The sequence below is a fragment of the Marmota flaviventris genome, chromosome 5 (assembly GCF_047511675.1).
Source record: "Marmota flaviventris isolate mMarFla1 chromosome 5, mMarFla1.hap1, whole genome shotgun sequence".
In the NCBI taxonomy this organism is placed as follows: Eukaryota; Metazoa; Chordata; class Mammalia; order Rodentia; family Sciuridae; genus Marmota; species Marmota flaviventris.
This window is the reverse complement of record NC_092502.1, coordinates 105,617,286-105,905,643: the sequence shown is the minus strand read 5'-3', so window position 1 is coordinate 105,905,643 and position 288,358 is coordinate 105,617,286. Positions and strand designations below refer to the sequence as shown.

The 288,358-nt window shown below is 40.3% G+C and overlaps 3 protein-coding genes across 6 annotated transcripts; 1 reads left to right on the top strand and 2 right to left on the bottom strand.

The window, feature by feature from the left end:
• Positions 1–45,293: 45,293 nt before the first annotated feature.
• Ptcd2 (pentatricopeptide repeat domain 2) lies at positions 45,294–74,302 on the bottom strand. Of its 3 annotated transcripts, XM_027927873.3 has the most exons (10): positions 74,152–74,301; positions 72,845–72,937; positions 69,316–69,445; positions 65,540–65,657; positions 62,850–62,928; positions 62,375–62,466; positions 60,096–60,209; positions 55,339–55,413; positions 51,850–51,963; positions 45,294–46,109 (listed from the first exon to the last, which is right to left on the bottom strand). In XM_027927873.3, exons 1-10 carry the CDS (start codon positions 74,258–74,260, stop codon positions 45,882–45,884), a joined length of 1,152 nt encoding a protein of 383 aa, XP_027783674.1. In that variant the 5' UTR covers positions 74,261–74,301; the 3' UTR covers positions 45,294–45,881. The 3 variants fall into 3 exon arrangements, with proteins under 3 accessions (XP_027783674.1, XP_027783676.1, XP_071468598.1); XM_027927875.3 differs by lacking the exon at positions 51,850–51,963 and having other exon boundaries at positions 74,152–74,302; XM_071612497.1 differs by lacking the exons at positions 69,316–69,445; positions 72,845–72,937; positions 74,152–74,301 and adding an exon at positions 68,484–69,293.
• Positions 74,303–74,411: 109 nt separating this feature from the next.
• Mrps27 (mitochondrial ribosomal protein S27) lies at positions 74,412–164,861 on the top strand. Its single transcript, XM_027927871.2, has 11 exons — positions 74,412–74,493; positions 81,002–81,079; positions 94,716–94,786; positions 98,983–99,041; positions 147,580–147,694; positions 149,873–149,951; positions 151,797–151,912; positions 156,324–156,426; positions 158,885–159,027; positions 161,194–161,364; positions 163,619–164,861. Exons 1-11 carry the CDS (start codon positions 74,421–74,423, stop codon positions 163,856–163,858), a joined length of 1,248 nt encoding a protein of 415 aa, XP_027783672.2. The 5' UTR covers positions 74,412–74,420; the 3' UTR covers positions 163,859–164,861.
• An 11,823-nt stretch (positions 164,862–176,684) lies between these two features.
• Map1b (microtubule associated protein 1B) lies at positions 176,685–282,382 on the bottom strand. 2 transcript variants are annotated; one of them, XM_027927621.2, is made up of 7 exons: positions 282,135–282,382; positions 273,447–273,548; positions 204,991–205,073; positions 202,232–202,372; positions 187,843–194,347; positions 184,642–184,880; positions 176,685–181,159 (listed from the first exon to the last, which is right to left on the bottom strand). In XM_027927621.2, the coding sequence occupies exons 1-7, from the start codon at positions 282,316–282,318 to the stop codon at positions 181,004–181,006; spliced, it is 7,410 nt and encodes a 2,469-aa protein (XP_027783422.2). In that variant the 5' UTR covers positions 282,319–282,382; the 3' UTR covers positions 176,685–181,003. The 2 variants fall into 2 exon arrangements, with proteins under 2 accessions (XP_027783422.2, XP_071468597.1); XM_071612496.1 differs by lacking the exons at positions 273,447–273,548; positions 282,135–282,382 and adding an exon at positions 208,095–208,449.
• Between the last annotated feature and the right edge of the window lie 5,976 nt (positions 282,383–288,358).

Below are 288,358 nucleotides of genomic sequence, written 5' to 3'. Positions count from 1 at the left end.
CACTATGTCCCATGGGGACCAGTTACATAACCTCCCTGTGATCGTCTGCTCATCAGTAAAATAGCATAATCCCTCCCTCAGGGATTGTTGAGAGGATTAAATAAGTGTAAAAAAAAATTAGAGCAGTATCCTGTTATGTGTCAAGGGCTTAATAAGTGTTAGCTATTATAACCATTTCCTGACACCCTCTGGTTATGTTTGTTATACCTTCGGTCTATAAATGTGTCCTTCATTGTATCCTTGTCTTTTTCCACCACTTAGACCAGGGCATCAGGTGGGAACCCCTTCACAAGGATCTCCAGCATCTAAGGAGCCACGGTGATACTGGGGGCAGGTATGTACGCATGGTTACTTAAGAGCTAGGGCAAATCATCAAGACTAGGAAGTAATAAAAAACACCTGTGACCCCGCCTCCCAAGGTTCTTTTGCCTGTTTAAGGCATGAATGTGTTAAATGAAGGACTTGTTCAAAGATCATAAAGAAGGAGTATAGAGGACTAGGGAGGAGTTTTGTGTGATTTGGGGCAAGTCGTTTAAAACAGTTTCTTCATCTGTATCATGGATAAGAAGATGTTCCTCATATCATGGTGAGAAAATTGAATGCAATAACAGGAGTACAGTGCTTGACACATAATAAGCATAAATAATAACTATACAAGAAAAATACCTGTACAAGCAAATTTTCCTTACCCAAAGACAGGAGTAGCTAAAATGACATAAACTGATGGCACCACAACTAATCCCTCTGGGTCTGACTCCACTTTTGCCAAATATCTTCTAGATGGTAACTTGGTTTTCTACATAGACTTACCTCAAGGAGAGATGGGCCTCATCAGTCAACAGAAGTCCATTTGACTCAGGAGTCTTTATTATAATGGGCAGGCATTGATCAATTTTCTCTGGCAGCCTCACTGAGCTGGAACAACTCCTGGGGGGAAAGGGGGTGTTTCTGGATCTATAAAGGTCAAGAGCTGATACTGGCACATGGCAGCCTCTCTTGTACTTTTATATTTTAGCCACCCGGACTTCACCAGAGCAGACTCACCAGAGGTACCTGCTCACGTCTTGCTTCTCTTTAACAGGAAGAAACCGCTATTAGAGGGAATCAGGCATAGTGAAGCTCATAAAGGTAGCACTATCTCACTGAAAAACATGTTATAAGGGAGTATTCTTTTTTCTGGGATCTCTCTTTGGGAAGCCATGATGGTTTGAAAGATATATTTTTCAGTTTAAAGACAGTATAGTATGCTGAAATTCATGTTAAGACATTTAAATATATAGACCATCTCTAGAAAGATTTATAATAAATCGGTAGCCTTGGTGGCATATAGAGAGAGGAGCTGGGTGTTTGAAGGGTAAAGGTGGGAGGGAGACTTCTCATGTGTGCCCTTTGGAACCTTTTAATTTTTGAACTATGCGAATATACTTGCTTGCTCAAAAACTACAATTTTCAAGGCTAAGAGATTAAATGGAAAAATTTATTTCTGACACATTTAATAATTTTGTAGAGTCCTTTATGTGCCTATTATTAATTAAATTTATATTTCTGAGTTGATCAGTTAAAAATTGCATTTTAGTCATTCTATTCTTATGGGTTTTTATTTTTAATGCACTTTTAAACTAACTCTTGCCTTTGGCTATTGATTTCCACAATTCAAATTTTGAAATCAATGAATTGCCCAAATTTCATGTGTTGGAAAGTTAATCCCCCAAATCATGTTTTTTGCATGGTATTTGAGAAGTGGGATCTCCATCAGGTGATTGGCAGAGTCCTTATGAATAGATTATTCCATTTGTGGATTAGTGGGTTCATGGGTTATGGAATGAGCAGCTTTGTTACAAAAGGGAGCTCTCTCTGGCAAAATTGTTCTGTCCTACATGTGATACCTTGTGTTGCCTTAGCCTCTGAAAAGGGTCTCCACCAACAAGAAAGCCCTTACCAGATGTGGACTTTACAGCCCCCAGAACTGTACATAATAAATTTTCTTCTTTATACATTAGTCTCAAGTATTGTTATACCAACAGAAAACAGACTAAAACAGACTGGTTACTACACAAAATGTGAACTTATCCAGGATTACCAGGATTTGTAATTACTTACATATGTTCAACCTTTTACATTTACAAAATAAGTCTATGTACATTATTTTCTGAAGGTCTGAAAATAAACATATTAAATAAAAATCTAAGATAAATTTCATATGAATGAAAGTTCAAAAAAGAGCTAATATCTTAATTACTCCCTAAAACAGCCTGAAAAATGACAGTATTATCTAGGCTTCATAGATGAGAAATTGAAACTCAAAGAAATTAGATGATTTGCCACAATAACAGAGCAAGATCCTCAACCTCTGGTTTGTGAATCCAGTTCTTCAACATGAAGACAAAAATCTTTAATGATGGTATTTTAGGCATCAGAGACAGGAAAGTGGGTCAGATATTTTTGCCTAGAAGACTATTCTTAGCACCACCTGATGCCTGATAAGTAATTTGCATGGGAATTTGGGAGGCATTTGATATATTCTGGGTATGTAGCTCCTGTACTGTTAATTTGACAGAGGATGCACCTGATCCAGGTGTCTTGCAGCCTTTCAACCCTGAATGGCTGACCAAGTGCCAATTGGCTTTCTGGAATGGAACATTTTAGTGATCTTGCTGACAGACCAACTGCCCCTTTTCCCTTCCTTCATTTATAGCTCAACCCTTAATAAAGGAAGAATTTAGTTGTTCCTCAACATGATTCTGGAAAAATCTTAACCCAAGAAAGAAAAAATCTTGGCTTGGACCTTTACAAGTGGGGACGGCCATCAGCCAACACACTATCAGTTGGGTTATTTATACTGCAAAAGGAAATAATTTGCTTGCAAGCTACTTCTTTTCAGCTTCTATCTAATCAAAAATTTTGTTTCAGAAACCAAAAACTAGGGTTGAAATTAATCAAACAAAATATTTAGTAAATATCCACATGACTTCCTATCATAAATGCAGAATACCATGCAGTTATCTATTTCAGAGGCGCACTGCCTAAGTGGCCATGTTTTATCAAGACTGGCTAGATTCTCTCTGGTCTTCCCACCCTAGAATCATATTTGTTTCTTGGAAACTCCTCTTGAGCACATGTGCAAGGAATGCCCCTTCAGTTTTCATAGAGAATTTTTGCAGTTATTTACTTTGAGCAAAGAATGCTTAATAGAGAAACATAATCTTGGACAAGGCAACCGAAACCAGCCAAGGGAGAAATTAATCCCAGAATTGTACAGAGTTCAACAACTGGAGATAGGTTCTTGTACTTAAAGACATTTGGACCTATGAGTTTGTGATAGAAAAATCCTATAAGCTAAAATTTTCCCCATAACTTTTGGGAAGGAAATCTCATTCCTCATCAAAGAAATGGAACTTATCTCTTTCTACCTCCAACTGGAGACAGAACATTGTTTTTCTTGATGTTGGTATCCTAAGAACTCACAATAAGCCCCACTGGAAATATAATACCTGAACTCAGAAGGTACACCTGGTGCTTATGGAATAGGGCTTGAACAGGGTTAACTACACTAGACATAAAGACTAACAAAAGTTTAGAACATACCAGGTTCAAAATCACTATTTTTGCCCTCCCTTTGCAGGTGAGCATGAGATCAAATTGAAGTGGTTTGTAATGGATGTTTCCTGGAGGAACCAGTAACTGTGAAACATACCATTTTTACATTTTAGATGTTGAATTGTGGTGTTTATAGACCATGATTAAGTCAATCAGAAACATTAAAATCGATTGATGACATCTAGCTGCAGACCCAAAGCCAGAGTTGATTGGCCTAGTGAAAGAATGAACATGAATGTGCCTCCTAGGAATGTTCTCAAGATCACAAAACTATGAATCACAAGTCACCATTTTGTTTACATTATGAGCTTCTTCAATCCTAAAACTGAGGAGGTTAATAATGACATCCAGAGCAGAGCTTCCTTCTGGCTGTGGACAAAGCCAATGCTGGGAGCCATCTTTCTGAAGGGGTGCTATTTTTTAGCTAGTGAGGTACATCAGCCATTGGAATTCTGTCAGGAGTCCAGAAATCTAAAACAAGACGTGAGTCAGGGGCCTTCCCTCTTAGTTTCAGTATGATTTTAATTAGTGCTAGATCTGAAGCGATCGCACTTATAGATTTCTGAGCTTAAACTCTATACCCAGCAAATATGAAGCATGACATAATAAGGAAGACAAATATGAGAAAACTAAATTATGACAATACAAACAATTCATGTGTAATCCAGAAGGGTGAGTGATGGATTCACTTAGTCACTCTCTTACACATGCATTCAGTGGATGTTTAATGATCCCCTAGTCAGAAATGCTGCACAAACCTGGGCATGCCATTCACAGATGTTTCTGTGCTCTGTGTAAAGAACAGTCTCTGCCTTCAGGGGCTTGCAGTGCAGTGGGTGAAGTGACAGATACCAGGGATTGTAATACAGAGTGGAAAGGCCCAAGATGGAGTGATCAGCACCCCCAGTCGTAGGAGCTCATTTATTCTTGCCTAGGGGATAAAAGGAAACTATCTGGAAGAGAGTGTCCCCAAGAAGACCTTAGCTGGGCCAAGAAGAGGAGGGAGAACTGTCCAGGGTGAGAATGTAACCTATGCGAGTGCAAAGAGGGAAAGATGACGGAGCATCTAGAAGAAGTCATTTTGGACCAGCTGAGAGACAGAGAAAAGAAGAGAGTTGCCAAGAAAGAAAGAGGAGCAGAGGGAGGGGAAAGATGGGAGAGAAGGCAGGAAGGTGATGGGGAGGAAAGAGAAAGATAGGCAGACAGAGGAGAGAGTGAAGCCACCACCCAAAGCTGCCTTGCTTGGGGATCTCCCTCCCCTTGCTGGGAATCAGATGGCCCTGGGCTACTGTGTGCGCCTTCTCCCTGCATCAGGGAGAATTCTAACCCTGACAGGGGCTCCTGAAATACCAACTAAGCTCTTTTTTTTTAATATTTATTTTTTTAGTTATCGGCAGACACAACATCTTTGTTGGTATGTGGTGCTGAGGATCGAACCTGAGCCACACGCATGCCAGACGAGCGCACTACCACTTGAGCCACATCCCCAGCCCCCAACTAAGCTCTTTAAATTTTTTTTTTAAATGCAGCTAATAGCTAGCCCTGTGGTGGTGTGTGTGTCTAGCACCAGCTACTCAGGAGGCTGAGGCAAGAGGATAGCATGAACCAAGAGTCCGAGGCCAGCCTGGATAATCTAGAAAGACTCTGCTCAAAATAAATTTGAAAAAAATAAAATAAAAAGCAGCTAATTAGCATGCAGTTTGTACTGAGTAGTTTAGTTAAACTTTTTGTGAGTACAAGAAGTCACTGAGAGCTGGAGATAGAAACATCTAGTTTTGCCACAATATTTCCCACGACTTTATTTATTTATTTCTTCCCCCCCCCACACACACTTTTCTTTCTGTCTTTCTTTCTGTGCAGCACTGGTGATTGAACCCAGCAGCACTCTACAACTGAGCACCTTACCACATCCTCAGAACTTCTTATTTTATTTGGGACAAGGTCTCCCCAAGCTTCCCAAGCTGACCTCAAATTTGGGATCCTCCTACCCCAGCCTCCAAGTCACTGGGTTTACAGGCATGTGCCATTGTACCTGGTCACTTCCCAGCACTTTATATTAAGCACCATCTCTGGTGCTTACTGGTTTCCATCTGCCCACTTAGAGAAAGTCTTGCTCTGCATTCCTCCTTTATGGTCTTCGCTGCTCCATGGTCGCGCCTCCATCTATAAGATGACTAAGGGAAATACTGGGGTTGACTTTTCAAAGCCAGATCCAATGATGCAACAACATATTTTAGTGGGAAAAGTGCTACAAAGAAGTTAAGTAAAATAACAACAACAACAACAAAATCATACGTCTTCCCAGGTATCATGTCTTTATGTCTTTAATCTTTATAATCCCTATACTTGAAAAAAAGAAACATGCTTGGAGTAGTGGTGCATGCACACCTATAATCCCAGCAGCTAGGGAGGCTGAGGCAGGAGGATTGTGAGTTCAAAACCAGCCTCAGCAACTTCGTGAGGCCCTAAGCAACTCAGAGAGACCTTGTCTCTAAATAAAATACAAAAAAGGCTTGGGGATGTGGCTCGGTGATTAAGTGTCCCTGAGTTCAATCCCTGGTACTACCAAAAAATAAATAAATAAAAGAACAAAAGAAAGAAAAGGAAACCTAGATTAATGAGTAATAACTGCTTAACAACAATAATAACAAAAGTAGCTTCACCCTATTTTGGAGAATTCATTCTTTCCCTCCACTTTACCACTTCCTATTCAATCTTCGTCTATTAATTCTTTCACACCACACTCAGAAACCAATAACGCAAAGTAACTGAACATAAACATCTCTAGTCTACCTCTTTCTTACAGTTTTGTTCCTCATTTTTCTTCCCACTTCCCCTTTAAAGAGAATTTTTCTTTCTTTTCTAAATGCTCCCCTGCCCATAATTAGTCCTGTGAAAACTTGGGCAGCATCTTACTTTTCTCAAGCAAAATGTCTTAGGGCTCTCATTCCAACACAATCATCTCAAAAATACAATGGCTGGTTTCAAAAGGGAAAAAAAATCCCAAGAAACCTGGTTACAAGTCATTAGAAGGTTTTGCAAACCGTTGTCATCATAAACTAAAACAGAAGAAATTGCACATGCTTGGTAAATGGCTTGGTCTTGCTTAGCCACACCCTCCCACTAGAACCATCTTCAACCATCACAAAATCAACAGTGTGCCATCAAGGTCACTAATGTCCCTCTCTGATGTCGTGTTTTCTACTGCATGCTTAGTATTTTCTTACTACCGACCATTTTCAGCCCATCCCACTATTCACTAAATAGACTGTGCCCAGTTATGGTTTAAACTGGCACCCGGCGGTCAAGGCTGCTCTCCTCATCTGCTGTGCCAGCCACAGGAGGTCCTTGTCCCCCTTCTGTGAAGCCCTCCACATTCCCATACTATGTGAACCACATTTTCTCTCTACTTCTCTCTGGAAGTTTCAATTCTTAAAACTTCGTAATACTGAATCTCTTCTTAGTTTTCCCCCAACAGGTTGAATTCCTCTCTATGGGTATGTTTTTCTCTTAGAATGCTTTTTTTTTTTTTAACCTGTCTTTTATTCTTTTAACCATCCTTTTTTTTTTTTTTTTTTTTTTGGTACCAGGGATTGAACCCGGTGCACTTAACCACTGAGCCACATCCCCAACCCTTTTTTGTATTTCATTTAGAGACAGGGTCTCACTGAGTTGCTTAGGGCCTCACTAAATTGCTGATGCTGGCCTCAAACTTGCAATCCTCCTACCTCAACCTCCTGAGCTGCTGGGATTACAGGCATGCACCATCACACCTGGCCTTGGCCATCCATTTTGCAAGCACCTTTCTAACCTTGAATCCGTGTAGTTTAGGTGCTACTAATTCTCTATTTTTTCATATCTTAAAAACATCTGAAGAAAAATTGTCCTGTTTATTCAGTTTCTTTTATAATACGGTTAGTCCATGGTTACCCCTGAGGAATGGAATTGGAGTGATTTAGGGGCAAGGATCCAGAGGGGACTTTTATGTATAATTTTAAACATTCTTTTACTGCTTGAAGTTTTTGTAACACTAACATATTACTTTTGTAATTCGATTTCTTTTCTTCAAAAATGCCTTTATATTTTTCAGAAGGGAAAAGAATTCCTATTTAGTGCTTTTACAACTCCTCTAAGATTGTGATTATCAAGATTTTTCATTAGCAGTTATTCACTGAAAAGAAGAAGAGAACAGAGGTTATGAGGAAGAAAGCAGCACCCCCCTTGTTTTTAAGCTGTGGACGTTAAGGCCAAGTCTCATGAGCATCACTTTGCCGGCTAAGCAGACAAGGAGTTTGGATTATTGTGAAATAAGATAATTGAAGTTACTCTGGTGCCCTTTTAGAAACTCTAATTCAAAATAAAAATCTGGCTTTTGATTTTTCTTCTATACAATTTGATATACACAGAATTTTTTCAAAGTCGGCACTTGTTGCTATTGTAATTAAACACATACACAAATGAATGAGGACGAGAAGAGAGAAACTCTAGAAAGACATACTCCCAAATGTCAACTCTGGCTAGTAGAACCATAAGTGGTTTTCACCTTATGCAGATACTGTGTAACTTGCAACTGTGTGAGTGTTTTGCAATTCACTCTTAGTACACTTATCAGAATATACAATAAATATCTGAATACTTTATACACAGAGTAATAACTGTTTATACACAGAGGAAGTCCAGCAGGCAGAGAGCCCTGCATCCATAACATAAGGGCCCATTTGAAAGAGGTGATATTGCCTAGAAATAGAGGTTCATTTCTCTGTCTTCTTCCTTCCCTCCCTTAAGTTTGACCTTTGAGCAAGCACAAGAGCACACCCACATACACCCATCCCAAACAAGACTCGCATGCACCTGATGTTGGTACATTTAATTAGGGTTTCAGCCCTAAGGTGTGGTATTTGCCAGGATCCCCACAGAAAACCAGAGAGCAAAGCACCCATTAATCTGATTCATCTAAGGCCAATTCCCAGTGTGGAGACAGAGAAAGAAGAACAGAAAATATCCAGCACAGGTGTGAATGCCTACGTTATTTTAGTGGTTATATTTTTATACAACATCCCATAAAGTATTGAAGCATGTATTTTAAAACTCAGCGACAGCCGTTATATGTGCCACAAATAAGTCTGTCTGGTGGGTCTGAGGTGCTGGTTGCTAACAACCAGATTTGCAGGCTCAGAGAATCAGGGGAAATTACCAGTCTCTGGAAATGTCCTTTTCAGTGACATCTATTTATTCATGACATACGTCGGTCACAATATTCCTCCAAGCTCAGGTGTGAGTGCAGGCCCCTGAAGTGATCTATTTCTCAGTTGCTTTCCTGATTCTCGTAACCTATTTGTAAGTCTCAGCGCCACTCCACATTTAATTACTGTGTCTCACCTGGCAATCAGGCAGTTACCCATCCCCAGCATCACATGAGAAATATTGGCTTTTTCTGGATTCTTACACAAACAAATCTGTCTTCAGAATTAAATTTGTCCTCAGTAATTTTTCATATGTGAGCTTTTAAGTACTATCATGTGTCTAAAGGTAGGAATTCTGCATTCCTGCTTTCTTACATCATTCAAAATACCTCTCGTTTAAAGGGGAATTGGGGCAACTCTCCATCTCATCAGCCACCTTAAAATCTCTTCTACAAACTCTTTTGGCAAGTGGAATCTTACTTTTATGAAATCTCCTTTCTGGCTGTGGAATCATAAGAAACGTTCTCAGAGGTCATCACCACCAACACCTTTATTCTCCCTGTTTTTCTTCTCATGTCAACGCAGCCAAACTCTTTCTCTCCCATTCGTTCTCCATTTATCTTTCAGTTCCAGTCTGAGAGCTCCCACACTTCTAATAACTTAATATTTTAAAAAATGATGGAATATCTTTCTCTCACAGAGTTTTTCCTCAATTCTACTCCCCACACCAGATCATTGATGATGTTTGGCTTTTCCTCTTCACATCTGTCTAGGTTTCCAGTGGAAATGTAGGATTATGCCAAGATGGTTGTTTTCCTCTCCCAACTTCTGGGACCTGATACTGATATACTCTTACCCTACCTAAAGATGCTTTTGCCCAGAACTTTCTGGATGTTTTTGGTAGATATACTGGGTTTCTGTTGCACAGCAGGCACATTGACAAGCATCCCCTTCACCCCCGCCCCAACCTGATCTCCTATGAAGTAAGAACTACTGGTTCCATGCCAAAGAAGAAGAAACAAAGACTGAGGTGATTTAGTTAGTTAGGGGCAGAGCCAGGATATAAGCCTTGGTTTTCTGATTCCAACTTCTCCACATTGTCGTTTGGCTATGGTTTGAGGGCCCCCTGAGGCTGCATGTGTCAAATGTAATCCCCATTGTGAAGTATTAAGAGGATAGAAACTTAATCCGATGATGGTGTTTAGAGATGGGACCAATGGGAAATTTTTAGAATTAGACAAATTAATTAGGGTGGAGCCCCCATGATTGAATCCTGGTGGCTTTATAAGCAGAGGGAAAGAGACATACATGCACACATGTATTCCTTTCTTTTGCCATGTGAAAGCCTGTACTACTTTGGGACTGGTAGCAAGAATGCCATCACCATATGCAGCTCCTCTGCCCTGCAATTGTACACTTCCAGAGCCATGAGCCAAAATAAACTTATTTGCTTTATAAAGGTGTGCAACCTCGGGTAATTCATTATAGTAACAAAAACCTAATACACATGTTACTGTTTTTTTTCTTAAATATAATAGTGAGTACTGTTTTTCCTTGTCTTTTATACTCTATGAATAATTTCCACCCCCATGCCACAGAAAAAAGATGAGAGAGTTAGAAGAAGAAAATATGCCCACCCCTTCTTTGGGCTACTTGGTCGAGGTCTCTCAGGTAGGTAAAAAAGATGTGTTTTTTTTTTTAATCCCCAGAAAGAATCAGTAATGCTAAATGTTAACCACTTCTCTACTTTCACTCCTCCATCCTCTTGTTAATATCAATTTAGTGTTAGGCTTGCTGCAACATTTCTCTCAAAACTTTAAATATGCTGTGTTTTTGCATCCTCCTTTACTCAAAGCAAGCTCATTTTTCTCTTCTTGAACCAATCTGTTAGAGATTGTGTCCATCTGAAACTCTTATCATTATTTTTCTTCAGCAGAAAACTTTTGAGCAGCTTTATAAATAAAGCAAAGGGGACAGAGGAGAATATACGTTCCCATCACCAGTTTATGGTGTAATCATAAAAAAAAAAGTCAGTCACACAAAAAGCACAATCCATAACATAATAAAATTGATAAATTGAACTTTATCAAAATAAAAACTTTTGTCCTTCAAGAGACACTCCTGAGAAAATAAAAACACAAATCATACACTGGGAGAAAATATTTGCAGACCCTATATCTAATAAAGAACACGTGTCCAATATATATAAAGAACCTTCATAACTTAATAATAAAGACAAACAATCCAGTCAAAAATGGGTAGCAGATTTCAGTAGAGATCTCACCAGAGAAGATATAGGAATGTTTATTAAGCATCTGAGAAGATGTTTAATGTCATTACTTGCTAAGGAAATGCAAATTAAATCCAGGATGAGTTACCTTTTCACGCCTACTGGCATGGTTAAAATAAAAAAGACAAAAATGAGAATTGGGAAGCTTCCTACATTAACTGATGGGATGTAAAACGGTAGAGCCACTTTGGAAAATGGCTTGACATTTTCATGAAAAGTTAAACATCAACTTATTTATAAACCAAATCAATTTAACTCTGAAGGATCTACCTAAGAGGAAAAAAAAATCATGTATCTATACAAAGACTTGTATGCAATGTGCATTGCAGTATTATTCATGATAGCCAAATATGATAGGTGAAAAAAGCCAGATGTACAAAACAGTATATTTTATATTGTATTCCATGTGTGTGAAATCTACAGAGACGGTGACTGGATTAGAGGTTGACCTAAGGGCCTAAGGCAGAGTGGCAATTTACCCCCAAAAAGTAGAGAGTCAGAATGACCCACCCTGCAAAAGGAGAGAAGGGCAGGAGGTAACTTCAGAGGGCCACAAAGAATTCTAAGACAGGTTTGATGTGATGATTGCACAGATCTGCCAATTGGTTAAAATAACTGAATCAAACACAATGGACAAATCTTATGGTACATAAATTAAATCTGTTAGAGGGCTTCTTTTTAGCCTTTTTTTTTTTTTTTTTTTTGTACCAGGAATGGAAACTGGGGTGCTTAACCACGGAGCCACATCCCAACCTTTTTTTATGTTTTATTTAGACAGGGTCTCACTGAGTTGCTTAGGGCCTTGCTAAGCGGCTGAGGCTAGCTTTGAACTTGAGATCCTCCTGCCTCAGCCTCCTGAGTCGCTGGTATTACAGACATGTACCACTACACCTGGTGAGAATTTCTTTAATTTTGTTAAGTATTTATCTTTACTTTTATTGATTGACCTCTGAGCCTATAGAGCCTACCTTTGCTATGAATTTATTCATTTCTGGGCAAACTAACATCATATAGAAAACAGGGTTGAAACATAATTACATTGTCCCCTGGTGTCATTTCCTTTTGCTTAGCCAGTGAGCAACTTAAACTACAAATGACTTAATGTATATGCTGATTTCTTTTAGCAGTAAACCAAATTTTAATAATGTCAGTCCATGTCTTTAGAATCTCATACTGAATAAGCAGGTACATTAAAATTCTCAAACCTGAAAAAAAAAAGGTTTCAATTTGTTCATTCAATCAAAAGATTAAAAGAAATATTTTGTCTTTATTAGAGTCAACTTTTGTCATCAAAGTCTGGGTCCTCTTGCTTACCAGACTGAGCTGCTTCTTACTAAGAGGGCATTAACCTACTCTGGTTTCATTTGAGAGAAGCTCAGGAATGCTTGCCATCTGCCCTAACCCCATTCAAACATCCATGGCCTGCTTAGAGCTGGGCTAGTGTAGTGGGGAGAATTATCCACCTGGGAAAAGAGCCAGAGGAACTGAAGAAACCAGACTAGAAGTGGTGAATAGAATCTCCTTACTTCGCTTTAAGTAAACGAAATGAAATCATATTTCCTCGTCAGACTGTTTACATAATTGTTATTTCTGCATAGGTTGTAACTCATGTGTACCTGTTTACCTACCACCTACCAAACACGCTTCACCATTGCAAGCTAAGAAATGGTTCGATTCTGCTTGACAAATATGTCAAGCAAAAACATGGCCATGAGGAGAGGAAATTAGGTCATGATTAGTTTAACAGCTCCAATTCCCATGCCATGATCTGCCTGGAGTTTTTGAGTGCTCCCAAACTCGGGTTCCCCTAGTCTGGATAGGACATTGATACATATGAGAGTGGAAAGAAATCTGATAATGGGGGTCTCCAGAGTGGCAGCGGATCATCTGCTCCCCTGCTCTCCATTGTCTTTGTGGTAGGCTGGAACCCTTAGCTAGGACAGTTATGTCTAAAAGGCCTAGAATCACTCTGTCTCCTTAAAGGCATGTGGGTATTATGGATATGAAACATGATATGTTGATTAAGGAGGCTAATTTGTAATCAATACATTGAATAAGAACAATTCTTGGGGCTGGGGATGTGGCTCAAGCGGTAGCGCGCTCGCCTGGCATGCGTGCGGCCCGGGTTCGATCCTCAGCACCACATACAAACAAAGATGTTGTGTCCGCCGAAAACTAAAAAAATAAGTATTAAAAAAACTCTCTCTCTCTCTCTCTCTCTCTCTCTCTCTCTCTCTCTCTCTCTCTCTTTAAAAAAAAAGAACAATTCTTAAGATGTAATCATCAAACAACTTGATCTTCGGCCCCCCACTGTCTCTTGAAATTTCCTCTTCAGGCCTGTTCTTCAGATTCTGGGGGGAAAAAAAAAATCTCAAATAATGCTACAATATTTCTGGGCGCTCTTTGGGAATTAAAAAAAAAAGTAACAAGTTACAATATCCAGCTTTCTATCATCTTTGAAACTTCACTGAAGATTGAAATTCCTCCCTTCTGCAGCTGGCAGGTTATATGCAGGCAGAGGAAGGAGCTTAGTCATTCTCTCCTAGTCTTCTAGGGCTGCCATTACAAAACGCCACAGAATGGGTAGTATGAACAGCAGAAACTTCTTTCTCACAGCTCTGGAGGCTGGGAATTATAGTTGGCCTGTTCTCCCAGAGTTTGAGACTCATCTTGATCAAGATGCCAGTGGCTGGGCTCCAGAGGAGAGCTCTCTTCCTGGCTTGTGGATGGCAGCTCCTTCGACGAGTCCTCATATGGCAGAGAGACAGCGAGCTCCCGGGTGTCTTTCCTTATATGCACACTAATTCTATTGGATCAGGGATTATGAACTCATTTAATCTTAATTATTTCCACTGGAAGCCCTATCTCCAAATACAGTCTCATTGGAAGTTGAAGTTTCAACATATAAATTTAAAGAAAAGTAAGATTGAGTTCATAGAACTTGTTTTCTCCACCTTGCACCTCCTCCTCCCTCCTCTCTTGTATCTACAGTTTCTGACCCACCCGTGAAGTGTGGGAGAGAGGAGATTAAGGACCACTACACTGTGTGAAGTCAGTGTGAGCCTCAGCGCACTTCCCCGGCCAGGCAGACACCACACCTGCTCCTTTCTCTCAGGGGGAGTCTTCGTAAATGCTGCATTCTTCTCCTGCCACTGTGAAGCCCATTTCCCCAGTCCCTAAGAATCCCACAACTGACCTTCAGCCTCCTCCTGCCAAAGTCCCTCCTCCCTTTGCAGACAACCTACCTGGACAGACAGGACTCGGTTCCACCCAGCTCTCTTTCAAGTGTGGGCCATCATGTCCCTTGGAAAACTTCATGCTTGCTTTCTCTTTCTTCTTCTTGAGACTCAAACTCTGGGAGAATAGGCCAATTACAATGCAGTACCAAAAACATTTTTCTCTGCAGTCAGGGGATCTCTCATTTGTGGACTCCCTAAGGCAGAGATCAGAATGCCTCCCAATATGACCTGTCCCCCAAACAGCAAAGAACACATTTCTAGCTTTGTGAATAGCGTCCCTAACTTGAGGAAAAGGGTGCTCATGCCAGGGCCTCCCCAACAGTCATCCCTTCTTTAACAGAAATGGTGGATTAGTACCCAACATCACACCCAATCTCTTTTCTTGTACATTTTTCTTTATTGCAAAATTGAAGATGATTATTTTCAGATTGTTTTGCAGTAAGGATTCCAGATGCAAAATAGGATCTGCCGATTGAAGGTACTGTTGACAAGATTTGGAATCAGAATGAGCTAGGAGTAGGGAGAGGGAGTCTTCCCACTTCTTGCTGGTCATTGGCTTGGGTTTGTTCCCTGACAAAATGCCACGAACCCAGTGTCTGTGACAGCTGAGGCTCTAATCCAGAAGTGGCTTACCTGAGCTCATCCTAATCTGCTCTCAGAGCATGTTCTGATGAGAAAGAAACCAAGAGTACAGGAAGAACACACAGGACAAATCTGTGGCTTCAGGGACATCTTTCTTCCTTTAATAGCCTAAGCTGCCCCATATAAAATAAGAGGAATAATATTTGCAATGAAAAATTGATTTTCTCTTAATTTTATTTAGACTGCAAATAAAAGCACTTCAGAAAAATTTGCTATTTGCTTTGCTTTTTAGCATACTCCAAGCAAAAATCTGGTCTGCTTGTTCTATAAATGCAACTGTAAGATTAGGCCTCTGGCCCTTTCTTTACCCAAATTGCTATCCCGTGGAGGAAATAATTATTATCCAAGGTGGCAAGAAGTGAGCCAGGGTGACTCAGGTAAGATTTGTCCTCTTTTATATTTTTATATTTTGCTTGTAGGCAACATATGCATCTTTCTAAAGCCTTCATTATTGGCATGCCTAAATCCAGTGTAATTACGTGTAAAAAAATGGTTGTATCATGCTAAAACTTGCACTATGCTTTTTTATTCTGATATAAACCAGGACTTAATCAAGATTCTATACTGTCCGTCTTATGTGAATACATTCTGGTTTCTCCCTTAGATTTTGTTTTGACAACAAATTATTCTAAAAATGGACTCCACAGTCTCATGCATTCCCAGGAGCTTCTCACAGTTCCTTGGTCCCTCTTTGGCCTCCCTCTTCTCTGCTGGGCGTCAGTGAGGTGGCAGGAGCCTCTGGGACTAGGTCATAGACTCCCTCATCCTTCCTTCTCCCCTGGAAGGTTGTGTCACTTTCCTGTCTCCTTTCCTTGCATTATTTTCCTAAGATATTCTTTCCTCTCTGTGTCCAGCCCATCACCAGGGAATAATGGCATTCACTGACTCACAAGGGAAGACACCAGACTGGGAGTCAGTCGGAGAGCTCAGTATCCTGTGAATGTACAGTAAATTTCTTAATGTCTCAGGACCTCTGTTTTCTATAAATTCCAATAGTTCTTAGTTCATATCAATCATTGATTTTCAAGCATTCAGATAAAAGTCATATCACAGCAAACTCCAAATTCTACATGAAGAATTTCTGTATTTGAAAGTAACTTTCAATGTTTACCAACAGGACACTGGTAAAATGAAGTCCTTTCAAGGGACATTGAGGCAGTCGTTAAAAAGCAGGAGGTGGTTTTTGAGTACTGACATGGAATGGTGTCTAAAGAGTAAAGAAGTGGCACACACCTGTGATTACAGTCTCTCAGGAGGCTGAGGCACATCATGAGTTCAAAACCAAACTCATCAGCAACTTAGCAAGGCCCTAAGCAACTCAGCAAGACCCTGTGTCTAAATAAAATATATAAAGGGGCCTGGGGATGTGGCTCAGTAGTTAAGTGCCCCTGGTTCAATCCCTAGTAAGAAAGAAAAAGAAAGAAAGAAAATAATTTGCAGAATAATGTGTAGTAAAATCCATAATTTAAAAAATATAAGCTAAAAAATGTATATATGCTACATGTTGAGCATGGAAAAAAATCTGGGAAAATATAAGCCACATACAACAGTGGTTACTTTGGGTGGAGAAGAGATGTAAGAAGCAAGGAAAAGAATTTAACGTTTCCTTTCTATGCTTCTAAATTGTTTGAAAAAAAAATTTATCACATTTCTTCTGTAATTAAACAGCACCAATTTTGGAGGGTTTCAGAAAGCATCTTCTATATCCTGGATTAGTACTTCATTTATATGTTTAAAGTTCTCTAAAATAAATCATTTTACATATTAAGCATTTTTTTCCTTTTGTGAAAGAAAAATCTATCTCCTTTCAGAAAATGCCTTTTATTCAGATAGATAGATAGACAGACCGACCGACCGACAAACTGGGTATGATGGCACACACCTGTAATCCCAGCTACTCAGGAGAATGAAGCAGGAGGATTACAAATTCAAGGCCAGCCTTGACAATTTAGCAAAACCTGTGTTGAAATAAAAAATAAAAAGGACTAGGGGTGGAGCTCAGTGGTAGACCACCTCTGGGTTCAATCCCAAGTACCACAGAAATAAATAAATAAAAGATTAAAACAACAACAACAACAACAAACCACTTAACTGCTCTGGCCTGAGAAAAAGTACAAGCTGAGCTGATCCCAGCTTTTTGTTCTGCACTCAAGGGGCAGCTCCTTTTCTTCCCACTTCTTTCCATCTCAAACATCTTAATCATCAGAACAAACCCAGCATCTATTCCCAAGCACTAGCAAACCACAAATTCCAGGACTTTGAGAGAGGAAATGAAGTGGAGGTAGGAGGTGAAACAGAGGTCCTGAGTTTTTTTTTTTTCCTTAGTGGGTTCAAACTAAAGTATGCTGTTTATATAATTTATTCATTATCTACTGAGCAGGACCAAGTTTTGTCACATAGACCATAGCTTCTGAAGGCTGATTTTTCCTAGTTATTTCAAACCTGTTTTATTTGTTGCCAAGAAATCTTGATGTCCCATGAAGTTTACTATCATAAGACTTTATACTTATATCACCAAATAAAGCCATTTCCCTCAGTTCCTTTTTTGCTAATAGAATTTCCACGAGCTATTATGTTCGTGGCTAGCTATGGCAATGCCCAGACAATTAAATAAGCAGCAAGACACACTAGTGTGCGCACACACATGCATACATGTGGTCTCCATTCATGGTATGCTTCCAGAATAACCTGAGACATTTTGATAGTAGAACCCACCCCTCTGCACCCAATGCCCCAAGGAGGAAATTAGTAAGAATAACTTGGGAATGTGATTTCCTCCTTCCCTGTGCTGAGCAGTGAATTCAAAGGCAGCTATGTGTAACACATGAACATTCTTGCTGCTTCACATGACTGCTAATCAAAAAGAACAGGAATTTTCTTGGCAGGAGAATGGATCACCATGAGTCGTTAGGTTCATGCCGGGTGTGAGCGATTCTTCTGTCCAGGCATGAAAGATACGTGTAAGTATGCATCTGTGTGGAAATGAGACATTGTTGGTTCTACAGTAAGTGCTTGGGAACCACATGGACCTGAAAGCACTCAGTTCTCATTATTTTTTTTTTAAAAAAGCATTGGTCTAGGGGCTGGGGTTGTGGCTCAGTGGTAGAGTACTTGCCTAGCACACGTGAGGCACTGCGTTCAATCCTCAGCACAACATGAAAATAAATAAATAAAACAAAGGTATTGTGTCCATTTACAACTAAAAATAAGTAAATAAAACATTGATCTAATGATGAGATGTTTTTATTTATTCACCTTTAGATTTATGCCCTTTCTTCCTGAGAGCTCCGCTACCACTAGCTTTATAGGCGCTACCACCATCATTCTTTGACCTACTGCATGATCTCCTAACTGGTCTCCCTGTTTTCCTTTTGGCTCTATTACAATGTTCTCCATATCAATGCAGAATTTTTTATTTAAACATACACATTAGATCCAGTTCCAAGCTTCAGATAAAATAGAACCTCCTTTGTGTGCTCTGGCTCCACCTTGGTGTTAGGCACTTTCCTCCTGGTCCTCTAGTCACCCTGTCTCGGCCATGATTCTGAGATCACATCCAGCTCATCCTGTCTTGGCACCTGGCCTTGTTCTCCTCTGCCTGGGACTTCATTCTTCAAACGCTTCTCTGAACCAGCTCCTTTTCTTTCCTCAAGTTCTCCTCAGAAGTACCTCCCTGACCAACCTCCCAAAGTGGACCCTTCCTTATTTCCTTCAAACCTTCCTGCTCCTTTCCTTTTTAAATATTTATTTTGTTTATAATTACTCGTTTATTGCCTACCTCCCCTGGTCAACTGCGAACCTCAGATAGAGGTGGACCATCAGAGCTTGTTTCCCAAGTGCCTAACTCAAGAACTCACTGCAACCCCTTGAGATCTGGGGAGCCTAGGTCGCCAACTCCGACCACATCATCAGTGTGAGCATCACTACCTAAGTTTTCTGTATTACTCTTGTTCAGATTTATCCACTAAATTTCATTGAACAATTGATCAACAGTCTAAAATCTGTTAACTCTTTTCCAGCTAAAATCTAATAAGTAAAACTTTTAAACCCACCACAAAACAAGGAAGCTCTAACACAGAAAGCAACACTCATGAGACACGCTGCTTATAGAAGCTTTCCACCAGTTTGAGGAGTGCTATAGAATGGGAAAAAATCAGGGTGCATTTCAGTAGGACAGAATGCAAAACCATGATTCCACTCTCCCAAATCAAATGTTTTCATGATGACCTCATCATTTTATTTGAACAATGAAAATTCCAGGATCACTGATACATCTGGACTCAAAAGTAATAAGGAAAATGTTTTTACCTTCTCTTAAAATTCTTTGTGTAAGTCAGGTGTGTTGTCACATATCTGTAATGCCAGCAACTTGGGAGGCTGAGGTGGGAGGATCCTAAGTTCAAGGCCAACCTGAGACTAAGTGGTGGGAAGGTGGCTGAGTGGTAAAGGGCCCCTGGTACTTCAAACAATAGCAACAACAACAACAATAAACCTCTTTCTGTAAAGGCTCCTTCCTTCCATGCATATAATTACTATTATTTTTATCATATACAAATAAAATTATTAAAACAAACAGAGTTTAAGTTTCTTCAGTTTTTAACAATAAAAATAATTTGTACATTTGTGAAGATTTAGTCAGACTCACAGCTAAATTATTGTGTTTTTTTATGGGCACTTAGATTTGAAATACAGATAATTAAGCATGAAGTCATTGCAAGACATAGTTTATATTAGCTCCACAGTTCCACAGTTGGGGAGGTTATAAAAAAAAAAATCAGCCATGATTGTTGTAACTGACCAAACAGAAGGCTAATCAAGACCAAGGCCTGTTGTCTCACTTAACCATTTGATTGAACTGACCCATGTTTATTGGGCTTCTACTATGGCCTAAGGAAGTTTAAGATGTGGTCATAGCCTTCGAGAATCTTCCATTTGAGGGCAAAAGTAGCACAGTGGCTATCATATTTTACATTTATTACCTTTAGAAAGTGCCTTCTGATATCTGTTAAGTGCTTACCAGTCCCAAGTTCTCTGCCAAGATGACACATACATTATTTCACTTCATCTTTCAGCACCTTCCCACACCATGGCTACACAGCAATTTAACATGTAAGACAACTAAGTCTCGGAGAGATTATTGCCTCATCCACTAACACACAGTAAGTGTCACAGACAGGACACCACCCAGACCTACCCGACTCAATGACTCTGAGGACTTTCTACCATCAAAAAATGTGCTATCATTGGGAAGTATGGCTCAGGTTCACCCCTCAGAATGCAAAAATATGAGCAGATAATATTAGGACATGAACTTCATGAGGAATGGACCAGACCTATTTTTTCCCCATTTTATTTCCCAAACACAAGAAAATACCTGGAACTGGTAACTATTTTTTTTTTGAATGAATGGCTTTTGACAACAAAACTTGGAAAGCAACAGAGTCTTACTCAGTGCTAAGTATATAAAATCTAAGGAGATGTGATTGAACATATTCTCTTAGTAAAGATTTGAATCAGTCATCAGAGAGGTTGGTTAGCCTTGGAAGTAGAGAAAAGAAGAATGAGACTGTGGCAAGAAAAGATGCCTGTCCCATCTCGGAATGCTGGTACATAAATTGATTTTACAAGCTGGTTTGATGAGAGGCTGGCCATGATGGATAAAGCTCCTTCTTGAAGCATGGACATAATCAGTGTCCACATAATCAGAGGCAGAAGGCAAAGGCCTTCACTTGGAGTAAGTTTACTGAAAGGAGGCTCCTGAGGGTTGGCATGTAGCATTTACCCAGCAGACCCAAGACCTTGATAACCTTATTTGGAGGAGAATAACACCTGGAAGCCGGAGTAGATTGACTGGTTCTCTGAAGGAGATGGATTTAGTGGCATGTTCAGCTCCTTCCTCATTTTCAAGTCACTCTGAATGGTTGTCTTGAAATAATTTGCAAAAGACATGATGCAGAATTCAGGCAGGTCACCCAGAACCAGCAGAAATGTGGGCCTGGAATTGGTGTCCCAAAATATTGGTGAAAATGTGACTGGGGATAAATATGGGCTTAGCAGAGATGGACTCAAGAGTGACGATAGCAAGAGCCATTTCAGGTGGGCAGGTAAGAGAGGAGACAGCCTGGGATAAGGTGAGGAGGAAAACAGGAGGTGAGGAAATGGTGATGAAGGGGAGACAGAGATAAGTCAAAGGTTGGGCCCAGAGGCATGAGCTGGCAAGAGAACATCATCCTCAAGGCGAGGTTCAAAGTTTTTGACCTAGAAATTGCTTTCCTCTCATTTAGGGATCCTAAAGGGCCTATGAAAGAGCTTGACAGGAGTAGTGGGGATAGTGGGCCTGGAGGTGGGTATGGGAACCCCCTGAAGGTTTACAGAGATCTGATGAGTATGTATTTTTTCTGGAAAGGAGTTACAGAGCCTTCATCAGATCTTTAAGAGATGGCGAGCCAAGGATGTTTATGAGCCATTGAGCTAATCTCGTCCCTTAATTGAAAATATGAGGAAACCAAAGCTCAGGATACCAAAATGCCTCTTGTTACAGACCGGATCTGAATGTGTAACGCTGACATGCAGATTATCTGATCTTTGACATTTTCTCAAAATGCCTCCCATGGCAGGACAGTGTAGTGATCTACAAAGACTCAATCATAAGCAAATTGGGCTTCCCTTGGAAATTACACAGATTCCTAACAGAGGAGACAGAGCTGTTTGCTCAAGGCAGCTCACTGTTGAAACAATCCCGAAGTTTCAGTATTTCAGTATAACTGAAGTTTTATTTATTGCTCTCCTCACAACTGATATAAATTGTGGGTCTATCCTCCCAGAATGATAGGAACACGGATTCTACCAGTGAATCTCCACCATCTTGGAGATTTTTACTTCTCAGCATGCAGATGAAAAAGAAGAGGGCAATGAGGATCAAGAACTATATGGAGCCTCACTTCCAGCTAGACCTTAGTCATATGGTTTCATCCAGTGGCAAGGGAGACTGGGAAATGTAATCTTCCTGTGTAGCCAGTTTGATGACCAACCATGCTGCCTTACCTGGGAATGTCCCAGGTTTAGCCCCGAAAGTCCTGCATCTGAGGAAAACCCTCAGTCCAGACAAACCAGCATCATTAGTCACTCTACAGCTGGAAGAATGGACATGGCTTTGGTGAACACCTACCTGTCACAAGATGTTTGAGCAAACATCACTCACCCCCTACCCCCACTCAACTTCTGAATCAACTGAGAAATAGAATATGGAGAGATGGAAATAATTCATCCACCAACAAAGCTAGATCAGAGAACAAGGTTTTTGTCTATGGGCAGTGGGAGAGAGGTGGACCCCCTGATGATGAACCCCAGAATGAGGGATACTTTCCCAACTGTCAAGGGAGGTGCTGCACCTGCCCATTCAGAAGCCTGATGGTGGAACCCAGAAGTCCCCCATTCTGTGATCAGATCTGCTGCCAAAAAGAAAATTTAAAAAAAGGAGCTGATCTTTGTACATCCAGTTTATTTTCCCCACATTTACCTAGTAGAGAAGTCACTCCATCTTCCTGGAGTGTGAACATGAGTACAACAGAGAGTGAAAGAAAGCCCAGACCATTATAGCAATCGATCTTCCCTCACAGAGAAGGAAATACCAGGCAAGACAGGGAAAAACAAGGTAAGGAATTTTAACTACAGAGGTAAGGAGACATTAGAATCATAGACTAAGGAGTTTTTAGAGACCTTAGAATTGTAGAATTTGGAGTGAAAATGTTCTTTCAGTGAGACACTAACCAACCTCTTCATTTTGTAGGTGAGGCTCTCTTCCCTCAGGCCATCTCAAAGGATATAAGAAAAATCAAATTATTTTTGTGGGTGAGCTGCTGTGCTCTCCCAGCCAGATGGTCGCTGAGCACAAATGCTCAAATGACTTCTGATCCACAGTATTTCTTCTCCTTCTGGGTTGCCTCTTTTTCTAATTTAATTGGAAGAAGAAATTTACCTAAAAGATTCTTGTTTTTTTAATCTCGGAAGTCACTTTAATGCTCATCTCTCACTATATTAGTCAGTTTTCCATTACTATAATGAAATGTCTGAAGGTGGGTGCTTTATAAAGAAAATAGATTTATTTAATTCACAGTTTTGGAGGCTGAAAGGCCAAACATGGCACCAGCTGTGGTGAGTACTTTTCCAGCTGCATCACCTCATGGTGGATGGCATCACATGTGAAGAGGATGAGAACAGGGAGGGAACAGGAAGCTAGAGTGTGAGGAGGGGCCAGTAACAACTCACCTTGTTGAGAACTAACTCAGGGTTCTCATGGACCTTGTCCTCATGTAAATCCTTCCCAAGGGCATGCACCCACTTACCTAAGGACCACTCACTAGACCTTACTTCTTACTGGTCTCACCACTTCTCAACATCACCACCCCCAGGATCAAGCTTTCATACATGAACCTTTGGGGATACACTTAAACCATAGCAATCACAAAAGAGTAACCGAGTCTCAGGAAGAGGAGGTGACTTGCTTAGGACACAGGACTGTGGGTATATGGCCATTGCAGGGCACAGGTGACATATCTTCTCACTGCCAGAGAGGCCTGTCTCTTCCAAGTTACTCTGGCATCCCCCACCAAGCATGGTCAGAGTTCCCAGAGAGTTGGGGACATATCTAAGTGTCAGACCAGGGTGGCTGTTCTCAGAGGGTAAAGTAATAAGAGGTCACCTTCTCCCAGCCTGATGAGGAGACCTTACTCTGTCCTCTAAGGTCGTCTACCCCAGCCCCTTGTGACTTATTGAAAAAGCAGTGATCCTCATATTTTATTTTTTTAGCAGTAAAATATCTCATTGCTTTCCTACTGTTTAGTAAGGTTGTGTGATGTGTAAGAAATGCTGATGTAAGTTAGCTGGAGATGAGGGGGCTTTACTATAGGAACTGAGACAGCCCTGAGGCCTGAGCTGCCCTGAGGAACTAGTCAGTCCTGGGACTCACTGCCCTCTCTGTCTCCTTCTTATGGCTTCTCGTTTTCCTTCTTGTGCTTCTGCTCAGTTCTCCTCCACCTCCTGGCTGATTGTGCTTATTAGAGGTTTCCAAACTTTCTTAACTGTGGCTTATGCACAATTTTTGCTTTCCATGCCCCCACTTTTCCCTTAGGCCATCTCAAAGGATATAAGAAAAATCAAATTCTTTCTCTTACCATACTCTCATAACACAGAATGCTTCTGAGGACAAATTGTAGGGGTGTTTCCCTGCACACCAAACAATCAGTTCTGCAGCGGGCACCAGCTGGGTGTCCTCTAATTCAATTTAATTCTGACACTATCTCGAGATAGCATTGCATCCCAGTTTGGCTCAGTCTCACAAGACTGCCCTTTACTTCAGGTGCAGGTTGCAAGACACAGGTTGTTTTTATCTGTGCTTCAGATTGACTGGTTAAAAATCAATGTTCCCATGACCTTGTTCTTGGGTTTGATTAATTTACTAGAGCAGCTCACAGAACTTGCGGAAACACATCCATTCACTGTTTTATTATAAAAGATATTACAAAGGATACAGGTGAAGAGATGCATAAAGTGAGATACGTGGGAAGGGGTGAGGAGATTCCATGCCCTCTCCAGGTGTGCTGAAAAGGTCCTATGATCTCTGAATTCCTGACCTGGCCCATTCCTTGATGATGTCATTAATGAATAAGGGTCCTGCAATAGCATATTCAGTCCTTTGGGGGTTTTATGGAAGCTTCATTACATAGGCACAATTGATCAAATCATTGGCCATTAGTGATCAACCTAATCTTGAACCTCTCTCCCTTCCCCAAGGGTTGGGAGACAGAATTGAAAAGAACCTGTAATCCTGCCTTAGTCTTTTCTGTGAACAGACCCCATCCTCATGTTGCCTAGAGGCTCCAAGGCACCAGTCATCTCATTAGCACATGAAAGACACATCATGTTGAAAATTCCAAGGATTTTAGGAGTGTATTCCAGGACACAGGGCTGAAGACCCAATTTATATTTCACAATATCACAGTATGCTCACAGTTTTAATCTTGTTGCTCTGGTTTTTTTCCTTTTGTGTTTCCTAGTACTAAGAAAGACAGGACCTGTTTGGCTCAGCCTATCTCTTTCACAAAGACAATCTCTTTCAGATTATGAGACTGGCTACCCTTTGGTTAAGTGCCTACCACTGCATAAATCAGATATAGCCAAAGAGGACTTCCATCATGTGGCCAATTTTCTGGCAAATGACGGGTCTATTGGGGGTAATTTTTTTTAAAAGGGATAAAGATATTGTGAGTTTGTCTAATGTCTCTGATTTTTCTTTCTTTTTTTAAAATTAAGTTTCAAATGTCATGGAACTGAATCTCTTCATTGGCATCTTTTGTAAATTTCTCGTGACTTATAAAAATATGTTATCCAGGAACTCTTTCAACTATCTAACAGTGAGTCATGAGCATGCTATAATTTCCTGTCTGTAAACTGGTCGGCTCTATTCCAATAACTTTTGTTGGGTTCCACTCCCATGAGGCTAAAATTTTAGTGTGCCACTGGCAGAATGAACCCATGTGCTTGGCCTCTGAGCTCTGTCCTGAGAAGGTCCTATGATCTCTGAATTCCTGATCTGGCACATTCCTTGACGATGTCATTAATGAATAAGGGTCCTGCAATGGCGTATCTAAACCTTATTCTCCTGTGTAAACCCTGTTCTATGTCCCATCTGAGAGAAATTAGTTGATTTAGGAGTTTGAGAGGATGCATAGGTGTTAGAGATACATAAGAAAGGAGTAAACTTTTGCTAAGCATCTACCATGAACCTGGTATGAGATTCTCATTTCATAGATGAAGTTGAGGCCCAGAGAAGATTAAAAAAAAATTCTCAAAGGATCACATAGTGAGAAGGTAGTGGAGCTAGAATTAAGCCCAGATCTGCCTAATTTCAAACCCCCTTTGCATCAGACCTTGAAGTTGGTAGTTGAGAAGAGGGGGCACATATGTTCCAAGTGGAAAAACATGAGACCATCACAAGTAAAGCTGTAGAGACGGGCAAATAGTGCAGAGACTATTGGCTGGATTGGCAGATTCCTGTTGAGAATAGCGGAAGATTCAGTATCAGAGGCAGCCAGATTCTTGCACAATAGAAAGGCTAGGCTGGATGTAACTGACATTTTCGGAGGCCTTTGGCAGTCACAGAAGGCAAGGCAAGGCATGACATCCCCATGACAGCTGTTTACATCAGAAGGATTAGTCTGGAAACAGGTGTCAGATAATTGGAATAGGAAAAGACAAAAGGTGACTTAGGCACACACAGCCTTGGAGGCCCCTGTAATCTTAGGGAATGTTTCACAGCTGGCTTCATCTTCTCAACCCAAGACCCTTTTCCAAGTCCTTTTGCATCTTCTCTGTGACAGTCATGAGGCTGGGATTGTCAGTCCTCTCTGTAGGAACTGAGCTTGGCTATTCAGCATCTCCTTTGGTGCAGAGAAAGGCTGGTAATTTCTTGCAATAAATCCCATGTGAAGCTTCCAAGTGCTGCTGCATTTTTGATTTTTAAAAACAGAACTACTCCAAAGGGTAGCGAGTACTGAGAAGCTAAGGCTGTGGTCTAAATTTCCCCTGAAAGTCTTAACCACGGGTGAGATTTTGTATGTATATCAATCAGACCATTTCCATCCTTGTTCTCTGTTCCTGTCACTCCAAGTGTGAGAAGAGAGAGATGATTAAAATAAAGGAGAAGTTCCTGGCACTTTACCTTCTACTTCTCGTTTTTTTCTTTTCCATAGTAAAATTACCATGGAATTATAAGAAATTGCAGGTATTTGGCTATAGTACTATGGATTTGTCCTGGAGAGAGAAAAGAAATCAACCAAATTTATTTCTTTTCATGCATTTTTTTGAGCTATTAAGGATATTTATATAATTTGGGCATGCAAATAATATAAATAGTGTTGCTGCTAAAATATATCTTTCTGCCACCAAAGATTAAGTATGAAGTGTGGATGTAAGTTAGTTGGTCAGTTTTCTTGGTGAAAAGACTGAAGAGGAGAGAGTTTAACCCCTAGACATAGAGGTGGTCAGTAGTCATAGAGGTGGAAATCCAGTAGATTAAAAATGGCAGGTTGAACTGCTTTTTCCTTTTGCCCCAGGTTAAATTTAGAGCCTTTCATCCCTGACATACTTGAAGTAAAAAAAATAAATAAACTTGCAACTTTGACACAACCAGAGGAAGAAGTGCAAAAGTTAAACTGACGATCCCTCTGCCCAGTGAAATATTAAGAAAACCAAATCAAAAGACTTAAGTGACTGCCCTCAATGTGTACGTCACTGTGCTAGGAGCAAGCATGAAGCATTTTTTTCTTGAGTTCAGTGACAGGGAAACCATATTCTGTAATAGCAGTAATCTGCATTGAAACAGAGGTGAGTCGTTAACATTTCAAATTCCATTTCATGACCCCAAGGGCACACTCTACCCAAAGCTTTCCCTACCAAGTGCAAGTGCAAGATCAGCTCTCTGCATTCTCCGGGGCTTAAAGGCCATTAGACTGCACACACAGGGACTCATAAAAAGTCCATGTGTTCAAGGGACTGTGCGGAAGGAAAAATAACCTCTTGCTGCCAAGTTGTGGGACTTTTCTGTCAGGTGTGGATGAAGGCCAGAGGCTGGGTGATCCTCAAACGTTGGTTTGGAGTGGTCTATGTATTTGGATCCACATGTCCCCCTCTTGGTCCCATCACAAGAGAACTGAGAGGACATAGGATTAGCACAGTTTTAGATAGGAATTATGAAAAATAGCATATACTGAATAGAATTGAGTCAGTCAAGGCAAGCCTTGTGCGTGGTCGCCTGTGGCATCTAGTTCAAAGCTGGAGAGGTTACAACGGAATCTCATCTATTTATTTGCACCTCTGGGAATTTGGGGAACCAGGGCAGACAGGCCTCCATAGAACTAATGACTAAATTGAAAAAACAAAATAAAAAAAAAACCAAGAAATTTAGGATTCTTGAGCAAAAAAAGGGGAGACATTTTGAGTCAACCTCTCAGAAGGAGGGAGTGACTTACTGGGCAAGGAATTCACTAGTGGGGGAAGGAGAGACTATTGAAACACTTATTTTTCATAATCAAGGGATTCTTTTGAGTAGCAAAAAGATCTGTCTTTCTACCCAGGGAACTTGTAAATGCCAATGTAATGCAGGGACTTGTCTCAGGAGCCTTAAAAAGTCCAAGATCTCTGAAGGGCCAGATAATTCAAGGTTATCTGAGAGAATTCTAACCATCTGGGATATGGGGCTGGGGTCCAAACCTTCTCAATTTGACAGGAACAGTGCAGATCAGGGACTGCAGGAGAATTGGGGACAGCGGTAAAAACAGCAATTGTGGAGAAACGGAACACCCCAGAAGCAGTAGCAAAGATGCTAGTGAGATATCAGGGATTGGTGGGGGAAGGCCGGGAACCTGGAGATTTAGTTACAGAAACACAACCATGTGGGAACTCAGAGCCAAATGCCTCTCTGGCCCATCACCCAAGCTTTGAATATCAGCAGCAGCTGTGTAACCTGAAAAAACAAGGCTTTCTCTTGATGCCTGGTCAAATATTGGCTACTTTAGAAAATACCACCATTTTTATCCAAATTTTGAGATGTGAAAGGTTAGGGAGGGTGAATGCAAGCAAGAGACTGGTTTGAGCAGTTTGCCAGCTGCTAGGATCAGGGGATGGACAGGGGACTCCAAGACTAGTGGTCAGATCAGAATTGTCCCACTATGTGGAGAGAAGAACTACCTGCCTGATAGTTAAATAACATTAGAAAATCTGTTCCACTGTCCTCTGATAGCCTCTGAAAATTTGTCTGAGTGGCACATAGCACCACACAGATCCTCCCACCTTCAGGTCAGGTGAGGCTCTGAAGATCCTACATTGCTGCATATGTCTGCCTTCCTTATGGCCTCATATGTGGGAAGGAGAAGTCCTAATCTGGTCGAAGCAGCTTTCTGGCCCCATAACCTCTGTGAACTGAACATATGGGAGGTAGCTCTTTACTGACACCCATACAGTCATTTACAACAATAGCATATTCTTTATTAATTCCTCTGTACCAAGTTACCTTCAAGCTTAGCAACATAAAACAACAGCAAATGTTTATCTCATACAGTTTTTACAGGTTAGAAGGTCAGGCTCTGGACCTTGCTTGGCTCTGGGTCTCTCAGAAGGTAGCAGTGAAGAAAGATGTCAGACATGGTTGCAGTCAAGTCTGAAAACTTGACTGAAGTGGGAGGGTCAGTCTCCAAGATAATGAGCTCACATGGATGGTGACTTGATGCTGTGGCAGAAGGCCAGTTCCTCACCACATGGACTTCTCCATAGGGCTGCTTGAGTGTTCCTATGGTGTCCAGCTCCCCCACCCTGCTCCAGATCAAGTGATCCAAGAGAGCAAGGAAGAGGTCTCAATAATTTTTATGATGTTGCCTTGGAAGTCACACCCTGGCATTTCTTTGATATCCTATGGGTCACATAGGTGAACTCTATTCAGTGCAGGAGGGGACCACACAACATTGTGGATACCAAGAGGTAAGAGATGTCAGGGGCCATCTTGGTGCCTGGCTACCATGAACATCCAGCATCTATTAGGCACTCACAATGACACAGGCACCTTGCCAATCATTCTTCATACAAGGCTCTTGATTTTCTTATTATCCTCATTTTTACAGGCAAGAAAACAGGCCTAGAAAGGCTAAATGACTTTCCCAAGGTTTTACTTGTCCAGCTCACCTTTGAATTTCACCTCTAAAGTATATAATTCCATTTCTGTTTTCATCGAGCACATGAGCAGTGAGTGCCTACCATTGTTGTAGGGCCTGAAAACACATGGCAGCAAGACCCAGTCCCTGAGGCATGTGAAGATTTACATAAACAAAAAGATAACCTTGTGTTTAAGGTTAGTGAGGCTCAACTGAGGGAAGCAGTCAGTTCTTGGTGGGTAGGATGGGTCAGAAAGGCCTTCTTGTAGGGGTGATGTTTGAGGTCCATCTTCAGAGGTCATGCGAGTTCTCAAGTGGGAACATATCCTAATTTCGGGCCTGGAGGAGGAGTGAAGAATTCTTACTGGCTTCTACAGAGTACCCGGAAATCAGCCATCTTCATTTCTGAGCCTTTGTTCTGTTTGATGAACCCAGATGACACTTTTGCAATACAGTCAACTGAAGGGAGCCACGGTGTCAGGCGTCTGGTGTCAGGAGACTCAGGTTTATATACACCCAACTTCCTACTAGCCCCCATGTGAAATTCTGGAAAATTCTTACATATGCTGTGGCTCTAGCTTCTTTGAATGGGAATTAAACAATCTTTCCTTCCATCACAGTGGGGAAAGGGAGAGAAGAGTGATTGTGAGGATCAAACAGAATTAAAGATATAAAATGCTATGGAAAAGCTCCAAATTCTCCTTCCTGAATGATCTAAAGCCATGAGCCAATCTCTCTACTACCCCACTCTACCTGCATTGTGCAGAAACAGAGGGGTTGCAATATTTATCTCGTTTTTCACAGTGTACATTCAATCAAGGGGAAAAGAACCAACATCTCCTGGAGATGTTTGATGTTCCAGTCTCCCTCTAAAAAGAATTCAGAGAGGCTTCAACTGTCCATCAGAAATTACATCACTTAAAATGTTGAATGACATGATAAAAGAGAGAGAAGTACACTGTTTGCTTTTATGACATCGCCTGGTCTTTGTGCAGCTCTTAAAGAACAACTGTCAGGGGGCTAGGGCTGTGGCTCAGTGGAAGAACCCTTGCCTAGCACATGTGAAGCCCTGACTTCCCAGCCTTAGCCCTGCATAAAAACAAACAAATAAAATGAAGACATGGTGAACAACACTGCATGACCCACCATCGCTCTGCATTTCATTCTCTGAGAAGTCAAGCACATTCTTTTCTGGTGTGATAATGCTGTGATTTATTATTATTATTATTACATAAGCAAATGAGCAGTGTTTTTCCTCTGAACAGTGCTTTCATGTGCATGTAAACCACAGCCAGCAGTTCCTCAAAGAAAGGCAAAAAAAAAAAAAAAAAAGGCAGGAATGTTGAACACTTTTATCCTCCTTTGGTCACATATATGGCACAATGCCAGGGGGCGGTCACCACTCCCTTCCCATACAGGCTCTGGATGCCCTGCATTCTCAACATAGATAGATAAAAGACTAGATATGAAGGGGAGTGATAGGTCCCCCGGGTTTACCGAGCATTTCATACGAGCACCTGGTGGTGTTACGCATCCGAATAAACACACAGAGCTTGACCTCCTTCATTTCATCATGCTCTCTCTCGCCTGGAGCCTTGGACAGTCTCCCCTACAGACTCCCACAGTCTCTCCCTTCTCCCTTCCAGGAGTCCTTTTCACCTACACAAAAATGTCAGATGCCATGTTGGGACCTTGTGTGCCCCTCAATGCACACTGGCAAATCTGTCCCAACATCCATCAGGTTCAGAAAACGTCCTTTCTCTTCTGGTAATGGGGGCTAAGACAGTTCTGGAGTAACCCTGGATTGAGAACTGAAGATCACCTTGTTCTGTGGAAAGTGAAAGAGGAATTGGGGCAGGGAAGCTAAAAAGCTCCGAGCAGTTCCAGAATGTCGACTCTCTTCTCTCTCCTTGGCACTCCCCATTACCACCAGTGGTCAGGGATTTGCTGCCTGGTGCCTTTTTTCAAATATGGCTATAAATGCTTTATTGTGGTTAGAAGAAGACATGCATTATTAGAAACCCATTATATTCTTCAGAGACGACTTTGTTGTTTGGCTCATTCATATATTATAAAATTAAATTTTTTTTGGCATGCAGTTTTATGAATTTGGACACATGCTTGGATTCAAGTAACCACCATCACAAGTAGGACACCTAACAAATCTGTCACCCCAAGACACACTCATGCTGCCCCCATGTAGTCACACTCTCCCCCTGACCCCTCACTACCATAACCTGTTCTTTTTTTTTTTAATATTTATTTTTTAGTTTTTGGCGGACACAACATCTTTGTTTGTATGTGGTGCTGAGGATCGAGCCCGGGCCGCACGCATGCCAGGCAAGCGCGCTACCGCTTGAGCCACATCCCCAGCCCCCATAACCTGTTCTAATTATGGATTTGCCTTTTCTAGAAGAATACAGAAATGGAGTCCGACGGTATAGAACTTTGGAGACCTCCTTCCTCTCTCAGTATTCTGCCTCTGAGATTCACCCATGCATGTTATTGTGTTCTTTTTGCACTAGTTCTTTGTTTTTACTGTTGAGTAGTATTCTACTGCCCTATTGTATATTTAACTTAGCATGTTTCTGTATAACACGGTTCCCATGAGTCCTGGGAAGAACAGACTTGGGTCACCAAGTGAGGAAGTAACTAAGGTTTATTCTTCAAATTCTTTGCTTACTTGTCATGGTCTTGTTGGGGGATCATGTGGAGATGAAGAGGAACAGGCAGTTCTCATTCAAGAACACAAGGAGTGTAGAGAGAGCAGAGGACCCAGCACCTCAGGCCTCAAAACTCCCTTTAAGCCAACCTTCACGTTGCCAGGGTGGGGGTTGCACTGACCCTCTCCCAGGCAGTGGTTTTTAACAGGGGGTAATATTGCCCCTGCCCCGTGACATATGACAGCCTAGAGGCATTATTTGTTATCATGCAAGGGATTGCTACTAGAGAGCAGGGACACTCCTAAACATCCCACGATGCACAAGACAGCCTCCCCTAACACGAAGAATTACTTGGCCCTAAATGTCAAGAGACTGAGAAAACTTGATCTAATGTACCCCAGGTATCACCTCAAAAGATGCATTTAGAGGGTTTTGTGTTGGGTCTGAAGACCTTGGCAAAACAAAGGGTAGCCTTTCTGTGAAGAATTACTGTTTTCTTTCAAAATTTAAGTGATAACCAGGAAGTAGAATCAGAAAGATGAAGGGAGAGATTCTGTAACGCCCCCTGAAGAAGTTGCACAAGCCCCCTGTGAGCAATCTCATCTTCCAAACCGCCAGCGGCTCCCCCGGGGAACTGTGGCTGCCCCCTCTGGGCCAAAGCTTATTCCACTGGGCCTGCAGCTCCCCTCACACTTCTCCTTACCTGGAGAACTTATCCTCAGGCTCACCCTCTGTGTATGCCTGGGACAGATATCTTTCTTTACAGCCCCAGTAGCACCTGGCACTTACCTGGAATGTGACATTCTTCCCAGAGCCTTTGAATTTGTTGTTCTCTCATCATTGGGCTATTTTCTGCATAGAATCCAATGACTGGACAATTCGGTGCTCAATAAATACTTGCTGAATTTTTTTTAAAAAAGCATTATCTAAATGCATTTGAATAGATTATTCATCCATTTGTTCAATCACTCAATAAATATTTATGGATCACCTACTCCATGCCAAACAATATTCTGTGAGCTGGAGATACAGGAGTGAACAAAAGAGACAAAGTCTCTGCCCGCATAGGGCTTACAGTCTGGAGCACAGGTGGCAAACATTTTCTGTAGAGGACCAGATAAAAAAAAATATTCTCAGCTTTGCAGACTGCCCTGTCTCTATTGCAATGATTCAGCCTGACCATTGTGGTGTGGAAGCAGCCAGAGGCGGTGAACAGACAGCAAGTGTGATTTTGCCCTAAGGCTGCAGCTTGCCAACCCCTTTCCTAGAAGGAAGACGAATAATAGAGAAATAAATATAAAATTTGAGCAGTTAGGGCTATTTTTTTTTAAAGGCAGAATATGGGCTGGAGAGCAGAGCAGGTGGTCAGGAAGGCCTCTCTGAAAGAAGACCAGAGGGAAGAACAAGGGCAAAGGCAGGAAGCACAAGTGTGCTGGGGTCTTGGAGGCACTGTGAGAAGGCCTAGGAGGAAAGAATGAGCAAGGAAAGCATGAGGGTTGAGGCTGGAGAGTCTGCGGGGCCACACAGTAGGTACCAGGCGGCTTCCATGTTGATTTGCCATGTGAGGGAAGCCCTTGGAGGTCTTTTGAGAGGTAACACCATGTGCTCTGTTTTCACGGTGGAGCAAAAGGGGCAGGTCCACAGCCCCCATGAATACCCACAGTGTGTTTGGGTGGTTTAGTAAGAGCTAACTCTAGGAAGGGGCAGCCTCGGATCTCAGCCTCCCCTTCCCACCCCCTGCCAAATGCCTTTGATTGGGATCCAGCTTGCACAGCTAGACATCACTGTCCTTGGTCTTACATGCTGCTGAGGTTAGACTCCAACCAGATGGCATTCTTAAGACCATCTGAGGCTTTGATATATTTGTTTTACAAACTGTTGTCATTTAAGATGGTTTCTGGGGTTCCAGACCAGTGTTTCAGGGAAGATAGGAGGGATCTGCTCCTAGGGGTGCCCCTTCCTGAGACTTTGTACCACTAGAACACATGCTGCCTCTTTTTCATCCGGAGGGAATGCAAAGCAGTATCAACTAGGGAAACAGGACTGTGAGGAGCAGAAAACTCCCCCAGTTCTGGAAACCAGTACAAAGGAATCTTACAGTGATAATGATGGTTTTCATTTTCTATTCTTCGTTGAACTACAAGTTACCAGGAAAGTACTGTCACACATTTGGATGCAGCTTAAATTTCTCAAAATCTGAGCCACTACAGCTAGTAACAGTGGGACACATGAAACAATGACTCCAGCTTCCCCGTCATGCTGTCGTTGTTGTCAGTGGGTAAATTTCTTTAGCAAGTTAATGTGGTTCTGTTGGAACTGACTGGAAAAAGTCCAGCCGTGGCTCACTCTATGTAGGTTGGTCTTCTTTCCTCTTTACTTATTATTTTGGATGGGGAAGTATTAACAGCTAGGGCTGGGGGGAGTGAGAGACAGTTTCAATAGTATTAAATTCCAATCATAGGCAACTAGGAGGCTTCCAGAATAACTAGACCAGCTTGCTGTGGACCAATGTCTTTTACTTCTCCAAGGTGCTTCGGGAGGCTGTGAGGCCAGGGATGAGGCAGTGCTTTCCAAACAGTGTAGACTTTACCTAGAAGTGTTCTCCAACTGGGTCACAAAGAGCATTACTATTAGTTCTTTGGCCATGGTCATCACCATAGGCCACACAACTTTCCCCATCTCACATGCAAACAGTCTTTTGCTTCTTGCCCAGAGGTTCGATAGGGCCCTTTATTCATTTGTCAATTCTAAGAATGAATGAATGGGACCAACATAAAAAATGAAAATTCCTTATGGACAAATGCAATTTGGTTGCCTTGAATTAAAACAAAACAAAACAAAAGGTAAAATTAATGTGCTATTTTTAGTTTTGTGGTAAGAAGCAACTTCTAAGCTGTGAGCAGAGGATGAAGGATATAGCCCCAGAGTTGGGCTTTCTGCCTAGATCTGAGGTTGTTAGGAGGTGTCTGAACATCAGGCCTGGAACTGGCAAAGCCATTTTGTTTTAGTCTGTCCTTTCCATTTGTTTACCAGGGAAAATAGACACTTGCTAATTTTTTTTTTTTTTCTGAACAAACTGGGAAAGTGGAAATGCATCTTGGTTTGCAGTAAAGTTTGCATTGGCTGTTCTTGCCCTTGCCCTACTCTGAGGGATGCGACTCATATCAAAGAGTGCATAGACCTTCAGCGTGCAAAAGTGAAGCAAAGTGGCAGCTCTGAGTGGCCTTACTGCTATTCTACAGGATATAGCTTCAAGTAACCACTGAATAAAATGGTTTTGAGGTGTGTTGCTTGCTTATATCAACAGCTTCCCTGCATAGCTGTGTAAAACGTTACTGTAACATGCTCAGATCTTCTCCCCGAGATAATTTTTTTTTTTTTTTTTTGCTGGGGGAAGGGAGGGTAGGAAACAGGACTGAAAGCAAACCTCTGGTTTCTCCTGAGTTCCAGTAAAGCAACCTCTGCTCTGAGTCAGTGAGTGAAAGAGGAGAACACAGGAAGCCAAACTCCACCGTCACGAAAGAGCCCCAAAAAAAGGGACCTAAGATTTTTTTTCAAAGGGAGAAGCATTAACAAAATGATGGGGAAGACAGAAAATAGAAGAACAGAGAAAGAAAAAGAGGAAGTAAAATTTGAGGAGGAAAAAAAAAAATCACAAGACATTATTTTATTGCTACGTGAACAGAAGGCAAAATTGTATCCAGCCCACTGTAGCCCCGCTGGCTTGCGACATCGAGGGGACTGGTGTCACCTATTGGTCTCAGAACATTTAAGATGAAGGATATTTGCTTACTTGGGGGGTAACAATGTGCTGGTTGTCTTTGGCTCCCCCTCTGTGTGCATCCAGGAGTTTGCACATAAGAGGATTTCAACAGAGTTAAATAGTAACTTCAAAGTCAGGTCTATACATGCCAAGTGAAATGTTTACAAAAGAAAAAGAGACTTTTAAAAGCACATATGGATAGTCCATATGAAGAAAAGGTTTATACATCTGGGCCAGACCCTTGACCCACTGAGTTCAATATTTTTATTCCAAGGGGGAGGCAAAGACTGTGGAACAGCAGGACTATAGGATCTCCGAGCGACCATCCACCCCAGTTGGCTTACAGGTTAACTCTCTCCTTGGCCAAGACAGAACCTGCATCAGTGAGCTTCATGTTACTGATTCTCTACTTGCAAAGGGAGCGCTGCATATAGTGCAGCACGTCTTCCCTGCATAGCAGTGTAGAGTGTTGTCATAACAAGCCAGCCCTCTACCTCCAACCCTGCATGGCAAAGAGCCTCCTTAACACTGCGTGTCAAGAGAGACCAACTGGCCACTCAACTTCAGACTCCTGGAGGAGTATGACCAGATGGCCAGCCATCAACATAGGGGCCCTGGGTTGGTTTGTTTTCATAAGTGAGAAAAACAAACATGAAAGGAATATCATCTATCATAGGATTTCCCTCAAGCCTTTTGCTCAATACCTTTATCTCAGTGGACCCTGTTTAAAGCATTTGAAATTTTGATCCTTGACCAATTCTTTTCCACTTTTGGTTATTCTAGGATGTCCAGTTGTGCTCAGAATCTCCTCCAGTTACTTTGGTAGTTCCCAAGAGTTATTTATTGAATACTCATGAGAAAGTCATCCTGAGGAAGAGCATCTTCCCTTTTCCTCCTCCTTGTCTCTGGTCTCTGTCAGGGATGGCTTTTACTAGAACCCCGATCTTATCATTAGTAATCTATGAAGACTTTATATTAAAAATTTGTAGAATGGAAATTTGATCCTTGACCAATTCTTAGAAATGATTGATGATAAATACACCAGGATACCAAGTGTTCCTACTTAAATGGGGAATGTTCCAAGAGTTTTTACATTGCTAATGATGACAGGAAAAGATAATCTGGCTGACTACTTCACAATGGATTTGGTAGGTAGATAGGAAATCCAAATCATTAACACCTTAATTCCTTTTCACTTCTTTCACATACTGTTGTTATTTTAGCAAACAAAGGTGAACTAATTGTAAGTTTTTTTCATCTTTTTAATTTAGAAAAAATAATAATAACTTTTCCAAGTGAGACAAATCACCACTCTTTTTCTTTCATGATGTTTCCTCAAAAAATATCTAGCATGTTTCACATGCATGCACAGGCGTGAACAACACGCACACACATACATTGGTGTGCTTTCTGCAATTGATCAACTTTAGTTTTTTCTCTCTTCTAAATACCCTTTAAACACCAGGTAATTCTTAACTGGGTGAAGGTAATATTTTATATCTCCCTGAAAACCTATCCAGAGCTACTTGCCTGTGTAGCCTGCAGCGTGGACCTCGGTTCTGTCTGAATTCCAAAAATGGAAGACATTTTTGAACACTAGTACCTTTAAAAAAATAGTGACTCTGGGCGCCCTCTGCTGTGTATTCTAAGTTTTTCAGATACTTGCTAGTGAAAGTAAAGCAGGTCAGCCAGGGAATAGTGCAAACACACACACACACACACACACAAACACAAATACAGATACGCACACATGCACACAGAAGTGCCATTGGGGAGGGCGATACAGACAAGTACTGCACTGACCACATGAGCTCTTACATTCAACTGCCTGTTTCCCAATACTGTTCTCTTCTACTCCCTAGTGCTATCTGCACAGGCAACCTCTCCGAGCTTCAGTTTCTTCATCTGTGAAATGGGGTAAAAGTACCTCATGGAGTTTTCCTGAAGATTCACTGAGATAATGTATACAAAGCACAGAGCCTGGCAAATACTAAGTCTTATTATATGTTATTTTTTCCCCTTCTTTAATAAACCCTAGCATAAATATCCTTGTTCTTATGATTGACCTACCACTTGAGCAAAGAAATGATTCTGCTAATCTGAATTGGAAATGACATTTCCTGCACTCTCTATCATTTTATATAGAGATAAACCCATTGACTCCAAAGCCACATGCTGAGTTGCTTGGTTCTCTCCTGGCTTCCCAACAGCACCATTTGTGTAGAATTGTCTTTGGCCTTGTATGCAGCCACCCTGTATCAGCTACAACCAGAACATACCCCTCATAGCACCTGACATCAGTCCTATAATTTCTAGCTAAGAAACTGAAGGTTATCTTAATTCTCTTGAACCTCATGGCTACATAATGGACGCCCCTGGGCTGTGGTGAGATACACAGCAGATTCTGCTTCTTAATTGCAGGAATCATATGGTCGGGCAGCCACAAATGCAGGGTTACAGCTTCCTTTGTGAAGCCACTTTCAATTCAACAGGACTATCTTGCTGTCTGAGAGTGAGGGAGATTTGGGGGATTATGGGAGAGGGTGACTCTGGGCTCTTCTGGGTGAGCAGCTTGGCCTGATTTAGAGCAGGAAAAAAGGAATCAGGAAAGATGAGGGATTTAGAAAGCATCACTGTAATCCACCTATGCATTTCCAGGCTGTCTGCAGCTCACGGACCAGGACGCACAGTGCCCTGCAGGCCATCTCTGAGGCTCCTAGTTCTTCCCTTGCAGAACCTGATTAAATGAGGCTTCCTCTCCTATCCTAAGCCAGCCGGCTTTGGAGGGTGTTGGCTGCAGGGTAGTGATTAAGAGGCCAGCATGTGGTTTTTTCTCTTTCCCTCTGGGCCTTCTTTTCCCAACCCCATCTTCAGTAGCTGTGATAATGCTGTCTCTGAGGCCCCTGGAGCCCACAGCCTTTGGAAGAAGGTCAGCCGGGCAACTGCTTCATCCTCTTTTATTAGCCACTTCAAAAGTTGTACTGGAACCTTTGTGCCCACCCTCAACTTTCCCCAGCCCTCTCCACATCACTTCTTTCTCTGATTAACTGATTCCTTGGAACTTCTGGGGGAAAACCCATGAATTCAGAAATACAAGACAGAGGGGCTCTGGTGCACTCTGGTCTATGAATGCACTCGCTGGTCCAGGACCCCTGCATGGGCCAAGCTATTTCACTTCTCCGTGTCTTGGCTGTCATTATGTGAAACAGGGAGCAACCCGTTTATGAGAAACTGAAGAGCTTAAAGCATATCATAGCAGACTGCATCTGTTAACTAAAATCTACCCTTAATTAATTTGCTTGTTTAAAAAATATGAAGGCCCTATCAATTATTTAGTCTTATGTATGCTTCATAGGCATGTGGGGATCATATAATAGAAGTGCAGAAAACTGTCCTTTAGAAGAGACCAGATATAATTTGGGAGAAAAAGTTCTTTAATAGCACAAGGCAATGGGATATATGTGTCAAAGTGAGTAACACTGACAACTGGGGTCACAAAAGATCAGAAATACTCATCTTATTCATATATGTGTGCATGTGTGCGTACACTATGTGCATAAACAGCTACTTATTGTGTCACTGGTGCAAGTAGTACTCTGGACTTGGTGTTTATCCCAATTGTAATCATATAGTCATCTGTCCAGTTACCCCTTTTTTTAAAACTATTTTTTTTGTAGTAGTAGATGGACAGAATTTGTTTTTTATTTTTATGTGGTGCTGAGGATCAAACCCAGTGCCTCACACGTGCTAGGCAGGCGCTCTTCCACTGAGCCACAGCCATAGCCACAGTCCTGTAGAATGCAAGCTTTCTATCCCAAGGGCACTTTTTTAATCTCTTTGTTTTGAATTCATGTCAAAGTATGAATATGAATATGAATAAAAGACATTTAAATCAGAATTACACCAATAGCAACCAATTTTTGTTGAGAGGATACTTTTGAGCTAATAATATTCAAGCTTATTTAAGGTCTTCATTCATTTTCTTTAAAATATGGGCAAACCGTTTCCATTTCCTTTTTTAAAGTATCATTTCATTCTCACTTTTCTCAAGTCATTCACATTGGGATCAATTTTACAATGATTTGGGTCATGACACAGTTTTTATGCATATCAAATTTTACTGATCATAACTTCAGCCGTTGTGATCTTTTCATGGCTAGTTTACAACCCAGTTTAATCTCCTCAAGTCAAATTTGTAGATAAAAATATTACACAGTAAATTCGAATCGTTAGATATTTTAGTCAAGCTCTGAGCAGTTATGCCATATGTTCTCTTATATTGCATGGATTCTTTTGTTAATACATATTTGAAAGCAATAAATGCATATAGTTTTTATTGTCCTTAATTCATAATGCCCTGGGACTCCTGAATCAAAGAAGGGCCTGGGGTCAGCTTGAGGCAACAGCAGAGTGAGGGTACTTATGAATGGGGACAGATGGCAGAGGCCGTGACCCCAGAAGTGGGTTGGGGAATGAAATAATGCAAATTATCATATGCACATACGAATATGTCACAATGAACCCTGCTATTGTGTGTAATTATAATGCATCGATAAAAGCATAAGAGAATAATCTTTACAAAGATAATTAAAAGTGATTCTTTTTGAAAAATAAATCAATAGCCTCCTGGGGCCAACATGGGCACCAGGGCAGATCCCTTGGATGCATGGACATAGCCAGACTTCATACCTATTTCCTCCTCACAAGTGAAACCAAAGAGGAGCAAGAATGGGGTGTGAAGCTCAGCCTCCCCCACACCAGAAACACAAGGATTTTCTCACATCACCTGTTCTTAAAGTGCATCGCCCAGAGTAGCCACAGCATCACCTGAGAATTTATTAGCAATGCAAATTCTTGACCCTACCTTGGATGTGCAGAACCAGAGTCTGCGGTTGGGATCCAGCAATTTGTGTTTTAACAAGCTCTCCAGGTGATTCTGACGCATGCTAAAATTGGACCACAGACTGATGCTCAACTATCATCTTGGATGTAAAAAGTATAGGAAGAAGATATCTAAAAATATCAAACACTTACCTCAAAGAAATCAAAGACTAAAATATCCTTCAAGCAAGTCTCCCATGATCCCCATTCTCAGGTTCTCAATAATCAGAGTTCATAAGAAATTTTATTTAGCTTGCAAAGATATAGAGAAATCTACAATTTCATCTATCTGAAATTGTAGCAGGTAAATCTTTACCTCCCCACTATAATTCCCAGTCATATTTACTATGAATTGATTAAAAGTTTGTGTTTTTCCTGTGTTTGTATTTTTCTCAGCAAAGCTGTCAATAGTCTTTGCCCAGGATTGGTCTCTTTTACAACCAAGTCTACTTTGATGTATGGCTTTGATCATTCTAGTATTAGGAGGACCACTTATAGAAGACACAAGCAGGTAAGTAGACCCAAAGTTCCTTAGGGTCAAGATGGCAGCCTAAAAATGTTCTGCTTTGGGAAAGGGAGCTGCCTGTCATTTTCCTGTGAATCCTAAGAGCCTTTGTGGATCCTAAGAGCCTTGTTCTTTGCAGATGCTCATTATAGATTTGATGAAATTAATGACAAATACATGTAGATTTAAACAGCATGGAAATGTCTTGTGGGAAAGATGACACATGAGTTGGACCTTGAAAAATTGGCAGAAAATGATTTTGGAGATTGAAGGCATTTAGCAGGAGGAGAAAAATGTGTATCATGAGATGAGCCAAAGTTTGGAGTGGTCTAAATGTGGAGTGTTTGGTATTAGTGTCTTAGTCTATTCAGACTATTATTACAAAATGCCACAAAAACTGATTGGCTTATAAACAACAGGAATTTATTTCTCACATTCTGGAGGCTGGAAAGTCCAAGAACAAGGCTCTAGCAGACTATGTCTAATGAAGGCCACCTTCTGCTTCTCAGACACCACTCTCTCCACAGGGTGGAAGGAGCAAATAAGCCTCTTCAGGCCCCTTTTGTAATGGCACCAATCCCATCTACAAGGGACCCACCCCCATGACCTAGTTACCTCCAGTCCCCATCACCTTGGGGACTGGGATTTCAACATATGAATTGGGGTGGTGGAGGGACAGGGCACAAACATTCAGACCATAGCACTGAGTCTGGGGAGAAAACTCTGTCCATGGGGGATCGTGATGAGCACCCACATCATTTTTTATATATATATATATAGTTAAATGGGTTAGCAATTTACATAAGTCCTAATCCTTTGATTTATTCACCTACTATGCTAGGCGTGGGGCAAATTGTGGAGGACAGGACAGACATGGCACCTAAGTCCAGGGAAGAACAGAAGATGAGCAGTGACAGACACACGATAAATGCTTTGATAAGTGAAGGACCAGAATACTAGGGTAGTTCACTTGAGAAGGAAGGTGGGCCCATACAGCTTCCCCAGATGAAAAGATGTCTGAGTTGTGAGCTGAAAACAATGAGTAGGAGTGAGCCAGTCACTGAGGTGTGGGGGGAAGGGGTGCGAAGGAGCAAGGGATGGAGCTGGATGGGCAAATGTGGGTCAGTGTATGCAGGGACTTCTAAGTCACATTAGGTCTGAGCCTTATCCAGAAGGACATGAGGAATCTTAGGAGATTTTAAGCAGGGGGAAGAACAAACTTTGGATAACCTCACTCAGGCTGCAGAACAGAGGATAGCTGAAAGACAGATGCCTGATAGTGGCGGTCTTAATTAGCGAAGTAGTAATAAGAAAGGAGAAAAGTATAGAGTTGTTGGAAAAAAGAAAATCGGTAATAGTCCTGACATTCCCACTACTGACAGGTGGGGTGTCCGCTCCTGCCTTGAATTCGGGTGGACATATGACTTTAGTGAAAATAATCCCATGACTTCTGATGCCAGGTCATAAAAGGACAACAGCTTCTGCCTGGTCCTCTGGGGACACTCATTCCTGGAACCTGGCCACCATGATCTCAGAAAGCTATGTGTAGGAGTTCTAGCCCCAGCCCCAGGTGAGGTCCCAACATCAACTGCCACAAGTACAGAGTGAGGAATCTTCAAGCTGACTCCAGTCTCAGTCATAATCTGATGAGACCCTGAGCAAGAAGCACCTGGTTGACCCCAGTTAATTCCTAGGATAATGAGAATAATGAAGTGATTGGTGTTCAAAGCCACAGTTTTGGAGTGCTTCTGACAGTGATTCCCAGAACACTATCCCTAATATCACTCCAATTAAGCTCCTGTGTTAGTGCGGGAATGTTCAGGGGTGAGATGATTGGATTATGGGAGCTGTAATTTAATCGGTCTGTCCTAGTTTTAATGGACTGGAGGTAACTGTAGGCAGGTGAGTTGTGGCTGCAGGAGGTAGGTCACCATGGGCGTGCCCTGGAGGGGGTATATCTTCTTGCAGACCTTTCCTCCTCCATGCTGACATCAGCTGAGCAGCTTTTCTCAGCTGGGCCCTTCCCCCACGATGGGCTGCCTTATCTTGGTCTCAGAGCAATGGAGTTGGCCGTCTATGGACTGAGACATCTGAAATCATAAGCCTCCTCTAAGCTGTTCTTAGGGATGTTTTGGTCACAACTAAAACTAGGAGATATCTTTTGGTTTCTTTCTCATATCTCTACTGGTTACAATCCTGAGGTTTGGATTTTGGGGCAAGACATCAACAGGAAGTAAAACAGTCTACACAGGTATCCGAGTTGAGGAATAAGATGTTCTGTCCAATCAAATATTCTCATGAACAGAAGTGGATGATTGAGGAAAATTAGTGATTGCAAAGAAACATCTTTTTTGTTTTCAAAGAAATGAACAAATTTTAAAGAATGAAGTACCCATCATAACTTATACCAACACTTTTTCTTTGATGGTTTACAACCACCTTTTATCTTGAGGTGAACATTATCACATTACTTAGCTCTGTACTACTGGGAACAGGTGAAATGGTCCAATTTCTGCAGACAGCAAAGCACCAGCCACCCTCTTCAAGGGGAATAGCAGGGATTGGGAAGGTTGCTATTTTTTGCTCACAAAATAGCCTTTTTCTTCTTTTTGCTAATGAATGGTCATTAGCTAACGACCAGTGCCACACTCACCCAGCGCTTATAGCTGTCTAAAGGTTCTTTGTGAATGTTAGACAAGATCCAAGATAAGTTGGGGGAACAGGAAATATGCCTTGTTGTTTCCTCAGACTTCAAGAAATCCAAATGCTTTTTTTTTTTTTTTCCCCTTTTAAACACCACACACACACACAGAAGCCATTAAGCTTCTATGAAGATAATTAATCCCTTATATGGGGCTGCCTAATGTTTCATAGAGCACAAGTAAAAGAGATTCTTTGGATAGTTCTGAGGAGAAAGAACTAAATTTGTTTATGTAATTCTTCAACTAGGGGCAAGCATTGTACATGCTGCCTACGAAGGTGGTATCAACAGTGGCTATTTGTGGAGCACTTACTGTGTCTGGCACTGTCTGCAGGCTTCATATTCAGCATCTAGGTTCATCCTCAAAAAGCTGAGGAGCTTGGTGTTATTCCAGTTTACCAGAGGCAAGCTCCTGGCCACGCAGTAAGTCACAGGAGCCCTTAGCATCCTATCCCTTAAGGGACTCTCCTCTTTGAAGACATACAGTGTGGTATGGTGGGAAGGATTCTAGACTATAAATCTAGCTTTTAATCTCAGCTACACCACAAACTAGTAATGCCAAATTTGACAAGTCATCAACCTAAAAAAATGAAGGAGTTGATTAGGAGACTCAGAAGATTCCTCCTACTCTAAAATGTCTGATTCTATGGACAATTCTTGCCTGAGAATAACACTAAAGCAGTGTTTTGGAAGTAGCAGGAAAGAAAGAGTCTGTAGTACTCTTGGAGTCCACTGCTGGGCCCACCCTCTCTGTGGACCTTCAGAAACAAAAGGCACAACTGATGTGGGGCTGCTGTGTATCCTGCACATCAGTGGCCAGTATGTAAAATTCATCCTAAGTATGTAAAAATGCTGACCTGCTCTCACCACACATTTATTTTTTACAGGGGGCAGGGCAAAGGCTTCCAAGGAAAAAAAGAGATCATTAACAAAAGAGATGAACTGGAGGACCAAATATTTATGACCCACAAAGAAAAATCATTATCATTTACACTGGCATTGATTTTGAAAAGTACGTGGCTCACCCCTGACCAAAACAGTAACCATTTAAATTTGGCTTATCTGTTCTGAAAACTAAATTCTGGTCTTGTTTGTGCTGCTGACAAAATGAAAACAATCACAAGAAGTTTACTCAGGTGTGTTTTTATTTCTCTTATTTTTGAGAAAATATGACTCTACGAATTTAAATGAAAATTTTAAATTATTATACAACCACATGTAAGCACTATTTGGAGATGATAAAATGAGCCTCAAGTACCTTTTCAGGGTCAAAGAGCTAAAATGATGGCAGGACACTATGAAAATCCATGTTTTCCAATATGGTAGGATAGGGGTTTAGATCTCTTAAATTCAGCAAGGGTATAATTTGCAAGTAACTATTCCCTGAAAAAAATTAGTCCGAAAAAATTGACCACATTTAGTGAAGGCCATTTTTCAGGGCGCTTGTCAGGGTGCCACGTTCTTCCCTCAGCAGCTCGCACAGGGGAAGTCTCTTTTCTGAGGTTGCGGAGCTTTCTCTGTCTGATCTGGGTCTTCACAGTGGCACAACATAATAATTTCTCTGATCAGCATGACACCATTCAATGAACTCAGGACTTAGGGAGAAGACTTGGTGTTAGCACAGCGTCAACCAAAGTTAGATGCCTGACATCTCAGAAAAGCCAACCGTTCACTTGAAGCAGGCCCCTTAGACCCAAGGAAGTCTGAAAATGAGGTTACTCAGCCAACAGGGACTGGCTGAGGGGCTGGAAGGTCCGACGGCTGATTGTCCTCTTGTTTAATAGCAATGTATGGGACTTCTTGTCCCTGGGGGTACGACAGAGCAGAGTATCCAGTGTGTAAGTGGTGACCTGGCCATTTATGTGCAATTTCCCATAGATCTCGTCAAATTTGGCCAGAAGGTTGGGTGCATCATCCTTCACTTTTTCCCTCACCTTGACCAACTGGAAGAAAGAGCAGATCATTACATCTCTACCAGATTTCTTCCTTGTTCTTTTTATTCTCTAAGAAACAAGAAACAGACCTGAGCAAAAATGTACAGTGCACAATTAAAGTGATAAAAACCAGGGTTCTGAGGCACAAAGTGGCATGACTGACTGTAAGAGAGTCCACCAGCTACATGCAAAATTCAGAATTCATACTTGAAAACCACAGTTTCCTATAAAAGAGTGTTCAAATGGCATGTATTATACAGTGTTACACATCAGGGAAGGACATCAAATATCAATGGAATTAACTTTGTTCAGTGTAATGATTAGAGCGGGAGAAGGGTCACACCACATCGGGCTTTACATACAGTCCATGGTAACTGTTTGAATTTAGCTTAAAAGCACATCAGAGGGTCTAAATGGGACATGATCTGATTTAGGTTTAAAAAGCTGTTCAGAGAATGAATGGGAGGGTGCAGGAACATGAAGATAATAGTGGAGGCCACTACAGCAGTCCAGAGAAGAAAGGATGGTGGTTTAGAATAGAGAAAAGATGAAGAAGTCGATATGTGTAAAATATATTTTGGAGAGTGAATTTTGGAGGGGAAAATCAAGGTCTGTTTTGGACATGACTGAGACACCTGTGATACACCTATGTGGACTTGGGGAGAGGCAGTTAACATACAGGTCTGGGATGTGGAGGAGAGGTCTAGGCCAGAGGTATAAACAATAAGTGTATAGCATTTAATTTTATAAATAACAGTGAGCTCAAAGTTAGAACGTGAAGCTACTTTCTGAACAAAATCAACATTGTGCCTAGTTTAATTCTTATCAAGATACAGCTTACGTACATTTCTCAGTGAAATTTAAGTGAGTTCAAGATTCCTAACAAATCCTTTGGTCATCTTCTAAATAAAGCATTTTATTTGCCAGCTGCACATTCCCCCAGCCAAACCTTCAGACAAGCAGCCTAAGCTCTTCATAATGGTTCTTGAAAAGAATAGCTTGTTTAGTCCTCAAGTTCAAGGTGAACTGATTTAATGTGCAGCATATGGCTTCTAAAAGGAGCAAACATGCCAAGCTGGAGGGAATGTGTGTTAACTTCATACACTACATCGGTTGTATCACCACAGAAATATTAAATGGCATCGTGAGTCCCATGCTAAAATTTACGCAGAAAAGAGATTTTATTAATTTCATTTTAAAAAAGAAATCAACAAAAAAATAGCTAATGCTTGAGTCTTTTCGTAACAGCACTGTAGAAAATCAACAATTCTTTTTAATACTTCTGGTACAATAATAGCAGCTTAAGTTTAGTCTTATTGCCATACTTTTTTCCCCCCCGGTGGTGCTGGGGACTGAACTCAGGGCCTTGTGCATGCCAGGCAAGTACTCTACCAACTGAGCTATATCTCCAGCCCCTTCACACATTTTTAATGGGTATAAATATTAAATACAGCATTTTAAAAATACAGTTGACAATATTACACTCCATACACAATCCCTCATACATGTGTTTAGAACTAACTCAAAATCTACTGGACTTGTTATAAATCAATTCATTTCTCATCAAGCAGATCCCTGAGCGGTCTCACAGTAACCAGGGGTAATACACGGAACTAGAGATTAGTTTTCAAAGTAAAAAAGTCTTATATCAGAATTTTTCCATGTAGGGTTTGTTTGGATGCTCCAGTCATGTAAATGGGTGACTGTAGGTCTAAGGAAAGACTAACATCAATGCTGTTGAGAAAACTGATTTGTATCAGTGTTATGCAATCATGTATGCATATGTGCTTATGAATGCATGTATGTACACTTACATACATACACACATGATGGTACACAAAATTTGTTCATATTTCCAGTTCCTCTATTTTTAAAATTTATTCCAGAATGGCTCGGGTGGGCCACAATCTACAGAGCCGGGACCTCAGATACAAAGAAGCTTTAAGTTAACCATATCCAGTTAGTTTCCTGACATTTCCTTTGCCGGCAGGAAGAAGTCTTCGGGCAGAAGTGAGGAATAAGTGGAAAAGGGCTGGGAGGGCAACAGTTTGACAAGGGAGAAAGCAGCCACCTGCCACCTTGGTCATCAGCCTGGGCCAGGACTATTCAGGCAGAAGAAGGAGGAAGAAATAGGGAATAGGGCAGACCAACTAACAGACCACGCTGTTAGTCAAAATAACAATGCCAGTATTATTACTGACAATACGACCATTGTCAATAATTTATGATCTCTTTATAGTTCTCCTCTCCCTTATGTTACATGGCATTAGAGATGTACAAATGACTACATTTCAAATGACCAGCAATAATTCCTCTTTGCATACTTAAGCCTACAATATGGCCCAAGGGTTTGTTTCATTTTGCTTTCAATTCCTAGGAATTTCTTTTCCTCTTCATTTTTATTTAACTTTGTTTCTGAATTTTGCAAAGCATTTACTTTGTTCCAAAATCAAACATACAAGGCTCTGGTTGTAGCTCAGTGGTAGAGCTAGAGCGCTTTGTGTGAGGCACTGGGTTTGATCCTCAGCACCACATAAAAATAAATAAATAAAATGAAGGTATGGTGTCCATCTACAACTAGTTTTTAAAAAGTCAAATATACAAACAAGGTACATTCAGAAAAGTCACAGTTCTCTCACTTTTCCACAACTGTTTTGATTAAGCTTTGGTTTTTCCATCTGTTGTTTTTCAAAACTCTCAACCTATTCACATATAAATATATAGTTATGTGTCACTTAATGATGGGAATATGTTCTGAGAAATGTGTTGTCAGGCAACTTACATGAACATAAGTGTACTCAGACAAGCAAAGATTACCATGTATGTTACTAGGCAATAGAGAGCCCTCCATGCTCCCACCCCTGTATTGGTGGTTAACTCCAGGGCCTTGCATGTGCTGGCCAAGTGCTTTACCACTGAGCTACATCCTCAGCCCTTTTTATTTTGAAACATGGTCTAAGTTGCTGAGGTTGGCCCTGAACTTCCAATTGTCCTGCCTCAGCCTTCCAGGTAGCTAGGATTACAGGTATGTACCATTGCACTTGTCTAAGCAATATAATCTTATGAGAGTGCCATCACATAAGCAGTCAGTCACTGATCAAAATGTCATTATGTACTGCCTGCCTATATGAACACACACACACACACACACACACACACACACACACACATTCCCTTCTTAGAGCACACCACACTGATTTGTATCTTGCTTTTTTTACTTAGTAATATATATCCAAGTGGTCCATATATGTAGTGATCCACAGAATTACATGTTGTAGTTATTCCTCATTTCTTTTAGAGTTGCATAGCAGTGCTTCCTATGAATACAACCTAATTTGTTCAATTAGTTCTCTAAGAAAGAAACTGGGTTATTTCCAGTCTCTTGTTATTACAAATCAGCCTGCAACAAACAGCCTTCTACATACAGCTTCTTACATTTTTGTCAGTTTATGTATTCTAAGAAGTGGGAGGCTTGAGTCGAAGGGTAAATTCGTTTATAATTCTACTACATATTGCTGAATGTCTCCCCACAAGGACTATACCAATTGCATTCCCTCCACCCTCATGAGATGATGATTCCTGTTTCCTCAGAGCCTTATTGCTATGGTTTGATGTGGTTTATCCCCCAAAAGTTCATTTGTTAAAAGCTTGGTCCCCTGTGTGGCGTGGTTAAGAAGTAGTGGACCTTTAAGAGGTGAAGCTTAGTGGGAGGTCACTGTGGTCTCTGCCCTTGGAAGAGATTCTATGGGACCCTGAGTTGGTTCTTGTAAGAGGATTGGTATAAAAGAGTAAGCATGCCCCTCTCCTACTCTGGTTTCTCATCATAGCATGTGACTTCTCCTCCAGTAGGAGTTTCCACTATGATGCCATCTACCATGAGGTAACACAGCCAAGGAGGCCCTTGTCAGAGCCTGTGCCACAGTATTTGAACTTTCAACCTCCAAAACTGTAAACTAAGTAAACCCTTTTTCTTTGAAGCAAAGAAATAGCAGCCTGAGGTATTTCATTACAGTAATGGAAAATGGACATTCAAAGAATAAGATGTCAAACTTTCAGATTTCTATCATCCAAGGTATAAGTAAAACCACAGGTAAGTTTTATTTTGCATTTCCTTTAATATGAGCAAGGTTAAGAATCTTTCCAAATACTTAAAGGTCATTCATAATTCTTTTAAGTGAATTCTGTCCCTATCTCTTACCCATTTTTCTTTAGGGTTGTTGGTCCTTTTCTTACAATGTTTAAAAACTGTTCTTTATATATTAAGGTTAGTTAGTTCTCTGTATAATTAAAGTTTGAAAGCTTTTTCTTCCAACTTGTTTACCTTTTGACTTTGTTATGGTGTCTCTGTCATACCAAAAAACAAAAACAAAAACAAATTTATGCAGTCAAATTTATCAATCTTTTCTTTTTTGGTACTAAGGATTGAACCCAGGGCGTAGGGACACTTAACCACTGAGCTATATCCCCAGAGTTTGTTTTGTTTTGTTTTGAGACAAGGTTCTTCCTAAGGTGCTGAAGCTGACCTTGAACTGCTCCTGTCTCAGACTCTGGAGTGCTGGGATTACAGGCATGCGCCACCATACCCAGCTCAATCATTTCTTTTATTGATTTGGATTTTTGACTAAGAAAGAAAATTTTCCACTGTCAGGATATAAAGTAATTCACTAATGGTTATACTTAGTGATTGCATTGTTTCATTTTGAAATTTTCATATCTTATCCATTTGGAATTTATCTTGGCTTGTGGTACAAGAACAAATAAAATTTTTGTATTCCACTGGCTCTCTACTTTTTCTAGTACCACTTCTTAGAAATGTCTATCTATTTTCATTTATCTGAGACACTGGCTTTTGTCTTCATCTAAGTATCCCTGGACTTGCAATGCTATCTCATTAGCTCACCCATTCATGTGCTATTGCCATGGTTTGCATTATAGAAGCTTTAATATGCTTTAGTATCTGCTCAGCCTTGTATTTATTATTGCTCTTTTTCATAGGGTTTTCTTAGCTATTCTTTCTTGGTTGTAATTGCATCTAAACTTAAACTACAGAAAGAAACACAGTGAAATCTTTATTGGGATCATATTATCTCATCACGTTAACTTGGGGAGAACTGACTTTATGAGGCTGAATCTTCCTACCTACATGGTAGGACAAATTTTTAGGATGAAAGATACTATACCCTATTGTTTGCAATTAGGAATGACCATGGGAAAGGAGATGCTCAAAAGAATAAGACAATTTCTAGGCTGATACCCTGGAGAGGGGGCAGAGAGTACACCATGCAAGGCTGGATTAAGAGATGCGTGCAGTCACCATGGGAATATAGAGAAAGGAGCCAGAGGCTGTCTATGGGGCAGTCATTCTTTTCTGATGATTTCTATTTTCTCCATAAAACAGGAAGCAAGGTCATTAACTGAGCATAAGACAAGAGGAGAAAAGTATTGGAAGCTTTAGGGGAAAGGAAAAAGGTGTAAAATTGTCATCCACGTGTAAAAGAAACAAAGCTCATGAAAACTGCACAGAAAAGAGTAACATAAACAAAGATGTTTTCCTAGACTATTAGAAGACATATTCTGTCGGAATAAAACAAATCTTTGTATGCAAACAAAAGCTTTACAACAGGAATGACGGAGCTGCCATGTTTGACATCTCTTTAAGGAGATGGGCTAAAGAATCAAGAAATCAGGTGAATATTTTTAAGAGTGCTTTTTCACTTTTAAATGATTTCTGCAGCACTTGCACACTCACCACTTCCTCTGAGAACACACGTTTTTTCACAAATATTGATAAATTTCCTTCTGCAGCATTCATTAGTATATCTATCAGGGTTTCCAACATATTTGACTGGATATGGATAAAAATCTGAATAAAAAAAGAAACAAGCAGGCAAAAACAAGCATGAGCCAGTATTTCAATGGTTGGAAACGCACCTAGCTACATAAGTTTGCATCAATAGGCACACGCCATGTTTTGATGCTAATTCCTAATACATTCAATCACTTGTGCAGGTTCAAAACAGTGCTTATGTTGTAACATGAGAAATTGAGACTGGACATTTAGAAGAGATTTCTGGGTTATAATTTTTGAACAAAAAAAACTATCTTTAAGTCGGTGACCCAGTTCATAAAGAGGATGATTCATATTCAGCATCAATTCAAGGTTCCTTACATGGTCCTTGCCTAAAGGATAACCCTCCCACTACATGCACTAGCTGATCTTCCAGTTCAGAGAAAAGGAGCCCATCCTCCTACCCTGGCACCGAGCACACGCCCTGCCTACCATGCTCTGCATTTCTCCTCCTACTGGGCATAGACAGCCTCTGGTATCTTTTTTGGACACCACTGTTGTCCACAACTAGTAGGAAGTGGAGAAGTAAAAACAAAACAAACAAACGATATTACTAGAGTTGATTAACAGCTGTGAGAGACAGGTAAGGACAGAGAGCTGAAGAGTATAAATCTGCGAAGTGGGCTACATGCACTGGCAGTGGATTATGTTTTTTGACATCTAATCCTATGTTCTGTTCATTACCACTCAGGAGGAGTGGCCAGCTCCAGTCCTGGATGAGAGAGGCACAACCCTCCTCATCTCTGTAGGTCTGGAGAGGAGAAACCTGGGGCCTCAATGTCAGGTGTCTGAGTTAAAACCCTGACTCATATATCTGCTGTGAGAACTTGGGTAACTGAACTTACCCTTTGACTCTTCATTTCCCTACCTATACTACGGAGAAATACTGTTTTGATAGGCCTCTATAAAATGAGCTAATGAATGTAAAGTGCCTACTGTAACTTAGCTAAAATTAAATTAAAACCTGCCCATCTCACTATCTTTGATTTCTCTCTACTAACCTCATTTCAACTCCAGGAAAAACTACCAATGATCCACCCATAGCACCTCTCCCACACTCTACTGGATTTCTTTCCTTCCTGATGCTCTGAACTATTGGATGGCTTTGGCTTTAGGGGAAGAGTTTCTTGTTAATTCCAGCAATTCTACTCCTGTCCCATCATAAAATTAGCACATCTGCAGGCCACTCCCCTCAGAATCAGTCACACACTTGAACACCAGAGTTGCCCATAACCAGTAGGAAGTGGAGAAGAATACAAATGACATATGGTATCTGCTAGAAGACCAGGGTTCCTAGTCTTCTGGTGGCTCAAATGACAGGACCTTTGGGACTCTGGAGCTTTGCCAAACAGCCTCAGCCTCCCAGACCTGCCTTAGCCTCTGAATTTTCAGCTTGATGCCCCCAAAGCTTCTCTTTGGACAGTGGGGATCTGCTATTCCAGGTGGGGTGTTGAGCCCTGCTGGAACTCTACACAGCTGTTATTGTTCCCTGACTTTTCTGATGCTTCCTCTGCCTCACCATGAACGCCTTATAAACTCATTTGTGAGTCTCTTACATCCCTTTCTTGTGGCATATGTCAGTTCACAGCAGACTCATCACTAGGTGTCTGCAGACTGACTGAGCTGACGGCTTTCACACTCTTCCCCTCCCGGCTTATGCCCTATGCAAAATACTTTGTGGGCATTTTCCTAGAAGTCTCTTCTCTTCTAAGACCATCTCCTTCTCAGATTCTCTGTTGTCATTGGCTCCATCTTTCCCTCATGAGAAATCATTTTGAAAAGTTAAGTGTAGACTCCAGTATCCTTCTAGACTTCTGGCCTAACCTTATTCTCTGAAATTGACCATAAATGTTGACCTAGTCATTCTCCCGAAGTCAATGGGCAGTGGAGTGGGGGTGACTTTTGACAATAACCACTAAAGTACAGAAATGAAAATCATTATTACTGTTAAGTGTTACTATTTTTTTTCTGAGAAGCTTGGGAATTTTGTCTAATTCCCATTCTGAAATTTTTTCCTTTTTATTTAACTGACCTTATGTGAAACAAATACTACTAGTATTGGCAAATATTAATTGATTAAGTGTCTGGCACTATGCAAACTACCTCATTCACTTACTTCTTTCAATGCCCAAAATAAAAGAACAAGTATCATTACGGTTTCAGATCAAAGGAAATCAGGATCTACAGAGATGAAGTAACTTACCTAAAATTCAGATGGTAAGAGGTGCTTAGAATTAAGAGTTTGTATTCTTTTAAACAAAAGCCTCACTAAAAGCAATCTGTTAGCAAAGAACGTACTTCTACCTCCATCCCTTCAATCACACAGACCTGTCTTCCTTCAGAACACTGCTCGACATGACCTCCTCTCCCAGACCTCAGTTAGCCCTGTCTTGTCCTTCATTCCCTCTTCTTGGAATACTCCAATGCATCTGGGATCTGTTACCCTAGTTCATCTCACACCGCTCTTCACATGGTTCAGTTCCATGGAAATATTTTCTTCTTCTCAGTCCCTTGACTGTTTCAGGAGATGGGAAGCCCTTGAAAGCTGGGGACTTTTCTTGTCCAACTCCTCACAACACAAATGCACTCAGCACACAAGCAGGGCCTTGAAAGGAGCTGGCTGCATGGAGACTACAGTGCCTTTAATGATAATATGGTCTTTTTAAATTTTTTATTGGAACAGGAAGGTTTAGGTGACTCACTGTTCAAAAACTGGGAGCGGTGACAGAATATGCTTTTGGGAGGAATGTTTTGTCTTTGTTTTGGTTTTAGGGGTTAAGGTCATACATGTCTTGGTGGAATGAGTACAGCTCTTGCTGACCCAAGCAACAAGACTCCAAACAAGTGACACAGTAGTCCAGATAAGTCAATGAAGCCAATGGACCTTGGCAGACTGGCAATATAATAAGAATGAAAACAGTTGATATCTACTGAATGCTTACCATGCATCAGACATAGTTAATGCACCATAGGTAATGAGCTCATTAATCACAAAGACATATGAGTTAGCTGCCACAGCTGGAATGCAATTAGCATGCAGGTTTCTCTTAAGGTCCAGTAAAGAGACTGGTGATTTTGTCTCCATTCCCTTCCTCTTTCCGCATCTATAGGAGTCCTAGCTATGCCTTCTGCCTTCAGCATTTAGCCCTGTCTTCCATCTGAGTATATCTAACCTTCCCACATATTTATAAACTCCTGGAAGCAACTGCTGTTGACTCCTCTCATGGGGTGATTCTGTAACTTACACACAGAAGAGCTCAATAAAACAAAAAAAGAGCTCTTTTGAACTGAATAAAGACCTTAGGGGATCAAGTTGTTGTACACAGACTGAAAATGCAAACATTTTACTATATTTCAAGTCTTATCTTTAACCATAAAGAAGTCACTTACATTTAAATTTGTGCAAGTTATGTTCTCTGGATTCATGATTTGAGAAAAAATCGATGCAGCTTTTGCTACCTGGTTCTGAAGGAAAACAAACAAACAAACAAAGTAAGTATTACCCCAAATCATGAGTTATTACTCTATCACAAAGATCATTAATGGAAGGCAGAATATGACTATTCACAAAGCCCCAGAGTATTCAGTAATCAAAAATAAATACTGCATAAACTGTGTCATCCAATAGCATATAATTCTATGCTTTAACAACCTGCCTAAGTCAAATTTTTTAAGATAGCAGCATTAGGTTAGAATTTTCTCTTGTCCCACTGGAATTAGCTTTTAAGTAAAACAAGAATGAGAAACACAAACACAAATCCTATCTCTGACATAAAAACTTCAAGCCAGAGAAGAGGTGGAAACACTTCAAGAACCCTGGAGAGGGAGCCTGGGAAGGTTTTTAAAGGATCTCACAAGGCCAACCTGAAGTGCATAACCTAAAATCATGTTTACAGTAAAGTCAACACAGTTCTAAACTAATGAGGGAAACTTTCTGGGTCCTTGTAGTGGCAGGTGAGCCAAGTCAAGGATTTCCACAGATAAGCCATGTTTGCAGGAAGCAGTGTGTGACTATGGCAGCAGCACAAAAGAGACTGTCACTGAACACCACCACAATGCCTATTTTCATTGGCCAGGGAGAAGTAAACCTATACATACTTATAGGCAGAACTTTACATGTTATATAACATACATGTTATTAATTATTTTACCTAAACAAAAAGCCTGCTAGTCTAGAATAGGGTTCAGGTGCCTGTTTCTTTGCTCTCTCTTAAATGAACTTCCTGCAAATGGCTGTTCTAAGAGAAATTTGTATTTTTCAGTGATGAATAATCAAAAAAGATGCAGCACATGAACTCCACAGAGACATTTTTTAAAAACGTTTTTAGTTGTAGATGGACACAATACCTTTATTTTGTTTATGTGTGAGGCAAGCGCTCCACCACTGAGCCACAACCCCAGCCCACACTGTGTTTTCCTTAAAGGAAGAAAGGAACACAGTAAAACAAAGATAAGAAAATAACTGGTAGATGAGGAAATTCCAATACAAAAATATTCCCAAGGATATCAAGGACACAAATGAGAAAATGAACAAGATCCCCTCAATCCTAAATGGAAGAAAATCAGGCAGACCTCAGATTTCTCCATGGCAATATTCCAAACCAGAAGACAAAAGAGCAATGCCTAAAATAATCTCAAGAAAAAGCAAGTGTCATCTCAAAAATTTAAACCTGGCCAAAAACAAAAGGCAAATAAAATAATTTTAAGGAAAGAGCTCAAGAGAATATTGCTCCTCTGAAAATATAGAAGAAAACACTTGAGCCAACAAAAAGAAGACTGGAAGAATAATAGCAAAGCGGGCCAAGACAAACATGGGGAATATGGTTACAGAACAGACAGCAAATATCATACACCAGGACAACAGGGCAATGGCAATACCAACAAAAACAAGAAAAGGGAAAATGAAGATTAAGAAGTAAGGTATGCCATTTTCTTCTTTTTATTACCTGTGGGTCAAAAATATAATTTAAAGCTGATAAATATTTAAGAGAAAAGTAAACACTATGAAAGATAATGTATCAACTAAAATTAGATGGTAGTGAAGGACGAAAATAAGAGGAGAAAAAGAAAATATGCTAATTTCACCATCACTTATAGTGGGGAATTAATAGGTATTATCAAAGGAACTAGAGAATTAAGAAAATTCAATAAAGTTATAGCTTTAAAGTAATCACTAGAGCACAGAAACAACCATATGAGATATTTTAAGTTAAAAAAATTAAAGCATCAAATAAAGTAAGACCTAAGATCATCTATATGTCATATAAATATAAGTGGGTTAGGAAAGACCTGCAAACATTATAAAATTGAAATTTATGCAATGTACAAGAGATTACACCTAAAACAAAACAATTCAGAAAGAGTGGAAATCACAGAATGGGAAAATGTGTAAATATCAGGCATATGTAAACCTAGTCAAAATAAAGAGAAATTCAAACAAGGGTAGAGATATTAATATTGTACAAAGTTGAATTCAGGGTAAAAGCATTAAACACAACCAAGAAAGGCACTATATGAAAGTGAGAGATTCAAAAATATGACATGACATCTGTACTCTAAACAATGTAACTTACACAGACATAAAGGGGAAAAAGACCTAAAAAAGAAATGAAATCATGTGCCTTAAACAATTCCCGTGGACAAAGAGGGAACCAGTGGATGCCTATTGAGTGAAGGACAAGTCTTTGTCCTTCAGTGATTTGTTTCCAGCACCATATGGAAATGGAGCACCCAGATATTCTGATTTCTAATTAGAAGTAAACAAGAGTTCTCTGCCATATTGTACCAGCTGAGTAAATAACCTGGTTTGGGTAGTATTTCTCTGCCATAAAATATCTTTAACTACATAGTAAACATACAAAATATTTTGTATTTTTAAGGCCTTGGAATAGGCAGGGCTCTTTAAGAGTGGCTACTCCACCAGTGTTTCTCATTAGCTAGGATGAAACTTACTTGAAACTTTCAATTTAAAGAAATTCAAAGCTGGGCGGGGGTTATGACTCGGTGGTAGAGTGCTTGCCTAGCATGCATGAGGCAGTGGGTTCATTCCCCAGCACCACATAAAAAATAAATTTATTCTACAAATAAAATAAAGGTATTGTGCACATCTACAACTAAAAAAAATGTATTAAAAAAATTCAAAGCTAAAGATATATATGTACATATACTTTTGTATGTATTACATACATATATATATATGTATATATATATATATATACACACACATACATACATTTATATCTTTGCATGCAGTTTGTCAGGTTATACAGATTTTTTTATTAAGGATTTAAAAATGAACACACCATATAGGATTGAAGTATCTGATTTGATTAAAATTTTGTATATCACCAAATTCTTAAAAAAGTAACAGTCAAATGCTAAATAACATAAAGTTGGTTGCTATTACACCTTAAAAATTGAGTATACACACAATTACCTGTTTATATGTGCTCATTTGTTATTCTCAAAAATAATGCGTGACTATGATATAGTCAATAGATTTTACCAGCCACGGTTTTGCTACTTTATATTCAAAACTAAGTTTGTTCTTAGTGAGAATCATAAAGTATTTTGTAGAAGGGCCAAATCACAGAATAAAAGGATAAAGTGAATTCGCCAACATTCCTAATATACAATGTTTATGCTTTCTTTAAAATTACTAAAAGATCAAAATCTCAGAAGTAGTTTGCTGCTAATATATACATATATTGTATAAAAAGGTGTATTCTGGTTTTCTTAAAACCCTTGGTGACTTTTCTACAGTGAACATTTTTATAAACTTGGTTTAATAAAAATTTTAATTTTGGAAGTGAAGTTTTGTAAAAACCTTTTTTAGTCAAACAGCAATGACTTTATTTATAGACAGTAATAACAATCACACAAAAAGCCATACATCTTAATGCCTTTGTTCTGTTATTCTAAGAGTAATGTTTACTGTATGCTTTAACATTTTTTCTGCAGTTAACATGAATGTAATTTTAAGAACAGCAGGGCGAGTTCTTTCTAAAAAGATACTTTCGACTACATTTTTTTTTTCCAGTTTAAAGCAATAACTGTAGTAGTTTCTTTCAAAGTTTAACATGCCCAGTATGTCATCTTAAATCATTCTGAAATTTGCAGACTTCTTTAAAGGAAAATTGTTGTAGAGGTCATCTTGATGAAATTTTATTCTGAAGTTTTGTGAATGAGTTAAATATTAATAGTCTCATGTGTTTTACAAATAAGCTTTTTCATAAGGAAAATATTGACTTTGGGATTTGCTTTTCTCTGGGAGCTCATGTATAAAAGTAATTGTTTAAAATTGCCCCTTCTTTTATCACTGGGTTGGAAATAGGGATAAAACCTGTACACTTTAATTTATGGAAATTAAGTTCATGGGAAAAGGGTCTTATTTTAAATAATTTGTCAGGATAACTGTATTAATACTGATACCCAAATTTCACAATACCACTTAGGAAAGCCTTTTCTTTAAACAAATTACAGTTTATGTTGTTCAGAGTCTTATTTGAGATGTGTTGCTTTATTTTTCAATTAAAAATGGTTTTCTCCTAAAAAGAGGAGTGGATTTTCCAAGGTTCCAGCTCTTTGTCCTTCATTGACTCTGAGGTATGACTCGGGGAGGTGTCCTCTCTGGGTTTCAGATGCATTCATTTATCTGATGGGGGGTTATGGGGGGTTGAGAATGGATGTTAAGCCTCAACCTAATAATAGTAATTGGGTCTAACTATGAAATCCCATTCTAGCAATGGGCTGTGGCAGGAGTCCTCATTTATCTAAGGTGAATTCAGCTTTGGAGAGCATTAATTTAAACTGCTCTCTGAGAGCATTACATAATAAACTGACCATTTGCAATCTTCATTTTAATTAACTAAGAAAATTCTCTCTAGAGTCTGGCATTCCTCTCTGGTTCCCCACAGGATCTTGGCCAACACATTCTAAATAGAAATGCATGTTAGGTCCTCAACTATAAATAAAAACATACAGGCATAGATGTAGACTGCTATGGCAACAAAGGCATTGTTTTCTTTACAGGAACTTTTTCTTTACTTCACAGTCAGAAGGGTAAAAAATTAATTAAAATAAAAAATAAATGAAAGTAGGGAAGTCCTGCCCACTCCCAATTTACTTATGTGCACCCCAAATCTTACCTGGTTCAGAGCTAACGCCACTGCAAAGCAGGAGGCTCTCCTGGAAAGAACGTCTCCTTTGATTAGGGCTTCTTCTCTTAATGTAGTACAGATTTTAAAAGACTCTGGGCTATTCTGTGAGGAGACAGGATTGCTTAATAAATGTCATGAACTTTTACCTTTAAAACTAATTAATGTGCTTAGCATTTCAGATATTCTTTTGTAAGTACTTCCCAGAGCCTACCTCAAGTCAATTAAAAAGCTAAGCTCCTCATACAGCAAATAATGGTCTTTGCAAACAGAACAGGTTATCTACATGTTCGCCACTCAAATCCAGCTTAACTTTACTTTTCAAGCTGTCAACTTCTGACTTGGGGCATCCAGGTCTCTTTGTATCTGGGTAAGCTAGTTTCCAGACAAAGATGCTGTAGTAGAAAAGTACAGTCAGCCTGCTACTCTACTAAATAGTATAATAATGCTCAGTAACACTAGGAAACTTTTCTGGGAGGATTCCCAATCTGAAAATATCTATATAAGCTTAAATATTTAAAAACATCGACACTAATATGAAGATAAATTATAAAAGAATCTCCTCAAAACAGAAACCTTAAAAAAATTCAAGAATGTGAGTGACACACAAACCAGCAAGACAACAATGGTGAACCAAATCCCTTTCCACCCCGTGTCACACTGCAGGTAGATGAAGCTTTCGAGAATAGCACCAGCTGTGCGTGTGTCCTATGTCATGTCATGACTTACCTTCCAATCCTCAAACAACTCTGCATTTGATGAGAGGGCAGTTCTCAGAACTGACCTGGAATCTGCACTGCCTGACCAGCTCAGTTTTCCAACTTGTCTCTACTAAGTGTAACAAGTTATTCTTGGACACAATGCAGGAGAAAAGTCTTCTTGCTCTTCTTATGCATAAGAATTGAATTCTACCTCAGCATACACACAGGAAAGTGTCTTTAAATTGGCCAGAAAATTGACTAACTGATGCTCCAGTGTTGTGTGTTTTGTTGGCCTTCTGCTCCAGAAGGATCATAGGATGGTGTGGTTGGGAAGAATGTGATCTAACCCAGGTGTCAGCAAATGATAGCCCTTGGGCTATATCCAATCTACAGCAAAGAATGGTCTTTATGTTGTTAAAGGCTTATAAAAATAAAAAACAAAGAATATGTGACAGAAATTATATGTGGCAGAAACTGTATGTTCCTCAAAGCCTCAAATACTTACTATTTGGCCTTTTACAGAAAAAGCTTGCTGACTGCTGAATCCAACCCGCTCTCATTTTATAAGTGAGGTACATGCATGCTCAGTTCAAAGACAAGTCAGTTGATACAAAACTGAGACTAGACTCCAAGTTTCTCAATTTCCCATTTGGTCTCATTTCCACTGTTAACCCACCTGCCTCTCTGTTTTGGAAAGCTGGTACTGCTATATTAGGGAGCTTTTCAAAGGCCCATGTTCTTCAGCCTTGCTTGGTGTTCTTTTGTTTTCAGTATAAAATGATTCTCTTATCCAAATATCCAAAGATTAAATGGCATGCATGAATGACTAAAGTAATGTACTGAGGCTTGGTCATTTCACTATTTCAGTTATCAATCACTGAACAAATACTGAAGGAATAGTTTTTATGTATAAGAAACAATCCCGGTACAGTAATGACAAAAGGACTTGTAAGCCAGGGCTCCTGTCCTTAGAAAGCCTTTTGAATGCCATAAACATTTATTAAAGCCCTGTCAGGTATTAGGTACTATGTCAGATGCTGGGATACAAAGAAGCCTCAGGGATCTCCTGCTGTAGGAGGAGGAAGAAATCTGGGCAAAGTTAAGTACAAGTATGTGATATAAATAGAGCACAATTAGGGGATGTTTGGAGGAGATGTCACTTTAGTACTGGCGATCACAAAAACTTCACAGATGAGAGCAAGGTAGTTCTGGAGTTTGACACAGAAGGATGCTCTGATTTCAGAGAAAATGGCAACAGGAAAAACAGATCTAGTAGAGTCCAGCATATGAGACAACTCTAGAGTAGAGCTTGACCCTAACACAGTCTCTTGTTCTCACTATCTACACAATCTTCAGAGAAGAGTAAAAGATAATTGCTTTTCCTATGATCAAACTGTCAGACAAGACTAACTTGAGTTTTCTAAAAATGAATACATTTAAAATTGAAATATTCCCACCAGATGGAAAACAGACTTCAGGGAAACTGAACTTTATTTGTAGAGAATAAAAATAAACCCCCTTTCAAACACTACCCACAATGCCCTGAAACTTAAAAGGAAATAGTCTTACCAGTTTGTAGCAAATTGCAAACGCAAGGACATAGGTGTCTTTGGTGAACTTCACATCTTGGTTTTTCATCTCTATCAACACTTCCAAGGCATCTGCCAAAAGTGAGGAGTGGCCAGCAGTGTTAAATCCATCTACTGGTGGTGCCCAAAGCTCTAACTTGTTCAGCACCATCTACTGAATTCAGTAGAATAAAAGCTGTTCTAAAGTCATACAGCAATTAGCTAAATGTCAAATTAAATTATCAGGTCAAGTAGGAAGAACTAAAATTTTAAAAGCTGCCACAATTTTAGCATCAGCAAAATCTGAAATGTTTCATTGAAGGAATAACATGCAATGCAATGTTTTCAAATTTAAATAATGAGGTCTCCATAATTTAGCCCCTCATAAGGGTTGTTTTTGCATGGTCCATTTCCCCCCCCAATTGCTACATTACCAAAGACAGCAGAATTTTTCAACAACAGGTGGTAGTACTTACTTTTATATTTGCCTTTGATAAATAACATATCCATCAAAATATTGAATGATGTGGAGTCTGAGAAGAAACCATGTAAATGCTAATGAAGAAAAACAATACAGTTTGGTAAAAAGTTAAAACTATTAAAGAGGCATTTATACTGTATCTTCTCTATCCAAGTCTTATTCTTGCTGCATCTGGCCTCCTGAGGTCTCTAATAATCTGAAATACCAAATATTTATTTTTTGAAAAAAGTTTAAGCTGCTGCCCACTGTGTTGCCTTTGGGAATATGCACATTGAACAAGAGGCAAGAGCTCTCTGGGTTTCATAAATACAGTGAAGAACATCTGTATGAAACGTGGCTCTGAAGAAACAAACCAGTTAACCCCAGTAGGGTGGCCTTGGAACCTAGGTACCAACTATTAATACAATACAACAGCTATGAATATACTTGGGAAGTAAGACAGAAGGGTCTCACACAGCCATGGTCCTCAGTTCACAAATGGATAACTTTTTGAAAACAATTCACTAAACTAGTGGTTCTCGACATTTATTTCTCAACACTTTTTCATCTTGTATCTGTTTATTGTAATTGACTAAAATTGCATATATTTTTGCATATATTCCTGTGGACATGTGGCTTTGAAATATGTATACATTGTGGAACGGCCAAGTCAAGCTAAATAACATGTGCCTTGCTTCACATACTTAAAATTTTCTGTGGTGAGAACACTTAAAATCTATTCTCTTTGCAATTTGTAAGACTATAATATACTGTTATTAACTATTGTAATCATGTTATACAATATAGATCTATTCCTTCTGACTGAAACTGTGCATTATCCTTGAACCAATATGTCCCTGACATTTTCCCCAAATGAATGCCATGATAATGTGACAGGTGATATTCAAATTATGTCATTAAACGCATTGCTCAAGTTTGTTCTTTTTTGAGAACCTACCCTGTTCTAGATGCTGAGAAAAGACAAATGCTAAATAACATGCACACCCTGTTCTAAACTCTACTTGGGTTTATAATTTACTAAAGCTCAATTCTGGTGGAGGAGAAAATTAACAAGTGAATACAAACGAAGAAGAAAACTATAATTTCAGGCATCAATAAAGGTTAAAGAGACAGGAGAGGTGTGAAAAGCAGAGAGGGAAGACTTCTGAGAAGACAGCTCAGTGGAAAATTAGGTCTTATGCACTTATTCTTTTTTATTTAATATTTTATTAGTTGTTGATGGACCTTTATTTATTTTTATGTGGTGCTGAGAATTGATCCCAGTGCCTCACACATGCTAGGCAAGCACTCGACCACTGAGCCACAACCCCAGCCCTCACTAATTCTTAATTCTGTTCATTCTACTCCAAAAAACTTACTTACATAGGAATTTTTCATAAATGATTTTAAAAAAAAACCTTTTTCTTTTTCACCATCATATTCACAACTTTACTATAGTGAAACACTTGTCTTCCAGTGATTACAACAATAAAACATGCTTATTTAAAAAGTCAAACAATACAAAATTATATGAAATGAAGTGAGAATTTTTAATAATTCTAATATCAAAGATATACAGTATAGTTTCCTGAGTTTCAACAGCCACATAGTAAAATATATATTTGTATATATATTTTTTCTTCTTTTAAGGAAAAAAAATAAGATCAAACTATTGGTAATGTTCTGAAACTACCTTTGTCTGCTTTATCATCTGTCCAACATACAGGTGTCCTTAGGGCAGGACAAGCCTAGGGTTAAGAGTTCCACCACATACAGAACACTTTATATGAAAAAGAGAAAGAGGCAAAAGGACAAAGTAATTTGTTATAGAGGTTACTAAATATACTAAAATGTACACAGTGGCCAGTCCCAGCCCCCAAATTCAACAAATATTTCTGACCAAGGATGAATTTATAATGTCTCCAAGCCTCAGTCTCCTCATCATCTTATCAGATTTACTGTGGAAAACAATGAAATGAAATGTGTAAAGTGCAAAAATACAATGTTGAGGATGCAGCAAATATTAAATAAATAATTGCAAAAATAACTATTATTTTTATTTTTAGGAAAAGAAAATCATAATATGTGAAAACATTTTGAAATGGGACAAGAATAGGGCCCAGAGGGGCACACCTGTAATCCCAGCAACTTGGGAGGCTCAGGCAGGAGGATCGCCAAGTTCAAGACCAGCCTCAGCAACTCAGTGAGGCCCAAAGCAACTTAGAGAGACCTTGCCTCAAAACAACATTAAAAAGGGTTGGGGACGTAGTGGTAAAGGGATCTCTGGGTTCAATTCTCAGTACCAAAAAAAAAACCCCAAGTGGACAAGAACTTTACAAATGTAGTCTTCCATCAGAAATAAAAACAAAAAAAGAGCACAGGTAAAAGATAAGAAAGGGCTCATATAATGGCACCTTGTCTTAAGCCATCCTTCCCTGAAAGTTCCTGAAAAAAAGAGGTCAGCATATTCTCAAAATGTGGCACATACCACTGCAAAGGCATAGAGACTTATACTACTTGGTATAAACCAACCCTAAGGAAACTTTTAAAATGCAGAGAATTGAATTATTCATTCAGTGTAGTGGCCTTTGTCTGAAAATCTAACCCAGGAATAATGTGTATTGAAAAGATGTCTTTTCTGATAATGACAAAATATACCCCTTGAGGAAATCGTATTGGCAGGCAAATTAATCAGGAAAAAATAACCTGGTCTTTGATGAGCTCCACTGCAGACTCCTCAAGATCCAACTCATAACACAGCCTCATGAAAACAGGTCCAAACTTATATTCCCCCAAAGTGACATTTCTGTTCTCTGTATGGTACCTGGTAATCAAAATGATTCAATAAGTCAAAAGGTGGGACACAGTAAAAAGGACAGATAACAGCATGGTATGCACTCTGCTAGGTGCTAAGGACACAATAAGGAATGAGATACTCCAATCTGGAAAGAGAAAAGTGGAGATTTGAACAAAATCAGAGAATCCTGGAGTGCAGAAATATGTCAGGCATTTTAAACAGACTCTATTGGAGGCCAACAAACACTGTGCAATAAAAGCAAGAGGAGAAAATGTACATTGCGATCATTCTCTAAATTAAGCATCAATGGAATTGATCTGAGAATAAGGCTAAGTTAGGAAACAGCAGGGTTCTGTCTCCTCAGAACTGGCCCCACCTACAAGAAAAGAAAGGTAAGGAGCAGGGTTGATGGTCTGGGCTCCTCCAAGCTGGCTTCATGCCCATACAGGACAGCAGACAACTGACACATTTCACAATTTATGGCGATCTCTGCTTTTATAAGCTCACAAAAAAAGCAGGCATATGTGAACCATGACCACCTAGTATAAATTAAATGCACTTATATAATTTGTAAGTCTTGGGAAAAGGTGAATTTCAAGGACAGCAATGTATTTTATGTAGCTTGAGAGTTCTATAGGTGGCCAGTCTGAAACTGCAAAACTGTGAATCAATAGTACAAGTTACTTACAATAACCCACCCTTCCTGTAGACACTGTGAGGATAATCTGGTGAACATGTCAATGATTTTCATGACGTGAATGATTTTAAAATATGGAGAAAAGCTCTGACTTTACAAAAGAGAATATTTTTTACCCTTTGCTGAAATAACTGAGGCAAGTAGGAGAGGCATTATGGCTGGTCTATTCTAAACTTATGTACTGCCCAGGGACTATGTACTTTTGAAGATACACTTTATAATCCAACTTCAGAAGTTATAAATTATTCACTGCTTCATTATAACTCTTTTGAATTAAGTTATGAAAAAACAAGAGCAAGTAGTGGTTAAGGAATTTAGACTCCAATTCCAAAATGCTGGTTCAAATTCCAGCTCTTCTACTTACAAATTATGTAACCATGAGCAAATTAACAAAACCCTTCAGTGCCTCAGTTTCCTCATCTATAAAATGGAGAGAAGAGAACTCAACTCAAAATATTCTGTGAAGATTAAATGAGATAAGACTTGCTTATAGGACACAGGAAGTCCTTAGTATGTTAGCTCTTATACAACGCACAGCATGCTGAGAAACACCTCTAAAATCTGTACTTCAGTACAGTCTCATATGAAACTTGTGCCAGATTAAAAACAACAGAAAGCAAAAACAAATGTTTTCCTGAGTTGACATTTACATTCAAAATGAAATTCAAGACAATAAAAGTGCTAGAAAGTCACTGAGATAATGAACTGCCACTTGACAAGAAATATTCAAGTAAGAGGATGTAATATCCCTCCACAAACCAAATTTCAGCATTTGGTCAAGACTATAAGGGGATTAAGTTACTCCCCATTTGTGGCTTTATTAAAAGATAAAAAACATAAAATTTATTTCTGTTTCAGCTCATGACCCCCTTTCCCATCTTCCCACTTGTCCAGCTATCTACAGAGGGAAAGGCCAACTGGGTAGAATTATTTGCATCAATAAAGAATTGAGAGTCATACTTTGAATGTTTATGATAAAAATAAGAGTGGAAAGAGTGTTCAGAATTTTTAACCCATTTTGCTACTCTTACAAACATCTGTTGGCTTTAGGTAGTAAAAGGAGGAGTGAGAGGGGAAATTGCCAGAAGGTCCCCAATCATTAAACACCATGAAATTTGAGTATGCAACTGTAAATCAGCCTAATCCTTTCGTAAAAACATTATGACATTTTATACTGACAAATTTTAACAAGTCCCTACTGTCTGCTGTGGTTTGGATTTGGTTTGTTCCCCAGGGGTCTGTGTGGTGGAAGCTTGCTCTCAGGGCGACAACAATGAGGTATAAGTATTATTTTAGAGGTGGGGGCCTAATGGAAGGTCCTTAAGTCAACTGAGAATGCTGCAAGGAATTAAGGTGGTTTTTGACCTGTTGGTAGTTCTTGAGAGACAGTTGTTACAAAAGGCCAAGAGTGGCTCCACCTATTCTGTGGCTTCCCACATGCAGATGTGATCACATGGTTCTCATATTCTCCCACTGCTGCCATCAACTACATGGCACCATCAAGAGAAATGAGGTAATGCCAGTGCCATGAGCTAAATAAAACACTTTTTTCATAAGTAACCTGTCTCTAGTGTTCTATTATAGTGATGCAAAGCTGCCTAATACACCCTCTGATCTCCCTCACCCCAAAAAAGAAACAAAGAATTAGTTTTATGCAGAATTGCTCCTCAGGGCTTTATGTATACTGGTGAAAAACTAGAAACAATTTATATGTCCAACATATAGAGGGGACATAGTTATTTAAGGTAGTTAATTTATAATGGAGTATTATATTGTCATCAAAAGGTGTAAGGTTTCCTGGGTGCTGGGCAATATGGCACACAACCACAATCCCAGCAATTTGGGAGGGTGAGGCAGGAGGATTCCAAGTTCAAGGCCAGCCTCAGCAACCTAGCAAGAAAGATCCAGTCTTCACAAAAAGGTAGGGGTGGTGGCAGCAGCTGAGAATGTACTCAATGGCAAAGCACCCCTGGGTTCAATCCCTAGTACAACCACCAAAAATAAATAAATAAATAAATAGATAGATAGATAGATAGATAGATAAGATGCTTTCTGAATATATGTTAATAAAGGAAAATTATGCTATAATATTATTTAGAAAACAAAATATCATTACATATATAATAATAATTATAACTATATAAAATAAAACTTACCAAAAGCGTAACTTTTTGTATAGAAAAAAAATCTGTATAAAAATACTCCCAGTAGCTTCTTAGATTAATAGATGGTGGTCATCAGTTTCTTCCCTCCCTGTATGTGCATGCTGCTCCATCCATCCAGAGGGGGGATCCATTTCCCCTCACTTTGACTTTGTGAGCCAGTGCCACTCAAATTACATTAAAGATTGGTGAGGCATTTCAGGAGAGCACATGTGGCCACATGGAGGTAGCAGAAATTCAAGTGAAGCCTTCTTGGACCCTCCAGCACCTTCTAACATGGGAAGCTCTACTAATAAATCAGAAAGGTCAAACAGGTCTAAGGAGGAAGCAGAACAGCTAGGAGTCCACGGAACTGATCGAAGAAAGAAACACTGAAGCCTGCACTGATATCAGTACTAGGGAATGAGCAAGCACTGGGATTTCTTATTCCATCCGGGAAATGAGGGAAATCAGACTAAGGGAAAAATGCTCCAAAATATTTGTCCTGTATTTGTCCTGTCAATTAGATAGAAGACACAGGAAGAGAAATAAGTTTGTGTATGTTAAGAGGGTAGGGAAGTGGAATCAGTGATTAGATTGATGATTTCTTTGTCCATGAATTACTGTAGCCTGTCCTCAGCCCCTGGCATGTAGTGCAAACCCAGTAAGTGTTCATTCAGTGAATAAATGTCAGTGTCTGGGGTTTAAAGCAAGGCATTTGGACAAGATTTGGAAAGAATCAATGTAGAGGTGATAGCTGAAATCTTAGAGGTGGGTGAAGTTGCTCTGGGAAAGGAACAGAATAATAAGAAAGGAAGGCTGGAGGAATTCTAAAGAAATGCCTCACCTGTACATGACATTTTTAGCCAGCTCCACATCATCCCGGGTCTGACACAAATGAAGCAAAGTTCTCAACTCGTCCTTTAAGATGAGTTTGTTCTGGGTCAATTTCTCTTCCAAGTTTCTAAAATAGGTTTCTGGAAGAAAGCACAGGATGTGGCCATCACTCAGGCTAAGACTGTAAGGGGGTTGACCTCAGGGAAAACGGGAAGCTCACTGCAAAGGGGCACTGAAAGGGGTTGCTGAGCATATAGCTCCCCTCACTGACTGATTCCTCTAGAACACTGAGTGTCATGTGTCCCTAAAGCAAACCTGTGACATAGGGTTACTGGCCCACGCCCCACTCAAAACTTTCTACAACAGAACTTCTACGAGTGGGAGTACACAGAAAGGCATTTTTGATTCTCTGGGAGATCCTCAGGTATGCCAACTTTTGAGAACTACTGTCCCAGAGTCTTACCCAAATAACCTAATCTACAGGAAGCTTACAAGAAGAAAACATAATCAGATACCCAAATCATCAATTAGCAGGGCACCAAACAGGAAAATGAAATTGTGATCTGAACATGGGTTTATCCATGATGTTGACTTCATGTTTCTTTTATCTGGCTCATTTTCACTTTTCTTTCATTCCTCTTGGTTTCTCTTTACTCAGTTCTTAGAAAGCATGCCACAGTACTATATAACTTTTTTAAAAAGTCCACTAGTGAGCATTTAGTAACAGAAGCACTTCAAGGTCATCACAGTCTAGCTTTGTCCCTTATCTTTGTGTCTAATCAACTATAGGGACAAACACCAAAAGGAAGCACTGCTTCTTGGCATTAGGAAGGGGCTACATTATCACTAAATGTGGGGTGGGATGCAAGGCAGGAACCAAGCAAGCATCTGCTTTCCAGGGCTGTTCTCACATTGGAAGCTGCCAAGAAATATCTACAATTTGTTCCAAGGCCCAGAGCTTTGAAGGAATGCTGCTGGAAGTGGCACAATATATATTAAAACACAAAAACTAGAAGTTGATTTACAAGAAGACACACTTGGTTTGACAATGCAAAGGATCTTCTAATCTATTTGTAGAGCCATACAGTGGTTAAAGGTTTTAGAGCCCAGAACCTGGGCTCTGCCATTTGCATGCTCTGGAGGAGACCTTTGTACAGAGACTATATTACTTGTGTATAAAGTGAGATCTCATGGGCTACACGGTATGTCTGAAAACACTTAACACCATACAGTAGCTGCTAGTAAGTAGTAACATTACTGACCTCATTTTCACTCTGCCTCCTATTAGATCTAAGAGGATTTAGTCTATTAAATATTTCTAAGCAATTTCCAATATGAAAGATCTCAAAAGGATAGTTTTACATGTTGAACCTCCTAATCCCTCTTAACAAATCTTAAGAATCCACAATGTCAAAAGATGTATGTTGTACATTAAAAAACAAATCAATCAGCATTTAATGGCTTATCATATATTTATATTCAGAGTCATTCTTTGAGAATGGTTCCTGCACTCAAAGAGCTTAAAGCCTATTCAGGAAGGCAAAATATATTTATACAAAGCTATCTGAAAACAATGATGGAAGAGGGACATGTGAAGGACTATAAACACAATAGGACAGAAGAGTCCTGTCATGAGAGCTATAATGACTCAGTGTGGCAGGACAGACCAGATTTCGTGGAATTGGACAGATACCAGTAGGGACTGAGTAGAGCTGGAGAAACAAGGCAGGGGGTCATTCTGGGTACGGGAATCAGCAAGAGTAACAGAACAGAATTGGGGGTAAAAGCATTATGGAAAGAAGAGCAGTGACCAGATGAATAAGAAGCTACACTGGACACCAGAGAGGGTCGAGTCCATTATGGCAGGGATAGAAGCCATCGGGTAAGGAGCCATATGATATGATATGGTATACAACATAGTGCAGTTGTGGATTCTCAAAATGGAAGAACTGCTGACAGGAGTTTAAAAATGCCAATTTGACAATGTAGTATGTTGGCACTAATTAGATTATCTTTCAGGACATGTGAACCACTGTCAGTTTTATAAAAGTCTATAACAATTGGAAACAACAACTAGATAATGATATGGGGCCCTAACTATAAACCTCAAATAGGTCAAAAATACCTGGGGCAAAAAGAAGTCTAGATTATTCAGTATAATGAACTGGAGATAAACACATTATATCGCACTTCTTAAGTCTTATTTTTGTATTACATACAAAATTGGGTGGTGTTACATAGCAGTATCACTAGTGAAGCAGTGGGGGATGACTGATTTCTAAAGGAACAGCTGGGAAGGAATGAAAGCAAGAAGTGTTACTTGGGTGCTCACAATAATTTCCCAGTGAGAAGGAGAGCTGGGATTATAGCTGGAAAAGTCAATAGAGACAAATTAAGAGTTATTACAAAAGAGGAATGTCTTGGAAATATTCATAAAGGAGTTTGAAGTACCAGGATAAACTCTCTGTTGGAGGGAAGAACAAAGTTTCTCAAATGTTGAAAGGAAATAAACCTAAGATAGTGGTATTCTTGTGTTTTTAGCTTTTGTTACCAGCAATTGAACTCAGTGCTTAACCACTGAGTCACATCCCCAGCCCTTTCTTTTTATTTTATTTAGAAACAGGTCTCACTGAGTTGCTTAGTGCCTCACTGTTGCTGAGGCTGGCTTTGAACTCAGAATTGTCCTGCTTCATCCTTCCAAGCTGCGGGGATTACAGGCATGTGCCACCGCGCCCAGCATGTTTTTAGCTTTTTAACAAAAAAATTTTAAGCTCACCCAAAAGTAGAGAAAAATTACCATCAGCCAACCTCAACAATTATCAATTTTTTTTCCCTCTACACTGCCCCCAAACACACTGGACTTTTTAAACTCCAGGTTTTATACAAATTCCTCCTGTTTTTTAAAAAACCCTTGATGCTACTGACTTAAAAAAATATCAAAATGAGCTAGACTCAATGAATGGTGCATACCTGTAAACCCAGTAACCTGGAAGGCTGAGGCAGGAGGATCACAAATTCAAGGCCAGCCTCAGCAAAGTGGCGAGGCCCTAAGCAACTTAGTGAGACCCCATCTCAAAATAAAAAGTAAAAAGGGCTGGGGATGTGGCTCAGTGGTTAAGCATCCCTGAGTTCAATTCCCAAGTATCAAAAACAAAACAACAAGAAAATCAAAATGCATCATCACATATAGCACCGTTTTATTTCATTCACATGTCTATGTGATTAAATATATTTTTCACTGAAAGCTACATAAAAGTTTGAAAGCCGGTCATCTGGAGTTCTTATATATATGTGTGTATATGCATGTGGCGCCTTTCTATTTGCATCTCTTCTTGGACTCTGGGTCAAGAGGTAAGAGGAAAGCCGTAGACTTTGTAGTAGTAGAGTGTGAAATGAAAGGTGAATCTAAGGGTAGTCCAGGAAGCTAAGAAGAAATGTTATCAACTTGAGATTGAAGGTCACCAAAGCAAAGAATGAATAGAGACAAAGAGGAAACTGAAATGACAGATAAAAGAATTAACAAAATAAATTCTATTTACCTTTGGTGTCAGGAAGATTATATGCAATAGCCAACTTCTTATGTTGAAATTCTTTTAATTTCATGATATTATCTGTAAGTAGATATCTTTTAGCTAAAAATTAGGGGAAAAAAGTTACATCATTTTTACTGCTTTACACTTAGCAAATAACATAAGTAGAGTCTGATCTAATGATCTGATCTTATTGTTATCTATTATAATATGACATAAACTTGGTAGGGAAAAATATCTTGAAACAACCAGCAAATGAAAGTACTCAGTAAAATAAATTTTGTTTGTGTGTGAAAAGAGCTAGTTATTAACTGTGTATGAGGAGTGGTTGACAGGAAGCTGAGATTTGAAGGACAAAATAGTTGTTTGCCATGTGGTTTAAGGATAACAGACATTTTTTTTTAAGCTGTCATTTAAATGTAAAACAAGCATATCGTGTTTTGGTTTATCTGGGAGCATATAGTAGAGTGGAAAAAGCTATTATTCAACCACTGAAACTTCTAGTTTTGTCCTTTGTGAAATAAAAGGATCATGGCCTTTCAGATCTGGACTCTATCCTCAAGATAAATCATCACAACAGCTTAATAATCTGAGAAATATCCATACTTCGGAATTCTCGGCTGTGCATGATATCAAATGGATGAAGAATGGCAAAGTACCCAATAAAAGAATTCTGTGTACTGCTAATATTTATAAAAAGGCAGTCCATGGCATGATTGGGAGGTCTCCACTGTTAACCTAGTTCAAATCTTGCCTCTACCAGTTCCCTGTGACCTTGGGCAAATGACTTTAACATTGTAGTATTTCCTTCTCTGTAAACAGAGGTTTTCTCCCACTCTGAGGAGGTAAACCTCTCCCATTGAGTGTTTGGAGGAAAGGAGTTATTACATGTAAAATGCATTAGAAAAATGTCTGACACAAAGTGCTAAATATGTTTATCATCACTCACTAGCATTCTCAGGTTTAATCATTGGTAAAGTGGTAAGGATAATCTTGAGAACGAGGAAACCCTTTCAAGGTCTTTTTATTTGTAGCAGCAGAGCTGAGAGTCCAAACTAAGATCTTCCCTCCTAAACCCTGCCCAAAGGGTGAGGAGTGTCCCGGGAGAGCAAGTCGCCCCGTGCACTCCTCCTTCCGTTACCACGCACTGGGGGCTTTCACGACCCCCAGGGGTCACTGCCATACCCACGTGCGACTGGAGGGCAAGGGCGCGCTCCAGGCCGATGAGCGATTCTCCAACGAGAAGCCTACCAAGGCTTAACACTCCCTTCCTTTCCATCCCCTCCCCCCCTTCCAAGGCCTGATGCCGCGGATACCTCCGAGTGGGCACCGGCAGCAGTTGGAGCCTGCGGCTTCCACCCCGGGATAAAAAGAAGTCCGTGTCGTTTGCTGCAGAGCTCGTTCCAAGGACCGAAATGCAGCCATATTGTCCCGGGCCGCACCACCTGTGAGAGCTGGGGCGGGGGACGGATCGCCGAAAGCTCAGAACAGGACTCATCCAATCTCTGAGCCCACAGGGCGGACTGTGTCCCGCCCCTTCCCTGCCTACGGCCCCCGGCCGGCCCTCCTCATGGTACGCTCCAAGATGGCGGCCCCCATGGTGCGGCGCTGGCTGCTTCTAGCTCGGAAAGTTCCTCTGCCTCACCTCTACCCGGCAGGTTGGTGACTGCTGCCCTGGTGGGGCTTCTTCATTAGGCCCCTGATTACTCCATTCCTTGAATGAAAGAAGCGACAAGCTTTCCAGAAGAGAGCAAATGCTTTGGGGATCTGGTTGCTAGAGAAGCCATTCGAGGTGTGTGTTAGCGCAGAGAGGAGAGGTAGTCAGTCTCTGACCCATCTCCTTCCTTAAAATAGTAGTATCTGCCAGGTCAAAGGTGTGAGAAGCAGAGGAAGGTTATGGCATGAGAGATTTTGCGTATGATTGTCAGATTTGTGTGTTAAGGTGGTCGTCTTTTTGCCCACCATGAAAAGGTGTAATACATCCACCCCCTGATCTGTTTTGAAATTTTGGTCCTTGAAAGTGTTTCAGAATTAAATGGAGAAAACATTTCTTTTTTGTAGTGGGTAGTTATTTTAGAGACTATTATTGCCCAAGCAATATTATCTGAGAGTAAGCAGGTTCAAGACAGTTTTCTCCCACTCTGAGGTTTCCCAGGAGAGGCATCAGGTAAATGTTTTCCTTACCATCTCGCCTTTCCAGACCCCTGGTCTTCACTTTGCATAAGATTTTTGCAGTATTTATCTCACTTTAACCTAATGACCTTGGACACAATTCTTGAACATTTCTTTGCTATAGTTTTCCAGGTGCAGATAACAAATGCTAATAACTACTTGTAAAATACTTTGAATCTGATGAGGAAAACTTTGGGGAAAAGTTTTTAAGTATTTACAGAAGTCAAGTTTACAATGATTTCAACCAAATAATCTTGGTAGATGTGCATGATTACTTGATTAAAATGCAATAATCATACTTAGTGTTTCCAGTGGCTTTTATCTCCTCTTTTCAACCAATTCCCTTAGCCCCTATTAAAAATTAGCGCACTCTGGCTCACACTTAAGGAACAGCCATTAAATATCAACACAAGATAGGTGGCCACAAGAAGTTTTCTGAAAAGTAAGTGGTTGCCTTAGCTAGTAAAAATATTTAATGCCATGCATTTGGCAAAATTGGTATGCATAAGTATTAGCCACTCTAACAAAGAAATGGAAATTAGGGTGAATTGAGAGACTTTCCAGATGGCATTTTGGATTTAGTTTGAACTGTTGAGCTTCTGGCAAGTTATACTTGTGCTATTCCAACATGGTAGTTATTAGCATGGGTCGCTATTTAAATTTGAAATAAATATAAATAGAATGAAAATTTCAGTTGTATCGTGACACTACTTGTATTTTAAGTGCTCAGAGAATGGATGTGGCTCTTGGCTACTATTTTGGATAACTTAGAATTGAACCTTTTCATTATTGAGAAAGTTATATTGAACAAGCACTGGGTTGGACATAGATGAAAGTAGTCTCAAAGTCAAGAACTGAAAGCTATAAGGGAGGTGATATAAGTAAATAGAGTAGTTCAACACAGACCACTTGGAATTTGAAAATTCTGATAAGGAATAAGGAGCTAGATTTATGGCAAAATTGAAGCATTTGCTCCATTACAGGAGAGGAAAAATGTTTTGTACAAATTCATGACATAGATTTGCAACACTGGTGCTTCTATCTGTTCTTCTTAAAATCATATGGAGGAGTACAACTAAAATGATCAAGAGAATGAAAAGAAATTTAACTGACATGAAACCCAAAAAGAAAATGACATTTATCAAGAGCCTAGAGGAAAGAAACCTACTAGACATCATTACATAGTTGACATTAAAACATTAATAATGCACTCAAATTACTGAGAGGCATTGTTTTCCCATCCTGCATAGAAAGAGGGAAAGAGGCTCACAGATAACATGTACTTTGCCCAGTGTTTCAAAGCATTTATTATTAACAAGGCAAGGATTTAGAGTTACCTTGTGACTCTAAGGCTTATCTATTCCCATAATCACACTGCTTCCCTTTGAATAGGGAGAAATGTTTGGAGACATTTGATTATTGATGGAGCCAGTCAGTTTTCATCAAACTTTGAAATTTTGGTCCTTGAAAGTGTTTCAGAATTAAATGGAGAAAACATTTCTTTTTGTAGTGGTGAGACTATTATTGTCCAAGCAATATTATCTGAGGGTAAGCAGGTTTAAGAAAACTTTGTATATACTTTTAGATGGTATATTCAGAGTAGGATTGAACAGGTTTACAAACCTAGAACTATAAGGCTGGTATCTGTTCCTTTGCTAATTCAACTGTGATCTGAGGAATGTCTTTATCATCATTACCTAGGAACTTATTTAGAAATGTGGAATCTGTTCCTGCTCTGAACCTACAGAATCAGAATCTGCATTTTAACAAAAATTGATATGCATACTAAGATTTGAGAATCTGATCTAGATAGTCCACTTGGCTGTTGTCCACTCCATTCAATGTTCTTTCCCTGATTTTGTAGAAATGCTTTGGTTGTAACATTAATATACAGACCTTCAATTCATGCACAGAAATGGAAAGAATTACAAATGCTGTCATTTATAAAGTATTTCAGAAAGATGAAAATCCTGCTTTAAAAATCTTAACAGAAAATGTGTTCTATTGCTTTTATAGCAAATTAACACAAATTTGGTGGCTTAAAATAGCACAGATTTATCTTAGTATTCTTTGGGTCAACTGTCTGACCTGGGGTCTTATCATACTAAAATTAGGGGGTTGGACTGGATATGTTCCCTTTTGGAGTCTTTAGGGGAGAATCCATTCCTTTGCTTTCTCTGTATTCTAGAGACCTTTGCATCATTGAGAAAGTTATATTGAACAAGACCACTCACATTCCTTGGGTTACAATCCCCTTTCTACATTTTCAACGTGAGCAATGGCCAATCATTGTAAGGTCCTCACTTAACTGTCCTTCACATATCACGTTTACCAGCAGACTCTTCTGTCTCCTATTTTTAAGGACCCTTGTGATTACATTGAACCTATCTGTATAATCTAGGACACTCTCCTATCTGATTAGCAACCTTAATTCCCCTCTACCATGTAACATATTTATAGGTTCTAGTAATGGGGCATGGACATCTTTGAGGGCTATTCTGCCAACCATACTTGGTAACTTATTCCCATGTTTGTCATTGGTTTGTATTAAAGCAACTATAGAAATTATCTATTTGCCAAAATTAAGTTCTTTATCCTTGTATCCATTTCTTTTCATTATACCCTCAATATAGATTGAGAATGATTACCTACTACTTTTTTAAGCAGAAAAAGACATATATAACCAGGCACTGAGTACACATGCTTGTAATCCCAGTGACTAGGGAAGCTGAGGCAGGAGGATTGCAAGTTTGAAATCAGCTCCTGCAATTTAGTGAGATCCCGTCTCAAAATTAAAAAAAAAAAAAAAAAAAAGTTGGGGGAGGGTGTGTGTGCAGGGAATGTAGCTTAGTGGTACAGTGTCCCGGGCTTAATCCTTAGTCACACACACACACACACACACACACACACACACACATACAAAAACATATAAACATACACACATACCTTGGGGGGAGCCTGGGTTTATCTTTTGTAAAGTTATTAGTCCTAATTCATTTTCGTTCTAGTTTGTTCATTTCTCTTGAACAGTTGCACACAGAGGGTGTTCTGACAGTTCTCAAGTCTTCTTTCCATTACCTCTCCAGCTTTGTATTTCTCAATACAGAACACTTGAGCAGTGATCTAAATAATTGTCTTTTCTGACTCCAGAAAAGGAGCCTTCCATAGAAGGGTGGTTTCTTATGCTAGAATGAAGATGTAGAGAACAAATAAGAGATAATAATAATAAAAGTAAAGGATAAACCACTGGTATCTTGAGTAAGTAGCTTAACAGCTTCCTCAGTTCATGTTCACATAGAGAAGGGCTGCCATTGTTCCCCACAGAATTGAGAGAGCCCTTACGGGTTTTAGAAATTGGCATTCAGTTTACATAAAAATGCTGTTATAAGTAATAAATGAATATCTGAATTGATGCTTTTGGTTCTGTGTCAGTGACTGTTAGAGCCTACAGTGACCTTAGGTATCACCTAGTCTTGCTTGATTTGCAATGGTAGAATCTGAAATTTTCTAATAGCTGGTAAAACTCAAACTAGAACTCAGATCTCCTTTCTCCTTAATTGGTGTACAACTCTACACCTAACATAATACCAACAGCTTTTAATCATCCTTCTTGTTTTGATTCCTAAATTTAGGAATATAACTAATAATTTATAATATTGTTTATGAGACGTGACTCAAAGTTATAAATATCTAATACTTTCATAAAATCCATTTGAAATGTGATCACTTAAATAGTTGTTTTTTTAGAATGTCTTTGTGCCCCTTTTGAAACAGTCTTAAGAAACTTTTTCTTACTGTATATATCATTGTTTAAGTTTTAGGACTCAAATTTAGATATTCTAATAAAGATCTGATCTGTGCTTTAGATAAGAGAAGTATTAGATTGTGTATAAATACACATGGATGGATCTGGTTATTTTAATTGAAGGATGGATAGAGAATATCTATTATTATGTTTAATTGGCCCATCCCGTCTAGTTAACGTTTGGCTTATTGTCTGCTATGACCTACAGGTGATCATCAGCCAATCGTTCTATTTTGTTTTTCCTTTTAAAAAATAGGTTATTAAGATATAATACATATGATATACAACTCACCCATTTGAACTATAAAATTCAATGGTTTTTTAATATATGCACACAGTTTGCAGCCATTACAATCAATTTTAGGACAATTTTTATCATTTCAGAAAGAAATCCCATGTTCATTATCAGCCATTTTTCATTTTCCCCCATGATTTCCCAGTCTCCACTCCCAGCCTTCTACAACCAATAATCTACTTTCTGTCTCTATAGTTTTGTCCATTTTGGGATTTCATAAAAATTGAATTATCATATGTGGGTTTTTTGAGGCTGACATCTTTTTTACTTAGCATAATGTTTTGGAGGTCCTTCATTTCTAATTGCCAAATATTCCATTGTAAAGATATACCACGTTTTTATGTTTATTTATTAACTGATGGATATTTGGGCTGTTTCCCATTTGTTGTCCATTATTCATGTACTGCTTATATGTACAAATTTTGTGTAGACCCAAGTGTTCATTTTTCTTGGTTATATCTACCTGGAAGTGAAAGTGGTAGGTCATATGGTAACTCCATGTTAACAGTTTGAGGAACTGCCAAACTGTTTTCCAAAGCAGCTGCTCTACTTTATATTCTCACTGGCAATATATGAGGTTCTAGTTTCTCTGCATCCTCATGAGTATCAAAAAGCCATCATTGTCTGCTGTTTGATTATAGTCATCATTCTCGATGTGAAATGGCATCTCCAGGTGGTTTGGGTTGGTATTTCCCTACTGGCAAATGGTGTTAAGCATCTTTCCATGTGTTTATTAGCTACTTATATGTGCATATTTATTTGTGCACACACATTCAGCCCTCCAGACTCACAGGTTCTGCATCTGTGGATTCAACCAACTGCAAATTGAAAATATGTTTTAAAATTTTCATCTGCACTAAACATGTAATTGTTCTTTTTTTCTTGTCATTATTCCTGAAATAATATAGTAAAACAACTATTTACATTGAATTAAGTATAATAAGTAATTTAGAGCTGATTTAACGTATATGGGGCAGGTATATATACCTAGGTTATATGCAAATACTTAGCCATTTTGTCCCAAAGATTTGAGCATTGAAGAATTTTTATATCCACAGGGGATCTTGGAATTAATCCTCCAAAAACATCCAGGGATGACTCTGTATACATTTTATGGGGTTGTTTTGTTTTATTTTTGAGGACGTCTATTAAATCCTTTGCCAATCTTTCAGTTGACTTTGTTTTGTTTTAAGTTGTAAGCGCTATTATATATTCTGGGTATAAGTCCCTTGTCAGATAAATTATTTGTAAATATTTTTTCCCATTCTGTGGGGTTTTCTTTCACTTTCTTGAAAATGTCCATTGAAACACAAAAGTTTTTAATTTTGATGAAACCACCATTCATTCTTTCTCATTCATTCCTTAAGCTCATGTTTATTGAGCAATGCCAGGCATTGTGCCAGGTACTGGAAATACAACTATGCCATCTTGTGTGTTTCCTTAAATTTGGCTTTTTGAGTTTCTCTTATTTATCACGAGGGTGCTGGGTCACTTATGCAAAATTTGGGTAAATTTGCTAATCCAAGTCAGATGGAAATATTTTCAAGACTAATAGTTTAGGAATTAAACACTGTTCAGCAGTGTTTTGAATTCCATAAAGGAGTTCTAGGGCTCACCTGGGCCATAATTTTTAATGATAAGAAGTTTTCCTTGCCCTGTCAACATTTTGATCCATAAGATTATTGTAAATGATTTCAATTTTTCTGCATCTTTACTTGTTAGAAGATGAATGCATTTTGTAAACTGTGCAGTAGTTGTTTTTTTTTTAAAGTTAATATTAAAATATATAACCTAGTGTGAAGATATGGCAAAGATAGTGTTTCATAGTATGGATATATTAGATGAAATCATTGCAAAACCATGCCTGTTGAGATCATTGCCTTTATTTCCTCAGGAAAAAGATGTCTGCTTTCTGCAGCATATGTGGACAGCCACAAATGGGAAGCAAGAGAAAAAGAACATTGTCACCTCGGTAAGTACCTACCTTGTGGCTGTTCTGTGTGTCATCTGCAGTCACTCTACATGTCTACCTTCATTTACTCATTTGATGTGTTTGTGAAATGATGCTTTATGCTGGTCAATTGAAATAACCATATTTTAAGTCCTAAAAGACCTGTACATTTCTAATATTTCATGTTTGCCTGATGATTAGTCTTCTGAAGTGATAAAATGATTATTTTCCTACTTGTTCATTTTTATCATGCAGTTTTTATGCAGCCTGTCTCTATTTTATAGAATTTCACATTTCTTCTCTTTTTATTTTCAGTCTCTTCATTTTTCTTAACTCTTCTTGTGGTCTTCAGAGCTGTTTTTGACTCTTTTTGTTACCAGGTAACAGGTTTGAAAACAAAGTTGGAATCATTTAGGGAAGATCATTGACCAACATCTTCTCAGAAAATAAGTTCCTAATTATACTTCCCTTGTTTCCTGTGAAATATTGTACAGAAAGCAACCTTTCTTGTATAAAATGCCAAAGCCTAAAAGAAATCACTGACTGTGTGCACATTTTAAAAATGTTCACACTTGAGCCTTTTGGTTCTGCTTGTCCTTTGGTACATACAACATCATCAAGACATTGGCAAAATCAATAGATGGATCATAATTTTATAAGACTGATGTAATTTTTTGAATCAGTACCAGTGCTGATCTAATATTTTCTCTCAGACTTCTTCCACTGTTTGGGGGGAGTTATGTCAGATAAGAATAAAGTCTTCTTTTGTTTATGGATTTTTCCCATTAAGTGTGGGGGACACAGGTGTCAGTATTGCTGACCTTATTGGGTGTTCCAAAATAATTTTATTCCTTGATGATGTGATTGCACAAGCAGAGTTAGCTGTGAGCTCTGGAATGGGTGTATGGGGATGGGTTAGCCAAAGCAGAACTAGAAAGATCTGAGGATGAGTAATCCTAACCTCTCCTCAAGGAACTTACAGTCCGGTTCTGACTGTAAGAGACCCAGCATAGCCTTTTTTATAACAAGTACTTTTTCTCCGGGGGAGTACTGGGGATTGAACTCAGGGGCACTTGTCCACTGAGCCACATCCCTAGCCCTATTTTGTATTTTATTTAGAGACAGGATCTCACTGAGTTGCTTAGAACCTGTCTTTTGCTGAGGCTGTCTTTGAACTCACCATCCTCTTGCCTCAGCCTCCCAAGCTGCTGGGTTTACAGGTGTGCACCACCAAGCCCAGCATAACAAGCACTTTTAATACTCCTCTTTTATTATCTTGAAGTTAAGTTAAAGGATAATATAATCTACCTATTAATAATATTCTTAAAATCTATATCATTACTATGATCCAAAGAAGAAACAAAAGGGAAGTAACTTGCAACAAATGATGTGTATTTCAAAATATAAATAAATGCTTAGGCAAAACTACACTAAAAAGACAATGAAGTAGCTACATACCTGCACTTAAATGTAGAGTCACTGTGAACAATGATAGACAGAAACAGATGAGTACAAATGTGGTATGCTGGAGAATTCAAATACCAGGGTGGCATTATCATAATGACATAATTTTATTTATAAAATGAGTAACTTCAAAGGTCTGTCCTCATACAATTTATGTTGAAGTTGCATTTATAGAAAATATAACTTATTTCAATAATGAAAGAAAAGCCTTTTGTGCTTCTATGTAAAATGAAATTGGTTCTGTTAATTATAAACAGATTTTTTTTTTTTTAGTAGTTATGACTATTTGCCTTACCACAGACATCATGGTATGTGGGGCAAAATTTTTTAACCTTTTATTTGGAAAAATTTCGAACTTAAAAATAATTGCAAAGAGCTCCTCTCTACCTTTTACCCACCTTCACCTGTTGTTACCACTTTGATCCATTTGCTTTTGCTTTCTCACTCTATAGACATATAACACACATTTTTGAAATAATTTGAGAGTTTGTTTCATACATTACAGCCCTTTATCCTGAATACTTCAGCATATATCATCTGACATAAGGATGTTGTTATATACCATAGCACTGTTATCAACTTCAGTAATTTTAATATTAATATAATAATTTAACCTTTTTATATCACTATTTTGTTAATTGACCTCAAAATGTTCTTTATCATATTTTTCCATATTATCATAGGATCCATTATAGGTTTACATTGCATTACATTGTCAAATTTTTTTAGTCTTTAAGCTGAAATTGTTTCATATCCTTTCTTTGTTTCTGATGACATTGTCATTTTTGTAAGATTCTCATTTCTTCTTTAAATAACATATTCTCTTTTGGGGTTTCTCTGTGCTTTCCTCATTAGATTCCAGTTATGTTTCTTCATCCAGAATACTCTTAGTGGTGTATCCCTAGTGATGTATCCCTATCAGAGCATCACATCTGGACACACCAGATATCCTAATGCCTTTACTAGGCTATGTTAACTTTAATCACTTAGTGAAGTGTCTGATTTTTTCCACTGTAAAGTTAACTATCAGTGAGGAGCAAACATCCTGCTGCTTATCAAGTTTCCCCTTACATTTAGCATCCGTTTATGCTTCTGGCCTGGATCAGTCTATACTACAATGGTTGCAAAGTGATGATTTTCCAAATCCATCAGTTCCATCATACTTACTTGTTAGCACTCGGTATTCTACTATAAACAATAGTCTTTCCTTCCTTCCTTCTGTCCCATTTCTTTCTCATTAATTAGTGGGATTTTAAAAAAATGATTATTGCCATCCTTAATTATTTTGGTGGTCCAGTTGTCCCAGAATTGGCCAATACAAGTAAGTCCTCTCAAGCTGGCTTCTGTATTCTCTTTTTCTCTCTCAAAATTTCTTTGTTTTCTCATTTAACAAGATGTTCCAGGTTCATCTTGTACCTTTCCTGCCCTAGGCCTGGACTCGACCTTTTGTTTGAGGAGCTCTGGTTCCTTTTGGTGAGGAACTGCATTAGAAACCAGGATTTAATGTAATTTTTACTTCTCATCCAAAGTAGTGGACAGGGATTGGAAAATATGTATGCATACACACATAAACCCGCCTGTGTGCACATCTGTATCTATATACATGCATGTATCTATATACATACATGTATCTGTATCTATATACATACATGTATCTGTGCAGATACACATACATATATATATATATTTTAGAAACAGAGCTTGTGCCAGTACCATTTCATCTCTGTATGATCTTTCCTTGCCTTGCTCTAGTCTAAATTTGTATCTCTTCCACACTGAGTCCTGGTTCCCACCAGAGACAATGTTCTGATGTGTAGCACAGTCACAGCAATGCTGGTCACCTGCTTTCCCTGTCTTCTGTCCAGAAATTGCCAGCAATTCCTTCCAATCATTGTGACAGTAAAAAAAAAAAAATACCCCCACTTATACTGAAGTGCCTTAAAGGGCCTATACTGTTCTAGTGACAACACCAACATAGCTTCACATAATTATATAGCAAAGATTGTTCTGATGTGTCATATGAATTATAAGGAAAGTGCTATGAGTATATATGAGGGAATGACAAATTCCAGGAAAGTTTTTGTTTTGTTTTGTTTTTTTGGTACCAAGAATTGAACCACTTAACCACTGAGCCACATCCCCAGCCTTTTTTTTTTTTTTAACATTTTCCCAGGTTTAAAGGAAAGATTAGGAGACAAGGCTACTATATTTTGACATCTTGTTTGTTCTGTTATTTGGACACAAATCCAGGGGACTTTATTGCAGATACCTTAGTAAATAGAAGCTGTTTACCAAAGAATGAGCATAATCTGCAATGCATAAATATCACATGGAGGTAAACTTTGTCTCCTCTCTGTAGTATTCTTGAAAAAGCAGTACAAGCTACCATATACTGAATACTTCTTGCCACTGTGGTAGTTGTTCGTCTGCCTAGAATACCCCCTTTTGCACCCTAAATTCCTATCCAGTCAGAACCTATTTTTCCTACTCTCTACTCTTAACAGTGCTTTGTCCCTTCCTTACCTAGTGTGCTGTGAAGAGTTTGCACTTACATATGAGGCAGACATCGCTCTGGCTTTGTAGCCCACTTCTGCACCTTTCAGCTCTCACCCTCCACGTCTGAACCTATAAATTAGGGATGATGATAATTCCTGCTTGAGTGCCTGGCACATAGAAGATGCTCCAGAAGTACGTGGAATGAATGAGACCCCCTAGTTCCCTCGCTTTACCCCTAGATAAAATGTGTGAAGCAGTTTTGGAACTCAAGCTGCTCAGAAAAAAAAAAAAAAAAGAGGCCTTTGGAGACAGTATTTTTTTTTTCACCACTGTATAACAGAAGGTAATTGTTATTACCTCTATTAAAACAGACACGCTTTTCACTTATACTTGCCATTAGTACATGCTTCTCCCAACTTTTTATTTCCGTATCTGGATGGGGGCTGTGAGCACTGCTGGTGTTGTGCCTGGGGGTGCATCCCTGCAAATTGGTCAGTAGATGGCAGTGTGGCGCCTACGGGAAACCTGCATTGCTCTTTGAGAGCCCAGCGTTGGACTCCCAGCGCACGCTAGATGAGAAACGTGCGTGAACGCGCAGGGCCGTGCTCGGCATGTGGAGCGCTGTGATTGGTCGCCGTAAGCCGAAGGGCTGTGAGGTGCTCTAGGCGGGCTCGCTGATTGGAGGAGTGAGGAGGGCCGATATGAGGCATTATTTCTTGCGGTTCCTATTGGGAAGCATGTGTCCCTGAGGGCAGAGTGGGTGCCAGGGCGTGGTTCCCTCCACTGGGTGATTTTACCTCTGCTGTCCTTCCAAATAATTTTCTTTTGCGGTGATTGCTGTAATACTTGAGATTCTACAGTAGAGTCTTACTTTTGCATTAATGTGGAATTTGGTTTTTTAAAAATGCTTCTTTATTACAGTGTTCTGTATGCATACTTAAATGTACACAAATCGTAACATATAGATTCTCACAAAGTGAGCAAACCTGTGTAAAAAATGGAAGGTTCTTACCCCTCCAGAGGCCCTTATAGCCTCTTATTTTCAAAGGTAACCATTGTCCTGACTTATGACATCATAGTTTACTTTTTTTTTTTCTTTATGTTTTATAAAGGGAAATAGAAAACATACGAAAGTAGAGAGAATAATGGTCAGGAACCCCCTTTATCCATCACCTGGCTTCAACAATTATCAGCTCATAATCTTTTATTTTTCTCTCTACTTGGGTTTCCCCATCCTGATACTTTGGATTATTTTAAGGCAAATCCCAGGCAAAAAAATAATAATTGTGCCATAAATATAGTGATACCTGTTTCTAAAAGTTAAGGACACTTTTTACTACTATTATCACACCTAAATTAGTGGTTGTTTAAAATATTATCAAATATCCAGTTTTCAACGATTACCTGCTCATGCCCTTTCATTGGTAACTCACCTCCTTATCCAATTACTTTTTAACAAATCTTAATTATCAAATCACTCTATGTGTTTTGATATATACCTCTAAAAGATAAGGATTTTTAAAGATAACCATAATACCATTCACATATCTAAAAACTAGTCATTTAAAAAAAATAATTTAAAAGTCCCTCAGTGTTTACATTTCCCCAAATGTCTTATAAACTTTTTCATTTACATTTATAGATCTTCAGTAGAGTTTTCCACATTATAGATTTGCTGATTTCATCTCTGTGGTGATGTTTAACATGCTCCTCCTAACTTCCATGTGTCCTGTGTAATGGCCCTTGGAGAAAACGGCTTGATTTGATTGAAGATTTTTGTTCGTTTGTTTTTGCTTTTTTCTTTTGGCATGACTGTGTGGTAGGAGGTATTTTCTTTTGTCAGGAAGTACATGGCATAGGGCTGTTCCTTTATATGTTAAAAACTATGCATGCTCATTGGTTGGCTCCATTATTTTCATAAACAGCTATAAATTTGCTGTTATAATTCTTATCTTTGCTTCATTCATCAATTCTTATCATTTTAGTTATCCTGCAACAGTTTGTATAGAAGAGGCAATTTTCAAAATATCCTTCAAAGATGATTAGTGAGGGTATTTCTTTTAATGTCATTATGAACTCAGATTTAAACAGTTAAGGTACAGTTAATATTTTTATTGGTAGGTCCTCAGTTCTTCATTTGTGTTCTATAAAGCCCTAGGAGTTCTTGGGCTTTCCTACTTCAGTCAGATGATTTCAGCTTTTTACTATTTTTGTACTGGGTTTCCCTTAGGCTAAAATAAACACTAAATTAAAGCATCATCTCTCAAATTCCTCTACTAACTTGTAGATCTGATGGGCGAAGTACCAGGTGAAGTTGTCAACCTTAACCAGTCAACAGCTGGTGAATTACAGAATAGGGCCCCCAGTGACTAGGACTCCAGAGAAAACTGTTTGAGAACTAGGTGGGATGCTGGTTGAAGGACAGGTGGGGAAGCTCCCTGGTTTCCTTGAGAGGAAGTTTTCTGGAGGCAGCCTGCCAGGGGGCAAGGGCCCAGGTGACTCGAGCTGAATTGGATTCATGAGCCTTATGGATTAAATATTTGTAAAAAAAAAAAAATATATATATATATATATATATATATATATATATATATATATATATATATATATATATATATATAAAAGATGGACATAGTGTCTTTATTTTATTTATTTATTTATTTTTATGTGGTGCTGAGGATCGGACCCAGTGCCTCATATGTGAGAGGCAAATGCTCTGCGCCACAACCCCAGCCCGTGAATTAAATATTCTATTTCTGATTTTTCAATTTATAAGTAATCGCAGAATAAGGAACACTTTTTGGTTTTGGTTACTGTTTTTCTGTGTTTCTATTTTTGTTTTTTGAGAACACTCTTTCTTAATCCAAAATGTATTATACCATTAATTTGTGAGGTTTACTTTTGCTGTGTCATTTCATTTATGGAGGCCTTTGACTTGTAATTTTTCAAATCCTGCTTTTGAGCCCGAATGGGGATTTTCTGAAGTCTGCCTTTCTCATTTTTGTCAGTTCCGTATTTGTATCTCTGTGGCATCTATTCATTACTAAGTCTCATATTTACCATCTGCTGACAGTTGTAGAGATGAGCCTGCCTTGTATATGTTATCCTTCCCATTTTCTTATATGTGTACATAGCTTGTTTTCATTCTTGTTCTTTATTGGACTTGTTTTAAAGATTCTAGTGACAGAGAAACAAACAGAAGGAAATCTAAAAATCCGTATCCAAACTGGTTCCTAGGTTGGTTTTCCTTACTTCCTTCTGTTATTTCTATGCATGATATGTTATCTGTCCTTGTTTTTCTTTGAAATGTAGAATTAAAACTCAGTTTCAGCTATAGTTTTCCAAGATCATTTCTTCTAAAAAGAACAGTAACAACCTGAATCTGTTTATTATATAAATTAGAATAAGGTTCACTTATGGCCCGAAGCCCAGAAAGAGCTTAGTATTACTTGAATGGATAACAATAATATACAATTATTTTCAAAAAGTGAAGAATTGAAACTGTTTCCCACTCCAGCTACCAGCCTCCAATCCAGGATCCATCCATCTTTTCTTTGGTGACCTTCTTCACAGCAACTTTAACCTTGAGACCACCCTCTTTTAGAATAGACTTCTTTTCCAGGGTGTGTCTGCTACAGATTTTATGAACAATAAGGAGATTGTCATTTCCTTACTGAGAATTTTATGTGCTAGGAAACTATGGTACTATGGTCCTTGCCTGGTTAAAATTACCTTCTCACAAAATCATTATCTAATAACCCACCTAATCTGTAAAAAAAAAAAAAATACTGCTTTTTGCCTGTAAGACTGTTGTGTCTGGAATTATTATAGATTTCCTAGTTTTCTTTGGGCTGTGTTTATCTAGTCAATTTCTCATACATTTATTGTCAGCTTTTCTGTGTTCATGTGGTTTATGCAGCTAGATTTTGTGTTTTTATTTTAACCAATCTGATAATTACTATTTTTTAACTAGAAGGTTTAGTCTACTTATTGTTATTTCATGATTATTGATACATTTGAATTTATTTTCCTAATTAGTTTCATGTCTCTAATCTCTCTCTGGATTGATTAGCAGTGTTCTTGTTTTTTACATTTTTTCCCTTCTAGTAACATGGAAATTACACCCTTAATTTCTACTCTTCTGAAATTGTTGCCCATACCTTCTAACGTGCATATTGAATTTTAATTCTAATATTCATCAGATTTTATTATTCTTTAGAATACTTTAAGTCAAGATACACATATGTGCACATACATACACATGCACACACACCCAACCATGTGCAGTTTTCCAACATTAAAGTTCTGTCCTTTAAAATACACACACAACCATTTTATTGAAACAGTTTCCCCCCAGATTTAGCCAACTATATTTACTCACCATTCTTTCTTTTCCTAAAACATCTAAATGCTTAGTGTGTGTTCCTTGCTAATAAATTCTCAGTTTTTGTTTGTCAATAAATGTCTTTCTTTTGCCCTTTTTCTTGAGAGAGAGTTTTGCCAAATGTACAAGTCTAGGTTGAGAGCTTATTCTCAGCATTTTGCTTACCTTCCTTTATTTTCTGTCTTCCAGTGTTCCTATTGAGAAACCCTATTGGTGTGTTGGGGTTTTTTGTTTTGTTTTTTGTTCTTCCTTTGTAAGTTATGTTCTTTTTCATCTGGCCACTTTTTTGAGATATCCTCATTTTTTAGTCTTACAATAACATACCATGGTTTGGGTTTAATTTTAGTTATTTGACTTGAAGTGAGTCTAAAAATGTGTATATTTTATCAGTTCTTAAAAAATTCTCAGCCATCATCATATATTACCTCTCCCCATTCCCTTTAATTTACTTCTTTTGGAAATTTAATTAGATGTATTTTAGACCTTCTTATTCTATTTTCTATATCTTATAACTCCTTTGATAGGTCTTATTTTTATCTAATATTCATTTATTTATTTAGGTACCAATGATTGAACCCACGGGTGCTTTACCACTGTACTACATTCCCAGATCTTTTTGTTTGTTTTTTTATTTTGTGACAGGGTCTCACTGAGTAACTGAGGCTGGCCTCAAAGCTGAGATCTTCCTGACTCAGCTGCCCAAGTCACTGGGTCTGTAGGCCTGTGCCACTGCGCTCAGCTCTAATTTATTCCTGATCTACTTTTCAGTTCACTAATTGTCACCTCACCCATGCCTAACCTGCTCTTTAATTTATTCTTCAGTTTGTTTTTAGAACATGTTGATGTATTATTTACATAAAATGAACTGTACATATTTACAGTTTAAAATTTAATATGTTTTGACATCTGTATGGGTATACAGGACCTAGAAATCATCACCACAATCCAGCTAATGGGCATATCTGTCTCCCTTCCAGTTCTCTTCCTACTGCTTTGTAATTCTTTCCTCCTTCCTCTTTGAGCCCTATGCCTATATCCTTAGGTAACTACTGATATTGCTTTTTGTCCATGTTTAGAATAGAATTTTATATAGTAAAATCAGCTCTTTAAACAAAACACTAAGCTTGTTATAATTTGGATTACATAAAAAGCATGAATTATATCCCCGAAGATGCTTGAGAGCTGCCTTGGTAGTTTAGAATCCTTAGGGGACCGTAATCCTTACTGTTTGCTTTGTAGGATACGTTGTTTTCTAGTTTATCTTTTCACACAAGTGTAGCCCTAGTTGGTCATGGCTTTACCTCAGGAGCTTCTCGTTTTACAGAATTCTTGATTTTATTCCCCCTAAGTCATTAAAACCAAAGCTCTGTGTCATTACTATCCACAGATGTTCTCATGAGAACTGCCACCATTATTAATCCCTCAGGCCCTCCAAGTTTTCCCTATTATCTTTGACTTCTGGCAAAATAATTACATGTACCTTATTGAAATTTCAGTCATGTATCTTAAAAAAACATTTTTTAATATTTTATTTAAGTGTTTTATTTTATGGCGGGAGGAAATTTTAAAATAATGTATAGTCCATCTTACTTCAGAAGTTGAATTCCTGTGTGATATCTTCTTTAGCTTAGGAACAACATCCAAGACAAAAAAGACTAGTGCTTGACTGGCTGCATCACAGTTTTAGGGGGCTATTCATTAAAAAATTGGATGGCCCTGTTTTATCTCAAACCTATAGAATTAGAATCTTCCTTTGGGTGTGAGGCCCAGCAACCTGAAGGTTTAAAGCCCCTCATGCAGTTTATATCCTCCACCAGGTTTGTGTGCCATTACACTTCGATATTTGTAATAGTACAGAGTCCTCAATAAAATCTTCTATACCCTCGGATCATCAGTGGTATTGATGTCTTCAACTAGAGAAACAACTGATACTTGCCTACAGTTCAACATTTCTACATTGTATGGACAGTTTTGAGGTTTGTTAAATGAAGAATTTAAATTTCAGATCCATTTTACCATGTAGTCTTTATTGTCCAAAACCATTAGCTGCAGTGTGTATTCTTAAGGAACTGAATAACAAGCAAAAAACCATCCTCTTTGGCACACCCCTACGAACAGAACTGCGCATCTGCTGGCCCCTCGCTGAAACATGAAGTGTGACTTTGACTGTGGAAGCCCACGGTCCAGAAGCCTGTGGCGTTGGCCCTCTGCAAGCTGCAGCTGTCCCCGCTTTCCTGGCCCTCCCGCTCTGTGCAGTTTTCTGCCTCATTCATCACACCAACACTATAATGTGAGGTGATTGTTCACATAGTATATTTAGCATCAGACCTTTCTCTGACTTGCAGTATGCTAATGTTATTCATCAGATACCAGCTCTGCAGCTGTTGCCTTTTTTGAGGGCCTGTCCAATTGCACTTGTCTGAAGCTGCCTGGGTGTGAAGGCCTTAGGTGGAATCTTCAGTTACAGCACTAAGAGGTCATCAATGAAGTTGCCTTGATCCAGTGTTTGTTAGGCTCAGGGCACTGTGTGAAAGAGGCCTGTGGGCCATTTTAATTAAGCCAGTGGCTCCTGATCCTGCTTTTTGAATTCAACAAGTAAACAGAGGTGATTCCTTATGTTGCCTGTCATCGCAGCAGCACAAGAGCTTTGACTAGAAAGTGATCATAAATATCTGGCATCATGAGAGAGCTGTTTGACATCTAGTCCATGAGCAAGTACATTTAACAATATTAATTTGCCTTGGTGTGAAGGGGTTTTAAGGATTTATTTGTTATTTTTATATTTTCTTTAATCACCTGGCTTCAATTCCTTTAAGATAGTCATAAGAACATCTATTTAGTTTTACATCATATTGGGTTTTAGGGATTTTACAAAGTTGTTTTCAGACTGAATGCAGAGGTGCTTGCCTATAATCCAGCAACTCCAGAGAGTGGGACAGAGGATTGCAGTTTTAAAGTCTGAGCAACTTCATGAGACCCAGTCTCAAAATAACATATTAAAAAGGTCTGTGCGTGTAGCTCAGTGGCAGAGCACTTGCCTTGCGTGACCAAAGCCTTGCGTTCAATCCCCAGTACCACACACAAAATAGTTATTTTTCCCTTCATCACTACTTAGTCATTGTGATCACTACCCCAGGAAAAGAAGAGAAAATGACTAAATGAACAGAAAGATTAATAACAAATACCTGTTTATTGATTATCTCTGAATGTCTTCTTTATTACTTGATGGTAATTTTACCTAGCAGGGAGTAAAAATGTGTTAGTAAAATGTGTTAGTAAAAATGTGGTGTGATTTATTTTTCTCTCCTTGTGTTCCTTTTATTTTTTCTTCAAGGGTTTACTAAGTGCCTTTCATGGAACTGTTTTGAGGATTGAGAATATATCAGTGAATTTAATCTTGCCTTTGTGGATTTTATTTTTTATTTTAAGTCGCAAAACAAAATAATAGGCCAACTTATGTAGGTTTTTGTGGTTCCTAGAAAATATTTTGAATTTTATTCTAAGTATAATAGACAGTTATTGGCTGATTGGGAAAAGACAATGACAGAATCTGATTTGTCTTTCAAAAGCCTCGCTCAGGGCTAGGGTTGTGGCACACTGGTAGAGTGCTTTGCCTGGCATGTATAAGGCACTGGGTTCCATTCTTAGCACCACATAGAAATAAATAAATTAAATGAAGGTTCATTGACAACTAAATATATTTTAAATAAATAAATACCCTCACAGCCAACCAGGTAGAGATTAGATTGTAAGGGTGAGGCGATTATTAAGACAAGATCAGTAAGTGACAGATATTAGTGCCTTAGCATGATAGTAATGAGATACAAGTTGGAACCTATAGGAGTTGCTAACAAATGGGTTGTAGGGTGCGAAAAATGGGGTCAAGGATGATCCTCACTCTTTGACCTGAGTAAGCCAGCCTGTGTTTTCCCACCCCATTTACTGAGATGGGAAAAGCAGGTTTAGAGTGGAAGGTTGAAGAATAAAGAGGGCATGTAGTGCTCGGAGACCTATTAGACACCCAGATGGAGATACTCACTTATTCAGTTGGAATTCTAGTCAGAAGTCAGAGTAGGTATGTGTGTGGAGTCTACAGTCTGTAAATGAGGAGGAAAGTCATGGAGAAAATGAGATCACCTAGCAGCTGAGCATAAATGGTGAAGGGGAGTGTGCTGTGCTACTGTGGCTTGAGGCACTCCAACATTTAGATCACAGGAAAAGGAGGAGATTCTGCAAAGGAACCCAAGAGGGAAAGGGAAAAAAATTTGAAGGATAGAATGGTCAACTGTTGATAGGGATAAATAGGTAAAGTAAGATGAGAATGGAGAATTTGCCACTGAATTGAATAAGGTGGAGGTGGTCATTGGTGTTGGTGGAGGGGTAGGACCCCGAATCTGATTAGAGTGAGTTGAAGAGTGGGAACTAAGGAAGTAGTGACAGTTGGATCAAAAATGTCTCTTTGAAGGAGTCTTGCTGTTAAAGGGAGCAGAGATGAGGAGAAGGAGCTGTGGAAGATAATGAGAAGGGTGGGTCTTTTGTTGTTTTTAATGCCATCCATGCTTTGTAACAATAGAAGGCAAAGTATATGGGCACAAATGTGAGTAGCCTGGCAGATTTGACACTAGGAAATGGAAGTTCTCTTATGATTGCTTATTTTCTCGGTGAAGTTAGATAAAATCATGAGCTGAAAGTGAGAGTGGTAGGAGAAGGGGAAATGCTTAGCATTTCAGATATTGTTAGAATGATATAAAAGTGTAATCTCAGAAATACCAAGTATTCCTATGAATGTTCTGCTAAAAAGAACCAAAATAGGAATGGTTCAAGCCAAAATCACTAAGCATAGTCAAGGAGCTTCCTGATTTGTTCAGGAAATGTATAAAAGGCCTTGATAAATCTTAATTTTTAATTTTTTGGAATAACTAATATGTTGTTCAAAGTGCAAAAGGAATATATGGGTAAGCAACAAAGATTTCCTTCCTTGCTTGTCCTCCCATCTAATTTGTTTTCCTGGAGTCTGTTAAAAATAACCCTTGTGTCTATGTCCAAAGATATTTTATTGATCCATTTTTTAAAATGTGTGCTAAGAATTTTTTATATCCTTACTAAAATGAAATAAACATTTTGAATTACTAATATGCATTTATCCTCTTTAATTTGTATAAAAATCATTTCTAAAAAAGAGCAAGAAGAAGCATCTGTTTTAATACTAACTTCACAATGTTGGCAGCCATCTGGCAGAAGTCTTATTTGTTAGATTTTTCTTAAGAAACATGTGTGTTTAACAAGGTTCTTTTTCCATCTTTGTCTTCACAGCTGATCTCGCATCTTTAATGGACCAAACATATGAGAGAAAGTTGCCTGTTAGTTCTTTAACAATCTCACGGGTAAGAACATTTAAACTCTTTTCCCCTGCTAAAGAAAAAAGAAGGAAGAATGCAAGAAAGATTCTTTATGGCTGTGTGAAGAAAGAATATGCCTCATAGTTTCACACTTTTTCAGTAGTGTGGTGTGTTTTTATAGACTTAATAGATATTTTATGGTATAATAGCAATTTTGTTTGGGGCTGAAATAAAAGGTAACAAATTTACTAGTCGCCAGTGTTAGTAATCACTATTTTGTATCTTTCTTATTTTAATTTTCTCAAGGTACAATATTCAGCTGTCTGATACCATGATTTTTTTAAGTCAATATGCTTTTCAAAATAATACTATGCACTTGTTGGTATTGGAAGTATTTCTGGTAGCTGAGAAAGTCTTTAGAAGAATAAATATTAGCCAGGTGCAGTGGTGCACACCGTAATTTCAGTGGCTTGGAAGGCTGAGTCAAAAGGATTGCAAGTTTAAAGCCAGCCTCAGCCTTAGCGAGGCCTTGGGCAACTCAGCAAGACTCTGTCTGTAAATAAAATACAAACTATAAATAAATATAAAAAATATAAAATATAAATAAAAAAGACTAAGGGTGTGGCTCAGTGTAAGTGCCCCTGTGTTCAGTCCCCAGTACCAATGTTAAACTGCTGCAAGGCAGTGGATAATAGAATAATACTGGCTAGGAATCAAAAATAGTAATTGAAATTAATAGTGACCATTACTGAGTACCTTCTATGCCGGTTAATTTATTAGTTTCTTTTTTTTTCCTCCACATTTTTAATTGGTGCATTATAGTTGTATGTGATGGTGAAATTTGTTATTACATATTTATATATACATATATATGTAAAATTTGTTATTACATATTTGTTATTACATATTTATACACTCAGATAATGATATAATTTGGCCAATTTCCCTAGTATTTCCCTTTCCCTCCCTTCTTCCCTCCCCCTCGCCCTTTTCCTCTACTCTACTCATCTCCCTTCAATTTTCATGATATTTTCCCCATCCTTATCTTTATTTTCCTTTCTCCTCTCTAACTTCCACTTGTGAGAGAAAATATATGACCCTTGACCTTCTGAGTTTGGCTTATTTTGCTCAATATAATGTTTTTAAGTTCCATCCATTTTCCTGCACATGACATAATTTCATTTTTATTTATGATTGAATAAAACGCCACTGTGTATATATGCCACATTTTCTTTATCCATTCATCCATTGATGGACACCTAGGCTGATTTCATAGTTTGGCTATTGTAAATTGTGCTGCTTATTATAAACATGGGTATATATGTATCACTATAATATAATGACTTTAATTCTTCAGGATAAATACCAAAAAGTGGTATAGCTGGGTCATGTGGTGGTTCCATTCTGGTTTTTTTCTTTTCTTTTTTTTTTTTTTTTTTTTTTTTTGTTCTTCTTAGACATACATGACAGTAGGATGTATTTTGACACATTTTACATACATGGAGTATAACTTATTCTAATTAGGATCCCATTCTTGTGGTTGGGCATGATGTAGAGTTACACTGATCATGTATTCATATATGAACATAGGAAAGTTATGTCTGATTCATTCTTCTGCCTTTCTTATTCCCTCCTGCTCCCTTCCCTTCATTAATTCCCCTTTGATTAATCCAGTGAACTTCTATTCTTCCCTCCCCCCACCTCATATATCGGAGAGAACATTTGACTTTGGTTTTTTTGGGTTGGCTTATTTCCCTTAGCACGACAGTCTCCAGTTTCATCCATTTACCAGCAAATGCCAGGATTTTATTCTTCTCACTGGCTGAGTAATATTTCATTGTGTATATACACCACATTTTCTTTATCCATTTATCTGTTGAAGGGCATCTAGATTGGTCCCATAGCTTAGCTATTATGAATTGAGTAGCTATAAAATTGATGTGCTGCGTCACTGCAGTTTGCTGATTTTAAGTCCTTTGGGTATATGATAAGAAGTGGCATAACTGGTTCAAATGATGGTTCCATCCCAAGTTTTCCATTCCTGGTCCTTTGAGGAATCTCCATAGTTGCTAATTTATAATTCCACCAATAGTGTGAATGTGTTTCTTTTCTCCACATTCTCTTCAGCATGCATCATTGTTTGTTCTTTGGTACAAGAGATTGAACTCAGAGGCTCTTCACCACTGAATTTAGTCTCCAACCCTTTATTTTATTTTATTTTTTTTTTTAATTTTGAGACAGGGTCTTGCTGAGTTACTGAGGCTGGCTTTGAACTCAAGTCCTCCTGCCTCAGCCTTCTGAGTCACTGGATTACAGTTGTGTGCCACTGCTCCCTGCTATTTGTATTCTTGATGGCTGCCATTCTCACTGGAATAAGATGAAAATCTCAGTGTAGTTTTGGTTTGCATTTCCCTAATTGCTAATGATGTTGAACATTTCCTCATACATTTATTAGCCATTTGTATTTCTTCTTTTGAGAAATATCTGTGTAGTTCATTTGCCTATTTATTAATTTGGTGGTCTTTTTGTTGTTTTTTGTTCTTTATTTAATCTGGATATTAATCCTCTGTCAGAAGAGTAACTAGCAAAGATTTTCTCCCAATCTATATGTTCTCTCTTTATATTCTTGTCTCCTTTGCTGTGCAGAAGCTTTTTAAATTTGATATCATCTCATTTATTAACTCTTGGCTTTATTTCCTGAACTTTAGGGGTCCTTAAAAGGAAGTCTTGTATTAGTTTCTTAGAATACATTTTTTTTCTGTTAATTCTTACAGCATTATGTTTACTTAAGATAGATGGTTTAATAACCTTTTCAAGTTCACATAGCTTATAGTGAAAAGTTGAGATTCAAACCCAGCTACCTGTGATATCAAAGTTTTTCTTTGTTGCTTTCCTCAAATACATCTGGTCTTATCTAGATCACACATTCACTTTGTAATATTGGGCAATGGGTTTCCTCTCAATATTGTTTCCAGTATGAGGATAGTAGGATCTTCCTTGGAGGGATCCTATGGTGCAAAAATGAGATCTTGTGAAAGCTTTCAATTCAGCTGCTCATAATTTAAAATTTTTGGACTATAATTGACATTTTAGAGGAGAACTGAAAGATTATTGGTTCATTCCTGATGTGATGTGTAAAACTTTTGTGGACTGTTATACCTGGTATTAGTTTAGATAACACTTTAAGGTTTAGAGAATTTCACATACATTTTCTCATTGGAGCTTCATACTCTTTAGGGCCAGAGCTTTTATCCTATTTCTGCAGATGGAGCAACTAAGCCCCAGAGGGGCTGTGCCATCTGTTTATGCCACACAGAAAGCTACCAGAGAGCTGATTTTCAGGCTCAGGGCCTGTGTTTGTACCACTTTTCATCTGTACCTTAATGGATTTCTAAATCAAATCCACAAGTCTCATTTATTTTTAGAAAGTCTCCCCACTTTTACTCTTCTTCTTCATGAAGTTTTAATTATATTCACAACATGCATTATTGCCTATCTTTTTTGCCTCTGATTTTCTAAAGTGGAATCCATCCTTGCAATATTTTTTTCTATTTATTTATTTGTATTATAGTTAAGGTGCATACTCAAACATTTTATGGTTTGAAGAAAGACTTTGTTAGAGGAATCATAAGTTGACTAACCTTAGCAGAATTTGAATCAGAGTAAGAAGAATGTTTAGAAAATAAGTTCTCTAAGATTTTTATGTTTTGGCAATATTGTTTTCAGCCATTAGTGTCTTCATTCTTTCAGCCAAATGTTCCCTTTATTGGGAGCTTAGGACATAGAGATAAGATCAGGATTTGAAGATAAAAGGTGATGACTACTTATAGGGATAGTGGAACAAGCTCTCGCCTAGTTCTGAACAAATTCAGCTTTGACTTTCAATCAGTTATTTTTAAAAAATTTTAACGAATTTTAAACAATATTTTTAATTGTAGATAGACACGATACTTTTATTTATTTTTATGTGGTGCAGAGGATTGAACCCAGTGCCTCACACAGGCTAGGCAAGCACTTTACCACTGAGCTACAACCCCAGCTTTCAATCAGTTTTTCTCACCAAGGTTGTTCTATACATAGAAAATTAGAAGCTAATATATATTGTCTATATTGGCATAAAAGGATTTCAAGGATGGAGCCCTGCCAAATGAGCATTGTTTCAGTAAAACAGATGTCCTGTCCTTTTTAAGGTCAATGTGAAGTAGACCGAATATATGTCATAATTTCTTTTTCTCTTTTAGTTTGTGGACAACATTTCATCTCGAGAAGAGATAGATCATGCAGAATATTACCTTTACAAGTAAGTTTTCCATTTCATTTGGCTGTGTGTTCTCATGCCCTCTGCCACTGAACTACTCCTAATCCCTATACTTCCTTTTAACAAAAAAAAAGATGATATGTTTCATATATAATATTTGACCTCTTGATATTTAGGTTTATGTTTTAGAGACCTTATCAGTATGAGAGCTTTCTCTCTTTTTCTTTTTTCATTTGCATCTGTATTATAGTCATACTTTGAAAAAAAAAAATATATATATATATGAATATATATATATATATGATTGAATCCAGGGTCATTTTATCACTGAGTTACATTCCAAGCCCTTTTTATTTTATGTTTTGAGGCAGTCTTGCTAAGTTGCTGAGGATCTCACTAAGTTGTTGATGCTAGCCTCAAACTTGTAGTCCTTCTGCCTTAACTTCCTAGTCACTAGATCACATATATTAATTAAACTACTTTCATATTAAAAGAGATTATTCTCTTTTTTTATTATATGTAGTGTTGAAATTAATAATCTCACACACATATAATATTGCACATAATTCTCATGAGCAAATACATTTATAATTTCAGTAGCCATTACCAAATTGCATTCCACTGAGGTTTTATCAGTTTACAGTCCTACCAGCAATGTATGAGAGAGGTCTATTTTTATAGCTTGGCCAACAGAATAGTTTTTTCACACTTGGTTTTTGGCTAATCTCCTTGGTGAAATTTTTTATTTATATGAATAGGTTAACTATTCCTTGGGGACTAAAAGTATTTCAAATTTGAGTTTTTCAGATTTCAAAATATATGCATAGACTTTACTGACTGAGCAATCTCTAATTTGAATATCCAAATCTAAAGTGCTCCAAAACCATTTTCAGATTTTTGAATTAGAAATGTTCAACCTGTATATATCATCTCTCCTTTTTTTTTTTTTTTTTTTTTACAAATTAATATATACTCTGTATAGCTACTGGTCACCTATTTTTAATTAACTGTATATGCTTAGATATTTCCTACATTGCTCCATTTAGTATTTCATTTTGTCTCAGAGCTGTGAACAGTGCCACTATGAGCTACAGATACACTCATCCAGGTGTACAAACATGTGTTTTCAGTATAACATTATTGGTAGTAGCAAGACTGGAATTATTAAATTCATCCTTCCAGTTGATTTTTCACCTACCAAATATCTATCAAAATGATACCTTACAACTAAATTTTTATTGTGATTCCTATTTTAAAATCTGATTTATTATTTGTTTCAATTCTTAGATTCCAAAAATAGACTCAGATTGAAATTTAAAATGTTTCCAGTAAGCTTTTCATTAGTTTTCTTTTTTTTTTTTTCCTGGTTTTTGGGGTTTGGGGTTTTTTTTTTTTTTTTTGTACTAGGGATTGAACTCGGCCACTGAGCTATATCCCCAGCCCTATTTTGTATTTTATTTGGAGACAGGGTCTCGCTAAGTTGCTTAGTGCCTCACTTTGGCTGAGGCTGGCTTTGAACTTGTGATCCTCCTGAGCTGCTGGGATTACAGGTGTTCACCCCTGTGCCCGGCTCCCTTTTGTTTAGTTTTGATTAAAAGAATTTTGTTATTTGTATCTAGGTATAGTTTTTAAAGTTTACTCTGTTTTAGTGAAAATTTGTTCAATTTTCTTTTTTCAGTTTTGCTAAATAGTCATGAGACTTCTTTTTCATTTATTTTTTTAAAAAAAATATTTATTTTTTAATTGTAGTTGGACACAATACCTTTATTTTATTTATTTATTTTTTATGTGGTGCTGAGGAGTGAACCCAGGGCCTTGCTAGGTGAGTGCTCTACCACTGAGCCACAATCCCAGCCCCTTCTTTTTTATTTCTGAGTTGGTATTTTTTGTTTAAATCAAGTGTCTTGGATTCTACCCATTAAGAAACATTTATTTTAAATCTAAGATTACCTTTAGCTATGTCCTAAGTTTAAATTTTAAGTCCTAACATCATAGTTGCAAGTGCCCTCATATCCTTCATTAAGGTAAACATACATGAAGCGAGGCACAGTGGCATAGATGTGAAATACCAGCAGCTTAGGAGATTGAGGCAGGAGGATTTCAACTTCAAACCCAGCCTCAGCAGCTTGGCATGATCCTAAGCAATTTAGTGAGACCTTGTCTCAAAATAAAAGATTAAAAGAAAGGGCTGAGGATGTGGCTCAGTATTTAAGCAACACTGGGCTTAATCCCTGGTATTCCCCCGCCTCCAAAAATAAATAAATATAAATATATATATATGGATCCCTTGATGTGAGTGAGCCCTGCCTCCTTTAGTGGCTCTTTGGAACTGTAGTGCTGTATTGTAGTTACTTTTATCCATGGTGAAGGGAATATTTGGACTGCCATTTGTGCAGTTCTCACTCTTTTGCTTTGTTTGCAGCACAATGCAGAAAATGGTTTCAGTTTCTTAATAGAATTATTAGAATTCTGTCCTATGAGACGACATAGTGCCATAGTCTTGGAAGAAGTATTTTCCAAATTTACAGGTACTTCTGTAGCATGTAATTGATTTCAATAATTCAGCATTTATCATATATTTATTGAGCACCTATTTTATACCCAGCTCTATTTAAGTTTCTGAGCATATGTTGATGAATAAGTTAGACCCTACCTGTCTTTATATACTACAATATATCCCCAAGACCTTTCATGATTAACTCTTCACATGATGTCCAGTTTTGTGTGACTCATAATATTACTGAAAGATTCATAAAAATCACTTTCTTGTTTCCATATAGTTCGTATAGTGGACTCTTATCTATCATAAATCTGAGCCATTATTTGATATCCCATCTGTTGCTTAATCAGAAATAACATTCTAGCTGTGACATTACTTTTTTTTTTTTTTAAAGTTCTGTTCCCCTTCCTTTCATTACCAAGAAAATTCACTCTGTTTTTCCTACTCCCTTTTTTAAAGAAGTAAATGTTTTTATGGCTTCATGTGTACTGTTGTGTTTGTATGAGAATAGGTAAAACTCTACAAAGTTGTGTGTAATGGAGGTTGGCTAGGTTTACTCACTAACCAAATACCTTACTCCTGCTTCCCAGCCTTAGAGAATGTATACAACATACTTATATCTCAGAAAAATTAAAAGTTATAAATTGCATAACTTTTCTCTCTGGTTAAAGTCAGGGGTGTTGATTCTGAAGACACCAGGGACCAGTTGTTCTGTAGTACTTTCACCAATTAGATCTCCAGTGTTTGTGATGCCTAACAGGCCCATATACTATAACTTTAGACATCTCAGGTAAACTTAAAACCATGGGTCTAGAGTAAGGAAATAGAGAGCAACTTCTGATCCTAGACAACTCAGGGCTTCTTGCTGGCCTACCTTTAGAATTTCTCATTTTCCAGGCAGTACCATCATTTACAGTAAATATAGCAGGACACTTGCATTGGCTCAGCTTCTCTACAGCAGCCTGTAGATACAGGCTCTTCTCACAGAGTATAACTGCCACATCTTCTCATCTTCTGATGGTTAAATCTCCCCACGTATTATGGAGAGTATTAGACCCAAAGAAGCTGGAAATCTTGACTGATCAGTGGAGAGCTGATTGAACTTCTGCGGTTATATCAGGTGCATGAGTGCATTAGCCAGCTTTTTGTTGCTGCAACCAAAATACCTGACAAGAACAACTTAGAGGAGGGAAAGTTTATTTTGGCTCACAGTTTCAGAGGTCTCAATCCATGGTTGACTGACTCCATTGCTCTGGGGCCAAGGTGAGACAGAACATCATGGCAGAAGGGGATGGTGGAGGAAAGCTGCTTAGATCATGGTAGCCAGGAAGCAGAGGGGTGGGGGGGTCAGGGGCATGATAGAATCCCTTAGGGCATGCCCCCTGTGGCCTCCTTCAACTAACTACAATCCACCTGCCTATAGTTAACCACCCAGTATTCCAAATTTTAATCCATCAAATGGATTAATCCACTGAATAGGTTACAGTTCTCATCGTTGCCTAAAAGCCCCACCTCTGAGCCTTTCTGCAATGGGGATTGTACTTTCAAACCATGAACTTTGAGGTGGACATTTCTAGATCGAAATCATAACAGCAAGTGAGCAGTTCAAAGTTGCAGTAGTTCATGGTGCTGCTGGTACATGCCACCTATCCCAGAAAGAATTTGCATGTTTGAATCTCCAGAAGTACACAATTTTGAAAGTTTAGGGACTTGAACATTAAAGAGCACCAGGGATTTTAAAGGAGGGATAGAAAGGCTACGTTGGAAACAGCAAGAGAGAAAACAAACATCCAGACACTCTAGTGGGGTGTGCCCTATTCTCTAGGGGCCAGCAAGCCTATGATCAGCTAATACCCTGCTGTTTGTGAACAGAAAATGACAACACCAAGGGAAGGGAGATGAAGCTCTAAACCAACAGTAACGTGAATTAAAGATAATTGAGGCAATTAATACAGGAAACTACGTAAGTTGACCAAATAAGGAAAAAAACACTTGCTAATACTCTATACATCAAAAAGGAAAAGAAACCAAGATCCAAACACTGAAAAGGTTCAAGTGAAGTAAAGTAAAATATGAACGCCAAGAAAACAAGTCAGGCTAAGAATGGTTTAGATTGGGTTGTAACAAATACAGAGATGTTAATTAAAATAAGATAATAAAATTGAACAAAATTAATAAGACAAAATAGAAAGCACTTGAGCCAGATACTTATACAATATGGATGGTTTAGGCTGGGAGGTTGGAGGAAGGCAAGGAACTACTCTTGCCTAGGTATTCTTAGCAGACTAAATGAGGCCTGGAAGGAGATTCAGCCAGGCCATGCTGCCGCATGCCCTTTGCTTCTGCCAGATAAACTGTGCCTCCAGCTGTTTTATGTTTTGGGATCTAACGAGAAAATTTAGAGAGGTCTGCAAACTTGGATAAGAATAAAATTGTATATTCGTTTTCACAAACCTCTCGGTAATATTTAACATTCCCTTCAGTTATGAATATATATAACAGATCACTGTACTATTGGCAGCATCTGTACCTTTCTCACCAATAAAAATCATTTTTTTTCATTTCGCTTATTCTATTTGTTGCACATATCTTAACCATGCTCATCGCAGCTTCGAAATTATGTTAGTAATTAAACCTGCTGCTGGCTAGTGTTTCATGCATTAATGAAGCAGCACATATGTTACCTTATCTTGAGAATTTCTCAATATCTTGATGATTATACCTCGATATAATTGGGTTCAGTTGTGAGAAGCCAATTCTGAGAATGGATCCTTACGCTTCCCAGATTGCCAGAGGGTTTAGACACACGCAAATGTCAAGGATCTTACTGGGAGCTCCTGTTTGAAAATAGGTTCCTTTGCCTATTCCTACTTCTTTCCCTGGGCCTTTTAAGGTATTGTAGGTCTTTCTTTTCTTTTCATACAAAGATTATTTTATATATTTTCATCTGGACCTTATAGAGGAAGACAAGCATGTGACTGAGAAGTGTTCTATCTTCCAAATGAAAATTTAGATACAGCCAGTCACCTAAGTTTCCCCAAAGGAGTGGGAAGAAGGTGTGGGGTGGGAGAAGAAGGCCCAGAGACACTGTCTTCAGGAGATCAGGGCTGGGCTAGGCAGGGGCAAAAACGGGTCTGCTTTATTGCAGTGTGGGGGTGATGTAAGAAGCCAGGCTGCTTCCCAGCAGCAAAAGCAGCAGTAGAGAAGGTTCTGGGTCAGGAGAAAGCTAAGACGACAGGTCACTGACAGAATTGACTGGTCATCTGATTGGTGGGATATAAGAAGTTGATTGCATTTGTTTTATTTAATAAGAGATTTGTTTTAAAATGTCTTATGTTGATTTTAAAAACAGTCAAGTAAAACATTTTCTTTCTAGGTGAAGGATTTTTATTTTCTACCCACTTGCCTTCTCATTGGCATTTGAAAGAAAATAGGGCTTCCTACCTTTGCTTTACTGTAATTTACAGCATTCTTAAGAATTAGATCTGCATCTTTATTTACCAAGGCAAACCTTTCTCACCAATAAAAATCATTTTTTTAATATCGCTTATTACATTTGTTTCACATATCTTGGATTGCACATATCTGAGACATATAGATTGCATTTGCCATCTGTAGAGGCTGTGAATGTCAGCCACTGCCTGCCCTGAGCAAGGAAGGGGACCATGTACAATTAGTGGGGCAATTCTGTAAAAACATTGCAGTGTTTTCTTAGTGCAAGGTTTTACCATGAAGGAACCTAGGTGGAGCTATAATTTCTTTAAAGAAAACCGAGGCAGAAGGGATTCCAGAGAGACCTTAACATAAAGTGTGGAGCAAGAAGAAATCAGAATTACAGGATAAAAGAAATCCCTTGTATTTCTTGTAGTCTGTGTGGTATTGTTGTTTGTTCCTCGAGAACCATAGTCTTAGCTTTTCCTCCTTTGGGTGCCTATCTATGTGGGGGTCAATGTTATTTTACAGTGAGCTTATATGTAGAATTTCATATAATGGGAACTTCCTTTACCATTTTGTGGAGAACATCTTTTATGGGCCACTAGTTTGTAGTTCTGAGCTCAGCTCCATCCCTGTGCCTTGTCTACATAGTGACAAGTGAGCAGGAGGCAGGCTCTGGCCTCCATTTTCAGAAGGTAAAACTGCATGTCATTGGGAATATTGTGCCATCAGTAAAAGCCATTATTTTTATGGTTATAACAAACTGTAACAATTCCTATATTAGGATTTGATTACAACTCTAATGGAATGCAAATTCAAGCCATAAAAATTCCTCCTTTACATTTGCTATCCTTTTTACTGAGAATGTTTGCAAATTGCCTTTTTAAAAGTTTATTTAGGCTTTTGAATCATTTTGGGACAATGGTAGTTTACGGATGCATGAAATTAAACTTGTTCCTGTTACTATCAGGGCATCAGTAATCAGAACTGATCATTTAATCTGCAACATAATGGTCATTCCTGAAAGATAAGTGGTAGAAATTTCCGATGTATATAACATTCTCTCTTTATTGAGAACTTAATACTTTTTGAAGTAGCCTTTTGTTTTTTAGCAAAGATGTGGAGATTGTTGATTTACTTGTCATACAATAAGAAAAGATTGTTGCAGCGCTCCAGGGGAAGCTATGCTTTTCTCAGAGTGCAATTCCCTATGTTGTCACGGAGAGTGGCATGCCACCCAGTAATGAGAGGAAGTCTCAGTTGCGTGGCAGGCTGTGTGCTGCCAACACATTCATCCACACTGTACTTTGGCCTCAAGCATCTTTCATCAGTTGCTTAGCTGACCTGGCAGATACCAGGCGTCCCTGGTTGGAGACGGATGGCAGGTCAGGAACAGCTGGGGTGAGGCAGATGGCAGCCTGCGTGTCTCCAGGTCCTGGGTTGGCAGCCAGCCTGCAAAGGAAGGATCAAAATAGCTTCATTTTTCAATAAGCAAAAATACCCTGATGGTTCCTTGGAAGGCAAGGGTACCACCCCAGGCCTGTGTTGTAAGAATCTATTTCTGCCTGTAAGGAGAGAAGAAGGTGGGAGTTCATTAAGAAGGAACGCATACAAGTTTGTACAGTACTAATTTTCCTTTGAGGGTACAGAAATTGTGCTTTACAGTATTAAAAGACAACATTAAAATTTTCTATTAGAATATATCCAGGTCTCATTTTGCTTAAGCATTTTGTTTAAGAAAAGAGTAGAAGCCTAAAGGAAGGAAAACAACCCTTTTTATAAGTGCTTTGGTTAGTTCTTGTTTGCTGATCCTTACCACAGCCTGGGAGGTAGAAAGTTATTGTTAATGGCTCTGATTAGACAACAGCAGATTGTCAGGGGCATAGCTCATGCATTGCCAAAAACCCAGGGGAGTTGGTAGAAAAATGAGAACCCTCTGCCTCTACTACTTCAGACCCTGTACTTGTCATTTATTTCAGTCTGGAGTCTGCTTATAGGAGGGGTGTAGGGGTGAACCTTTAAGTGGTTTTCCTAGCTCTGGTTCAGACATACTCACTGATTTTTTTCCAGAGTGATTACTCCTTTTTTATTTTTCTGGTGTGACACTTAGGTACCTCTGGAGTCTTCTGTATTAACAGTCCGTAGTAGTCCATGCTGCTGAGAATACCCATGTTTACATCTTTGTATAGATGTATGCTTTTGTTTCTGTGGGATAAATATGTAGGAGTGGAATGGTTGGAGCATATGGTAGATATGTTTAACTTTTAAAGAATCTACTGAATTGTTTTCCAAAATGGTTTCAATTTTCAATCCCAAAAGCAGTTCCAGTTTCTCAACATTTTTGCCAATATATTTAGCCATATCAGTGTGTATTTATTTGTATCTCATTTTGGTTTTAATTTGTATTTGTCTAATGACTAATGCTATCTCCTTTGGCAGAGTATTCAAATCTTTTGCCCGTTTTTTAGATTAAGACGCTTGTTTCTAGTTATTGAGTTTTGGGAATTCTTTTTCTCATGGTCTCGTGTTTTCATTCACTGAGCAGTGTTTTTCAAAGAGTGGTTTTTATTTTTGGTGGAAGTCCAACTCATCATTTTTTCATTTTATGGATTGTGCATTTGGTATTATCTAAGAACTTTTCACAAACTAACACCACAGATATTTTTCTTCTATATATTTTTTAGAAGTTTTGTAGTTTTACATTGTATAGTAAAATCTATGATCCATTATGAGTTATTTTTTGTGTATGGTTTGAGGTAAGGATCAAAATTAATTTTTTGGCATAAGGATGCCTAATTGTGTCAAGGCCATTTATTAAGACTTTTTAAATTGCCTTTGTACCTTGTTGGTAATCACTTGTTCATATATGACAGAGTCTGTTTCTGGACTCTTTTGTTCCGTTGATGTCTATTCTGTTCTTTGTCTTGATGCAAATACAACATGTCTTAATGGCCATAATTTTTAAATTTCTTAAAATCAAGCAGTGTAAGTCCTCCAGCTTGGCTGTTTTTCAAGTTGTTTTGGGTAATTTAGGTCCTTTCCATTCCTTATGTATACAAGTGTATGTGTACATATGTACACATGTGTGTGTATATATATATATATATATATATATATATATATATATATATATACACATTCATACATACACACACACATGCATTGTTAAATGTAGAGATGGCAGAAACTTATATCAATTCAAGAAATATGTATCAAATGTCTTATATATGTTTTGAAATAAGAATGGCCAAAAAGGAAGATTATAGGGAATATGAAAGGAGAGATTGATTTGGGGAATCACTAGGCATTCTTTTTCTGTGGAAAGCAAATTTAAGCTGCTCTCTGATAGGATTTGATATAGAAGTATACAAGGAGAGATACCATGTCTAGAAGACAAGTGATACTTGGTTCTGTTTATAATGGAAGTTCCAAAGCCAATGGAAGGTTTAAGATTATTTTTTTCATTCACTAAATGGTGTTATATTCAAAGAAAGGGTATGTTATACTCATTGTAATCGAAAGATTATAAAGTGGGGATAACTACAAATGTGGGACAATTCAAAATCAACTTGAGTCCAGGATATACTAAGTAGGTAAATTTATGTAACAGGATTTATGTTTAGAAGAAAACGTGCTTTGGACAGGCCAGAAGAGGGATCAGTGTTTTCAGCAAGCAGACATGAAAGAGGTAGAACTTGAGATGGCCTTGAAGAGTGATGCACAGAGGAAATAGGAGCAGGTGATCAAAATGAAGCAAGCAGGATAGGTGAAGTTAGAAGAGGAGATGAGAACTGGCCTTGTGGGGACTGTCCTAATTAGGAGGAGTAAGGCCTTTTAGGGTGTAATGAGAAATAAGGTAGACAAATTGTGGGAGGAATAGAATGCTGGAAGAGAGCAGGGAGAGTTTTAAATCTGTCATCATCACTCATGGCTAGGAGATATATCAACTGCTATTGTATCTGTAGAGAGGACTTAGGCAACATTTTAAAGTTGCAAATACTTATGCCCTTTGACTCAATAATTCTACTTCCAGATATCTAACCTACTGATATACATTTATATATGTGAAATAATACCCGTTTTGAAAAGTAAAACTATATGTTGATCAATAGAGGCCTGTTGATGTTAAATTAATTGTTCTATAGCTATATGGTATAAAACTGAGTGATTGAAAAGAATGAAGAATTTGTATTTGTATTTCATACGGAATAAGTTGTAAAATGTATTAAGTGAAAAGCAACAGCGAAGGATTTTGTGTGTTATATAATCACTGTAGGTTTGTTTGTATGTGTAATATGTGTGCTTTGATAGGTGTGTGTGTGTGTGTGTGTGTGTGTGTGTGTGTGTACATAGAATGTTTTGGAGTAATACACACATTCACATAAAACTTGTAACATCGATCTTTTGGGGAAGAGACCTGGGTGGCTTTTTCCTGAATTCTCTCTTGTACCCTTTGAATTTTATATTATTGGTATCTATAACTTATTCAAGAAATGCTCTTTAAAGATCCTTGATATAATTAGTCATCACTAAATTCTTGAGAAGTAAATGTTATAATAAAGGTATTCCAGGAAGACTAATAGCAGAGTAAAATTTTTTACTGAAAGATAGAAACGTGGAAGGAAATTAATTGCCTATGCATATAGTGATAAAAGACCTGTCTTGTGGTAGTTGGCAGTGGAGATGAAGAAAGACTAGTATTGTACATGGAAGGGGAGAAAAATCAATCAATAGGATTAATGACAGGTTGAGTGTAAAAATAGAAAACAAGGAGGGTCAACACTGAACTGAAAAATTAACCCTCATTTAATGGGAAAATGACTAGTACATTGCTAGAAGTATTGAATTGGAAACAGGTTTAGAAGGCAGCAAAAGGCTAGGGTTTTACTTGCCTTTTCATTGTACATATACTTGTTTCTAAATTTGATAAAACATATTTTATGCCTACTGACCATATTGGACTATTTGAGAGGAACTGGCCAAAGACCTTTGGAGAAAGAACAACTGCAAAAACATACCCATTAGGTCTTCCTGGTGTGCTGGCACCAGCTAGAAAATTTTAGACTAAGCGACTTCTGAAGTCCTGCCAGCTTTCAGAATCTGTGAAATTGAGGCTTGGATAGACTAAGAGATTTCCTTAAAGCCATGTGACGAGTCCTAACAGCTGTAAATGAAGATCTGACTTCAAGGCTCATCAGCTAGACTGGTGTCTCTTTTATGCTAGTTTTTTGTTTGTTTGCTTGTTTTTGGTTTTGTTTTGTTGTTTTATTTCTTTGTTTGTTGTACTAGGGATTGAACCCAGGAGTGCTTAGCCACTGAACCACATCCCCAGCCTTTTTTATAGTTATTTAGAAACAGGGTCTTCCTAAGTTGCTTAGGGCCTTGCTAAGTTGCTGAGGCTGACCTTGAAGCCGAAATCCTCCTGTCTCAGCCTCCTGAATCCCTGGGATTATAGGAATGCGCCACTGCCCCTGACTTGTACCAGTACTTTTTACTAAGGTAGTCTTAGTAATAAACCAGAAGGTAGAGACTGGATATGTCTCTAGTATTTCATAACAAAGTGACATAGAATTAATTAAACTTGACATAAAGAATCAGCAATAAAAATGCATTTTCCTGGGAGGAAGAAAAGCGCTGAAAAGACTGCTTTGTAGTTAGAATGGTAGGAAAGAAGTGACCTGGATTTTAGGACCAAGTTAGTACCCACTTTTATCTTATAACTTGGAACTGGTTAAGCTGACTCTCTGGACATCAGTTTCCTAGATGAATGATCTGAGTTGCCTCCCAAGGCACATTCCTTATCTAAAATTCTGTTTCTCAGTGCCACTGAGTGAGATAAAACTCAGATTTTATCATCAGAAGCCTCAGATTGAAACACATGAGGTTCTGGTTTGTTTAGTTTCTCGTGAACTTTATTCATGTAAACAGTGGAATTGAAGTTTTAGCTTCTTTAACTGTGAATATCAAAAGAAAAACTAAAAGATGTAAAATTGGACAATAGAAAAAAATAGGGAAACTTCTTAATCTCTTCTGAATTTTAGCAGCAGTCTTCACTTTCTATCTTATTTGTAAACATCTTTGGTAAGTTCTGTGATATGTAAAATTGGGTTTTCACACTTATTTTCCAGGAAACTAATTTTTATACTGTATGTACTTGAGATTTTCCTGTTGTCTGTCTCCGAAAGAGCTACAAAGCACGTGATTTTGATGCTTGCATGTACATGGGATTTAAAGGAAAGGGCTGAAGTCTGTTCTAATAATTACAGAAGCCTTTGAGGATTAAACCTTTAAAAAAAAAACACTAACATTTTATATAAAGTTATTTCCTGTTCCACAGCATAAAGTCCCTCAGTGAAAAAATTATCAGCTATTTTCATAATTATAAAGTCATAATTTAGAGTACCAGGAGTTACAGCTATAGGGTAGATAGAAAGGCATGACTGAAATATAGTCTTCTGTTTATTCTATAAACCACACTCCAATAGTGTTTTGCATGTAAGGCAGTTTGATTTGAAGATAATAAAGAGATCTCTGCAGGAGCTGGGGCAATGTTTAAGGGCGAGCTGAGTAGATAAACAGAAGCTTCAAGGAGGGATTTGTGGGAATGGAAGTTTCAGTTGATTGCATCATGATTTTTGAGGCCAACGGCAAATCCATTCCTGAGTGTTTCCAGATGCTGTGTGTCTGGGCAAGAAAACATTTGAGGAGCTAGACATGTTTGATATGAATTCTCTTTAGCGATCTTGGCTGCTATCATTATTTTCATGATAGATTTCCAGTTATGTTTGTTTTGACCAGGCAGATTTTATATCTTAAGGTCTATTCTGTTCTTTTTAATAGCAATGCTGATTTCTTAAGACAAATGGTGGCACCATTTTATAGCTAGTAATAGGCAGGGCTGGGACTTAAAACCAGGTCTTCCAACTGCAGACCATTTCATCACACGAAAAGCACATTTATTATGCACTGACTGTTCCACAGCTCAGGGGTGGATGCTGCCAAAAGGTGAAACTCAGATCAGTTGGTAGTCATCATTGTAAAAACCCTGGCAGAGTCTTAATAGGAAGAATGCTAGAATTATTTGTTAAAAAGAGAACTCTGTGGATCTCACCCATGTAGGTTATTGTAGTCTTCCATTTACTGTATTGATCGCAGGTAATAAGAGTTCTGGGTGGCATTCTTAAACTGTGCTGTCAGACTCAGCCAAGACGGCCCTCTGTTCTCTGAACCTGCCCTGTGCTTTCTTATTTTGGCCAGTGGTCTTCACTCCCGTCTCTTTCTGGCGGAAAACAACCTGTGTTTTAAGGTCTGTCCAAAGTCTGCAATATCCATAAATTTACCCTGATTTTCAGCATTTGAATGTAATCTTTGACCTTTTTTGAAATTTTATTTTAGTTATTTGGGGTGTTTGCTCAGTTTTGTCTTCTCAATAACCAAAAAGATAGTTTTTCACTTTCCTTACTTGAGCGCAGTAGAGTAGATAAGAACATGGACTCTGGAATTAGTCTGCCTGGATCTGAGTATCCGACCTGCTGTCCATTGGCTGTATGATTTAGTTACTTAACAGCCTCTCTCCTCGTTCCCTCACTCATAAAATGGAAATCTAAACTGTTCCTGCTGGGGCTGGGGCTGGGGCTATAGCTCAGTGGTAGAGCGCTTGCCTTGCATATGGAGGGCACTGGGTTCCATCCTCAGTACCACATAAAAGTAAAAAAAGGCATTGTGTCCATCTACAATTAAAAAAAAATATTTAAAAAGAAAAAGAAAACTTGTTCCTTAGGGTAGTTGGGAGACTTAGAGGATATCTTTTAAAGTTTTTTAGAACAGTCTTGGGACAAAAAAGTTAAGTGCTCAATAAATTTTGGCTTTAATTCTGGCTGTGCTAGATTTTGACATTATTTTACTTTTCTGTTTAAAGAAAATATATTTAAATTTGAATTTAGGGGTTTTTTTTAATGTTTGCATTAGTTATAGATAGGCACAATGCCTTTATTTTATTTGTTTATTTTTTATGTGGTGCCGAGAATCGAACCCAGTGCCTCACATATGTAGGCAAGTGCTCTACAACTGAGCCATGTCCCCACCCCTGAATTTAGGTTTTTATCCCCAACCATCTTCATCATTCCCACTGTACGGGCATCAAGGTTCAAGAGTCATCAGGGCTCAGAAATTGGGGGGAAAAGATGCCTGCGAACACTGGTAGTTCAACAGGTTTGTAGGGAAGCTTCCTAACCCTGAGAGACATCCATGCAAAGCTCACATAAATGGCTGCCCATATTGCTAGGCTTACAGCAGCCACACACCAGAAGGGGGCAGCAGAGAGTCGTCTATCTGGAAAAAGGAAGAAAAGAAGCCTGAAGTGATTCTCAATTAGGAAAAACCTGCACCAAAACTGATCTCTGATAAGATTTTATTGAGTGGGTAATCCAAGTACAGATTAGATTTTTTTTAAAGGTGAATTTTTAAGTCTTGGAGCATTTTAAGAGTTGAAATGGAAATTGAGGGACTTCCTGTGATTTTAGCTTTGATATATCAAGTGCACAAGAACAGCTCAAAATGGTTGATGATGTTTAATGTTGTCAGTCTTTCCGACTACTTATTGTATTTTTCCCCCAGTTTTAGAAACTGAGTAAGAGTCTATTTGTGGAGCCCACTGCGATATGGAAGATGGGGCTACAATGGCCTTGCCCGCTAAGGAGAAATATAAATTTTTCCACATTTTAAAAATGACTTCTTATGAAAAACATAATTACTTGCTTTTTAATCTTATAAGAGAGAAATTGGCTCTTAGTATGTTTCCTGCCAGACTTTTTCTGTATCTTTCCATTTTATTTGTTTAAAACTATTTGACAGTAACTTTCAGATTTCACCTATAATTTCAATGCAGTTTTACCCAAAATTTCGACACTTTTTTTTTTTGGAGGTGGGGGGAACCTGGGAAGATGGTCCTAGAATTCAAATGAAAAAATAGAGGGCCAATAACTAAGACTCAGTAGACTAAGTAAAATAATATTGGTCCACCAGATAGATGACAAGACTTACTACAATGCTATTATGAATAAAAAATGAGATATTGACTTAGATGTAGAAAAACAGACCAGTGGAACAGAAATGGAGAGACTCCAGAAATAGATCTATTCAGATGTAGAAGCTTGAGATGTTTTATACATCAAAGTGGAAAGAATGGATTACTTAATGAATGCTACTTGGACAATTGATTATATTTATATGGCAAAAAAAGTATTCATTCCTACCTCAAAACATGTACACTTTTAAAAGTAGATTAAAAATCCTAAGTGGGAAAAGCAAAACTTAAACTTTTAGAAGGAAAATGTAGGAGAATAGTAATAGTGGTATGATGTTGTGGCAGTAAAGGATTTTTTTGAACATTATGCAAAAAAAAAAGATCAAAGATTGATGAATTTTAATACATTAAAATATGAAAGTTCTATACCACAATGTACACCATTAACAAAATTGAAAGATAATGAAAAGATTTATAATGCATATACCTGGCAAAGATTAGTATTCAGAACACATCTATAGATCTCTAAGAGGATAATCCATTAGAAAATGGATAGGGTACATAAATAGCAGTTCACATAATAAAAACCCAAAATATCTACAAACATACAAAAAGATCTTTACTCTAATTAGTAATCAGATAAGTCACAGATTAAAGTAATAACTATTTTTATATTATGAAATGTAAAAATGAAAGGTTTAACAGCAATAATTGTGGCAAAAAGAAGCAACAGGTATTCTGACTTGCTACTAGTAGCAGTTTTAAGTTGTAAAACCACCTTGAAGAGTCATTTGGCAGTGTGAAGTAAAAGTGAGGATGGGCATGGTCCTCTACAGCATTCTTCTCCCAAGGGGATCTGCCTTAAAACAACTTGGGCATGAGTAAGGATTAAATTATACAAATATTCATTGTGGTGTGGTTCATCATAGTAAAAAAATTGGAACACCTTAAACTTTCTTCAATAGAAAAAAACTGCCATAGTCTCGTACAGTGGAATACCATGTATCAGTGAACAAGAATGATTAACTCAGAAACAGGGTAAGTAAAGAAAGCATGATGAGGTATCTTTCAAATGTTTGATACCATTTATATAGTTTAAAAATATGCCAAAATATTGCGGTTTTATGGTTATGTGTGTAATATGAAGAGTATAAAAGCCTACTCAAAAATGGTAAACCACAAATTCAGGATAGTATTTAGATATGAAGATGGGGGCTGGAGTAGAATCAAGATATATATATGGAGAGACAGAGAAAGAGGCATTGCTGTATCTATGTTTTAATTCTTTAAAAAAAAATGAAAGATCTGAAATAGGTGTGACAGCTTTTAGAATACGATGAAGACAAGTGGTCAGCTGCATGGCTGTTCCTTTTTGTATAGTATCTGAATGCCTACCTATAATGCTTTATAGTGATTAATCTCTTTTCTTACCACAAGGGGCAAAACCACTTTTCACATTTGTTTAAATTTTTTTACTTGAACATACTAGAGGCTAATTCTTTCTCACTTCCTTGAAAAAGTCCTGAGGTGAGACCAATGACTTGGGTTAGAGTCCCCTTGGCAAGAACAACGGGTAGTATGCTTGGGATAGAAAACTACCCCAAAACCGTTCTACTGTGAGATAGTCAGTTAAGGACAGGTTACCTTCCAGGTGAATGATCATCGCCAGATATTCAGTTTCAAATGATTTTTATGATTTATCTTTACTTAAAATATTTAATTATAGAAAATTTGAAACATTTTTTTAAAAAATAGGAGACAAAATAATATGTCCACTCATGTACTCATTGCCAGCCTCAACAACTTCCCACAAACCCTTGCCCATCCATTTTCATTTATGCCAGCGTTGACCAGCATTTTCTATAAAGGGCCAGATAGTCAATAATTTGGGCTTTGCAGGCCACACCCAGTTTATGTTGCAGTTATTACTATCTTTTCCCCTAGTCTGCGTCCAGAGTCCCCAGTATCATCCTCAGGTTCAGTAATTTGCTCAGTGGACTCATGGGTCATAGCTTGTGCTTGTACTCAAGGCTAAGTACAAGGATACAAAGCAGAATCAGCAAAAGCAAAAGATGAAGGAAACCAACCGAGAGCTTCTAGGAGTTCTCTCTCCCGACTCCCAGAAGGAGATAGTGTTTGGCCTAAACCACATTGCTCATACAGTTTATGTACAATGAACCACTCTTAGTTTTAAAGAATAGTGAAAACCCTCCTGAAATCCAAATTTCTAGACACTAGTCAAAATCCAGCCTTGCAGGTAGGCTTTTCTAAGGATAGTTTTCTCAGGCCTCTTAGGAGTCTCTTCTCTATAAAACTCAAAATGTAAAACTTAGCCCATGGGCTGTTCAAAAAGACCATGAACCTAAAGTAGCCCATAAGTCCCAGATTGCCAACCTTTCCCTGTCCTTGAAATGTGGGCAGGGAGAAGGGTAGGAATCCCAGTGTATCATTTTATCCAACCTTACTCTTTTGTTTGTTTTAGAAGGAAAAAAGTAAAAGACTAAAGCTTAAACTATCTCCTCAACTATTTGATTTTTCAGCTCGGAGCTGGAGGGGGAGTAATCCCTTGGATGGCCATTTTGTCTCCTAGTATGAGCCTGTATATAATGTTCTCCAGTCCTGCAACAAATGATGGAGAGCAGCAGATGGCTGGCACATGCTGCTTTTTGACAGGTTCCAGACAGAAAGATGACCTTGTTACTGATAAACATTCAACTTGCATGAGTATTAGTTGTTAATACTCATTGTTTGACCTTTTATTTAGACATTTGCTTTCCTAACAACTATACAATGATTCAAATCAGAACACTTAACTGTAATACAATATTATAATACACAAACCATATTCTTATTTTGTGATTTTTTTTTTTTTTTTAAGGGTACTCTTTCCCCACCATACAAGCAAAGTTAGCTTTCAACTCTGGACAGAATATAGGTTTGAAACCAAGTAGGGAAGTTATTGAAGCTGGTCTTGACACACATTTGTAGCAGTTGGGAGTCATGGTGAGAATAATTTTGTGTGTGTGTATTCATTTATTTGTTTGTTTATGAGAATTTGAACCCAGTGCCTCACACATGGTGAGAGTAGTTTTTTTGGGGGTCGGGGGTACCAGTGATTGGACCTAGGGGTGCTCAACCACTGAGCCACAGGGTCATATAGGGTCTCACTCAGTTGCTTAGTGCTTTGCTATTGCTGAGGCTGGCTTTGAACTTGTGATTCTCCTGTCCCAGCCTCCTGAGCCGCTGGGATTACAAGCGTGTGCCACCATGTCCAGCATGAGAGTAGTTTTGGTCTCTCAAAATTTTTTTCCTCTTTCCTTTTTCCATTTCTATGTATTACCTTTCTCTGCAGATAGTGATCATTTCTGCTCTATTTTCAGATCTTTGGAACTAAGTATTTTGTAGAGATTTTCGTTCCTTGGATATTTATTTGGAAAGCAATGTTGGAGCACATTTTATTTTTTAGGATCTTCATATCTTATTATGGTAAGATAGTACAGATTGTTTTTTAATCTGTTTTGGTATCTACATCTTTGGCAACAGTCAATTTGATTTTGACTGCAGGCTTTTTTTTATTTTGCTTTTTTTACATCTATTGAATAAATGGTGGAATTAAGTTTATAAGCAAATTAATATTCAAAATCCTGACTGTGTACACATTATCTTCCTTTGTTCATACAGTCTTTGAATCTATTTAAAGAGGAAATAAAGATACATATTTTAGGCATAGTCTTGTCTTGTCAGGTTACTTAGCCCCCTGATTTCTTTCTCATCTTTAAACTAAATATAGAAAATAGTGTTGGAGCCACTCGCCTCTTACATGTAGAAGTGCTCTGGAAAGATTAAAGAAAGCTCCAGATATAAAGGGCACTGCTCTCTGGATAGCTTTCTCTGAAGCCCTGAGCCTCACTTTGGGAAGGCTTGGGGACCCTTTAGCCATAAGATTCAGCACGTTTTCTATGGTGAGAAAAGATTCATGAACCTAGCGTTAACACATTTCTGGCTCCATCTGTTGCTCCCCCTGTAGTTTAAAAACACTTTCCTCGTCATTTTTCTGCCTGTAGCTAGGAATTGGGCCAACAACAGATACTAGAATGTGGAAGAGCACACAGCACTACATTTACCTTCTTTCCTGGGGTTAGGAGGTAGGCAGTCATGTGTACTCTCTTCTAGTGATCCTTGCAAACAGACACAGGTACTACTTCCTTACCATATTTAGAATCAGTCAGGCAAGGAAGGTGTGTTAGGAGGAGCGGGCAGTGTGGGTATTTCACTTTTTAGATCCAGTTGTTTTTTTTTTTTTTATCAAAATAAACTGCTTTGTAGCTGGATATGCATACTCTCTTAATTTCTCACCCTTTTCTGTACTGTTAATACTCTGCCATCTTTGGTTCATTTCTTATCTGCTCCACCAAGACATGTTGTACCTCCATATACTCGTACCTTCCCCTTCTCTGTCCTATGGGGTAGCTTACCTAGGTCAAACTCTAACCTATTTTCTATTTCTGTTTCTAACATCTGTATTCAGATTTTGTTTATATCACCTTCAAAGAACAGAAAAAAATCATTAACAAAATTCAAATCAAGAGTCTTGCTTTCATTTTAGTACATTAATCATTGGTTTAAAATAAGGTATCCTACTTTAGTTAAATTTTTTAGTGTCATAGATCTCCTTGAAGTCATCTTCTTGATTTTCCTAACAGAACCAGATTCCTGTTGCAATTAAAATCCAAGATATTGCTTGTATTTTACAAGCTAAATTCATAGCTTCTTGGATTTGCAGTTCCCAATTGTAAAACAGAGATGTGAACATCATCCTTCACTTATTTTATAACTCTGGGAGACATCTGTCAAAGTAAACTTTCTTTATTGAGGTGATAAAGCTGTGTGACTCATGTTATAACAGTCATCTGTAGATCCACTGTCATTTTCTAGATTAGAAGTTATAAGAGGAATAAAATGATTATCTAACCTTCCCAGCCCCCAAGGCGCAGTCCTATTCTTGATGCCACATATTTCAGGAATAGCCCAGACTGTTTATATAATTTGGTTCCAACCTACTTTTCTAGCCAGATATCACTAATCCCTAACATAAACCCTACATTTATGGAATTATCTTTCCTGGATCATTCAGTATTGCTCGACAAATATTAATTATATTTCCTCTATAACTAGCAGTGCTCTGCCTATGGCGATTCATTCCTTTCCTTTTTAAAGTCTGCCAAATCTTAAGTGCTCAGACTCCATGACACCATTTTAGATCATGCGAGCCTGCAAGAACCCTGATTTGCACCATGGTAGCATTTAATTTGCCTCACTCAGTTTACATTGGTCACATGTGATCTTGCTTTGTGATATTATCAAACTGAGATTATCAGCACTTGGAGGAAACCTTGTCTGATAAAGCCTCATCATTTACATAGGGCCTTCAAATACCTATAGTCAAAAGAAAGTTCCATGATTATCTGTTAAATAAACAAAGGAATATCTGCCACTCTTCTTTCATGAAATCTTGTTGCCATTTTTGCAAAATTGAATGATTTTCTCCAGTTCCTCCCATAGATGTTCTCTGAATTTCCTGTCCGAGCATTCCCCATGCTCTCGTTGCTTCATGGGCCTCTCACGCTTACTTCCTGCTCAAAGCCTACTGCCTACTGTGTTTTTTCCATTGTGTATTAATTTTCCACAGCTGCCAAAACAAAGTACCACAAACTGGAGAGCTTAAAATAACAGGAATTCATTCTCTGAGTTTGGGCCAAAAGTCTGAAGTCAAGGTGTCAGTGTGGCGGTGCTCCCAGAGTCTAGGGCAGAATCTGTTCCATGCCTTCCAGTCAGCGTCTAGCATCACCAACCATCCTCAGCATTTCTTGGCTTGGAGATTCATCACCTCTTCCCTGTCCCTGTCATGTGACATTCTCTCTGTGTGTATGTGTTTTTGTGTGCCAAGTGTCCTTTATTTTCTTCTAAGGACACCAGTTGTATTGGAATGGACATCCCCTAACAACCTCAGCCTAACTTGAATGTGTCCTCAAAAAAACTTATTTCCAGATAAAGTCACTTTCACATGTACTGAAGGTTAGAATTGCAGTACATCTTTTGGGAGAACATAAGTCAACCTATAATGCTGTTCTTTTTTTTTTTCTTTCTTTCTTTCTTTTCTTTTTTTAGTAAAATTGATCATTTTTAAACGAACAGTCCATTTTTATTGAGTATCACAGTGCAGTAACTACCTCTGTCTGGTTTGAACATATTTTCATCACCCTAAAAGGAAAGCTTGTACCTTAAGCAATCATTTCTAATTGCATTTCTGCCTTTTGGCCAAAGTCAAGTATAGGAATTATTCTTCACTAGCCCTTGGCAACTTTAGTCTTCTCTCTGTTTCTATGGATTTAGCTATTCTGGATTTTCAAATAAATTAAATCGGACAATATGTGACTTTTTGTGTCTGGCTTCTTTTAGCATAATGTTTTCAAAGTTTATCCACATTATAGCATATATCAATACTTTATTCCCTTTTTTGGCTGAATAATATTCCATTGTTTGTGTATATTACAATTTGCATCTGCTGATGAACACTTGGCTTGTTTCTACCTTTGGCTTTTGTGAACAGTGCTGCTATAAACATATGTGTACATGTATTTGATAACCTGTTTTTAATTTTAGGGGGCATATACCTAGGAATAGAATTGCTGAATTATATGGTGGTTCTATGTTTAGCTGTTTTAGGAACTATGAAATTTTTTTCTACATAGCAACTGAACCATATTACTTTTACACTAGCAATATGTAAGTGTTCCAGTTTTTCCATATCCTTACTAACATTTCTGCTTTTTAATAACAGTTGTCCTACCTTGTTGGTGTGAAGTAGTATCTTATTGTAGTTTTGATTTGCATTTCCATGATGACTAATGATGTTGAGAATCTTTTCTGGTGTTTGTTGGCCATTTTTATATCTTCTTTTAAGAAGTATCTATAAAAGTCTGTTGGCATTTTCCAATTGTGTTGTTTATCTTTTTGTTGTTGTTGTAAGAATTCTTTATAAATTCTACATACTAGACACTTATCAGATCCACAATATGTGAATATTTTCAACCTGCATTTATCCTATAGGTTGTCTTGTGCTTTTTTGATAATGTCTTTTAGCACATGAACATTTTTAATTTTGATGAATTTCAATTTATCTGTTTTTTTTTTCCCCTCAGGTTTTGATGTCATAGCTACAAATCAATTGCTAAATCCCGTGTTGTGGAGATTTACCCCATTTTTTTCTTTTAAGACTTTTATGGCTTTTAGGTGTTATAATTAGGTCATTGACCCATTATGAGTTGATATTACTGCTATGAACATTACTGAAATTCTCAAATACTGAAAAGTACCTGCCCTCCAAAGATTGTGTGGCCCAGTGTTTTTTTAAAAGTTGACTTGGTTACTGAGAGGAAAACCCAAGGAGATATATCAACGGGAGATGCTTTGTTAAACAAAGCATTACAAACCAGAGCCTATCTTTCAATCCCTGAAATATCTTTCTTGGGTTTATCACCCCCTCTGGGTATATAGTTAACCAGTCATGAAAATAATTGAACCAAAAAGACGTTCCATTCAGTGCTTATAGGATAGCAAAAATAGGAGTGAAGGCCCACCACTTTGTTCTAGGGAAAAGTCTTGTAAAGTGTTAATTTTCCCTTCCATCTGCAAGAAGAAGCTCTCTCCTCCCTTGCTTCTGTCACTCCCATTCATTATGGAGGACTGGTTCGTCACAGCTTATTCTAGTGTGAGTGTTTCGTATAACCCTTGGTTATCCTCTAATAGGGTGTCCAGCAGTGGTCCAGAAGTAGTGTCTTCATGTTTTTCTTTCTAACTCTAGCATTCAGGATACACAGAAAATACTGAGTATTTATTGTTTGCTGAACTGTTATGACTAAGCTTAGGAATGATTTTTCTGGGTTTATTTGTTGATGGCATATTCTAGAAGGAGGAGATGAAACAAGATAACAAACTTAACATACACAAAAAAAGAAACCTCACTGAACAGAGATCATAGCAACAGCAGCAGTGTCATCTAGTGCTGAACACATATGTTACTGATTGAGTAGCCACACAGCCTTTTCTGTGTGTATTCTTATTTTCCTGATTTTATAGGTAGAAAAACCAAGAATCAGGGGAAAAAAATAAGTTATTTGCCTAAAAAACACACGTAGCGAGCTAGGAAATACATAGCTAGGGGTTCAAGACCATTTTAATCATTATGACATACCTCTCAGGTTAGAAAGTGTAGTGCGTATGTGAGTATATGTGCTAGACTTTACTGTCTGGATAGGATTTAAGCAAAGAGGAGATTATAACTTGCATTTGTACTTTCACAGTTGATCTCTATATGCTTGACAGACGTTACTCTTTGATCCTGAGACTCATTCAGCAGTGATAACTCAGCATCAGAACCCTGCTTAATATAGCAATATAGCCACCACTATCAACAAACTATAGTTGGCCTACAAATGAAAGTTCTGTTTTGTACTTGTCTTTAGCTGGTGGCTCAAAGTTGGATAATGGACAGTTGAGAAGAAAGAATTGATGACAATGATGACTAATCCTTGTTCTCCTTCATGGTACAAACATTACATCAGCAATTAGCTCACTGTACTCAGAAATATTTTATGATTATCAGAGCCAGTGCTGCTAAAAAATATTTATTTCAGTTTTCATGTCCTATTTTTAATGTACTCTTATAGTACAAAAATGCAATACAGCATCCAAATTCAGTTTTCAGGGATTTTTCCCACATAAATCTATAGTAGCTGTTTTTTTTTTTTTTCTTTTTTTTAGAGAGAGAGAGAGAGAGAGAATTTTTTAATATTTATTTTTTAGTTTTCGGTGGACACAATATCTTCATTTTTTGTGTGGTGCTGAGGATCGAACCCAGCGCCCCACGCATGCCAGGAGAGCGCGCTACTGCTTGAACCACATCCCCAGCCCAAGTAGCTGTTTTTTTAAAAAACAGTTTCTGATCAGCATTATTATCACACCAATGAAACGATTTTCAGAAATATTTGGAAGGCAAATATAAATGACTTGGTTAATTATTGCAGAAAGTAATATGAAACCTAGCATTTTGTTGCCCTGGAAACACAGCCCAGCGTTCCATATATATATTTTGAACCACATAATTACTTGTCAGAACATTTTGACTATTTAACCATCTCATCATTGACTAGATTCTTTTGTACCTGATACATATTTTATTATGTGTTGATTTTATCTTCTTTCTTAGTATATATTCTGTATCAATATAGTATTCTAAGCACAAAGAGAAAAATAGATTTAAAATGTTTATAGGATAAGAAACCGGTGATGTCTTCTTCCTTTTGATTATATTGTTTTCTCTTCTTGATTTATGTTGTAAATGTAGTCTTGTTTCACTCAGACCGCAGTAGCTGAAAAGTAAATGTGATTATCTTGAAATTATGAGTCTGTAGATAGAAAGAACTAAAAGAATAAACAAAGATAAATGCCCGGAAGATAGAAAATGTAATTTAAGAAATATATAATAGGAAAGAATATTTAAAGTGGTCTTGTATCTTTAAAGCAGAATAAGTTTCATGTGGACCAAAATTTAGGTTTAAAAAGTGTTACCACCTAAGTATGTGAAAATACAATCGGGAAATGTTTTTGTAATCTTGAAGCATGGAGCTTTTTAAGCATGGCATGAATGTCAAAAATCATTTTAATAAGAACAGATTTGTCTGTACAAAAAATTTAAAAGTCAAATGTAGCAGAATACCTTAATCTAAGTAAAATGATGTATAAAATGAGAAGCAGTGATTATAACATTAGTTGTTTAACTTAATAAACAGTGAATTCTAACTATCAATAATAGAAATATAAATATTGCAGTAGACCCCAAAAAAAAGACCAGAAAAGGCAATAAACATGAAAGATGTTCAACCTTGACATTAAGTAAAATACGTAAGTAATACATAATGAGATACTTTAACCTGTCATATTAGCAAAAGATTAAAATTTTAAAAACACCTAGTCTTAGGAAACAAGCATTCTGGAAAAACACTGGTAGGAACTTAAATTGGTAATTTTTTTGTAGAAATTTATCCTAAGGAAAAGTTCATACCTAAGAAAATTAACTGTGTAGCTCCATTTATATTAGTGAAGAAGTAGAAATATCTTAAATGTCCATCTTTAAGAGATTAAGTGAGCAATGTAATATCAACTGGATGATGAGAATCCAAATGATGTTTACTTCACTGTACTTTTCTATGATAGTTAAATTTACAGGAAAATTGCTACATTTATGTCAGAAAAGATAAAAAAATTTTACTGGGCACAGTGGTGCACACCTGTAATCCCAGCAACTCGGGAGGTTGAGGCAGAAGGATCAAGCCAGCTTCAGCAACTTAGTAACTTAATGAGATCAAATTTTAAGAAAAATATTTTTTACTTTTTAGTGAATTATAATTGTACATAATAGTTGGGTTCATTTTGACATAATGATACTTGCATGGAATTTAATTAATTTCATTTCTGTCCCTGGTACCCCGCACTCCTTTCCTCTTTGTTCCTACTCTCTCCCTTCCTCTACTCTGCTGGTCTACCTTCTACTGATTTATTTATTTTTAATTGGTGCCTTATATATAATACATAAAGATGAAATTTACTGTTACATATTTATATATGCACATAGCATAATTTTGTCAAATTTATTCTGCATTTTCTCCCCTTTCCCATCTCTCCTCCCTCCCATTCAATCTTTTTCTATTCCACTGATCTTGCCTATATCTTTATGATATCTGATGTTCCCAGATATCCCATTTTTTTTCCCTTTACTTTGTTCCAGATTTGGTATATAAGAGAAAACAATCAACCCTTGACCTTCTGGATCTAGTTTGTGTCACTTAGCATGATGCTCTTCATTCTTAAGTTCCATTCACTTACTGCCAAATGCCATAATTTCATTCTTCTTTACTGCTGATTAAAACTCTATTGTGTATATAAACTACATTTTCTTAATCCCTTCATCCATTGACAAACACCTGGACTGGTTCCATATCTTGGCTATTGTGAGTTGCACTACTTACACTTGATATTGTTGTATCACTGTAGTATGCTGATTTTAGTTCTTTTGGGTAAATTCTGTGGAGCAGGATAGCTGAGTCATTTGGTGGTTCCAGTTTTTTGAGACTCTCCATAGTGCTTTTCCATGTAGTTTTACTAATTTGCAGTCCCACCAACAATTATGAGTGTACCTTTCCCCCGTCATCTTCACCAGCATTTATTATTACCTATATTTATGATAATTGCCATTCTGACTACAGTGAGATGAAATCTCTAGTTTTATTTTGCATTTCTCTGATTGCGAGAATGTTGAACATTTTTTTTGTTATTTGTTGATCATTTGTGTTTCTTCTTTTGAGAAATGTCTGTTTACTTCTTTTGTCCATTTATTAATTGGGTTGTTTTTCAGTGTTAAGCTTTTTGAGTTCTTTATGTATTCTGTATACTAATCGTGTTGAAAGAGTAGCTAGCAAAGATTTTCTTCCATTCTTTTAGGCTCTCTTCATGTTCTTTATCATTTCCTCTGCTGTGCAAAAGCTTTTTAGTTTGATGCTATCCCACTTATTGATTCTTGGTTTTATTTCTTGAACTTTTAGCATCTTGTTAAGAGAGTTGGTGCCTGTGTCGGTATGTATTAACCCTATGTTTTCTTCTAACAGTTGCAAAGTTTCTGGTATGATTCCTAGGTCTTTGAGCCACTTTGATTTGGCTTTTGTGCAGGGTGAGAGATCAAGATCTAGTTTCATTTTTCTCCATATGGATATCCAGTTTTCTGAGTATCATTTGTTTAAAAGGCTGTCTTTTCTCCAACATATAGCAAAATACAATTTTTAAAAAGACCTGGGTATGCAGCTCAGTGGTAAAGTGCCCCTGAGTTAAATTCCCAGGCATTTAATATTTTAGAATGTGTAGAGCAGAGGCTAACGGAGTCAGAAGGTCTAGTTGTAGAATTCAGAACATGGGAGTTTTATGAATTGGATGATCTTAAGCAGTTAGACCAATGGGGATCAAGAATACAGAAATAAGAGTCACGTTGATGAGGGAGGGAGATAGAGTAGATATGACAGACTCAGTTGGGCTGTGGTGAAGACCCTATGTGAGGTCCAGATGGAGGTGTCCAGAAGCAGTAGAATATGGGAGATGTGTAGGCTGGAGACATAAATGCAGTAGTCATCTGCAGCTAAGCTATTTTATTACCTGTCTTAAGTCTGTATTGTGCTGCTATACTGTAATCCCTGAGACTAAGTAATCTGTAAATTTCCGAAATTTATTCCTCACAGGCAAGATGCTGGGAAGTAGAAGACCAAGGCCCCTAAGGTTTTGGTGTCTGGTAAGGGCCCTGTCTCTGCTTCCAGGGTGGTGCCTGGAATGCTGTGTCCTCCAGAGGGCTGTTCCTCACATAGCACAAGAGCAAATCCACTGGCAAGCCTTTTTAGGGTATAGTCTATTTGTGAGGGCTCTGCCCTCCTGACCTCCCAATTGGCACCACTTTCCAACACTTTTGCTTTGGATATTGAATTTAAATTTAAGTTTTAGAGGCGAGAAAAACATTCAAATCATAGACCTACATTTTCCCAAGGTCTTTGGTCATTGAAATCATGAAGAGGGTTCATGTTCAGTCCAGCTCATACAAAGCACAAAATTTGCTGCCTCCCTTTGCTTGATAGCTTCTAAAAATAAAAATCAGCACAATAGGCTTCTTTCTGCTTCAAATTAGATGTTTAGTGCATGTTGGAGCAGCAGGCCCACTGTCTTAGATGCGTGGGCTTTCCTAACAGCTTCTATAGGCAATGCTCTGGAGCCAGGGAGTCTAACCTCCCAGTCACTCTCCTAGTCTTTGACTTCTTGTAGACCAAGTTCAGGCATAGATAAGCAGTGAATTCTGCTACTCTGAATAATCACATAATCCATCTCAATTGAGAAAACCACCTCTAAAATCTGTTCTCTTTACCACCATTACTCTAATCCACCTGGGAAAAAAACAACAAAATTTGGAGCGTCATAAAAAATAATTTTCATTCGTTCCACCACAAGCTAGAATATGTAGTCTTGATCTTCTGAAACAGATTTTCCATAAAACCCATGCACATGAATCTGTCGGAGCAATGGAATTACTACCAGGCTAAACTCTGTCAAAGGATCAGAGTGAATGTAGCAAGCACAATGATCATTTTCTCATTAGCAACCCTCAGTGAGAGGAGAGGCAGCAGATTTACCAGCTAGAAGGAGAAATGAGGAGAAATGTCTGCAGTCACTTCAATGTAGAGGGGGGAAAAATAATCTGAGCATTTGTGGACCTCCCCAGGCAGTATTTTAGTGCAATTCTAGTCTGTTCCAGCTGTTCAAGATCATCTAATTTAACCTCATTTCACAGAGCTGGAAACTGTAACAGAGAAGGAATAAAAGATTTTCCCAAAGGCACAAAGCTATTTGTAATAAGGCTGGCATGTATAGTTATATGAAAATTCTACCAAAAGCACTAGGATTATAAGAAAAAGAATTAGATGTGTAGAGATGGGGATGTAGCTTTGTGGTAGAGCACTTTCTTAGAATTTATGAGGCTCTGGGTTGGATCTCCAGTATACTCCCCTGACCCCACAAATCAATTGGATGTGGAGTGGGGAATCAAAGCCTAAGTTTCAGGTGCCTGGGATATCTCCTGTGATTCTCCTTCCACACAATATAGGACTGCATACCTACTGTACTTATTCTTATATTTGTTCTTATCTAGGTAATTATCTGAGGAGGGTCTGACTTAAATCCTGAGCAAAGAAGGTGGTTGCTAGTTGTCTTGTGAAGAATCATGTTTAGCACCATGATGCATAAATTTAGTGGATAAATGCATTAGATGGCCAGTCTCATTAGATAGTCATCTTATTCTAAAGATCTGATAACATAGCATTATTTAGCATTCAGGCTTTGAGAAAATAGCAGACCCATTGTTTTGAGAATCATTTAGGTAAATGCCTAAAATCAAATCACAGAGAATAATTCCCTGATCTAAGTGAGTCTTCTTTTGAAGTGCTTCCTCTCTGCCTTAACCTATTTATTTCTGCAGCTCTAGCCACTGCAGTGTTAAGCAACTTTGGGTAGCTGGATGAAAAAAAACAAGGGCTCACTTAACATAATTTACACAATGAAATTGTCAAAGAGCTCTTGGCTAAGTTTGCATAATCATTCCAAGCTCACTTGTTTATAAATGAAGAAAGCGCACAAGTTGAATGGATAATTTGAAGAGTCCCTTTCCAGCTCTACAGTATTTGATTATAGGATGTCATGCCACTGAGTCAGCACAGTTCCTTTCTCCTAGCTCCCTCCCTCCTGAAATTTTATTTCACTCATTCTTTTTTTTTTTAAAGAGAGAGAGAGAGAGAGAAAAAATTTTTTAATATTTATTTTTTAGTTTTTTTTTTGGTGGACACAACATCTTTGTTTGTATGTGGTGCTGAGGATCGAACCCGGGCTGCACACATGCTAGGTGAGCGCGCTACCGCTTGAGCCACATCCCCAGCCCCTCACTCATTCTTTTACTAATACCTGTAAGAATTTAAAAATTTGGAATAGCCATAGCTTTTCTTCTTAATTAGAAGATACTTACTATTACATTTGATAGCAGTTTCTTGTTTGTGAATCTATGCATAAACTCGTAAAGGCTGAACATAGTGGGCACACCTATAATCCACGCTACTCCAGAGGCTGAGACAGGAGGGTTGCAAGTTCAAGGTTAGCCTGGGCAATTAGTGAGACCCAGTCTTAAAATTTTTTAAAAATTTTTAAAAAAATTTTTTTTGAAGGACTGGGGATGTAGCTCAGTGGTAGAGTGCTTTCCCAGCATGTGCAGTGGCCTAGGTTTGATCCCCAATACTTCAAATAAATAAATAAATAAGTTAATAAAAAACATGAAGGGGATAAAACAGTTTCATAATGTGTGGAATTATCAGATGCTCAGATGAACATATCTGTGATATCTTTAAGATATTCATTTGAAGGGATGTAAGAGAAAATGGTGACATTTGGTTGTCATTGGTGAATTCATCAGTGGAAATTCTAGGGCTAAGTTGCTAGCCAAATCTGTTTATAATATTGCATTCTGGAATCAGGAGAGAAGGAAGATAATGGCTTTCATTCAGTATGATTGAAACCAACTGATTTTATCCTTAACTTCTGAAATGACAAATCCAAAATTTCTAGACAAACACCCCTTTTCCTGAAGGGTAATTTTAATTGGAATAGAACCCTCCTGATTTGCTGTTGATACCCTGATTAGGACACTAGGAAGTCCCAGTTGTTAGTAGAAGGTTGATAAAAAATTTGCCCCAAATCACCTAATTTCAGTACGAGGCAGGATAGTTTAATGGTTTAGAGTTCCAGAGTCAGATCCTAGGTTCAAATCCTTCTCTTATTTCATATTGACTGTGTGACCTTGGAAAACTTATTTAACCTTTTGATGTTCAGTTTTCTCATCTATAAAATAGGGATAATGTACTCACCTTATAAAGGGTTTTTTTAAGGTTGTTTTGATAAGTAAATGAAATAAATAATCTTTATTTTAAAAAAATTTAGACAGTGGATAGTACAGTGACTAGAATGATGTAAGAGTTAAAAATGGCAGCACACTGATTTTATTATTGAATATATTATCTGTGTATTGTCAATTTGAGTGCCTAAAAAGAAAAGAATTGTGTGAGGCATGGGGCTGGAACAGTGATAGAGAAGTATTTACATAGGGGCGTGTTGACACTGACTTTAATAATGTGCTCTTAGCTCCTCCCCCATTTTTAAGAGGTGGAAGGGGAGGTTGCCCAGGTTGCCCACTATGTTGCCCAGGCTGGCCTCGACTTCTTGGGCTCAAGTGATCCTCCTGCTCTAGGACCCCACACTGCAGGAATTGACTGTAAGCCTGTTGCACCACATCTGGCTAGGATCTTAGCCCTTTGTCTAACTCTGTTCTTACTTAAGAGGTGTTTGTGTATGTTGAATATATATCAAAAAATGAATTACATTTTAGATGTGGCAAGTAAGTTCTGCTTTATAGAGCTATTAAATCCTGAATTTTACCTTAATTTGGTGAATAAAAATATTATTCGTATTTCTTGGCTGCAGACACTTGTCTGAAGAAAAGAAGAATGGTAACCAGACAGCAAAAAAGCATTAAACACTTCAAACAGCAGTCCTGATTTTGAATGACCTAAATTCACTAAAGTAGAACTTTTAACTCAGTCCTTTGCATCTTTTTATGCCTTGAATGGGTACAAAATAAAAGGTGCCTAATGACATGGCTTGCGTGTAATGTCACATCCCATGTGACATTGCAAGGAATGAAAAATTTAATCGTGTTTCCTGGAGGAAGCGAGCGCTATTAAGTGCTGCATCACTGCAGAAACAAGAAAGTGCTCCTTGTTGCCTGTGCTCATGTGATGCTAAATTCACTAACTCCTGACATTTTTCTGCTTCTTTCTGTTAGGCCATTACCATCCCCACCATTTAAGGCAAAAGGGGAATTGGCTTTATGTCAATGCTGAGGATGAGTGGGGGTGGTTACTTTATTTCCTTTTTTCCTCTTGGTTCTTCCTCTTGTCCCTCCCGCCTTCCATCCCTTCTGTAAATACATACACATACATACATGTGCACACCTGCACCATGAAGCTAGGCTGTGGCACTTGCATATGCTCTAGTCCAGCCTGTTCAAAAACTGGCTTCGGAAGTGCCTCAGTGCTCTGCTAGGCTTCAAATTAGGTTAGGTGTTCCTGTTGTGTTCATTTCATGTTACAGGCACTATACCCCCAAGCTTTGGAGCTCTTAATATCTTACAAAACACTACGTTTTTGCTTGTTTTTTCTTTCCCCTTTTTTGTTTTTATAATAATGATTATTATATCACTCACCTCTTTCAAGAATTATTCATGGCATCTGAATTTGTATTTATTTCAGATTTCAAATTAGATTACATTTTGCTCCTAAGTACTACTCACTTATTTTTTTAAATTTTATTGATGACTTCCCATTTTTTTACTTTTATTTTATTTTAGTTTTAGATGGATATTATACTTTTTTGCCTTTTTAAAAAAGTATTTCTGTTCAGATTCAAAGTTAGGGAAAAACTGAAATTTTGACTTGTTCTTTATAAATGTTCAGGCTTATAGTATGTTTCTTTGGGGCTTCAGAGTTCAGTAGGCTTGGGATTAGAATTCTGTTTCCAGCTAAGCTGGGAGACTTTGGGGCAAATTAGTTAGCATCTCCTGATCCAGATTTCTCTAAATGTAAAATGAGGGGTTATTACCACCTCCTCCTAAAGATTGTTGTGAGAGTGGGTATAAAACAGTGTGTCTGGCACACTGTAGGAACTCATGTATGTCTACCTTCCTTTTCATTTGAATAGGAGCTTTCATTCCAGAACATCCTACCTCTGCTATATACTTATTTTAATTTTATAGAATTGTTTAAGAAGCTATAGGGCTAAATTCCCTAACCTTTCTTCCAATTTTAGTTGGCTAGAGATTTGGGGAAGATTTTTGAGGTATTTTGTGTTTAACTGGAGCCTGATACATGGAGAGAAGTATTAGATTTGGAGTCAGAATATCTTGGTTCATTTTTGGGACTCTATTTTTTCATTTATGTGGTAGGAAATATAAAAATTCATCACTTATTTAACCTCACTAGATGACTGGGAGAATCAGATGAGATAATGTTTGTGAGATAATTTGTAACTATTAAATGTTCTTCAAAGTTAAGTAAATTATTATCATCATTAGACACATCATGTGTGCCTCTTTCCCACTGGAAGGCACAATTATGCTATGAAACATTAAGATTAATTGCTTATTTCCACAGTAAAGGATCTCATTTTAGGTGATCTCTTACTATGAATTAAGTCTAATAATTTGATATCAGAAGTGAATTGATACCATTGAAAAGCCTTGAATATTTATAATAGCATCAACAACTCAGTATTATTTCCGCCACAGAGACCTGTAGGTTGAAAACTTACATAATAAGGAGGCAATTGCTCTATTTCTGTGGTTCTTGACTGGTACTATAGCACAGATTAATCCAGCATAGAATAACTTTGGGGTCAGGTGACAAATGTGCTATTTCTAACATTTTTAAATTATGGTATAATTTACATATGTCAAGTTCCCTTTTTTTAAGTTTTTTAAAAATTTTGATTTGCTGTATATGACAACAGAATGCATTATAATTCATATTACACATATAGAGCACAATTTTTCCTATCTCTGGTTGTACACAAAGTAGAGTCACATCCTTAAAACAGTATGTTTAAAAAAAAAATCAGAGCAGAAAGATCCTATGGCTGAAGTTTTACCCTTTAAATTCAAAAGTTGTTACAATACTACATAATTTCATATCTTTTTAAAAGAGAATTTACCAAGCTTGATTTAACTCTTTCATTATTCACAGTGATCCTGAATCATGTTGTTATATATTGTTATCCTTTTTCCCCCAGTTTAGAAAGTATATCTTATTTCTGGTAACATTTAGTATGCCATGCTTCTACTGAGGGTTGGGGCGGGGGAGGGGGTGTTTTAATATATGTGTGTTTTGTGGTTTAAAATAACTTCAGTTTGCCCTGCATAATTTTTGCCATGTTTTCAATAAAGTATTTTAGAGTGAACAAAGGATTCATAGTGTAGGGATTTGTTTTTGGCCTCCATTGAAAGATGTTAGAGTTGAAAGCGTTGTTAAAGATTTCATCAAGCCTTTTGTTTTGTAATCTATTGAAATTGAAATCCAATAAGTTAAATATCTTAAGAAGTTTCGCCTTCCATTTTTAACAAAGGGTTATTACTGATGAAATATATTTGAATTTTTATATCCTTTGTCATTAGTACTTTTAGATTATTATATAATCTGGTGACCAGTTCATAGACATATCAAACAGCTTGTGGAAGTCTCCTGCTTAAATAAACATGGTGGATTGAAGAAATGTGCTTATCTCTAGTCCTTACCAAAACCTCTACATAAATATGACAATAAAAGATAGAAAAGGAAAAATATCCAAAAAATAAAGAGAGGAGAAAGGAGATAGTAGCAAAATGTTGGAAGCTTGAAAACAGGTGGACAAAAAGCGAAGGATTTACTTAGCAGGAGAAGAAAATTACCAATGTAAACTGGGAAGAGAGGAGGCCCAGAAACAAAGCAGTCTAAATATACTTTAGGACCCCAGAAAAGTTCATCAATATAGCAGGATTCTTATGGAGAGCCAGTGGAGCTGGAGCAGGAGGACTGATGGGAAGGCCTTATAAGGGGTAGAAAATGTCCCCAAATGCTAGAACTGAGTTTGGTGGTTTGCTTTCTGTAGAAATTGAGTCAGAAGGACTGTGGCCCTGGAGATACAATTATGCCTCTCAGTGAGGAATTGGAGGAGTTCTCTCTGGGAAAGTGACCAGCCCAGAAAAAAGACCAGTGGGTTTGGGGGGTGGTCCTCCAGCAAAGTATCACTACTAGGCTACCCTGGCAATGTCATGAGGTGAAAAGATAAGTATGTTTTGTCTTTATTCTACATTCCTCCCATATGAACATTCTGCTGCATAAGGTGCAATTCTAGTGTTCAGAGTGACACCATTTTTTTTGTTTTAAATAAAGCAGGTTATCTAAATGCAAGCACACTACTTCTGATTCAACCAGCAGTCCATTTCAAACCAAAGGAAAAGCCACCTGTGTTGGAGTCATTATGGGCTCTTAGGCTGGGTTTTTATCCTTTCAATTTCAGTTTCCTACTCTGTAAAAAGGAAAATGTATATATAATGCCATAGGATAATGCCTGATACAGTAAGTGCCCAGTACATTGGAGTTATTGTTATTTATCATCATCTCCATCATCATTCTCAGTAACAGTTAATATTTTGGACAAACTGATCAGGGCAAAAGAAGCCATTCTTCAGTACTTTTTTATTTTATAAATATTCATTCATTTCCAGAAATAAACTGAGTGCATGTATTGCTAATAAATTAGACTGTCTTATGGTTGCATGGGATAGCACAAAACCCTAGAGAAAATCAGGTTCTATGGTCACCATAGCAACAGCCTGCCTGATCTGTCTCTCATTTTTGAACCTCGTAACACAGCATCCTAAAGCACAGTTATTAGTGGTTGTTTGTATCCATAATCATTTTCAACATGAGAAAACCTATTGGGTGTTTGTTTTTCATAGATATTCCATTAACTTAGTGGCCTTTTGTTGTCATGTGGTTGCTGTCAGCAGCTCTGTCTACATTGCCTGGAAGAGCTGATGGCTGCATCTGGGTTGGGAGCAGAAACAGGAGCTTTCGCCCTAAACTCTTTACAGGTTGCCACGAGTGCTTAAGTGATGGAAACAGGGTTCTTGACCCCTGTGGGGGAGCAAAGATACCAGGCTGAGGCAGTGGCTTGTGCAGTGGCTTTCCTTTGTTGCTCATTTCCTGTATTTCCCATCTTTGGATGGAGACATGTTCTACACAGGTACCTAGTTCCTCCTGTGATCTTCCTGAAGCACAGGTCTGAGCCATGAGCAGTGCTTGGCACTTCTCTTTTGAGTGGTTCAATTTATCTTCTGTTGTCATTCACATTCCTAGTTTTCTGCTCTAAACAGAGGCTGGTGGACACTGAGCTGCCACATGGCTCCAGATACAAGCTCTGTTGTATTATAACTGTCTTCCGAGCTGTGGAAGCTAGTCTGAGGGCAGAAGAACACTAATGGGTAAACTAATTCCTCACTAGATCACATACATCCTTCTCTGTTCTGAGCCTTTCTCTATCATAGATAACATCCAGAACCCTGCAACCAGTCATCGACTGACTAACACAGCCCTACTCTGATTGGTTTTGAGCCTTAGTAATTGTAAAAAGCCTTTTTGTTCTCCCTTTGGCTTTGCCCTCCAGCTTCTCATTTGAGACAGTCTCCAGAAGAATGAGAGCACAAGGAACTCTTTACCCTCTTACTGACTTTGTTCTTCCTATTTTGTGTCTAATAGCAATCAGGCATTTGCTGTATATATGTACCCAGCACTCAGTAAGCCATCTACCATATAGATGGAAAGAGTCCTAAGAGCTCACATTTAATTCCGTGGCCCTATGCATGTGGCTACATCAGCTGCTCTGTCCAGTGTTTCTGAAATCACCATGTGCCAGGCATTGTGCTCAGCAGTTTACATGTTTTATCTCCTTAATCCTCATATCAATCTAGAGTTACACCATATGAAGTGGGTACCATTTTATTCTCATTTTACAGAATAGGTTCCATAGTCAGTTTCCTGAGATTATAATGTAGGAACAAGTTCCATCTAATGTCAACTCTTGTATCTTAATAATTCTCTATTACCAAAAACAGTGGGTCCCCAGCATGGCACCTTTAAGAGGTGAGTATAGTGGGAGGTCCTTAGGTCATGAGAAACATCCTCAAAAGGCATTCTGGGGCTGCTGGTGTAATCGCCCCATGGTAGTGTGCATGCTTAGTATATGGAAGACTCTGGGCTCAATCCCCACTAGCACAGTGAAGGGGGCGGGGAAGTTGGGTAGAGAGATCTTGGGATCCAGTTTAGCTCTGCCCCTCTCTGCTTCCTGGCTCCATATGTGAACTGTTTGCTCTACCACATGTTCACATCATAATTTTATGACATCACCAAACCAATAAGGTCACCCCATCTTAGACTTGAACCTCCAGAGCTATAACCAAAATGAACCTCCCTTTACTTCATAAGCAGCCTGCTTCAGCTATTTCATTGTAGTAAGGAGAAAGCTGACTAATACACCTAGCCTTGGAAAGGACACCCATCCAGATATAATGCCATCGAGCACTTAATCAAATAAACTATTGTAATAATATATGTGAATATTTCTACCCTGCTTAGTTCCAAAAAGGATTAGAAGCTGTCAGAATGTTTGCCTAATTTTCATAATAACCCAGTGATTTAGGGTTACTATGAATGACAAAACTACTTCTCAGGATAAATGACTTAGCCAAGTCAATAAGTGAGTCAGAGCCAGGTCTGCTTCAATAGAGCAGCGCTGCATCCAAGATGTCCTGGTGGTGGTGCCTATGGGTTTCCACTGTAAAGGTGGAGTCAGTCCTCCCTCATGTCTGAGCCAACAGTCATTTTGTTGCTTCTGTCCCTGACCTCGTGCCCCTGGAGAAGCACACATTACTGTGGTTTGGCTCAGCTCTGTCAGTCAGGCCCTTGAATGCAAAAGCAAAAACACATGTTACCTTAAAGTAACCCAGGTTCAAAACTTGCATGAAAATGGCAGACATCAACTTTCCTCCTCTGGAAAGTAAAAGGAGGAGAGTCCAGCTTTATTTTAGATATAGTGCCCCCCTACACATAGATAGATAGATAGATGAAAATTTGGATTCATGTTTCTACTGACCTGATTTTTTTTTTAAATTTTTTTTAAAGCTCTTTTTTTTTTTTAAGAGAGAGTGAGAGAGAGAGAGACAGAGAGAGAGAAATTTTTTTTTTATTTTTTTTAGTATTTATTTTTTAGTTTTCGGCGAGCACAACATCTTTGTTTGTATGTGGTGCTGAGGATCGAACCCGGGCCGCACGCATGCCAGGCGAGCGCGCTACCGCTTGAGCCACATCCCCAGCCCTGACCTGATTTTTTTAATGTTGCATAAATTAAAAATTGCTTATGATTCTTGCAAAACAATCTTTGAAACTTGTAGCTGATCCAAAAAATGCTTGATTTTTAATAATGCAAATCCAGCTTCATAGCAGGCAAAGAACACATTTATTCATCTTTGTCACTTAGTGCCCAGCATAAATGATGCCTTGATTTGGTAGGTTGAAAAATGAGTGGAAGTGGAAGAGAGCAGCTTTGCCCTCATCAGATGCTTCATTTTGTTGTAAGAAATCATTCCATGTAAGGTCCACAAGTAGAACTATTCTTTCCCTAGTTTAATGTTCAGCTTTTCCTTGATGTTATTCAATGTTTAAAAAAAGAGAAAGACAATAAAAAAGCTTCCCTACTTTTTTTACTTATTTATTTATTTATTTTTGTCTGAAATTAATGAGAGGAAACTTGTACCTGTTCTTGGGGCTGCATGTGTTGTAGCAAGCAGTCTTGTAGGGCAGACAGCCTCCATGCTGCCATGCTTGAAATTCCACTTAACATGCACTCGCAAGGGACAAGCCCCACCCCTTCCTGCTCGGTGTAATTGTCCAGCATTGTGAGCTAATGATGTTTAGGAAGCAAGGGAAGCAGAGGTATTTTCGTAGCTTATTTCTTCTTCCCCTCCCACAGAGTGCAGCCATGGTCTGACATATGATCAATGAGCCCAGCTCTTTTTAGAATGCAGAAGATGCCTCCCTGTGTCTGTGGCTCACAGTGGCAAACAATAGACACTTCTACAATGATATTTTGCCTCCCTGGTGTTCAAATTTCTTCAGTTAAGCCTGTCTGGAATCTGTTTAACTATTACCCACCAAAGCCTTTTCTCCTCCTCCTCCTCCTCCTCCTCCTCCTCCTCCTGTTCTCTTTCTTTTGTTTTTTTCTTTCTTTTCTTTCTTTCTTTTTTTCCCCCCCTATAATATAAAAGGGGTGAGGGTGGAGGATTGGAACAAGGGAGGGAAAGACTGTATTTTTGCCAAGGAGCTCTCTCTTCTTTCCCTATGACTCATACTTAGAAAAGCAGAGGGACTTTGGAAAGCTGCCTGTAGTCACATTGAGGCAACTCTCCTGGCACTTTTAGACATTGTTTTAATCTTCTCAGGCAATAAAAGATGTTTTTCAAATTGTTCATTCCCTTTTTCTGGGCCAACCTAAGAGCTTTTGTTTTGCTGAGGCATGGTGTTTTATGGAAAATTCACCAGCCAGAACAGATGAACTCAGACCTTTGTATTTGGCTTATTTCTAAAGAAACAGCTCTCCCATATTCAAAATTTATAACCATTCTTTCTTATGATTGTTAAAGTACCAGCCCTTAGCCTTTTTACAACATGAAGCTTACATTTGGTCAGTTTCATTTTAAAATACTAGTTTGGGTTTGGTTAGTTAGAGGAATTGTCTAGTAAATATAGTCATTCTGTTTTGTTTTGTTTTTTTTTTTAACCATTGGGCAACACAAGAAAGCAAATGGGGACTGGGAGCAGAGCATAGGTCACTGGGTCACTGTGTTAGTCACCTTTCTGTAACAAATACCTGAGGTAATTAATTTATAAAGAAAAGGGTTTATTCTCACAGTTTTTATAATCCTTAATTTCTAGTCCTTAATCAGGTGGAGGCATTGCTTTTTGAGACCTTGTCTCAAAAAATAAAAGATCTGGGGTATAGCACAGTGGTAGAGCACCCCAGTACCTCAAAAATAATAATTAAATGTACTTGAGGGACTTTGAGTTTACCTTTTTTTGATTGTATCATTGCATATTAAAATTTTAGATGCCAGCTTACAGGCTCTGCTATCCCCATAATAATCTCTGTTGGCTTTCTGAAGTAGGTAGCAGGATATTCACATGATGGGGGAATGGAGGTTACTGGAATGGAGTAGAATCAGATATGAAATGAGTGATAGCTTGTTTGTCTTCAAGTTGTTATTCACTCATTTGTATTGCTGCATTGTGCTGGTTTAATAGAAACTTGTTATTGGCTGGTATTTAAATGAGTGAATATAAGGTCATTATTCTTTAGAATCATTAAATTTAAGTGCTAGAAGGAGATTTCAGGGGCCTGGTATATATACTGTGTGTGAAAACATACTACATGGGCCAAACAAAATTACCCGAACACTAGACTACACCAAGCCCCACATCTTTGTCCCTTTCCTCTGCCATCATCTTTAGTCTCCTCTTGCATTGTACAAAACAGGCAGCATTTCCTCCTGGCTTTGGCTTTATAGTCAGGATGATACTTCAAAACTGGAAGTGGATTACTGTTTCAAATATAAATAATACTCATGAATTTCAATATACATTATTGATATTTATAAATCTTAGTGTTGCCAAATTATCAAGCACTTACAGATGTAGGACACAAAATGATAGGAAACATGTCCCCTGCCTTTTAAGAGCTTAAAGGCTTAATAGGGGAGTCAGTAGCATTACAGAAATAGAAACTAGCTCTGAACTTGTGGGTTGTATAACTGGAAGGAAGTCCAATGTCCAGTCTTACTTTTGCTATAAACAATTCTTAGATATTTGACTTTTTAATATATAAGAGAATCAGAATGTTTAAAACATTGAGATGCTTTCTTTTTAAAAGAAAAAATCTTATTCTTAAGAAATCCAGATTAGTGCTGAGCCTATCTTCCCTCAGAAACACCCCTAAAGAAATCCATAATCTCACACAAATACACATAAATCTGCTCAAAGTGGCTTGCTTCTCTGCCTTATATGCGAGTGCTGCATCTCCTGGGCCAGGCTCTTTTCCTGCTCATTTCTCTTGTGGCAGATCTAATCCTCACAACTTCACTAAGCCTAGAATACTTTAGAAATACTGCATTTTATTTCTGTTTTATTCCTTTGTTTTCCTTTCTCACTTCCCTTCCCTCAAAATTAGTCAGATGTACTAATGATTAATAAATATATGTTATTTTCCTGTCTTAGTTATGATTCATAATTTTACAGAAACTCTTTGAGTTTTTAGCCTGGGCCTTTGTAGACATCAGGAAATATCTATATCTTTTTGAAACTAGTTTATTCATGGCTCATAGTTTTCCTACTCAAAACCAAAAATATTTCCCTATCTCTGCCTAAATCAAGCAATCCGAAAACTTCATATGCTTTTATAAAGAAGATTAGTTCTAAGATCTAATTTTTCTCAACTTCCTGCTGTTCCTAGCCAAAGGCCCTCTCCTGTTAGCCCAGCCTTAGCCTGCTGGGACTGTTCCTAGCCCAGAACCTAACTGTGAGCCAGTGTGTGTGCATCTTCAGAGTGACCAGAGAAATCCCAGCAGGGGCTTCTGGGTGCACTTTCACTAACTGTCAGTTGGTGGCCACAAAGACAGCCATTTCTGCTTTTAGTACCATCACAAGGAAGGCACCTCAATAATCTGTAAATACTTCTTTCTTCTCCCATTCTCCCCACAAACACTCTTCCCAGTTTATCCACATACTTTGGCTTTTAAAGGCTGATAAAGTCATGTTCCAGGCCTCAGGCAACAAGCAACTAGCTTCATTCTGACTGGCTCCTTCGTAAACCTTGGAAGTGAGAAAGAGCAACTGAGACCGACTGAGGGTCCAACTATGGGTGATTTTTTTCCTGTATCAGAAAAGGAGAGATGTCTTTTTAGATTAGAGTTAGAGGAAATTGATAGATCACCAGGGATAGAATATAAAACCCTGTGCCTACCACAGGGTGGCTACTTGGTAAGTGCACATTTCATGAATAAGGTATATGTCTCCTGGATTGAGAAAGGTAGATCTGACAAAACAGAAGAGAGAATGATTTGACCATGTGTGTTCCATTTGTGATTGAGTTCTGTACTATGGGAGGGCATGGGGACTAGGTGTATTTCTCCTCGAGTAGTTTTTACTATGTCATAGCACACTAGTGTGTTTCCAGGTGAGATGCCAGTGGCCTCATTTTTAAGCCCTGGGCCTGACAAATTCAGATTCAGATATCTAACAAGTCCCTCTTTTATCCATCTTCATTTCAAAAAATGTGTTATTATGCTGCATTCATTTAGCACTTTGCATTTGCAGGATATTATGCCTGTGTTCTTCTCTACTTAAAATCCACTTACTTATCACCCTTTTTAGAATGGCAGGCAGGGATACCAGAAGGTCTAAGGACTGTATATAGAACTCAAAACTACTTGAAAACCGGGTTTTAATTTTTTTCAAATTCTTTTTTGGAAAATGCCAGAATATAGATTGTAAACCTACCAACAGAATTTTTAGAATGCTAGAACTCTTCTCATGTCTTGATTATAGTGGTGGCCATTCAGCTGGATGCATTTGCTAAAACATGTAGAACTACAAGACTGAAAAGTATGCATGCCATTTTATGTCCATTGTATTTCTGTAAATATGACCTTAAAAATGAAAAATATTAGATTTCTATAATATAAAGATGAAATTTGGTCATTTACTGCATTTTCACCACTTACAAATATTTGTGACTGGAGTATACTCAGTAGTAGGTTGTATGCTTAGGATGTTCAAGGCTCTGGCTCAGCCCCAAGCACAAGCATATATATAAAAATTTTCTATGATCATATTTTTGTTTTATTTTAAGGATTTTCAATATGTGGGTGTATCTCTATATTTTTAAAGAAAGACAGTTTTATCTACATTGTGAGGTAGATAGTAAATTAATTGAAAAGATTCAAGGCCAGACTGATTGACCTTTGGTGGATTGTGGGGGGCAAAAAGTAGTCCTGGCATTTGGTGCATTTATTTAGTGCAGGCTCAATAAATGTTTGTTGAAAATCAAAATTAACTGAAATTCCTCTTTAAGAATCTGGAGCCAAGTGTGGTGATGCACCTATAATCCCAACAACTCAGGAAGCTGAGGCAGGAGGATCACAAGTTCAAGGCCAGCCTCAACTTCTTAATAAGACCCTATCTCAAAATAAAAAGGACTAGGGATGTAACTCAGTATTAATGCACTTCTAGGTTCAATGACCAGTACCCAGAGAGTGGGTGGAGGGAGAGAATAAATCTGGGATTTAAAGCAGCAAAAAGATTTTAGTCAATAATACTGATTGTTAGTTGGGGCTTACTAATAATTATTACTTTTGAAACTAACAATTCTGAAACCAGAATTTCTGACAGGATGAAAAGAAAGAAAGTCATTGTCTTTTTAATTATCTTTTTAGAAGGAGAAAGTGGGTAGCAATGATTGAATCAGATTCTGGTTTAGTCACATGACTCCGCTCTTTGGTTCAAAGAAGCACTCAACCCTTTTGACAGTTGTACACTTGCTTCATTGATAGCGTTCCCAGTCCTCACTACAGGCTTTAGAGCCAGCTGCTTTTCTTCTTGGCAATCTTGCTTTCCTCCTACCCTGACCCCCTCTCCCTTCCCCGTATACACCCAACTCAGTGGCTGAGGTTCCCATCTGGAAAGCCTGTTGCCACAGGATACAGAATTCACTAGGGAAGAAGGAAAGCTGCATGTGTGTGGCTAAGCTTGGTGGCTGTCATAATCAGATAAACAGTGTGGAAAGCTTGCTTACTCATGTGGAAGAGGCAGTGTTGCAGCTAAATGGTGAAGCTGCTGGGCTCCAGGCTCTGTCTGGCATTTGTACATGAGGCCTGCTCAGCCTGGAGCATTTTTATTTGTGATCCTAAATGAGCATTGCCACTTTTGCCATTCAACAGTAATATACCTTCATTTGAATCCCATGGTAGAACAGCTATACCTACTTTTTAAAAAATATATATATTTTTAGTTATATGTGAACACAACATCTTTATTTATTTTATGTGGTGTCAAGGATTGAACCCAGTGCCTCACACATGCTAAGCAAGTGCTCTACCACTGAGCCACATCCCCAGCCCCTATATCCTATTTTAAAAAAAGTAAACGATGAATTTGATCCCAAATAATAAATCCCCTGTGACATTCACACCTGTAAGGGCCTTTCTATAATATTACAGCAAATTTCTAGTATTTTTTCCTTTTCACTCTTTAGACAGTTTGTGTGTGTGTGTGTGTGTGTGTGTGTGTGTGTGTGTGTGTGTGTGTTGGTGGTGGTGGTGGTGGTGGTGATGGTGGTGGTGATCAAACCCAGGGCCTCACACATGCTAGGCAAGTGCTCTACCACCGAGCTACATCTCCTCTTTTCATTCTTGACCTCTAATGACCTCCCTTCTCTTCTGAGAAAATGTTAAAATATCCAAAACTTCCACTCCCATGTCCATTTTGCAGGCAGTGATTCTGCACTTCTGCCTTTCTGGCGGCATCAGTCGTCAAAAAACAGAATGCAGGCCAGTGCCCTGAACAGCTCTACATATGACCTGATTTGGAACTGAGATGAAGCTTCTCAGTTCCTGGCATTGGTTGGCCATGATTGGGCCTCCTAGACAAGCTTTGGCTTCACCTGGAAACCCTACTTCACTCTGGGGAGAGATCTCTTCTCCCATGGTTACCAATTTTTAAGAACCAGAGCTAGAAGTGGGGTGTGCACTTCTTCCATCTGTCTTCCTTCCTCCAAGAAATACACAGTTCCTTAGAATTGTTCTAAGTTTACTCACATTTTATAAGCTGGAGACTCAGAGTGGCTCTTGTCTTCATGAACACATCATTGGGGTTATTTAGGTTGCTTTTGTTTATCTTTTCCACACTCATGGTTTGCCTGTCTTGGCAGTCTGCTGTCCTAGGCAATAATAAAGCTTTTGTCGAGGTGAGCCAACAGCTGATGGCATGGGGCACAGAGGGGACTCCTACAGTGGCCGAATGTAATCTGCCAGGCTGGTGGTCGGAGCAGGCAAGAACAAAAGCTAATCTGTTTGCAGGCAAATTGGAAACTCAATGTGTTAGTTGTGTTCTTCTCTCATTGCCTTTCTCCTGGCTGAAAGTAAGAGTGCTCAGCCAGCGGTCCAGAGATTGATGCAGACCAAGTCCCCATCTAGAGTCTACCTGCCTCTTGCAGAACTGAGAGTTAGAAAAGGGCCCACATTTATCCATGTGAACTGCTTATGAAGTTATTGACCCTGGAATTTTTCCCACATTCACCAACCAAAATTCAGCCCTTACTTGGCCCAGTGTTTTTCTGGTTTATGTTCCATATAGCTACTCACATAAGTTCCCTAATTTCTCTTTTTAACACTGCTTGGGGGTTAGAGAAGAGTTTACTTGCTGCCTGACTGGGAAATGCATGAATTGCACTTTGGGCAACATGTTTCATAATACGTGTATGTTGATTCTTATTCCTGATTTGAAGTGAGTTGGTTTTTGTGATAGTGGGGATGAAACCTGGCACATGCCAGGCGAGTGCTCAACCACTACGCTGCATCCCCAGCCCCACTCATTTCCTAATTTGACATACTGTTGGCAGTTGCTTGAAAACGTCCTCTACATTTGCTGTCATATGGATTGTTAGGTCTTAGAGAGCAGAGGTCATACAGGTAGCCATGCCTGAACTATCCTGACAAACCTCTTCAAGGGCTACTATACAGAGATGATTATGAGTAACTTTCTTTTTAGACTTCTAAGAATAAAGTGTGAGAAGAAAAGACTTTTGAAAAGAAAATTATTTTCTGTTCTTCCATGTGTTGAAGGTTGCCTTAGAAAGTTAACAAATGGCTTTAAATAAATTTTCATTTGAACTTTAAAGGTCCATATCTAGGTTCTCACTGTCATCTTTGTTATAAGTCTAAAAATAACCTGCTGATCATGAATAAGAGGTTTTTGGTTGGATATAGTCATGAATAGTCATAGGTTTGGGTTAAAGTTCAGCAACAAAAAGTGTTGGTCACTGAGACATCCTAAGGCAGAAGGTTAGGTTGAAAATGAGGTTTAGGTCTAAAGTACTTGGGTAAAGGAGGAAATTGGCATTTTTAATTTTAGTTTGTTTTAAAATGAAAAATAGACTAAATATAATAACCACTATAACAAAAATTCTTTAGCATCTAGTGGTCCCCTTGGTCTTTGGCCCTTTACTCCTCACCTTGTATTATTGTTAAATACATGTGTATGGGGTTTTTTTTTGTTTTGTTTTGGTACCAGGTATTGAGCCCCAGGGCACTGTACCACTGAACTTTACCAGCAACCCTTTTTATTTTGTTAAAGACAGGGTCTTGCTAAGTTTCTGAGGGTTTCACTAAATTTCTGAGGGTGACCTTGAACTTGTGATCCTTCTGCCTTGGCCTCCTGAGTTGCTAGCATTACAGCTGGGTTCCACTGCACCTGGCATGTGTATATTCTTTTTGTAATGAGGCCTCATATGGGGCATTTACTATTCCTTATACATACTATAGATGTTAGCAAAATCATCAGTACATAGTAGCATTTAATACCAATGTTGATTGGAGCTGTTTTTTTATTCACTGAAAATCTATGGACCAAGAATTGTGAGGCCCGAGTCACATGGAGCAAGTCAATTGATTCCCTAATTACCAAGGGAGTTTACCAAGGGAGTATCACTATCATAGGGGCCATGCACCTGATATTTCATTTGACATTTTTCCTTTAAAAAATAAAAGTTGGCTCTTGTGTAGCTAGGTGGTAGAACACTTGCCTAGCATGCACACAGCCCAGGGTTTAATCCTCAGAACCACAAAAATTTTAAAGAATAAATGAAAGAAACTACATTGGCCAATACATTTGTTTGTTTTTGTGGTGCTAGGGATTGAACCCAGGGGTGGTCTACCACGTAACTACACTCAGCCCTTTTATTTTTTATTTTGAGACAGGTCTCACTAAGTTGCCCAGATAGCCTCAAACTTTCAAGCCTTGGCCTCAGCCTCCCAAGTCACTGGAATTAAAAGCATGTGCCACCAAGCCCAACTGGCCAGTACATCTTACACTCTCAAAATTTTAAGAGTAACAAGGAAAAGGAAGAAAGCAGTTCAGCTATTGATTTGAAAATGAAAGAGAAAACATGAAATACTGAAAGTTGTATTTTGTCGTTTCTATTCAGAAGATCTCATTAGAACTTGTATCTAGGGCACCTACACAATGCTTTTCTCTGGTCAGGGAACTCTTAATCATGAACTTAATTTGACATATTTTTATCTTTCAGATTTTAAGAGAGCTAATTATAAAGAGAAAAATTAGAATGAAAGAGACATTTTCCAGCCAAAACTAAGATATTAAAAAAGAAATAGGAAAAACTGGGGAGGGCTACATGATCATAATTCTGTAAAACATCTTCAGATCTTATTTTGCCAAACATCTCACCAGAGAACTAATAAATAGCCTAAATTAAATACTAGTTCTCACTTCCTCTCCTTTTTTCAGCTTTTACTTTGGCACCTATTCAGAACAAAACTATCCCAGTGGCAGATGGCAGGAAAGAGCGTGTGGCAGATTGAATAATCAGCCTCTTAAAAATGCTAGTATTAGCCTGTGTCCTCAGCCCTTGAATATGGTACAAAATACTTTAGCTCCAAGTTTGTTTATTTTTTTTTCTTTTTCTTTTCTTTCTTTTTTTTTTTGGTCTGTACTGGGAATTGAACCTAGAGCCTCTTCAATGCTAGGTCATTCCTTCTTTTTAAAAAAGATTTTGAGCCAGGCTGGTGGTACACACCATAATCCTACTTACTTGGGAGTCTGAGGCAAAAGGATCACAAGCTCAAGGGCAAAGTGGGCAACTTAGTAAGACCCTATCTCAGAATTTTAAAAAGGCTAAGAAAGAAGTTCACTGTATGAGTGCCCCTGGGTTCAGTCCCAGTACTCGAAAAGAGTTTTAATTTTTGTGGAACCCAGAGATCACCCTACTTCCTGATGGTTAAAAGCCCATGTGGGAACTTAAGCCATGATATGAGATAGGAAAATCCATCCTAATCAAAACAGATTAACAAAAAGAGTGAGTACAAAGCCCTGGATACAGCCTCCTCACATCCCTTGCTCTACTCCAGCTTGATTTTTTTGTCATAGAGCCTGAGGAGCAAGAAGCAGCTTCCACCCAGGTGTTAGCAATGTATGTGCACTGAGGCAAGGGCTGCATTCCCAGTTCCTTTGTGGTATTGCTCCGTGTATACCTCATCTTACTGTTGGACTGGTGCACACCTCATCTTCAGCTGTTTAGAACTTGTGGAACCACTAGGGAGTTGGGGAAGCAAGAAGAAACAGACCAAAGGGCTAGAATGGAGTTGTGAAGAATATGGTGGGTTGAGGATCATGGAGGACATGAAAGTTCAAATTGGCTCGTCCTTCTTCTCCTTCTTCCTCTTCCTCCTCCTCTTCTCTAAATTTCTGTTTTTCTTTTTTTGTGCTCATCTGCTTTAAAACTTAAAATATGAGCATCAGCTTCACATCTCCTTTGTATTTACATGCTGCCATGGTTAATAGAGTCTGTTCTCCAAATAATGTCTTGTAAATATCATATTAAAATGTTGAAGCAGGGGCTGGGGATGTGGCTCAAGCGGTAGCGTGCTTGCCTGGCATGCGTGCGGCCCGGGTTCGATCCTCAGCACCACATAAAACAAAGATGTTGTGTCCGCCGAAAACTAAAAATAAATAAATAAATATTAAAAAAAAAAAAAAATGTTGAAGCAGGGGTACTAAATAAGGATTTTTTTTTTTTTTAATGCCAGGTATTGAACTCAGGGCCTTGCCCACTAAGCCACATCCCCACCCCTATTTTGTATTTATTTAGACGCAGGGTCTCATTAAGTTACTTAGTGCCTTGATTTTGCTGAGGCTGGCTTTGAACTCACAATCCCCCTGCCTCAGCCTTCCGAGCTGCTCAAATTACAGGTGTACGCCATTGCGCCCAGCAGGAATGAAATTTTTTATAAATTCTTATTTATTATGTTGCCTCCTCTTTCCTGCTTCAGACTTATAATTAATGAGTTTCAACTTCAAATTTATATCATCTGTTGACGTATAACTTTTGGTCACATTGAGTGCACTGAGTAAATATCTAAGAGAAGACCTGCTGATGAAAGATGTATTTTGATACTGACATTTAAGAGGTGACACCAGTTTTCTTTCTTCTTGTGCTTTATTTAGATTTCGACATAGTCCCAACTGCTGGTACCTAAGAGACTGGACTATCCACACTTGGATTAGACAGTGTCTAAAATATGGTGCAGAAGACAAAGCTTTGTATACCCTTGTAAATAAGGTGAGTAGTTTCCTGGAGTGTTTCCTGAGTTAAGAGGATATGGTGTTTGTACATGTTACAGTACAGCAAGGAATAGTACCAGAAATAACTTTTATAAATTATCTCCCCTCAGATGCCTTTTCAAAATGGGGCTGAGTGTAATCAACAAAACAAATTATAAATAAATTTTCTGTAGCTGATACTTTTCCAAGCATAGTGACTCAAGAAAGGACAGGTAAAGGTTGAAAGATAGTTCAATCAGAACAACTCTGTACTGGTGGTCATTTCATTCTTTACCCTTAAGCCTAGGATTTCTTGCCTAGCTCCTTTTGATAAAGTATAAAGGGAAAATGACCAGTTTTGCTGGTGTGTCATCTCAAAGGTATTCAAACTTATCTTATACTATTTTTAAAGACTGTACTCCTAGATATTTCATCCTGTGTCTTTGCATTCTCTGACTACTGACCTCAAGCCTGAGATGAGGATCTAGGTCTTTGTTTTTTCAACTCTAATTAGAGCGAGTTGTATTAAATCAGTGATTTCCTATTCTGCCTTCCCATTAGTGTCATCCACGAATCTTTAAGAAGTATAGGTTCTTATCTCTGCCCCCCAAGAATCTAATTTAATTGTTCTTAATGGGGCCTGGGCATTGGTGTGGGGTTTTTTTTGTTTGTTTGTTTGTTTTTAATGGTTTCTAGTTTTTTAAATAAGTGTTTAGATCAATTTTAGATTTACAGAAAGTTCAGAAATTTTCCATATGTCTCCTGTCCCCATATATACTTAGCTTCCCACATAATTAACATTCTGCCCCAGTCTTTGATAAAAAAGATTAAAAAAAAATTCTGCCCCAGAGCAGTACATCTATTAGAATTGACAAACACATCATTATCACACAAAGTCACTAAGGTTCATTTTTAATGTATACATTTTTTGGTTATCGACGAAATGTTCAATGATACATATCCACCATTATAGCATTGTGCTGGATAATTTGCCCTAAAAAATCCACTGTGCTCTGCCTGTTCATCCCTCATAAATATTTTTATTTTTAGTTTCCAGCTGATTTTAATTTATAATGAGGGTTGAGAATTACAAATCAGTTGATTTATAAGGTCTTTTTCAGCTTTAATGATTTATCATCCTAAGATAGTTTGGTTTTTGTCTGTGCCTAGGGATTAGTGCTAATTTGGATGAGTGTTTTGAGAAATACAGATCCTGCCCATGAGCTACAACCTTTAAAACAGTGGCTTTTAAACATTTCTCCATTTAGCACACCTGAGGCATCCTGTGCAGTCCACCAGTGACAGCAAGTTAGTTCCGCAGTGTTTCACAGTTAGGGTTTAAAAGGCTGGGGTCAGTACCTCCCAAAGCAGTGAGTGTAGTTGGAAAACTTTCTTGGGTGTTTCTGGTAGGGAAGAATGGAGGGGGGGTGTTGGGGAAATTGTTAACCTATTGAAGTAAGAATGTAAAATAAATATGCAACTACAATCTAGATCAGTGGTAGTAGTGCATGAATATCATATAAGATGCTCACTAAAGCTTCAGGTTTCTGTGCCCAGTTCCAGAAATTCTGTGGATCTGAGGCTTAGGAATCTGTATGGTTTAGGAACTCCTAGAAAATTCTGAGGTAGATGCCAAAGAGTCCACATTTATCCCTAGAATTTTATTCTTAAAGTATCTGTCTATCTGATTCTCAAATACTCAGCTGCTTATAAGTACAATATCCCAGGAGGCTGGTTAGTAGCAAATATTTGCTAACATTTTTCTTGGGTCTTTAAAAGCCAGGCCAAGAACTAGAATATGCTGCACAATGTATATTTCTCTTGAGAATCCATTTTTTGCATTGTTATTCATACTTTAAAAAAATCACTGAACCAGTTAGGGGGGTATTTGATTTTTTCTTTTTATGTTGTTTTTAGCTATGGCAAGGTGTTAGAATTGAGCTTTCTCACATATCAATTGTCTTAAATCAGACACCCACTCGCAACTTTCTCACCCTGACCAACAGTTCTAATTACCAAACCTCATGAGTCACAGCTTCTGTTTCACTGTCAGCAGATGCTGTAAAATGATCGTCATAGGGTTTAAAGCTAATGGTGACACGTTTTATCCTGAATAATACATAGGCATTTATTACAGACTGCATTAAATTGGGATGTGTTTTTCTTTTTTTCACCTTTATTTTCATTTATATTACAGGTTCAATACGGAATTTTTCCAGATAACTTTACATTCAATTTACTGATGGATTCTTTCATAAAGAAAGAAAATTACAAAGGTAGGAAACCAAACCCAGATTCAGTTATTTATTATAGGGCTTTCAGCTTCTAAAGGGAAATATATAAATGCAGGCACTTTCCACTTTTTAGTTTCTTAATGACATCTCTTTACATCATTCTTTTAGTCAGAAAATTTTCATGTAAATATTGTCATTTAGGCAAAAAAGTTTAATATTGTCCCCTTTTTTTAATGGTTGTTAGAATAGGAAATATATTTTTTCAGTACTGGGGATTGAACCCAGGAGCATTCTACCTCTGAGCTACATTTCTAAACCTTCTTTTTTAGTTTTGTTTTTGTGACAGGGCTTGCTAAATTGCCTAGGCTAACCTTGAACTTGCTATTCTCCTGCTTCAGCTTTCCAAGTAGCTGGGATCCTCACTCATCTAGGATAGGAAATATAAAATACATAAATGACTACAGAGGAAATGTTAATTATACAGGTTTATCTAATTTTACTATCTAAGCTTTTTGAAATGCAGAATATAAATAAAGGATAAAGTAAATTTGATTTAATATGCATGTGTAATTTTGAATTCTGTAAGGAACAGTTGGCCGAACTTGGATTTTTTTTTTTTAAACAGATTTTTGGCCTTGGGTTCTAAAATATTATTAGTTTGTTTATTTAAAAGAAAATCTCTTCCAAGTTCTTATTTTACTAGACTCACACTAGATGACTTCCTGGTTTGCCTGCCTATCTCAGTTTCCCCATTTGCAAAAAGAATATAGATATTCATGTCTATGGCCTCCTTTAGAACCCTGACAATGTGCAGCTGGCCAGAAGCAGCTGCAAATCATGCTAACTTTGATAATTATGAGTATATACAAAAGCAACAGATTAACTCAGTTGAAAATAGTTACTGTACTTGTGATGTGTGCAGACGTTATATTTTAAACCAATATTAGCATTCTGTATTTTAACAACAAATAACTGAGGAATGGAAATTACTTGAAACTGGTTTTCTTAGCTTCTATCTGTTGTAGAATATCAAGGGAAAATAAGAATTGCTCAAGGCCTGCTCTCCTATGACCAGCTTGCATGTGAAAACAAATATGTTGTATGTTATACTCAGGGGCTTATAATTTATGAATGAGCATTTTCCTTTCCCTTCTTTCAAGTCTTTTAAAACTGGATCTTACTGTCCCCTTTTATACTGATCAATTTTCTGTTGTCTTTGAAATGACACTTGGGATTGGGATTTCCTCTGGCATTTGTCTACTTCTGCCTCACTGGAAAGGTACCAGTGCAGAGAATGGTGCTAGGAGCCCAGCTTCTCTGCCCTGCTTGTCAGGGGTGACCTTGAAAACAGATGCATCTCCTTTCTGTGTGCCTCAGTGCTTAATTCTGCCTCACAATTTTCAAGGCATTTTCATATATACTATCTTGGTAGATTGTCAACAGATCTCTTAAAGCATTTAGGGCAAATAGCATTTTATCATTACAAAGATGATACTGGGAGCCAAGAGAAATGAAGTGGTTTATTCAGTGTCCTGGAACATGTTGATGTAGTAGCACCTGATTTCATATTGTACAGTATGTATAATAGAAGTTAAAGGCTTGAGAAAGGCCTGTTTTCCCAGGGGTGCTTTGCCATGGCACTGCATACCCAGCCCTTTTTTTATTATTTTAATTTTGAGACAAGATCTCACTGATTTGCTAAGAGTCTCACTATGTTGCCAACACTGGCCTTCAACTTGGGACCTTCCTGCCTCAGCCTTCCCAGTTGGTAGGATTACAGGCATGCACCCCCACACCCAGCTCTATTCTCCACTTTTAAAAAGTATTTATTGTTAGAGATTTGGTGATGTTACTACAACTTATTTTCACTTTTATCTTCTTACCCAGATGCTTTATCTGTGGTTTTTGAGATCATGATGCAAGAAGCCTTTGAAGTGCCTTCCACCCAGCTTCTCTCCCTGTATGTTTTATACCACTGTCTGGAAAAGAAGACAGACTTCAGTGTAAGTAATCTGCACTAAAGTGGTACCTAAAGCTTTAGGAAAGAGCAAGTGGTGGTTTCTTACCTAGAGGAAGTCTAGGAAAAGGTATCTAATGTGACCTTGCACAATCAAAAAAAAGTTGTTTATTTCTGTACCTTCTAGTTACTGGTTTTTAACAAAATGGAACTGAATGTTTTGGAGGGTTTGGTTGGGTTTTTTTTGTTTGTTTGTTTTAGAATTTTTTTTGTTTTTATTTTTTGTTTTGTTTTTTGCAGTGCTGGGGAATCAAACCTGGGGCCTCTTATATGTCAGGCAAGCACTCTTTCACTTAGCTACATCCGTAGCCCTTGTGAATAGTAGGAAACTTAACCTATGTAGAATGACTTCAGACATTCAGAAATGGGTCATTGATAAGAGCTGGACATGGACTATCAAGGAAGCAGGTGGGCAGCTACCTTTGACTACAACCTAGGGAATTAAATGCCACTTGATCTGTGTCACTATTTTTCTAAAGTTGTTCTAGGCCAGTTGTATTCTGGAAAGTTCAGAATGTCAAGCGTTTGGTCTTTGCTCTTAAGTTAGGGTTTTAGTCATTGTTTGTTCTTATCCTTAGAAATAACAATAACTGGTATTTAAGTAGTACTTATTTTACACACCAGACTGTGTGCTTGGTGTTTTAAATGTATTAGTGCCTCTCATCTTCACTATATGCAGATAAGAAGACTGGGCCATAAGGTGTTATAGAGTAACCACCCAGCTGGTAGGTGATGCAGCCACCCAGTATGAAGCCAGGCACTGTGGCTCTATTGTCTGCTCTTAACATCGAATGTAACATCAAAACATCTTGTTAGGGGTAGGAACTGAAAAGGTGATCTAGTCCAACTCCTATTGTAAAGAATTGATGGTATGTTATATCTTATTTAGATGAGTGTCACAGCATATGACATACACCCCATTCATTATTAATTCATTAAATATATATTGAACATCTATTCATTCCATACATTACCAAGTACCAGTTATACAAAGGTGAGCAAAAATTTTCTGCTTCCAGTCTAGTATTTTAAAACAAAATGAAACAAAATAAACATGCAAATATAAAAATATGACCATAATAAACACTATGAAGAAGCCTATGAAAGGCCTATCTTGCAGGGAGTTTTCTTTATATTTTAAACTTAAATTGGTTAGGAAGGGTTTCCTTAAGGAGATAGTTCTTAGGTTAACATGTGAAGGATAAGTGGGAATTAACACTGAGGAGGGAGAGAACAGTCCAAAAAGAGGAAATAACATGTTCCAAGGCCCTGTGGCAGGAAGAACATGGTGAGAAGAAAGCGGCTGAAGGAAGATGAAAGAGTGGAGGGAGGACACAGTGAGATAAAGTTGGAGGACATAGGCCATGGTGGGCCGTTTTGTTTTTATCCTAAAAATAGTGAGGAGCCATTGAAAAATTTTGAGCACAGAAAGTAACTAATCAAATTTGTGTTTGAAAAGATCCTTCTGTCTATACTGTGAGTAAAAGCAGGACAAAGCTGACTATGGTCAGGCCAGCTGAGAGACTCCCGTGCAGACTGAACAACAGATAATGGTCATGTAGCAATGAGGGGGCCGTGGAGTCAGTGCCCACTGGACATATTTGGGAGGTAAATAACAGGAGAGGAGCTAGATGTGGAGGCAGGGGAGGCAGAGGTCAGTTATTTTCTCTTCAGTTTTCTGTGTCATCTGGACAGAATGAACACCATGTTTGCCAAGGGAACTTTAGAAAAAGTTTTTGTTTGTTTGTTTTTGGTTTTGGATACTGGGGATTGAACTCAAGGACACTCAACCACTGAGCCACATCCCAGCCCTATTTTATATTGTATTTATTTAGAGACAGGGTCTCACTGAGTTGCTTAGCACCTCGCTTTTTTGCTGGGGCTGGCTTTGAACTTACGATCCTCCTGTCTCAGCCTCTCATGCCACTGTGATTACAGGCGTGCACCACTGCACCAGGCAAGACCAGATTTTATGAGGCTGTGAACATCTTGCAATTTGAGATGCTTTTGAAACAGCTAAGAGATTTCATGAGGGAAATTGGAGGCTTAATGGAAAGATGTGAACTGTAGGTACAGTTTTGATGATTAATTATACATCCATATATTTTCAAATGATCTATCACGTAAAAGGAAGGAAAATCAATGTTGTATGCATTTATCTGATTATTGTGCTCTACCCCATAAATATATACGAATACCATGTGCCAATTAAAAATTAAAATAAGAAGAGAAATCAGGAATGTGTTAGACCATAAAATCCATAGGAAGAGAGTGATCTACAATGTAGAGTGCTTCTGAGAGGGAAGGGTAAGATGAGGAATAAAAATATTTCATTGAAGTACGAAGTATTCTTGCAGTTGCACACCTGTAATCCCATAGACTTGGGAGGTTGAGGCAGAAGAATCCAAGGTCTAGGCCAACCTGGAAAATTTAGCAAGACCCTGTCTTAAAATAAAATTAAAAAGACTGGGGATGCAGCCCGTTGGTAAGAAGACACTGAGTTCAATTCCTAGTGCAAAAAAAAATTATTGAATTTAGTGACATAAAGACATTAAATTATAACCTTTGTATTCATGCAGATATGGAGCAAGAACCCAAATTGAAATGGATTAGGAAGTGATTTAGAGGTACGGAAAGGAGACGTGTAGGCAACTCCTCTGTGATGTCTCACTGTGAAGTGGGTGGGGGGAGGGCAGTGAGGATTTGCTTCGTATTAATAGGAGAGACAGAAGCATAAAATGGGAAAACCTTGAGGCCGCTAGTAAAATAGCACCTGAATTAATCCACCATATGGATTGGCTATTCCTTATTCAAAATACTTGAGCCTAGAAAAATTTCACATTTTTTCAGATTTTAGAATATTTGAACATACATAATAAGGTACTTTGGGGATGGGACCCAAGTCTAAATGCAGACTTCATTTATATTTCATATACACCTTTACTTAGAGCCTGAAGGCTATTTTATACAATATTTTGAGTAACTTTATGCATAAAACAAAGTTTCATGGTGGTGAATTTTCCACCTGTGGTGTCATGTTGGCACTCAAAATGTTTTGGGTTTTGGAGCTTTGCATATTTTCAGATTAGGGATGCTCAACCTATATCCCTGTCCCAGTCACCGTTCCCACCTGCCTGATCCCTAGCCCATCAAGGATAGCTGTCATGTGCTTCAGTGCTCCTTTGGCTTCAGCCCCTATTGTACTGATACTGCAGCTCCTGTTTTTCCCTTGGGGATGGGGGATGTTCAAGCAAGCCGGGCATGTGGGGATAATCAAACTTCCTGGGTTAGAATAGTTTGGGGGAATAAAATGACCTGATCCTTAATTATCAACTCTTTTACTTCTCTGCTGCTGAAGGACCTGAGGGTGGTAGTGCTTTTCTACCAAGGTTTCTGCTGTTTTCAAAGGTTTAGGAAACCTCAAGAACTGGCATTTGTGTTGCATGAAGGCTGTTCACAGTCCAGAAGTTTGGGCACCTGTGAACACCTGAGCCATCTCATTCATACCTGGTGGTAGCTGCAGCCTGTGGACCTTGATCATTCTTTGCTTCCTCCCTGAGCTCAGATGCTCCTGCAGGGCAGCTGGACCTCTGTGTGTTTCAAAGCTGGGCTAAGGTTGCAGGTCTAGCCAGTGTGTGCTCATGGCACTGAGGTCACAGCTCCCGTTGTCTCCGGAGCTGCCAAGGTTCTCCTTGGCCTGTGTTTCCAGGGAGTCCCCATCACTGCTATTATTAGTGTCTGAAAGGCGTAGCAACACTTGTGATTTTGCCCCCACTTTATGTCCCCATGTCTCAAAAGGCTTCAGTTTTATTGAAGTATCATTTTGCACCCTGGGTTGAAAGAAACAATAACTAAGTGTTTCTGATTGCCTAATTTGTTTTTAAGAGGCACAAATCTATCTAAAGGCGACTGAAGAGTGTTATTTATTTTAACATTGTGAAGGAGAAGTCATATTGCTGAGTTGTTTAAAAGTGAAAAGCTTGCTCATGGTGCCACAGCCCCTTGAGTGACAGCTTGTGGAATCTTCCTTGATGGCCTCAAGGCAATGTGAACTCCAGAGTGAACTCTTTATTTTTGTTTTATTTTGCTATTCTGGTTGTAAAAGGAACTCTTATTCATTGCTAAAAAAAATTGGAGAATAATGAAGAATACAAAGAAGAAAATCAAAGTTACTCATTAATTTTGCTGCTCAAAAATCTGTCAACGTATAGGTTACTTCTGGTCTGTAGTTTTCTTTAAACATACATAGCTTTTATTTACAAATATTTATAACTTTCTTATTTTGTGATATTTATCTAATGTGATAACATGTTTTTCCTCCATTTCATCAAAAGTCACATTTTTGTAAAAAATGTTCAGTGCTTACATTGACCATGATCTGGTATATTCTATTGCAGTGGGAAGAAGAGAGGAACTTTGGTGCATCCCTATTACTTCCAGGCCTAAAACAAAAGAACTCAGTGGGTTTGAGTTCCCAGTTGTATGGCTATGCACTTCTTGGTAAGCTTATGTATATTATTCTTCATGGATACACTTGGTACATTCTTGTATTTCATAGTAAAATTTTAATTTGATTTGAACTTACTAGTAGAATTCTTACTATAACCTTCATTTTTTTAAATTCATCTATTTATTTATTTATTTACTTATTTTTATTTTTTGGTACTAAGGATTGAACCCAGAGGTACCTTACCACTGAGCTACATTCCCAGTCCTTTTTGTTTTTTATGTTAAGGTAGGGTCTCACTAAGTTGATTAGGGCCCCAATAAGTTGCTGAGGCTGGCCTCAAACTGTGATCCTCCTGCTTCAGCCTCCTGAGCCACTGGAATTACAGGTATGCACCACTGTGCCCAACATAACCTTCATTTTTAGACATAAAAGTAGAAGGTCTCCATAGCCTTACAGTTATGACATAAGGTCAGAACTGGTTCTGGAGGCTGTAGGTAATATTTGGTTAATCACCATGAGGGAGGGGAATAGAAAGGGAAGTTCTTATTCATTCTATTTTTCTTTTTCCTTTTCTGTTTACAATACTGGGGATCAAACCCAGGGCCTCTACCACTGAGGGGCACAAGCTCTGGCACCCTGTAGGGAGAGCCAACCAATAGAATCTTCCCCCCGTATTAAAAGAGCTCTTCCTGTCTCTTCAGCCATGAAGTCCAGGAGGAAAGAAATTAAGAGTTGGGGTTGAACTGTCTTTGGTTTTGTTTTCAGATGAGGGAAGAGAAACTCAGAAAGTATAACTCTTAGCCCTTTGGGAGAGGCAGAGAGCTGCCCACTGGTACAGTGTGATTGTAGAGTACGGTGAGATAGCAGTTGGCATTTAGACCCCTGGTTGCATTGAAAATCAGAAGGTTAAGAGGATTGGCCTCAGCAGTCCTGGTTGTGTAGAATCTGGACAAATAGCATTCAATTTAAATGTGTCCTGGTTTATAGAGATTATTAAATGCTTGTTAGTTCATCACCCTTCCGTTCTCTCTTAAGTAGTTAGGCCTCCAGGAAACCTCTTTCCCTTGATAGCAGTTTGACTACTTTTTTTATATAACTTTATTTTTTATTTATTTATTTATTTTTATGTTGTGTTTAGGATCGAACACAGTGCCTCAGAGATGCTAGGCGAGCTCTGGGCCACTGAGCCACAACCCCAGCCCCAGTTTGACTGCTTTGGAAGTTGATCTTTGCCAACAAAACATAGTGTGGCATTCTTGGATGCTGATTCTAACATAAACTGAGAAAGAGGTAGTTCATAATTTATCAGACTGGCTATCAAATTAATAAGGGTTGGCCACTCTTTTAAACAGTTTTTTCCTTATTTACCACCTACTTTTGGTATTGATTTACATGTGTTTTCCTTTGTGTTCAGATTAGCATTCAGGATGACTACACTGTGTGGATTTCTCAGGAAGTTGGCAGAACTAAGAAAACGTACTTTGTTTTTGTTCTCGAGCAGAGGCCTTGGTGCATCATGACTGGCAGCCATCAGATCAAAGCTCTTTGCTCTCACTGATCGTGTGCTGTGCAGCCTGCTCAACCCTGCTGGAAGAAGCAGTGGCCCAGAATGTTGCTGCCCTCTAGCCCCAAGCACCTTAAAGATCTAATATTAGCTGTCACCTGATAAGCTTTGTCTATTTGTATCCTACTATAGCTTTCCCAAATCCTCCTTCCTGGGAAAGATAAATGAAGGTGGATTTAAGGCCTGGCAGTTCAAGGTGACTGGTCATTAGTGTAGAGAGGTTTTCTGCTCTACAGTATAGACAGCCCCTCTCACTGCTAAAGACCCTGTTGTCCACATCCACATCTTCAGCCCCAGTTTTGATGGTGTGAGGTTCCAAGGGGAATTTTATGTCCTAAGATCCAAAAGGATCCCCAGTACTCTATGATTTCAGAATTGATGACCCTCACCTAAAGTAAAGGGGAAAATTAGATTTTTCCCCTCCATATAAATAGTCAATTGGGTGTTTTGGCACTTTTTGAAAAATGTTGCACATTTCCTGGCAAGAGAAAGTTGTCAGCTGTTGACAAAGTTGTCACTGTAGGAAAGTTGGGGAAATTTCTTTTTCTAATGAAGATTTTGGTCTTAAAATAAAAATAGCATTTCCGTTGACTTACGTTTTAAGGGTAGCCCTGCTCAGAGGCAGATATTTCAGTATTAAGATTTTCCTCAGCCCCATAATTCATGCAAGCTCAAACTCCACCAGCCCAAATGAAAAAGAAGAAAAACAGGTTCACACAATTTTGTATTAAATTTGTGAAGGTGAGTCCTGCTACATTCTTTATCATCTATCTGAAATATCACCGGGTCACTGGATGAGGTAAGGCTCTCGGTGCAGATTTGAAATGATCCTTCTGTTTTTCTAGAACGGCAAGGCAAATACTCACTAGCACCTCCAAGTTCTCAGTCTCAGACAGAGTGGGAAGACATGCTGAGCCTTTTTCCTTGTCCTTTCTTGGCCACAGGGAAGGTGGAATTGCAGCATGGGCTACGAGCTGTGTACTACAACATGCCTCTGATGTGGAAACCAGGCTACCTTGACAGAGCCCTTCAAGTGATGGAGAAGGTGGCCTCTTCCCCAGAAGACGGAAAGCTGTGTCAAGAAGCGGTATGTTCTTCAGCCCTGAGAACATACTCACTGAGATTCAGCCATCTTTGTGACTCATGATAAGTTGAGCTTTGATTTTTGTTTTGTTTTTTCCCCTACCCCTACTTTTATATTTATGTACTTATTCAGTTAAAAGGAAAGAATAAACACAAATATTTTCAATGCTACCAACAAAAAGCATTATAAGATTAATGTTGATTTATAGCTTTTATTGCCCCAGAGGAAAACTATTCCCCTCCCTGAAACTCAAGCTAAATTTAGTAAAATATTGCCTACCCTACTAACTTCCCTCAACTCCACCCCCCAAAAAAAATCTCAGTGGGAGCTTAAGAGAGGGTAAGATCGCATGTTAAATATTTCTAGTATTTCTTTACCCTCACGTAGTCCTGAGAAATTACAGAGGCATTTTTCCCCTATAAGAGCCCTCAAGAAATGAATCTGGGGCACACATCTATAATCCCAGCAACTCAGGAGGCTGAGACAGGAGATTGCAAGTTCAAAGCCAACCTCAGCAACTTACCAAGACCCTGTTTTAAAATGAAAAGGACTGAAAATAGAGCCCTGGGCTCAATCCCCAGTACAAAAAAAAAGAAGAAGAAAAGAAATGAGTGTCAGAGATGGCATGATCTTTTCCTTCCATTAAGCCATTGTGTGATCAAGGTGTGCACTGCTGAGATCTGGGTCACATTTTTTTTTTTTTTTTTAAGTTCTAAGCTGTTTGCATTGCCTGATCTTGAACACTGTCCTCCCACCAGCTCCAAAGCTCATCTCTCATAACACCCTTGTCACTATGAAGTCACTAGACTTAGCTCAGACTCTAGAAAGCACAATAAGCCTTGCACCCCACAGGGAGCCATGGTGTCCACTCTCTCCAAGCAGCCTTTCTAGCCAGTGAGGCCTCATTACCAGAGTGAAGTGTCAGGTATTTTGTCCTTACCCTGTCCACTGAGGCCCACTACTTCATTTCAGTCATGAGACACATAGGTCCAGTGCCTTTACTGTCACCTTATACTAATGTGTAGCAAATCATATGTTCTTTACCAGTGTTTATAACAAAAGATACACATTTCTAAATATGCATTTTAAGCCTGCTGTAGTCAGTACTAGTGTTTGAAGACACAAAATTATACATAAAAACCTTGCCAGGGAAATATTCCTTCCTATCTGAATCAATATTCTAACTTAAGAGGAGTCTGATTCACATGTTGGCAAGAATATGCTATATTTCCAGTTTGGGCATTGTGCTTCAAGTAGTAAAAGGACTTGAAGTCATTTGGGGGTCTTGGTCTAATGTGATATGGACAAAATTAATCAGTGTGCAAGTAGGTGCTTATGCCCGCCTCGCTGTTGTTTCCATCCCATCTCTGACGACTAGGCCCTCTGTGGGTCAAGGGAGCTAAACCCCACAGTGGAAGCAAAGGGGAGAGGGATCGAAACAAAAAGAAACTCTGTTTTTTAATTAACTTACTACTTAAGTCACAGAAATCACCTCATTAAAATGAATTTCATGGATGTATCTCTGGCCTTCGCCAGCGGCTTATGTAGATCAGACTGATCCCTAATTTATAGATACTCTGTGAGCCAAAGTCTTTCTCTGAGAGAGGCCCTCGCCTATACCCAGCAGCTCTACCATGCATTCACACTGGCCTTTTGTTGGCTGTGGTTTGTGGTGGTCTTTCTTTCCCTTTGTCCCAATTCTAAACAGATTCCAAAGAAAGACATGGGAAGGGGAGGTACTTTAACGGCCATCAAGCATAATTCCCGGTTCCCTACCTTGCTAATTGAAAGCAGACTTGAATGCCATGGTGCTGATTCACCTATACAAATAATCCATAGCTTGTTTATTTGTACCATTTGCTTTGTACGGAGTTTTCCATGCCATCCGAGAGGGTGTTTCTAATGTGCAAAAATACAATCATTTATATTCCTTCTTTTTGTTTTGTTGTTGTCAGTGCTGGGGTGGAACCCAGATTCTCAAGCATGCTAAGCAAGTGCTCTACCTCTGAGCTGTAGCCCTTGCTATTTTCTACAATTTCATAAAGAAAACTTAGCAGCTTTTTAGATTCCCTTTTTCCCTTTCTTCCACCATCTTCAGCCTCTCTTCACAATTTGCTGCCAAGACCACATGATGCACATATAGTCCCTGACCCTCTCTCTGCTCCACAGCTTGATGTGCTAGGAGGAGTGCTGCACACGCTGACTTCCCCAGCTGAAGAAACTTCTGAGAAACAGTCCCAAGAAAGTGACGACAACCAGGGCTCCGAAAACCTGGTGGAGCTGCTAGACATAGAGGAACCAGAACAATCCAAGCTGCCCCGATACCTGGAACGATTTAAGGTGAATCAGAGCAGAAATTGAGTCTCTCTCTGTTGTGCATAAAGCATGTTCCTCTGCTGTGGTGATGGACAAGTAATCTTCATGCATCAATGTCACACACAAAGGCAGGAAAAAATGACATTAAAAAATAGCATTTGTATTGCTTTGCACAGAAAGTGGTCTTAAAAGAAGCTAGTGGAATTTTTATGCTTCTTTTTGTACTTAAGCTAATCGGTGATAGTTTTGTTCACTAAGGCAGCTGTCATTACCCACTCACCCCTGATATGTGCCTGGTGGGTGGATAATGGCTCATCTCCTCTTGACAATATCCCGACTCCTGCCCTTGGTGGAAAGTATCGGGTCACTTCTCCATATTGCCCTGAGTGTGCCTGATCAGAAACTCACAAAGCCACATTAAACAAGAAGTGGTAGGATGTAGGCATCTTTTGTTGCTCAGCTTTGGCAGCTTCATGCTGTTCTCTAAAACATTAGAAATGCTCTTCTATGCTACGTGGCCTGGTAAACAGGTTTTCCCTGTTTCTTTACAAAACAACCCGAACTCTCAAACTGTCTTTGGTAGTTTTTAACTGTACATCCCTAACTGTTCTGTGATCAGCATCGGAGAAAAAGAACCATGTTCAGTGTTACAACCCTTGGCCTACTCCTTGCTTTGTTTCTCATTCGTTTAGTGCAAAGAGGAAAAAGTGCTGCCTGAATGGGAAACCTATACACAGAACAGAAAACCTGCCCATCTGGTGCCAGCTGACCTATTGGTGATTTTGTAGCAGATAGATGTAAACTTTACTAGGTTATTATATTTAAATATATTCATAATTACATCAAATCAGCTATGGAAAACCTCTTTTCTCGTGTTAGAAGGGGAATTCTATGGTATTTTAAGCAATTCTTTCTCCCAATACTTCAGTAAGATCATTGTACAACTTTTCTTCTTTGTAATTGAAACTGAGAAAGAAAGGTTAACTAATGTTCCCAAGATATACAGAGAACTAGGTTGAGAATTTACATACCCATCTTTGGCTCCCCAGTTTTCATTCACCGCATACACATTGACCAAGGTTGATATGCTATTAAAAATTATAACCTCTTTCTGTTTTCTCTCTCTCTCTCTCTCTCTCTCTCTCTCTCTCTCTCTCTCGCTCTCGCTCTCGCTCTCTCTTGCTTGGTACTGGGGATTGAATCCAGGGACACTTTTAGCACTGAGCCACATCCCCAGTCCTTTTTATTTTTTATTTTGAGACAGGGTCTCACTAAGTTGCTTAGAGGCTCGCTGAATTGCAGAGGCTTGCCTCAAACTTGCGATCCTCCTGCCTCAGCCTCCTGAGCCACTGGGATTACCACCCCACCTGTTATAACTTCTACTCTGGTTTTGTATATATTTCATCTTAGAGGGTAGAAACTTCTATCTACTTAAAGTTCTTAACCTTTACTCTTCTGCAGATGTATTTTACAAAAATCAAAACAAAAGACAAATGTTTGTCAGCTAATAGCTCTGAGGCACCACTTTACTTCATTTACTGGTTTTTAGAACACGGAGATATGTGGTATAAGCTGTAGCTGAGGCCATAAGTGGTGCTGTCTGATGAACTTTATCTTGAAGCATTTAAGTAAACTAATGTTTTCAATGCTTCTCCAGGAACACAGCACTGACCAAACCAAGTGCCATTTCAGATGGAGCTGTAAGCAGGGAGGATATGAGGCTGACCTGCAGGAGGGCACAGCAGTTGGAAGCCCTCATGGGGCCTGTTTAGTATGCCATTAGCGAGAGGCCGCCATTAGTGAGAAGCCATCAAAATGATTTCAGTCTGTTAAAAGGAACGCTAGTAAGGCAAAAACGGACTTGTATGTATGGGTGCACTTGCTCTAGTTTATCAGCTATCTCAGCCATTTTGTTTGCATCCTAGAATCCTGGTACTTGGAGTTTGCTGCTTGGTTTGGAGTAGGTCAGAGTGGAAATTTAGATGTGTTCTATCCATGCTGTCTTTCTGGTTTATAACAAGAAACAACAGGGAGTCAGCAGGTGGAGTTCCGCTTTACCTCATGGGAGTCAAGGGGGAGAAATCACATGTGGTGAATCTTAGCAAAACTGCTGAGCTAAAAAAATAAAATGGCAGAAAGCTAGCAGTGCCTAGATGAAAGGCAGCGAGACAGCTTCCCAACCGAGGCCCTTCCCTGTAAGCAGAGTATGTGGCTTTACAAGTGACTTAATGGCTTCTCTTCCTGTCCCACCTGCCCCCACCCCTCTTGTTTCCAACAGGCCTCACAGTCCAAGCTTCAGGCTCTGGGCCGAATTGAGTCAAAAAGCCTTTTGACTCTGACCACGCAGCTTGTCAAGGAAGAGCTCCCCACCTGTGAGGCAGAGGACCTCGCCACCTATGAGCAGAAGCTGCAGCAGTGGCATCGGGATATGATGCAGTTGATTCAGAGGGAGCAGGAGCAGAGGGAGAGAGCGAAACGGGAGCACCAGGCCCGGAAAGCCGCAAAGGGAGCAGCTTAACAGGCCCCAGGCTAGCCCTGCATGAGGACCTCCCTAGGCTGCCACAGCACTCACCAGGGACAGGGCAGGTCCCCAGCCTCCACCAGCTGGCTTCTCAAATCAAGTTTCAGGTGACCCAAAAGCCATGATGTGCTACGTATCAAGACACTGTGACTGCCCAGCCAGAAACCAAGAAGGGCTGAGGAACTCGGAAAGTGGCAAGTGGTTGGGCTGAAGCCATCAGCTGAATACCTTAAAAGGGACTTTTGAGGCTCTTGATGGTGCAGGGATCCTTTGTGAGCATGGAAGGTTGGCAGTACATAGTGAGGGAGCTGGGGGTGGGCACTGTGGCTAAACAGCCAGGGCTCCCTGTCCTCTGCCCAGGCACATCAGGCCAAGGTGAACAGCAGGTCCTAAGACCTCAGCCCTCACTACCCTCTCTGTGAACTGACCATAGGTGCTCACTATTCCACTCCTCCTTCTCTCCACCCCCCCGCCCTTCGTCTTGCCCATATGATTCTGCTCTGGGAAAAGTTCAGGAAAGGAGTGTACTCAGGACCATGACTCTGCTGGATTTAAATTTTAGACACTGATGGTAACATTTTGAGAATGTAAAAGCCTTTGAGGAGAAACCTAGCCCTAGTTGTGAAGCCTTCTCAGCATGGCTTCATCACATTGGGGTAATTTTTCCAAAGCATTGTCTAGCTCCGTTTTCAAAGAGGTAGAAAGAGCCTTTTGTGTGTGCATGCACACACAACACACATACACACACACACATTTTTTGGTTAAAGAAGTTGGAGAAAATGAGAGATGGGTTGGGTCCTGAAGTGCACAGATGATATGCAGAATTATGAAACTGTCAGAAGATGGAAAATCCCTTCTTGAAGTTTTCTCCTCTGTGAAGGGGTCAGGGGACAGCTTTTGCTTGCTACGTAATGTTGCCTTTAAGGTCAATGGTGTATTTTTCTTGAGGATTGTGCTCATTTATCAAGAAACTATGAAAATAAAGAATAAAATGAAATAATTCCAGAACATTTATCTTTCGGGGAGAGGAGAAGTCTTAGCAGTATTGTTACTGTGATTTTGAACAACACATTCTCAGCCCTACTATGTAGAACTGTGACATCTCTAAAAAAATCTTCATTCAGGGTCACTAAATATGTGCCAACACCTCAAGCAACCCTCCTAGGCGTTACCATCATCCCCATGTCATGAAGAAAAAAATTAAACTAAGCCCCTCCCCTGAGATGGGGCTGCCGCTGCCCCTCCTGGCATATCCTCCATGTGTACAGTAGTCACCCAGCACGGGCCCTACAGTCTAGCTGTGCTGACTCCTGCTTAGTAGAAGGTCACAACGATATTGGTTTGCCAAGGGCAAGTCTTTTTCAGCTATTCCTCATCTCAAGATGGAGATTCAAGATACTCAACAGTTAACTTTTGCTCCATGAGTGACTTTTATGCGTGAAGCAGCTGGTTAACACTTTGGCTCGTAATTATGCCTTCACTTTTCCTTCCCTTCTGTCCCTATTTGTACTTCACTTCCAGTCTTCTCCAGGAGAGGCCCTTCTGCCCCCAGCAGGCTCTTACATGCTCCTGCTCCTCAGGAGTCCTTCCATACTCTCTCTCCCAGGGCCTCTTGAAGTCCTTCGCTTCCAACTCATCTACCCTCTCCCCACGCCCCCATCTCCTAAGATGTGGATACTCTTCCACCTTCCTTAATGACTGTGATTTCCAAGTACAACTGTCCTCTGAGGCTTTCTCTGACATTCTCTCTGTATTCTTCCCTGAAATGGAGAAACAGCTCTGAGTACCCTGTTACCTTCCCACTAGCTGACCTGCCAGAGTCACCATCAGATCTTCGGCATCATAGCACTGATTTACAGTCTTAGACCCAGAAGTCCCATTCTCCAGTCTCGTACTATGACTCCTGCTGAACCAGCTTGTCCTGTTATTCCCACCTATAAACCTTTACCTGTCACTCAAATCCTTGATCTCCAGAATTCAGACCCTACTTGTCTCTATCCCAGCCCAGTCCCCGTGGTCAGCCATCCCACCTACATCCTTGCTTCTACTCAATAGGGATCTAATTGTGTCCCCTAAGAAAATATGTTAAAGCCCTAGTATCTTAGAAGCTGATGTTAGTTGGAAATAGGTGTTTTCTTGAGGTACTCAAATCAAAATGAGAACAGTAGAGTCAGCCCTATTCCTATTTGGTATTTAAAAGGGGGAATTGTGTGGAGACAGAAATACAAAAGAAAATCAATGTGAAAATACACTGGGAAATGGTAACTGTGTTTTCTGTCGTGGAGCATCTGCAAGCTAAGGGATCCCAGGCTGACAGCAAACACCAGAAGCTAGAAGAGGCAAGGACGGGCTCCCCTCGGGCCTTCATGGTGAGCAGAGCCCTGCCGACTCCTGGACTTTTAGCCTTCAGAGCTGTTCTGTTCTTCCGGGCCCTTAAGAGGTCCTAAGACCTCAGGCCTCAGCATATCAGTAACTGATAATACCGCCATTTGTTTTGTTTGCTTCTGACTACTAACAACTGGTAATTGTTTTAGTCACCTTTTTCCTACTGTGACCAAAATACATGACAAGAACAATTAGAGGAAGAAAAGTTTATTTGGGGACTCATGGTCTCAGGTTTAGTTGGCTGACTCCATTTCTCTAGGCCTAAGACAAGGCAGAATTTATAAAGAGTGTACTAGAGGAAAGTGGCTCAGGACACTGCACCAGGAAGCAGAGAAAGAGAGAACTCTGCTCAACAAGGACAAAATGTAAATCCCAAAGACACACCCCCAGGGACCCATCTCCCAACACACTTCACCTACCTGTAGTTAACAACCAAGTTAGTCCCTATCAGGAGATTAAAACACTGGTTAGGTTGAACCTCTTGGCCTAATCATTTCATCTCTAAACTTTCTTCCATGACTCACACATGAGCTTTTTGGGAATACCTAATATCTAAACCATAACAATAATTCAAAGTCATAATTCAATGTCTCTACAAAATTAAGTCCTCTTTAATTCAATAGTCACTCTGTGCCAGGCACCATGGCACATACCTGTAATCTCAGCAACTCAGGAGGCTGTGGCAGGAGGATAACAAGGTCAGCCTCAGTAACCTAATGAGATCCTGCCTCAAAAAAGGCTGGGGATGGACTAGGGCTGTAGCTCAGTGGCAGAGCACTTGCCTGGCACATGTGAGGCACTGGATTCGTTTCTTGGCACCACATAAAAATAAACAAGGGCATTCTGTCCATCTACAACTACCAAAAAAAAGGGGAGGCTGGGGGTGTAGCTCAGTGATAAACACCCCTGGGTTCAATCACCAGTAAGAGGGAAAATAATAGTCACTGCTTTACTATAAATGACTCAAGGTTTTACTGCAATGGTTTTGCTACTCTGCATGAGCCCAAGGTTCTTGCCCTTAGAATTGTGAGGAGAGGTTCTTGCTTCCACTTTATCAAGAAAACTGGGGCCGTGTGACAGCTTTGGTCTCCCTTCTACTTCCAAGTGAATGCAGTCCTCTTCTTCCCTTCCAAGGTCAGACTCACTTGTAACCTTGACTCCATAGCTGCCTGCTTTTACAGAAACACCAATAATTATCTTTCCATCTGGCATCAGCTCTACCGAGTTCTTCCAAGTCTATAGTCTCATTCAAGACCCCTTTTGCTTCAAAAAACAAAAAGGCTGGCTGGGTGAGGTGGTGCACACCTGTAATCCCAGCTATGCAGGAGGCTGAGGCAGGAGGATCGCAAGTTCAAGATCAAGCTGGGAAAAGCAAGAACCCTGTCCCAAAATAAGGAATCAAAAGGTCTGGGGATGTGTTTCAGTGGGAAAGCACCCCTGGGTTCAATCCCCCATACCACAAGCAAATAAAAAAGCCTTTATCCTGCCATCAATCAAGTTACACTTTCCTCCATATGTCACCAGGCTCCTTGAAAAGGTATGCACACTTACTGGCCCATTGCTCCTTCATTAGCCCTGAGAACTGGCTTTCAGCTTTACTTCTGCTGCACAATGTGCTCATTGACTCCCACAATCCTGTTTCCCCTCTTAAATTTGCTTTGTTTGCCTCCCTGATCACTTCCTATGTGCGGGCACTGCTCTGGTGGGCTCTCAACCATTTAACATACACTGTGCAGCCACCACACTGAGTGCTTTGGAGTTGACAAAGATAAGTGATAGAGATACTGCCCTCGCATAACTTAGCTTCTTTTAGCTTCTACTGAAGGAGAAGAGGCCGACACACTGACACCTGCCAACCCAGCTGCAAGGTGTCAGAGAGTCAGATAAAGTGACAGGGGAGTTCTCAGGAAGAACACTGCAGACTGAGGGATGGGAAAGCCTCTATCGATGGGAAACAATCCTGTTTTGTGCTTTAATTCGTCCCACGGGTCTGCCTCAAGCTGCCCTGGGTAGAGGAGGCTTCTCCATGGAGTCTCCTGCAGAATATTCATGATAAAGTATTTTAAATCCAACTAAAATAAACAATTCTGACAGATCTGTTTGGCCTATGCTCAAGACTCACCTTGGCAAAAAAGAAAAAGAGGGAGGGAGGAAGAAAGAAAGCAAGCGAAGAAAGGGTAGTGGAGAGAAGAAAAAAACAATGGTGGAGTATAAATATCTCAGACTCCTCCTGTTCCCTTGGCAGCAAACCTTGCATCTTGTTTTCCTGCCTTCCAGTTGATTGCGGATATCAGATATTTGTGCAGGAAGGTGGTTGTAGATCTCACAGGAAGTAGTCAAAGACCCTGAAAACACGTTGATCAAAGCCACTTTTTCCCACCCTGAATGAAGACAGCTAGCTTTGGCATCCTTTGTCGTCTGACTTTGGACGTCTTCCCTGGAGTATAATGCTGGGTTTTCCCTCTGCTGCAGCTACTTGGTGACCTTTGAAAAGCCTTTATAAGCCCTGCAGGAAAAAGGGAAAACAGCTCTTCAGTAGAGCAAAGAATTTAGGATTGGAATGAAAACCATGTTCAGAAACTCGTCACTGTGTTCTCCAGGAAGCAGATGCTGAGTGACAGGTACCCATGAAAGCGAGTTTGGGGGTCATGCCTGGCGAAAGGTAAAAGGGGGTGGAAGTAGCATTGGCAGGGAAAGCCCGCGGGTGCAGACCTCACGTCTACGAAAGGAAAGGAGCACTGGGAGACGCTCAACCCCACTGCCAACCTCAGCCAGATCTGTGACCTGACCACCTTTCCTACCATGGACCCTGAGCTACCACCAAACTTAATGACATACGTCCCCTCTCACCAGGGATTTCCTGATGGCCTTGTTGAGTGTCTGGTCTCTATGGAACCTAAAGCTGTGCTGGGCCTCCTGGCTTCCTGTGATGTATGTGTCCACCCAGCAGGCTCACTCCCCTCCACGGCCAGGTTTATTCAGGCCTTGCAGGTCTGTTCTATATGGAACCTCTCTTTCTCCAGGCTTTTACCAGCCATCCTGGAAGCAAGTTTGCAACATCCTTGAGTGGTAAACCCCTTATCCACTTTGTGGTTCTGAATTAATTCTTAAGAACCAATGGTGAGAGCAGCACCAGACTTTAACCTTCAAGACAGGAACTCTGTGTCTTGTTAATTATCATATCCTGACAGAAAACAATCACTCCCATGACGAGGATGGTGCTTAGGATATTTATTGAATAAATTATTAGGTTGAACGTCCTTGGACTGAGCTATATAATTCTTGGCAGAAATATTGAAACACTAGAAGATAAACACACACACACACACCAAGGTGAGAGTTTAATGACAAAGAAAGCCTCTGAATTCCTACAAGGGGTGGTGTAGGCCAGCAAAAGTGACATCAGGTGGAAAGTTCATGGGGACTGGCGAGGAGAAGTGTCAGAATTATCTCTCTGTCTCATATGTATCCCGTTTACTTGCCTCGAAGCAGAAATTGATAAAGCCATAACACAAATCTCATGATTCCTAGACCAGAAGCTAGTATTTAGGCTGAGCATGGTGGCACATACCTATAATACCATCGGTTTGAAAGGGTGAAGCAGGACTCAAGTTCAAGGCCAGCCTCAGCAACTCAGTGAGGTCCTAAGCAACTTAGCGGGACCCTGTCTCAAAATGAAAAAACAAAAAACAAAGGATTGAGGATATACAGCTAGTGGATAAAATGTTCCTAGGTCCAATCCCCAGGGAAAAAACAAAAAAGAACGTATTTATTGAATACTTATAACCAAGAACTCTTTTTAAATTATTTTATTTTTTATTTATTCATTTATTTTTTTTATGCAGTACTAAGAATTGAACCCAGTGCCTCACATACGCTAGGCAATCTCTCTGCCACTGAGCTACAGCCCCAGCCCTAAGAATTCTTTATATTATATTATTTAACCCATAAAATATGGTGAGAGTTATAGCTGTGTTATATTACATATGAGAAAGCGAAGTGAAACAATTCACTGCCAGGACCACCCTCAATTAATTGAAGAGCCAGAGTCAAGCCCAGACCTGACTCCTAAGGCTACTTTCCCAAACTCGCCAGATCACTGTCTGATTTAGGTTCCCCCTAAATCAGTGCAGGAGATAGGAATTTGAGTGCAAGTAGGTAGTCTGTGGTTGGAGCAGTTCCCAAGCAGATGGATGAGGGAGGTCAGAACTTACAAGGAAGGAAGGAAAGCCCATCAAGTATGCGTAACTGAGTGGTTGGTGGGGGGCAGGCTTACTCCTAGGGATGCAGAGAGTGTAGGCACACAGCATCCTCAGTGCACCAAGGGGTAAGGAGCTGGGGTGTTTATGTGTGAACTCCATTCCCTCATTGGCTAGGGACACTTCTGTCCTCCTGGACCAGCACACCAACATGACAGTAAATACCCCTGTACAAAGACCAGGAAGTCATCTGTCTACTGGTGGGAATTGTCTGCAGGTGACCTCAGGTATAAGCCCGGGACAGAAGCTGTCAACCAGGAGCCATTTTGCTTCCAGAGAATATTTGGCAATGTCTGGTGGTGCTTTGGATTGTCACAGCTGTTATTGGGGAGGTGGAGAGGCCAGGGATGCTGTTGTAAACACCTTACAGTGAACAGGACAGACCTCTCCCACCCCAAGAACTATCCTGTCTGAAAATATCAAAGGAGCTGGGGTTAGAAGCCCTGGGCAGAACAACCATGGGACTTCTGTAGGGGTTTCAATCGGACCCAAGGATGACCTTTGTAGCAAATAGTTCATTTACAAATTCTTCAGGCTAGAAGGGTAATAGTAGTTGTTTCTTATTTAATTCTGAATATGATTACCAGATAAACAGCAATGCAGAGGGGGTCATTATGGTTCCTAAACAATGTTTGTTAGGGAAAAGAGTAAATGATAATTTACATGAGTTTGCTATCTGGATGTGTCTGGGCCAAGACATGACCTCGCATGGGTCAGGGGAAGATAATTCCCTTGGTACCTGAAAACCTCCCTGGGTTTGGATGAAAAAATGGATGAAGTTCCAAAATGTCTCAGAGAGCTTTGTCTTTCATGAATCAATAGCAGAAAAGATGATGGAATTGTATTTTCATGAACTTTTCAAACACTGAAAATGATGTATTTAAGAAAATAGGGAGAAGGGAGTGCTTTTCAATATAATTATGTCAGGAAAATTGCCTTTTATTTTGAATAACTTCTTAGCTTGAAAATAACCTTTTCTTTCCCCCTGATGTGGCATTTTCGCTGACATTACATACTTCCATGAGGATGTTATTGCCTGCAGGTAATAGGACAAGATGCTGGCAGGGTCCCTGAGATTGTGACAGTGACAACTGGGATCTTTGTTTAAAACAAAATAGTTACTTAAGCCATGTGTTTACTGTGTGTGCACATTAGAGACTCCAAATCTGAGCTTAATCTGTTCAAAACACAAAGAATGAATTCTTGCAAAAATCATTTGAAAACAAATCCCATTGTGGAATTTAAGTGCTGAATCTAAGCTCATGGGGAAGATTTGTAAAGAATCTATAAAAGGGGACGTGATATCCTCTGATATACCCAGTAGCAGGAAAATTGTTGAGTTATTTTATTTTTTTGTTGTTGTTCTTGTTGTGTTTTTCACACTGAGATTGGACCCAGGGTCACTTAACTATGGAGGCACATTCCCACTTCTTTTTATTTTTTATTTTGAGACCAGGTCTTCTCAATAAATTCCTTAGATCTTTGCGGGTTCCTAAGGCTATAAATAATTATGTCAGGAAACTTGCAATCCTCCTACCTCAACCTCCTGAGTTGCTGGAATTAAAGGTATTCACCTCTGCACCTGGAGCATATTAACTTCTAACAGTGTTTTAAAGATTAAAATTTTGAACTCTGGGGCCAGGTGCAGTGACTCATGTCTATAAATCTAGTGACTCACGGCTATAAATCCAGCAACTCAGGAGGCTGAGGCAGGAGGATTGAAAGTTTGAGGCCAGCCTCAGCAACTTAGTGAGGCCCTAAGCAACTTATCAAGACTCCATCTCAAAATAAAACATAAAAAGGGCTGGGTTTGTGGCTCAATGGTTAAGCGCCCCTAGGTTCAATCCCTGGTAACAAAAAAAAAAGTTGTTATGCCTGTGATAGTATGTGAGATAGACCAAGAATGTCCTCTGGTGATAGTATGCTATCATACTATCAGTGGGCCACTGTTGGGGGTGGGTGTTTCCTAGGCTGTGGTTCAACAGAAATTATGTCCCTACCTTGATTACAAAAGTCATGTGAACTCCTCCTTGTTAAATGCCCATTATCCAACCTGATTGAATGCATCTTCTCTAATCCTTACCACAACCCTGCAGGGCAAGGATTATGATCCACATTTTCCAGAGGAGACATAATGTCCCTTTTCCAGGGCTATCCAATTAGAAAGTGACAAATGGATGAAGTTTCAGTTAGAACTGAAGTTTGTCTGGTTCTAACCCAACTTTCCAACTACCATATGGTACAGTCACTCTGTCAACCTGAGTCTTAGTATATTCATTCTTTCATTTATTCAACAAATATCGAACACCTACTATGTGTCAGGAACTGTGAAAATAGTTACTGATGATACAGCAAGGAAAAATACAGACCCGAATCTCTTCCTTTGGCATTTGCATTCTATGGAAGGGGGTAGATATAATTAATAAGTGTACCATGTCTTATGGGGATAATGACAAAGCAAGGAAGAGGACAAGAGAGGGCTGTGTAACTAGTGGCGGTTGCAATTTAGGATGATGAGTGGAGGCATCCCAAGAAGATGACACCTGAAAAATGACCCACTGGGGAAAAAAGCATGTCAGACAAAGGAAATAGCATCAAAACCCCTGAATGAAAGAACATTTCTGAAGGATTGTTCTGGCTGCTACATGGAGAATAAGCTAGAAGAGAAAAGATGAGCAAGAGGAGGAGCTGTTAGGTGGCCATGGTGCTGATCCAGGAAAGAAATGACTTTGAGAGGAGGTAGCAGTGAACAAGGGGAGGAGTTGGACTGGACGTGCAGTTGTGCGTCACTAAACAACAGGGTCGCATTCTGAAAAATGCACTGTGGGTGATTTTGTGAACATCAGAGGGTACTTACCCAAACTATAGCAGGTGCAGTCTACTACACACCTAACCTGTAGGGTATACGCCACCCTATGTGTGATCCATTGTTTACCACAGTGTCGTTGTGCAGTGTGCAACTGAATTTTGTTTATTTTTTTTAGGGGGGTGGGTACCGGGGATTGAGGGGCACACGACCACTGAGCCACATCCCAGCCCTATTTTGTATTTTATTTAGAGACAGGGTCTCACTGAGTTGCCTAGTGCCCCACCATTGCTGAAGCTGGCTTTGAACCCTGCAATCCTCCTGCCTCAGCCTCCCAAACTGCTGGGATAACAGCCCTGAGCCACTGTGCCTGGCTTGTGACTGTATTTTGAAGGTCAAGTTAGCAGGATTTTTCTGACAGGGCTGATATTTGTGACCTACGAAACTAGAATTATGCATTTGCCATTTACAGAGGTAGAAAATCCTAGGGGAAGAAGCAGTCTGGCAGTCTGAGGAGAGATCAAAGGTTTGTTTGGGGGCTTTTTTTTTGTTGGGAGGGGGTGAACTTCATTCCCAGTCTTTTTTGAGACAGGACCTCCCTAAATTGCTGAGACTGGCCTTGAACTTGTGATCCTCCAGTCTTGGCTTCCCTGGGAGCTGGGATTATGGGCATGCACCACCGCACCCAGCTGATTTGGGGTATTTTTAAAACATTCCCTTTTGGACATCAAAGTGAAGATCTCAACAGGCAGCTGGATTTGAGTCTGGAGATCAGAGAAGAGGTACAGGCTGCAGGCACAACTGTGAAAGTCATCAGTTTACACATGACATTTAAACCCCTGTGAGCATTAGAGTAGCTTGCATTTCTGGCTTGAGCGGATATGGTCTGGACTATGACCTGAAGCTCTCCCTGAGAAACAGGCGCAGCTCCACTGTCTGTAAAACACCACCAACAACCCCCACAGTGAAGCAGGAGAACATCTCACAGCAAAAGAACTGTGTGTGACCAGAACTGTGTGTGGCCAAGCTGCAGATAAGCTTCCAGTGAATTTACATAAGATATTAGATAAAAGAGAAAATGGTGATCTGTATTTATGTGAGATGCCAAGAGTTTGTGAGTCAAACTATGTTAAAAGATCATTGTAGGGCTGGGCACAGGGGCACATGCCTGTAATCCCAGCAGCCTGGGAGGCTGAGGCAGGAGGATTTCAAATTTAAACCAGCCTCAGTAATGGTGAGGCACTGAGCAACTCAGTGAGACCCTGTCTCTAAATAAAATACAAAATAGGGCTGGGGATGGGGCTCAGTGGTCGAGTGCCCCTGAGGTACCAAAAAAAAAAAAAAAAAAAAAACCATTGTAAGGACACAGAAGAGCATCCAGAATGAGTGATAGAAGTAGAGAGAGAAAGCATGGTCACAGGTCCTCTACAGACCTTTATGATTTGGAAGACAGGAAAAATGAAACTAGAAAAAAACCTACTTCCACAATATGGAGGAGAAGCTGGAAGAGGGTTCACTCTTTTCCAGATTTAAATAGGACAGGGGAGGGTAGGGTGACCAGGCCTCAGGGGTTCCCTGGGCCTGAGTATGCTGAGGCACAATCAGGCTCCCAAGGCAAACCCCGATGGTTGTCATCTTGGGTTCATGCCAGAAGAAAAACCTGGAATTGAGCAATGGAACAGAAAACAATTTAACTACCCAACTTTAGCCTGAGAGAGGTAATTAAAATCTCTTATTTCCCACCCCAGTTCTCACATCCTAACCCTTTCATTTCTGAAGGTGTTATGGTTTAGATGTGATGTTTCCCAAAAGCTCAAATGTGAGACAATGCAAGAAGGTTTGGAAGAAAATGAGTGGATCAATCACTGATGGGATTAACTGAGTGGTGACTGGAGGCAGGTGGGGTGTGGCTGGAGGAAGTGGTTCATTGGTGGCAGGGTTATGGGGATGTATATTTTTATCTGGAGAATGGATCTCTCTGCTTTCTGATCACCATGTGAGCGGCTTCCCTCTGTCACTCTCCTGCCATGATGTCCTGCCTCACCTGGACCCCTGAGGAATAAAACCAGCTCTCTATAGATTGAGACCTCTGAAACTGTGAGCCCTTGAAGAAACTTTTCCTCCTCTACAATTGTTTGGGTCAGGTCTTCTAGTCACAGCAGCAAAAAAGCTGACTAAAGCAGGAGAGTTTCAGAGTCCCTCTTAGCAAATAGTGAGTTCTGCTGAGACCACTCAATGCCGTCCGAGTGGTTCAGAGGCAAAGTGCAAGATAAGAAGTAGTATACGTGACAAAGGAACATCATAGCGACTCAGGACAGACTGCAGGGGACTTGTGAGGTCAAAGACCATCTCTGAAGACAGACATGGCCAGGTGCTAGAGGTCTCCACTGAACACCCCATAGGCACATCCCCCCGGGGGGCCTTGGGATCCCCACTATGCGCTGCCATCCTGAGCTGTCTCTGCCCCAACAGATGCTGATCCCGCTCTCTGCTGAGCCGTGGTGTGTCCTCTGCCTGGAATTTGCTTTCTCTCCCTCTTTCCAGGGCTCAGCATACACATTGCCACTGGTTTCTCTTATGGTCATCTAAGCTCACTCTTCAATTTTAGGAGCCCTTGTCACAATGTAGCATCGATGCCTCTCTGCTGGCCTGTCTTCCTAAACCAGCTTGGACAGAAGTTGTTTTGTTCCTCTTTAAATTCCACAAGCCAAGTAGAACCCGCCACTGGGTACAGAGTAAAGGCAGGAAAACCATTTAAATGGCATATAGGAAATCCTACTTGTGTAAGTGTTTTGGGAATACAGATGTATTCAAAATACTTAAACAAGTAGGATTTCCTCTCTGGCATTCAAACGGTTTATATAATAATTTTTCACATTAATGAGTGTGAGTGAAATATACAGCACACTATGTTAGTTAGATATAGCTTATTCAGCTCTAATAATCATGACAGCTTACAGAACACATCTCAGGAGGGACCAGCCCATCTGACCCTTTAGTTGAGCTCTCTCATTTTACAGAGAAGAAAACTCCAGAAAGATTAAATGACAGGTCACCCAGCTGGAGGTGGCAGAGCCAGCATTCAAATCTGCTTTCTCGTTTTTTTTGTGGTTTGTGCAGGAAGCCCAGCTAATATTCTCCTTTAACTATTTTGTTTTTAGGCCACTGTTTTTATTATTCTTCTCCCTCAACTCCCAGTTTCTGTCCTTAAGACTCTAACCTCCTTGAGAGTTTGGCTACACACATCAATCAATGAGTAGCCACAAAAAAGCAGTCTGAAAAGAATGTGGTCACCCCCGTCATGGATGGCAGAGCCCAACTCGGGACACAAAGCCAAAAACAGCACGGGGAATGCGTGAACTTTTGCCACTTTTGTATTTTATTGTGGAACTGAGTTTTTTTTTTTTTTTTCCTTTACATCAAATATCCTCAATGGAAGAGGGGATATTGCACACAAATATCATAAAAGCACTACATATTACTTTCACTGGAAACTAATTTTCTACATTAGATATGACTGGATAGGATAGAAGTGATGCAGGATTATAAGACATAATGCCATACACAGCTGCAGACTGACACAAACACCATTCAGAACAAGAGAGAGGAGTGTGAAGTGCTTCTCAGCCCAGCTCAGGACCACTCCTTGTAGGGGCTGGAAAGTGAAGGGGCTGCGTGCGTGCAGCATGGAAAGCGTGACTCCCAACTGCTGGCTGCAGGGTGTTCTCCAAGGGGCAGCCCGGTCCGAGCCTCTTCTCTGTGGCTCCCGCTTTGGGGAGCTCCAAACAAGTGCAGAGAAGCTGTTGACTTTTTCTTCCCTTCCTTTTTCAGTTTTTGATGCTGCCTTTTAAAATGAACTTCGTAAAAGTCACAGATTTTTTTTTAAATAGTAGATAGTTTTAATACCAGGTGAATAACCTAATTGCTTTCAAAGAAATGCTCATCTCTAGGCTGCTTTTGGTGTGTTGTTCAGTTGGTTAAAAGATAAAAAGCTTAACAGTTCCTTTCAAATGGAAACAGGATCTTTTCTCCTACATCTGAAGCACGAAAAAATAAAAATAAAAAGTTCTCCTAACGCACAATATCGTTACTGAGCAGAAACCTCCTGTGACAGATGACTAAAGAGAGGCAAGAAAAGCAATTCCAGAATTGTAGAGCAGCTCCTCGGAGCTGAAATTTGGTAACAGAGGGAAAAATGGAAGGTGGAAAAATTTCCATTAGCAAATGATTAAATCTTATTAAATGAATATTGGAAAGCTCCTAAACTTCATAAGCTATTGGAGACACTTAAAACATCCATATACACTGGGGAAACCATTCACTATGATATGTAACGTTAAGAAAAAATTTTTTTTCCTTTTGAACTCCATGGAAAAATGGTGTTTAAAGAGGGAGGGGTCAGTCATTGTATCCAGTCCCACCACAAGACTGAGAAAGCATGCACAGGGGTTGGGGTTTTGAGAAAGGGGATAGAATTGGTTAAAATTGAAAATGGAGGATCGTCTCTTAACATTTAGTCTCTGTAGAATTTTGTTTAAGAATACTACCAAAAAAGGTCATGATCATGAGTGCTATCGCAATAGAATCCCATCATTTAAACAGAATGGAAATTCCTTCCACTCAAATATTCAAATCTATACAATTGGATTAAGTAATCGGTATGAACAAAGCTCCTAGAAGTCTGTGTCGAGTTTTAGCTCTCACCATGAAGGTACATGGTACTTTCTGATGGCTGTTACTAAACTAATTGTGTATTTATGGAACTAGCAAAATTAGGTTAGTCACACAGGTAGGAAAGATGTCTAGAAGGACAAGAGCAACCTGTAATGCAAATATTGGTTTTCCTGGTATACTCAGGCTCTGTGGCCATCATAGAGAACAACGAATGGAGGACAGTACTGATAGATTTCATAGGAAAAAGAGCCAGCTGACCAATGACAGTTTTTTATATTTTTCTCATTAAATTCCATAGAGGAGTAGGGGGTTGGGGCAAGGAGTGGGTAGAGAGGTTATAACTGAAGACTGGCTATAATTCTCCAAAAGTGTTTGCACTTTTTTTAAAAGCAAAATAATATACAACTTAAGTAACTTTAATTTGGAAAATTGGAAAGTAACTCCATCTTCTATCAAAGAAAAATCAACCAGAGGTCTGGATTTGGCAAGAAGGCTAGGAAATGTTTCTCTTCCCAGGCATTATGTGAACCAACTCAATAACTAACCATTAAATAATAAACTTGAGTAATTTTATGGGCTTCTCATAAAAGAAGTTTTAGGTAGATGAGTTTATGCTCAATGAAACCCATTTTGGTCACAATGACTCTTCCATCAGGTGTGACATTTTTGTACCCTTAGTGTGTTATTTTTAAAAACTTAAAAAGAAATAGGGCAATAAATAAAAACTGTATTCCTAGAGAAGCCTAACAAAAATAGAATATTAATTTTCTTAAAAAAAAGTTAAACATTTGGAAAATGTAATTCACAGCATTAAGTAGACTGCACGGGTCCTCAGTGAGGGACCCTGAAGAAGCATTGTTTAAACCCTCATATTAGTTAGCAGTGCAAAACAAACACTTAACAGACAAAAATAAACTAAAATGTTAATTCTGAAATAAATAACTAACACAGAAAATAAAATGAGGTCATTGTTCACTACTCCGTAGATCTTAAGAGTCTGCAGGAAACGTGACATGACAGAGCACAGCACAGTTGTCACTGAGAAGTTTGCCACATCCAAACACTGGGTGCATGGAGCTGCAACTTGAAACCGGACGTCAGTTTTAATCATGATCTGGCTTCCCAGGTTCATGGTTCAATGATGACAGCGATGGACAGTATGTCTGAACTCTACATGATGAACAACAGGAGTGGGGGATTCATTTGTTGTCAATCTATTACTTATTTTTTCCAAAAAAGAAAATCCCATGTGCTAGGGTTCTTTTGAACTTGGCTCTTTTACCTCATGGTTGAAGATCTTGAAAGAAGTATGTAGGGTACCACTGGGTGATAGACTCGTAAAGACCCTGAAATTAGCCTACCATGCTGTTCTCTCCCACTCTCAAATAGCCCATACTCAAATTTTTAGGTTATGGGAATCAAAAGGTGGGAGGTATCATTCTTCCTGGTAGTTTTGGGTTTTTAATAAATATTATTACTGCAATCTTAAGACTTCAATCTTGCCAGAACTTCAAAAAATTATTCAATTTTTGTCTTATGAAACACTTAAAAAAAAAAGACTATCGCTTGAAATTTTTCTTTTGTATTTTCCTGTAAATTAAAACGTTAGTTAAAAAGTTCATCTATGAAAAGTTCTCACATAGCTAAAAAAAAAAAAGTTCTGTACACTTGTTCCCATAATCATGTTGAAATTAATGGAAAATTAAAAAAGCCAATGTAAGACAAAGGAAGGTAAATACTGTACACTTGCTGAGAACCTCTTCCACCATAAGATTCACTTTTTTCCCAGTTCTGATCATAGAAGCCTTTTCAGTCTTGAATTTGCAGTAGTGAAGAAGCTATGAAAGGTGCAACTTGTTTGGCTGAGGGGTCACGGGTGCACTGGCGTGGTATTCAGCACGCATGACTCAGCATCAAACTGTTGGACCAATCAGATCAACTTCTAGTAACCCCCATGTGCACACACGTGCTTCTTCAACTGGAGTATCTATAATCCTACACGGATGTTTTATAAACTTGCTGTCTCTCATTAAAAAATAAGTGCATCAAGTATCTTTGTACATTCAAGTCACTTCCTAAGGCAAATTGTCTACCATATGTACTCCCAACTGCTTTGGTATTTGCTTCAGTTAATTGGGGTGGACTTGGGCGTTGACGCATGCAGGTTAATTGACGCAGTGTGGACTAAGTGGGTGGACAAATGCTGGGAGCATGCCTTAGATCAATCTACTCGTGTGTCTAAAGAGTCTGAGAGTTCTGAATGGGGCTCATTCCACTTGTGTGTGCAGTCTACACTCACTACAGCATGTCAATGTGCAGCCTTCAAACTGAAGGAGCTTAATTAAGGCGTGACAATCTCACATGCCCTCATGACAAGTTTTGTTCTTTTTGTATTCCTCTAGCCAGCTTGCTTTAGAAAATGATGACTTAAGACTGACAAAAATGGAAAACTTGGCCTGTGTAGACTACAGAATACCTACTGCCTGAGGAAATGCAGACCTCATTGTTGGTTTTCTTCTCTTTACCCCACCCTGCTCTCTCTTTTCCTCTCTGGGTATCTCACCAGAACCTCTCCACTCCATCTCCTTTTCTTGCATTCTTTTTCTTTCTCATTCTTCCTCTCTCTCTCTCTCCTGCATTCTCTTTGTGCGCTCACTCCCTCACTCCCTCTCTCCCTCCCTCCCTCTCTCTCTCTCTCTCTCTAAGACAAATGCCTCTACCTAGCAGAAGTCAGTTGGGTTTGCTAGTGCATGGTTTCCAAATGTTCAGCAGAGATGAACTGGGGTAGGTAATTTTGTAGTAACTTGAACCCTATTGTGGGAATACTGTTACTTCCCTTAGCAATCAGCAAAAACTGAGAAATATTAGTGACTTGCGTCACCATGACACAGGATAGCATTTGGCAGGTAACTGTTCGGCGACTTAATTAGATGAACTGGCGTTTTAGAAAAGGTAGTTTCAAATTGAAGAATTTCTGGAAACAAAGTTCAAATCCTGTGGTGTGGCTGGCCTTGGTTTTTACAGTTCTATCTTGCATGCAGGGAAAGATTCATCTTGCATAACCACTGTGCTGCTGCTGGCTAAAACCATGATGTTGAGGTCTTGCTGTTTCTCATGGGTCTCCTGGTACCATTCCCTCATCACTTCTGAGTCATGAGTTGGGATCAGAGTTACCTGCAGGGAGAAAACAGCTGTTTAAGGGCAGGGACAGAAACCAGATGCAAAAATAGTACAAACCCAAGGTATTAGACCACTAGAAGATGGGGAATGAAAGAAAAATGTTCTATTTTCCTCAAGGAATGCAAGTCTTTTTTTTCAACCTACATTTGCAAGGAACCAGAATAAATACACACAAAAAAGAGTGGAAGACTAGAACCAAAGGCAACTAGAGACTTGTCAATTAGTTCATCTAAATTCACTGTTGTTTTTTCAATCCTTTAATGTTCATTAAGTACCTTGATTAAGGCTATTTCTTACATTTTCTTTCAGCCAGTAAGTTTTACATAAAATAAAATGCATATTTAGTTAAAGGAGTTTTAGTTATTATTGTAGCTCAACAACCTCAGAAAACCCACCCACTAGGTGTAACTAACATTTTTCTGGAAATGAAGATATGTGTCTTTGCATGTGTGGCTGGGAGGTAGGTGAGTGGGATAGGTGGTTAATGACTTAAAAATGTAATATTCCTTAGGAGGCAACTGGCTGTTTCACATTAGATTTCTTTTACCTTTTTTTTGGTACTGGGGATTGAGCCCAAGCACACTCCACCAATGAGCTATGAGCTAGCTATATCCTCCCCAGTTGTTTTTTTTTTTTCTCCCCTGAGACTGAGACTGGCCTCAAGCTTGGCATCCTCCTGCCGCAGGCCTCCTGAGTTGCTGAGATTATAGGGGTGTGAAATCTAATGCGCCTGGCTACATTAGATTTCATATGATTAAATAAGCAATTCTATTTAATAGTATGCAAACATAGTTTACTAATGATCCTGTGCAGAAGCATAAGTAAAATTTGGATGAACAAAGATCCCAACCGTACTGACAGGGTGGTTCATAGCTAGACACTTGGTTTGGGAGTTAGGCATATTCTTCAGGAGTCAATGCTCCTACTATGGAATTTCACCTGGACAGTTGATTTTCTAAAGTTCTTACCTTCGGTCCATCCATAAAAAACAAAGGAGTGAATGCACTTCTTCAGCAGTTCTCCCGTGGAAATATAACCACTTTGATTTGCATGCACAATACTCATATATTGGGGGAGGGCAATTAACCTTCAGTCCATTTTGTAGATGAATAGATTATGCCTTAGGTAAGGTGGCTTTCCTCCAAAGTGATGGTTGTTGGTGGCATCAAGAATACTACTTTAGACAGAAATAACACAGGGATGCCCACTTTCACCACTTCTATTCAACACAGTCCTTGAATCTCTACCCACAGCAATTAGGTAAAAGAATAAAATAAAAGGTATACAAATGGGAAAAGAAGAGTTCAAAATACCTCTGAGTCAATGACATAATTTTATATTGAGAAGACCCAAAAAACTCTACCAAAAACTTCTAGAACTCATAAATGAATTCAGCAAAGTAGCAGGACACAAAATTAACACTCAAATCAATTACATTTCTGTATGACAATGATGAATCAGCTAAAAAAGAAATTAGGAAAACCATCCCATTCACAATATCCTCAAAAAACAAACAAAACAAAAAAAAACTTGGAAATCAATCTAACAAAAGAGGCAAAAGACCTCTAAAGTGAAAACTATAGAACACTAAAGAAAAAAAACTGAAGATCTTAGAAGATGGAAAGATCTCCCATGCTCTTGGATAGGCAGAATTAATATTGTCAAAATGGCCATACTACCAAAAGTGCTACACAGATAGAATGCAATTCCTATTAAAATCCCAATGACATTCTTCATAGAAATAGAAAAAGCATTCATGAAATTCATTTGGAAAAATGAGAGACCCAGAATAGCCAAAGCAATCCTTAGCAAGAAAAGTGAAGCAGGATACATCACAATACCAGATCTAAAATTATACTATAGAGCTATAGTAACAAAAACAGCATGGTTTTGGCACTAAAACAAGCAAAAAGACCAATAGTATAGAAAAGAAGATAGAGTCAAACCCACAAAAATATAGTTACCTCACACTAGACAAAGGTGCCAATAACATGCATTGGACAAAAGATAGACTCTTCAACAAGTGGTGCTGGGAAACTGGAAATCCATATGCAGCAGAATTAAATTTAACACCTTTCTCTCTCCCTGCACAAAACTCAGCTTAAAGTGGATTAAGAACTTAAGTATTAGACTAAATCTGCACACATTAGAAGAAAATGTAGCCCTAACCTTCCAACATATTGGCTCAGGAACTGACTTCCTTAATAAGACTCCTAAAGAGCAAGAAGTAAAATTAATAATCAATAAATGGGATGGCATCAAACCAAAAAGCTTCTCCACATTAAAGAAAACAATCAAGAGTGTGAAGAGAAAGCCTACAGAATGGAGAAAATCTTTGCCACCTCAGATAAAGCATTAATTTCCAGGATATATAAGGAACTCAAAAAACTTAACACCAAAATAAAAATAATTACAATAATAATAACCCAATCAATAATTGGGCAAAGAAACTGAACAGACACTTCACAGAATATTAAGGGTCAACAAATATATGAAAAAATGTTCAACGTACCTAGCAATTAGAGAAAAGCAATTAAAATTACACTGAGATTCCATCTCACTCCAGCCAGAAAGGCAATGACCAGGAATACAAGTAACAATGTTGGTGAGGATGTGGGGGAAAAGGTTCACTCATTCATTGCTGGTGGGACTGCAAATTGGTACAACCACTCTGGAAATCAGTATGGAGATTCCTCAGAAAACTTGGAATGGAACCACCATTTGACCCAGTTATCCCACTCCTCAGTATAAACCCAAAGGACTTAAAGGCAGCATACTACAGTGATGTAGCCACATCGATGTTTATAGCAGCTCAATTCACAATGGCTAAATTATGGAACCAACCTCGGTGTCCTTCAATAGATGAATAGATAAAGAAGCTGCGGTATATATGCACAATGGAGTATTACTCAGCATTAAGAAGAATGAAATTATGACATGTGCCAGCAAAGGGATAGATCTGAAAACTATTGTGCTAAGTGAAGTAAATCAGTCCAAACAACCAAAGGTTGAATATTTTCTCTGATAATGTGAAAGGAGCAGTGAGGGCAAGAGTAGAAGTGCAGTGGATTAGACAATGCGGAATGATGGGAAGGGAGCGGGGATAGGCAAGGAACAAACAGTAGAATGAATCTGACATAGTTTTCCCATGTACATATATGAAAACAACACCATCATGTACATCCATTAGAATGGAATTCTAACTAAAATAAGATATATCCAATGCTAATATAATTAGATCAAAATGGATTCTGCTGTCATGTATAACTAAAAAGAACGAATTAAAAAAAATACTCTTTTAGACCATCTTCTGTGGGTTAAACTGACTTTGTCCTGAGGAGATTTCATGTGTGACAGTTTGGGGAGGCACCTTGTACAGATCCTCAATGACAAAGGTGCCTTGCTAAACATGGCTCCCTCCCTCTGCCTCTGGCCCCAGTTCAACCACAGTGCAGCCAAGGTCCTCGGGCCCTTACCTGCATGTTGCTGCCCCACTGAGCCTTCCCTTCCAACAAGGCATCCAGGACAGCCCGGCTGGGCTCCTCAGCAGCAGGGTCATTCCCACTCACCACATAGTAGGACGACCTCACTCTCTTGAAAAATTCAACATCAACATTCTTACTGTTGCTGTGGTTGGGAATATAGCACAGGTCCAAATACACAGGGAGGCCTGGAGGCACAGCTGAGGACTTGGCCGTCTTGGTGGCTCCTGGTCCTTTGGTAAACAAAGACAAAGCAAGGGTCTCAGTAACATGAAGAGAGCTGTCTGTCCAATGTACCTCCCCCACTCATCCCCAAGCAGGCTCTCTGAGACAGGCAAAGAAGTGAAAGCATCTCCATCTCCCCAATAACGTGTACAGGACATCTAACACTAGCGATACGAGAATTCCATGGTTGTTTATCACTTCAGTAGGAGAAACGAAGAGTGGGATGTTTGCCCTCTGTGCACAACCCATTATGAAGTAAGAAGTTTCAAGTAAGTTTCAAGGCCCTTGCAACGACAGAAGTAGATAGCAACACCTTCCTAAAGGAGCTACTAACATCATCTAAATCTGAAAAGTGATCTAGGAAACACCTTAAAAATCAAAAAGAAGCATCTGCATCTGGCAAACCATAGTTACGCAATGATTGATTGATTGATCGATTTTGGTGGTACTGAGTACTGAACCCAGGGGCATTCTACCACTAAGCTATATCCCCAGTCCTTCTTATTTTGAAACTAGGTTTCACTAAGTTGCTGAAGTTGCCCTCGCACCTGCAACCCTCCTGAGATATTGGGATTATAGAAGTATGTCATCACACCCAGCCGCAGTTAAGAGATCTTAGCAGTTCACTTTAGGGTATCAATTGATAGCGGTTGTGCCCATAGCTGAATAGTATGCCCTAACCTCTGTCCTAGTAAGTAGTTCAGATCTTCACCCTATATGCTCTCCAGGGCCCTACTCACCATTCATAACCCAAGGAAACACTGTATTCTCGCCTTCGCACAGTGCTGTGAGACATCTCTCCCTATGCAGGGATGGACACCAACATTTGGCAAAGGAAGGTCTAGAAAGACTAGGCTTTTGCTAACCAATCAGGACATATCAGACTGCAGAAAGGGGCACCTTGGAGCCAAAATTTCCAGCCTAACCCAGAACGGCCTGGGCAAAGAAGCAGTTCAGATTAACCCCCAAATTTCCTGGCACCCTGTTTCGTCAGCTGCCTTGCTAACTTCTTCTGGTTTGAAGGTTTAATGCTTTTGAACGAGTAAAGCTAACACTCTAGGGCAGTGGTCCGTCACTCTCCCTGCATGATTAGAGTCACCCTGGTTGCTTACTGATGCCAAGGCCTTCTCCTCCACAGTCTTCTTAAGTGCGCTAGGGCTGGGGTCTGGGCACCATGATCTTTTAAAAGCACCCCAGGGGACTCTAATGTGCAGTTTATGATCACTGCCTAAACCATCTGAAATGCCGGTGAGATTCTATACACTTAACCTGCTCTCCTTTCTCCATGGGATGTGTAAAAACTCTCATCTCAGAGTTTAAAAAGTTCCAGTGAATTCCATCAATTGCCCAGATTTACTTTTAGTGGGTTAAGGAAGTAGCAAGAATCGGCCAAATTAATGTTTGAGGTAAATAAGCTCATTTTATAAATACATTCACAGACCATTTTAGTCAATCTGAGCTGTAAGCAACCATTTGGGGACCTTCTAAAGAATCCTGACTCTAACAGAAGTTTGAATTGCTGTTCTAATAATTAAATTTGTTTGCAATTTTATCTTGAATATTAAACTGCTACCATCAAAACCAAATTAATAATGCTCACAGAAGCACAAACTGGAAATCACCAGAAGTCCACCCAAATTTGCTTTTAAAATCAGTTAAATGGGCAACTTTGTCTTTTTAGAAATCTAAAAGCATCTTCAAAGTAAATAAAAATTAAATCCTCTTTATTACTTTGTCTTTAAATTGTCTCCTTAAATGTTCAAGAAAGTCTTTTTTTTTTTTAATATCAATTCCGTGGGCTAGGGTGTATATGTTCTGCAAAATTTCATCTGTTTTTTTTTTTTTATTATTATTAATTTGAAGGGATTCCATGCTTTCTCCTTAGTGCAGGTCATCAGCTCTTTCAGACCAAAGGGTTAATTATCTGGTGGGTTTATATTTATACTAAGCATGAACAAATTCCATTTATTTTCTCTGTGTACATAAAAAGACCCAATCTCGTAAGAACTGAGTCTTAAAATTGATGCTTCACATAAAGTAAAATCTGCATCTGTAACCAAGATACCATAAAATGCATGGAATTTGAGAGCCCCAAAGGGTCATCTCTCTGATATTCTCCAATAAATCAAGGAAATATTATTCAAATTATTTTTTGTTTCATGATTTTGGGTCAATTTATATGCCTTTGTGAATGGTGATCTAAAAATCCCTGGATAATTACATAAAGAAAGAAAGAAAAAAAGAGCTTTAGTACAAATCCTCATGACTACTTAGAAGCAACAAGATGAAGCTGTGCTACCAAAATCCAGTGTCATCAAAATCCCAAATCACTACTATAAACTGATAAATCTGAGACTCAGAGGCAAATCAGGAATGATCAGAAGTCAGAAATATCAACTGGAATTACAGTGTATGTTAGCTGATAAGAAAACAACATTTCCTTCAATGGGAATGTATCTCCAAACTGGTCATTTTTTTCATTAAATAAAAAAAAATGATAATATTAAATTTTCATGATTTTATTTTTAAAAATCTTATTTTTTAAAAAAATAGGACTCTAAAATCCTGGGCCTTGGCAGGTCATTGGCGGTTGGGATGGAATTTCTAGTTCTCTCTAGGCCTTTTGGAGCTTCTAGCCCTTGTAACCTCGGCCGGCACATCTGAAGCCAGTCTTCAGAGCAGCTTGAAACTCATACCCCTGGCTCTGAAGGTTTTGATCAGGAATGCAGTTGCTATACTCCAGAATGGTGCAAAGCCAGGAATCCCACTGTCCCATCAGAGCTGTTCTGGGCCATACTCTGAGCTACCCCTAAGCCCAAGTCCACATTGGGCTCAGAAACAGACCTTCAGCAGGAGAGAGTAATGGGGGGAAGTGAAGCATCCATGTTTGCTCCCCTGTCCTCCCAGCACAAAGTCAAAGAGGGAAAGAACTGCATGACCTCCCAAGGATGCCCGGTGCCCTGGGCCTACCTGCGGTGGCAGTCTTTGCTGATTTGGATGCGGAAGCGTTGGCGGCATTCTTGGTCTCCTTGTCCTTCTCTTCCCCTCGCACAGCTTTGACTTCAGGAGTGGCGGTGGTTTTCGCTGCTTTTTCCACAGATTCTTTCTTCTTAGGAGAAGCCACTCTGGACACCTTATCTGAGGTATCTTTCAAGGCCCCCGGTTTTGGTGAAGCTGCTGAGGGCTTGGACTTCCCGTCCCCCTTTTTGACAGGTGACGAGGACTTGGTCTTTGTCCCTGGCTTCTTGGTCTTAGTCTTCTCTTTCAGGTCCTTCTTCAGAGCTTTGCCCAGGTTCTGCTCAATGGCCAAGGCCTCTGGGTCGACCATGGACACGTCAGGGTGGCGTGGAGAAGGGCTGCGGTCCTGCATGGGGGCAGGCGGGGGGTCCATGTGCTTGTACGTGACAGTTTTGTCTGTGGGGATGGTTTCTGACTCATCTTCGGAGTCGATGTTTGCATCGGCTGTGATGGAAGGACACTCTTCTGTCTCTGGAGGGACATCAGAGTCGGTCTGGGATGGGGCCGACTCACTGACTGAGGTAGGTGGGGTCTCATCACACTGTCGTCCCTGCTGCTTTCCTCCTGGGGGTGGTGGGGCTCCCCCTGACTGAGTGAGGGGCTTCTCAGATTCTTCAGTGGGCTCTTCACTGGCAAACCACTCCAGAGGGTTGGGATTGATGAAGGAGGGTGAGAGCTCTGTCTTGGGATGCTTGTACTCACAGGAGGACACGAGGCATAAATCCACATCCTGGCGGGCCTCTGAGGGGGACTTCTTCTCCGCAGTGTAGCAGCGATCTGAAGTCTCGTAAGAATATGTAGATGCCTGGGGGGTTTTAGTAATTCTCTCCATCGTCTCATAACAGTATGTAGAACTATCAGGGCTTCTGGCTGTTTTTGTAGACGTCTCGTAGGAGTAACTTTCAGATTCAGGGAAGCTGGAAATTTTCTCAGTGGTCTCATAAGAGTAGCTGGCATCCCCAAGTGTGTGGCCACCCTCCTCAGAGTCGTCGTAGCCATTGCTGATGTCATCCAGGAGCCGTCTAGCCCTCTCGGTCTTTTCATAGCTGTAACCGCTCACTTCAGGGGTCCGTGTGGTCTTCTCACTTATCTCGTAAGAGTAGCCACCCTCTTCAGGGGTCCGTGTGGTCTTCTCGGTGATTTCACAGGCATACCCACCATCTTCAGGGGCCTTGATGGTCTTCTCAATGGTCTCGTAGGAGTAGCCACTGTCACAGGCAGATTTTATGGTTCTCTCCGTCTTCTCATAGTAATAGCTGCCCATATCTGGGGTTCTGGAGGTTTTCTCAGAAGACTCATAGTCATAATCTTCTTCATCTGGGGACCTGGTGGTTTTCTCAGACTTTTGATAGACATAGCTAAAGTCACCAGGTGTCTTTCCTCCATTGTCATTCTCCATGCCAGATGTGGCCAAATCTCTATTCAAGGCAAGATGATGTTGCATCGTATCAAATAACATGGAGGCACGGTAGCCAAAGGGCTCTGCAGATGCTGCGTCTATAGGTGGAGATGAGGAGGTATGGCAAGCTGTTGTGTTCTCTTTGACGGCAGAGGTAGAATCTGAAAAACCAGGTGAATATAAAGGAGAGGACTCTCGTGGGGTGAGTGGAGAGATATCAGATTTTGGAGAGAGCTTCTCTCCTTCCAGACTTTGCTCCTTCTCAGAGGTGAGTGAGGCATATAAGGACATCTCTCTGGGAGGAGCAACATCGGATAGAGTTTCTTCTTGCAGGGGAGAAGCTATCTGAGATGGGGTATGAGCAGAAGAGGTGGATGGGGAGGCCTCCACCTGAGACACTGAGATGAGCTCGGAGAGATCATTATCTTGGGTATAGGACTGCTCCTCCGTTGGTGGTATCTTATGTGATAAACTGGAGTCTTGCATGTCAGAAGGACTATAGTCCACTTCAGTTGGCCCATTTTCAGTGATGTGAAGCATACTTGCACCCACCGCAGGGTGATCTGGAGACTGTCGACTGAAGTCCATAGCAAGGGAGTGCTCAGGAGATTCTTGGCCAAACTCAATAGACATTGAGGACTGTTCCGATCTGTGATCTTGAACTGGTGTCCTGGATTTGGCTGTCTTGGGGGAAAAATCTGGAGGAGAAATTGACATTGGTCTTGGGCATTCTTCTTTAGATGGAGACATCTCTGTCTCCTGGAAAGTGGTAGGCGTTTGCACAACAGACACTGAAAGGGAGTCATCGACTTCTGTGGAATGTGGGGAGCCAACTTCCGCATGCAGAGAAGGAGACACATCATCTGTTGTTGGTTCCGGAAATGAGCTCGTAGCCACGGAGGCGGTGGAGACCGAGGCCACACCCTCCATGTGAGAGTAGGTGTCTTCTGCTACACCCTCATCAACAGGAGTGGCTGACTTGTCTGAGACGGTGCCTTCAGAAATGGACATCTTGGTATCTTCTTTGAAAGATCCAAACTGACTGACATCTATTTGGGTTGGAGAGACATCTCCTCCCAATTTCCTTTCATCCAAAGCCAGTGCTGGTTGAGAACTCATGGCTTCAACATCATCGGTTTTCTTTTCTGGACCAAAGTCTTCCTTGATTGGGGTGAAGTCTGTACTTCTGACCTCCTGTTTGTCTTGGTAAAGACCAGGGGACGTCATTTCAGAAACTGGACTGACTTGGTCTGCAAAGTCTTGTTTTCCATTCTTTCCTTCAAAGGGGCTTTGGGCATATCTGCCAAGAGCCTTGTCATCAGCACTGAGAAAACTTTCATATGCAGACTCGGATCCAATCAGGGGAGGGCTGCGTAAAGGAGACAGGACTTTTTCCATAGGCGACTCTGAGTCAGGCACGGGTTCATCCATGGGGCTTATGGAAGCCCTTTCACTCTCATCTTTGGCATCACTGAATTCAAAGCTCACTGGCACTGCTGCTGGCTTTTCAGTGACCTCTGTAGGGAGGTGACTAGCTTTCTCCTCGGTGGGAGATTGGTAGTAAGGTGTGTGGCCGGCACTGCCAGTCACAGACTGCGACGGAGACACCACTTCCAGAGTCTTCTCCTCAGGACTAGCACAATGTTCTTCAACTACTTCCTGGGTCACCTCAGGAGACACAGGGACCACTTCGGCCTCTGTGGAGACTGTAATCTCATTGGGCGTCAGAGAGAAGTTCACACTACGTTCACCCAGGGGGGTCTTCTCTATGGGTGACGGCGGAGACGGACTCGAGGATGGACTCTTGGCTGGGCTAAGCTTCTCATCCGAAACCGGGGAGACGATATCTTTGATCTCCAACGTGGTACTCGCTTTCACCTCTTTCTCTTCTGAATAGTAAGCATCACGTAGAGCAGATTTGCTGAATTTGTCTTCCTCCATGGAGGAGGGTGGGGATATGGTGGAGGCTGAAGCATTATAATCCTTGCCCTCGGTGGCATCGGTTTTTGACCCATCGGATAATCCGTTGAATGGGGTGACGGTCGTTTTGGAGTATTCCTGAGAATACAGTGAAGACTCGTATTTGGTGATGTTTATGAATTCCTGAGATGGCGACTCTGTCTCTTCGTTGTTGGTCTCGTCACTCATCACATCGCGAGGAGTAGACATCTCATCCATGGGGGTGGGCTCGCTAGATATCTCAATGGTAGACTGAGTGTAGCCAGAGGTGGCAGTGAATTCCTCAGGCTGGTCTTCTCGATTCTCCTCATCAGAAGCAGTGGCCTCACTCTCTGAGCCTCCAGGTAGAGTCTCATCGTGAATTGAAGACGCAGGTTCTCGGCCAGGAGACTGGACTCCCGGTTGCTTGGCTGATGTGGTGAGGAATCCATACTGATCCTCGGCACCCCCAGCCTCCGCAGCCTTGTCAACCACGGCCATCACATAATCTTCAGCTTCCATTTTTTCCGGCTCATATTCATCTCTGGCATCCTCTGCTTTGTCCTCCTCTTCAGCCTCCTCCTCCTCAGATTGTTCAGCTTCTCCTTTCTCAACGGCCTCGTCCATGTCTTCTTCTGCCCGGTCGTCCCCACTGGCCACAGACTCCCTCTTCTCCTTGATGTGCACATCTGCCTCTGCCTTGGCACTCTCCTCATCCTCCGTGGGGCTGTGCTTGGAGGTGCACACGTTTTCCTCACCATCTTCTTCGGGCTCCTCAGCCTCCTCGGTTTCTGCCTTCTCCTCATAATCTCCCGTCTCCGAGGACTCCTCGAAACCAGCTCCTTCATCTTCAAATTTTTCAATGTCGTCCACCCCCGGTTTCTCGACCGGCTCCAGCTCTTCCGGAGTTTGCTCGCATTCGCCCTCCCCTTCAGTGGTGGTGATCCCCTCATCGGGAGACTCGGCAGAACCTTTGATGACTTCTGTCTCTTTCTGGAGGACGTAGGCGTCCACTGGCTCGGTTCCCTTCAGTTTCTCTTCGTCTTCGATGAGTTCCAGCTGGGGCTTGATGTCCTTGGCTACATCAATCTCTTCCGCCTTTAGCTCTTCAAAGTCCTTGGTGAGATCCTCAGGGGATGACATAAGAGACCTCTCGGCCTCCAGTTCTTTGGCAGGGCCGGTGGCTGCTATCCCAGCCGCTGCCACAGCGGCTGCCGAGGTGGCCACGGCGCCGACCGCTGCAGCTGCAGCCTCGGCAGTCTTGCCCTCCTTCTTGACGACTTTAATCTTCCCCTTCTCCTTTGGCTTCCCAGCAGCTGCAGACTCCTTCTTGACCGGCTCTTCCTTCTTGGTTACTTTTGGTTTTAAAGCCGCTGGTTTTTTTGCTTCAGAGAGGGGCGTCGATGGTTTCTTGGAGTCCTTAGAGAGTTTCTTGATTTCTTTTTTGGGCTCCTTCTCCTCCTTTTTCATGTCCTTCTTTTCTTCCTTCTTCCCTTCCTTCTTGGCATCCTTCAGTGGCGTTTCTTTCTTAACCTCTTTCTTGGGTTCTTTTTTCTCTTCCTTCTTGACTTCTTTCTTGACTTCCTTCTTTACCTCTTCCTTTTTGGGTTTCTCCTCCTTCTTGACAGGTGTTTTGTCCTCCTTTTTAGCCACTTCCTTCTTGGGCTTCTCCTTCTCCTCCTTCTTCTCCTCGGGTTTGGTCTTGGTCTCTTTTTTCACGATCTTCTCTTTGGCCGTCTTGGGCTTGACGTCCGTGGCTTGCTTCTCGGCCACGTCGGTTTTGGCGGGAGGCTGCTCCTCTTTGCTGGGTGCCTCCTTTTCCGTCACAGGAGGTTTGGTCTCTGTTTTGACTGGCTTGTCTTTTTTCACGATCACCTTTTCTTTGCTTTCGACTTTGGGTGGCTTTTCCACCTGATTAGCTTTTGTGACCTCGGGGGTTTCTTCTTTCGACTCCTTGCGCACTGATTTGCTGGCCACCGGTTTGGCAGCTGGCTTGAGACTCTCTCGGCTGTCGGCCCTCTGCTTCAGCTTTACTTGTTTCACGGTCGGGGTGGGCACCTGGCCCGTGAGATCTTTTTGGGTGGCCAGCGGCTGCTTCAGGAAGTCTAAATGTTTGAGCTTTTCTAGCCCTTCCAGGATGTTGTACTGGGTGCTATTTCCTGGAAACAGAACTCGAATGATTTTCTCAGCAGGGTTTGCTGGATGCCACACGATCAAAGAGGAGACGGACGTCAGGTAGGAAATTGGGATGTCTACTTCTTGACCATTGGGCAGGATCAGTTCAGCCTTGTCTTTGTTGGTGCCAGTCCATTGCTGCATAAAATACTGCATTTCCTTGCTGCTCTTGACGGGGTTAAGCACGTACATCTCAAGCTTCCCCACTCCCATTTTTTGGAAAAGAATGACAGGATCAATGGTATTGCCGACACTTCGGAAGAGAGGCTCTGGTTTCATGGACAATTTGTTTAGGTACTGGAGTGTGAAGCAAGCTTCTTCTATGCTTCTCTTCATCTTGATATTCGGCTCTGGGTTTTTCAGGTTTTCAGGTACGTTGAGAAATACGACCCCTAAGTCAGGGGAGATAAGGTTTTTCATCCAGTCACTGTTGGTGGTGGAACCCTGGGACTGCTCTTCCTCCAGCTCTGCGATCTTCCGCTGCAGCATGCTGTTGATTCCGGGCAAATTGTCATCCCCAATGTGGGTGAGCAGGATGGAGTCCACCCGGTCCAAATGTCGGATGAGCTTCCAGAAGCAGGATTTTCTTTCGGATCCTCCATTGATGAGCATATTGAATCCGTTCACAGCGAACAGGGCAGAATCACCCCGCCCTCCTGGGAAAATGTAACAGCAGGGCTTGGAGAGCTTCAGAAATCCACCCGATGTGGGAGGTTCCAGGATGTCAAAGGGAGATGGGACTTCCACTGATTCTGAGAGGTACTCGGTAAACTCAGAAAGTCCTTCCATTTCTGGCAATATAGAAGCTGAGTTGAGTTTGATATTGATGAAGTCTTGGAGATTGTGTCTGTCAAGATTGGAGTTCTTCCAGTCCCCCTCTTCGGGACAGAACAGGGTCAAGCTGGCTTTGTTGGCAGGATGGGTGGTACTCAGTAACTCCCCAATCTGGGTTTAAAAAAGGAGGGAAAAAGGAAAGAAAAGGTTTAAGTGGCTGTCATTACTGATCCGTCACTTCCATCAATTACCAGGTATTATGGGATCACTGACTGCAACTGGGACCTGCTTCAGAGATGGACTTGGGTAGCCATGCTATTTAAATGCGGACGTATTTATATACTGGGAGCTGAACAGCCTCTGTTTAGAGCCTCCCATTCCTCCCTTTTGCCACCACCAGCACCCCTCCACCTGACACCTGCCCAGTAATCCTTCTCCCATATGTCTTTGCCCTGTAGGAGAACTTCAGAACTCTGCTCCAATTCCAAAACCACTGACCATCTGGGTGATCAGTGCTTCCGCTCCCACAGTTACAAAATACTTTGAATATTCCCCCTGGGTATTTGCCATGCAAAGATGCCCTTTAAAAAAATATTAAATATCACGGATGTGTGTGGAGGGGACTATGTGAGTCATCTCACCACTGACATAAAACCTTTTCTTTTAATCCATTGGGCTTGGCAAAAAGAAAAAGGCCTGATGGACACATCAAAAGGAATTCAAATAATAATGCACTTCTTCCTGTCTCATCTCAGAATTTGGTAGGCATAAAAGAAAAAAGTTTGGTGGGTTTTTTTCCCCCCTGGGACACAAGAAGTTGCAGATTGCCCATTACTACGAAAAAAAATTCCTGGTTTCTGGCATCAGTGCACTCTACTTAAAACATGAGTGGTACACCCAGCAGATCCTCTGTAAATGCAAATGCTTTTATTGAAGCCATAATGATTCAAGTGGTTGGGTAATTATGCAAGCCTGTGGCCAACTTCATTCCTCATTTGCTTAAGTTTAAACCCAAGGTAAGGCCTTGCTCCCATTTTATTTTTTTATTTTTCAGGGCAAACTGGGTGCTGAGTGGCTAAGATCACATTGGACTCAGAGGCTTTTCAACACACTGTTTAGTACTTCCCAAGGACGGGAATTTGGACAAGCAAATCAGGATCAAAATGGTGACTGTGGTTTAATGAAAGCACTATTTTCCTTCTCACTCCATATTAAGGCCATATGTTTCATGGTCTTAGCTTAGCAAATAACAAGGGGGAATCACGCCATAAATTCCAGAGCTCTTTCCATTTCAGCAAACCTCATAAATCAGCTCAGAGTTTCAACTGACAAGTGCTCTGTGGCCTGGATAGCAAATGATAAAGAGGCAAAGCAAAGGTTTTATTTCACGCAGGCATCCCTGGGCCAGTGGATCTGAACTCTTACCTCCTAGCTTTGGTTTCCTCTGGCTCATAACCTCCTGTATATTAACATGACTACCAGAGTATGTGTGGTGTGTGTGTAAGGGTTATTTAGACTGAGCTTTCCTATATTAGATTGCAGAAAATAATCATTTTTGTCTTGTTAGCCTATTAGTCTTAAGCATAACATTTTAGATGAAGCATCACAAAATAGCAAAATAACGAAACTTTTCTATTTTCCTCTAACCTAACTTCACAATCCTGTACAAAAGGAATAAGAATTGACACCTAGTTTGGAAGCTAAGAAAACAGAAAAAGCACATGGCAACTGTCCTTGGGCAAAAATCTCTGCTCAAATTATTTGCTGGCCAAAGCAAACATAAGTACCAGTTATGGTTTCTTGTCCAATAATCAGCATAGACCCTCGTCATGGTCACTATAGCCCCATATAGATTCTCTTAAACCTAATATCCACACAGAGCACACGCAAGCTATGCATGTAAATTTTGTAATACACTTTAAGAGGCAAATTCAGGATAACTCAAATTGCTAAATCTTTAATCATGAATTTTTGAAATTCCACCCAAGCTACAAAGCACAGCAGCCGGGGTCATGTGTATGGGGGTTGATCAATCACTAGCTCTTTTTATGTGAAATGTGGACTTCCTCCAACTTTAAGGAGGAAGTAAAAAGACTTGAGGAATATCTCCCACTTTCCACCTTTTTGCCTCTACCCAGAGAGTTGAATGAAGTGCAGGAAAGGACCCCAAAACAAAATGAGGTTGCAAAGGAGTCTGAGGAGGTCAGAGGGCACGAAGACAGCAAGAGGGGTGGGTGAAGAAAACCTAGGAGGGACCAGGCCGAGCGGAAAGAAAGTCTGCTCTGCTGGTCCGACAAGTTTTTGGTCCCTCTAGAAAAAAAGCGTGAGAGAATGATGAGGCAAGAATGCAGAGACAAGGACTGGAGACGGTGAGCCAGGAGGGACGGAATGGGACAGGGAAGAGGAGGAGGAACACTACATCCTTGAGCTGCTCCACAGAAACGAAGCCCCCGTTTCTCCCTCTGCCCGATTCCAGACCTACGGGCGGCCCACAGGTACCCTAGAGAGTGCCCAGCGCCGGGCCACACTCCATGGATGCTTATTCAACAAACGGATGGGATCAGTAAGGGGAACCCAACAATGGCATGCGGGCTCTGACTGGCTGTTAGACTTGGAAATGGAGGCTTCTTCTAAACAAATTGGGAAAACGTCTCCGTGATATGACTAAGTTTCCAGATAGCAGAAATACACCATCATCGTCATCTCTCTCTCACTCTGTTTTTGGTTTGGTGCTGGGAATTGAACTCAGAGGCTTGTTCATGCTAAACATGTACGCTACTCCTGGGCTCTGCCCCTAATCCATCCTTTGTGTCTTTGTATCTTAGTTAAATGTTAACTAGTATCTCAATTAATATCCTTGATTCCCTAGTATATAGCCAGACTCAGCAGGTTTCATTAAATTGCACTGAATACAGCCAATTCCACTCCTGCCATTTTCCTGGAGTGGGCACTAGGAAGAGACATGAGCCTGTGGGTACTTATCAAACATACTAATTACTCCCCCGGGCCTTATAAAGATGGGTGGTAGACATGACTGGGAGAAATGTTTCTTCGGAGCAAACATAATCTTTTTTGTTAATTATTTTTTTCCTGATCGAATGCAGGCATGCTGGAAGAGGAAGGGCGATAAAGAAAATAAACGGCTTTACTGAAGATGATATTAATGAAACAAGACTTTTATTTCTAAACCGTGGCCTTCTAACTACATCTCCTTTTTTGATTAGGTTACTTGGTTGGCTGATGAGGAAATACTACAGACAGCGTATCTCTGGGCTTTAGCAAAACATTGAACAGGATCTCTGAACGTTGTGATGGCAGAATTAGGTGGATTTACAGCAGCCGTATAAATAGTGCTACTTAGTGTCAACCCGGAGGTCTGTGATCGGCTGCCTCGGGACTAATTTCTGTCCTGCTGCGGATTCACTTGGGAAAGAATGGTGGGGACGTGCTTAGGGGATCAGTGGAGGGCATGAAAACCAGAGGCCTGGCAAAGATGTGGGGTGGCAGAATTAAAGTACTTAAGGAAGCTCTCGATGATGATGGCTAAGTCACCTCTAACAGGGTGGCACTCTAAAGGGATAAACGTAAGGTTCAATAGACCAGCAGGGCAAAGGACAGGATTGGGAGATGTGGCTTAGCAACAATATCCATGGGGGAAAACTCAGGGATTTTAGTGACAGTCATGGATTTATCATGAAGCTAAAGAAGCTTAAATGCCAAGGCCCCTCACTGGCATGATTCCCTACTAAAGTTTTGCACTTAACTGTGGATTAATAATTGTGTTTTCTTTTTCTTTCTTTCTTTCTTTCGAGTGGCACTAAGTGGCTCAGGCTGGCTCCAAAGTCCTGGGCTCAAGGGACCCTCCTGCCTCAGCCCCCCCAGGAGCTGGGACTTCAGGCATGTGCCACCATGCCTGGCTGTTTTCTTTTACTTAATAAGACATTCCCCCAAATTATCCAAATTGCAGAGCTCCTCAAAGGCTGTGCCCTTCCTGGTTGGCATTTAATCACATATGGTGACTGTCAAAGGTTACTTTTAGACTTGCTTAATAGAGGATTGTATTGGAAACTATCAAAGTCATTGATTTTTACAGTTCTAATCTGGTCAGATGACTCCCAGGAAATGGTGTCCAGTTTAAGTCATGACATTTTTGAGAAACTAGATCAAACAACGTAATAAAACAAGTTTCCCCTTGCTGGCTTCATCTCCTTGGCCTTGACTTCTACATGCTAGATCTGGGTCTCTTTGTCTTGATACACCATGTCTCTCTCTAGATCATGACGTCTGTCTTCTAGGTGTCAAATACCCTCTGGGTTTTAACTATACCAGCAGATTACAAATCAATATCTCCAGCCCAATTCAAGTTCCCCAGCTCTGGACTCCCATCCAGCAGTCCAATGAACTGCAAGGTATTAAAACATGACCAGGACTGAACTCGTGAATTTCCCGCACAGCACCTCATCTGCCTTTCCTGACAGAGGAACAGGTTTGAAGGACAGTGACCAAGGAACATAAGGAGCTTTTATGATTAATTTGCGGGGAGGGTAAACTGAGTGTTGTTTAGGGGTATCTAAGACACTGTAGGTGGTAAAGGATTCTGTTCCTTTCTCAAAGACATAAAAAGACAAATAAGGAAACACTTCAACAGAGAGGCAGGAAAAGGCCCCCAGGAGGCGATGACTCGCCACCCTGGATTTCAAGGGGGGGGTGGTGAGTTGACCAGATGGCTGCTCTGTCTGCAAGAGCTAGTTTTGTAGTTGACCTCTAGTGTGAATGTTCCCTAAACCCAAAGCTCAAAGTACATAATTCTATTTTTTTAAACCCTTTATTTGTAGCTATTCTTGTTAAAAAGAAAAAAAAAAAGTATCATTTTTGTTTTTCTAAAATTGTCATTCCTGGTTTCTCTGGAATTGACAAGGAGCACTTTTCAAGGACTAAAAGACTGGAGCTGGACTCAGAGTGACCTCTGGTGCTTTGGCTACTGAGTCATTCTGTACCCAACCCTTTTCCCCAGACAACAAAAAAAGGCAACCATGGCTGCAAAGACTGAATTGTACCCGGGGCACTCTAACACCATAACACGGAGCTCTATTTTTTTTTTTTATTTTTTGAGACAAAGTTTCACTAAGTTGCTGAGTCTGGCCTTGAACTTGTGGTCCTGCTGCCTCGGCATCCCAGGTAGTTGGGCTTACATCACAGTGATTTTTAATTCACTTTGTCTCTGGCTTCTTTCTTCAATGCTCATGATGTCAGAGAGATAAAGGTTGAGTGGCTCTGGTTGGGGCAGGAGGGAGGGACTGGATCTTCATAATCGTCCTCCTCTCCCCCCACTTTCCCTCTCCACCCCAACACCACTGATCTAGTCTGTTAGGAAAAAAAAAATCTAGAAAACTTTTTCCATTTGCATTAACCATTACATTCTCCAAAGTATCAGGATGAGAGATTGTGAGGACAGCAGAGGGGAACATGACCTAGTGTCTGGCCCTGACAATACCTGCCTGAGTATAATGAAGATGTGCACCCTTCAGAACAACCCTATGATTATGAACCCTGGGAACCTGCCCTTCCACAGAACTCTTAATTCTTCAGGTGAGGTGGTTCATTTTTCTTCTGTAGTTACTGGTAAAAATCAGACACATGCCTAGCCCATTGCGCCACAGCTCCACTTCCATGGTCTGTAAAAATGACTTAAATGGTAATATTTTTAACACTATTCTTCAGGTGGATGAAACATGATATCTCCTTATGTAAAATTTTGGCAATGATAAACCCTTTTCTTTACATATTGCCTTTGCTTGGTTTCATGGCAAAAAAAAAAAAAAAAAAAAAGGAAACCAATGGCTTGGGGAGAAACCAACCACTAGAAACCAACTGCAGAAATGCACAGAAATGCAGAAAGGTGTCCAGGTGCAGAGTAAAGAGCCAGAGGTTCCGTGGGGTTGGCTGCCCACCACTGCACCAACTCCTGTCCTCTGCAGCTCTCCTGCCTCCCTGGGACAAGATACTGATAATGTGCATGGCCTCTGAGCTATCAGACACTGCCCATCTGCCCCAGGTACAGCAAGAACTTGAGGATACAATCTTACAAAACAGTCTGTCCTTCCAGTGATCACACATCAATCTCAGAACAGTAGACAGAGCAAGAATTATAGCTCAAGCTCAGGAATTTCAATGCCATTCAGTGATGGTTTACTGGGCCTTTACTACATGTGGGAGCCATGGAGACCAGAATCAATGAGGCATGGAGGCTGCCCCTAATAGCTTGGGGGGAAGACAGATCACAAGCTCTGGAGAAAGAGCCAAAGGGCAGGGCAGGGTGGTGCATGCGGTGCATGCTTATAATTCCAGCAATGCAGGAGGCTGAGGCAGGAGGATTGCAAGTTAAAGACCAGACTTAGCTAGTGAGACCTTGTCTCAAAACAAACAAAAAAGGACTAGGGGTGTAGCTAAGTGGTAAAGTGCCCCCTGGGTTCAATCCCCAGTATCCAAAAAAAAAAAAATGAGCCAAATTTCCATTCTGAAGTGGCAAAGAGATACCAGGTCCAAGAGCCTTGAATGCTTAGAGGAAGGGACTACTTGATGCCTGGGGGACAGCTTTTTGCTTTGGGGAACCAGTGTCCTATGCTTCCAGCTGCAGATGACCCCACACCTTGGAGGGCTGTGGCTTCGAGTGTTAAGTGAAATGTTCATTTTCACAGTCATGTTGTGTCTTGGTCCCCCGTGGGTGGAGAGTGAAAATCATTTTGTTATCTGACCTGTGTTTTTACAGAGGTAAACTAAATGAAATTGGGCAGTTTTCTTACAGCTCTTGTGGGTGAGGAAAAGTACACAGGGACTTTTCCAAGAACCATCAGGCAAAGGGAGATTAAATGCAGAAAGACACTTGGCCTTTCATGACACACAGGAGATGGACAAGCTGCCGTCGCAAGAAGACAGTTTTAAATGGTCCTGGCACCTCCGCATCAGCAGATCCCCAGCTTCTCCGTTTAGAAATCTGCTATCAGCTACAGGCAGGCCCCAGTGATGGTCCTGAACTCTATCTGTAACCACTGAACAAATGGGCTAAATCAAAAAGGCACATTATTTTGGAAAGTTTCTCAGCCAGGACAAATTCTCAAGTAGAAATAAACAAATTCAAATCTTTCATTTGATTTCATCAAATACTATTAGCTTCCTATAGTTTTCAATACTTCATAAGTATCTTCCTCGAGTAAGATATCTTTCTGAGAAATATTAATGATCCAGCTCCATTTTAGCTACTTCAACCATCTTTTTTTGGGGTCACAGACATGCCCCATTTTCCTATATGCCTCCCCTTCCAGAGCCCTCTCTCTTTAGTGGACTATTTATACAGCCCAAGTTCAAACACTGGGATTAAAGCAAAGAGAAATAAAAAAATAATTAGGCCAAGGAAAGTAGCACAAATATTGAAAGAGATCAAAACAGGGACAGCCTACCAAAAGCTAAAGGGATCTTCGAAGTATTCTTGCAGAAAACTGGACACCTGAATTTTCTATTTGGCTCTGCCATTCCAAGTCTCCCCATTATTTCTGCTATCTGTAAACATTTTTTTTTTTTGTACTGGGATTGAATTCAGGGGCACTTGACCACTGAGCCACATCCCCAGCCCTATTTTGTATTTTATTTAGAAACAGGGTCTCACTGAGTTGCTTAGTGCCTCGCCTTTGCTGAGGCTGGCTTTGAACTCGTGATCTTCCTACCTCAGCCTTCTGAGTCACTGAGATTACAGGCATGCACCACCATGCCCAGATGCTATCTGTGAACTCTATTTCTAAACACCCCGCCCCCAACACACACCTAGCTAGTCTCCAGCACATCAGGTGATTCCAAATAATTACCGATGAGTGCTCTAGATTCTTTCCATGATAAACCATAAGAATAAAGTACTTTGGATCACACACAGTTTTGCTTATTTCAAAGGAGCCATAAGACTTCCTCTCCTCTTTCTATCTCCCAAGTGCTTTCAAAGAAGAGCCTACAGCTAAATAATTATCAAACAACTGGAAGTTGAGCTATCCCCAGAAAGGAGCCCACCTCTTGATCGGTGAAGATCTCTATGAAGTTCTGGAAGGAGAAAGAGCCAGACTGCAGAATGAGCTCTCCGGTGTTTTCGAAGCACTGCCCGGTCAGCACGAGCAGCTTGTGTCGGGCAGCGTCGGTGATCATCAGGCGCACCTGAAATCAAACACAGGGAACCAGCCATGAGCCGCGGGGAGCACTGCCACCCGCCTCCAGGACGGGGCTTTGGGGCACATGAAGTTATCAACCAAAGGCGTTCAGGCCCTGGGAGTCTACTTTCTTCCCCTGGGGTTGGTCGGGGTTGGGGCAGGCAGGGCTGAGAGCAGCAGTGGCTGCAGGAATTATCTGCAAACTTTATGGACACAGCCACTGGGAGTTCACCCATCAACACCGTTTCCAAAGTTCTGCTATAACCCAGACAGTCATGCAGTTGACTTTCTCTCCTAGTCTCCTCCTGGTTTTCAAGGCAGCCTTCACAGCTGGCAGGCATGTGCTCCACAGCTGTTCGGAAGTGACTGCTAGCAGCAGGCAGTCTGGGAGACCAGGACCGTCTTGCCAAAATCTCACAGACTGAGTCACCACGTACAGCCCAACGGCCCCCTCGGGAAGGAGAGGCTTCCAGCCAGGGTCCAGGCCAGCCCCTCCCACCTCGGGTCCTTTCCTTCCTAGAGCAGGCACAAGGCTCCAAAGGCAGTCTCCAGTGGGATCTGCAAGGTGCAGGACACTGAGCATGACTGAAAGGCTTCCCCTCAACAGTGATCTTTGAAACTGAATTGCAAATGGTTTGCACTAAAGAACTCTCTGTGAACTTTATGTGGCAGGAAGCCAGCTGTCCTTCAGCAGAAACACCAGTCTGAGCACAAAGATATCTGTTCTGGGTCCAATTCGTGAATGTTTGACACATACTGGGTGCCAGGCATCATGGGAAGCACTGAGGGCAGAGGGCAGAAGTAAACAGACCAGGACCCCTCCTGGCCCAAGGACCTCACAGTCTCATCATGGGAAGACACATGTACCCAAGCAAGTGCTTCAGTCCCAGTTGCTCTGCAGGCAAGCCTGGATTCCTTTTTCAAAATCCTTATTTTTGTGGGCTGCAGTTGTGGCTCAGTGGTAGAGCACTTGCCTAGCATGTGTGAGGCACTGGGTTTGATTCTCAGCACCACATATAAATAAATGAATAAAATAAAAGTCCATTAATATCTAAAAAAAATTGTTAAAAAAAATCCTTATTTTTTCTTGTCCATTCCTCATAGCTGTTCTAGGCAGTCTGCCTGGACACAGATTAATCCTCCAGTCTTTTCAGGTTATAATTACTCCCCGATTCCATTAGTCACAGAGAGATTGCTATTCCCTCACTTTCCTCAACTTTTTTCCTTAATGGATTGTCAAAAAGGTTTTGTTCATCTGAAGCAGGGAGAAGAGAGTCAGAATAGGCTACTCTATAACGGTGAAAAAGTGGAAGCAACTCAGATATCTAGCAACTGAAAAACAAATAAACAAATGTGCTATATCCACATAATGGAATATTATAGAGCCATCAAAAGGAATGCAGAGCTGATACATGTGACAACATGGCTGAACCTTGAAACGATCATGCTAAGTAAAATAAGCCAGATAAAAAGGGCACAGGTTATATGAAATGTCTAAAACAGGCAAATCTATAGACATAAATTAGGTTGTGGGTTGCCAGAGCAAGGGAGAATGGGGAGTGACTGCTAATGGGTTTGGGGAATGATGGACGTGCTCTGGAATTAGTGGTGATGATTGTACAACTTTCCAATAGGGCAAAAATCACTGAATTTCATACTTTAAAAGAATAGCTTTTATGCATATGAATTATTTTCAATGAAAAAAAAATAGAGTATAATCATAGATACTCAAAGTATGGGCAGAAGATATTGCAAATAATGGATGCTTTCCATCTTAAAGCCATCTTTAACAGCTTTAAAATCCAGGAAACAACTCAGTTTCCAAAGTGCTAAACTCTAATAAAGGAAGTCGGAAATGGAGTTATATCAGCTCCTGAGCCTGGGTGACCACGGACTGTGGGCTTCAGCCTAGTTCTTTGTCACAGTGGGTTCTGAAATTCCCAGTTACTCTGACTATACTTTCATATGTTGGGAACAATAATAGCCAACACGCTTTCGTCATCACATGCCACACTCTGTTCAAAGTACTTCGAAGTACCACATTATGTATGCACATTCCGTGTAGGGACTGTTACGATCCCCTTTTCACAGAGGACAAACTGAGACAAAGACAGTAAATAACCCACCCAAAGCCACTAGCTAGTAAGTGGCAGACCTGGGAGTGGGAACCCAGGTGGTGTCCATGCTCCTGACCACTGTGCTGTCCTGCCTTTCAGCAGGGGTAAGGGTTGTGCAGGAGAGCTCTCAATGGGCTTGCATCTCGGGTGCCATTCTTCTCCAAGTTAGGTTCCTGTACACCTCAGCCGGTGGGCTTACAATCAATTTCCTCTGCTATATTCCTGCTGGACTCCACCCCTCCAGCACACACCCCACATATGTCCCCATTCTACACTGTTCCCCCCCCCCCGCCCCACAAAGTATGACAGCCCCAGGAGCATCTTCTATTTGTCCTTACTGGGAGGCGCTGTCTGAGGCGGTGCTGATGCAGAGAACCAGCCACTGAGTGCAGGTTAAGGAAAACCCCTGCACCCAGGATTTCTCCTCCTCTCATGACCCTGGCTGGCCCCCTCCTGTCCAGCCCCTGGAGTCAGTGTGGGAGACCCTGCCCAAGGGACGAATGCTTACCTCAGTGCTGACGGCTTCATCTGAAGGGTTGATCAGGACCACTGTTTCTAGAACGTCACTTCGGTGATGAAGGATCTTTTGTCCTGCAGGCACGAAAAACACACAAAGAGCAGATCTTTAGCTTTTTCCGGATGAAAAGCCTGCCTGCTTCAGGGAAGAATTTCTGCCTCCAAGGTGGCAAGGGGCACCGGGTTCTCTGCACTCTCTGGGGAAACACAATCGGGGCTCCCGATGAAGAGGGTGCAGGCAGCAGGCTCCACCCGGCGCTGGGTCCGTGTGGCCTGCAGATCGGTGACCCCTCACACTCTAGTTTTCATGGTGGGATCGCCAGGCAGCCTCAGCGCCCTAATGGCGGTTTTCTTCTGAGACAAGGCGTGGACGCCAGGAAAACTCAACTGGGGCTCTTGACATTTCTTTTCTCATGGTAATCGGGGATGTTTCTCCCTATCAGCCTTTCTTCTGGTGAGAACTGCGCTGAGATTAATTAGGAGCCTCATTGTGAAATGAATGACATCCAGAAACCCGGACTAACAATTAGCCCAACAACCAGAATGGCTGTCTGAGGCAGGCTCGCAGTCTGTTGGGGGATTCCTTAATTAATTCACTTGCTCATAGAAAAGTGGAGAAACTGTGGGCAAATGAAAAGGGAAGAACAACCCTCCTGCTGGACAGCGTGGCCAAATGGCCCCCCTAAAGACAAGCAAGGTTGACGGAGAATCAAGGTGTGTGGGAGGACTGAAGCCCTGCGGGACCCAGCTCCACATCCCAGCCTTCCCCCATCTCACAGGGTCATCCTGCGGCTGAACAGCCCTCCAGCCAGGGTGGACGGAGGTTTTTGGCGGCCTCAACACCCCCCCCCCCTTGCCAGCCAGATGAAAGCCATCAGGGGGTGTACAGCCAGAGCCGGCTGTGTGTGCTCTGCCAGCTGATAGAGAAGAGGGGCATCCCTTGGAAAGTCGGGGGGAGACACGTGGTTGGAGGGTAGATAAGAATGCATCGGCTGCTTGGAAGCACAAGGAAGCTTGGGCGACACGAGGAAACGGATTGGAATCTGAGCGAGGAGGACACCAACCGAGAGAAATAGAGAGGGGAAAATGACCAGAGGCAACTGTTTTCCAGACAAATAGCTTAAGTTAATGTTCTTCAAAAAGCTAAAACAGAATTATCAACAACCCAGCCATTCCCTTCCTAGTGGAATGGAGAGCAGGGACTGAAATGGGTGCTTATACACCAATGCTAATTACAGCATTATTCACAGCAGTCAAAAGGTGAGACAACCCAGATAAAATCCGTACGCACAGACAACAGAATACCCACTCACCGTGGAAAGGATGAAGTGCTGATAAAGCTACAACATGGACGACCCCAGAAAACATTATGCTCAAAGAAATAAGCCAGACACAATGGACCAATACATGATTCTGCTCCGATAAAATAGCTGGAAGTAGCAAATTCACAGAGAGTAGATGAGAGGTTACCAGGGGAGGGAGCATGAGAGATTATGGGTCCAGTTTCTGCTTGGGGTGATGGAAATATTTTGAAAATAGAGGTGATTAGTTGTTAGTTAGTCAACTTTGTGAATATAATTAACACCACTGAATTGTACATATAAAAATTGTTAAAATGGCAGATTTTGTTTTATTTATATCTTATTGCAACTTTAAAAATAATTAATATACCAACCAGCATCGAGTAGTAGTATACTTACATGGGTGAATGATATGTTATGCAAATTACATCTCAGTGAAGTGGTTAGAAACAAAGCAAGCAGCCTAGGCACAGGGCCGAGGGTTTTCCCCTTTTCTCCTCAAGGACCAGGAGTCTACAGAGTCTGGACAATATGTTGACATTCTCAACATCGCCATTTTCAAGCTCTCCTCCAACATCATGCTTTCCTTAACAGCTATTATTTACCAGTAAGCCCCACCTCAGACATAGAAGCAGCCCAAACTATGCCACAATGGTGTCCAGCGCTGCTCTAAGACTTCATATATACAACTTTGCTTATAACTGAGGTATCATGATAATTCCTGTTACTGTTGAAGATGATGAGTCTGGAGAAGAAAATTAAGTACCCACCTCACCCAACCAGTGAGTGAGTGGTCAAGCTGAGAAGGCACCGAGGTTGCCTGGCTCATTCCCTATGGAGCTAGTTAATGGGACCAGATTAGGAAACAAAAAGGCACAGGCATCCAATGTCAAAGAAGAGCTAGAGAAAAGGCCAAATAAAATCCGTATGCACAGACAACGGAATACCGATTCACCGTGGAAAGGATGAATAAATGAATAAAATCAGAGATGTGCTTAAAGAAGAAGCCTCAAAGCTTTAGGAGAAGAATACTAATCAATAAACAAGACAAAACAAACAAAGAACTACCTACATAAACATAAGTAAAATTAAGTGAAAGTATGCAGTGCCTTACTCCAAACACCTAAAAATGAAAAAACTTCAAATCAGGACAATGCTACATAGTTCTTTACAAACAAAACAAAACAAAACAAAAAACCCAAAACATAGAAAAGAAAGTTCCTTTATTTATGAATGCTGAATTCTGTAATTTATTGGAAACTGCTTTTGGCTTTTTCGTTGTTTTTTTGTTTTTTACGAATATGTGCATTTAAAGCTCAAGCCAAAGAAAAGCAAATTAAATAATAAGGAAACAATAAAACAAAAGTCAGCAAAACACACAAATCCATCCTCTATCAAGTGGCCTCTGAGTCCCTCCTTGAACAAAGATTTCAGGATCTTTGAAGGCAGGAAGTTGGGTCGAAATTAAGCTACAGTGTGAGACCAAAGAGAAGCAAACAGTCATCTCCCTTCTCATAAGTTTGACCTGAGTACCCGAAGTATCAGGCAGCCCCATGCCGGGGTCTGACCACTGTCCCTGACTATATTCTGAAGGAAATCATAAAAGTAAATGAGTAAGTTCATAGAAGGAGTGCCCACCCCAAGAGACAGTAGTGGTCTCAGAGCCCCTTTCTTTCCTAAGTGATCCTACATCCTGCCCCCAACCCAGCTCACTGCAGCCGGCACAGCCACACTCCATCCCACCCAGGTCCCAGAGGCCGCCTGCTGCCAGGTGCTCCCTGAAGGGGCTTCTTACCATCCTCCGGCAGTTCCCCTCCTCCTTGGCTTCATCAATTGCAAACAAAACAAATGCCATGTGACAGCTGTCGACTACCTCCACTCCTCCCAAGCCAATTTCCAGACCTGTTCACCCAGGAATTCAGCTACTGATGTTCTTCTCATCCATCTTTGGAAAACACCCGGAGGAATGACACCAGCGATGTCCATGCACCAAGATGCAATGGCTGCTCCTTCAACAAAAGCCTTTTTATAGGATTTATTAGGACGAAGGAGGGGACTTAAAAGGAGAGAGGGAAGTTGTGTGCTCTTGTCACGGCTGGACTGTGGGCCAGATTCTCCTCCAGGACAGGGGCCGAACCTCCTGGGCCAATCTGGCAAAGCCACAGCTGGGTAGAGGGTCCTGCAGGCGCCCCCACCCCCGCATCCCCTGGGTACCAGCTCTCCCACAGCAGGCGGCTGTCAGGCGGCTGGGACACTCACAGAGTTGCATATTTGGGGAATGTTTCACACTGGGAAGTGGGCCAGGCATTCTGAAGGAGAGGCCACTACCCTTGCCTGTAAAGGTCTCATTCAGTTGCTTCAGAAAAGCAATTCCCAGGAAAGAAAGACGACATGGTTCCAGCCTCTCCCCACCATTCCAGTGTGCCCTCCCAGCTCACCGGGTGACCATCAGGCAGCCCCCATGAATAGTCCGTCTGAGGGGAGCGGGAGAATGTCACTCACTGCTCTCGCATCAGAAAGAGTGTTCTTCAGGGGCTTCCCCACAGAACTCAGTGTGATTGTGAGGCCTGACCTGGCGGTATGGGGGCAGCCGAGATGGCAGTTATGTGACAAAAAGGGTCTGCTCCACCTCTGAATCAAAAGAGGACGGTCTGGGGACCCCTTGAAGCAGCAGGGGCCTTGCAGACAATGAGACTTTTGTCTGTGCTCTTCCAAAGCTGTGTTTGGAACTTGAAAAGAGGCCTGTATTTTCCAGTTATGGCTGGAATTTCTTTCCCCCTTTTGAAAATCTGATCAATTGAATCTATGTGTCTTCTTAAAGTTAGGCTGCTGAGTCATTTCTGTTTTGCTATATGCAGGTGATTTTGAAATCTCTTAAAGCAAAATGTTGTTTTCTTTGTACATAAGATTCTAGGATGCTTACAGGGTCTCTTTTCCCTAGAGCTAGAGATTCATCTAAACTTGTACTTGTGAGCACACATAAAACAGAAGGTGTCTCCTCAATTTCAGAAGCTGAGGATGGCTGAACTCAGAGACGCACTCGACTGGGAACAGCCACAAACTACCCCCACCACCAAAAGCTCAGAACCTTCTTTCACACCTGGCTGATGCTTTCCTCCCACACTGGACGGGGAACATAGTAGCTGGGAAGTTGTAACATTTCTGCAGGAGTCAGAGCAACCTCCAGCCCTGGGCCTGGGCAGGCAGCTCCTAATGCAACAGTCTGGCATGAGGGAGAGAGAGCAGAGCCACCAAGGCGGCCAGGTAGCTCCCAGCTACCTGGAGCAAACCCTCGAGGGAAAACATAACATTTGAAAGGTTGCTGAGACCTTTCAAATGGTCTCTAAGAGGGTGGTAATTATATGTCTTGGAGATGAATATTTATGTCTTTTTCCATTAATGATCACAAGCCCAAATTTAATTTTTACAACTTCTTTTTCCTGAAAAATTAACACGTGGCAAGCATAATCTAGAAAAGCTAATTGAAGAATAAAGAAAGCATTCAATTTCCACTCTGCATGGGATGGAGAAGACAAGGAGGGTCCTGAGTCACTGATAACCAGGACCCAGGGTCAGAGTGGGTGAGGGGCTCCAGCAAGGAGAACAGCCCTCTTGCCCCATAGAGATGGCTCCTTGCCAGGTGGAAACCAGGTGGTTTCTTTTTAGAAAAGGCATTTGACATTGTGATTTGACACTTTAAGAAGCCCCCAAGGTGAAGACACAGACCTGGTAGAGAAGGTTAAAGAAGATTCTAGGGTTAGAAAGGGAAATGTGTGGGATGAAGGAGGCCTAGGATGACTGAGCTAAAGGAAAGGTCTGGCAGATCAAGAAAGGCCACAGGCAGAAGATGTGTTGATGTTAAAGTCAAGGAGAAAGGAAGAGGGCGAGGACCTTGGATTTGGAGAGAAACTCCTCACCTGAATCCATGTAGACAGAACACTCCCCAGGTAAAATTAAGCTAAACGGATATAAGCAAGAATGGAAAGGCTCTCTGTGGAGGGACTGAAATCACCAACAGGTAATTACAACAGGTCCCCCAGCAGTTTTTAATAACAGCTTTTTATTTGAATCATACCCAGGTCTCTTTTCTGCAGGAACCCATATCACACATAAAGCAAATGTGTGGTCAGGTTGAAGGAAAAGGAAGCCAACATGGAAGGATTTAACACTGGGTGCAGAGGAGGTCCCAACCCGGCAGGAAGAGTCCCCAGCTCTCAGAAGGAGGGAAGGGGCCAGTGTGTGAGGAAGGAGCAGAGGCAGCAGAAAGGCCTGCTCAAGAGTCCATGGTGGTTTCCTGAGCTCCTCCCTCCTACCTAGGCATTTCTGAGCAAGAAAAACAGGGAGAGAGAGAGAGACAGACAGACAGAGAGACAGAGAGGGATGTGAACACAGGTCACCTGGTAACAGAGTTTATGAGAAGCCACAATTAGCAGATTTTTGGGCTCAGGGGAAGAATCCAGGAGAGGGGCTGAGGCAACCTGACCTAACAGAAGCCTCCTTCATGTCCCTGAACCAAGAAATCATCTCAGTCCTGGGGGGACCATGTGACCACGAGGCAGGGAAAACCTAAGTCCCTTCACCCCTGCCAGGGAGGCACTTGGGGACAAAACAAAGGTGCTGGGGGACCTGGTATCTCCTGATTACCCAGATCCCCAAACCTGGTGTCCACATGGAAAACAAGAGGCCAACTGTTACCAGGAAACTGCGCAGAGTCCCTCTCCAGGGAAGGAACACTAATCCTGGAGGGGGTCTGGCTTCTCAGGACCCTCACATGTCAAATCAACTTGCTTATCTTTTCCTGTTTATCTGCCTTTCAGCTCAGCCCGAAGCTTGGAGAAGAACAGTTTCTAGGCTGGTGTGTCAGAGGCCATGGGGACCTGGAGCAAAAGACGGCACAAGTATCACTTGACGGGCATGCTGGTTTTTATGGTCACATGGGAGCCCCTTCAACGTGCCAGGTGCCACCCTATCTGGACCGAACACAACTAAACATGAAACTAATGCACAGAAAGCCCATCTGAAGGATACAGCAACAAAACTTGACACAGAAACAGTGCTTTAGAGTTCTTAAGCACTGTTCCTTCACATCGAGCTTGGTTTACGATTTGTAACATTTATAACATTCCCATGAAGTGCTGGGGGGAAGATACTACTCTCCCCACTTTTTGGACTGCAGACCTGATTCTAATGACTTGCTCAGTGTGAAAGAGCAGGGCTGGGACTCAGGTCACCTCCACTTACAGCTGCTCATGGCCAAGTAGCCAGGGACCCAGAACGATTCTTTTTTCCTTCTTGTACTGACCCACTCCTGTGCAAAATGAAACTTTCAAGTTGTGATGCCAAGATTCCCCTTTGTAAGAGGGTAATGTGGAGGCTGGGTCCGTTATGTTGAGTAGTGCGGCTCCACTGCTGGGAGAATATACCCTACTCCCTCCCATCACGGGGCACCCTGGCCTCCCACACAAACCCTGAGGCCAATTCCTCCTTTGTTTCTGCTGAACAATCAGCCAAGTTCTCTCCCACCTCCCCTGATACTCCTGGAAATGGCATTTCTTTTCTATTGAAAATGAATTTTTGTTTCTGCATGTGTTTCATCTCTGATGTGTGTTCCTGGATGTCACATCACACTTCCAATTCTGGACATGCACTTTATTAAAAAGAGACTTAAAAAAAAAAGAGTCAAATCCCATTGTAAATAAGTTCAGGATATTCCACAAATGACATTTTTCCATATAAATAGGTTGATCATTGCTTAGAAGCCAGAAAACTTGTTTCTCTCACCTTTGGAATCTTTTATGTTGAGAGAATTTACGTGATAATTTGAATTTATACCTAATTTTTCCTATATTTCCCGGTCCTTGTTCCATTAACTATTTGCTTTTTTGTTACCATTGGTTGGGGTCTGATTTCCCCCACGTCTCCCAGTACTTCCACCCCATCTTTCCTTGAGTCTGCCGCCATCTTGTACTTTGTCCCCCCAGCCTTTTTCTGCCTGGATAAACAAATAACCAGAGCCTTCACATTTCCAGGTTCTCTCCCGGTTCCACATTTTTCACAGGAGGCAGAAGCCATCCCAGCCCTCTGGTTCCAGGCAGGCAGGCCTTGCTCCTGCTTGCGGAGAAAGCCTGGTCTTGCAGTTGGCATCCCCGCATGTTCTAACTGCACGCACCAGGAACAGAGCTTGTGGGACAATGGGTCGCGGGTTCTTTTTGTACTTCACCCACTTTCTAAATCCTCTGGTTCAGTGTTTTTCTCCTACCTTGCCTCATTCCCCTAGGTTTTCCTCTGGCTTTTTTCTTCTCCCTTTTTTTAAAGCCTCAAGGCAAAGGGATAAGAATCCAGACTATCAGGTGAAAAGAGAGTGGAAGAAAGAAGTGGAAATAAACAACATGGGTAGTGTTGATGGAAATAGGCCTCCCTGGTGGACACCCAAGGGGAACCAGCAATGCCCAGTGTGGGTACCAGCTGAGGCCGACAAGTCAGCCTGAAGGTCATATCTTCAGCAGTGTACAGATGCTACAGATACACACACACACACACACACACACACAAACTGCACACCTCGTGCAGAGTGATCTAGTACCCTGTCAGGGAACCAAGTCCAGGTTCATTCAAAAAATGACAGACCAGCATGTATCTTGTACCTCACCACTTACTATGCGCTCTTCCCCTTTGTCTGTGCACAGCCTTCCAAGTCTCTGAATTGGTTTCCTGGGGCTGAGATGAGATGGGATCAGCTCTGTTCTCTAAACAAAGCCACTTCAGACAAAGGAAAATACTCACAGCCCTCATGCACAAGAAACGATTCCCTTTCTCTGCTTTTAAGACCTGGAGTCCAGCAGCCAGGAAGGAAGCGTCCTCCCCATGAGTCTCATGAGAATCTGTTGCTCTTAGGGTGTAAAGAATCAGAGCTTCCTCACTTCTCAGCATGGGAGGACCTGAAGGAGCCCTGGGGACAATGCTGTCCTCTCTCTTTCCCTCTCAGTTTACAGAAGAGGAAGCTTCAGACACTGCTGTGGTCGGTCATGGGTGGTAGACGTGTATTTGTACAAGTGCCAAAGGCATTTCCTATGTATATTGTAGACGGTTCTATTTGGAAGTGGGTGGCAAAATACTAACGCTGCCTTTCAGCTGTGATGCACTTTATGGTTTGTAAAATTATTTATTTGCACATTACCTCATTTGGACATTACCAAGGTCAATGATCAGAACTCTTTCTTTTTACAGATGGGGAAACAAAGCCAACAGAGAAGGCTGTTGAGAAGAGTTAGCTGTCTTTATGGGAGACAGAATGAGCTGTTGAACTCGGTTAGAATCCAGCCTGTCTGACTCCTGATCCCTACTTCTTTTACTGCCCCTCACTGATGGAGAAAAAATGTGGAAGATGTAACAGTTCCCTGCCTTCTCTGCTCACCTTCACTCTCACCCACTTCTCAGATTATTTTAGGAATTTCATGGTTCCAAATCCTTATTTTTTTAAAAAATGACTTATCTGAGATACATTTCCCTTGGAATATTATAGAATAATCCCAGCATTTGAGATATAAATTTGGGAATAAATTTTATTTTGAGGGATACCTTCCATGTGCCAGGTGCTTTGCCAAGTCATAGCTTATCAATATCAGTTAACTTTTAACTTTAAGACAGCACTTTCACCAGGTTGACAATTAGATCCAACTTTCTTGAGAACAGAGTAGGTTTCAGAGGAATGTTTTCAAAATCTTTAAAAAAAAACCAAAAAACATTGCTTTATTTTTCCTTGGGTAACTGGGGATTGAACCTAGGGTTTCATGCATGCTAGGCAAGAGCTCTATTGCTGAGCTACAGATCTCTTTATTTTTTATTTTCAGACAGTATCTTCCTGTTTTGCCCAAATTAGCCTTGAATTTGTGATCCTTCTGCCTCTGCCTCCTAGGTATCTGGGATAAGCGTGCACCACCATGCTCACATGATGTTCTCAAAAATCTTCATGGTCTCCTTCTGCCTTTGTAAAGCATGTTATATTTTCTTTCTGTTAATTTATTAATTACTTATAGGGGACACAGTTTTCTGGAGTTTAATTCAGGCAAATCAGTCCTACTTTTATAACCTGAACATTGAGAGCAACACATAAAAGGGATACACCCCTATCCTGAAGGGAGCACAGTTTGATGGGGGAGAGACTCAGTGTTTTGACAATTTCTAATTCAGGAAACCTAAGTCTGAAATAATGTCTGAGACACAGAAGTAGCTCAATCAATATTTGATAAAGGAATGAATAATAAAATGGCTATGATATATTGAATATCTACCCTGGGTCAAGCATTAAGTTCTTTGTGTCTTTTATTTATTTCATTTAATTTGGACAATAACCCAATGAGGAAGACTCTCCTCTTGTTTCACAGACAGGAAAACAAAGCATGGAGCTATAGAGCCACAAGAGTCCAAAGGTCTGCATAGTTAGTCATGAGACCAGGGTGGGATCTGGGTAGTTTGGTGTGGGACATGTTGCATTTGAGGTCCCTGTGGGATAGCCAGGTGGTTCTGTCCAGTAAGCAGGCAGAAGTGTGGATCTGATGCTTAGGCAAGAGGCACAGTAAGTATACTTTTAGTGGACACTCTTGGCAAACACTGTAAGAGCCTCTTGCTAAGAATAGTCTTCAGAAATGCCTGTATCTAAAGGGTGGGCAAAAGGCAAGTTGAAGATGATGGAGAAAAAATGTGAAAGATGTAATGGTTCCCTGCCTTCTCTGCTCACCTTCACTCCCACCCGGAGGTGACCTATAAGCATAGTGCTATTCTGAACCCTGAGCTAAATCACCTGTTATGGTTTGGACCCAAAAGTTCACTTGTTGAAAGCATGGTCCCCAGTGCAGCAAGATTCAGAGATCAGGCTTTTGGGTAATGATTGAATCACCAGGACTCTGACCGCCTCAGTGGATTAATCCGTTTCATGGAGGTGGTCCCTAGTTGGAGGAAGTGGATCACTAGGGCGTGCCCTGGAGGGGTTTGTCTTTTCCCTGGTCCCTCTCTCCTTCTCTCTGCTACCTAGCTGCCATGAGCTGAGCAGCATTCTTCCACTATGCCCTTCTTCCACAATGTTCTGTCTCATCTCAGGCTCACAGAAATGGAGTTGGCTGACCATGGACTCAAACCTCTGAAATCAGGAGCCAAAATGAGTCTTTCCTCCTCTAAAGGTTTTTTTTTTTTTTATTTTTATTTATTTATTTTTTATGTGATGCTGAGGACGGACCCAGTGCCTCACATGTGCAAGGCAAATGCTCTACCACTGAGCCACCCAGCTCTTTGTTTTGCTTTTAATTTTTATTTTGAAAGACAAGAGGACTCTATACATTAACATGTACAGCCAGTATTCAATCAGATAGCTATTTTGCTACTCAAAAACAGAAATGCTGTGGTGCCTCCAATAATCTTGTCCAGCAGTGAAAACAGACTAAAGTATCACCTCTGCATAGAGGAGTCGAGGCTAAATATTTCAAAGACATTAACCAATCCAATCAGAACTTATTTCTGGTTTTTGAAGTCAATCCAAATACTCTTGGTTGAGCTCTATATACCCAGCTATGATACATTACATAGACTCTGGGCGAGGCTTTATTTTCTGTCAGACACCTGAGATACCTGTCTGGTGGAGGAGAAAGACTATATCCTGGCAGGTTTCGGAATCAAATACTCTGCACAGTCATCTAAGGAGCGCCATAGAAATGGAGATTCTCATGGCTCCCCTTAGACTTTCTCATTCAGGAGTGAAGCCTGGGACTCTGCATTTCCAAAGTCTCCCAGATGATTCTCTGGTTCCCTTCTTTGAGAAACAAGATGGCATGATGATGAATACGCTATTGATCGATTATATAAAAAGTGACCTCATTTAAAGTTGTCCTCGTGTTGTTTTATGTATTACTACCCTAATGTCCAAATGGATTGTGAGAATTATTTCCCTTGGGAGCAAATGTGATCATTAAAGACTCAACCCACTCTTCTAGCAGGTATTGATTCCTAGGATCATTTGACAGGTTTATCTGACATTTAATTTGCCATCAAACTCCTACCATTGATCAAACCCAGGCAAACAGTTGACCTTTTGCCCTCATCTCTTCCTATCAGAACCAAATCATCCCGCTATTATTCACCCTCAAAGCCAGCTGCCTTTAAAACAAAAAGTAAATTAGTCTTCTTTTTTTTTTTTTTGGTATTTGGCCATCAAAAAGGAAAAATTTAAAAAACTACAAGTAGCTGACATAACATGTTAAATCTAGAATCTGACAATGACCTACCCCTAGGCAAGCCTTTAGCCTGTCAGGGAAAAGTGGTATGAGATGATTTTCTTTCCCTAGTAAAGTCTGGAGGGGACAAGGCTAGTGGTACTGGCAGAATTTGGCTGAACACAGCAACCTGGTCTACCAGGAAGGGACTTTTTAGGGTCAACAGCCTGATCTAGAAGGATGAGGCTCAAGAGGCCTGAGACCTTGTCCTGGGTGACATGGTGCCTCAGCTGCCACCATCTGTTAACACACAACTCACAGGTAATTCTCAGGTCCTGAGCTCTGGTCAGAATGAATAAATCTGGTCATCTCCAAAACAGTTCACATAAAACCTCAGCCCAACCCAAAGGGCCTGTGATTCTTGTATTTGTTTAAACAGTGTTTTATTAATACTCTGCATCATTCAAAAGGTGAGGCACAGATGGCTAACTCGCCCATGGGGACTGACTGCACCTGGATATTTCCACCTATACTATGGCCGTGTCGTTCAGTCATGGCTGGATGCTTGGCTGCCCAGAAAAGGACACCTAGTTCTTGCTAACTTTGGGTCTTTTCTCTCCCAGGCCTGAAGGATGGTCCTCAGCACCCCAGGGCTGAGTCCCCATTCCCCTCAATGCTCTTATTCTTTGCGTGCCCTCGCTGGGAACCACAGGACGCCTCTGTGGAGCCTGGTTCTCAACCTCCCTCTGTTGCATTCCGGTGAATCCCAAGAAATCTCCTCCCATATTTAAATGCCTTTTCTTTAAACCCCAAACTTACAGTCTTTAAAGATATCTGCTGCATCTGTAGGCTCCAGCTTTACTGTGCTGATCTCACAAACAGCCCCAGGAAACCCACCATATTTGCTTATGTGTTTTCCTCCTTATTATTCTCCTTTTTTCTTATTCTAAGCAGGAAAGAATCACCCCCTTTTGCTTTACTCTTTTCTGCTCTGTATGTTATCCTGGGCAGCAGCAGGAGAAGGGTACCATTTTTGAAGGCTTAATGTGAAGATACAAACAGAAAGCCTCGGGTGGATATTTTAGCCCTAATGACTAAATGTTCGTGTGTGCACACTGCAACATTCTATTTTTATTTTTATTATACATGTATATATACGTGTGTGCATGTGTATGTATGTGTGTGTGTGTATATATATATAACACTAAATGTTAAAGAGGACAATGCCACAAAGACTTGACAAGTTAAATTGCTCCCACCACATCTTCAGATGTGCCACAGGGGATATTTTTTTTTTCTTCCGGGACATTTTTTTTTTTATTGGTTGTTCAAAACATTACAAAGCTCATGACATATCATCTTTCATACATTTGATTCAAGTGAGTTATGAACTCCCATTTTTACCCCAAATACAAATTGCAGAATCACATCACATTTTTGTGTTTGCAGTTACACATTCACATTTTTACATAATGCCATATTTGTGGCTGTTGTATTCTGCTGCTTTTCCTATCCCCTACTATCCCCCCTCCCCTCCCCTCCCCTCCCATCTTCCCTCTCTACCTCATCTGTTGTTGTTCAGTTCTCTCCCTTGTTTCCCCCCCACCTTTCCCCTCACAACCTCTTATATGTGATTTCGTATAACGTTGAGGGTTTCCTTCCGTTTCCAAGGGAAATTGCATGGAAACGGAAATTGCACAGGGGATATTAAGCCCCTGCAAATTGGGCAGTTCCAGCTCCTCTCAGTGGGCACAGAGGCAGGAAAATTTTAATAGAACTTTCTCCAACTAAACCCTTCAGCTCTAAATCAACTAAATCCAACCCCACATTTGGGCAGTGAAATATTTTTAAAAGGGTCAAGAGGAGTGACTGCATGGCTAATGCTGTATTCTCTTAGGAACATCATAAACAGAGTTGACCTTCTTGCTGCCCTTCACACCATTGTTTTTGGAGGGGATAAGAAGATAAAGAATCCAATTTGCTGCTGACTGAGGCCTTTGAGGAGTCATACTTTGATGGGTAGGATGTAGGCCTTTGGATTTCAAATCAGCTACTAAGTTTTTTCCTTTTACCTAATAGTATTTCATTTCAATGAGCCGTATTAATAAAAGCTTCCATGAAATAAACCAGTAATTTAAAAAGCTGAATGTGTTATCGGATATTCATGCCAATTGATCCTTGCAAACATTTTTTTTTTTTTTTTTTTTTTGCCCCAGTGGACAGTTTGCTTGAAGTTTGTTTTAAATAAAGGGTGTTGTTTAATGAAATCATTTACTGTGCTATGAAACAAGGCATCATATCTACTTCAATCTCATCATTTTCTTAAGAGTTCTGCTCACATTTGATTTCTTCTGGGGATATTTCCCTGTCCACTTCAATTCTCAGAGTTTTCTCTTTCCCCAAAATTCTGATAGTAATTAACGATCACATAATTCAACTAAAGGAAGTACCTAAAGACTTATGAGTTATTACCTTCGAAGAAATTATAAGATCTTAGTGAACAAAATGCTTTCACATCTTTTTACGTGTAAGATCTCACTTGAGTTTCCTGTGAAGTTAGCAGTTTCTATGAAAATCTCCAAGTCTAGATCAGTGCCTTCCATGCATAGGCATTCAGATGATGATAGTATTTTGCAAAACAGGACAATTCAAAGTGTGGATACCCATGTTCCACACAAACATCCACTCAGTTTCTTTCTTTTATAATTTTTTTTTAGTTGTAGATGGACACAATACCTTTATTTCATTTATTTATTTTTATGTGGTACTGAGGATTGAACCCAGGGCCTCAAACATGCTAGGCAAATGCTCTACTGCTGAGCCACAACCCCACCCATTCAGTTTCTGAGCAGGATTTACCACAATAAAGCAGATTGAAATGCGGCCTTCAGAAGCAAGCTGATCAGGTAGTCTAATTGCAGGATCTGAAAAATATACTACTGTCACCCTCAGCAGAAAGCTCACTGTCATACTTACAGAATGAAAAAGGAAATGCTGCCCAGCTCTTTAAATGTAATTAAGACCCCCAAATGTCCAAAAGTATCAGGAGTTGCTTGTGTTTGTCTGGTTTCCTCACAAACACATTAGATTTTGCATCTCATTATTCAGTCATTCCCTAAAATCCCTTAAGCAATTAAAATTAGGCATCATAAAGAAGATAATTCTGTGACTCCCCCGCACCCTACAGTGAATTGAACCCAGTTCTTGATGCATGCTAGGCAAGTGCTCTACCAATGAGCTACCTCACCAGCCTTTAAACATTTTTTTTTTTTTTTTTTAGTTATTTGACATAGAGTCTTACTAAGTTCCTCAGGCTGTCCTTGAACTTCCAATCCTCCTGCCTTAGCCTCCCAGGTAGCTGGGATTACAAGTGTGCACCATTGCCATTGTACTCAGCTCCATTCTTACTTAATATTAAACCACAAGATCTTCACATGGTCACTATCGGTGGAATGCCACAGCAAGTCATGTCCCTAAATCACATGTTCTGCCAAAGGTTTATTCATACTTATTTTTTCTTTATTTTAAAGTTAATGCCACTGCCCTTCTCTGGGAGACTATAGCTGAATGAATCCATTTGCAGATTTAGGAAAACTTGATGTAGGAAACAAAAGGAGGAAGTTTGGGCCACATAGTTAATGACGGCCTGCTTAACAAGAAGAGATTTGTTTAGGATGCAATTCAATCAAACCGTGGCCAAGGGGCATTCTGAAGGCATTGACAAATGTATTATTTTTTCTTTTTTGGTACCAGGGATTGAATCCAGGGACACACAACCATCCCCAGCCCTCTTTATTTTCTATTTTGAGATAGGGTCTCATCAAGTTGCTAAGGCTGGCCTCAAACCTGCAATCCTCCTGCCTCGGCCTCCAGAGTTCTGGTATTACAGGTGTGCATCACCATGCCCAAGGAATGTATTCTTAATCTACAAAGGTAGCTCTCCTGAGAAACAGATTTAAAGCCCATGAGGCAAAAGTCATTTAGACAGGGAGTCAAATACAAGAAGTTGTATTTTCTTCTATCTTCCATTAAGAAAGACTGAGATTCAATTTTAGAATGAATTTGGGTAGGGAGGAAAATAAACTGGAGACTCTGGCAAAATTTGCTCTTGAGAAAATTTCTGAATTTTAATTTCCATGAGAACTGACAAGTTCTCATAGAAAGGGCAGCTGCGTCAAATCACTTCCTATAATCCTTTCTCACATTACCCTCCACTGGTTAGTTGAATGTATTCATACACTTGGAATATATGCAGTTATCCATATTATGCTAATCAAAGTTCTTCTAATGCAGTACTCTTTACACTTTCATAAATAAAATAGTATAAAGTGGGAGTTTGTTTTGTCCCTGTATAAATGCCAAGAGGTGGAATGGCTCTGGAGAACAGGCTTCACATGTCCTTTGCCAAAACTCCAGGTACAAAAGAAAGAAAGACCATCTAGCTCCTATCCACCTTCCTATTTGTTCTGGAGAAGCTGGAAATTCATTCTGAAGAAACCAGAAGACAGAGCACCCAGAGGCTGCAGAGGGCACTACTGCTCAGTGTGAACTTAGATATCTGGAAGAGGCAAGGGGTCAAAGCCAAGGGTTGCAAAGGCAGTTTTCAAGCGAGCATGAGGCCCTCCTTAGGTTGGGGCCTTGGCAAAGCCAAGGAGTTGAATGGGGACAGGGGCCAAACGCAGGCACATGGCCTGGCCTGTTTGCTGACATTCAGCAGTCCAACCTGAAAAGAACCTGACCTTGTTTCTGACTCAGTTCAATAAAAGACAAAAGGATCCCAAAATCATGGAAATAGTGACCTGTGTCCTGGGCTGAGTTTGAGTTCAGGAATCTTTCCAAAAAGGGAGAGAACACTCTGCTTGTTCCTAACTGTGAGGCTGGTATGCAGAAGGCCAGAGGCTGCAGCACATTGGTCAGGACACAGGGGCTGCCCAAGTGCACTAGCATGATCCTGGCACTTTCTGTAATACTGTTTTGGGAGTCTTCTCCCCAAGGCCATCCTACATGGAGAGCCAGATACCAGTGGGTTTTCCACAGTGCAGGTAATTTGTCTGCATTGAGGAAAAGGGAACGTTGCTCATCATCCCACCTCCATGCAAACCCAGTGGAATCCGCCCTGTAAGGAATGAGTATTTGGGGATGAAGAGGTTCCAGAACCTGCGTGATATCATCCCTCTTTGGAAGCACTACTCAGGATCAGCCTCTGGAAGCCTGTTTCTAATTGAAATGGGACCACAAGAGCAGCCCCAGCTGTTCTTTCTCTCCCAGCTTCTCAAGGTGTCGGGGTGTGTGTCCCTGGTGGAAGGCAGGACACCTAGTGTGCAGGAAGCCCTGGGTTTGATCCCCAGAAGGAAAAAAGCAGGAGAAGGATCTGCTCTCAGATGACCAGAACTTGGGACAAATTAATCAGAAGAGGCTTTTGTTGTACAAAACAAGGGTCCCCCACATCGACACTTGATTATATATTTATATCTTCTGTGTTCTAAACATTTTGCCACAGAAAAGTTTCATAAGAATTTTTAAGTATCTTAGAAAAAGCTTAAATTTATGTCACTTTTTTCCTTATAATTCTTAAAGGAGATAAGCTGATGTTTTAATGTGTGATTTATATTGTTTTGGGAAACACCTGCATTGCCTTTCTGCCATATCCAATCAAAGTCCTGTTCAATTTCCTAAATGTCTCATATGTATAACACTGCATGACAGGATAAATTACATTATTTTTCTTAAATTGAAAAAAAAATCATGGGTCGCTGGGGGAAGATATAAAATCAACAAGGAGTTGAAACACTTCAACTCAAGATTTTTATGCCAATGATAAAGGGTATTTCTCTGGGTCCCTTTATTTTTGTTTTTTGGTTTTTTTTTTTTAGTATGAAATGTCTATGTATTTTAGCTTCATTAGACAAATCATTCTTTTAATATCTTGGTTTGTGTTTATTTGATTTAAAGAATGACAGTTGACCAAAGTATCTAAGGGAACACTAGAGGTAGACACCAAAAAATATCCTGAGTCTTCCCTATGAATGGATATTTATTTATTTATTGGTATAGGGGATTGAATCCAGAGGTGCTTAAGCACCGAGCCATACCCCCAGCCCTTTTTTATATTTTATTTAGACAGGGTCTCACTAAGTTGCTTAGAGCCTCACTCAGTTGCTGAGGCCAGCTTTGAACCCACAGTCCTCCTACCTCAGCCTCCGGAGCCTCTGTGATTGTAAGTGTGTGCCATCACACCTGGCTAGATATTTATTTTAAATGAGCTCAACTGTTTACCTTTCCCAGTTTGTAGCTGAGTCCTGAAGTCAACTGAGAAGTGTCCTGTGCAGAAAAGTAGTAGACAAGCAGTTCACACTTTTCTTATTAATATTTGTTAAAAAGCTATGATAACTACTCTGGAACCTCAACTTGCTAACTCTGTAGGCTTTTGGTGGGTAGATTTTTTTTTTTTTTTTTGCCTCTACTTTAAAAAAAAAAAATCCAATTAACAGATTTCAAACAATGGGACAGATGCTGTGAACAGCAGCATCACACATGGAAAACCATCCCCTTCTGCTCCCTCACTTTCCATAAGGCTTCCCATGGAACAGAGAGGTGCTGAGACAGCAGACTGCTCAGCCATTTTGTAGATCTGAGTCTGGATCTCCTGTTTCCCTTTGTCCCTCCTCTCCTTTTTGTAAATGTCTACATTTTGGCATTTCTGTATTGCCTGTTTGTTTTTCAGATCTTTCAACTGAGCATTTCCTGGGGACAGCAACCACCACCAACAACAAATACATACATACATACATACATACATACATACATACATACATAGAAAGGAAGAAAGAAAAAAGGAACACGTAGCAATTAGCATATATTATGCGGCTGCACCAGATTCGAATACTCACAAACACGTCTGCATGCCAGACCAGTCAGCCCTGTTTTGTCTTCTTTCCTGGACTGGCCCGCCCCACTCCCAGCCTGCCATTTGCCAAAGGGAGGTGCCCGCCCCTTCTCTTCCTCTGCTTTCCCAGCCACTGCAGGGCACACTCAGTTTTCCTTGCTCAAGTACTTAATGAGTTTTTAATTCAGTTTTGACTCTGGAACTTGGCCAGCTACTGCCGCCTTGGGCTTGCATTTCCCTTTAGACATCATCAGAGAAGGGTCATAAAGACAAGTTGTGTCACCCCCGGCTTTCTAGGGGAGGATCCCGTTATTATGAAGCTTTGCTGGCTGCAGACAATAAGAGGGCAGAGGGGTGAGAACAGGGAGACACCTTTGAGGGTCCGGAGGGAACTGCTCTGAAATTTCTAAGGAGTGAACATTGCTTTGGATACCAGGAGACCTCTGTCCACCAGGAAACGTGAGAACTACAGTGCATGGAATATTCTTTCAGCTCAAATCAGATGCATTTTTATAAACAGATGGCTTCATAGAGCAGCATCCTGGAACGCTCTTCTCCACCATGATTCCTGTGGTCAGCTCTCTGCTCCCAGATATTGAAAAGGGATCTGCATGCTACACCCTTTCTCTGAACTCATGTAGATCATGAAACACTCCGTGACCCTTGGGGAAGCTCTGTATAAGCCACAAAAGCTATTGCTCTGGGGGAAAATGAGAGAAAGCTCTCTGAGGCTTGATGTGCTGGGATATGCCTCACAAATGATGCACTTTTTCCTGCATTTGCCAAACCATAGCTGGGATGTTACCTTCTAGAATTTCGGGGCCTGGGACTGCAGCCAGAAGACCTCGGTTTATGTCTTCTTGCTAGCTGTGTGATTTAGGGCAAATGAGTCTGAGCCCTGTCTATGAAATTGTGGTAACAACAGTGCCTGCCTCTGACAGTGGCTGGGAGGGTAAAACATGCTGGGACTGGAATTGTCGTATTTGCTATTACATGATTTCTCCCTCCTGGACTCTCTGGTCCTACAATTAGACTTTGCAGCCTCCTCAGTCACAGGACTTTGGCAATCACCATCACCACATCTCCCAACACGGGCATGTTCTACTGGACTGGAGCAATAAATTTGATGAGTTTTTAAAATTTTAACAGCAATGCATATGTGTCGTTACCTGGCATTGATTTTCCATCAAGGATAGTGATATTGTCTCATTCCATGAACGGTTAAGTGAACTAATGATCATTACATCCAATTCTTTTGATGAATCGAAGAGAAAATTGAGCCCGGAAGGTATGTGACTTGCTCCAGGACCTGTTCTAGCTTTGGCCAGCAACAGAACTGTTGTTCACGATTCTTCTACTGGACGACATATGGTCATCACCATCTCATGCCATAAGTAATATTTCTATTCTATCAGCATTTTAACCAACTGATGCATGACTTTTTTAAAACCCCAATCTATTTTATATGCCGGATCTATGGACTTGACCTAATTTGCATGACTCAAATATTGTTTCATTCATCTGTTCAACAAATATATACATTAAGGACTTCCCATATGCCAGGTCCAAGGTATACAGTGGACTTAACTTATAATTGGGGCAGAAAAACAAACAAACAAAACCCAATAAGAAAAATGTCAGTTAGTGATTGGCAGAGGAGATTGGTCACTATTTTTTGACAAAGGGACCAAGGAGGATGACAAAGCTCTCCATTCACAATTACCTGACAAAATTACATTTTATTTCAAAAAGCAGGCTTTGGTGGTTCCTGTACTTGGTTTAAGCCTATCAAGGTTCTCAGGGTTCAATACCCATAATAAGGTAGTGTATGGTCTGTGATATACATGTCCAATTGCTAAAAGGTAGACCCAGTTGGAAAAAACTTTTTTAAGCAAAGAGATAAAGGAAGAAAGGAACGAAACAGACTTCCAGGAAAATATTAATAAGTAAATATTACCTGAATGGCAAAAGTCCTAACTAATAAACAAATCATTTGGCTGAAATATCCCTACAAACAAAAACACTCAGGGAAGCAATGGTTCACCCAATAGACTGCAAGCTCCGCCGTCTAAGAGCATGTACCTACGCTGGTAAAAGGATCAGCACAGCCCTGGGGAGGCACATAGGAGCTACAGATGAGGTCTCCCCCACCTGAGAATGGAAGTCAGGCAACTGCACTGGCTCCCTGGCTACCCTGTATGTGGTTCCAAAACCCTTTACTGTATGTAGTCTTGTCGGGGATGGATTCTACGACTCAGGCAAGAAAGCGGGCACCCAGCAAAGAGATGAGGTAGGTGGCAGCACCGCCAAATGGTTCCATCCTGGCCATCATCAGCCATGAGAAACCCAGAGAATATTAGAATCATCCAACAAAAAATAAAACAATATTGCTGTCAACTCAAGACACCCAAAAGATTCTAACCCATAAAAAAGTGAATTTTAAACCACAGAAATGCCACCTTTGTCTTAGCCTATCATCTCCCCTCACCTGAACTGTGATAGCCTCCTACCTGTCTCCTTATCTCCAGGTATGGACCTGTCCAATCCATTCTACTGACTATAGCAGAAGTAGTTTTTTTAATGTATGAATTTACTTATATAAGAGTTCAGGCCAGACGCAGTGGCATGCGCGTGTAATCCCAGTGACTTGGAAGGCTGAGGCAGGAGGATCGCAAGTTAAAAGCCAACCTCAGCAAAAGCGAGGCACTAAGCGACTCAGTGAGACCCTATCTCTAAATAAAATACAAAATAGGGCTCAGTGGTCGAGTGTCCCTAAGTTTAATCCCTGCTACCCCCACCCCCCAAAACAAAACAAAACAGAACAGAGTTCAGACTCTGGAACCAGACTTCATGGGTTCAAACTCTAGCTTTAATGTTTACTGGCCAAATTATCTCAAGGCAAGATATTTCTCCTCACCCCATCTCCTTGTTAATAGTTTAGGTATATGGTGTCCCCCAAAAGCTCACATGTGAAATGATGCAAGAAAAATTTTGGGGTGAAATGATTGGATTATGAAAGCCTTAGCCTAACCAGTGCAGGAATATCCACTTGAATGGATTAACTGGTTGGTAACTGTAGGCAGGTAGGATGCAGCTGGAGGGAGCTAGGTCACTGGGAGCATGCCTTTGGGGTATATTTTTTGTCCCAGTCAGCAGAGCTGCTCTCTGTTGCTTGGTGCCATGTCCTGAGCTATTTTCCTCTGCCGCACCCTTCTGCCATGATGTTCTGCCTCACCTTGGCCCAGAGCATCTACAGAGACCTCTGAAACCATGAGTCTACAGTACACATTTCTTCCTCTAAAATTGTTCTGGTCAGGTCTTTTGGTCACAGCAGCAAAAAAAAGCTGACTATAACACTCCTCCTCTGTAAAAGAGGACACCTCCCAGGGTTGCTGGGAGGAATAAAGGAGTTATCGGGTGATATGAAAATATCAGAATGGTAGTAAGTACAGTCAGAAGTATGGTAAGTGTCAGACGCAACGACCAGGCTCCATCATGGTCCTCCACATCGTCCTGCCACTCTCCTCCTTACAAACATTTCGGGTGTCCCCAGGGCCTTCAAGATGAATCTAAGCTCCTTAACATGGCTCAGGAGGCTACTCACGACCTGGCCCACACTTCCCACTTCAGACTTTGAAAGCCACAGGAGACCATAAACACTCCCTGAAGTTGCTTTGTCCCACCTCAAGGTTGCTCTGTCCACCAGAAAGTTCTTTCTGGGTCTTTGCACATGCCGCTCTCTGTGTAGAACATTCATCTCCTATTTACTTGACTGCTTCCTATTTGTTCTCCAGTTTTTGCAGAGATGGTCCCTTCTGGAATCCTCCCCAAAGCCCTGTTCCTTGTAGCACCTGGTGCCCTCTCTCACACTCACAAACTCCACACCATGTTTCTCTGTGTGGTGGGGGCTGAGTCTACTCTGATGTCAGAAATCAGGGGTCAAAATGGTTTTTGGTCTTTTCTTTTAGAGAGACACTTGGCATTTACTTATTATTCATCAGTGGGGATATCTGTGAGGAATGGCCTCCTTAAATGAGATTGCAGTTTGATGTTTTGAAAAGAGTAAACAGTAATATTAATTAAATAATTGGATGTGGAATATTTGAAAAGAGGCTTTGGCAACGAGGCAGATAGGCTTAGAGATTGAATTAGACTACATGTTATGGTTGGTATTTTAAAAAAGCCCATCCCTCATGGGCTATGATTCTGCCTATTCACAAATACCTGAGGTCAAATTGTCAAGCATAGGTAACTAGTCATCAATAAATTACTACATTTTACCTCAAATGTAGATTTTTATTTATTTATTTTTAATATTTTTTAGTTGTAATTGACACAATACCTTAATTTTATTTATTTATTTTTTAATTTATATTTGGTGCTGAGTATTGAACCCAGGGCCTCACATGTGCTAGACGAATGCTCTACTGCTGAGCTACAATCCCAGCCCCAAATGTGGATTTTTAAATCCCATTAACAATGTAAGTGTCTTACAGTGCAGGCACACTGCCATGGTAAATGAGACTGGACATCTGATGAGCATGCAAAGACCCTCCATAGAAACAGACATGAAACCAGGAGCTGCTTGTGGACCCGCCAGCAGCTTCAGAATGGTGGTCCTGGTCCTGGCTACCGCATGTACTTGTTATAATAGTACATATTGCTTGGCCCAATCTAGAACTGCTAAATCCAAACCTCTCAGGCCAGAGTGATGACTATCGTCACCAGAGGGCTGGGAGCCTCTATTCTAGAGATCACTCTTGCTGAGTAGAGGGCTGACCTCCCTAAAAGCTTCTCTTGGGGCTCTCTCAATTCTGAGTTTCAAATCTTTCCCTAATCAAATTAAGGATGAGTTACCAGTGACCATAGTAGCTATATATACATGTAACTATATAGAAGTTACATGCTCTGGGAGACACGTCCTCTGAGATGGAGAGATGTGGTCCAATTAGAAATCCCACAGCCCGTAATGAGGGGCTATGGAAATGTAATTTGGATAGATTTATTGCTAACTCCTCATTTACAAAGATATCAAGGATCAGAAGGCTAAGTGACTTGTCCAAAGTCATACAGCAAGAAAATGGCAGAGCCAGAAATCAAATGTGGGTATCCAGATGACCATCACCCCCAAAGTAACCACTGGAGAGGCGACCTGAGAGCTCTGTGATGGGGACACTTCCTCCCACACCTAACTGCTATCACATGGCAAATGGAAGCACTCCATCAAGTGGTATCATCTCAAGTGGCATAAAAGGCTTTGATTCTTACCTAGATACTGCTCAGATTCCTAATTGGAAGCCATGATGGACTGAAAGAGAAGCCATCTTAACATCTTAACAACTCTTGGGTTACCGATTTGGGTCAAGGATGGCAAAGACATGGAATCTCATCTCATCTCATCCATTTGTCTAAAACTGTGAGGCTAAAGCTGGCTATACAACTTCCTTCTTTGGAAAAAGGAATAGACTAGAAAATATAACTGCTTTATTTACAAAACTACTTTAAGTGGCAACAGGGAATTCTCAATACAGAATAGCAAGCCTTCTTTTGGGGCTCTGTTTTGCTTTTACAGTCTTCAGAGACCCCCTCATAGCAAACTCTAAATGATAGATGAAATGAAAACCCTCACACACTGAGTAGGAAGGTTTCAAGCCAGGGAGAGGTCATTTCTGAGCAACCCTCCCTGTGCCATAATTAATATTCCACGCATGCACATTCTTAAAACTTAAAGGGCTCATGGTGGAAGGGAAATGCTTTTCTAATGATGGTGGGTTTTATATTTACTAAGTCCCCACGGTGCTGGGTCCCTCACAATGCATGTCAACAGCCAACACCCTGGGATGTGCTGAGGTGAGAGAATCTGAGCAAGGAAGAAAACCTGATGTGAACATCCTTCTATTTCTTTAGACATATTTCATAAGCATGAGCAGAAAGTGATACATGAAACTATAGGAAACAGATAGGAAGTGGTTTATAAGGAGCTGTTTCCTTTTGGCTTTGGGTTGACTTGTTGAGCCTGTTTTTCTTTTTCTTTATTTTTTTTGGCACCTGGGATTGAATTAGAGACCCTTAAACACTGAGCCACATCCCCAGTCCTTTTTATTTTTAATTTTGAGACATAGTCTCACTAAGTTGCTTAGGGCCTCCCTAAGTTGCTAAGGCTGGCTTTGAACTTGACAATCATCCTGTTTCAGCCTCCTGAGCCGCTGGGATTATAAGCGTGCGCCACTGTGCCCTGCTGTCTTTCTCTTTCTTAAAGCCATTTTATTTTCATCTCTCCTTTAAAGAGTTTGAGCAAAATGGAGAAAAAGAAGATGCTCTCCCAATCCTCTCATGGCCCTGTATCAAAGATTTTTTAAGTTCTTGAAAAATGGCTCAGAGGGATGAAAAGGTCAGTACATTGTCTTATTAATAATGACTGACACAGGAAAAAAAAAGACTTCTGTCACTATTTTGTTTCTTTCCTTTCTGCTCTGCTCAGACACTCATCTTGTCAACCAGCTTTGCTAACTGGAGTGCAGTATCCTTGATCACACAACGTTAGTTCTAGGGCATCACCTGCAGTGGTACCCGGCATGGTATAATGTGCCCAGGGCGCTATCTCAGACACAAAGGCCCCTTTTCACTCTCTGGCCATGACAACTTAGTACAACTTAGTACTGAATTGGCAGTCAGTTTTGTTTTTTCCTAGTATCTATTTTTCAGCAACACATCCACAGAGCCTAAGTATGAGCTGAGGGTGTGAAAATCCCTTTGGGTAGAAAAGAAGGGCGGAGGAGTTGGGAACATCACCATGATTCTTCACTAACTGGGACTTTCCGTGTCCATGTGTCTGCAGGAATCCTGGCTGTAGGGGGCAAGACATCTTTTTCATAGAAAAGAATCTCACAGAAAGAAGTGTTTATAGTTATACATTCCTTCATGGCAACACCAGTACTAGTACTAGTAAGCATAAGAGCCATAACAGCTGCCTTTCACGAACAGTTTATTGTGTGTTCTTTGTGCATGACAACATTAATTCTAATTTTCAACAAGAGCTGTATGATGGGCTTCACTATATACATGGAGAAACTGGGGAGTAGAGAAGGGAAGTGATGGAGCCAAAATCATATGGCTGGTAGGTCCACAGCTGGATTCCAACCCAGGCGTACCTAATATGGAAGCTCATCTTCTCTTCTTGGTCTCCAACACTCACTGGGTCAAACCTTGTAGCTCAGAACTGCACTCTTCTCCACCCCTGGCTTGGGGTTTTTGAAGGTGGATGTCCCAAAATCTTAGGGAGAAGTGACGGGGTCTCCCCAGAGCCACTCTGTTGCTCAGGTGCAGAGGCATCACATCATGTAAACAGATGTGGTCTCAAGTTAAGCAACCACATGGTACTGTGTTCTGGGGTCTTTCTGGCCTGGGAAAATCCCCCAACCTCTCTGGGCCTAAAACTATTTCCACCCATCCATCCGGGTAACATTTCAAGGCCCAGGACCAATGAAGGAGCAGTCCCTCCTGCCCATGGCCAGTCTTGCTTCTTGAAGATTTCCAGATAAAAAGATTCCATGAGAGTCTCTCTAGAGTCACTCCAAGGGCTTCTGACCTCTAGCTGGAGAGGGTGTAAATCCTACTGTTTGCCCTACTCTCAACTTTGTGAGGATTAAGAGATTTCCCACAGTCTTGACTGCTTTCTACATACACTTCTCAAGGAACAAAACCAGCCCTGTTACTAGACATTAAACTCAAACGATACGGAATGAAATGATTACATCTTGAGGCTACTGAACTGATATCAAAAGAAGGCATGATGAAAAAAAAAATCACAAGAGCATTTATGCATCCTTCCTACCTAAAGGGAATGCAGAAAATAAGGCCTATTTCTAAACAGTGTAATCAGCAAGGCTATTCCCAGCCTACTCTCATTTCCTAGACAATAGTCATGGTTGTTTAAATAACTTCAGCTATTTCTAGATGGCAAAATAAGTATAGGTTCACAGAAAAATATAACTTGTAGTAAAAGACTTAATACTATTATTGCTCTTGATTAAAGATCTTATTTACTTTTAGAGTCTTTTCAAAAAAGAGCTGGGAAATAGCTAGAGGAAGATTTTTGGTTTGGGGAGGATTTCTCTGGCTCCCAACATATCACTGAAAACCACCCTTTGTTCTCTGTCCCTAATCCACAATAACATCTTCCCTCCTGCATCCTGATTCTCATTTGTGCTCAAAGTGAAAATGGAAATACAAATGGGGGAAGAAGCTAAATAGCTGAAACGTCATTCTTTGCTCAGTTCAAAAACACATTTTGAGCTTTCTCTATAAAAACTAAAACACTCATAACATTTTGGCTACAGAGGACACTGGAGAAAGATAAGGAGGTAGTTGGGTATAATTATGATGGAGCCCTGCCCTCTACCAGTGAAAAGCACTATTTACTATGGATAGAGGCTGCATATCTCTCTCTTTCTCTCTCTCTCTCTCTCTCACATACACACACACACACACACACACACACATACACACACCGCCCACACATTCCCATCTCATGTTAAAACAACAATGAACAAGACCTGGATCTCATGCTGTTCAGACATGGAAAACTGTTCCCCTTAAAATATGACTCAGACTCAAATGTGAATTTAATATGAAACTCTAGTTCCTGGAGGACTCCTGAAATCCCTGTTGAATCTTCATGAATGCTTCTTTATTTCTATCATTTGATGCCTTGAAGGCTTCCTCTAAGATCCATCAATGCTAACATTTCATGACCATAAAGAGAATAAGAAGGCACTTCTTTCTCCAGGGTGTAAGTTAAATCACTGGTATAATGGTGTTTATCAACAATACGGCACCAGATGGTCAACTTACAGAGATAATTGTATATACACAGCCAAGCGAAAAGATGGCCCAGAGTTAATAACTTGCTAGTGTCCAGAAGTAAGCCCTGAGTGATACTCTTCATTGCACTAACAAACCCAATCTGCCTTCTCAATAGCTTCCAGACACTAGACATTTTGTTCAAAAAGATTCCAAAGAATCTCCAAAGGACTCCTAAGAAATAAATCCAGATGTAAGCATAACTGAGTGATAATATATATATATATATATTTGCCTAATTCCTAAACCTTCTTCAAAGAAAGATCACCTCTCTATAATCTTTCCTTAAGAACTGATTTCTTGGGGCTGGGATTGTGGCTCAGCGGTAGAGCACTTGCCTAGCATGGGCGGGACCTGGGTTCGAATATCAGCACTACATAAAAAAATAAAATAAAGGCATTGTGTTGTGTCCATCTACACCTAAAAATAAAACTGATTTCTTTTCCATTATGAGGACATAAGGCTCCATCTATCATAGGGTAGTGAAGTAAGGAAAGGTTTTTGGGGTTTCTTTTGTATCAGGATTGAACCCAGAGGCACTTGACCACTGAGCCACATCCCCAGCTCTTCTTATTTTGAAACAGAGTCTCCCTAAGTTGCTTAAGGCCGCACTAAGTTGCTGAGGCTGGCTTTGAACTTATGATACTCCTGCCTCCACCTCCTGAGCTGCTGGAATTACAGACATGCTCCACCATGCTTAGAATGAAAGAGGCTTTAGAGAAGGCAAACCTGGGTTCAAATCCCAAAGCTACAACTTGGTGGCTATGGCCTGGGCAGAACATTTAATCTCCCTGGCCCACAGGTTCCTCATTGGTCAATGGGAATAAAGTCACCATACTTCATAGGGTTTTTGTGAGAATCAAATGAGGTCTCCAAGCCCAGCACATGGGTGCTCAATAAAGGGGTGTGACTGCAATTACTATAACTGGAACTGGACATAGTACACCAGTCCTTAACTTGCTGCTTAAATAAACCCTTTCAGGAACCAAACAACAAGTACATAGAAACCTCCTTGGACCCAGATTCCTTCTCCCACTCCAAGAGGTGCATGGTTGTCTCTAGCATGCCCATTGGAATGTTTTCCAGCACTGACTCCAAAACTGCTCCACCAGGCAGCCCTAGAACCAGCACCAGCTTTTCATCACCTCAGTCTTACCTGTTGCCTTCCTTAATCATTTCCACTGAGTGTGAGGTTTGGGTCTCATGAGGAAATCACCACAAGTCCAAGATGTTATCACTTGGCTCATCGACACATAGGTGGTCCTCTCTGAGTTATTCATCTGAAACTCACATAACTCAAACATCACCCCAAACTCCCTCATCCAGCCACAGCAGCTCCTTGTGTATTCCTTGTTGCTGTCTTTAAAGGGATCCAGTCACAGTTTGCAAACACTGCTTTCTTTTTCCCAGCCGTTTTAACCACCTAAATAGCTATGTGAAGCAAGGATAAGATTTAAGGTTCGCTTAGGTTTGCATCATTCAGTTTCCAGTGTCCCTTACTAGTCCACCTGATTACAAGGACCATCATAAAAATCAGAGGAGAAAGAGTAATAAAAGCTATCAGTGAATAACTGCTTTCAATGCACAAAGCATCATTAAAAGTGCTCTGCATATGGTATTTCCTTTACCACCATCATTTCCCATAGTCCGGAAGCAATTACTGGAAGGTTTGGGACTTGGCTTTTATAGCAAGGGTCTGTTAGGGGATGGCCATGAATCTTATCAGGCAGGTACGGGCTAGTCATTTTTCTCCACTCTCAGGGACCTAGATCAATATTTCCTTTTATGTTCTGCCCACTTGTCCCAGAGAGACCTGCCCTGTCCCCTGTAATCATGTGGAAGCCCTTGGCTGGCTGTCCCTGGCAACCCCCCTCCCATCTTGTCCCTAGGCTCCACTGAGTGCACCCACAGCTGCAGCTGTTGACCTGTGTTTTGCTGCTATTTGCATCTCAAATAAGTTAATAAAAGCAACAGGATTAAATAATAAATTGGAGATTTGTGTTTTAAAACAACAATGACAAAGGCCTTTGATTAACCCACAGTACAATAGAAAAGCAACTCAATAATACCACTGCTAGCACTTCACGCACATACAGGGCCTCTCAGCTGACTGTCCTGGGATTTTTACAAACGTTATCTTCTCAGTCTAAATGGAATGAAAATCAACACCTTTGGGAAGGACAAGTAGGTCTAAGACAGAGATAAAAGAAATGTGCTGATTTGCATATGGTTACAATTAAATTCAGTCACTCATTCATCCATCTGTTTAATACATATTTACTAACTGCTGGTAACACTAAGTCACCAGCTAGTTGGGATGGTGTGGAGGCTGACTCATAATCCACTGGCCTCAACAAATAAACCTACAATGATTGGGTGGAGAAAGCCTAAACTCTGGTCCATGATCTGCTGGACCAGATCAATGGGAATAACTCAGTTCTGAGTTGTGACTTACAAGGTCTCCCTGGGTCTCAGTGTTCTTATCTGTAAAATGGGTGCAGTGTACAGGGTGGGAATTTGTACCAGCTGCTTAAGAGCCCCTTTTCTATTTGGTCACTCACTGGTAACTCTGGGGTGCTGTAGTCTTGCTCTGTGTCCCCATGCATGTTAGAGAAAATGCTGCACCCTCATTGTGTACACAGATGCAAAGGAAATTAATATTGGAACCAGAAGAAACATGTTGGAGTCCCTAAATCTTACCAGGTCCTGATCTCCTGGTACACAAAGGAGAATAATAACAATTCTTACCTACAGAGTTGCTCTGGAGATTTAAATGAGGTAGCATAATGTGAACTGCACTGGAAAGCTCTGTACTAACATCCCTGAAATTTAACAGCCCCTTTTAGGATCAGATATTGCTAGTTCATCCTTCCCTTAGTATCTCTATCATGTTTTATGATTTTATTGCTCAGTTAGTACATAATTGCTCTTCCTATGCGGCCATGTTATTTCATTTTCAGTTTGCCTTGCTTTAAGAGGATACAATTTTGAAATGCCCCGCCTTATCTATTGTCTTCTTGAAGCAGATGCTTCATTTAGCCATATAAAATTCTGATTTCATCCTAAATTGAAAACTTGGCACATCAGGATGTGACACTGGAGAGAAGGGAGTAGTTGGTATGAAAATCCAGGGCTGCCCCTGCCTGGTGGGGACTCCCCCAAGTGGTGGCCAGTGTGCTGGCAGATACATAAAGAAACATCAGTGTTTGAGAAGCAGAGGAGTGACTTGGGGGGGGCGGGGGGACTGGGGTGCAGGCTCAAGCAGCCTGATGTGTGTTCAAAATGAAAACCGTTCAACTACCTCTCTAACTCTTTCCATCACATTTTCTACCAAAAGACTACTCAAAAGTAGGGGGAGGGCTGGGGCTGTAGCTCAGTGGCAGAGCACTTGCCTAGCATGTGTGAGGTACCGGATTTGATCCTTAGCACCACAAAAAGTAAACACTACACAAAATAAAGGCATGCTGTCCATACACAACTACCAAAAAAAAAAAAAAAAAGTAGGGGGAACTATCAACAAATGAAGTGACTTACACTGCCTGTTTACTGAGAGATTTTCGTTTAATCCATGACATATTTTTGTTGTTAGTATAACTACCAGCAACTTTCCAGGACAGGAACAATCAAAACCACGGCCTCTGTTTTTATGCCAACACACTCTCACCAAATCTCATTCTCAACCACAGCTCAGGAGCTATGGCTCCTGGCTATAGCTAAATGGCTAACCAGTTGGCTCAGGAATAAATCCAAACTCCTCAGCCCAGAACTTAAGCACTTTCACTAGCTAGCTCTTTGCTCCTAGGAGGAGCAAAATTGGAAAAACACAGGATTACAACTCTTGAAGAGATTAATAACTTAGTTGGTGAAGCCAGATTTTGTATATAATATATTTAGAAAATAATGTATGTGACTATTGAATCAAGTGCTAAGCCAGTGAAGGAACACACTACACAAGGTCACTGAAAAGATGGACCTTTAATTCACTAGAATGTTCAGCCTTCCTTTAGCAGGTAATACTCTCCTCATAAAAACATCTAATCCCTGGTCAACCTAGAGTCTAGGATAATCTGGGCTTTAAGCACCCTGATGACATTCAAAATTTCGCAGGGCTCGTGTGTGATGGTTAATTTTAAGTGTCAATTTGACTGTATTAAGGACTACCTAGAGAGTTGGATGTGTCTGTGAGGGTGTTTCCTGACTCCTCAGGACAGCCTTTGGCAGGACTTCTCTGGTGTGTGTGTCAGTGGACCGATTGGGGAAGACTGGCCCCCAGTGAGAGTGGGCACTATTCAATCAGCTGGGGGTCCTTTTAGGACCAAAAGGCAAAACAAAGGTGAATTTTTTCTTTCTCTCCTGGAGCTGGGACATTGTCCTCCTCCTGCCCAATGGACATTAGAACTCTAGGCTTTCTGACTTTTGGACTCTAGGACTTGCATGGGTGATGCCCCAAGGTTCAGAACCTTCGATGCCATCCTGAGAGTCACAACACTGGTTTCCCTGAGCCACACCACCAGGACCCGAGGGCCTCCACTTTATGGACAGCCTTTGGCAGGACTTCTCAGCCTCCGTAATGGTGTGAGACAATGGGCCTATTAAACCTTTTCACATACAATGGACGTATGTATGACTGTTCCTCGTTAGGTCTGTCTTCCAGGGAAACCCTAGCTAATACAACCTGGATTTCTCAGGGCAAAAGCTTCCCAGATGAAGGAGCCCTTGTTAGAAGACACTCTCAAGAAGCCGCAATTAGCAGGAATCATCAGGATGCTGTTCACAGCACGAAGAAGAACTCATAAAGGGAGTGAGCAGTCCTGACTGCAATCCCCAAAACTAGTGGATCCAGGAAAAGAGGCTCTAGGGAGCAACAGGCAGATTCTAAGCCTAGTCTCAAAGAATGGCACGATTGCCAGGCCTGGAGGCCTTGTTCTACCAGCACCTTACCATCTGGTAGGGGACCTGTGTTTGTTTACCCAGGAAAGCCCTGGTTGGCAAAGTTCACCAGTTTAGCTGGGCAGCATGCTGGGCACCGGTAAAGGATAAACCCCACTCCTCCAACATGTCTCTCTGACTCTCGCCTGCCTGTGGCCATCTGTATTGACCAAATTAACTAAAAGTTGTCAAACCTCCCTTTGTGTTATGTAGACATTACCTCTGTGTCTGTTTACAAATAGATGAAGTTGTTAACAGCACACTGGAAAGAGACCAAAGACACTCAATTGGTCCAAAAATATGTCAGCCTTACACTCAGAGGGAAGTCCTGCAGCCTGGGTGGCATTACACATGGGCACTGGTGGGCCCATCCAACTCTTGCCCTAAATCCTCTGGTCTTGAACATACTTTGCACAGTATTTCTAGAAATCTGATCGTGTCTACTGCATCTCCATGTGACAGAGACGTGTGTGTGCTGGGAAGAAAAAAAAGTGATGAAGTAATTCCCCCAGAGGAATTATTAGCAAAATAACAGAAGTAATAGTAATTCTACAAATCTAATATTATTTTGTTTTGCTTTTGTTTTTGGTCAATATATGAGAGATTTGCAGGTCATGTTAACCAACTGCAAGTGCCAACCTGTGGAATTTGGTTATAAATGGCATTTTCTTCTTTTTAAGATCTTTCTTTCTTCCTTTCTTTCATTGAGAAATTAGGTCTTGAAGGTCATTTTGTTAATCCAGGAAGAAGAGATTTTTTCCCCCTTTTAAATGGACATTGTGAAAGCAACAGCCCAGGGCTTTGGAGGGGGTCTGAGCAGCATGCAGCGCAGATTCCAAACTGTCATTTCCATTCTCATTTGTTATTCAAAGTCCAGTGGTCTCTAAACAAAGAAAAAGGGATCCCCTCTCTCTCCTTGATCAAAGCCCAGTAGAAGGGAACCCAGGGAATAAAGAGAGGGAAAGAGACAACACCACCTGCAAGGATTTATATCCTGAGCACCTAACTCTTACTTATCCACTGCCAGCAGCCACACCCCCCTTGGCTGTGTGTGGTCCCCCCAGGACACTACTAGCTACTCCCATTGTCACTATAAATAACCACCACACTGCCTAGGCCTCGGTCCCACTGGCCTCTGATTTGCTTTTGAATGAGATTATCATGGAAGATTGGTGCCCACAGAAATGGCAAAACACTATTGCCTCGGACAAACAGTTCCAGAACCTGGCCAATTCAAAGACCTCATACCTTTTCGTAATTAACTTCAGTGAGGGATTCTCGTCAAGGCAAACATGGTCCCTGCATGTGCAACAGTTTCCAGAAGGGACGATGGCATGGGCTTGGCACAGCCACGCTCCCTCCCAGCTCTCGTGTGAGAACTCTGGCCACGGCCAGCAACCCAGCCTGTTGCCGGGTAACAGGGCACTGCTAACGTGTTGCCTCATGTTTGTAAAAATGGCAGGGAAAGAAAGACAAATCTGCGCAAGCGGATCCAGCAACACAGACCTGAGGTAAACACGAGGTAGCTCAGCAAATGCTTGGCTACTGTTGGTCAGAACTCACAGAACCAGGCGCCAGACACACCCACAGTGCAATTTCCATACTGCATTTTGTTTTCTTGCAGTCACTCTTGGGACCCTAGACAAGCTTTCCACCCAGACTTCAGCAGCCTTGGTTTCTTTGCAGTTCCCCCTGGAGAAGCCATGTTACTGCTTCCTTCTCCAGCAAGTCAGCAAGAGAGAGGCCCAGGGTCCACACACAGCCACGCTGCCTTCTAGAGCTTGGCTGGTGATGCTCTCGTTGCTCCAAACAGCATTTCCAAACCCGTTTTTTAAAAAGCTGGTTGATGTTTAAGAAATGTTATAAAAATAGCATGAGACTTTATTCTACAATTTCTCCTTTATAGACCCTCTGTTGACCAACATAATGCTCAGGGTGGGAAGGGAAGCGACATTCGAGAGCCCTGGGTTTTGTAGAACAGGAATCCTATTTCAACAGGGGAGAGGCCAGCTGTCTCTTTCTTCATGCCAGGAGGAATAACATCTAGTTTTTATGTACAAAACAGATCCACAGATAGGATAATTAGCATACAATACCCTGTACTGCTTTGTACCTTTAAAATAAACCACCATCTACATGCCATGTGGGATCCTGCAATGGTGTAAGGACATTTCCTGGAAAATCTGGAGAAATTGGAATGAAATCTGAACTTTTGTTAACAGCATTCTACTAATGTTAATTTTTTGGTTTTGATAAAGAGTAACATAGTTGGGTCAATTGTTAATGATGGGAAAAGCAGGGTGAAAGTCACACAAGAACTCTCTGTACTGTTTTTGCAACTGTTATATAAATTCAAATTTATTTTTTAAAATGTGTTGTTTTTAAAGAATCAGGCTGGCCAGGAATGGTGACACATGCCTGTAATCCCAACAAGATTGGGAGGCCAAGACAGGAGTATCACAAGTTCAAGGCCAGCCTCAGCAAGATAGGCCCTAAGCAACTTAGCAAGACCCTGTTTCAAAAAAATAAAAAGTCCTGGGGATGTGGCTCAGTGGTTAAGCACTCATGGGTTCAATTTTCAGTAAAAAAAAAAAAAAAAAAAAAATCCCACTAAGGATGTTCCTCCTTATGGCATTCAAGTGGTTACATCAATATTTAGGAAGCAAATCTAAACTTACACAGGAGTCAGCTTTTGAGGAATTGATTTAAGTTCTTGTTTGAAGTACACTGTCCCCCTTCCTCCCTTTTAGATACAGGACACATCTGGAGGCAAAAAAAGAGAAAGCAGCCAGCCTTCCTTTTTGCTCCATCCCCTGCCTCCAACCAGCTGCATTTTCTGCTCCAAACTGTCATCCCACTGTCGCCCTGGTTCTTAGTAAAGGTACCGAGGAGGCCAGAGGCATCCCCAATGAGCAAAGGGATTCTGTCCAGGGGGCTTCCTAGAGACTGTTTGGAAGATCAGATGCTCTAATGTTAGGAGGCTGGACCAGTGTCTCGCTAAAGAGCTAACAATGTTCTCCACCAAGCCAACAAATCACCAAACAATTCCTGTAGAATTCAGGGCTCATCAGACAGAAGCTGAAAACACACTGCAAAAACAAATGTTTATTTTGAAAAAGGGGAATCAGATTTTGCTTAACACCCCCTTCAAGATTCCATGGGCTAAACCAGTATATTTTCCCAAGGGTATATGAATTACTTGGTTAGAAACAGGCTATTTCTTTCCAATTTAGTTGGAACAGTGACGCTTAAGATCTCAGAAGTGGTCTACTACACTCTCAACCCTGGAGCTTTTCCAAGTCGAGAAAGAACAGGAAACTGTCTTGGGATTTCCATGAGAGCATTCGATCAAAACAAAAGAAACAGACCCAAATTCTTTGATGAGCACTGACTTCGTGTCAGGTGTTGGGCTGGGTGCTGGTGGATACACTGGCAGATAAGACACGGTCTTGACCTCTGTTGGAGTGAGGTGTTCAGCAAAGAATCACATAGAAAGTAGCAAGATGCAGGGTTCACCAGAGTGTGTAACAGGATCCTAAATCAACCCAGTGTCAAGACAGGCTGGATCCTGGGGGATGAGCAGAGATTCTACCCTAAATCTAAACAGGGGAAGAACCTCAGAATTCCAGGAGAAAGGCCAATGGACATAAATGCTCCAGTTGGGAGATTAGAGGAAGGGACACAGAGGCTGCCATCTCCTCACTCCAGAAGGCAGCTGAAGCTTTGTACACAGTCCAGCTAGTGACCTGGGCTATTTTGAAAAACATTATGGAGCAAGGAGGCTTTTTCTCCATCACAACAAACATCACTTTACTACAGAGGTAGAAGACATAGGATAGGCAGAGAGAAAACATGGCGGACAAAACACACGTGGCCACGATTTAAAGTCCACTTTTACATGGATTAGAAGGCCAGAATTAAAAGTCACCCTTATATATCTTGATCATAAGCAGCACTGTTAAATCAATTATTAGACTCTATTCACAGGTACACCAATGTACTGTTCACATTCATAAAGCAAAACAAAGAAGAAGAAAAAACCAGCTCCCTCCATCCTGGTAATGGTTAACTTGTCTGGTAAAGGTCAACAGGTACTGTAAATGACTCTCATTCTGGTAAAGGTCAACATGTCCAGTTACCAACACAAAGGAGAACTGAAAACACCCTGTTAGATCATGTCCCTCTACTATTGATCTTGCATGTATAAACATGCCCAGCTAAGATGTCACTAAGGCATTCCTCTCCAAGGCTGACACTCTACCCTGCCTCTCCAAGTGTAGACGTCTTTCTTTTCCCTCAGTAAAATCAACCTGGCCTCACTGTAACCCATCCATAGATTCCTTTCCCTGATGATGCCAAGAACCCTCACAGCCCCAATAGAGGTCCACCTCCTCAGGACCGTCCTCCCAGTGACACCACACCACACTACACTCTATGATTCCTTCCCTCTCCTGTTTCCCTTCCCCACCTCAGCATCTGCTGAGTGTGTGGGAAGTGGATCAGGTACCCCCAGAATCTGATGAGAGTAAGAATCATCTCATAAACTTGTTCCAAATGCAGATCCCTGGATCCTACCCTGAAATACGGAGACCTGGGTATCCTTATATTCATAACCCGCAACCCCTTCTCTGCCAAGTGATGCTGACAAATGGGTTAGCTGGTCTGGTCTTTATGCAATTAATTGGAAAAGAAGAATATTCAAAAGTAGCAAGATAACATGGAGAACAGGGGGCTTCTGCCTCAAGTGCTATTAGCAAAGACCTCCCTGTGGGTGTGCTTCTTTATTGGGTCTCGGCTGGTCTCCATTAACAGAAGGACCAAAGGGCGGTCTCCTGAGTCCTCAGAAGACAGGAAGGATGGAGAATTCTCAGGAGCCCTATGCAGTCTCAGAGTGAAATGGAAAATACCATGGAATAAAGCCTCAGAAGAGGTTTAACTAAGTGGGATGTCCTTTGGTTCCATAAGAGCATCACAAAAGAAATGTTTTATGAAACTAACATTTTATGAAATAATTCCTATTTTAAAAATCTTCAGAGCCCTCATAACAACCATACAATGTATGTTTAATTACTGTGAAACCTTTGCTATACAGGGGTAACCCCTTTATAACCTATTGGTCTTATGTTTAGGGAAACTTACCATTCCCTTAATTTGGGTGATTCTCTCCTTTCTTTGTAAACAAAAGAAGTTTGGAAATCACTGTCCTGAACTCTGCAGAGACTTCTTTGAATTCTCATGTTAACATGTTCATTTGAGTCCGGTAAGAGGCTTTGTTTTTCAGTCTATAAATCTGTCAGAGAAGACAGTGAACTGGACCCTCTGCTGGTGCATTTTGTAGTCAGCAGATTTCCCAGGCAACAGCCACCAACTCCAGTCCATCGAATAGTCACCAATTTTCTCCCTTGACATGTCTTCCAAGTCCTCCCCTCCCAGCTGGCCATCGGACCACACCAATGCTTTTCTGTCTACAGCAGGAGGAAAGGATGGGCAGTCCCTCGGAGGACCCCTGCCTACTGGCCAATCAATCACCCAGCGGGGTGTGCACAGTCAGGAATGTCCTCTGTAGGCTCTGCCCTGGGCTTTCCAGCACCAGGCAACTCTGCCAATGGCCTGCCTTTCTTACCCAGTCACCAACTCTCTTTCATTTTATAATTTATAGCAAAGGACTCATTCAGTAGCTCATATTACCTGGAACACAGATGGCTCTAGAGCAGGCAATGAAACCCAAGTGTCCTTCCAGATGTTGGCCCCATGACAAAGCACCTTCCTGATGCACCTTGACCAAGAATGATGTGAGCAATTTGGTTCTTGGCTTTTAAAGAGTTTGAAAAACTGTATTCTTCCATCGGCCACTAAGGAGAGTGTCCTCTAGAACATCCCATGGCCAACCAGCTTCTGCTTTTGAAAAAGGTTTTAGCTGCCCCAGAGAGGGGCCATTGCTGCATGTCAAAACCAAGTACTTCCTGTGCTTGGCATCCATTGGATCAGACCTGCAAGCTCCTCAGAATATAGAAGTTAAAGAACTTCCCAGGAATACCTGAGCATCTTCAGAATGGAGCAAAAGACTCGAGTGAGATTCCCACAGGGTCTGAACCCCACCTCCAACACACACTGCTGTGTGGCTCTGGACTCTCATATTCTCTATCTCATACCCTGGGCCTTGGGTTCCTCATGGTTATGTAGAGAAACCCCCTTGGCAGGTTGATGAGGATTACATTAGTCCCATGTAAGGTGCTTAAGACGGCACCCGGCACAAGGTGAGCACTCGGTAACGGTTAGCTATGCTCTTTACTAGCTCTCATCAAGAATAAAGACTAAGGCAAACTGGCTTCACAGAGGAAAGAGGCACAAACCCAGACTGAAAAGCCACCACCAGCTCCATCAAACAAAGACAAGCCCTCTTCCCTAGAATATGATTCCCTCACAGAAATCCCTGGAAAGGTGGCCTGCCTGGAATTATTTTTAGATTTAATGAAAAACGTTATCTAGTCCAAATTAGATGAGCTGGGTGACTGTGAGATCCAGCCCTGGGGCAATGTTCAGATTCTCGATTCTGGTCTCATGCTGGGCTGAAATAAATTGATTTAAATGAGTTAATGAAAAATTCAGTTTCCCTTCTTGCAAACGGCATCACCAAGCTTCCTAAAAGGGCTCAACGGAACGGACTACTTTCTTGCAAAAGCGAAAGAAGAGTATGAATTGAACTTATGTAGATTTCCCCAAATCACTCTCAGTGAGTCCCTTGCTTGGCCCATCTCCTTCCAACTTCAGGGTTCCGTAAGGATTCCTCTCACTGTCCACATTTCAGGTCTTATATGACTCCTGAATGAAACTTAATGGATTTGACTGGTGGTTCATTACTGGCTCCACGTGGAATAACATCACGCTTCATGCATAATAAATATATGACATTTTTAAACTAATAGGGAGGAACATAAATTCAAATTTACAGCGAGACCCTCTACGAGACCACTGGCCATCTCATAATTAGCAAGTGATTTAGGACGGCTCCATTTCCCACCATCTTCACTGTGGGCCACGAGAAAATCCACCAGCACTTCACTGCTTCTTGGAGGAAATGCTTGGCGTCTAAATGGAATATTGTCAGGTGAAATTAGGCCACTTCTGAGTTGTGCAACATTTCTCTTCAAAATCTTGCTGATTATGCAAACACTGAATAATTACACTGATTCGTGCATTAGACTCCATCAGAATGACAAAGCATTAGCACTGGCACTCTGCTAATGAAAAACAGCAAGCTTTTAAGACCACCATCCATCAAGACAGAAAAAGAACTCATTCACAGTCATGACAGGTGCATGACAATAGAAACGGGGTATTTTTTTTTTCTTAAGTATGGGGGCTGCTGCCAAAAATGAAAATCCTTCTGTGTTTAATATCACTCTCTTTCTTTGTGTTCCTCTGAGGTTTAGTATTTTCTCTCAGCAGAGAAATACAAAAGTTGATGCAAGAGATCCCAAATCCCCAAGAGGATTTTTCTATAATTTTACACTGGGTTAGTGACACTTCCCACTGGGGTTTCTGTCACTCTCTTTAGAGACCAATGTCCTCCCCTGTTTGTCCAGGGGGCAAATCTGCACAAAGGTAGTTCTCAAAAATACTAACAAACTGAACTGAGGAGGGAGTTTGTGCCAGACGGTGCCCCCCACAGCTGTACAGAGCGTGATTTTCGCCAAAACAGAGTGTGATTCACAGGCAGCACCAGAGCTAGGCAGGCACGGACCCTCCTGAAGCTCACACAAGCAGCAACAGTCTTCCAGCAGCTCAGATGGCCAAGAGAAAAGGGAGCTATGTCTTGAGGGGTAAGAATGAATACATTCTAGCACTTCACCCAGCAGCCTGAGGTCTCAGATTTCTAGTCATGGCCCAGACCACTTCTCAGAAGCATTGCTTGGCTCATTTTCCCCCTAGCACCCTAAAACTCTTCATCTGAAAGACCCAAGAATAATGCCTGGTGTGTCCCAAGTTCTTTATCCAGCAGCCTCAACTGCAGGAAATTCAGCTTAGAATCTGGTAATAAAACAAAACAACAGAATAAGAGAAGGGATAGAAGTCTCCAAACAAGCAAAATAGATAGCACTAAGTCAAAGTACTTAAAGCTTCAGAACTTGAAGCCAGTGAGACCCCTCTCAGGGCTTATCGCCAAGAATCAAGTCTTTCCTCTCTTTCCTTCTTCTTTAGTTAGGAGATCTAGTGAGCTTAAGTACTAGGTTTTGCAATCTACAGCAGATCTAAGAGAAGAGAAGAGAAGAGAAGGGCACTGAATTGAACAGCATTCCCCCAAATGCACAGCCACCTGCCCCCTCAGAATGGGACCTCATTTGGAAATAGGGTCTTTATAGATGTAATTAGTTCAAATGAGGTCATATAGGGTTAGGATCAGCCCTTATAAGGGGTATCCTCATAAGAAAACATAGACATACCAGTCGAATATGCCATGTGACATCAGAGGCAGATATTGGAGTGATAGCTCTGCAATCTAAGGGATGCCAAGGGTTGCCTTCAACCACCAGAGTCCAGGAGAGAGGCATGGAACAGCTGCTTCCTCCCTTCCAGCCCCCACAGGTCACCAGCCTTGCCAGTACCTTGCTCTTGAACTTCTGGCCTCCAGAACTGTGATTGAAGGAATTTCTGTTGTTATAAACTACCCAGTTTGTTCCAACTTATTTTGGCAGCTCAGGGAAACTTACAAACAAATGAATTGATGGTACCTTAGAAGAAACTCCTGACAACATGGTAGCAAGCGGGGAGCCCAGGAGGGATGTTTTCTAAGAGACAGATGAATTTAAAATAAAAAACAGAGTTTGGACCATTCTGGAGGCAAACCAGCATCCTCTCTGGGAAGACACAAAGACACAACCCAGTTGTGGACAGTTTCATAATGGCGACCTTAAGTTGGTTATTAAAAGGCTGGATTCTGTTCAGGGTGTTCAAACAAGGCCCCGCTGTACTGCCTCGCCCCGCGGCCCTAAAAAGGAAATGTATTTGTTTGCCTATTGGATTGCATTAAACATTCTCTTTTATATTTGGCTTCTCAACATGGTGGCATATTCTTTGGTTACTAAATTCTCAGGACTAAAATTTCACATTTTCTTTTCTGGGAATCCCATCAAACTGGGCAGTTTATTTATGGTCTGTGTAAAGACTTTTCTACATTTACTCAATAATTGTGTTTTTCTATTATAACTGCACACACACACACAGAACATAACAAGAAGAAGAATCATTTATTAGAACTCCAACATATTAACACCTAAACAATCCAACTTTTCACCGTGGATTTCATACAAGAACCCAAAAATCCTATTTCTGGCAGATGAACTATGAAGATGGACTTTGAATAATTACATCTCGTCCTCAAATCACTCACAAACTCTATGCCTCAACCCGCCCCCCCAATCTATTGAGAGACAATAAGAACCACAGCTGAAAATGTTCAAATATATGAACTACAGCCCATACAAAAATGATCCATGGTAGTTCTGTTTTATTCTTTGATTCTTCTGCATCATATGCTAAGGTCAGTTTACCTTTTTGTTTGTTTGACTGACTGATTTTAATTTAAACTTATGCTAGGGAATTGCTCTTGTTCAAATAGCGAGCATTTTCTGCCCCCCACAGTAAGCACAGAACTGCATCCCATGAGGGACCTAAAATCATTTCCTATCACTTGTCTATATAAGAATTGCCCTCTGGCTGGGAATGGTGGAACATGCCTGTAAGCCCAGAGGCTGGGGAGGCTGAGGCAGGAAGATTGGGAGTTCAAAGCCAGCTTCAGCAACTTAGCAAGGCCCTAAGCAACTCAGAGAGACCCTGTCTCTAAAAAAAAAAAAAAAAAAAAAAAAGTGGCGGGGCTGGGGATAAAGCTCAGTGGTTAAGCACCTCTGGGTTCCATATCCAGTATCCGCCCCCCCACAAAAAAAATCAGCCTTCTGCCCAGCAGATGAGGTGGGAGGGCGGGGCCACAGAGTGGGCACAGAAAGGGCAGCCCAGTCCTTGAGCACATACCCGCTGCTGCCACTGGCTCCTCCAGGCAGTCAGGCTGGGCACTGTGCCAAGGTGGGGAGGGCCACCAGACTGTCGCTGGGTCGGGGACTCCACAGGTCCCTTTTGCTTTGCCCTGTCAGCATTTTAGGATTTAGGGCTGGGGGCTGAGTTCCAGAAATAATAAAAACCACTCATCTGCAGAAACACGTGGCAGCGCTCTGCAGCTTCGCAGCCTCTCTGCAGAGCTGCGCTGGGAGAGACCGGCGAGCAGTCAGTCAGCTAGGGGTGAAGATGCTGGGGCGGGTCAGCCAGAAGCACTGGGGAGGTGGATTTGCTGTGGCCCCCCACCTTAATCCAGATTTAGGGTGGAAAGGATCCAAAGGAGTATGTTCTTTTTAACCAAGCCTCTTGGTTACATGATATCATTGCCTTGGGCTTTTCTTCCTTTTCTCCCTTTCTTTCTTTTTTTAAACCATGATCCTCTTACAAACCAAACATAAAATCGGCTCAGAACCTCTCCATATATGGCATTTCCACACAGAATGACTCTACGGGCTGTTTCTTGGGCTCAATGGAGAAAAGCCTTCTAGGGCACTGTCAGGCTTTCTGGGTTGTGCAACATGAGGACCCAAGTTGGTAGTTCCCACAGTACAGGGTCTAGCCTTTCAGGGTCCCTGGCCAGCCAGGAGCCGGAAGGGTCACTCTCTGCCTACTGGGCAATGTGTTCATGATTTTAAGAGACCCACTGAGCACTAAGACTGGGCGGGTCTGCTGGTAAAAGGCCTGGAACACAGACTCTGAATTCAGGTCTTTTCGTCTTATTCTCACTGGGCACAAGTCCAGTGAGAATTAGATGAAAAAAACCTACCAAAGATATTAAAGGCTTGTAGCTACCAAGTCCTGTTCAAGTACCTCCAACCCCTTACATCCTGGAGCACTGGTGACTGCTGCTCACCCCCACCGGCTATGCGCAGGGGGACGCCACGCTGCCGCTGGGACTGCTGTGCAGGGACAGAAGATGGGGGGCAACCAGGAGGAAATAGGAAAGAAGTGGCAGGGCAGAAGAGTGAAGTGTGAGAAGGGACTGTGGGGAGGTGACAGGGTCCAGGGAGGAAGTGAAACAATATGTGGGTGCAGGGTGCTGCACTCTACAGCAGCTTGGCTGGCGCTCTGCGAGACACAAACAGCAGAAAAAAACACAGTCATAGAATACCGGAGGCTGGTGGGCACCTGCAAGCACTGAGAGTTCAAGATGCAACACATGAAGTGGACATCGCACCCCTGCCCCCACTCAGGGGTTGCTGCCTTGAGCAATTTTACTGTCTGGTCACCCTTTCATTCAAATCAACTCATATACTTGAGACTGGGACCCGCATGAAAAAGGCAATGTCTAGATGGACACTAGAAACAAAACCAGGCCCACTTAGATCTTGGTTCTTTTATTTTATCCCATGTGGTCTAAAGTTGATGGTGATTTCATTCATTGGCATCTATGTGATCGCTTCCATATGCATAAGTTCAGAGACTCTATTCTTTGAAAACATCAGATACAGGTACAGGTTGCGCTCGCTCTCTCGCTCTCTCGCTCTCTCTCTCTCTTTCCACCTTCACCCCTCACATCTCCCCTTTTAAAATTAGTTTTTCCTATTTTCTTTTTGTCTTTGTTTCTTTTGCAATGAACTTAACAGAGAAAGGATCTTTTTCTGTTTCTGTTTCTCTGTAAAGAAACCTGTAAGTGATATTTAATAGTTCTCAAGAATACAATAGCTTTTCTCTTCATTTCAGGTATCTCTTCCAAAGCTCCATATCACTATTTTTTTTAATAAAAATAAATTTTTTTGCAATTCTTTAGCATAGCATGAAATCAAATTGGCATCCAAACCAGTATATTTTAATAAAAACGGACTACAAAATGTCATCATCTGTTGCAGATAGTAAACATGGATAGTGTTTTGTTTAACTTTTTATTTCCATTTTATAAAAGCGGGGCTTACCATACATTTTCTATAATTGTGGTCAAGGTAAAGAGTTTACAAAACATTCCTATGCAATGTCTCTCGGAATATAAAGTTGTCTTTAAGATTAAAAAATAAAATCCCCTGAACTGGGCCCCTCTTGTGGACCTGGAATAAAGGACAAACCTCTACTGCCTTCTTACCATGGATGGGGGGAAAATTAGCCTAGTGATAATTACAAACATTAATTTTTACATAAGAAAAAAATATTGTTAAAGTCTACCTCAGGCTTGTTCACATTCTGCGACATATTTATTCTTTCATTTTGTGATCCCCAAGTCAGAACTAAACTGCCTTTCTCACCCTCCACTGTAGTCCTTTCCAAGGTAATTTATTATTCGAAAATGACAGGGACCAGATGACTTCAGACACATGGGAGCCAAGGGTGTGAGCCAGAAGGAGCCTCCATCTGCCTCAGCATTGGCCAGACACCCCCAGACTCACACCTCACCTCACGGGGCTAGAAATTGTATTTTGGAGTGCCAAACTCCAAAAAAGAATAAACATCCAGCACTGGAAGAAAATTCAGTATTCAGAGAGTTTGGTGACTTGCCCAAGGTTAGGTACAAAATGTAACAGCAGAGCAGCCAGAACAAAAACCCAGGTTTCCAAGACGCTGGCCCAATAGGATGCACTTTGATGCAGGTTCAATATGGAGGCACCCACTGACCCCAAGGTTAACGGGGCTGGGGCTCTTGGACGAGCACATGCTTTTCTCTTAGGGCTGTTTTATGTATCTACTCCAACTTCCTTAACTCAGACTGACATCTGTGGCTTCTCGTGCCATGTCATTACTGCACTACATACCAGTTTGAGGTTTCTGAGGTTAGTATTCATAAGAGCTTTCCAACCTCTGAATCAAAAGAGCTTTATTTTCTCCAGATATAAAACTTACTATTCAATCTCATTTCCATGAGAAATACAAAAGTGATAGTGATTTATGACTCAGATATTAGATTTATCGTTTTTAAAAATGCTTATACTTTCTCCTGACTGTAAAATACTATGTTCCATTAACACAAAAAGTAAAAAGTACAGAAAAAGATAAGGATGAAAATCAATGTGATGACTCATATTAAAATTTGGGTGTATTTTGTCTATGAAGGTGCAAAAAATCCCTTAGGCATTAAACTGTGATCAAACTAAAAAATACCTACATGAACTATCCACTCACAGTTTTTACTCAACATTATACATCAGTGAAGATTTCATGAATATACAATTTATAATGTAGGTTGAATATTGCATCCTATCAATTATCATTAATTACTCCATTCACTATTGTTGAGAACGTTAGGAGTTTATTTCCTAGTTTCTCACATACATAAATAATGTGGTAGGAAGCATCTTTTTGCATAAGTTTTTGTGCATATCTCTGCCTGTCTCCACAAAATAAATTCTTGGTAGGGAACAACTAACTCAAAATATATAAGCATTTTTAAGGTTCTTGATACTTGTGGAAAAGTTCCAATTCAGAAAGGGTGTTCATATCCAAATAAAAGTACAGGAAGATGGCTATCTTGACCTCTTTGCCAATGATAAGTAGTACCATTTTTTAAAGTCTTTCAATTTATAGGTAAAAATTTATATCTTTTTGTATTCACTCATATTTCTTAATTCATAGGAGTCTGCATATTTTCAACATGTTTACTGGCTTTTTTGTATGTGGTGTGTCTACCGTTCTCCTTTGTATGTGTAAAATGAATGTTCCTATACCCTTTCTTTTCCTATTGAAAAGTTAAGGCTTTACTTATTTGTTTGTAATAACTCTTTACATAATAAGGGCCTAAAACTTTTGAATGTTATATTTGGGGCAAATGTTTTGGGAATCACTTTTAATTGTATAATAATTTAAATTCATAAGATATATTGATTTTTACGTTGTCACCAATATAGTAATAAGTCATGCCACCTGCTGGTAAAAAAAACAGAATAGTTGGCCATTCTTCATGTTTCCAACATAGGACTATAGACTGATACTTTTTCCATGTCAATTATTTTTAAATGTTGGAAACAAAGGATGAACAGTTGTTTGGAGCTTTTAGGAAATTTTGATCTCATTTAAGTATTTTTAAGTTACTTTACCACCTAACTGGGGAAAAAGAAAGAAAGCTAGCTTTGACTCATATTGGACATTATTAAGAAAAAGCAAAATTCAATTCTGAGTCACCTCAAACCACTTCTGGTGCCAATTTTGGACATAGGTACATATGCCCTGTTTTAAGGAATCACAATAATTGAAAATCCAAATTTTAGCTGGGTCTAGTATCACATATCTGTATTCCCAGCTACTCTGGAGGCTAAAGCAGGAGGATCACAGGTTTGGGGCCAGGCTGGGCAACTTACCAGTGTCTCAAAATAGAATCTATAAAAAGGGTTGGGGATGTAGCTCAGAGATAGAGCACTTGCCTTGTATGTGTGAAGCCCTAGATTTAATTCTTAATATTAGGAAGAAGGAAGAGAAGAAAAGAGAGATAGAGAGAAAATGAAAGAAAGAAAGAAACCCAAATATAATAATCAGATAAATGCAGAGATGTACTCTTATAACTTATCTTTATAAAAGGTATTTTCAAAGACAGATCTCCAAACCAGAGCTTTTCCTATACAGATCATTTAAAATCAACTCTTGCTTGATTTGGCCAGGCAAATTAGGGAAAGTTGCTTCCACTTAATTCTGGAAGAATAGGTCTTAACCGTTTAAGATCTTAATATTTTCATGTAGTTCCATTGGAAAATACGACTTAATTTGTGGCCTCCTGAAAATAGTAGATATGAAGCATATTTATTGCTTATACACCCACTTGGAAACTCATCTAGGAAAAACAATACACTCAAAGCTTCTTCAGAAATGGAGGCTGTTGAAATGATCAACTAACTATAGCACATGGTCAATGGGTCAATGGGTCATACACAGGCAGGTTAACAGCCAACTACCAGATCTATCATCACATGGTCTGACATCCCGAGGAAGATTAAAAATGGAATAATTGCTTTAATGACAAGAAGCCATCCTGATGAATGCACTGAACTGATTTTTTTTTTTTTTTGTTACTGTGAATTATTACTCAGCCCCTGAGAGTTCTGATAGACAAAAATGCAAGCCACACCAACAACCCAGCCAACATGGTGCTGTGAGCAGAGCCCTCAGGAGCAGGGAAGGGCACTTGAGCCTTTGGTGAGAGAAGATGCAGAAATCTGAATCAACTTGAAATGACCAGAGGTGAAACACTTAAAATCAAGCTGTGTGTGTGTGTGTGTGTGTGTGTGTGTGTGTGCCAGGGAAGGTCTGTGAGGTCTGTGTGTGCTGGGCAAGCACTCTGTCCCTAAGTCAAATGCATACACTTAAATAATAAAATAAATTTTGGTATTATTTTTGCAAAAAAAATATTCTTGGTAGGGAATGACTAACTCAAAACACTCATTTTAGCAATCTCTGAATAAGATTTTCCCTACAGGTTGTCTTTGACTCAACAGACAAAATATGTAAGTTTGTAGTTGATAATCAGAGAAGAATGCAAAACAACTCAAAGACATACTCTAATAGAAGTCCAATAATTGACTCCAATAATTGAGTAAAGGGACCAAACATTGTGATGATGGGCAGGATCTGACAGAGAGAAGGAGTAAAATGATTAAGAAAAGTCTCCCTTCTCCTGTCAGCTAGGCTTGGAGGTCTTGAGGGAGGGTGAGGCAGATTTTAAATTATCCCAGAGAACCAAACCTACAGATGAGGACAGGCTGTGGCTGACAACATCATGCTAAGAACCTGAAGGAGACACAACTGAGACACTAGGAAGGTGACCCTTGTCACCAAGAAAAGGGCCTCCGGCCACCTCCAGACAGCAATTTCAGCTTCCAAAAGCAACTGCCTACTTCCTGTTGGTAATGGCCTTCCTGAGTGCTACACGTACGTTCAGGTAACTTGTCCTGAGACAGCTGTCCTGTATTTCAAAGAATCCAAGCAGGACCAGGGGTGGGGGTGGAGGAAACAACAGCAATATTCCATGAATTCAGAAGAAAAACTCAGGAGACACTCAGGTGAGAGCTGTGGTACCTGTGGTAACTGGCTCTTCACATGGTAGGCAGATCCTCAGCATACTGCACTCAAGAGCAAAGGACAGGTGATTCAGACGGTCTAGCCCTTTCTAGACCCCTCAAACAGACCTTGGCACATCCCGGTGTCCTTTCTACTTAACAACCAAATACCCTGACAGTTATGCTGTACCTCAGTGAGATTCAAATCTTATTCCTAAAATACCATACTCTAGAAATGTCAACTAGGTAACGAGACCTGAAAATTCAGGCAGGAAAGAGAAATAGCACCTTCCTTTCAAGGCAAAACAAGAAAGAAAGTGGAAAGGTCCCAGGCAACTTGGATGCAAAATTACTACCTGGTAGAAGGGCCTGATTTAGACTGGTTTCCAAGACAGTTCAGAACCAAAGAAACTAATGCTAATCAAGTTATCTTGTCCACATATACACAACTGAGAAACATTGTACGGGTTTGTAAAACCTCCCAAGAAAAATCTGTGGGGACTTTTTCTCTCCCAAAGGTCTGGGGAAATTTTAAAAAGGTTAAAATTCTAAAGCCTCTCCTAATGCAGGTGGCCTTCAACCTCATGGTTCGTAGTCATGCCACAGGGAGGGTACCCAGCATGGCCAGAGTCGGTTCCCTCACCTGATTCTGCACCCCACGGACAAATGGGGAAGGAAAGGAGAAGGGTTTCTGCTTTTACAGTAATAGGCTCATGTCAGAACACCAGCCTGTTTTCTGAAAGAAAATGCCATTTTGAAGGTGAAAAACAACTGCTGATGGGTACCAGACACAGCAATGAGATGAGGGGACTACTGCTGGTTAACTCCATTGATCAGATGTGCAAACTGAGGCTCAGAGCAACCCAGTAAACGACCCAAGGTCACACAGCTAAGTAAAAGCCCCAGAGCTGGTATTTGAACCCCATTTTTCCGACTCAGGTTATTATGAGAGTGCTTCAAAGGGGGACATGACTCCCCTTCCCATGTTTATTTTTGCTGGAGGACTTGGAAATGATTGATAAACTCTGTGCTATCAGGCTTCCACCGCGGTCCCGATTTATTTTTCTCACGTGGGAAGGGAACTAAGAGCTTTACCCTGAGAAGTAATAAATGAGCCTGGACGACACACTCCATCAGCGCCATCCTGAGAAAGTGGAACACTTCAGAGGCCTGAAGGGACCTGCCGCCCGAGTTCCCTTTCTACCCAGCAGTGGCCCTGGTCTCTGCCTTCATTTTTCAGGGACATTCTCTGCAGCAGAGCTCAGGTCATTGTGGGCCTTGCGAAGAAGGATATTCTGCTTTTGTAAGAAAAGGAGGCGCTTTCCCAGGCATGCTTTGTGTCCCTGGCGCTTTTGCTAATTGACAGAGTGGCGCTACAGAGCACATCTCCATTCAGCAGGCACCCTCTGCTTCTACATTTTCAAGTTTTACTTGCTTTTTTTTTTCTTCTTTTTAAAATTTTCCCCTATGAAGTAAGACAACAGTTAACAAATAGAAGTGCAGCCAAATTCTTCTTAACGAAAATGAAAATGTCAGGGGGACCTCTTTCCTTGTGCTAATCCCCTGTTTGACATGCAATGACATCATTCCACAGAAGGGGAGGGGGTTGATCGGAATGTCTGCTGTAATTATAGGCCTTGATATTCAGGGGAGGGGAGATGGCTGGGAGGTGCAGGCAAGCCCTTCCCACTGGGCCTTCCTTGGCAATACAATGGGACCCACTAAAGCAGTGCTAGAGTCTTGCTGTGACAATACTAAAAGAAGCAGAAATCAAAGGACTACACTGGTCAGAGATTCCTGCTTGATTTTTGGAGGCAAAACTTATCTTCCCTAAGTGACCATTTACATAAAACTGCATTTTTTTTCCGTTCAACTAAATTAAACTGTGCTGTCAAGAAAGACAACACGCAGGCGCACACACACAAAATTTTTGCTCATAAAAACTAAAGTTAAAAAAAGAAAGCTGTAATTCAGCAGGTTTTCCTGCCACAATGAGAGTGAATGAGCTCTCATTCTTTCTTGGGAGCTGGTGGCTGCAGGAAGGGAATTTCTACAAGACCATAAAGGATGGTTTAAATAAAGTTTTGAAGTGTGAAAGGTCCTGCTCAGATAAAGAGAAATGAACATATTTGTCTCAATACTTCAAGTATAGAAAACTGATAATGCTTTAAAAGATACCACAAGCCCAAATTATTGTTGAATATACTGTAGATTTTATGGAGATTTTAAGCAGAGAATCAGTTTGAACATTCATGAGTCAAGATGAATCAGTTTCCCCGGCTTTGCTAACATTTCTTATTCATTTCCTTGAATGAATGGTTAAAAGCATTAATCATTAGTGAAGACATTCTTTTTTGAAAAACAATTTTTATCTGAAAATCTAAAAAGCATATTTAATAAACTATGGCTTACAATAAAAAATACCTGCACATTACTTAGAATAATACTGGGCTGTGTACCACAGAACCAAAGAAACGTACAAAAGAATTGGTTTTGTTTTCTATAAATGATATGTGTAATAGCCTCTTAAAATATGATTTGAAGTATGTCAAAGACACCAAAATAATATCACATTCTATAAGCATGATAGATCTAAAATTTTTTTTTTTAGAGTTGTAGATGGACAACACGCCTTTGTTTAGTTTTTTATGTGGTGCTAAGGATTGAACTCAGTGCCTCACACATAATAGGCAAGTGCTCTGCCACTGAGCTACAGCCCCAGCCCAAGCATGAGAGATTTTGCAAATGAAACTTATGTCATATAATGACTACTTCAAGTCAGATAGAATTAGGAAGACGAGTGGGTTGGCAGGACAGCACACCAGAAGAGCCTAATATGTCCTTATCCAAATTGATGAATCTTAAAAAAATTCATGAAAATATACAAAACCAGAAAAACTGACCACAGTGATTCAAAATAAAGAGATGATCATAGGTAGCAGCAGGGCTGGGGGCAGAGGGTGCAGAGGGAAGAACTGCACCAAAAGCTACCGAAACACACATTTTTTAAAAAATATTTTTTTAGTTGTCAATAGACCTTTAATATTTTATTCATTTATATGCAGTGCTGAGAATTGAACCCAGGGCCTCACACATGCTAGGCAAGTGCTCTACCACTGAGTCACAACCCCAGCCCAGAACACACATTTTTATATGCATGCTCCACCTCAGGATAAAAGTAAATATATTAGTAATAGGTAACATGTATAGAGCACTTAATACGTACCCCTCGCTGTTTCTACACTTCACGTGTCCTGAATATTCCCAAATCCTCTATAAGATAGAACCACAGATGAGGAAACAGGCACAGAGAACTTAAGCATGACGTGGAGCTTGTATTTGAACCTGGGCCCTCTAGCTCCTGAGCCTCCATCCTGAGCCATCTTGCTGGGCTTAGAGAAGGTAGAAAAGGTTGGCCTCACTCCCTAACATCTACCCCTGGCTCTAAGATGCAAGACAGGGAAAAGGGGAGCACTGCAGGGGGAACAGTGGCCTCCTTCCCACTGCTCTCTGCCCCTCTTCACTCCTCACCTTCGGAACCCAATGGAGCTGGGGGGTGAAGGAAAATTCTGCCCTGCGTGACAACCTGAGCTGAATGGCTATCCCTGGAGAAGCACGTGCAAGCAGAAGCAGCATTTGGAGGAGGCTGGGGAGGGCTCTGTCTTGGCAAGCCCTTCCCATTTGTTTCACATTTGTCCTAGGAAGGTTCCGTCTAACTCTGTCTACAAGGCAGAAGCTCTGACAGTGAAGATAACCCATGTATTCCTAGGCCAGCGTCCCACCCCCGATGAATGCCTGCCCGTCTGTGGACACGGGGTCACAGACCTGGATCTGATGTCCAGTTTCTAGTTATAAGAGGGTGAAGATGCTGGCAGCCACATGGGACAGTGGGACTCACTAACTCCCTGCAGCCCTGTCTGTCCACAAATGCTGGATCCAGACAGACATCTCACTACAAGAGGAGAAAACAAACAGAATTCAAAATGGTGCCATTGAAAAGATTCTGCAGCACAAGAAAAAAAAAATAGAGTACTGGTTTGAGCATTGGTAGAAAAACATATCTCAAAAAAAAAAAAAAAAAAGACTTTCTACAGGGAATAAGATAAAATTTTAGAAAATGATACTTGTGTCCACAAAAGTTGGCAGACATTGTCTCTATGAAACTATAGAGAACAATATAAATAGGGTGGGTTGAAATACAGGCAGAGATGAAAATGGAAGCCACTAGGGAAATGGACAAAAGAATTCAAGGAAAGACAATATATATGCCAGAGCAGATTTTAAATCTGCATCTGAGACAATCATGGACAGAGCAAACCCTGCAGAACACTGGCTCAGTGATGCCCAGAGCAAATGGGAAATGTTCTCCTAGAAAACAAAAGACTGGGGAAAAAAAAGAACAAGGCATAGAATGAGATAGAAGAACAAGTTCCATTTTAAGAATTAATAATCAGAACTAGAGAAAGAGAAATAATGAAAAAGAGAATAAAAACCTTTGCTATCTGAAAAAAGTCCGTAGACTGAGTGAAGCAGTCAGCGGTTCCTCAAGAACCACTACTTTCTGTCTGTGGTTTTTCCTGTGTAAAGGGAGCAGTCAGTCTAGGCTCAGCATCTGCCAACAGACAGGGGTCGAGGGACTCCTTAGCAAGTCTCACTGTCCCTCCCAGGTGCCAGCATTTTCACTCTCCTAACTAGAACCTGTACATCAGACCAGGAGTATGTTCCCCTCCCACATCCCATGTCCATGGTCCTGCAGGAGTTCATCTAGGGTGCATGCAATTCAGAACATTTCAGGAAAAAAATAATAATGATGATGACGAAAAATGCCTGTAGCTTGGTATTTCTTTGCAATGTATTTTAATTTCAGATAGTCAGATTAGCAAGATTTGAGCAAGATTTGATGCTCCTGAAAAATGTTACTCTGCACCTGAGTTATTAACATCTTCAAGTAAAAAGTTACATTATGGAACAAGAAAAATCTGTTCCTAATTAGATTTGATGGTAAAGTTGGGTTTTCTTTTTTCCAATAAGGGGTACTGGTTCCAAACAGATGCAAGCTATCTGTTTCAGTCATATTCTCCAGTTTATAAAAGATGTATTTCTGTGTGCAAAAGCTGGAATTTTAGACATTTCATTAATATAGCTAGAGTTATCAATCAACATGGGAAAAAGAAAAGGCCGTACCAGAATGTAAATGACAAATGAAAACTGATCAGAGTGTAATGCACAGAACTCTGTGGGCCAAAGACACAATGTATGTTGCAACCCAACCTGCAAGTTCTGATCCCCAGAAATTTTGGCCACTTCCTTCTCTATCATCAGAATTTTGGCACCCCCGCACTTGTAATCAAATCCCCCCCACTTTTTTTTTTTGGTGGAACTGGGAATTGAACCCAGGACCTCACACATGCTAGGGGTAGAGCTAGAGCAAGCCCTCTATACTGAGTTATATCCCCACTCCAAATCCCATGTTCATAAAAGACCAATGATGATTCATAGTTTTCTTTTACTTTGATGTTTTCATTTCCCCCCACCCCCAGTGCTGGTGCTTGAACCCAGAGCCTTGTGCATGCCAGGCAAGCTCTCTACCTCTGAGCTGCATCCATCACCTTTACTTTCTTGAGCCACAGAAGAGTAGTGGAATCCTTATGAGAATGTTGATATTTATATAAAAATATTTTAAAATAATTCCTATTTCATTGTTCATATTTTCCAAGAAATGTGTTATTTTAACTCACATTGATCCATGTGAAGCTCAGGAATAAAAGCTTTACCCCCAGAAGCTCTGCAACTAGTCCAAGTTGCTAACATCATACTTAGAAAGAAACATAAATACAGGACCCAATGACTTAAACATAACATAAAAAGAATCTACAAATTTGACTGCAAAAGTTCTCTCACTTTCCCCCTTACTAGATTTGATTCCTCTTTTATATATTAGCACCCTATTCCCTTCCCTCCTACTTTGTGGTTTGTGATGCATATTTGTGTGACTATGGGATTAATGTCTGTCTTCTCACCTTGACTCAGAACTCCACAGGAGACTGGGTAGGGCCCTTGTCTGATTTATTTATTTTACTTACTGTTATTAACCTCAGCATTTCCCATAGTACCAGATCCCATTAGACAAATAACATATGTTGGTGGAACGAACAGATTGAGTATACATGTTTCCATACTCAATTCAGCCAGGCAAATTACTGTGTCCTAAAAATGCCAAAGGACTTTAAAGAAACAGCACATCTTAGCTCTACATATTAGCTATGTTTATCAATTTTGCATGTAAAACACTTTTTAAAAATATGTGAATGACTTCCACTTGGGTTAATATTATCATACCACAGAATGTTAAATATAAAAGGAAGCTTACAAATAATCAAGTTCAGAAGTGCTGAAGTTCATAAATGCTAAGTAATTTGTCCACAATAGCTCAAATCTACTTAGCAGTAGAACCAGGATTAGAGCTCAAATTTTCTGCCCCTCCAACCTCACCTCCTAAGGGTTCTGTCAGTTGCTCTCAAGAGACTGGCTCTTTACCAGAGTTCTTTGCCAGGTCTCTGAAAGGAACTGATAGCTTATAAATAAACACTTTCCCGTACCTTAATGTTTAAAGGAAATCTATAACAAAGAAATTGCTTGCAATGTAAATAATGATTGCAAATTGTCAGATTTCTTATGCAGTTTATTTTTCAAATCTAAGAGCTGATTATAGTTTCTCAAGCCATGACACCTCATCAGTCATTGTCATTCCTACTAAGCCTGTGTTTCTGGCATTAACCTAAGGCTCTTTATCAAGGGGTGTTACCCTGAGGCCTCCTTATTTCCCTGGTTAGAAGATAACTGCATTCCTGCTTTCTTATGAGTCAGTTACAACCGGGTGAAAAGCCATTTCTGAAAGTTAGAATCCAGAAAGATTTTTAAAAAACTATTCCTATGGGCTGGGGTGGTGATTCAGTTGTAGAATGCTTGCCTAGCATGTATGAGGCCCTCCCTGGGTTCGATTCTCAGCACCACATATAAATAAATAAAATAAAAATCCATTGACAACAACAACAACAAAACTATCTCAATGATTAATTTAAGTTCTTTGGTCTCTATTTTTCTCATTCAAAGTATATTTTTGTTTATTGGGGTTTTCTTTTCTTTTTATTTTTTTAAATTGGAAGTTAAGATTTCTCCTCCCTCCCTCTCCTTCTTTTCTTCCGTCCTTTCTTTCTTCCTCTTTTTTAACTAGTTTCAATCTCACCAAGCACTGGAAATCCATTGCTGGCTAAAGGAGTCCAGCAATAGAAATTTCTATGTCATGATGGAATCATATTTCTAGATGGACCCCTAGAGTGAGTTAATTTGCCAAATTATTTCATTTATATTTATATTCTGAGATGTCATTCCAAAGGCTCCAAATAATCTGTTCTATGTATAAGACAAATAAAACAAAAATAAGCTAGAGTATAATAATAAATATAATACATAATGTAATGTTTCTTTTAAAAGCAAATACTGATCAGCTGACATGTTAGCTGTCTTAAAACAACCTCAAATCAACATTATTTGTAGAAAAGGCGGCTGTGATTGGAGAGTAGGGAGGACACACAGAGAAAATGCAGGAGGGAAACAGATGGTATTCGAGGGGGGAAAGTGCATGAGTGACATGGGCGAAGGAGCAACAGGAGAGCACAAGAGTAAGCTCGACATCTGAGGCTGCTGCTGGTGCAACACACCGTCTGTGGTTCAGGACACTCATTTTTACCAGTAAAAAGAGTATGGTCCAAAGCAGTGATAAAAAGCTTAGTCAACCCATAATTCTGCACAACAGTGTTTATTATCAAGTATGATGTGCTGTACACAATTGGACGCACTGCTTCTATGTGCCTGACAACACAATAGGCTTCTCTGCACAGCATGACCACAGACATGTGAGTCATACATTGTGCTATGACGTTGGGATAGACATCACGTCACCAGCCTAAAGGGACTTTTCACCTCCCTAATAATAATCTGGAACCCCTGGGGTGTCACTGAAATATTATGTGGCACATAACTGTAATATAAAACAAAGCAAACAATGCACATGCTCATAATTAAATTTGGATGTAAACGACTACATAATTTAGCCCTATAACTGTCTATTTCTAGGATCCAAATATATATTTTGGACAATCTTTAAGCATAAGTAATAAATCTTTAAAAATAATTTCACTTATTTCTTTTACCTCTTTGTTGATCCTACCTCCCTTTGGGGTATTAAATCCAGGGGTGCTTTACCACTTGGCTGCATCCCAAGTCCTTTTTGTTTTTTATTTTGTGACAGTGTCTTGCTACATTGGTACATTCTCACTAAATTGCTGAGATTGGCTTCAAACTCTCATCCTCCTGATTCAGCCTCCCAAGTTGCTGGGATTACAGGAATGTACTACTGCACCATGTCTTTGTTGGGTTTTGTGTTTATAAGCTTATTAGGAGTGAGAAGACAATTATCTAGTTAAAACATGTTTTCATAGGCAAGGAATATAGGAAGCAGGAAGAAAAAAAATGATAGGGGCTTAGTAATGGGTGCACCTATTGTATGTACACAAGGCCAGTGTAAATGTAGTTAACTTAGTACTTATTTCACAAACTTGGAGATTTTTTGGAAGTTATCTACAACATTGCTATGGTCTCTTTCTCCATACTCCCCCTTTCTTTACAGCAGTTTTGGGTTATTTTGGAATATCTAGAACCAATGACTTTTTCAGCCCTATAACTTTCAGGGATAGTAGTTGTTCTATATTAAAATATGATGATAAAACATCTAGGTGGCTGTCTGTTGACTACCTCAACATGAATGGTTTTGCTCAGGATTAGGAATTCAGTACTCATCAGCATACTCTAAGGCCTTCAGGGTGATAACCACTGGAGTTCATGAGGACCCTGAGGCACAGGGAAAAGACCTTCCTCTGTAAATACATGGATAAATGCACTAGATTATTCTGGATTCCAAGTAGGTAGCAAATGTTCTTTTTCCTCTTGAATGAGAACATCTCTCTTGGCCTATGTTCCAAATAAATTCCAATATTTCCATAAAGAGTACATTATCTCTTTTAAAAAATATCCTTTGAAAATATCATTATATTGGGGAGGGAGAAGGCATAATGGATTTCTAAATTCATATTTTCCATAAATCATTGGAATATATCTTGGCTTAATGCACAAATTGAGTTTAGGAATTCTAAGTTATTTCTAAATAAATGTGAAGTGTTCACATAAAAGAAATGACTATATGACTGCAATCCAGAATTTTGTAAAATAATAATCCCACAAGGAATTAGGACAACTCTATTAACTAGAATCTTTGATTCACTAGGTCACCCTACTTTCCATCTATGGAATATTATCATTAATGGTATTAATGTATACAAATTCTCTTTCAAGTTTTAAAATATTCTAAGTTTCTCTGTGAATACATAAAGTCACATCCAATGTTCAATGAGTAATTTAAACAATTTTTGCAAAACATGATCAAATTAGAGATTGAAATCATATCTTAAAGATATTAGATACCAACAGCCAGTCATAAGATGCATTACCATAAAAATCACTTTTCCTTTTGGATCATCATGGCTTTCTGATAATGATTACCTGCATGCAAGTTGTACACTGTCAGTAATAATTTGACTTGAGCATGGCTTCCCAAGGGCATTCATATCTGCGTGTACTGACTTGTTAAATTACCTTGTGCTAATTAATGGTTCACATGACAAGATATGCATAGCTGATCATGCTTATTAAAATGCAGGCCACTCTCAATTATCTATAACAAACAATGTGCCTGGGACTTTTTAACACATTCAACCTACAGATAATTCCCAGAACTCATGAGATTCAAACCTTCAGCCTCCTTCCAAAGATCTGTGAGTAAGTAGCTAATCTGAGGCTCAAAGCAGCATCAAACAGCAACATGCAAGTTCTCATTATAATGGAAAAAACAAAATGAAGCTATTTCCTCTTTGGCACTGCATAGATAAAATACCCATGAATTTGACTTTTGAAATTCTTTCCATGCAGGTGTTTGGCATAGTACAAATAGGATTAAGTTTCGTCTTGTTTGGTCTGCCTACAAGGTAAAGACAGATGGAAAAAGTCAAGGGCCAAGAGTCCCCAAACCAAGAAATCATAAGCCTGTGCACCTTCCTTTAAAATTGGTAATCCTAATAGATGGGACAGGCAGGTTTTCTAAACAAAGTATGTTAGTATTTTAAAACCTGGATCAAAAATCATCTTAAGCTAAATGGAGTAGGATAAGTTCCTGTCTACATTTCAGCAATGAGGCAATTTGGTAAGAATTCACGGAATCATGGAACACAAAACCTGGAAGGGACTCTGCGACATTTAGCCCATCTTTTCCCAACTGTGTTCCACAGAAACCTAGATCCACAGAAGAGAGTGGTGGTGGAGGTGACTGGTAAAAATTTATGGTTCAGAGCTGGGGATATAGCTCAGTTGGTAGAGTGCTCACCTTGCATGCACAAGGACTGGGTTCAATCCCCAGCACCACACAATAATAATAATAATAATAATAATAATAATAACTATTATTAGTAGTATTAGTATTAGTATTAGTATTATTTGTGGTTGAATAAAATTAAACTTATGCACATACACTTTATGCCTCTACAAAAATGAGAGAGTAGGCCACTGTTCCCAAGCTTATTTTGCTCTGGAATTCTTTTCCACTGACCATTTTATTTTAAGGTTTTGTAGAACTAATGACTGGGAGAACAAAGTTTAAGGTGTCTTAATCTAGTATAATTCCTTTATAGCAACTTTTTAGGAAGCCACATGAGTGACTTCAGTATGGAGATGCTGCACTTGATGGTCAGGCTTCCAGACTCTCTGGAAGAGTGAAGGTCCTGGGAAACAGCTCACAACTGTCCCCACAGCTCCCTTCCCCTGACACAGGAACAGCTAAATTGGACGCCTTCCAAAGTGTCCATCCTAGCTATGGAGCAGTGAACAGATTATTTTCATGTTTGTTTCCATAAAACCTTGCATTTTCACAATCTCTCCCTAGTATCTTTGGAGGCTGCCAACATACAATTTTCCAGCACTGAGAGATGAAGACAATCTTGAAATTAAGCATATATGTCCAATTTAGTGGTTTCGTTCTCACATGCTTTCAGAGGAGGTGAATCCCTAAAGTATAAATTTGATTTTTTCAACATTGAATTAAAGGGCTTAATTTTAAACCTAGCTTCAAATTAGGGAATAATATAATTCAGTCTGGATTACAAATTTCCTGAGTCACAAAGAGAATTCAATGCATTAGAATCAGTTGTGCTAATGTCACAATTGAAATAGATAATATATTTCAGTGCATGTTTTATGCATACATATTTCTTTTGAAATATCCTCAACACAGAGAACTCAGGACGACATCCGTGCAAAACTCTCATTTGGCACATGTCACATACTGACTTAGTTGTCTTATTTACACACTCAATTGTAAGCAACTCTCAGTCCAGGATTTACTTACAAGTCTTCTTATGACCTTGCAGAGCTAGGACTGGGATTGTGCCTGGAGGCAGAACGTAAATATTTAATGTCAAATTGGCTGATGATAGGGCACATTTAAAAATGATATGCCATATAATGTGAAAATATTATCTCCTTTCCAATGGATTAGAATATGATTGATAAGGTATTCTCTCTCATTCATGAGTGTACACACACATACACACTTCACTGAACTAACTACAAGGCACCTCATGGGACTTCACACTGACACTTCTTTCTTTCTTTATGCTGGGGATTGAACCCAGAGGTGCTTTACCACTGAGCTACATCCCCAGCACCACTTTTCTTTCTTTCTTTTTTTTTTTTTTTAATTTTGAGACAGGGTCCTGATAAGTTGCTGAGGCTGGCTTTGAACTCATAATCTTCTTGCCTTAGCCTCCCGAACTGCTGGGACTACAGGTGTGTGCCACTGTGCGCAGCTGATCACCTCTTCTTTATTGAAATACACCACCCAAAACTCATGTATTTGAAGTGAGAAACTGTTTGAAATTCTAGATGAAAGAGCAGCCCACATCATTTCTAGCAGGCATCTAGTGCAATTCAAAGGGCAGGAATCCCACGAAGTTGTTTTCATCGGACTCTCAAAAGTTGAAAAGGGAAAGAGACAACTGCTCAAAATGGCTAAGGAACTCTGCACTAAGAACCATTCACCTGGGCTGCAGAATGTACTCCATCTTTAATTTAATTGTTCTTCAAATATGACATTTCTGCTGACTGATGTTTCAGGAAGCAAAAAACAACATCTACCTGGAGCAGCGTCCCTGGGGCTGGGATCCACAGAAATGAGGTGCTCACTCAGGGGAGCCGCTGTTCCTCCCGCACACCAGTGATGTGTGTTGCTGAAAGGAATCTGGGAATTTAGACAAATGCTCAACGGAGGATTATTATACTCGCAGCTCCACTGAAAGCTGGTTTTATTAAGAAAGAAAAGGCCAGTGTGAACAGCTTAACAGCAAAGTGCTGGTGTAGGGGACTTTCCTCTGTGACAACAAAGGTAGTCCTTAGGATGTATTTGATCTTAGCCCCTCAGGAACACAGGCAGCAACTGCTAGACTCGGCTTGACCTAAAACGGGGTGTGGTATAGCGGAGCTGTTGAGCCCTCATGTTTAATGACATACTTTTATTCTCAGATCCCATAGACTCTCTTGCTGCATTTTCTATGAACATTCATTTCCGCAGTCCTAACTACAGGCAATCCTTTATCGGAGGTTGGAAGAGCTGATTTGAATAACATTACTTTTGTCTTGGACTTCTGCTAATTTCCCCAGCCCCCGTGGTCCATTTTCAAGCACGTTTCCTCAGGACCACTTCTTACTTTCTCCCATGCCTCTAGGATCAAGGACATCTGACTTCACATGCAACAGGACCGCGGAAACAAAAGAGGTAAGCCCTGGAGTATGATGTTTGGGGACACTGGATCGTTGCCTGGTAGCAGTTTAATTAGTCCTGGGTAGAGTGGGGGGGGGGGGCGCTGGTACCTGGGTAACCTTTGTCACTGTGACTACATCTACGGATGAACAATCAAAATGCACCACTCATTATGATTTCCATTCTCGCCCTTTGTCTTCTTTAGGGATTTGAGTAGGCCTGTCTCTCTCTTTCTCTTATATACACATACAGAGTTTGTAAATTAAGGAGATACTTTCTTTGTTAAACAGCACAGTATTTTTTAAAGCTGTGAGTGACTTTTCCCAACTAAATTATGAACAGTGGCATACCTCCCTTATTCTTCCATCTGTCCCTTGACAGTTTCTTGCCTATCAGTGAGTGCTCAACAGTATTATGTAATCTATCAGTTTTTGCTCTGTTCCTCATCTTCCGCTATGATTTATGGCATGCTACCACAAATGCTGAAAATGTCCCAGAAAGAAGATGCAAACAGAGACAGCAAACAGAAAGGGCCTATGACCACCCAATGGCTTGCTGTCACCGCATGCTTTAAAAACATGGTGCTTTGGTCTCTGGCAATGAAGACAAAAGCGCTGACATTCCACGTGGGACACCGTCCTTGCTCGGCAGTGTCAGCAGCTGCTCTGGAAGGCACTTAGCTGGATTTAATGGAGGGGTTATTGACATTCCCTAAAATGGCTTCTGAGCCCAGGCAGCCAATTTCCTGCTCCCTTCCTGCCCATGCCTGCCTGTGTCTAGTGGTTCCACAGTGCCCATTAGGAACCGCTTGAGAGCCATTATAGTCGGCAGACTAAAACAGCCTTTCTACTCTGGGAAAAAAAAAAAAGTGAGATGAATGGGTATTTCTAGGGTGGTCTGAATAAGCCATCATTAACTACCCTGAGGAATGTAGGTGCCTGAACATAGCAATGAAGCACTGTTTTATTCCTTTTTGATGGGCATACCTGGAAAAAAAAAAGCATCACATATGTGTGAGGATGTGGATCTAAAGAAATCCCTCAAATTTCAAAGCTGAGCAAATGTAAACCTCTCAGGAATTACGCCTTGTGCTGTGGACACTACAAAACCCGGGCTCTACTCCTTGGAAGGTCTGGTTCTTTGACAATTTCAAAGGGAGCAAGCAGTTGCCTGCAAAGTCTGAATGGGAGCAGTGGGGCGAGAGCAGGGAGTGGAGGAGCTGCAGATCACTCTGCCCTCCCTGCAGCGGGGCCAGGAAGGCTTAGGGCAGGGGGCAATAGGGGGAAAGACTAGGGATTTGCATTTAATGAGTCTCCTTCCTAGGCAGGCAGCATTGACCTAAATGGATATTAAATAGAGGTCTGGTTACTTCGACAAAATTAAGGCTCTCTATTTGCTCCTTTCCTCTAAAACCATGATTCCGCCTATCATTTCTTTTGCTTTTTTAAAATTATTTTTTAGTTGTCAATAGACCTTTATTTGATTTATTTATATGCGGTGCTGAGAAACGAACCCAGTGCCTCGCACATGCCAGGCAGGCACTCTACCTCTGAGCCACCCCCCCCCACAGCTCCTCCTATCATTTCATATGACAATTCAATGAGGAAAAATGAGTGAGCCCTGTGGACTTGGGGGCAGGTACCTATTCCTGAGATGTGTGTCTGTGACAGAGAAAATGTGAGGATAAAGGATCTGCTTTCCCTTCAAAATTGCAGGTTCCCTGAGCATAAAGTCAGCCAATGGAATGCAACTGGAACATACATTCGTGTGCTTTATCGTTAAAGGTTGGAAGCAGGGTTGAAAAAGGCATCTGTCACTCCCTGTCACAGAGCAGCTCACGTATTCTAGACACATACAATTGAGCCATAATTCTACACAATGACAGACTAACTATACAAGTTCAGACAGAGGAAGATGACTAAAAATATTCTAAGACCCTTTTCCAAGAGCAGTTTAGCATTTTCTTATCATTCTACTGGCAAATATTAGCTATAAAACCTTTCCTCGTTAATGTCAAAGGGAAGAGAGGATCCGCACGACTGAAATTCAAAGGGCTGATTTTAATTCTCCATCAAAAAACCAATCTCCAGGCAGGATATTTTTAGCAGTCACTCAGCACCAATCTAAAGATGCTCAGCTGTGGTTTGTTTATCTTCCGTGGAAAAGGCATGCATTCTTAAACAAAACCTCCCCTATCCACATTACAAAATCAGCCACATCATAGGAAGGGTTTTGTGAATGTGATCTAGGAGTTATAAAACTAGTGGAAATATGCCAAATTCTTTCTATTTATCCAGCTAAGAAAATACATTACAAGAAACCTCAGTTTCTTCTAACTGGCAAAATTTACAGTCACTTGTTGATTGGAGAGAGTGGAAGAGAAAACTGAGTAGTTGAGTGGAGTGGAAGAAGTTACACAGTGAGAAAGCAGGCTGGGACTCTCCTAGCATCTCAGCATCCTTACCTGCACAGGGTCAGAACCATTTTGCAAATGGTCTACAGCCCTGCTCTGCTCCTGGTGACCCAGCACTCCAAAGCGACACCTCCTTTTTTAACTCTTATGCCCAAAGGATCTCACTAAACTCAGTCACTGAATGTCGCTGCCATCTTCACAGACCAGCAGCTTCATACCCCTTGATAATTCCAGAGGTAATAATTTCTCAGGGAAACATCTTTAATACAAAGTAAAAATTATTACCATTATTGCTAGCCAAATATCTAAATCCAGTATTTACCATAGACAATAATAATCACCATCTTTAATACAAATTAAACATTATTACCATTATTACCAGCCAAATATCTAGATCCAATATTTCCCATAGAAAATAATAATCACCAAAACCCCAAGCCAAATAGATTTTTACAAGGGAGATAATACGAATATTAGTGTAGATTTACTGTTTGTCATGTGATAAAGCCTGTTTTAAGATTTATACACATGCATTTGAATCCTCATGCAAACCCTACGAGGTAGGAATGATCATTTCCATTTACAGATAAGAAAACCAAGGCAGAGGATGTTGAAGTCACTGTCCAAGACAATTCAGAAAATCAGTGAAAGAGCTAGGATCCAACATGGGAGTTTGGTTCCAGAGTCTGTATTCTTTTTTTTTTTTAATAGTTTTTATTTATTGATTGATTGATGGACATTTATTTTATTCACTTATTTTCATATGCAGTGCTGAGAATGGAACCCAGTGCCTCACACATGTGAGGTAAGTGCTCTACCACTGAGCCACAACCCCAGCCCAGAGAATCTGTATTCTTAATTGTTACATTATGTTGCTGGTCAGCAACTGCATTATCAAAATTTCAAAACTATTTTAATAAGCAGACAACAGTGGCAAAAGGAGGGGAAAAAGAAAAATGAAACATTTTCCGTCTGGTGTCCCTTGTCCTGGGAAAATTTTTCACTTGTTCTGAAATGGCGCCTGTCTACCACAGATAGTCATGGGGCACTTCCTATAGCCCCAGGAGACACCCTCCCCCAATACTGTATGAAGTTACATCTAATGTTAAATTTGAGAAAGAAGCAATAGGAATGGAAAATGAATGAAATTCTATACTGTAAGGCAAACCTATGCTTCCCATGGTCTTACTTTTGTAGTAAGACTTATAAAAACGATTTGCATCCAGCAGGGTTAAGGGACAAAATTTCTAGGATATAATACATCAAAAAAAAAAAAAAAACCTTTGTGATGGTATTTGAATTCATAAGTATAAGGAAATGTAAGATTTGTTCTATTTTGAAAAATCTCAACTGCTGACCTGTCACTTGAGTGAAAGACTGGAGAACTCTTGAAAGAATCTCATCTCTTCTCTCAAGGTGACTGTGCTTGCCTGCATCAGCTCCCTCCCATGTGGGGTGGCCAGGAAGCCTAGCATCAGGGCAGCTCAGCAAGAAGTGCCCTGGGGACATGGCAGGCATGGCAGGTGTGGCTAAGTCACTGTAGGCAAGTAAATGCTGTAGCACACTCAGGACACTAAGATGAACCTGATGATTGACCACTCCAAGAAATGTAGTCGCCAGAGTTGGACAGGGCTGAACGATCCCAGGACTAAGGTTCTGGGGGATGGGGACCCTCCACTCCCCATTCATATGATGCCACCCCCACCTTGTGTGGAGAAAGCACTTATATTCCAGGTTCCTGCCCAAAGGATATTTATCTTAGATGATTAAACTGATTAGAGTGGTCTTGAACGAGAGCAAATCCTGAAGAAAGAGCCTTAATGAAGCTCAAAACCCTAGAACAAGGGATAAACTGGTAGAAAGGAATGAACCTAGCTGTGCCATTTGCAGGGTCTGTTAGCTGTACTTGGAGGTGTAACAACAACCTGAGCCCTAATCAACTATGCCAGGGGATGAGTATTTTACGTAACTCTGCTAAACAGGGGCGGGGGCCGGGGGGCATCTCTCAAAGCCAGGGAAGGAAGAAGGAGAGAAGAAAAAGGAAAAAAACCAAAATAAAACAAAAAACCCTGTGAAGCCTGAACTTGACACAGGATTCTAGATTTGATGTTGAGCTGCCTGTGGTTGCTAATACCTCCTCTCGTGACATAAATGTCATAAAAGTAATGAATACGTTTGCTTTGTTTCATGTCCTCACCCACCTCACTCTCCATAGTGCCTGGCACCATGTAGGTGCCATTTCAGTATTTATTTTTATATATTTTAGTTGTCAATGGATCTTTTTATTTTATTTTTTTTTTTTATTTATATGCGGTGCTGGGGATCAAACTCAGGGCCTCACACATGCCAGGCAAGTGCTCTACCACTGAGCCACTACTCCAGCCCCCCACCTCAGTATTTTAAAACCCGTGAATGAGTGGCTTTATTCTTTTTTAATCATTCTTTTTGTTCCTTGTCTCAAAATTAACTTTGATTCTTGAAACTCTAAATGCAGAGATTCAGTTAACTCCACTTTCAGGGCTCTACAGGATATAAGTTTGCTTTTAGAATTTCAAGTGAAAAGGGAAGAGAACACTAGGCTTGGAATCACTAAGAAACACACTTCAAATTTCTCCAGTTTGTTCAGGAAAAGCTACAGGTCTCCATGGTCCAATCCAAGGAAAATCCTATAATCTCTATGTACCTCAATTTTGTGTTCTTGTTTTCTGGTGTCTCCTCTTTCTAGAACACACCTGAAACTGAATATGACATGTATGTTTATCATCTACAGACTAAACATCCAAGGATTTAGGAGCATTTTGGATTCTGGATTTTTGGATTAGGGATGCTCAACTGGTAAAAATGGGGGCAAATGTTCCAAAAATCTCCAAGTTCCAAAATCTGAGACCTTCAGTTACATGCATTTTGAATAAGGAATAATCAACATATGAAACAGTCTTAATAAGAAAACTTCATGTTTCCCACATACGGGCATCACTATAATAGCTCCATTAGAGGTTTAAGTTCCCAGAGGAGTCTGGGGCCTACATATGCTTGAAATGGAAAATCATTACACCAGTCCTTTCTGCAGTTGGTAAGAATGGTAAGGATGCTGTGCATGTAAAGGCCAGTTTCTAAATAGAGCATCAAGCATAGCACTTGATAGAACTAGGTAGGTGACCAGCTCTTATACAGGTGATAGAGGAGAGGAGAAAAGAAAAGCGTACAAGGCTGAAGTGAAATTTGGCGGGACTTGATCTTTTTTTAGTCCACAAGAGAAATATAAGTCTTTGGTCTAAAAATGGTTAGATTTTCAGAAATTCTTACAAATTTTCATTTTGCAATACACATCTTTCTTACAAGGTCAACCCAAATGTGAATAAACACAACAAGATGTTTACAAAATATGATGTTTTCAAAAGAGAAAACAAGTCCCACAGTCATAGCAAGAAAACCAGAACAACTTACAGAAAAAGGATAAAAACTTGGCTTTTATATGTTGAAATAAACATACTTGTTAGTAAAGGGTACTTCTCTTAGTTTTTGTGAGATGGTTTGAAAAGTTATGGAGATTTTGCAAGACATGAAAATAATAAGAGAGACAATCTAATACTGTACCTGTCCTTCAGTAAATCATATCCTGCCTGATAAGTCTCTGGATCATTCCTTTCCTCAACCCAATGCAATACTACTTAAGAACTGATTTTTCATAGGGCTTTGAAGCAAGTTTAACTTTCAATGAAAAAAAAAATTCCCCCTAAGTTTCTCTTAATAGATTCACCCATCCATGCTTGAATGCTACAATTCATTTGGATAACTAAAATGTATGGGATTTCATCCTAATATCAAACTTATAAAAAAAAAAAAAAACAGGATAATCCCATGGGCATAATACTATAGCCAAGTATGATTCATGAAGGCACTGACATTCCATAAAAGTCATTTCAAATCTCAATATACATATTATAATAGAGGATGATCTAATCATCCCCCAAAGACTAAACCTCATTTCTGATGTTATAGCAATGCCAATAAAATTAGTAATCATAGAGCCAAAGCATGTAGACAGAAAAGTGTTTAGTCTTATTTTACATAAAATTCAAATGAAGTCAAGAAATCAAGCACAATATAGTTTCAATAGCAAAGTTTTTGGAAAACACAACGTGGGTTTGAAGCTCTTATGGGCCAGAAATTGTTTCATAATCCCCAAATGTGACAAACTGGGAAAAATAAGGGTCACAACTCACAAGAGGAAGAAGAGATGTGAATTCAGCATGAATCTATCACCAGCACCAGAGACATGCGACAGGGCACATCCCCAGGGAGGCAGGAACCTTCACAGATGACAAATGTTTGTGTCCTTACCTTTAATTATTCTGTAGTGTTCTTTTTCATCTCTAAAAGAAAGGCTATTTTAACAGCAGTTTGGAATTATCAAACTCTCTTACCCACAGTAAGAAAGGTAGATGATAATGCAATGGGGATAATAAAGATAAAATGAAATGTAGATGTCTCCTTTTACTTTCAAGAGGAGGAAGTTGTGGGATTCTGGGAGTATCCGATTTGAATTCATAATTTCATTTGGGTAAAATTAACATTTAAATAGTTTGCAATCACTTGAGTTTAGAGTATGGAGAGTTAAAAAAAATTAGCCTAGAACTTAAATATCTAAGAATTCACAAAATGAATAATCCACACAGCTATAATTTGGAGTAGGCTTTCTTAAACTGTGGCTGCTGGCTAACGTAGTTGATAATAACCAGTACAAAGAATCATGTAGCAGTACAAGAATATCTTTCCCCTAGATATCAATCCAGAGTCCCACACAAAGCTTCCAGCCAGTGACCTATTCCCTTGTCCTTTCAAATTCTAGCCTGAATAATACAGAAGCCTCACCTGGGACTTCAGGAGAGAATCTTGCAGAGTGTCGAGATACAAAAAGTTTGAGTTCTTGATCCAAGTTGCATTCAATCAGGTTTGTGTCCCATGATCGGATTCCTATGGAGGAAGAGGAAGAGTTGACAGACTTCCAGTTAGTCATTTCAGAGTGGTTTGGAAAACATCACTGCAACATTTCTCAGGCTTTAGAGGAGACTATAGAGTCCTTTTCTGAAGAGGTTGGTGACTAGCAGTGGATGGCCACAAAGTGGGAAGGCCAGGGAGGTCTCTCCACCAGGCCACAAGGGAAGGATAACCATCAGCGGGGACTGAACTTCTGCCCCTCATAAAACATAAATGCAGCTTTGCTGGAAGAGTCAAAGAAAACAGCTATTAGGGAAATGACAGGCTCTCCTCCAGGGAGGGAAAAGAAAGGGCAGGAAGACGGCTAGTTTATTTGTGGCTGAGAGGTCACTGGACTATCTCTAGCTTTCTCATGGTTCACTTGCAAGTGGCAAGAAAATATAAAAAGCAGGTGGGGAAGGAATAAGGGAGCTGCCATCAGGGAGCCTAGGCCTCTGTCTTTCAAATGATGTTCTTGTTAGTGTGTAGTATTTTTAAACCAGGGATTGAACCCAGGGGCGCTTAACTACTAAGCCACATCGCCAGTCTTTTTTATATTTTATTTAGAGACAAAGTCTCACTAAGTTGCTGAGGCTGGCTTGGAACTCAAGATTCTCCTTTCTCAGCTTCTCTAGCCGCTGGGATTACAGGCATGCACCACCCTGCCCGGCTGATTTCTTTCCTGTACTCATCTCATTTTTTTAACCTATGTTTCTCAACCCCTAGATATCCATCCAAAATTTGCATGGTCTTTGATAAGCAGGGTGGATCTCAAGACTTGGCCCATGTGTTCTCTCAGGCATTACCTGCCCAACTTGGCAAGCAGCACATTTATTCACAATTGTTAGTTGTATTAAAGTTTCTTATCCAGAATCAAAGAAATATGGCAACATTTTGTACTTTATTAAGCCGTTGATGATGTTGGGGGCCATGAACTTCCTTTCAGTTGAGACATCCTTTCACTGGACTGAAAGGAACATCAGCAGTGAGAACACAAGATCAAGTCTCGGAATGATGGTGGTTTCCTGTGCTCATGCCCCACCTCCTCAGACTTTTCCTTTCTCCTCCCTCCACCTCCTCATCCCAAAGGGGATGGCTCAGAGGGAAATCCAGAGAGCTCTGGATGAGAGAGAACTGGAGAGCAATCCAGGGAAAACTGAGGAAACCCAGGATTCTGGAGTGAGAGTGTGTGTGTGTGTGTGTGTGTGTGTGTGTGTGCGCGCGCGCGCGCGCACATGTGCGTGCATTTATATTTTTCCGAGCAGATTGCTCATGGTGGAGCCAGTTCATAGCATTCATGATTGCACCCTTGTTTACAGCATCCTCAATTACCAAGAACAAATCTTTGCAACAACAAACACTTATTGCCCATCTCCTAAAGGCAGGAGCTTGAACCTCTGGGTACAACACTGCAGGTAAAATATCTCTAAATAGCCAGTTATTCAATCATTCTTGTTCATCATTTGTTGTGCACAGAGACCAGAGGGTTTAAATGGCAGTGTGCTAAACACATCTCCAAATCCTGAATGCCTATCTGTATTTACCTCCATTTATGATTTATTCAGTTTTATAATCTTACAAAGAATTTGTTCTTACCTTGATATAGATATATATATATTCACATACATACATATATGTACACATCTGTGTTTATATACATACATATAATATATACATATATATACACACACACACATGTATACGTGTGTGTCTATATGTGCATTTTTTTTTTTCTGGAAACGCATCTTAAATACCTTCGGATTACACATCAAATACCTTTTCAACCATGAGGAATATTTTCAAATAGATTTATGTCCACTAAATAAAGGCAGAAATTCCCCACATGATCAATGAGAAGAATTCAGAAATGGAAGAGTTAACAGCCCTAAAGAGTGGATAAATTATAAGGGGGAATTTTATGGGTCTCCCTGGAAACATTAATGGCCTCAGTTTGCATTTGTGCTAATGGAGTATTTAAATTTTAACAAGAAAGGCATGTTGAGATTTTGCAGCTCTTTTGAGTACAGAAATGATAAATGGGTTCTTTTTTTGTTTCCCGCAGAGCTTGACAGGTTGAGAGGTCTGAATTCATTAGAATATTTTACTTCAACATATACACTATATACCAGCCTAGTGTGAAAAATCATTGCGTTCCTGTCTGCGTCTGACTTAATTGGTATTGTTGACTGAATTCTCCGAGCTGCAGGTCAGAGCTCCACTTTGTCTTCTAGCTTGTCAAGCTGGGTCAATAAGTTAATAATGAGACATATGTATTTAAATTAAATTCATACAATTTTTCTGTCTTTGTTCTAAATAATGTCTAAATTGCTACATTATTTGAATGACTCCATCTGGGGTTATGCGTATGCGTGCTCTTACATTATTGTTTGTCATTTTTCCCTTTGCTTCAAAATTAAGTTGTCTGACACAAGCACTTAAATGTTTGCTACATATATATATATACATACATATATATATATATATATATATATACATATATATATATGTATATATATATATATACATATATATATATATGTATATATATATATATATAATATGAGTAACTTAACAATGAATAAATGCTAAATATTAAGATATCCATTTAGTATTTTTAAAATTACACTAGTAACAGCTGATAAAAATAATTTCTCTCTCTCTTTTTTGTTTTTTGTTTGTTTTCAATGTAGGGATCAAACCCCAAGCCCTGGAGAGGCCAGGTCATCGGCACTCTACCATTGAGCTACATACATGTTTGCACTTCCAATTAAACTAAAAATTTAGGGTTCTCTTTCTATCAGAGCAATTTCCAGCCAAATTATTTCTTAACAATGCACAATCACTACTATCACTTTTCAAATAAAGATCAAAGGGATTTACTAGTTATTTTCATTGGAAAGGAAAATTTGGGGATCAGGCCACTTTCTATACCAATTGTAGAAAGAAAATATTCAGAATTGCTTTGTACCATCTGCTGGATAATATCAGTGAAGGGAGAGTATTATTCACTGAAGGTTCATTTGCATTGAGTAGGTTTCGGTATCTCCCCTTTGTGCCTAAAATGGAGCCAACAGTGGGACCTCTAGAGTTCATAGCACAGAAAGTATTCTTGTTGGTCTTTCCCACTTTCTCCCTTCTCAGAATCTGTGGCTGAATGGGATCCTGGGTATTGGTTAAGAGATTCTGAGCAGGCTTTTAGAAGCAGGTCATCTTGGTCAGCAATGGGAGAAGAGAAATCAGGAGAAATTCCTGGCCCTCTTTCTGATTATCCTCCCAAAAGTCCCCAAGTGCAGCTCTTCCCTGAGGCTTTCCTTCTCCAGCAGTCTCTAACTGCTGCACCCTTCTTGGCTTACCCAGGGGGGAACAACTGCTAACTCCAGCAGTTTTTAAACATCCGGGCCCAAAAGGGCATCTGTTACCCCTGAGAACACTCCTGGCTGCTAAATGGGTTTGGCCCAGCCCTGGGAAGTGAGCACTATCATTGGTCTATCCTTGGTGACAAGGGAGTAACAAAGGGTTTTTTCTTCTCAGTTCTGTGACCCCACATGGTAGAAGTACACAAAGAGGAGGAGAATGTGCATGTGACACTTACAGATGGAAAAGGGGGGGGGAAGAAAAGGTGTGTGTAAGGGGGTGGGGTCACCACAGAACAAGTCAGGGTGAAAAAGGAAGAGTCCGGTATCCTTGAAGTCTACAATCTGGATTTCTCCAAGCTTACCCTGAGGCATGCATTTTGCAGGATTATTTAATGAAACCAACAATTTTTAAAAAGCACCTCCCTTTTAAAAGCTAAAAACACACAAAAAACCCCCCAAAAACCTAGATTCCTAAAAGCAACTGCAGATTGAAGAAAGCAGAATAAAATGACCTGCATTGCATGTTGTCATCTGGACCTTTAATGAGTTGATCTGCCTCTATGGGCTTTAATTATTCTTTCTGAGAAATGGGCTTTTGAATGTAGTTTTGCAAATACCTAAATAACTAACCTATAATCATAAGATTCTATTGGTAAAACCATGCCAAAAAGTGAACTGAAACCATAATAGAAGCATAAGCTAAGGAAACAATTAAAAAGGAAATGCTAATTTAAGAAAGGCTTTACTTTTCAGAGACAAGATTTTCCTATTTTTTTCCCTTGACCTCACTTTCAATTTTATGTTTTTCCCTTTTTTTATAAGCTAGCAACTTGATGTTCATTACATATGTTATATGTAATGCAGACAATAACTTACATACATGGTTCATAATTTCAAGTATTGATAATAAATAATTCAGATCTTATAAAATATCTTATGATAGAAGCAAATAATAATTGATTTATGATCATTTGTTTATTTGACCTAAAAGTCAGAAGTTATTTTAAAGTGAGCCCTTAGGGGGCTCTAGCTCAGTGGTAGAGCACTTGCCTCCCATGTTCGAGGCACCAGGTTCAATCCTCAGCACGACATAAAAATAAATAAATAAAATAAAGGTATTGAGTCCATCTACAAATATATATATATAATATAAATATATATTACTTAAATATATATATAATATAACTATATATTATATATATTTTAATATATATTTATAAATATATATAATATATTTATATATATATTTTAAGTGAGCCCCTAGAGAAGGTTAACAATGAATCATCTATTTAATGACCTTAAGTTTTGGGACTGGCTTGTGTTTCAGCATGGATCACAGAGCCCTTAGTAGATAATACCAACTACTTGATGCAAGCAGAAATCTATCACATTTTGACTTAGAAAAGTAAAGATGAGTACAATAAATTTAATACCTTATAATATTTCATTTAACTACCACTTATTATATTAGAAGTAAATGGAATTTTTGTTTATTTATTGGTACTGAGGATTGTACCCAGGGCCTCACACATGCTGGGCAAGTGCTCTACTACTGAGCTTCATCTCCAGACCTGATGATGAAATTAAACCCAAATCTTTCCTGGGTTCTTAATTCTCTTATCATTTTAGACTAAACCCGTTCAATAAAGTGACATCAGAATGTTACAATATAATCAGCTAAATCTAAATCTCAAAATCCAGGGCAGTTACACACACCAATAAATTCAGTTTGCAAGACACCCATGTATGTAGTCTAGATTTTTTAAAAAACATGCACACACACACACCCCAAAAAAACTAGAACAAAACAAATTTGAGGAGCAGGTGTTCTGTTAAAATCTAAGGATGACTGGATAAAACCATGTTGAGGGTGAATTGCAGGGGCTGGGGGGGGTGGGTGGATATTGCCAAGGAATAATAGTTGGTGATAGCCACAATGGTTCAGTCCTGCACAACTGAATCAGTAAAGCTAGAGGACATCGAAACAATTGTTTCAAACTCAGAAATAACCAAACCTGACATTGTGCTTTGTAAATACAGTTGAGAAAACAAGAGTGACCATTTCTCTTGGCTTCAAGAAGCATTTATTAAGCATCCACGTTAGGATGTCTCAGGCATGTTGGTTTATCATGCTACCATCATCCCTCTACAGATTTATAGATTATCTTCTAGGCTTCCCAGAGGGTCCTCAGTAACCAGATGGCAAGTCACCAGGGTCTCCAATCCCACAGAACCTCAATGAAGACAGGAAGGGTAATAATAAGAAAGAGTAACCAATGAGGAAATGGTTTCCCAGACTCCACGCAGCAGGGCCCAGTTAAAAGCAGAGCTCCCTGGAGCAGCTCCATCTTGCTTCACACATATGGCCTGCAGGGTTCAGCAACAACAGCGGTGGCATCAGAGTGACCTCTGGAGGAGGCCCAGCTGGGACCTGCCCACTGAAGCTGCAACATGTCATGCACAGGGAAAGAAATCCTGCTCACCCTGTTGCTAAGACATCTCAGACTGTCTGAATGAAAAGCTGGGGAGTGGTACTCTCACTTAGCATTGGAAGCCCTGCAGCCTGATTTGCATTGGAGACCCCAGGACCCAGGAGAGCAATCTCCAGAGAAACAACAGCATCTGTTACTGCCCACAGGAAATGGCTCTGCTCACTCACTTGGCTGACTCTTAATGGGATCGATACAGCCATTTCGGAATTCTGCACAAAAATGTGACCAAATTAAGGAATTAAAAATCAGGAAGGCAAGGTGAGGGCAAAGGAGATGGGGGTGGGGTTCTGGAATTGCAGTAATATCTGTTCTTATCTGGATAACACAGGTGTGTTCATTTTGTGAAAAAATCCATTGAGCTGTTCATCTATGATTTGTGCCCTTTCATCTCTAATACATCAACAGGATTAAAATTTTTTAAAAAAAAATCAGAAAGATGAATTTTTATTACTAAGTGCTAGTAGTGTGAAAAGGACTATAGAGGGAGCAATAGATGGCTGCATCTGTTTTGTCCTTCAGCAGAAGCAACTTGAATAAACCCCTTGAGGAATGGGACACTGAAAGGATGATCAGCTGAGTAACAAAGCGAGAAGATAATTATGGTGGGAAGGTGAGTGCTGAACCATCTCCCTGCATGGGGCGCTGCCCACAAGTGGATGACTGTACAAAGGCAAGCTCTGAAAACTGCTGTATTGAAATCTCCCTCAGATATTAGCCTGCCCTGCGCCAACATCATGACAGGGTCAGAAAAGGAGTGACGCTGCAGTACTGGCACTCCAGTCACTGATAAGCGGTGTGACCTTGAGCCGGTCCCCTTCCTGCCTCTGGGCCTCATCTGGAAAATAAGGATGAGGATCCCTCCCTGCACCACATTGGGTGATTAGGAAAATTTTGTAGCTAGAAATCACCTCCCTATATGTTATTATTCCCAGGCAATGCTACTGACAAATGATTTTTTAAAAAAATCAAAGTCATTGATTCCCACAATAGCCACGCCCAAAATAAGAACGTGCAAAAATTTTCCAGGAGAAAAATGTGCAAATAAACAAAATTAGAATAAATCAGATCAGAGGCCTACAGTTTGAGAACGTAGGGTTATTGAGATGCTCAAATAAAACATTTCATTTTTAAAGTCTCTTATTTTTATTTTTTTTTCGAATGAATTATCATGACTGCTTTCTGTTCGCATTTTTTTTCCTTTTTTAAGCTGAAAAGAAAAATCAGTGCTTTAAAGTTAAACAAAAGAACAAGGTCTGCAACTCCAGTCCCCACCCTGCAGCCTTTTGTTCTGGGGACAAGTGGCCATTTCCAAGTGCAGAAGAAGCAGATGACAAGCGTTTATTTATTTATTTATTTTTTTCGTCTAAAACAAGGCTTTTCTTCCGCCTTTTATTGGGGTGAGGGGGAACCGGGAAGGAGGGCTGCGTGAACGCCCTTTGTCCGCCTCGGGCTGCCGTAGAGACCGCAGTGCGGACTGCACCACGCCCACCAGCCGGTGTCTCCGGGCAGAAACGCTTCAGCACCACCCCGAGAGAATAGAGCCGGGCTGGGGCTGCAGAGAGACCCGGCGACCTCTGTCAGGGGCGCGGGGAGGGCCAGGACGCCAGGGGTAGACGAAAAGGCAGAGATCATAGCTGCCACCCTGGAGTCGAGCGCAACAAAGCCAGGCAGAGGGAGAGGTGGGGGCGAGTAGCCCCCGCCAGCCTGAGGCTCCCGCAAAGCGCACACCCCGCCAGCCGTGCCTAGTGGGGGCGCCGCAGTGCGGGGGGCAGGTGCGGCTGGCGGGGTGTGGGCACTGCGGCAGCCCGGGTGGGGCTGAAGGGCGGGTCGGTCCGCACGTCCGAGGCTGCGCCCGCCGGGACCCTCCCAGCCCCGCCCAAGGTTCCGGGCGAACCGCTACCCGGCTCTGCAGAGCGCGCTCCTGGTGCACACATCGGACGAGGGGCTGGCCCTAACCGCTGACGCCCCCTTCCCCATTCAATATAGCACTCCCAAGGCTGATACTTTTAAAAGAAGCCCCACCCCACAACTTGGGGTCCCATTGTCCTTTCTCAAAGCTGCAGCTAAGACCTCAGGGGCAGCGGCGAGGCGGGCTTCGTCTGGGAAACGAGCGCAGGCGGTTCTCCATCCCTAAGTCCCGAGGGGTGGGGGGAGCGGGCGTGGCCCTAGGACTAGCCTAGTCATTCTGAGGAAAGAAAGGATCGGGAAGTTTTACGCCAGAAAAGGCAGTTCTCGGGGGCTTAGGTGGCCGTGGTGAGGATGGTTCCCACGGGCCTGGCACATGGTGTTTCAACCCTCAGGTCTGCGGGTGAGAGGGATCCCAGCTTTTGCTAAGGCGAAGAAGGGTGCTGAAGGGAGTGGTTGCATCAGGTCTACCACCACCATCACCCCCTTTGCCTCCCGCGGTTGCGGCTTTATTATGGCCTTTGCTCCTCGGACACCTGCATTTCACTTAGCGGGAGAGGCGGTGGCCAACTCGACTGTGGCTGCGGACCGTCCTGGTGATTGATCCCTCAAGGTTATCAGAGACTCTCCCTCTAGGTCTCAAATCTAATATTCGGGTTATTCCCCGAAATGTACCCAGAAAAGAGTCCAGGTCGAGTGCGGGAGGAGACCGGGAGAGACGTGGGTGCGGGGCGCGCCGCTCCAGGGGAGCTGGGTGGCCTTCGCTCCCTGGGTGGGGTCGTGTTTGCGCGTCTCCCGGTGCGCGTCCCTGGGGGCGAGGGGCCGCTTACCGAGCTCGATGTTGCCGATAGCACGCCGCAGGTGCTCTTCGGTCACGGTCTCACCGACCACCACCAGCAAGTAGAACTTGCTGTCGAGGAAGCGGTGCGACAGGCTGGGAGAGGTGGACGCCGCCGGGTTGGCGATGCTGCCGGATGGCTCCGGCTCGGTGGCTTCCACCACCACGGTCGCCATCCTGCCGGCCCGATATGCCTCGGCGAAGTGTTCCTCTCCTGCCGCTCCTCTGCTCTGCGGCAGGAGAAAGGATTATCACCGAAGGTGCTGTCTCCGCTCCGCCCCCTGCGTCCCCCCTCCTCCCGGCGCTGCGCGCCGCCTCCCCCTCCGCCTTCTCGGAGGCGGTGGAGAGTGCGCGGGGAGAGGAGCGGGGAGTGAGAGAGGGCGGGGAGGCGCCGCTTTTATATGGAGACTAGGCAGGGAGCCCGGGAGGAGGAGGAAGAGGAGGAGGAAGGGACCACCCGGCACATCCTCACGCGGTGGCTGCCTCGGCTCTTCCAGCCGTTGGCCCAGGGCTGATGTCATCTGCAGCAAATCATCTTGCCTGCGGCCCGGAAGCTGAAGGGACGAGGTGTGCGGACAATGGTCTGGGCAGGGCCGCGAACCAAGGGGCTGGGGGACCCAAAGGGCTCCTGCTGCCACCGTGAAGTGGGAAGGCACGCAGTCTACACACATACACCCCCTCCCACGCACCTACTGCCTTTTCCAAACCCTCATCCCGCCTATGCAGGAGAATGGGATGAGTTTCCATTTTCAGAGTGGAGATATTTCCCACGTCCTAGGTGCACAAAGTCAGGCCTTCGCCTGTGTCCAGTCCATGATGAAGCCGGGGTCTGAGATCTGTGATAGCTACAGTGGACAGGTGCCCAGGGTACTCTCCCCAGGAAGACTGGAATCTGTCTTTTCTTTAACCTTGTGGGTTTAGGAAGACATGTTTACTGATATTTATCAATAGCAATATTTACCACCTTCACTTAAAAGAATGCATGAAAATTGCAAAAACTAAGCCTACTTTTGTTTAGTCTTGAACTTTTCTCTGTAAGGGCTAATGGTGAAAAAGCAGTGCCTTTGTGGTGCTTATGGGAAATGAGATGAATACAGATATATTATCTTGGATACAGATTTCTTAATAATATTCTGAACAGATATTTTCAGGCATAACAAAGAATAAAGATACTGTCTCTAACCAGCAGGATTACAGCAACTATAATGTACTCTTCAATTCCCTGGGGAACACACAGGCAAAATTATTTCATGTGACAGTGATGTCTTAAAATACATGTAGCATCAGGAATTTTTATCGCCTTTGTCTATGTTTAGAAAAACTCATTAAAATTTTTAAAAGACAACCCATCTACAACCATTTTCCACAAATATAATGAGTATAGCTTTCAGGGAGGAAGGGAGGATGAAGAGGGGACAAATTGTGCAAACATGATGCCACCATAAAAACTGGGGAATTAGAGTTAGGGAAGAGAGGTGGACAGCAATGAGAGTAGTCAATGAGTTGTAATACAAGAATGCATGTTAGTAAAAAACTAATAATAATTTTTAAGAAGTGGATATTCTGAATTCCAAAATAACCCAATATCTTAGATATTAACAGCCATAGCTTACTTATGTACCCTTTGCCCCCTTTTCCTGCAGTCTTGAATAGGAGAGGCAGTGGGCAGCAAAAGACTGTGGGTCCCCTCCTATATGCCAGTCTGATCAATGGGAAATAAAGGTACCATCTGGTCAATAGCATTTGGGGTCTGCAACAAATTCACTGGAGAGCTCCAGACACTAGTAAACAGAGCCTAGGAGTTTCTAAGTGAAGTGTCAATAGATTATGGTCAAGATGTTCAATCACTACGGAAGCCCATTGGGGGCTGGAGGTAATGTGAAGAACAATCTGGCAGGGCTTAGCCATTGGAGTCCAGCTTCACCTAGTGATCCCCTCCCTTCTCTGAGTCACCATTGCCTCCATGTATGTGATAGTTTTCTTTTACTATTCAATGTATTCTTAAATTTATTTTGAAATAGAATTCTCTTTTGCTATATACATGGAAATACTAATATCCTTATATGTAGAAGATATTCATAAAATCTACATAATGAAAATATATTGATTAAATTCCTGCTATACATATTATTTGCTCAAGATTGAACCTGAGGCATACCCTATCTTCTATAAAAACATGTTAGCAAGCATTAGAGAGGTGTGAAAAACACAGTAGCACCTGGGTTGTTCCCCTATGTTAAAGCAGAAGGTTGGATGAAAAATGCAACAAAAGGACTTTCTCACTGTGATATGCAGTGAAAGGCCATGACCATGAACCACTCCCATCATCACCTGGACAGACATAATGGCAGAACACAGATTAAGAATGCATACTGCTGGGCTGGGGTTGTGGCTCAGTGGTAGAGCGCTTGTCTCAAATACATGGGGCACTGGGTTTGATCACACAAATAAATAAAATAAAGGTATTGTGCCCATCTACAACTAAAAAAAATTTTTTTTAAAAGAATGCATACTGCTGCTTTATAGCTCTGTAACTTTGAGCAAGTGACATTCTTTTTGATATTCAGACCCCTCATGTATATGGTAAGAAGAATAAGCTCTTTATAACTCTAAATAACTCTGTAAGAGAGGAGTAAATGATGCAAATTTATATAAGCCCCAATGCAACGGTTGAAGCATAATAAGTAATCAAGGCATGGTTGATTAAATGACTTTTTTTTTTTTTCCGATTTGAGACAATGAAGCAAAAGCAGCTTTCCAAAATGTGCGGGTGATACCTCCACCAGCACCTCTGAAAAAAGAATAGAACATTAAATCACACTTCAAGCCTAGAAATGTAACCCCATCCCAAGAAAAAGGCTACAGTTCTGAGGAGGAGGAAGGCAGAAAATAATATAAGAAGGCCTGCATGCCCAGCTACCCAGTTGACATCACCTGAATGTCCCAGAGGTTCCTCAAATTTGAAACACTCCAAATCCAAATCACCTTTGCCCTCCAAACCTGATTCTGTCACACGTTTCCCATTTCGATTAATACTACCACCATCTGTCCTATGTAGCAAGTCAGGAAACTCACAGATGTCTTGAACCCTTCCTTGACCTTTAGCTTCGTTTGCAATCCAGCATGGAATTTGGTCAATTTTACCTTTTAAGTATCTCTTCAATTCATCTGTTTCTCATCACTGTAGTCACCCTAGTCCAAGCTACCATCATCATGAGAGGTACTGGTGTACAAACTAGGAAATGGGTTCTGGAGTTGAAACTGCCTGGTTTCAACTGCCATAATTTATTACCTGTGTAACTTTGGGCAGGATGCTTAACCACTCTGTGCTTTGGTTTTCTCATTTGAATGATGCAGATGAGTTGCCAATGTTCTAAATGGGGAATAGTTTAAAGGTAATAAAGTGCCCAAAAGTGTCTGTATATTATAAATACTCATTAGAGGATAGTTTGTTTTACTATTATCCATTTCAGTATAGAAAATTTCCAAACATAAATATAAGTAGAGAGAATACTATAAATGCAAAATCATCTCTCATCTAGTGATTTTTGAGGTGTAGCAGGAATTAAACCTAGGGTCATTTAACCACTGAGTCTCATCCCTAGCTCTTTTTATTTTTAATCTTGAGACAGGGTCTCGCTAAGTTGCTGAGGCTAGCCTTAAATTTGCAATCCTCCTGCCTCATTCTCCCAAATCATTAGGATTATATTTGTGTGCCACTATGCCCAGCTCCAATCAAGTGATTTTTTAAAAGTTTCTTGTTTAAATCAAAATCAGAATAAGGTCTATTTATTTTAATTGATTGATCAGTCTTAAATCTCCTTTAATGTGTGTTCCTAATTTTTTTCCTTGCAATTTCTTGTTGGAATATGTGTTATGTAGAGTTTCACAAAGTCCTGATTTTGCTGGTTGTATCCCCTGTTGGGTTACTTAACATGTTCTCTATCTCCTGAGTTTTCTGTATACTGATAGTTAAATCCAAAAGCTTGATCAGATGCAGATTTTTTAATCAGATTTCATATTTTTTACCAGTATGTTTCCTAGGTGATATTGGTTGACTCTTATTCTGTAATTTTAATAGTATTGATGATCATTACCTAGCGTCATTATATACTAAGGATTTGAAAATGGGGTAATATTCTAATTTTATTATTTTTCATTCATTTGACAACTGGAAGACTTGTTAGGAGAAGCCTTATTCCATCTGTTGATTAGCCAGAGGTACAGTTTGTACAGGAATAAAAGGATAAAAACATGACAATTTCTCTTTATTTACTAACTTTCAAAATAACAAATCCATTCCACAGTGTAATCCAAAAAAACATTAATGTTTTTGTGTCATTAAGACTATAACTTGCAGCTTTTATTATGTTGATGCTTTAACTTTTTCACCTTTGGAAAAGGTGTTCCCTGCTCACCATGTACTTATCTGGCCTCAGAACTTGAGAATTATCCATTTCTCTAAGGAACCCAAGTTCCTAAAGTAGGAAATGGTATTTAGAGACCATAATCTGAACATAAGGGTTTTTGCTACTATCTTGGTCATTGTTCCTAGATATTTTCAGTGGACAGAAGTAGGAAATACATTTTTTTTCAAGATGAAATACATTATGAGTTCATACTGGCAATCCCAGTTGAGTATGAAGGCCATGGGAATTTTGTTTAAACGTTTATTCTTACATCTATATTTCCCTTTGTCCTATGCCTTGAATTCCAGTTCTCGGAGACATCCAGGATGATTAGAAGAACAGATGATTTTTCATTTTCTTTGTCTCACAATATATAAAAATCATATTTTCCGTAATTTTAGATAAAAATGGAATACTTTTGCCAACAATATGATTACCAAAAATGGTCCAAAGCTTTTTGCAATTATTTTTATTCTTAGAATGTATCACATTAGAAAACCAAAATTCCAGTTGCCAGACACTAAAATGATCACTCCTTTTTTAAATCCCAGAATATATACAAAGTAGTCACAGGATAACAACAAAACCCTACTAATATCAATAAGATATTGCAAGTAGTTTGGATTTTTTTTTGACAATTTCCATCATCAATAGATATAAACAAACAGCATAAAGTTTTATGGTCTAGTTGACTCCTTTTTTATGTTATTAACTCAATACATAGTTAGCTGTGTTTGTTTCATTTGGTTTTCACGAATTTTGAATTGATTTTTTTTAATTTAATTTTGCTTTATAATTATGTAAAATATTTACACGGTTTCAAGGTCAAATCTACAAAAGCTTTGTATTGAGAAAGCTTAAGCCTCTATTCCTGTCTACTCCATCATGCTCCTTTTAAGTAACACATTTAACCTTGGTTTATGCTTTCATTGTAAAAATACATATATATAGTTCGTGGTGTGTAGCTCAATGGTAGGGTGCTGCCTAGCATGTGCTAGGCCCTGGTTTCAACCCCCTGCTAAAAATGCATACTACCTGCTTTCTTTTCTCAGATAAATAGCAACACACATACACACACACACAGACACAGACACACACACACACACACAGTTTCTTCTATTTTATTTTCTTTTTTTCACCTAACAATATATCCTGGAAATAACTTTATAGCAATATATATTTATATTCTTCATCCCTTTTTAGCCATGTACTAACCCATTATATACATTGACTATAACTTATCCCACCAGTCCATTGTTGTTGAACATTTGAGTTACTTTCAATTGACCTTATATTATGAACAGTAATTATAGCTATTGTTTCTCCCCTGTGCAATAACAATGATCATCTGACTGGCATCATCATGTCCACCCTGACCCTTAGCCAGTCCATGCTTCACACCACATGGAAAACAGTCTCTTCTAATCTGGCCATGTTACCCCACCTCTGCTTTAAATCTTTAAATGGGTTCACACTGTCTTTATTTATTTATTTATTTTTTGATGATTTGATATGGAGGTTTGGTCATGTTCAAGTTCAATTATTTTTTCTCATGACAACCTCATGATATCATGATGTCGTGTTCTATCAAGAGGCACATGGTGTCTTGTTCAAATTCTATCATGCCTTCTTCATTTATATAAGTCTTTAGGATAAAGACTAAACATATAGGCATGTCCTACAAGACCCTGCAAAGTCCTTATCTCCCTTGCTTGATCTATACCCCCCACCCCAACCCTACTCACCCTTACTTTCCAGCTTTGGATACACTGACCTTGTGTCAGACCATCCTTCCTTCCAAAGCAGG

What these genes read in the sequence shown, in the direction of transcription:
- Ptcd2 (XM_027927873.3), bottom strand. Translation starts at nt 74,260, where the DNA reads ATGGCTGCATTTCGGTCCTTGGAACGAGCTCTGCAGCAAACGACACGG. An exon ending in TAATCTTCCTGACACCAAAG is followed by an intron (nt 69,446 to 72,844) that starts GTAAATAGAATT and finishes GCTTTCTTCCAG; the next exon opens with AAACCTATTTTAGAAACTTG. An exon ending in TAACTTGCACAAATTTAAAT is followed by an intron (nt 51,964 to 55,338) that starts GTAAGTGACTTC and finishes TTTTTTATTCAG; the next exon opens with ATTTTTATCCATATCCAGTC.
- Mrps27 (XM_027927871.2), top strand. Translation starts at nt 74,421, where the DNA reads ATGGCGGCCCCCATGGTGCGGCGCTGGCTGCTTCTAGCTCGGAAAGTT. An exon ending in GTTCTTTAACAATCTCACGG is followed by an intron (nt 94,787 to 98,982) that starts GTAAGAACATTT and finishes TTTCTCTTTTAG; the next exon opens with TTTGTGGACAACATTTCATC. An exon ending in GTATGGCTATGCACTTCTTG is followed by an intron (nt 156,427 to 158,884) that starts GTAAGCTTATGT and finishes TCTTGGCCACAG; the next exon opens with GGAAGGTGGAATTGCAGCAT.
- Map1b (XM_027927621.2), bottom strand. Translation starts at nt 282,318, where the DNA reads ATGGCGACCGTGGTGGTGGAAGCCACCGAGCCGGAGCCATCCGGCAGC. An exon ending in ATGAAGCCGTCAGCACTGAG is followed by an intron (nt 202,373 to 204,990) that starts GTAAGCATTCGT and finishes GTTTGATTTCAG; the next exon opens with GTGCGCCTGATGATCACCGA. An exon ending in AGCAAAGACTGCCACCGCAG is followed by an intron (nt 184,881 to 187,842) that starts GTAGGCCCAGGG and finishes TGTTTACCAAAG; the next exon opens with GACCAGGAGCCACCAAGACG.